At 36.7% G+C, this 252,774-nt stretch overlaps 22 protein-coding genes, 3 long non-coding RNA genes and 2 pseudogenes across 31 annotated transcripts; 14 read left to right on the top strand and 13 right to left on the bottom strand.

The window, feature by feature from the left end:
- Window positions 1-1,627: 1,627 nt before the first annotated feature.
- On the bottom strand, window positions 1,628-3,487 carry LOC123723102 (uncharacterized protein K02A2.6-like). Its single transcript, XM_045685653.1, has one exon. It carries the CDS (start codon window positions 3,485-3,487, stop codon window positions 1,628-1,630), a length of 1,860 nt encoding a protein of 619 aa, XP_045541609.1.
- Window positions 3,488-11,006: 7,519 nt separating this feature from the next.
- Window positions 11,007-29,795, bottom strand: LOC123723101. Its single transcript, XM_045685652.1, has 4 exons — window positions 29,645-29,795; window positions 29,335-29,496; window positions 28,021-29,265; window positions 11,007-11,883 (listed from the first exon to the last, which is right to left on the bottom strand). The coding sequence occupies exons 1-4, from the start codon at window positions 29,734-29,736 to the stop codon at window positions 11,007-11,009; spliced, it is 2,376 nt and encodes a 791-aa protein (XP_045541608.1). The 5' UTR covers window positions 29,737-29,795.
- Window positions 29,796-39,101: 9,306 nt separating this feature from the next.
- On the bottom strand, window positions 39,102-50,894 carry LOC123723230 (gamma-tubulin complex component 3 homolog). The gene is made up of 18 exons (XM_045685814.1): window positions 50,720-50,894; window positions 45,883-46,049; window positions 45,687-45,800; window positions 45,385-45,520; window positions 44,939-45,121; window positions 44,774-44,856; window positions 44,558-44,675; window positions 44,303-44,434; window positions 44,133-44,223; window positions 43,871-44,025; window positions 43,595-43,790; window positions 43,283-43,422; window positions 41,080-41,286; window positions 40,788-41,005; window positions 40,501-40,642; window positions 40,311-40,425; window positions 39,404-39,578; window positions 39,102-39,226 (listed from the first exon to the last, which is right to left on the bottom strand). The coding sequence occupies exons 1-18, from the start codon at window positions 50,787-50,789 to the stop codon at window positions 39,194-39,196; spliced, it is 2,475 nt and encodes an 824-aa protein (XP_045541770.1). The 5' UTR covers window positions 50,790-50,894; the 3' UTR covers window positions 39,102-39,193.
- Window positions 50,895-53,873: 2,979 nt separating this feature from the next.
- LOC123723217 (transforming acidic coiled-coil-containing protein 3-like) lies at window positions 53,874-63,802 on the top strand. 2 transcript variants are annotated; one of them, XM_045685788.1, is made up of 3 exons: window positions 53,874-54,037; window positions 54,156-55,170; window positions 63,707-63,802. In XM_045685788.1, the coding sequence occupies exons 2-3, from the start codon at window positions 54,223-54,225 to the stop codon at window positions 63,707-63,709; spliced, it is 951 nt and encodes a 316-aa protein (XP_045541744.1). In that variant the 5' UTR covers window positions 53,874-54,037; window positions 54,156-54,222; the 3' UTR covers window positions 63,710-63,802. The 2 variants fall into 2 exon arrangements, with proteins under 2 accessions (XP_045541744.1, XP_045541743.1); XM_045685787.1 differs by lacking the exon at window positions 63,707-63,802 and having other exon boundaries at window positions 54,156-55,311.
- A 21,457-nt stretch (window positions 63,803-85,259) lies between these two features.
- On the bottom strand, window positions 85,260-100,494 carry LOC123723100. The gene is made up of 18 exons (XM_045685651.1): window positions 100,318-100,494; window positions 100,122-100,212; window positions 94,697-94,876; window positions 94,344-94,440; window positions 93,973-94,089; window positions 93,162-93,325; window positions 92,388-92,497; window positions 92,144-92,250; window positions 91,800-91,925; window positions 91,607-91,701; window positions 91,293-91,373; window positions 90,864-91,041; window positions 90,426-90,542; window positions 90,137-90,238; window positions 89,948-90,027; window positions 89,806-89,845; window positions 85,665-85,687; window positions 85,260-85,310 (listed from the first exon to the last, which is right to left on the bottom strand). Exons 1-16 carry the CDS (start codon window positions 100,380-100,382, stop codon window positions 89,816-89,818), a joined length of 1,740 nt encoding a protein of 579 aa, XP_045541607.1. The 5' UTR covers window positions 100,383-100,494; the 3' UTR covers window positions 85,260-85,310; window positions 85,665-85,687; window positions 89,806-89,815.
- Window positions 100,495-105,107: 4,613 nt separating this feature from the next.
- On the top strand, window positions 105,108-105,710 carry LOC123723235. Its single transcript, XR_006756688.1, has 3 exons — window positions 105,108-105,143; window positions 105,433-105,509; window positions 105,583-105,710. It is a non-coding gene; the product is annotated as an uncharacterized LOC123723235 (long non-coding RNA).
- Window positions 105,711-116,639: 10,929 nt separating this feature from the next.
- LOC123723099 lies at window positions 116,640-119,776 on the top strand (annotated as a pseudogene).
- A 4,101-nt stretch (window positions 119,777-123,877) lies between these two features.
- Window positions 123,878-128,193, bottom strand: LOC106710312. Its single transcript, XM_045685650.1, has 5 exons — window positions 128,013-128,193; window positions 127,840-127,907; window positions 127,058-127,520; window positions 126,694-126,857; window positions 123,878-124,891 (listed from the first exon to the last, which is right to left on the bottom strand). The coding sequence occupies exons 1-5, from the start codon at window positions 128,191-128,193 to the stop codon at window positions 123,878-123,880; spliced, it is 1,890 nt and encodes a 629-aa protein (XP_045541606.1).
- A 600-nt stretch (window positions 128,194-128,793) lies between these two features.
- Window positions 128,794-132,125, top strand: LOC123723209 (dual specificity protein kinase Ttk-like). Its single transcript, XM_045685775.1, has 6 exons — window positions 128,794-130,024; window positions 130,306-130,451; window positions 130,743-130,903; window positions 131,041-131,258; window positions 131,342-131,489; window positions 131,569-132,125. Exons 1-6 carry the CDS (start codon window positions 128,903-128,905, stop codon window positions 131,763-131,765), a joined length of 1,992 nt encoding a protein of 663 aa, XP_045541731.1. The 5' UTR covers window positions 128,794-128,902; the 3' UTR covers window positions 131,766-132,125.
- Window positions 132,126-132,541: 416 nt separating this feature from the next.
- LOC106707582 (spectrin alpha chain) lies at window positions 132,542-143,639 on the bottom strand. The gene is made up of 14 exons (XM_045685649.1): window positions 143,561-143,639; window positions 140,158-140,292; window positions 139,912-140,037; window positions 139,617-139,808; window positions 139,333-139,522; window positions 139,017-139,227; window positions 138,687-138,804; window positions 136,080-136,228; window positions 135,348-135,561; window positions 134,788-134,800; window positions 134,436-134,585; window positions 134,176-134,346; window positions 133,555-133,724; window positions 132,542-133,125 (listed from the first exon to the last, which is right to left on the bottom strand). Exons 1-14 carry the CDS (start codon window positions 143,603-143,605, stop codon window positions 132,865-132,867), a joined length of 2,145 nt encoding a protein of 714 aa, XP_045541605.1. The 5' UTR covers window positions 143,606-143,639; the 3' UTR covers window positions 132,542-132,864.
- A 4,993-nt stretch (window positions 143,640-148,632) lies between these two features.
- Window positions 148,633-150,927, bottom strand: LOC123723228. Of its 4 annotated transcripts, none has more exons than XR_006756681.1 (3): window positions 150,695-150,927; window positions 149,230-149,382; window positions 148,633-148,816 (listed from the first exon to the last, which is right to left on the bottom strand). XR_006756681.1 is itself a non-coding variant. In XM_045685811.1 (3 exons), exons 1-3 carry the CDS (start codon window positions 150,168-150,170, stop codon window positions 148,800-148,802), a joined length of 279 nt encoding a protein of 92 aa, XP_045541767.1. In that variant the 5' UTR covers window positions 150,171-150,349; the 3' UTR covers window positions 148,633-148,799. The 4 variants fall into 4 exon arrangements, 3 of the variants coding, with proteins under 3 accessions (XP_045541767.1, XP_045541768.1, XP_045541766.1); XM_045685811.1 differs by lacking the exon at window positions 150,695-150,927 and adding an exon at window positions 150,062-150,349; XM_045685812.1 differs by lacking the exon at window positions 150,695-150,927 and adding an exon at window positions 150,066-150,349.
- A 594-nt stretch (window positions 150,928-151,521) lies between these two features.
- On the top strand, window positions 151,522-154,524 carry LOC123723241. Its single transcript, XR_006756694.1, has 4 exons — window positions 151,522-151,555; window positions 152,407-152,629; window positions 153,025-153,156; window positions 153,359-154,524. It is a non-coding gene; the product is annotated as an uncharacterized LOC123723241 (long non-coding RNA).
- An 8,319-nt stretch (window positions 154,525-162,843) lies between these two features.
- LOC106713437 (zinc finger protein 252) lies at window positions 162,844-169,557 on the top strand. The gene is made up of 2 exons (XM_045685776.1): window positions 162,844-164,437; window positions 168,635-169,557. Exons 1-2 carry the CDS (start codon window positions 162,971-162,973, stop codon window positions 168,974-168,976), a joined length of 1,809 nt encoding a protein of 602 aa, XP_045541732.1. The 5' UTR covers window positions 162,844-162,970; the 3' UTR covers window positions 168,977-169,557.
- A 2,462-nt stretch (window positions 169,558-172,019) lies between these two features.
- On the top strand, window positions 172,020-173,983 carry LOC123723098. Its single transcript, XM_045685648.1, has 5 exons — window positions 172,020-172,218; window positions 172,321-172,540; window positions 172,939-173,013; window positions 173,420-173,503; window positions 173,918-173,983. The coding sequence occupies exons 2-5, from the start codon at window positions 172,406-172,408 to the stop codon at window positions 173,981-173,983; spliced, it is 360 nt and encodes a 119-aa protein (XP_045541604.1). The 5' UTR covers window positions 172,020-172,218; window positions 172,321-172,405.
- A 1,723-nt stretch (window positions 173,984-175,706) lies between these two features.
- LOC106720084 (endoribonuclease Dicer) lies at window positions 175,707-185,102 on the bottom strand. The gene is made up of 12 exons (XM_045685647.1): window positions 184,981-185,102; window positions 184,774-184,878; window positions 184,049-184,178; window positions 182,542-183,068; window positions 181,659-181,815; window positions 181,034-181,139; window positions 180,152-180,282; window positions 179,305-179,404; window positions 178,370-178,517; window positions 177,342-177,458; window positions 176,765-176,874; window positions 175,707-176,138 (listed from the first exon to the last, which is right to left on the bottom strand). Exons 1-12 carry the CDS (start codon window positions 185,100-185,102, stop codon window positions 175,840-175,842), a joined length of 2,052 nt encoding a protein of 683 aa, XP_045541603.1. The 3' UTR covers window positions 175,707-175,839.
- Window positions 185,103-193,154: 8,052 nt separating this feature from the next.
- On the top strand, window positions 193,155-199,468 carry LOC123720911 (annotated as a pseudogene).
- A 928-nt stretch (window positions 199,469-200,396) lies between these two features.
- LOC123723097 lies at window positions 200,397-201,322 on the top strand. The gene is made up of 2 exons (XM_045685646.1): window positions 200,397-200,883; window positions 201,091-201,322. Exons 1-2 carry the CDS (start codon window positions 200,513-200,515, stop codon window positions 201,320-201,322), a joined length of 603 nt encoding a protein of 200 aa, XP_045541602.1. The 5' UTR covers window positions 200,397-200,512.
- A 1,096-nt stretch (window positions 201,323-202,418) lies between these two features.
- Window positions 202,419-210,165, top strand: LOC123723096. The gene is made up of 4 exons (XM_045685645.1): window positions 202,419-202,422; window positions 203,065-203,268; window positions 203,761-203,917; window positions 209,619-210,165. Exons 1-4 carry the CDS (start codon window positions 202,419-202,421, stop codon window positions 209,980-209,982), a joined length of 729 nt encoding a protein of 242 aa, XP_045541601.1. The 3' UTR covers window positions 209,983-210,165.
- Window positions 210,166-211,627: 1,462 nt separating this feature from the next.
- Window positions 211,628-212,504, bottom strand: LOC106708696 (S-phase kinase-associated protein 1). Its single transcript, XM_014500234.2, has 2 exons — window positions 212,382-212,504; window positions 211,628-212,256 (listed from the first exon to the last, which is right to left on the bottom strand). The coding sequence occupies exon 2, from the start codon at window positions 212,254-212,256 to the stop codon at window positions 211,768-211,770; it is 489 nt and encodes a 162-aa protein (XP_014355720.2). The 5' UTR covers window positions 212,382-212,504; the 3' UTR covers window positions 211,628-211,767.
- A 2,857-nt stretch (window positions 212,505-215,361) lies between these two features.
- Window positions 215,362-218,138, bottom strand: LOC123723234. Its single transcript, XR_006756687.1, has 3 exons — window positions 217,763-218,138; window positions 217,345-217,428; window positions 215,362-216,383 (listed from the first exon to the last, which is right to left on the bottom strand). It is a non-coding gene; the product is annotated as an uncharacterized LOC123723234 (long non-coding RNA).
- Window positions 218,139-225,624: 7,486 nt separating this feature from the next.
- On the bottom strand, window positions 225,625-228,737 carry LOC106713459 (meiosis-specific with OB domain-containing protein). The gene is made up of 9 exons (XM_014506268.2): window positions 228,402-228,737; window positions 228,267-228,328; window positions 227,953-228,100; window positions 227,686-227,766; window positions 227,489-227,582; window positions 227,028-227,194; window positions 226,738-226,897; window positions 226,404-226,506; window positions 225,625-226,014 (listed from the first exon to the last, which is right to left on the bottom strand). Exons 1-9 carry the CDS (start codon window positions 228,646-228,648, stop codon window positions 225,856-225,858), a joined length of 1,221 nt encoding a protein of 406 aa, XP_014361754.2. The 5' UTR covers window positions 228,649-228,737; the 3' UTR covers window positions 225,625-225,855.
- Window positions 228,738-228,782: 45 nt separating this feature from the next.
- On the top strand, window positions 228,783-231,561 carry LOC106713460 (DNA polymerase delta subunit 2-like). 3 transcript variants are annotated; one of them, XM_045685783.1, is made up of 8 exons: window positions 228,783-228,821; window positions 229,493-229,614; window positions 229,694-229,787; window positions 230,197-230,348; window positions 230,423-230,599; window positions 230,672-230,743; window positions 230,812-231,048; window positions 231,121-231,559. In XM_045685783.1, the coding sequence occupies exons 1-8, from the start codon at window positions 228,796-228,798 to the stop codon at window positions 231,231-231,233; spliced, it is 993 nt and encodes a 330-aa protein (XP_045541739.1). In that variant the 5' UTR covers window positions 228,783-228,795; the 3' UTR covers window positions 231,234-231,559. The 3 variants fall into 3 exon arrangements, with proteins under 3 accessions (XP_045541739.1, XP_045541738.1, XP_045541740.1); XM_045685782.1 differs by lacking the exon at window positions 228,783-228,821 and adding an exon at window positions 229,002-229,220 and having other exon boundaries at window positions 231,121-231,561; XM_045685784.1 differs by lacking the exon at window positions 228,783-228,821 and adding an exon at window positions 229,002-229,442 and having other exon boundaries at window positions 229,490-229,614; window positions 231,121-231,560.
- Window positions 231,562-234,129: 2,568 nt separating this feature from the next.
- LOC123723221 lies at window positions 234,130-235,650 on the top strand. Its single transcript, XM_045685796.1, has 2 exons — window positions 234,130-234,905; window positions 235,058-235,650. Exons 1-2 carry the CDS (start codon window positions 234,345-234,347, stop codon window positions 235,214-235,216), a joined length of 720 nt encoding a protein of 239 aa, XP_045541752.1. The 5' UTR covers window positions 234,130-234,344; the 3' UTR covers window positions 235,217-235,650.
- Window positions 235,651-235,798: 148 nt separating this feature from the next.
- On the bottom strand, window positions 235,799-237,427 carry LOC123723095 (RNA-binding protein 45-like; the record flags this gene model as incomplete). The annotated part of the gene is made up of 1 exon (XM_045685644.1): window positions 235,799-237,427. A coding segment is annotated over exon 1 (1,404 nt), but the record flags the coding sequence as incomplete, so codon positions are not given.
- Window positions 237,428-237,739: 312 nt separating this feature from the next.
- On the top strand, window positions 237,740-240,699 carry LOC106708107 (cap-specific mRNA (nucleoside-2'-O-)-methyltransferase 2). The gene is given in 5 exon segments (XM_014499581.2): window positions 237,740-238,483; window positions 238,594-238,779; window positions 239,142-239,262; window positions 239,342-239,591; window positions 239,593-240,699. Coding segments are annotated over 5 exon segments (2,043 nt in total). The 5' UTR covers window positions 237,740-237,991; the 3' UTR covers window positions 240,587-240,699.
- A 3,546-nt stretch (window positions 240,700-244,245) lies between these two features.
- On the top strand, window positions 244,246-248,053 carry LOC123723094 (Fanconi anemia group D2 protein-like). Its single transcript, XM_045685643.1, has one exon. The coding sequence runs from the start codon at window positions 244,499-244,501 to the stop codon at window positions 248,051-248,053; it is 3,555 nt and encodes a 1,184-aa protein (XP_045541599.1). The 5' UTR covers window positions 244,246-244,498.
- A 287-nt stretch (window positions 248,054-248,340) lies between these two features.
- Window positions 248,341-251,990, bottom strand: LOC123723222 (60S ribosomal protein L10a). The gene is made up of 5 exons (XM_045685797.1): window positions 251,909-251,990; window positions 249,989-250,144; window positions 249,294-249,449; window positions 248,724-248,889; window positions 248,341-248,545 (listed from the first exon to the last, which is right to left on the bottom strand). Coding segments are annotated over exons 1-5 (651 nt in total). The 5' UTR covers window positions 251,911-251,990; the 3' UTR covers window positions 248,341-248,374.
- Between the last annotated feature and the right edge of the window lie 784 nt (window positions 251,991-252,774).

The following is a 252,774-nucleotide window of genomic DNA, read 5'->3' as shown; positions in this document are numbered from 1 at the left end:
TTCACAAGAAGTACATTTGGTACGTGCGACACCAAGCTTCCGCGCCACGTAACGCTGACTAAACCCTTCGTCGATAAGAGCGACGGCTCTCGCCACTGAATTAGCATCAAATGGCATGTTTGTGATGTCCAAACACTAGCTTTAAGTTACGAAACCAAAACAAACTCAAATTGTTTACTTTTAATGCCACTGAAGCAATGTAAGCAGTATGGCAACGATAATGAGACGAAGTTCGATATTTATCCTTTTCACAACTTATGCGTAAAAAAAACAAAGGTGGGTAGTTTGTAATTTTTTCGTCACTACATTTCTTTCACACTTGACTTATTTATTCGCAATAACTTACAACTGCGATAACATCAAAATTTGCCACTTTAAAAGGGTGGGCGGTTAATTGTGCCGCTAAGTAGTGATGCAACGGAAGTGTCTTACCGGAACCAGAAACGGAAACAGATGTCAAAAATAAATTTTAGCAGAAACGGAAACGGAAACGGATGCGGAAACAGAAGTTATTATTATTTACAATAATAAAAAAACATATTTACAAAAATATTTTTTTCGGTAAAAACAGTTTGTATTCGTTTTTAATTTATTAAGGCATTGGATATCGGTGTCCTTTAGCCTTCAATGTATGTATTTTTACTGCGCTGCAATAAGTTAAAATACGCGTTTTTTAAAATTTATTTTCAGGAAACAAAATTACACTATTTACAAATTAAAGTTCGCCAAACCACTCGTGTTGACAAACGACAAATATATTTCTAACTATATAATGATGATGATATATTACATGGTTATCACTTATTCAAAAGTACATTTAATAACTCATAAGTATGAAATAGTCACATTTTGCCAGTTGTAAATGTTATATGGACGACAACTAGACAGTTTACTCCAGCAAGAGAAACTGATTGTTTCAAACAGCAGCAGAAAATATTACGCGCTTAAATTCACAAAATAGTACGTAAACAAACAAATGCGACAAGTGCCGAAAGGTCGCGCACGGACTGCGCGTCTTGCGCCGCGCATTTGGATCTCTCGGCCGTCGTAAAGTTCCGTTTTATCTCCGTTATAAAAGTTGCGGAAACAGAAGCAGAAACGGATGTTGAAAAGCACGCGGAACTTCCGCACTTGCGGTAACGGAAACAGACATCCGTTGCATCACTAGTAATTATTTAAAGTAATTAACCTAATTAATTACTTTAGCCTTAAATTTTTTATACGACCAATATGTAATGTATTTATACTACACTTAGCGGTAGTGAAGCAACGGATGTCTGTTTCCGTTTCCGCAAGTGCGGAAGTTCCGCGCGCTTTTCAACATCCGTTTCTGCTTCTGTTTCCGCAACTTTTATAACGGAGATAAAACGGAACTTTACGACGACTGAGAGATCCAAATGCGCGGCGCGCGTGAACGTACCGTAGATCTAACACAACAATTATACATCGTTTTTTTTTGTACTAAGGATACATTCTATGTTAAAGATTAAAAAAGTGTTATCACACACTTCTTATATATTTTCACGCCATTAAACTTATGGAGTAAATTGAAAAAAAAGAAAGCTAGCTAGAAGCAAAGATGCCGAAGGCTTAACATTTTGAGTATTTGACTTTTGACTTTTGTATTTTAAAATGTATGGAATTTCATGCGGATGATGTCGAATAGGAACAACATTGATGCCCCTGGTACTCCCGTTTCAGCAATGTCGTCCACCTGTACGTTCGAACGCTCACTATCTTCATTCGTTTCATTTTGAATAGGAACATGCCAAGAGTGACGAGAATTTTTCTTAGGAATTATTTGATCAATATGGCGGGTATTTATCTTATCACCTGTATTAACCGCATAGGTAACCTTGCCCGTGCGTTCTGTCACTATGCCCTCCATCCATTTATCTCCTCTCCCGTAATTCTTAACGAGTACGGCGTCGCCGACAGCGAGGACGCGCGCGCTTCCCCCCGCGTGCTGCCGCTGCTTGCTTTGCGCGCGCGCCACGGCCTCGCCGGTGGCGGCAGCAGGCCGCAGCAGATCCAGACGCGTGCGCAGCCTCCGTCCGATCATGGCCACAGCAGGTTCGCGTTGCGTGCTGCAGTGTGTACTGTTGCGATACTGCATTAAAAATTTGCTTAACGCGCGATCGATATTTTCGCCCTCTAATTGAGCTTTCTTGATGACCTTTTTCACGGTCTTCACTGCATTTTCTGCCGCCCCATTGCTTGACGGATGGTACGGTGCCGTCACGATATGGTCTACACAATTTTTCTTCAAAAACTCCTCAAATTCACGAGAAGTGAAAGGTGGCCCTCCATCCGTAACCATTTGTCTAGGAAGACCAAATCTAGCGAATAATTCTCTGAATTTATTTTCCACCGAAGACGCAGATGTCCCGCCACTCATATGGAATATCTCGATCCACTTAGAATGAGCGTCGATGACGAGTAAGTAATGTCGACCACCATGTTGTAGGAAGTCCGCGTGTAAACGGGTCCACGGTTCCGAGGGCCATGCATAGGGCACGGGCGTGGCGCGTGGCGGCGCGTCCCTCTGATCGCGGCACACGGCGCACGTGCGTGCGCGTTCCTCCAGCTCCGCGTCGAGTCGCGGCCACCACACGTAGCCGCGAGCAATTTGCTTCATTCTCACCATGCCCATGTGGCCTGCGTGGACCTCCTCCACTATTTGTTTGCGCAAAGTACCCGGTATGACCACCCGGTACCCCCACACAATGCATCCATGATCGACGTGTAACTCCTCTTTACGATGAAAATATGGCTTCTCGCCTTCAATTTCGGTCTGGTGTGGCCAACCGCTCACGATATATCCATATATCTTTCTTAATATGACATCTTTCGCCGTATCTTTTGCCACGTCCCTGTGGCTAAGAGGGAAACTGTCTTCTACGAAATGTAAGTAAGTCGCGGCGTCGTCCTCCTCCCTCGACTTACTGGACGCTGGCTGAGGTAGACGGGACAAGCCATCGGCATTGCCATTTTTATCTGTCGATACAAAGACGATGTCGAAGTCGTATGCCGCCAGACGAACAGCATACCTCTGCAGTCGACTAGCCGCCGTTTGTGGTATGCCGTGTTTCGGTCCGAAGATGTATGTGAGTGCCTTGTGATCGCTCCGAAGAGTAAATTTACGTCCAAACAAATATTGATGGTGTCTGCTTACCCCGTAAACTATCGCCAATGCTTCTTTGTCGATCTGGCTGTAGCGCCGCTCCGCATCAGTGAGTGTGCGCGAAGCGCAGCTAACGATTCGCTCGCTGCCGTCGGGCATGCGATGCGCCAGCACGGCGCCCAGACCGTATGCGCTGCTGTCTACGGCGAGTACCAGCGGTAACGTAGGCGAGTAGTGCGCGAGCGCGGGCCCGCTAACCAGCTTCTCTTTAACCGCTTCAAATGCCCGCTCGCAATCCCTATTCCAACACCATTTGCTACCTTTCGCCAATAACTTATACAATGGATTTAACAATGTGCTCATGTTCGGAATGAAGCGCGAATAATAATTAATTAAGCCTAAAGCTGCTCGAAGTTGTGATACATTTTTCGGCATAGGTAAATTTACAATGGCGGACACTTTATTTTTATCTGTATGTACTCCATTTTTATCAATTCTATATCCTAAATATGAAATTTCATCCATAAAAAACTCACATTTTTCAAATTTAATACGTAAACCCGCTTCCTCTAACCGAGACAATACCTCTTTAACATTTTGTAAATGATGCTCTCTGTTGCGCCCGGTGATACATATATCGTCAATAAATGCTACAACACAATCTAATCCGCTTAGAGTTTCCTCAATTAATTTTTGGAACATCTCCGGCAGACATTTTAAACCAAACGGGGCCCTTCGATACACAAAAACACCCATATGTGTTGTTATAGCCGTTAGTGGTTGCGAAGCTTCATCTAACACTACTTGCAAATACGCATTCTTTAAATCCAATTTAGTAAACTGTTCGCCACCACTTAACGCTGCAAACAACTCTTCTGTGCGCGGTAAAGGATAGTGAAAATCTTTTAATAAAGGATTTACTGTAACTTTATAATCTCCACAAATCCTAATTGTTCCATCGCGCTTAATTATTGGTACAATGGGCGTTCCGTAGTCGGACCTATCCACTTTATAAATAATTCCCTCCGCTTGTAAGCGTTCTAACTCGCGCTCGACGGGTGAGCGCAATGCTAACGGCAGTGGACGGGCCTTGCAAAATATCGGCGTTGTATCTTTCAAATGTAATTTAATTTTTGTTTTGAATGTGCCTACTCCGTTACCGAATACGTCAGGAAATTCATTTCGTAAATTTATAAGTAGCGAATCGGCCGGCAGACCTATTTTATTTATATTAATGGCATCTAAATTAAGTTTTCGTAGCCACACACGGCCTAACAGCGGCGGACCGCCGCGCGCGATAACAAACAAAGGTAACTCAGTCGTCCCGCTCCCACTCGTTACTCGCACTGTGACGTAACCGAGCGGAATGATCGCCTCGCCCGTGTACGACTGCAATTTAATATTATGTTTTTTAATAGGTAAATTATAAAAATATTTGTCATAAAAATCTTTTGACACCGCCGAGATTCTGCTGCCCGTATCTATTTCGAAAACCATGTTTATATTTTCTACACGCAATGTACAATGGTAAGGTCCATCCGTAACATTATTACTAACGGATATAATATGATGTAAACAATCACTCGCATCGCTCGCCGAGTCACAACTATCAATATAATTATGAAGTTTCGATCTTCCGCCGTCAGCCCTATAAGCATTTTTTTTACACATTTTGGCCAAGTGACCTATATTGTAACACTTATGACATTTATACGACTTATAGCTACACTTATCTGCCGTGTGGTCGTCCTTGCCGCAGCGCCAGCAAGCGGGGCGCCGCGACGGTGTGGCCCCCGTGGCCACGCGATGCAGGCCGCCTGCCTGCTCGAGTCCCGAAGCTCCCGGCGCCGACGCCTGGCCGTCGCTTCTCAGCTGCTTCCAGCGCAAGCGCCAACTCCACCGCCTTTTTGTAATCCAATGTGGATTCCGCGAACAGACGAGACCGCATCACTTCATTTCGAAGTCCAGAGACGAATTGATCTCTAATATTTTCTTCAAGCGTAGCTCCAAAATTGCAATGCTTCGCTAAGTGCTTTAAATTTTGCAGAAACACGCTTATCGGTTCATTCTCGGTCTGTCGCCTTTGTCTAAACAGGTGCCTTTCGGCTATCTCCGATCTTTTTGGTTCGAGATGATTTCCGACAAGTTCGACCGGAGCTTGGAAAGACTTGGTCTCCGGATGCATGGGCGCACACAGGTCACACATCAGCTCGTACGTGGCCGCTCCGACATGCGTGAGTAGTGTTGCGACGTGTAGATCTTCTCTGATGTCGTTAAGTAAGATGAATTGCTTAACGAGACGAACGTACGCACTCCAGTTGTTACGATCGTTAATATCGTATTCGTGCAACTTTCCGAAAGGCATATTTAACACTATAAACCCGAAATACAACCAAAAAAAATACTCGTCGCCAGTTGTAATATATGGTGTCAATCAAACGGCGGTTTGCTGGGGACTGATTTATTATACGAAACCAGTAGGGTAGGTTAATATAACCTACCCACATTTACAGTAATACATTACAGTACCGAGTCCCTCCATGGTCTCAGCCATGACTACAATGTTGCTTTAACGCGGGAATAACATAAGAATAAAATCAACGTTAAAAAAAAATTAGACGTGATAGCATAAAACGAAAAGCAGATATAGATTGAGGATGGTATACTCTTTAAACGGATCATACTTTTATTCAAAGGAGGATTTCGTTGCAGACCAGTGTTATCAACTCGTTCGTTCACCATTTGAGTCGCCGACAGTCGCCCAACTTGGCTGAACTTACGAGCGTGGCGTGGCACGTAATTTAAACAAAATGACAGCACGTCTCCAAGTTTCTAATTTAACGATTAACGGACTTTTTTAACGGAAGTTGAATTTAACGGAAGTTAACAAAAGCGTTAACACTTTTTGAAGTTAACTTAAAAGTTAATCCGTTAAGCAAAATGTTAACTTCGTTAATTAACGATTAACGGATTAACGAGTTAATGCCCAGCTCTGTCCATTATCACAAGCGACCTTTCAGGTAGATTAGGTATTAGTTTTTCCGTCACCCATTTTAAGAAATTTGCAGAGTTCAGCAGGTAATCTGAGGACTTTGATTGAGATTTGAACATTAATAATGCACCATTTATGAATCCATATTTTGTTCCCGCATGAGCAATTATTCAGCGACTCCCTGATGACTCTGAGACGAACATTCCTGGCTCCTCTTCACTCTGCCAACAACTTTTTGTGTGATAAGTATTGTGGATATAGGTCTCATCTAAGTATACAACGGGTCGTTTTTCCACGGTGCGATTTATTCGTATTTTATCCAAATATCTTGCACGCCATGCGGTAATGTCGTGACGTTCCACCACCACCATTCTACCATCGAACGTTCAGACATACGGCTGGAATCCATCCTTATGTAGTAGACGTGCCACGCGTTCGAACGAAAAAGTTTGAATCATCGTTCCTTGTGCGTACTGCTAAGGATTGGAATAAGTTGCCGGCGTCAGTTTTCCCGTCCAAGTACGATGTGGGGGCCTTCAAGAGTAGAGTGAATAGGCATCTACAAAGCTAGCGCGTACCATCTTTAGACCACATCTTCACCTCATCGGGTGAGGTCATGGTCAAGCGCTAACTTTTTCAATATAAAAAAAAAAAAAACGTTCCATAAGTAGTTTGCGTCTGGATTGACATCGCTTGTACTTGAAACCAATCCTATTTAATATCCTGTGCAATGTTGTGATGCTTCCCTGAAAATTTATATCTTCTCTCAGAGCTGCCCGTAATTTAGCCAATGTTGGTAATTCTTTATGCACAACGTAAAAACTGTGAATTTTTTGCCGAATAGCGCACAAATCGAACCCGTCTAAGTCGAACTTTTTCGGATGCGGGCGACTCTTCCCTGGGGTGACAATTTTTTTCGAAGTACTCGCCGCTGTTATACCTTCTTTTGTAATTCTTGTTACAGTTTTCTCTGACACACCTGCAATTAAATAATGAACAATTAAAAATAATAGTAACTTCAAGTTTATAATGCTTATGTACTTTGTAAAATATGTTTTACTTTCAGTTACCTATAGTTTCATCACGTTTTGTTTATATTTTTTTTATATTTGTTAAATTTTGTCGCAAAAATGAATTTATAACATAAAAGTTCTAAAAAATTATTATATGGGGTATGACCCTAAAAAGTACCTGTTAAGGCGGCGACTCTCTTCCGAACATTGTTTAGTGATATTAAACCACCTTGATTCTTTTGTTCCGCTTCACAGAACTCTTTCACCTTCAATATCATTTCTCTAGCCGAACTTTTTACAACTTTTGGCATTGTAAACAATCTTTAAAATGCACTAAGCTAGTTAAAACTCACAAAAATCTACCACAACAAATGAACTTGATGACATTGACGAACGACAACATGGCCGACCTGTCAAATTTAGTTCCAAAAATTACCGCGGGACTTCTTTCATGAAAAGGACTTTACTTTTATTTAAATCTCTTTTCTGTACTGTAGATTGTATTTGTGATTCATATTCTACATTTTCTAATAAAGTTGGTATTTCATGAGTGGATTGTGCAGCATCATTTCTTTCAGGGTCTTTGTTATTTGGGATTTCTACAATATTATTTATAACTACATTATTTGTACACTTTTCTTCATTTGTAATCACATTATTTTTATTACTTGGTTTTTCTGCATTCGTAATCACGTTGTTTGTATTACTTAGTTTTTCTACATTCGTAAACACGTTACTTGTATTACTTAGTTTTTCTACATTCGTAATCACGATATTTGTATTACTTGATATTTCAACATTTGCATTAATATTTTTTTCTACATTTGTAATCGCTGTATTTGTTTCTGTTTTAAAATCATTAATATATTCATCTTGTGGTAACATAGGATTACTATCTGTTGTATCTAAACTAGATCTCTTATGTTCGTACTGTGCTGCCTCCAAATTAGAATCAGTGTTGTAAGAGATGATCCTTCATATCAAAACTATCCAAACATTGATCGCATGGATACAACAACATTGATTTTACTCATATTCCGAAGAACAGTGACATGTGATTCAAGGTAATCTTTATTAACTGAAGTTTCTTTACAGAAATAATAAACATAAACTTTAGTGGAATCATAGAATCGTATGTAGTACAAATCTTTGATAGATGGGGGATTATCCGAATGTATCAATGCTTTGTGAAATGGTATGGCACAATTTGTATAAAACTGATGTATACAAAGTTCGCATGTATATTTATTGGTTAATACAGTTTGATTGTCAACTTGTTCACTATTTCTACATACAGCTATATGTTCTAAAAGTTGTCGTTCATTTTTCTGTAGTACATAACATATGTTGCAATGCAACTTAATATGCCTATCGAAGAATGTTTGTGTCTTGTACTTTTTAGAACAATGAGCACATTCGTAATTTCCGCTTACATGTTTAAATCTACAATATAAGATCAAACGAACTTCTCAAGTGAAGTTCGATCGTTATTATATGAATCGCTTCATTTGAAGATATAAATATTTACCAGGTAGTCCCCTTGACCTATACCCAGGTGACTATGCACGCTTAAAAGATACTCAATTGACCATTGTGAAATTTAAAATTTAATGCGACATACCCCTACTTCCGGCGAGTCGGGGACGGGGTGAGACGCCATTTGGAGATCATTATTTTTAGAGTGCAGAGAAAAATCTTTCCATACCAGGGTTAGCGAAGTACAGCTAAGGGAGGGCGGGAAACAGATTATATCTTCAAATGAAGCGATTCATATAATAACGATCGAACTTCACTTGAGAAGTTCGTTTGATCTTATATTATATTTCATCGCTTCATTTTTCGATATAAATATTTACCAGGTAGAATTTCAGAGCGGAAAGATTTTCTCCTTAATAAAACAATAAATAATTCTTAGAATGTATTTATTGGTTTTTATATTAAATCGAAACGAAATATTAAGCAATCAATGTTAATCAAATCATTTTGATAATTACAAATAGAAAAAATACTAAATTAGTGATTGGAGGTACGGCAAGCGGACCTTGCAAAGTTCCCTTCATCGATAAGAGTTCTATTGTAAAAACGAGCAAAAGTATTGGATAGAGGAGTCCATCCGGCAGCTTTGCGGATGGCATCAACGCTTAGGCCCGCGCGGCTGGCGGCCGAAGTGGCGGCGTGTCGCGTACTGTGTGCGCCAAACGTTGATACATCCACTCCGCTCTCCGATAGTACTTGTTTAATCCAACGACTGATTGACTGGGACGTGGCTGGTCTGTGTGGTGGTTTGTGAGTCAGAAACAGTTTACCTCTGTTTTGTTTTCTTTTGTTTTCTGTGACAGAAATATAATCCTTCAAAACTGTAGCTGGGCAAATATTAGGATTTTGTAAAAAGAATGGTAAAAGGAGTACAGGTTGCTCTCGGCCTGGGGCGGAAGTCTTAATTATATCGGTTATTATGAGAGTTCCCACTCGGTGTCCGGATTTATAATCCTAGATTCGGCGTCAGCTCGGTTTTCTTTTGTATTGACGTAAGACGCGTAGATCCAAATGTTAAAAAACAAAAAATGTTACGCATCTCGCACCATTGCCAAATTCGCCGAGCGATCGCATTTAAGTGAGGAAATTGTATTCCACCCATGCAATTTATATAGCTTATGGCTGTAGTGTATCGCGCAATTGGTTTCTTTAGAAGCTAAGCTTTTGAGTCCAAAAAATATCGCCAATAGTTCGAGGTAATTTATATGGTGATCGCGTTCACTAACTGTCCATCCTCCGCGAGTTCGGTTTTCATCACAGACCGCGCCCCAACCGGTCCGTGATGCATCTGTGTAAATTTCCATTTTATACCTGGCGTCTCGCATTGGATGCGAAGTTGTTTTGATATTGTTGATCCACCAAGTAAGATCCTCAAGTATAATACTAGGTAAGCTAATTTTTCTTTCATAATTTTGATTATCTAAAAGAGCAAGGTATTTTTGACGTTCCAATAACTTTGTATACAACTTAATTAGATTACCAATTAATTGAGCAAATTCTCTAATAGTGCATGTATGCAGATATGTAAACTTTCGAACCAATTGCAGGATACTATTACGTTTACTGTCTGGGAGAGAAATTGTTAGATTCCGAGTGTTAAAAAGAAAACCTAAGAATTTACAAATTTGTTGAGGTTGTAATGAACTTTTATCGAAATTTATAACAAAACCTAGGCACTGTAAGAGTTTCAAAGTTTCATTTACGTTAAATCTACAATCGTCGTAAGTTTTTCCAATACATAGAATATCGTCTAAATAGATTACTGAATTGAAGCCTACACTTCTCAAATAAGTTATGACTTCTCTCATAATCTTAGTAAACACCCTAGGAGCCACGGAAAGTCCGTAGGTCGTGTTATGAGTATTTTTCTTAAACTGAAATCTTAGGTATTTTCTATGTTTAACATGGATAGGAACTAGTAGGTAGGCTTCCTTTAAATCAATTGTGGCTAAGTAACCGTTTTGAGGGATTAACTTTGCAGCTGTTCGGTAATCTTCCATCTTGAAATGATACTTTGAAACGTATTTGTTTAGCGGTTTCAAATTTAGTATAAAACGTTTGCCGCCGCTTGTTTTGGCTGCAAGGAATATTTTGGAAACAAATTGGCCTCTACTCGGAAGACATTCCGTTACGGCACCTAAGTCAACTAGTTTTTGAATTGCAGTTGACATTTCCTGATGCTCTAACTCCGAAAATGTATTGCTAGGTACGTTTCTTTGATATACTTCTTTGTAAAAAGGTATGGTGAGGCCATTTTGTATCCAATCTAAAATTACTGGATTAGAGGTTATGTTAGTCCAGCAATTAAAAAAGTGTTTAATTCTGCCTGCATGTACCTGAGTTACTGCGTTGCCGGAGCACGCGGCTTGTTCGCTGCTGCGGGCTTCGACGCTGACTGCTGTTGCGACGAGCTCGGGTATGAGCGACGGTTCTGCGATGTTGTTTTCTTCCCGCCTCGGTTGCCGCGAATCGACGAATACCGGGGCGGGCCGGACCAGTTTCCCGAGTTTGAAGAGCGGTTGCTTGTGGATTGAGGGCTGGAAGATCGCGGAATAGACTTTTTAATTTGCAGGCCTTGACGTTCTATAGCTTTTGCAGCCTTGATCTTATCGGAAAGATTGTTACCGAACAGAGTTTCATCTCGCACTGAATCTTGAATGACGTGGATAAAATTTTTATCCAGGTTTGGGGTTATGAGTTTAATGCGACTATTTGTGTTTGTTGCGTGCAAATCCGAAAGTATACGACAGACATTACTTAAGTGGTTTATGGAGGTTCTCTTTTCTTCTTCGCTTAAAAGGATGTTTAACGCTCTATTGGCAGCTGCTATGCCCGATCCCAATTGTTGCTGATGAGCGACCAGGATCTTGTCTCTGTTCCTTACAAAGTCAGTTACGGCCGCAGATATTTCGGCGTTTAGTTTAGGGGCTTGTAACAGCCTACAGTTGTCAGGTATAAGGTAATCTTTCAATAAAATTTCCTTCCTATCTTTAGGCAGGCCTTTTACGAGAAGGGGAAGCCACAATTTAGCCAAACTTTCGTGGATTTTTTCTCCGAATTCTGGGATGTCACTGGTTGACTCACCGAGGGCTTCTAAAAGATCAGGGTCCAACTCTGGATCACCTGGTTGGTCTCTTGTATCTGGTAAAGGACCAAGGTCCGGAGCGAGTTCGGGATCGGGCTCGACGACGCTCACGGGACGAGGCTCACGGTCTGTCCTGATGAATCATAATGTTTCAACGAACAAGGCTCGCAGCCTTATCTGTTGAAAGCCGATAACGTGTTTAGTAATCGGTACGTGGTAACAAAACATAAAGGTTATGTTCGTCCACTCGTTGTAAATATGTAATGTAAACAACGTTAAAATAAAAAATATGATGCCTACCTTCATTATCCGAAGAATCTGATATGATTCGAATTCGGCGACGTCGTCCAATTTTGCGTTCTCTTAATTTTCTGATCTTGCGTTCGTAATGTATTATTTGTTCTTCAGCGCTTCGTTTCGACATTGTTTCTTTCTTCAACTAGTTTTAAAGTTGACGCGTGTTGTTGTCACCGTGCACGAAAAGGGAATGATCTCCAAATGGCGTCTCACCCCGTCCCCGACTCGCCGGAAGTAGGGGTAAGTCGCATTAAATTTTAAATTTCACAATGGTCAATTGAGTATCTTTTAAGCGTGCATAGTCACCTGGGTATAGGTCAAGGGGACTACCTGGTAAATATTTATATCGAAAAATTAAGCGATGAAATATAATGAATATTGAAAGCATTAAGATTTTTGAATATCTTCTTGCATTCCCTGCATTTGTGTTGTTTTCTTCTATTTTTTCTTGTCTTATTATTTCTTTGTTTTGGAGTAGAAGACTTTTCAAGGTTCTTGTATATTCTTGGTCTAATCCGCTTTTTCTTCACAGTATCAATTACCAATAAATTATTGGCATCATTTTGAGTTTGACCTTCTTTTGTCACACTTTCAACATTCATTGCATCAATTTTCAGCTCACCAACCAGGGGGGTGAAACTTCAATACAAAAGTATGAACAAAGATTAATGTATGGAAAGTAGGGCAAATTAGTAATTGTTACTTAGTTTGAGATAGATTGAGACAGTTAGGCCAGTGAAAACGAAAGTATTGCCATAATTAAAAAAAAATCAAAGAAATGATAGATTAAATCACCGTTGTTACTGATAAATAAATACGATTATTATGAAAAATAATTTCTTGAAAATGCTGTAATTAAACAGGTATAAATAAGTACATATATATATGAGTTTAAAACTGAATAGTTATAAATGGTAATAATTTTTAGGCAGGCTGGTAATACAAGTGATAGTTACATTATATAAAAATCAACACAAGTTTTCAAAACTTGACGGTGCGCTGTTGTGTTTGATCAATTTTTGCTTTTTCGGAATACTTGTGCTCTGTTTGGACTATTTGATATTTGCCTTTACGAATTGACCCCGCTATCGACTCTGGACTGATCTTTGCTTATTATTGACCTTGGCTTTGTTGAAAGGTGATTAACAGCATCAAACATGCAAAGAAAGTGTTATTTTGCTTGTGAATTTAAAGGTAAGTTCTAAGTTTGTATATCGTCGTTGAAGTTCTAACACCACATAAGTCACTTTTTGGCTATTTTGACATTTTGATGCAATTTGCTAGAGAATCGAAAGACACATCGATTTAGACAATCAGAAACACGTATCGGCCAATAGAAAGTCGTGAAATTAAGAAAATGCATCTACACGGAATCCACCAAATCGGCGTTATATTTGGAAACAGCACGTAAGTCACATTAGTTCCACAGTATGGAACGCACTTCCCGGTTGCTCCTAACATTTAATGGAAAAAATTTAGGAAAACATAATACATTATTAATGGAGTCTGTTGCAACAACTTATAGTGGCAAGAAGATCCATGGAAGGTACTGCATCGCTTTGGCTAAAAAAACATGGGCTGAGCTCAAGCAAGCTGTGTCAAAGGAGTTCCCAGACACGCTCGACCAAAAAACGGTGCATGAGATGTATAGTTGGCAAAAATTATCAAACGAAACATGCTTAGATTATATGCTAACAATGAAGGAGATGGGAAAGCGGGGCAAGTTGCTAGACTTCTTCAGCAAGCCTTAAATAGTACTAAGCATCAATATTACACCATTTCAGTTAATGACCGGAGTAAAGATGAAAACAAATGAAGACATAGAAATTTACAATTTGTTGCAACAAGAGAGTATGTTTTATGCAGGAAAGGAAAGAGTTAAGATGTTCGGCTAAATAACAGATAGGAAAAGTTCAGGCAGAATACTGTTTACGGCCTCGGGGTTGAATACAGCCTTTTTACTTCAGCCTTTTTGGACATTTTTATAGAATATTCTTTTATTATTTCAGTTCTTTTGACGTTTTTGTTTTTACATCATCTTGTTTGCATTTTTAAGTTGTGTCTTTTCATAAAAACTTTTAATAAACTCTCTCACATAACATTCTCGTAAACAGTTTACAAATTAAGATAGAAAAGATCAGGAAAGCAAAAGACAGGAAAATAATTATAGGATTCCGGTCTAAGGAAGAAAGAGAGAAAATAAAAGTAAGGTTTAAGAACACACTTGCAGACCTCAGAGACGTCCTAAACTATAGTACGGATGAGGATATAGAGAAGGCGTTGAGAAATCAGAACCGGGGCGTCTTTGCCTCGCACGACGAAGAGAATGATAGAATCATGATAAAATGGTTTATTTATCCTGCCCCCTGCAGCCCTCGTGGCCGGATGTGTGGTGGGGCCGCGGGGTTGGGAGGGGGGTAACGGCTTATCTAGCCCCCCCGCGGCCCGGTAGGGTCAACGGCGGGACCCGTCATCGGACCCGCCGATGGCTGTTGGGGAGGCGGGGGTAAAACCCCGCCTCTCCGGCTTTTACAGCCCTGTGGTGGCAGGTTCGGGGGGACCTGTCACCCGCTTCAAAGGGCTAGGAGGAAGGCGCGGCTTCGTTCCGGCGCGCCTCCCCAATGGATGGATGGTGGGTTTACCCACCCTAGTGGTGGAGCTGCTTCGGGGGCTGGCGCAGACGGGGCCGCGGAGGAGTGGGAAAGCGTACCCGTAGCCCCGTCACCATGCGCAGGAGGAACAGAGGTGGTTTAGTGGGTAACGTCTGTGGAGTTTCACTAAAATCTCTTTTTTCTGGGTGTAATAATGAATGATGCTTCTTCTGGCAAACCCTACACCTTGTGTTTCTCTTACATTGGAAAACTGAGTGATTTGGTATAAGAAAATTACAGCAAAGTTTGTTGTTTTGAACAAACGTCTGTTTGTCCTTGTAAACCTGTTTTGCAAAATCCTTACATTGGTATATGTAGTGATTATCCTTACAAAATGAACAACTTAATAGTTTCTCTACATCCACCTTTGAAGAATGAAAGGATCTTGATTTTACTGGTTTACTCTTGTATTCAATCATCTCTAATGATCTAAATCTCAAACTTTGTCAAACTTTGAGATTGCTGGCTTGGAAGAAGCTAAAAACGCTTTTTTAGTTGCATGCCCAGGTCAAAATTTTCCAGTTTCTTCAAAGACACAGAGGAGCTGTGACGACTTAAACTGCAAACTGACTTACGACAATATTTTGAGCTGTAATACAGATTCGGCGCGTGCTAGGCTTTTGGCTGTGGTACGTTTGTTTTGTACGCATGAGGCCGGCTACTGGCTTCACGCGTACCCGCTTCGAATCGTAACCTGTCTACGGCTCGGGGTTTCGGTATGCATTCCTCATAAATTTCCCTGTGGCAGTGATGTCGACAAACTAGGACATCACGGACTGTCATGCCAAAAAAGTGCAGGCCGCTTCTCAAGACATGCTGCACTTAACGAAATCATAAACCCGGTCCCTTGCCACCGTCAACGTGCCAAGTCTACTTGAACCGACTGGTATTAGGCAAAAGACGGACGATATGAGTTTGATTCCATGGAAGATGGATCGGGTGTTGGTATGGAATGCAACTTGTTCAGACACGCTGGCCTCTTCCAATCTACATGGAACCAACAACAGAGCTGGTGCGGCTTGTGAAGCGGCTGAAAAAGCTAAAGCTAGCAAATACAAGTATCGGAATATGAATTTGGGCCGTGGGGTCCTAGCGCTAGAAAGCTTTTTAAGGAAATAGCAAAAAGGTTAGTCGACATCACAGGAGCTGGCAGCTACCTCGGACAAAGAATTAGTCTAGGTATTCAAAGGAACTCCTTTTAACTATATACATTATTTAGTTTTTATAAAGGTAGTCCAGCGAGAATTTTTCAACTTTAAACTGCAACTATAGAAATAATAGCGGGGTATGTACCATTGAAAGCGCGGTACTTGCGGATTTGTTACTAGCCATGAGTCACTGGACGGGAGCGCACCGCTCGTTCGCAGTTGAGCAATATCTAAAGAATAGTGAATCGTTGGTTCGCGCGCGTCGAACGTTTTGTACTCATTTTGACATTCAGCGTTTAAGTGAGGGGCCGAGCACGCAAATTATCTGGTTGTAGGTACAAAGATTTAGGCAAGAACGCTCAACAGAACTCCTCCAGGGCCATCAACATCAGCAACAACGCCCGAACGTGTGTCTTAAGTTCGAAATGAAATCATTAGACATTGACGCAAGTCGATTAGGAAAATTGCAGCCTCTACAGGAATCAAAAGGTCAACAGTGCAACAAGCACGCAACTTGCATTTCGAAGAAGAAATTAAAACTCCATCCATACAAAATGCAAAATGTTCAGGGTCTCAATGAATGTGACTATCCTTTGCGATAAACCTTCGCAAGAACAATGCTAGAAAACTTTCGAACACCTACCACTTTGGGAAACATATTGTTTAGTGACGAAGTACATTTCCATATTGAAGGTTATGTAAATAAACAGAATATGAGATAATGGTGCCCGAACAACGCAAGGGAACGTCACCAGAAACCTTTACATTGCTTGAAAACCACAGTTTGATGTGCCATTTCGGCTAGCGGTATAATTGGGCCCTATTTTTTTAACCAAGGAGGAACAGTCACTGCTCCGGTGTATTACCATATGATAGACGAATTTCTGCTACCACAATTGCAGCTGTATTCAGGTTACAACAATAGGACACAATTTCAGAAATACAGTGCCAACTCCGCATACAGCTAGGGTGTCACGGAAGTAAGCTAACGCGTTTCCCGTGGCCCCGCCGTAACGCGTCAGAGGGCAGTCAGGTTTTAGTGGGTATTCCGGTCGCCTTCTGCGCCCGGCGAGTCCCACACTCCCTACGCCAATGCACAGCCCGGCGTAGGGGTGCGTAAATGCATTTCCAGACTATAAAAAAAAAAGGGTGTCGATGGAAAAGTTAGAAACAATTTTTCTAACTAAACTGCTGATCAACAAATACGGAGACATCTCATGGCCGCCCAGGTCACCCGACCGAAGGTTTATGAGAATAATCTCCGGACAATTCAAGCTCTGCAGGCCAATATTTGTCTTAAAGTGCAAAGCATTACTTCAGAGCTTTGCCGTCACGTGATTGCAAATGTAAGGGTCCGACTACAGGAGTGCGTACAAAAAACGGTCGACATTTAGAATTTAGATGTTATAGTGTTTAAGAAATGAAATCTGTATTAATGATGTACATTTTATTTCAAAAAAAAAAGAGAAAATAAATAAAAGTAACACGACACAAGCAATGACCGGGCGCGGTGGATTTGCCAAATAATTATATAGGTTTCCATGTAGAAACAGCAAATTGCATCTGTGATCCTGCTGATATGGAGACAGCATCACACATATAACTGCTCACAGTTTGAGGAGAAAAGAAATGGGATAGAAATATTAATGCAAACTAAAATAATACCCAGTATATTTGGGGCAATAATGGCTGGAGTATCAAAAGCTTGTTTCATATGCGCCTACAAGTACTCGTACATCGCCAACGCAGCAGTGCGTTGACTTCGCCACGACCCACTCAAGAGGACGAGGCGCTGAAACTGCATCGACACGATAAGATTGTGCAATTCTATTCCTCACTTCGGACGGAACATAGGATAGTTGCAATAAGTTTTAGATTGTAATTTTTTATAATTAAAGTAATCATAAGTATAAATCTCGAGTTTCTTTAAACCTTCGGCTGTGGCAAACATAATTGGCGCAGTCGTTCGGATACTCGCGGGTCAATTTGCGAATACAAAAGTCTTCGAAGACTAAAAGATCATCGCGGGCGACTTTCCAGTCCCATTTCGAGTATCCAGCAACGAACCTGCTGCACGCCGGAGGAGAATCCAGCCATCGATTCACCGAAGAAAACCAGATGAATAAGATACTGTAAGTACACTTGAATTGTTCACGTGTTGCTTCCTTTTAATCCTAAGTTTTAGAAATCCTATTCCAAAATTTTTTACCCTAAACATTTAGGTAATTCGCGGGCACCTGCATCGCTGCAGGCTCGTCGACGTACTGTAGATTTAGATAGAAACTTAGATATTTACTTAGGCGATCTTTTCTTAGAAAGCAATATGAGTACGGCTCGGACACCATATTAAAGGTCTTGCGTCCCGTACCGGAGTTCGACGGCAATCCAACTCGAGCGTTGTTGACTCGATTTATTAATATCTGCAACCAGATAGTGGACAAATATGTAACCAATACTCCTGGGAGCGAATCATCAAACCTATGTCATTTAAATGGAATTTTAAATAAAATAACGGGGACCGCCGCGTGCACTTTAAATTCAATCGGCATACCGGATAGTTGGGCCGGGACAAGAACAAATTAAATAAATAATTTTAGCGATCAAAGGGACGTAACCACCGTATACAACGACCTGTCAACAAACTGTCACTTCCTTGACAATAAATTCGTAGCTCATAAAATGTAATGTCAGCGCGTTTGATTTTCAACAATCTGTACACTCGCACGTTCCCGAACTTTCATAGCCAACTCATACAATATACCAATTTTAATAGTATTTATATGTAAAGGACGTGGGAACCGCGTTGGGGCAAATTCCTGCAGATTCAACAATACCCCTTTGACTAAGGAGGCTATGGAAATATTGGACGATCAGCACTTTGTCGTGTGCTTCCCTCATCCAATTAGCTCTTTATAAGGGAGCTACCTAACCATTATCCCAGTTAATTGCTACTTGAAAACGAGGGAATTTACAATCACGAAAGACAACAACGAGATAAAGGGGCAACCTCTAAAAATAATCAAAATAAAAGATGAAGTCGCACATGTTAACCACATAAATTTTAACTCGATCAACCTTCAAGGATTTTGAGATATTCAGGACCAGCTAACTTTTGAAATTCCGATGCAATTAACCAAACTTAACTCGGACACCATATTACTACAAAATTAAATAAATATGATTATTAAGTATATAACTTAAGGATGAAGTTGTTCGCCTAACATGGATTAATTCTATTGGGCAACCAAGAAACATAATAGAATATGCTCAAAACATTTTGTAGAAAATATTTCCATTGGACCATACATAAGGTTAATGAAATTAATTCATAGATATACCAGAAAAATTATGTTTTGAAATGATGGGAAACGAGCGAGACCTGATTCGCTGAAATAGCGAGGCGACCGCTGTCCATAGACATCCGCAATTGCAGATGCGTTGCCTACCCTTAATCGATGGAGGAGGAGACGCACAGAAAGGGAATATTTCCCCTTCTCATCCTTCCCTTATAAAAAAAAGGGTGGGAAAGGAAAAAAAGACTATAAATAGGCCTCCCACCATTAGACATTCACCAGACGAAACGAGAAATTCCTCTCTCACACGTGGCTGTCTGAGTTTTCGAAGCAGGTCATCATATATAGCAGAATTCATTATAAAGGCTGTAGAAAAACTAATGAAATGTGAACATTATTTTGCCTGTCTTTATAGGTCTAGTAAATTAGAAAATAGTCAAGCCAAAATAGCAATTCAAGAAAGATAAAGCAGATCTGCGATATCAGTCACTCTCTCTCTCTGATAACGCTCGTAACTTCACAGAGCAAGTTTATAAAAATAAACATGTTGTGTTTATTTAATTACAGAAGTCTATGAAGAAATACGTGGGTCTGAAATTATTTACGGAAGATTCGCACTGTTATTGATAAAAGCAATATTTAAATGTTCGCCTCCCACTATGTTGTAAAACGTACGGTCAATAGGAGAAAGTGCAAGAAACGAGTACACAAAATTAATTTTGTTAAAAGGACAATAAATGTATTGTGTACATCTGTACCTGTTATTTTTATTTTCACTGTTCCTGACACAGCTTCGTCAAAAAAATAAACATGCAAACTTATATAAATAGTAAAGTAAAAACGATGCAAGGAATCGTGTAGCCATAGAACAAGAAGAAACCTGTGAAAATAATATCGCGGAAGCAAAGCCGCGGTATGGATTATATTCCTGTTGGGTTCGCTGTATTTGAATTTAACATGTTTGCTATCGACGCAGATCACCGACCGCCGCGGCGTGCCGGCACCCGGCAGTCGCAATCTAATCCCTGAGCTGACCGCACGCCTGTTAACCGTACGCCCGCGCCGCGTAAACACTGTTATTATTAAAATTGTGTGATTAAAAAAGTGCTGTGCTTTTTTATTGCTAAGACTCCCACACCACATTACCTTTCCCTCTTCTCCAACCACCCCAAGATAACAGATTAAAAAAATTCCATCATCTCTATGTTCACCTTCAAAGAAATTTCACGCTCCAATTTATCTCTTAATGAGGAAAATATAAAGGAACTAAGTACTTCGAAAGAAGGAAAAGTACAAGCAGTTTCTCATTACTAATTTGTCGAAATCCGAAGTAAAAAGAGAAATTGAGGTTTCTGTTTTGTTGAAATTGTTGAAAATGTTTCGAAGGATGTTGATATAACAAAAAAAACAAGTATTGAAAACTTTAATAGCGACAACGAGATAATAATTGAAGACAGAACTCGTGATAATTTACAGGATATTCCAAAATCAACTGATGCATATAATTATATCCAAAGTTTTAGTGACATCGGGGATGATAGTTATTCATTAGATGGTTGCAAAGGAATGGAAACCGACGTACATGTATGCGTTGATGTACAAATGTAGAAACGAAAAGAAATGCGTCAAACGGAGGTCCGTTGTCTCTGCCTACCCCCCCCCCCCCCTCTGACTCCAATAAGCCTAGAAAACGCAAATCTAATCTAGTGCGTGCTTCTATCGCTCGAGATCGCGCTAAGAAAATTTCTAGTAGCCAAAAGTCTCAGGAGCTCATTCACGTTTGTGTTTAGATCTATCGCTATATATGTCAAAGAGGTCGAGAGACTCAAGAGAAAAACAAAACCAAGCACGTCGGCTTTTAGATGCTGAGCGAATTGCCGCAGTCAAACGCTAAAAACTACACGGACATACTGAATTGCTGCCATTCGATGTAACACTCAAAAAAACACCAACGCACAAATTACTCCACCCGGCCGACAGACTAACTGTATTTAACACCGACTAGACAACATTCCTAGACCGCTCCAATACCCACACCCCATCGTTCCTATACATAAAAATCTCTGCCGTAAAAATAACCCGGTTAAATTTGTCTGGTTCAAGAGCATATCAACGAAGCCGCTGACCTAGAAGCCAAAAACGCCGCAAAACTCCACAGATGCCCAGATTACATATACTATTTCCTAACCTCATTTGTGAAACTCATAATGAAACACAGGACCCTTAAGACTGCAGCATTGAAAATCAAAAGGAAACCTGATTACAACAAATGTCCGGTTTCATTCATCAAACGACAGATCAGTCAGGAGTCGTCGGTTCGACCACGGTACCATGCACAAACTTCAAGACCAAATAAATTAAAAAAAAGGGTTGCAACACGCATGTCGGCAGCGCCATCATTTAATGTCACCACTTTATAGACAAACTCCTTATCTGTCGACGGGGTCTGCTGCGACGGCAGGTACATAAACCGTAAACCAAGACCAGAGAATGTGCTCCTTAGTACGTCACGGAGAACAGTGGTGGCGTGACAAGGGAGCGGACACCATGAGAGAGCTTCAAGACGAGATCCGAAAGAAGATGTTTGTGGGATCCAATGAGGAAGACGCTCTGGCCCGACTTAGTGATCAGCAAAATTGTATTTTAGTGTAATGTGATTAAATTAAACAATTCAAACGTTATTTTGTGTTTATTTAATGTGCAAAACCCTAATTCAACAAATAATCTTGTATGCATAAAATTAAGAAAATTCTGGCTCCTATTTTGTTTGAAGTAATCTATTATGGTTTACTACCAACAAAGGTCCGAAAACTAAATTACCAATGTGCTGTAAAACTGCTGTAATGTGCTGGACTGGTTTAAAAGTTTTACGGATAGAAATCTTCAACTATCTCTCATGAACACCAGATGCTACATCTTTGAGTAGAGCAACGTCATCGAACAAAACCTACGTTGAAGATTTTTTTAACAAATTGGAAGGTTTACTCGAAAGTATGAATTCACTGCATCGCGCATATGTGGAAAATAGTCAAAACAGGTGTCAAAACGGTACAGAAGTCTAAAAAAGGTAGGTTCAGTTCATATACAAAATTGGATAATATATTATTATATGGTAACACTGTGCGGGTGGCAAAACGGTAGGTTTTTTGTCTACAAAGGAGGTCACATGAGTAAAAATCTTTTTCCAATAGTCGGGGAATGACTAAAACATTTTCGCAACACTTACGAATAACTTACTATAATCGGGCTTGGCAAGTTGAGAGACAGTTCTTCTAACAATATTCAAATGTTCCGAGAATCTACTGGAACAAAGACAACAGAGGAACGCCGAAAATAGGACGATCGAAAAGAACATCGAAATTCGCCTTATATAAGGAGAGTAGGTGCCGACACGCGGCAGTATTAAATCGAAAAGAGTAGAGACAGAACTGATAGTTAAGTTAAAGTGCATGTTGTGCGGTAACCCTGTCCCGTACCTCCACGCTCGTAACAATAGAATGAGGACGCATCTAAAACAACAATGATTTCATTCTTTCAAATGTCAAAATGAAGTAACCACGGCATTATACATTGAATGCATCAAATTCCATGTTGAGCAAGACTAATATTTTAATGAACCCTCCTCTGAATAAACATAAAATGCACAGATAACAAATCATCCACCTGTTTATGAATACAGATACTACAATGACAATCGTTAGGACGAAATTATGATTGTAGCCGTCTTTTGGCGCTAGCAGCTCAGTCGCAGTGGAGAAATAACAACAATCATTTACCTAATTTGGAGACAAAAGAAGTAAAGAAGCGTGTTTGTGAGAGAGCTTTTCAAACAAACCCTACAAAACGTCGTCCTATTAAAGATCCGATCACAAATGTTCCTAAAAGAATTAATGTAAAACCATCACAACCCAAGCCTCATACCAGAATATAGGAAGTATAGTCGTCTCTAAAAAGGAGTCTGAAACATCCGCATGAACCAGTCTGATACCAGTGATGTATTAGGACAAGGAAAAAGCATCGGAAGAAATAAGATGTCACAAAGAAAACGAAATCATCAACAGTAAAAATATTTTATTAGCAGATCTTTCATTTTTATTCATCTCACAACTAACAGTATATTACTATGTCAGCCAGAGAAATAACTGACACCTTAAGTGCTACCTTTGAGGAGAATGGCATCAAGTCATTGGCTACAGCTCAAAAAGCTTGTGAATTGTTGTTTTGTAATGATAAACCTCTTAAGAATTTTACAAATAAATTATTATCTTCTGATGGAAGTATTGCCAGAGGGAAGTTAGAAGAGGATGAAATAGTCAGTCAGCTTTTAGTAGCCAAGTTTCCTCTTAAAAGAAGTTTGTAAAGTATTAAAGTCACTTTATCTATAATATAATATAACCCTATCAACCTGGAATGTTTTTAAATAATTTATTCCCGATTAATGGCTGCTCAAAGACGTGTTTTGTTGAGACATGGCAAGACTGTCGCTGCGACGCGGCGCTCGACGGCGACCACACTCGCATCTTCGGAACCCACCGGCAACGGACGAGCTTTCTCCGAATTTTATTATGATTTAAAACGGCATTAAACCAATTTTCATACAGACCGCTTTATCATTTGGGAATAAAAAAAAAACAGTAAACAAAGTCTCTGACCCACCCATGTCAGGGAACCAAAGGAAAGAAAAAAAAAACATCACGGGAAAGCACAAGTTTCTCGACATGGCGACCGAACAAAAAAGAACAGATAATTTTGAGAAGACTTGAAAAACAGCTAACGGACTCGAGTCGGCCTTCGATAATGACGTACTCAGTTGCTTTCATCAAATTATCTGTTCTAGACAATAAAATTAAATAAAATATTTGATGGTCAATGACCCTGATATGTGGGAGAATGGCTTGATTGTCAATCATTGGAAATAAACTAAAAGAGATTCATACCTATCCAATGAGAATTTATAAAAATAAAAAAGTTTGTGCCCATCTCTTCAAATAGCCATTTTTCAAGTAAAATGTTGTGTCCCAAGTGTAAATGACAACAGGATAAAATGTTTTGATATCCCGTATTCAAATAATTACGACTGATTTAACATTTCAATTTAAAAGAATTCCCCCGTCGTCAAAAGTAGGCTTTACAATGACAATTATTAAGAAAGCTCAAGGACATGCAAGAATAAAAAAAGAATTATAAGATGCCTGAACTAAAACTAAAATGTCTGCAATATTAATAATTTAGTAGCCAAGATGCCATACAGTTTTTAAAAATTGCCAAGTTTATAAAAAAAAAAAAGTAGATGGCGATCGTGTCCGTTTGATAATCGTCTACATCATCGGTAAAAAAACACTTTAATCAACACTCAGTACAGAATTTTTTTTTTTGCAATATTCGAAGCTTAGGAGTCAGAAACATATCACCAAACTGCTAGCAATCTATTACACAGTCGAGGGCTATAAAAGATTTTTGCCAATTTCATATTTTTAAGGTCTAAAGTAGGAGTCCAAAGTGTTGACAAATGTGAACTGCATTAACACGCTCCGCTTACAAAAATTATAAACTGTGGTACAACAATATTTACTAAACAAGCTAACAAACAGTGTGTACTATTTTATTATCTATAAAATCGGTGTTAAACTGAATAAATTAAATTTTAATATAATAAATTTCTCCGTACTTAGTGCCACGTGCAGTGACTAATCATTGCCGACGTCGCAGGTGTTTACGCGCTCGCCACAGCGGTCGCTTAATTATGTACTTTGTCACAACATAAGCAATCTAAAATGAACTGTAGTGCTTGTAAAAAAGTAGTTCAGTCAAAGATAGTATTCCCTCTACAAAACCATCATGCAACAAGCACTACCATTACCTATGTGTGGCCCAAAAGGCGGAGAAACTTCAGTGTTTGAAGTGTTCTGACTGTAAGGCAAAACAACCGAAGGGTAATAATAATGACACCCCTGTAAGAGGTGTACGTAGTTCAGACGAAGAGAAAAAAAAGTAAATTAAAAACTTGTGAGCCGTCATGGGACGCCTGGCAGATGTGAAACATCGTGTGCATAAATATTAAATATTATAATTAAATAAATAAATAATTATAATATTAAATATTATTAAAATAAAATAAAAAAATATATATATATGTATACCTCAGTATAGCGTGGCGACCCGTCGCCACGACAAGCGTCGCCACGCCAACAATTCGTTTTATAAGTGAGCCTATAGATGTTTCACGTCAAAAAACTTAAAAGCTGTCGAGTGACTTCGCAAAACTAAAGCAGTGGGTGCGACATCAAAATTTTGTAATTGTAGGAGTTCCAGAAAATAACGGTGAATGCTTGACCGAAATTGCTCACAAAGTAAAATTACGACGGTCAACCCTCACTCAGCTGCGACCAATTATCGCACAATACTCAAAAATACTTTACTAAGGATACCTCCCTGTCAGCGGTGAGAAAGGTTAAGAATCTGTCTAAGAAGGATATTTCTTTTGTGGGAGAACCAAACGTTAATGTTTAAAATGGGAGTATAACTTTGTGTCCTTAATTATTTTTCATAGCATAATAAAAAGGCCTAGAGACTTGAAATTTTGTATAGAGGTTTCTGTATGAGAGCAGTGTAAAAACTGTTGCAGTCTCGGAGTATCATCACCTCTCCTTGGACTTAACTTTTTTTTTGGTTTTATCTTACATCCTGTACATTTTTATATAACTTTATCTTGTTCCTGTTTATTGTAAAATTCTTAGTGAAAAATTCATTGTGCATATTTATTCAGTTCCGGCAACATTCAAAAACAACAAAATTTACTCATTTTTATCTAAATATTGTGTCACCTCTGCCTACCCCAGTCACAGATGGCTGTGGAAAAACAAACATAGATGGGCCATGGGATAGTTGAGCAAAGGAGAACACCGCGGGGTTTACTCAGTAGTCCAACACAAAGTCAATCCAAGAAAAAAAACAAGCAATCACAGATGTGGGTTACATTACAGTCTCATAAGTGAACATGTTATCAACATTATTATGAAAAGAACCAGCAAGTAAATACATAATTCTAGTTTACAAAGTAACCTATGTGTTGTACCAGACAATGGTTCACTTATATATCAAACCGTTCTTGAGAAACCTTCCAACAAACACCCAACAAAACATTCATAATATTAGTAAGTATAGATAACACAATATAAAAAAATTTAACTGTACCACTAAGACCATTAGACTCAACCTTGTGCGACCTTTGCACAAATAAAATTACCATCAAGATCAATCATACAGAGAAGGAGAAGATTTTTATTGCCGAAATAAAGATTTAATGTAGAACATGAAAAAGGTGCAAGCGGTCACTTGATTTAGTTAAAATAGCATCCGACAGTGGTCGGCATGCTAATGGTGAATAGGCAGTGGCCTATTCACACAAACAACACTTTAAAACTTTATCGACAAGAAAGGAGACTCACAGAAAATGAGTATTTATTGTCCCTATCCCCCCTTTCAAAAAAATCTCAGGGGATGTAACGCGAAAATATCTCAAATTGATGCATATTTCTGTGTAATTTTGTTGCACTGAGCGAGTTTGTCATGAGGCCTTCATACCTCACAATTACAAGGATTAAAAAATATTTCACATTATCCAAAAATAAACCATCAAGACATTTTTATCTCCTGACACCTTCAGTAAACTAAAAAACAATATATTATATATATAAGGCAAAAAAAACCAAAACAATTGTCGGAAAAACGTGAAATCAAAGTGAAAATGGAGATTACAGAACAAATTATTTTAACCTGTAACGAAAAAGAAACGAATCAAAACTAAAAATAACACACCTCTACCTTCTTTTAACAATTCGATTAAGACCTTTTATAAATAGTTGTAAGTCAGATAATGCTAACGTGTGCTTAAACCAGTGTTGCCAATGCCATTGTGTGAAAAAGCAATGTTTGTATGAAAGTTGCTTGAAAGAAGTAAATTTTTTTTTTATATTTGTTAAATAAAGCTGTTTTAACATATTAAAAATTATTGAAATATTTGGAAATTTTCATTCTTTATTAAAAAAAGATAACAATTTAAGGCCTTTAAATTAAGAAAAACAATTTATAATTCCCGGTAAAAATCATTGATAAATATTAACCAGTTTAAAAGTGAAAATTACTGTGGATAATCGAAAATCCGTAGATTTTGCTACGGCCTTATGTTTTGTAATTGCATTGGCAACACTGGTTTTAACTAACAATGGGGTTGGCAACTGTCAAAGTGGCGCTGTTATAGCTAGTACCCATAACATCGCATTTCTCTTCGTTAAAAATCAAAAACATATTTCTTATATTAAAATGACTCGTTGTATCGTATTGAAATGCTCAGAAATTGGAGTACATCATATGCCAAAAGATAAGAAAATTTGTCGGCTTTGGTTAAAAGCCATTCGCCGCGAAAATGTAGTTCCCACAAAAAGTTCCAGGTTATGTCGGAAAGGTTCGGTTCAAATGCATATGCTGGTTCTGTGAGTGACCGTCAGATGGTTGAGCGATCCACATTGTTGCAGATGTGTGAACCTGGGGATAGTATTATGGCAGACAGAGGTTTTAATGTTCAGGACCTGTTTGCTTGTAAAGGAATAGGTATCAACATACCTCACTTTCTAAAAGGAAAATCACAAATTTCAGGTTTTCATCTAAACTTAGACCAAAAATTGGCTAGCAAGAGGGTCCACATTGAAAGGCTTATAGGTTTAACCAAAACATATTTAATATTAAGGACTGAACTGAACCATTTTTATGTTCCATTAGCATCAAAAATTTTCTTTATATGATTAATGCTTTGTAATTTTCGGGAAGGAATTGTAAATAAAAATAACTGATATAAATAAAAGTGTTTTATTTTATGAAGCTCTTACAATAATTAAAATATACATGATTTTCGAGCAAGGCGCATTTGAAGTAGTTGTTATAAAAACAATCTAATTTTGCCAGCATACTACTAATAAAGTAGTTGTCTTTTTCTACATATACTACTTTTAAATCTTTGTAAGTATATATAACCACATTGCAGTATGATCTACCTGAGCAATACAATTGTCCTTGGACTTGATAATAGTAAGGACTTGTTTTTTTTAATGTTAATATCCCATTGATAAGTTCTAAATAAGGGGTTGAAGTAGGATCTATTGTCTGATACCTGCTAGCATAGGGACATTTGATTTCTATAATTGTTTCTGTGCTCAGTAACCCATCAGGAGATGCAGCAAGATATGGCCTCTCCAAACTTATAAAAATACCACAAGGCTTTATTAAAAGATCATATTCAACAGCATACTTTCTTAAAGCAATCTTTTCATTTAATAATCCATGACTGGTAGCTCTTGATTTAAATTCCTTTTTATTTATTACTTCACTGGCATATTTTGCCATAGTTTTTGGCTTTAAATTGCAAATTGTGTGGAAATTACTGGCTGTTAGTCGCACTTGTCTATATTTATGCCAATCAGGACATTCACTTTGGCCAATTGTATTGTTTTGAATGAGGTCTGCCTCTTCTTTTGTAATTTTATTCAATTTCATTTCTTTTAAAAATTGCTCCTCGGGATTCATATTTGTATATGTGTGATCATTTATTAGAGCATATGGGTTAGCTGGCTCATATAATTGTTTCAAAGGCATCCGGGAATTCCAAAAACCAAGAATCAAATTAGAGAATCTTGTATTATAATTTACTCTATCTATATTTTTGAGAGAGTATGGTTCAAAAATTATATTTCTTTTTCTCCTGTAAAATTTCTCTGCTTTAACAGGACTATCAGTGTAGGGCTTGCTAGGTACATGAAACTGTTGCAGTTTTTGAGTGCATACTTCTTGCAGAAGCAGAAGCTTTTCTCGTACCATGTTCTCAATGCCAAATAAAAGGACTGCAACATGTTTGCACAATGCATTTGTTCCACTTCCAGCAGGGCATTCACATTGTGATGCTTCAGGGTTACCATTCTTATTTATTAATATATCTACTTCATACTGTAGACTCTTCATAGTCTTCCTACAGTAGCCTTTTATGAAGGTATTGTCACCAACCACAGAAGCTCGTGCCATCAGCAAGTGACGTGTCTCATATAACTGCATTGCTGTATCTATTTTTTTCTGTGTGCTAAAAATATAAGAATAGTTATAACTATCTATGTATCTAATTTAATTTAATTTTAGTCAGATTACTTACTAGCATAAATAATGTCTTATCATGGTCTTATCTAGGGGTGGCAATATTGTGTTACTGTTAATATCCCGATAGGTTTCTCCTAACGGCAACTGCATCTTTGGATCATCATTATCAGTATTTTCAGAACGGCCAAAATTAAAGTTTTGGTCATAAAACTCCAACCTGAAACATGAATTAGATCGACTACAAGATCTTTATATTTTCACTATAACTAATAATAAATTATGACTTTAAGTGCACTATATTTAGGAACAGTTAATCTCTCATGAATGTAGAATAGAAGATAAGTAAAATAAGGAAAAAAAAATACCTTTCAACAAGATCTGCTTTCTTTCCGCGTAAGGAAGCACCACGTTTTCGGAGCTCATCTTTTAGTTCCTTGATCCGATACTTGGAATACATAACGATTCGATAATAATCTAAAAGTTATCACAATTGCAGGGCGTCTTCAAGTCAGTATAGAGCGAATAAACAGTTCTTAAATTTGTAAACAATACATGACAGTGCAATGGCCGCCAAACACAAAAGAACTAGCTACGCTGGCGCCATCTACGCTAAGCTTTGACCGGCCAACCCCATTGATTGACAATGTTAAATAGGGATGTGCGTTAATTCAACGAACTAGTGGAAACAACTGTTGACCGTTTTTCATTAAACTAGTTGAATTCAACGCAAACTTAGAAATCACTGGTTGTCTTTATTTACTCTGTCAGTCTTCGGATCTTGGTTATCAAATGTATGATTATCTAGTTGAACAAAATTAAGAAGTTAATAAAAGTAAATTAATCGGTTCATTTCATTGACGCCAAAACGCCAGAACGCCTAATTGTTTATATAATTTTCAGTATTTGTTGATTCAATGAACTAATAAAGAAAGAAAAAGTTATCTGAACCTGTGGGCTAACTCAAACTTTATGATGCCTCTCTATCAAAGACAAAAAAGTGTCATTAGATCGTTGTCGTACTTATTATATCATGTCATATTTTTTGGTAATTTTCATGTCAAGTCATTATGTGACAGAACCCAGCATATCAGCTTAGATAATCTTCTCGCACTATAAAATCAACCGTTGACCGCTTTTCATGCAAGCAATTGAATTTTGTTTTTTGTATCAAAATATACTAGTTAATCATCTACTAGTTATATTTCGTTGTCGCCAAAACCCTCAACGACCATCTCTAGCTGACAGCGTCACAAGTTGACCAAAAAAAAAAAAAACGGAATGTTGCCATTTTTAAATTCTCTAAAAATATCAATTGGTAAGAATTAATAAAAGGTAATAAACTGCCCACTAGATGGCGATGCCATTAGACAAAAGTACCAAAAGTAGGACATATACATTTTTTTTCAATTAAAAAAAAAACAAGGTACTACTATTGTTAAAATAAATTATTACAAGATGTTTTTTTTTTTCTCTTTATTTACATAACATTTCTTAGCTTCACCCTTTAATATTAAATTATCCCCGTTACAACAACTGTGCAATCAACGATACATATGAAGCTCAGATGAAGAATTATATAAATATGGCATGCGCGTTCACCCGTAAGGGACAGATAGAGAGTACTATAGACTATACCTATATATAAGTAAAAGGATTGGGGTTACCAGTTATTTGTTTTGTCCCGAAAATGAATAATTACGATATAATTTAATATAGACCAATTTATATATTCCCAATTAAATTGTAATTAATAAACGTAATAAATATAAAAAACAATGCGTAATTTTTGTTTATGTGACTAAAATTACGTAAACAGATTTTTTTAGTAATACTTAGTCAGGTCATAAATTCTGACACATGTTTAATATTAATAATTGTAATTGTAAATGTTTAATGTAAATAATTGAAACAAGTTTATTCATTATGTGACCATTTATATACCAAAATGAACTTAACAAAATATAGATTCTTATGACACTAAAGTTTATTCAAAATGACATCCGTGTTTTTGAATACAGGCCTTCAATCTGCTCGGCCAGTCGTCTATCACAGCACGAACGAGGTCCATGTCAATATCGGCCTTAATCAAGGATGTCTTGAGTGACTCCAAAAAAAGAATTTCCCGATATTTTTTTCCCGCGTACCGCTTCAACAAAGCGCGGCATCTCTTCAGTCTTAGGTCCATTAGACGAGCATTCAAACGATGTCCTATTTTTCTTCGATATGCACGAAGTCCTAAGTCTTCATAAAAAAGCTACAAAAAACATACCAATATTATAGTCATATAATTTTAAATTACTCTGTATATCATTACAGTGAACACTACATGTAAAACTACTTAATATTAAACTACAGTCAAAATCTGTTATAACGACATCGAAGGGACTACTCATATTGAGTCGTAAAAACCGATAGTTGTAACAACCGGTGACAGGTATTAATAGGAAAGATATGTAATAACATTCAGCCAGGACCTTTGATTTTGGTCAATTTAACCGGTATGTTGTTCTAAACGATGTCGCTATAAACGGTTTTGACTGTATTTTGATTGTAATTTCTAAGAAACAAAATTTACATGGGACAAATTAAAAAGCATACTCTTTAAAATCAACGGGATAAGAAAGTATCAAATATTTAAAAACACAGCATATACCCGAATTAAAAACTCCTTTTGAAATCTGTTGAAAATAGTATAAAAAATGTGAATTGTTTCACTTATATACATTATACATACTATAATTTATTTCCCCTAAATTCAGGGTAATTTTTACAACAAGATGGTGGTATTATTTTTACGGGTAATAACCAACCAATTTGAAAAGAAGTTTAATATGGCCGCTTGTTTCCCAGATCTACAGTATATTATTTGACACAAATGACATCTAAGTTTGGGCGCATAATGTTCGAAAAATACTATTTTATTTTAGCTGATTTTACCCGTATTTTAACATATTAGTTATTACAAAGACTGTAAAGAACAACTAGTTTGTATTTTCTTCCTTATTTTGTATGAATACATGTGAATAGGTGCGTAGTTTCAGTACTTACGAGTGAAAGGTTATGTTTTCCTCTTTTCGCTCACTACGGCTTTTACATCCAACAATACAGCAGTATACCATGTTTTATAAACTTTACCTAACTAAAACTGAAATATCAAAATATTTTTACACAATTACAGCGACTAAGTACTCACAATTTTCGAAAAATAGCACGAATGTCAAACTTTGTTAGGGACAACCTAGGTTGCTTGTTGGGGACAACCTTTGTTCCAAACAAACTCCAAACCCTGGTACGCAGAAAGGGACAGAAGATAGTTATCCCTTTGTCTTTGTCACGTCACAGGAATTGGGTATAACTGTATCTCTCTCACTCACGGTATTATTATTACCGTGTCATAGACTTGATATGAAGTGTGAACATAATCGAAATATCCAAGTCTATGACACGGTAATAATAATACCGTGAGTGAGAGAGATACAGTTATAACCAATTCCTGTGACGTGACAAAGACAGGGATAACTATCTTCTGTCCCTTTCTGCGTACCAGGCTTTGAGGTTTGTTTGGAACAAAGGTTGTCCCCTACAAACAACCTAGGTTGTCCCTAACAAAGTTTGACATTCGTGCTATTTTTCGAAAATTGTGAGTACTTAGTGGCTGTAATTGTGCAAAAATATTTTGATATTACAGTTTTAGTGAGATCAAGTGTATAAAACATGGTATACTGCTGTAATGTTGGTTGTAAAAACCGTAGAGAGCGAAAAGAGAAAAACATAACCTTTCAATCGTAAGTACTGAAACTACGCACTTATTCACATGTATTCATACAAAATAAGGAAGAAAATACAAACTAGTTGTTCTTTACAGTCTTTGTAATAACTAATATGTTAAAATACGGGTAAAATCAGCTAAAATAAAATAGTATTTTTCGAACATTATGCGCCCAAACGCAGATGTCATTTGTGTCAAATAATATACTGTAGATCTGGGAAACAAGCGGCCATATTAAACTTCTTTTCAAATTGGTTGGTTATTACCCGTAAAAATAATACCACCATCTTGTTGTAAAAATTACCCTGAATTTAGGGGAAATAAATTATAGTATGTATAATGTATATAAATGAAACAATTCACATTTTTTATACTATTTTCAACAGATTTCAAAAGGAGTTTTTAATTCTGGTATATGCTGTGTTTTTAAATATTTGATACTTTCTTATCCCGTTGATTTTAAAGAGTATGCTTTTTAATTTGTCCCATGTAAATTTTGTTTCTTAGAAATTACAATCAAAATAGTTTAATATTTAGTAGTTTTACATGTAGTGTTCACTGTAATGATATACAGAGTAATTTAAAATTATATGACTATAATATTGGTATGTTTTTTGTAGCTTTTTATGAAGACTTAGGGCTTCGTGCATATCGAAGAAAAATAGGACATCGTTTGAATGCTCGTCATAGGACCTAAGACTGAAGAGATGCCGCGCTTTGTTGAAGCGGTACGCGGGAAAAAAATATCGGGAAATTCTTTTTTTGGAGTCACTCAAGACATCCTTGATTAAGGCAGCCGCCGATATTGACATGGACCTCGTTCGTGCTGTGATAGACGACTGGCCGAGCAGATTGAAGGCCTGTATTCAAAATCACGGATGTCATTTTGAATAAACTTTAGTGTCATAAGAATCTATGTTTTGTTAAGTTCATTTTGGTATATAAATGGTCACATAATGAATAAACTTGTTTCAATTATTTTATATTAAACATGTGACAGAATTTATGACCTGACTAAGTATTACTAAAAAAATCTGTTTACGTAATCTTAGTCACATAAACAAAAATTACGCATTGTTTTTATATTTATTACGTTTATTAATTACAATTTAATTGGGAATATATAAATTGGTATATATTAAATTATATCGTAATTATTCATTTTCGGGACAAAACAAATAACTGGTAACCCCAATCCTTTTACTTATATATAGGTATAGTCTATAGTACTCTATCTGTCCCTTACGGGTGAACGCGCATGCCATATCTATATAATTCTTCATCTGAGGAAATATCGAACTTATATTCTCTTGTTCGCATTGGTAGATGCTATACTAACCAATAAGAAAGCGTGTAGAGCAGGCGCTGGATAAAGTTACAGTATTGGCAGTGGTGAAACTTAGTAGAGCGGATCGTAAGGACCAATAGGAATAAAGAACTTGTATTTCCCGGTATTTTCTCAAGATTTTATTGGACAAAATAAAATCATGCTACTGCGGTTTAGACTATCAACGCATGAGTGAAATAATATAAATTCTCAAATTTTGCATCATGATAGAAATTATCGTACAATCTGCGTACGATAATAGCAGAGTTTTACCTACCATTAAAACTCATATTATGTCCTTCCGCCGTTATTCGAGGCCTTGTAAACAATATTGAGATGACATAGTCTGTCTTCCGGCCGCCATTTTAGTCGTTGTAGTCCTCTTTACCGCTGAAATATGTTTTACCGCCTTCCGCCAAGTTCACCAGGTGTCGAACGTTGGAGTTCGTTTCATTGGTGTCTCAATAATCTGTAAAAGAGTAACTACCAGGCAGAATTTACTCAAGGCCTCGAATAAGGCTCCGGACATAATATGAGTTTTAATGGTAGGTAAAACTCTGCTATTATGTCCTTCCGCCGTTATTCGAGGCCTTGTAAACAATATTGAGACATTGTTTGTTTTCGCCTGGTGAACAAGACGCCAATGTGATTTTTTTTTTTTTTTTTTTTTTAATTTTTTTTTCTCCTTTTTTTTTATTTTTTTATTATTATCCTTCTTTTTATTTATTTTTTTTATTTATTTAATCTATATATATATATATATATATATATATACATTTCATCATTACATATACATGGCGATCGGCGACATTGTTGTACATTCCAGGGATGTGATGCGGAATCAGGTAAATGTCGAATCTGGCAACTATTTTGAAAATTTTGTAGGTTAAGCTCATCAGCTTCATTGAACGACACCCCCCTTCGTTCCTCAGATATGCTACGACGGATTTGTTGTCGCATTGCAGCAGTACTGATGAATGACTCAGATAAAGGGCAAATCGCTCTAGACACCTTAGAATGGTTAGCATCTCTTTCAAATTCGAATGAACTGGTTCTTCTTCGTTTGTCCAATCGCCTCGCACTTGTACACCATCCAGTTCGGCTCCCCAGCCTACGTCCGCTGCGTCGGTTGTCAGGAAATGGGTCAACAGCGGTGGATGAAGGCGGGCAGACTTGTCGCAGTTTTGATTCCACCACTTTAACTCCTCTATTGCGTGATTGGGGAGAGGAGCACTTCCCTCTAACATTCTTCGCAGCATGCCGTTGCAATGTGTGAGAAGACAACGATAGTTTAGTCTTCCGAGGGGTACCGCTAGTCTGGCAAAGTTCAGGGTCCCCAATAATTTCTGGAGGTCCTTTATTGATGCGTGTTGTTTCCTCAACAACTTTGTAATCATAGTTCTTATGCCTTCTACTTTCTTTGGTGGCAAGCGTTTTGTGTTTTTCCACGTATCCCATTCTAAACCTAAATATTCTATGGACTTCTGAGGACTTAGGATTGATTTTTCGGTATTCACTACCCAGCCCAGCTCCCGTAGGGTCTCGAGTACAACTAGAGTTTGTTTCTCGAGTTTCAACTTGTCCTGACTCGCGACTAAGAAATCGTCTAGGAATACAACTATCCGGATTCCGTGCTGTCGTAAGACTTCCGCAGTCCAGTTTGTTAGAGTCGCAAACGCTTTGGGTGCTGTCGACAGACCGAAAGGTAAAGAGGTCATTTGTAACAATTGTCCTCTGTAAGCTAGTCTTAGGAAACGGCGATGTGAGAGTGCCACAGGTACATGATAATAAGCTTGTGTCAAGTCTATTTTTATTAACCAGTCGTTCGGTTGTAAAAACTCTGGGATTCGATGAACTGAAATCAGTCTGAATTTGGATAGTTTTAGAAACTGATTCAGTCTTTTCAGGTTGAAAATAGGGCGCATAGTGCCGTCGTTTTTCGGGGTTAAAAATAGGGTAGACAGAAAACTGGGCGTTTCGGGGCAAAACTCTAAAATTCCTTCCATCAATAAGTTTCTTATAGTTCGATCCATTTCCCGAGAGGGGGTAGTTTGATAGGAAACTTTGTTGAGGCACGGCAACACAAGAGGCGGACGTGCTTGGAAAGGAATTTTGTATCCCTTTGTTATTTTGAGTAGGGGGCTTGGAGCGCCTAATTTCGCCCAAGTTTCCACAAACGTCTGCAATCTGCCCCCTTGAAACGGTTGGGTTATGTCAAAATCTCCTATTGAATTTTGCCCCGCTTCGGGGAGCACTGGTTTGAGTAGCTGGCTTTCTCGTATTAGGGGTGGCTTGAACTGAGGTAAAACGCTGTTGTTTAAATTGGGGTCGAAAAAATCTTTGGGTTCCAGCATAGCCTGGGAACTGATAATTATAAGGAAAAGGTTGTGATGGAGCGTACGAGTGCATTTGAATATATGGCTCAACTCCCTGAGGAGGTTGAGAGCGTGGAGCAAACGGTGCCGTGGGGCGACCGGTCTGTTTATAGTTGCTGGGTCCAGGTTGCGCAGCCCGGGGACCAGATATAACTCTCTTCTCTTGCGCAGAGAAAGAGGGACGTGAAAATATTTTATTAATACCTCCATTGTTCTTTAAAAACTCTGTGAATTCATCTTTACTAAACGAAAAGTCGCTAGACGGAGGTATCTTTTTAAGACACGATTTTAAAAATTTATCTCTTACTAAATTTAAAATTGATTCACGCCTTTGTTCGATTACGTCAGCTCTTCGACCACAAAGTAATTGTAAACAGCCGAGAGAAATCTTTTGGAAATCACCCGAAAAAATGTCTTTAATTTTCATAAGTAAAGTCTCTTTATCGATACTCTCGCTATTGTTTACCCATTGTAACAATTGAGAAACACCTGTTTTTAGAGCATCACTTTGCATAATTATCGCATGAGTAATCGCACCGAATGACCTATCTGTTCCCGCTAATGAGTTTACTTTGTCAAATTGTTTAATCTCGTCATTTACTTCCAGTTCAATGAACCCTGGACGAGAGATGTAAGATTTCTGTATTTCGGAGTACCGCACATTATTCCAATTTTCCGATTTAAAATGTTGTAATGAATTTAAAAGTTCTAAATGGTCTATAGATGTTTTAGGAATCGAAGACTCTTTTACGTTAGTCGTTAAATTAAATTCGAATTCGAGGGGCGACTCGGCAGGAGCCTCGGTAATGGATTGACTTTGAAACATGTCTTGACCGAGAGACGGGTCATCGATGTTCGTAACTACTGGCGGTTGTTGCTGTAGGTCGTACGAGTACCAGTTACGTGAAGGGAACGCCCCGCATGATAAATAATTTTGTATTTGACTTACTTGTTCGGCAAGGTGTTCTAATACCTTACTCTTTTTGTGTTTTCTTCCCTCTCTGCGCGGCGCTTTCCTCTTACGGCTCCTTCGCAGATCTTCGTCGATGCTTGTAGTTGAGGACGAAGACGCCTGGCCCACATTTTCTTCACTTTCAGACATAGTTCCTTTCTTGAAAAGAACGACTATCAAAACGGGACTACAACTTCTAAGACTTATTTAAAACTTTAATTAGAAAATATACACGAACGCTAGCAGCGTTAGTAGTCTTCGCGGCACGAAAGTCAAGACGCCAATGAAACGAACTCCAAGGTTCGGCACCTGGTGAACTTGGCGGAAGGCGGTAAAACATATTTCAGCGGTAAAGAGGACTACAACGACTAAAATGGCGGCCGGAAGACAGACTATGTCATCTCAATATTGTTTACAAGGCCTCGAATAACGGCGGAAGGACATAATAATATGCTATCGTACATCGTATGTAGGCACAAAATTATCGTATGTGTACGATAATTATCGTACGGTTCCGAACGCTGCTGTTATCGAGGCGCCACAATCTTCATGGATATTGCAACATGTTGAACAAATCAAATCTAGTATTTTAGACTCATTCAATGTTAATTTCTTTTATGTATTTTTTACCCACGGCTATAAATACTTTCGGCATATTCATATAAAGGATTTATTACATCAAATTATTACAAATTCAAAAATTACGCCAAGATTACAATAAAATACTTAGACATCTCAACGACAATCAACAATGTCAATGCAGCAAACATGGCAACGATTATTTTTTTAAGTTTTTTTTAATAAAATTTTGCCGTAAAATTACGAGGTCTTCGATTTTTATAGGCACTCTATAAATTGAAGTTTGCATTTCAAAAATTCAATTTGCTTAAGTTGACGTAGGAATCGGAACAGACAAGTTTCGTGATTTTTGCGACTATATTATAGTAAGGATTAGCCATTACCACCATGACCATATGTAGATCCAATAAAAAAAATAGTTGCTGATGCATTTATTTTTTGATGCACCTTTAAATTTGTCAAATTTCTATAAATCACTTTCACAGTCTATATTGTACCCCGACCTTCTCTTACAGAGGGCGAAGCACGTCATTGACGATGACGTTATGAAGGCGCTTGTTGCAAATATTCGTGCTAGACCCAAAGATACGTCGCCAACTTGTAGAACTAACAAGGGGAATAGTATCGGAAAGGGAGCTTTCGGCAACTTATAATGAATTTGGTAGTGTAAGTCCCATCAACTTCACACTTGTATTTGTAAAAAAAGTAAAGACATGAATATATTAAAAAGAATTTTATTACAGAAATGAGTAACATACATAGTCTCATTAACAATACAAACATTTGGTTCACAGTTAACAAAATTATTAGTTTTTGTGAGATTGTTCATTATTCGAGTTAATTGGTCCGAACACATACGAAGCCCAACCACGGTGTACATATACTCGTAGTTGTCTCCGTAAAAGCATCTTGTCACTTCTTCGTAGGACGTCTCATAAGTTTGCTCTGGACCAAATATAATTTATTATAATCAAGCAAATTAGACATTGGGATACCATTAGACTGTTCAATATTGAATTGAATAACAAGAGATGATTTTTGAGTGTTATAGACATTAAACTAAACAAATTGTTTGTTTTGTTCTTGGTTCTTACAAAAGTATAATTGTAATATAATATTCACCTTGGCTAAGTTAAGTCCAATCTCGCTGAGCCGTATGTGTTGGTATGTGAGTGGTTCGTGCAACTTGGCGTCACCGCGTTTGTAAAAATCGCTATAGTCGAGTCTGAATGCCAACGTTTGTAGAGATATTTCTGCATGCAATGCTAACTTCAGAATCAAAGTCGTCACATGACCCCTGAAAATAAATATAATTATCTGCCAGTGTACTGCTATTGGATTGTAGTTTTTGTCTATTTCTTACAAAACAGGTAATTAAGGTCCAATTTAAATAACCCCTTAGGATAATAGCGTGAAAAAATATGGCCTAAGGCAGTGTTTCCCAACCTTTTTGGATCCATGTCCCATTTTTCAGGATGAACAGGACTATTGCCTCTTATAAATTTTGTTTAGAAATAAACTTCTCTCGAGGCCTAAATTTACAATGTTAGAGAAATAATTAAATACTACTTTTGGCTGACTAGATGATCAATTTCATATAAATTTTTTAAACACGAAAACACATATAAATAGTTTAAATGCAACAGATTTTTGTCTCTAAAACGTTTTTATGTACTTTTTAGCACTGGCTATCATTGTAAGGATGTAGTCTTAAGTTTTTAAATCTCCGAATTGCCCCCTTCTAAATCCAAATGTGAAACACTGGCCTAAGGCGTGTCGTAAGTGTAGGGATTTTTATTAAAAAGAAACAATTATTAAAAAAATATGCTGTGATTGTTGACATCCTGCGTTACAGAGAAGTGTGTGTTTATGCTTTATTACATTATATGTATATATTAAAGAATAAGAACGTTTTCTCCTTACAATAAATTTTTCGTTATAATATAATTTTATGTGAGTTTTTAAACCTGTAATTGTTTCTTTGAAAATTTTTTTAGCATTTCTTTTATCTTGATATTTTCAGTTTTACCTGTATGTTCGTGTCCAAACATTTAAATCGGCTTTTCTGTTTGCCAGGAACTGCAGAAATATTTTCCTTTTTTCTTTGCCTCGCACTTCATCCGCTGCAGTAAATGCATATTTTCCTAAAAAATTAATATTACGTTATTTACTTTTTGCTTTTGGGCCTAACGATACAGATTTTATTAATTCTCATTTACCTCTCGAGAGTTTCTCCGCCTTGAGTTGTTCGATGCGGTCGCGGCGGTCGAGTTCTGCGCGGATGCCGGCGTGCAGCGTCGTTTCGAAGCTGCGAAGCGCCAGCGTCTCGTTCAACACGTTGCCCAGGTATGACTGCAGCTCCTATTGTATTAATATAATAACTTATAACTTATCAAAGATGTAGTGATACAGCAACCCGGGTTTTATAGACGCATCTCCACTCTGCTACTCTAACTAACACTGACAGTATGTGAAAAGGGCCGGTGTGTGTTTGACGGTGTAGTACCTGTGTGGTGTGGTGTATCATGGCGTGTATGGAGTGCCTTTCGAGTGCGTTGTGGTGCAGATGTAGCAGCGAGTCGAGGTGGTGTCCGCTCGCAGCGGCGGCCAGCAGCTCCGCCCACGCGGGCTCCGCGCCCACGCAGCTCGCCTCCTGCAGCGCGCCACACAGCCGCAGCGCCTCCGCACGGAGGCACGACACCCGACGCATTAGACCCCACACCTCTGCGTTCATTATACAGTTAACGTGTATGTCAGATTGCAGGCTCCGTGTAGATGTGTGCGGTGGGTGCACTGACCGGGCATGTACTTGAGTCGCTTGTGCAGTATGATGTGGTCGCGCCAGGCGCGGTGCAGCGCGTGCTCGATGCGCTTGACGCGCCACAGCTGCGCGAACAGCGCCCTGTATCGCGCCGCACACGTCGCCGGGAACAGCGTACCCAGCGGCCCGTCCACGCGGTACTGCAGCGCGAACACATCCCTCCCGCTGTCCTCGCGACCGTCGCCTTACAGTGATAACATCCTAATTAGTGATGCAACGGATGTCTGTTTCCGTTTCCGCAAATGCGGAAGTTCCGCGTGCTTTTCAACATCCGTTTCTGCTTCTGTTTCCGCAACTTTATGACGGCTGAGAGATCGCGCAGTCCGTGCGCGGCCTTTCGGCACTTGTCGCATTTGTTTGTTTACGTACTTTTTCGTGAATTTAAGCGCGTAATATTTTCTGCTGCTGTTTGAAACAATCAGTTTCTCTTGCTGGAGTAAACTGTCTAGTTGTTGTCCATATAAAATTTGACAACTGGCAAAATGTGACTATTTCATACATACGAGTTATTAAATGTACTTTTGAATAAGTGATAATCATGTAATATATCATCATCATTATTATCATTAGCTCACTCTACATCCCCACTGAGGGGCTCGGAGCCTACCCCAAATTAGGGGTGACTAGGCCATAGTCAACCACGCTGGCCCAGAGCGGGTTGACTTCACACATATCATTAAATTTTTTCTCAGATACATATGTGCAGGCAGCATCACTATGTTTTCCTTCACCGTAGGAACGTCGGAAAAATGTAAATATCTAAATCGAAATACACATTGGTACATAGCGGGATTCGAACCAAGTCAAGTGCCTAATAATTATATCTATTTCTAATCTAGATTTGGTGTTTTTGATACTTAACACATTCACTGTTTACAAAATAAAAAATAAGGTAACAGCTGGGAGCCAAAACTTTTTATGCTGAATTTTTATTTAGTATATCTGGGAGTGTTTGAACATATAGATAAATTAATAATGTTTTTTGTATTTGAGCGCTAGGGATCATCATTTTGAGCGCTAGGGATGGCAATGGTTTAGTTTACTAATATGTAGATATTTGTTCCACGATTGCATTCCTGTGTACTAATATGTTACAAGATTTTGACAAAGTCAAGTTTTTCATCAAATTCCAGAATATTGAGTAAAACATGTAAGGATACTAATCAAAACCAGCTTTTATCTTCTCGGTTCAAGATCTTGTAAAATTTCATACACACCCACACACATAAACATAAACGTATACACACGTCATATATTATATATATATATATATGTCCTGTATGTGTATGTACGTGTGTATATATATATATATATATATATATATATTTTAAATATATATATATATATATATATATATATATATATATATATATATATATATATATATATATTTAAAAAATATACATACATAACATTAAATTCAGCCTTAGCTTCATGTGATACAAGATATTTGTATGTTCGCCTCCGTACGAACGTGGTACTAATCACTACAACACTGTAAGAATGAAACTAATACTGTTTTTAGTTAGTTGACTATATTGCCAGAGTGGCCACACAAAGCAACATGGACTCGCTTCAAACGCCGGCGGCTTACTGGCTACTACAAAGTAAACGGGCCCCTCGCTCGGGTCCGAGGGGGAGGCGCCGCTACTAATAGCTCTGCCCACTCGGATCCGAGTGGTCAGCAGTGAATGTATTAATAAAGAAATATATTTGTCGTTTATCAACACGAGTGGTTTGGCGAACATTAATTTGTAAATAGTGTAATTTTGTTTCCTGAAAATAAATAAAAAAAAAAAAACGTATTTTAACTTATTGCAGCACAGTAAAATACATATATTGAAGGCTGAAGGACACCGATATCCAATGCCTTAATAAATTAAAAACGAATACAAACTGTTCTTACCAAAAAAAAAATTTGTAAATATGTTTTTTTTTATTATTTACACTTCTGTTTCCGCTTCCGTTTCCGTTTCTGCTAAAATTTATTTTTGACATCTGTTTCCGTTTCTGGTTCCGGTAAGACACTTCCGTTGCATCACTAATCTAATCCTAATATTACATGCTCTACTCTCAAGATATAAAACATTAGAAATGAAGTTTCGTCATTTATCGAATGACATAAAAGCACAACGTACGCTATATTAGTGTATGTAGCGTAATAGTTTTGTTATACATACAATTAGGATACAAATGGACATGGAGACGCGAGAGGACGTGCGGCGGCTCGAACTGTGCATTAGTGGCGCGCACGGCGGCCTCTAGCGTGCACGTCAGGTTGTGTACATACAGTGAGCTCGCTGGCTTGTTTAACTCCTCCCTGACATAACAAAACGATTGTGATCCTTTACCATTACCGAGAAAACCTTCAACAAAACTACCAACATTTGCGACCCAAAAAAAGATACGAATACCTTGTGCAGATTTCTTTGATCATACTTTCAGTGAACAAGGTACAGTTCGCAAAGATAGATGCAAAAAAAAAAACTTACTGCAGTAGGGTCATGAGATGGTGCACGAAGTCGCCCTGCGCCAGCAGCAGGTAGCGGCGATGCGCGGCGAGGTGGTCCAGCAAGTGATGGTGCGAGATGAGCGCGCTGAGCAGACGCCGAGATGCCGCCGCGTGCGCCGCCGCCACGCCCGCGCGCAGCCCCTCCGCTTCCCACCACGCACCCTCCGTACCCATACCTACAAGTTATCTATAATATGTAACACTGCTAACAGAAAAACAAGTATAAATAAGTTAGAATAGAATGTGTAATGTATACCATTGTGCTGTTTGAGCAGCGCTTGCAGATGGTGGGCGTGGTCGCTGGGCCCCAGCTCGTCGGCGCACGCCTCGCGCATGAACACCACGCTCTTGCCCGTCGCCAGGATCTGCGCCGCCTGCTCGCGCGCCATGAACGACGGCACCATCCACTCTCTGAACTCAATAATAAACCACTTTTACTCCTTACAAAGTATCACAAACATTTCTAGTCAAGAAAATATAATCCAACCGAGTGCAATAATACGTTCACTTTTAATTACCTTACTCTATATTTATCATGCCACATTCCGTCTATCGGTACGCCATTCCTGCTCTCGATAAAGAATTCGTTAAAATTATCTTCGATTTCCCCTAAAATATCAAATTCAAGTATTTAGGTAAGAGTATAGTTTACGCGCAATAAGAAATAAAAATATATATTCGTATATACCGTGAAGTAGCCATCTTGTGAGCATGAGCAAAAGTGGATATGTCAGTGCAGTTAAAAGACGTCTTGCAAGAGTCGCAACGCGCTCGTCTCCATGACCCACAAACCGATGAATACACGATGCTAATTCACCACCTTTAAATATTTCACGGTCTAGAAGTTTATCCAGCTTGAGGAACCAAAACTAATGTATGTTTAAATTGGATGAATTAAAAAAAAAAACAATAATAAGTATCGGATCTTTTTAATACAATTTACCTTTCTTGTGATGAGCGGTATGAACCATGTTAGCTAACCAGGTGAGTCGATGCAAGGGCTCCTGTACCCACACGCACACGCGACGCAAAGTACCACCACCGCCTTCACCTTCACATACCTGTTTGCATAATAATATTACTGTGTGTACATCTTATTTTATTGTATACACACAATAATATTTAACAAATATTTTTCAGGCAATAACATATAATTAACCTGCGATTGTAACAACGCAATGCTACGATAGTATTCTGTAAGTTCATCTCGTATAGATGAAACTAATCCTTCGCCCATTAAACCTGAAAACAGACATTAGTAATCAACAAATATAACATAAAAAATGGAAACTCGAATTATAAATAAGTTAATTGTTATTATTACCCTGAGGCATTAATCCAGAAGAAGGATCAATGAATTCTTTAAGACGGTCATGGAGAAATCCTAACTGTGCAATGCGAGAATACAACATTTGTACTGGTCGAGACACCCCGACTGCACTGCGCGTTCGCACGCCCGTCGCAGCTAACAGAGCGTCACGGACACAGGCGCGCTCATTTGGTCGTGCTGTACAAAAATATTTATATTCTATATTTATAAAAAATATAAACTCGCAAAAGAACTTTTAAAATTGATTCAGTCGTTTTTCAGTTTATTTGTCATATACAAAAACAAGTAATTTTGTTTAATATTAGTTTAGATCAGGAAATTAATCAACCGGATGAAAAGAGTTACAGTTATAGCACTTATGAGATCCCTCAACAGATTTATTTATTTTCCAATACTAAAATGTTTTTCAAATAATTTTCTAGTATGGATTTATTCATTACCATTAGACTGCAATACAATTGCGGCATTACTGTAGTCTTCAGGAAGGCTTTGGTTTGATCCTTGTTTCAACACATTACTGCTCCAACTGACCGATCCAATTGTACTTTTACTATTACTTGATCCACTACAGATGTTCTAAAATATGAAATAAACAGGTTGTTGAAATTTCTTTTAACAAAAATATTGCAGTACTTAGAAAATCTGTGAAAACTGAACTACAAAAGATGAAAATTTACTAGTCCTCTAGAAATATTCAAATAAGTGCACAAAGCACAACTATAGCATATAGAATAATACTTACAGCTACAGCAAGATTAGGCACAGGAAACAGTTGTTGAGTAGATTCGTTTTGATGAGAAGTGTCTGAGAGAGACATTAGGAGTGACAAAATTGATACTCGCTGCTTCAAAATAAGCTAAAAAGTAATTCAAAACCATGAAAATGAGGACCATTTTTCTGAGGGTAATTAAAGAAAAAAATGTTATAATTTTGCTTACAGAGTTTTTGAGCTTTGCATAAGACTCGGTGAATTTATCTGCATCTTGTGCAGAGATGCTTGCAAGACGATTGTATATTTTCTGACACAACAACCTCTCATCTTGGACTGTTCTTCCTTTATCATTTGTTGAGGTCAAATAAGAGAGTGCTAATTCATAAGCAGCATCTATAACATATTTATTTTGAATATATTATTGTAATGTAGGTAGCTTGAGAACAACTGTATGTAAAGTACCTTATTGGATGCGATAATTTTGTACGCCAGTTGGCAATAAACATCTTGGACTGCGCACTCGTGTTTCATTGTAAATATTACAGTGGCGACGAGGATAAAACGAAAGACGTGCGGGTGTGATATTTGTGCGTTGTGCAGTCGTTTAGGGTGTTGCACGGTGTTTACACTTGTTTACGTTTTTACGTTACGTTTACGTCAAGAAATTATCGCGGTACTGTGTTTTTGGAAGCAACCTCAACGAGAATCTGCGCGATCAATTTGTGTGTGGCCTCCGCAGTGATGTCATACGGCAGCGCCTATTCGCCGAAGACGACTCTTTGACCTATACGAAAGCAGTTAAAATAGCAAGCACGTTGGAAGCGGCAGAGCGGGATTCGGCGGCAGTTGAGAAGCCTCTGGACGGTGGCAGTCAAGCAATACAAGCAGTGAATGCGATAAGTCATGGCGGTGAGCGTGGTGTTCTTCCTAGGGTATTAAGAGGCAAGGGAGCGCGGGACGGCGCACCTGGTTTGCGTGGCGGACAGAGCGGACAGAGCGGGTCAGTAGGTGCGGAGAGGTGGCGTGGCGGTGCGGCCGCAGGCGAGAGGGACGTAGGCCGGTATGCAGTTTGTACAGGCTGCGGGTCGTCGGATCACCGGTATGCAGTATGTCGGTTCCGTAATTATATGTGCAGCTGGTGCAGGCGGAAGGGTCATTTACGGCGCGCGTGTCCCGAGCGCGGCGGACGTGGCTCCGGCGGACGGCGGGCCGGCGACCGTGCCGAGCTGAATTACGCGGGAGCAGAAGACCTCGGCGAGGAGAGCCTGGAGGAGAACTTCCACCACCTCTGCCTCAACGATTACAGACCGGTGAGTCTTCCCGTCGTAGTTGACGCGGTCACTATTAATATGGAAGTGGATACTGGCTCGGCCGTATCGTGTATAAGTGCTGACACATACAACCTATACTTCAAGCATCATCGTATACAAAGCAGTGCATTAATTTTAAATTTTTATGACGGCTCAAAAATAAAGCCGTTAGGTTTAATCAAACCAATGGTCCGATATGGTGACCACAAAAAAAGGTTGGAATTATTTATTATCACTGGTGGTAATACATCATTACTCGGTCGACAGTGGCTCACCGAGTTAAATATAAGAGTTCCAATGTTGAGTGTTTGTCATAAGATAGACGTTAATAATGGGAAAATAACATGGTCTACTGAGTTAAATAAATTATGTTCTAGGTATAAGGAATTATTCAGTGGCGGACTCGGTCGCTTTACGGGTGGCCAGGCGACGCTGCGCGTGCGGGAGGGGGCAACGCCGGTATTCCACCGTGCGCGGCCACTGCCGTACGCGCTGCGCGAGCGCGTCGACGCCGAGCTGGATCGCATGCTGCGCGACGGCGTCATCGAGCCCGTCGACTGCTCCGACTGGGCCTCTCCTCTAGTACCGGTAAATAAAGCGGACGGATCCTTGAGGGTTTGCGCTGACTACAAGGCAACGTTAAATCCGGTTTTGCAGATCGATCGCTACCCCTTGCCGCGGATCGAGGATTTAATGGTTAGGTTAAGCGGGGCTTGCTTCTTTTCCAAGATCGATTTGTCGCAGGCTTACAATCAGATTGAACTAGACGACACAAAAAAATACACCGTTATCAATACGCACAGGGGGCTATATAGGTATAATAGGCTCGTTTACGGCTTGGCGTCCAGTCCGGGAATTTTTCAGCGTATAATGTGCAATCTGTTAAGGGGAATTCCAAATGTGGAGATATTTTTAGACGACGTGATCATAGGCGGTAAAACAATTAGCGAGCATTTGGAGGCATTACAAGAAGTCTTTAGCAGACTACATAATTCGGGTCTCAAGTTAAAATCTAGCAAATGTGTTTTCCTAGTTAACGAAATTCGATACTTGGGTTACGTAATCAGTAAAGACGGGATCAAAACGGACCCATCTAAAATCGAAGCTATTGCAAAACTACCTAGGCCAAGTAATGTTTCGGAACTTAGGTCATTTTTAGGAATTTTGAACTTTTATGGGAAATTTATAAAGAATATGAGTAGCAGGTTGGTTCCGTTATATGAGTTGTTAAAGAAAGATAAAGAGTGGTATTGGTCTGCGGAATGTGAAAATGCGTTTATTAAAATTAAAAAAATACTTAGTAGCGTGGACACCCTAGCCCATTATGATTCCAAGAAGCCATTAGTAGTAACGTGCGACGCGAGTGGGCGGGGCATCGGCGGCGTGCTGACGCAGATCGACGCCGGCAGCGGCGGCGAGCGCCCGGTAGCGTATGCGTCGCGGACGCTGACCGATGCCGAAAAGAACTATTCACAGATACATCGCGAGGCGTTGGCTATAATTTTTTGCGTAAATAAATTTCATCAATATTTATACGGCCGACATTTCACGTTGCGGACAGACCACAAGCCCTTGGTATCTATTTTCGGTCCGAACACGGGTATCCCTGCTATGGTAGCTAGTCGTATGCAGCGCTGGGCGATTATTCTGTCGGCTTACTCGTTCGACATTGAATATGTGCGAACTGATGAAAATAGCGCGGACGGTCTGTCGCGGTTGCCGATCGACTGTAAACAAAGCGAGCCGACACCGCCTGAGCAAACGTACTTACATTGTATTCAAGATTCTTTATGTTTAGACTATAATGAAATAAAAAACGAGACGATACGGGATCCAATACTGGCTAAAGTATTGCTATACATACGGGACGGTTGGCCTGCACATTGCGAGTTAACAAATATGAAACCGTATTGGAATAGGCGAAATGAGTTGTACGAGGAGTTAGGATGTGTTATGTGGGGACACCGGTTAGTGGTGCCCGAAAAATGTAAAAGTAAAATTTTAAAAATTATTCACGAACCCCACATGGGCATAGTAAAATCCAAGGCGCTCGGCCGCAGCTATGTATGGTGGGCGGGCATCGACGAAGCGGTGGAGCGCGCGTGCCGGGAGTGCGAGGCGTGCGCGGCGCAGGCGGACGCGCCGCCACGGCAGACACCGCGCATGTGGCCCTGGCCATCGCGCCCCTGGACCCGCCTCCATTTAGATTTCTTGGGCCCAATCGGGGGGAAAACATTTTTGGTGGTAGTGGACGCGATGTCCAAGTGGATCGAAGTTTTCCACATGACGGGGGTTTCGGCGAGCTATTTAATTGATCGTTTAAATGAATTATTCAGCCGGTTCGGTATACCGAAGCAGATCGTCACTGATAACGGTACGCAGTTCGCTTCGAAGGAGTTCGAATATTTTAACCAGTATTACGGCATACAACACATTTTCACTCCACCTTATCACCCATCGTCGAACGGGTTAGCCGAAAACGCGGTTAAAACGCTTAAGAGGATAATTAAAAAGGCGCTGCAAGAGAAGCGGGACATAAACAGGGCTCTGTGGTCATTTTTACTTTACTACCGTAACGTGGAACATTGTACGACTGGCGAGAGCCCGGCGATGCTTTTACTCGGCAGACCGATACGTACCCGCCTCGATGTAATTAGACCGGATCGGGAGGGCAAAGTGCGTTGCGCACAACAACGTCAGCAGGAGGCGGCCGGCGGGGCCAACCGGACATTCGACAAGTCTGATACGGTTTGGTACAGGCAGTACCTGAAAGGGGAGAAATGGATTCCGGGGCAGGTAGTAGAGGTTCTTGGAAGCAGTAACTTTAGGGTAAGAGGATCCGACGGTGGGGTGGTGCACAGACATATCGATCAGTTGCGTAGGAGACCGAGCGAGAGCAGGCAATCGCTCGCGTCTGCCCCGTCTGTGTTGGGTGAACAGCTAGACAGTGCGAACGCTCAAGGATCAGACCCCGAGGGCGCGGGGTCGGAGGAGGACGAGTCGGAGGGGCCGACGGGAGAGAGGGCACCGCGCGTGGCCGAGCCGCCGGCGTCGCAGCCGCAGCCCGCTCCGGCTTCACCGGGCGGGTCAGGACATGTGTCCGCGGCTGCCGCACTTAGAGTTCGCCCTATTAGGCAGTGCCGATTAGTTAAGCCTAAGTAATTAAGACTGTTGTATTTTATTCTATTTAAGTTAAGACTCTTATTATGTTATGTTTTGTAATTCTTAGTTAATAGTTTCTTAGGGTTTAAGTATGTTGTCATATTGTTGTAAGATAGTTTTAAGATAGTTCTTAATTAGTGTAGAGGAGTGTAATGTAGGTAGCTTGAGAACAACTGTATGTAAAGTACCTTATTGGATGCGATAATTTTGTACGCCAGTTGGCAATAAACATCTTGGACTGCGCACTCGTGTTTCATTGTAAATATTACAATTATTTTGAATAATAATTTACTCGTCATATTATATTGTAATTATTATGTTTATAGAAATGGTGGTTAAAAAGGTAGTCTATCAGTAACCAATTACGACTGAAATCAAATAACAGCTGTACTGTAAGCTAACGTGCTTACGAACTTAAATACGTTTTCAAAAATAATATATTGCAAACAATCTAGTAAAATTATACTAAGCCTCTTTTATATACGAAGTCTTTAAAATAATCGCTTATAATGTTCATAAATATGAATAAACTTGCACCAAAAATAAAGAAAATTTTAACTATTTTAGAAATATTTGAAAAAAGAATCAAACCTGGTGCGGGTGACAATTCTTCGCACAATTGTCTCAGAAGAATTGTTAAATTACTTGAAATTGAATCCATCGTTGATATTTATATAACTAAATCTATTCATTGCCTTAGAAGCATTCAAACATTAAATTTAGTACAATAAGACAAATACTACACCGACCAATTGTCTAATTTAAACCATTTAACCTTCCTATACCCGCGCCAAATGTTTTAACACCTATACCCGCGCACGGTGTGACAGACCGTAACTTTGACTCCTATTATCTGGTTATTTTTCTATAAAACTGTTTATATTTTTTTTATTTTACAGGAACTATAGGATGTAATAAAACAAAAAATATCAATTGTTAGCATAAACTATTTAATACTGTAAGACTATCAGTCTTTCCATAACAACCTTAAAAAAGTAACTTTTTTTCTTATAGTCTTGAAAAACAAACATAAAACTCTATATTCTAAAAACAAACATAAAATACCTTTTAATTCTTAAAAATCACATATTTTGAGATCAATGTAAAATAAAATTAATTACATATTACAGTTTTCAAAGCAGTCAGAACATACCATAACAGCATGTTCTAAACAAAAATACTTGGTACAAGCAGCGCAGTTGTATCGTGTTTTTCTTTTTTTTTTTTTGATTCGCAATATCCACATCAACCAATTTTATTATTGTTAGATGCAGCTGCAGATTCAGGGCCATCTAATTTGCATATTTCATTGAGCCTCAACCTCAGTGTCCTTGGCAGAGAAAGAGTGAGAGTTCGTCGCCTGAGGTGAGGATTTAGCAAGTCGTAAGACAGTGTTTCCAAAAACATTCTGCGTCTAATCTTCTTGTTAGTATTATTCAAAAGATATAAAACAAACGAATTTATTCCTGCCACGTTCATCAAACTGTAAAATATTACCATAGGCCACCTATTTGTGCCTATATCATAATCTTCTGACTCTGATTGAGAATCATTGTCTCAGTCCGAAGACTGAATTTCATCTTCAAAATTACGTGTTTCTTCTTGGGCTGGACTACCATCTTCAAGTTCGCTATCAAATTCATCATCATAATAAGAGTCTGAACTTTCTTCCTCCAACAACGATCGAATACGTTCTTCATTCATTTTTGAAGCATTTATAACCTAAAAGTTCATAAATCGATCTAGTAGTTGTAAACAAGTAAAATGCAAGACAAATCATTACATAAAAACAAATAAATAACATGTATATACACATAAACAAAAAAATATGACTTACGTAAAAAGTTGATCGTGTACCCGCGTCGGTGTCACAGACCGATCAGACCGTATTAGGCCTATGAATCCTGCTCGCACTACTTCGTGCCACGTACCAACCAAAAGCGAGCCCCAAATCGTGCAGCTAGCAGAAAGCGCGAACTCTCAAAGTTCTTGGAAAAAAAAATATTTACGAAAAACTGTTTCGTCGGTCTCACAGACATTTGCGCGGGTATAGGAAGGTTAAAAAACGGTAATATTAATACCGTGAGTGAGAGAGATACAGTTATACCCAATTCCTGTGACGTGACAAAGACAGGGATAACTATCTTCCGTCCCTTTCTGCGTACCAGGGTTTGGGCTTTGTTTGGAACAAAGGTTGTCCCCTACAAACAACCTAGGTTGTCCCTAACAAAGTTTGACATTCGTGTTATTTTTCGAAAATTGTGAGTACTTAGTCGCTGTAATTGTCTAAAAATATTTTGATATTTCAGTTTTAGTTAGGTAAAGTTTATAAAACATGGTATACTGCTGTATTGTTGGATGTAAAAGCCGTAGTGAGCGAAAAGAGGAAAACATAACCTTTCACTCGTAAGTACTGAAACTACGCACCTATTCACATGTATTCATACAAAATAAGGAAGAAAATACAAACTAGTTGTTCTTTACAGACTTTGTAATAACTAATATGTTAAAATACGTGTAAAATCAGCTAAAATAAAATCGTATTTTTCGAACATTATGCGCCCAAACGCAGATGTCATTTGTGTCAAATAATATACTGTAGATCTGGGAAACAAGCGGCCATATTAAACTTCTTTTCAAATTGGTTGGTTATTACCCGTAAAAATAATACCACCATCTTGTTGTAAAAATTACCCTGAATTTAGGGGAAATAAATTATAGTATGTATAATGTATATAAATGAAACAATTCACATTTTTTATACTATTTTCAACAGATTTCAAAAGGAGTTTTTAATTCTGGTATATGCTGTGTTTTTAAATATTTGATACTTTCTTATCCCGTTGATTTTAAAGAGTATGCTTTTTAATTTGTCCCATGTAAATTTTGTTTCTTAGAAATTACAATCAAAATAGTTTAATATTAAGTAGTTTTACATGTAGTGTTCACTGTAATGATATACAGAGTAATTTAAAATTATATGACTATAATATTGGTATGTTTTTTGTAGCTTTTTATGAAGACTTAGGGCTTCGTGCATATCGAAGAAAAATAGGACATCGTTTGAATGCTCGTCTAATGGACCTAAGACTGAAGAGATGCCGCGCTTTGTTGAAGCAGTACGCGGGAAAAAAATATCGGGAAATTCTTTTTTTGGAGTCACTCAAGACATCCTTGATTAAGGCAGCCGCCGATATTGACATGGACCTCGTTCGTGCTGTGATAGACGACTGGCCGAGCAGATTGAAGGCCTGTATTCAAAATAACGGATGTCATTTTGAATAAACTTTAGTGTCATAAGAATCTATGTTTTGTTAAGTTCATTTTGGTATATAAATGGTCACATAATGAATAAACTTGTTTCAATTATTTTATATTAAACATGTAACAGAATTTATGACCTGACTAAGTATTACTAAAAAAATCTGTTTATGTAATCTTAGTCACATAAACAAAAATTACGCATTGTTTTTTATATTTATTACGTTTATTAATTACAATTTAATTGGGAATATATAAATTGGTCTATATTAAATTATATCGTAATTATTCATTTTCGGGACAAAACAAATAACTGGTAACCCCAATCCTTTTACTTATATATAGGTATAGTCTATAGTACTCTCTATCTGTCCCTTACGGGTGAACGCGCATGTCATATCTATATACCTAATTCATCTGAGATAATTTTAATAACCAATAGCGTTACAAGTGACACAACGGGCGTTATTGTTTTATAAAAATCTATATTAATTGCTCCAGAGTGTGGATATTTCATACAGTGTTGTGTAAACGAAATATAATAAAATTTTCTTTGTATCCAATTCAGTGCAATAATACTTTTCATTTAGTCCATTTTAATGTGTGGGATGTTTACGATTTCATAATTTAAGTCTATATCTGTCAACAGTAAGTAGACTTACATATTTTTCATCGTCTCATAAATTTTATTTATTGAATGGTAATATTTTAACTAAACTGCGCTGCCCTTGAAACAGAAGTCGTTAATTTACTTTTTTAATTTCAGGAGACGATGTCTCCACAGACTATCCAAAAACAGTAGTATTTGGAAACAGTTAATAATACATTGTACGATGTCAAGTACAGAGCAAAATTTATTGAACTCAATGCAACAATTGTCTGTGCAACCAAGTAACAGTGCTCCTCCCGAGAAACCAACACAAGTTGTAACTCCAGCTATCAACAGAAACCAGCCATCCGCATCTAAAATTGCATCGGTCAAATCAAGTACAGTATCTCCAACTATTGATCGTCTTTTGAGCTTGGGTACAACACCTCCTCCTCCTCCCGTTATAACCAGGCCTGCAGACATGGACCCCCACACTATGGAGCAACTTCCAGCTGTTAAAGAAATGTTAGCAGCTCAAGAGGAAGAAGCTCAAAGTTTAAGAGATATTAATAGAGAAATGCGTACCCGATTGGAGGAATGTGAAACAAAGATTAAGAAATTAACTGAACTCAACGAAGAATATGCGGAGAAAGAGAAAGGCCTATCACAACGTGTAGCAGAGAAAGTACGAAATAATAAACAAATGAGCATTGTCATGGAAGAGTATGAGCGTACAATTTCATCTCTCATAGGTGAAAAAGATACAGAAACCAAAAGATGGGCAGAGGAAAGAGCAACATTACTTAGAGAGCGAGATGAGGCAGCTGCTCATTTAGCTTCAATGGAGCATGCTTTTAATGATGTTCACACTAAATATGAACGATGTAAGGTTATAATCCAAGATTACAAAACAAATGAAGTTGCATTGAAAAGAACTGTAGAGGAGAACAATGATGCAATACAGAAATTAGAGGCTCGATATGAAGCATTAAGACAGCATGCAATGCAGCAATTGAACAAAGCCAATGCTGAGCTTGACTCAGTAAAGAAGTACCACCAGGCAGAGATCCTTAAATTGAATGCTATGCTCAAAAAGAGTGAAGTTCACGCTTCTTCATTGCAGGAATCTCTAGCCCAGAAAATCAAAGATAACGAGGAACTTACTGCAATTTGTGATGAGTTAATTAACAAGGTTGGTTAACTAATCATTATACTGAGTAATTACATTTTCATTTATCTTACATGCATTTGTAATTGCATGCTAAATATTAGACTAACATTTATTTCATGTAACTAATATTATGAAAGCAAGTTAACAATGCTTATTTACTTACATAGAGGTTGTTAGTGTCGAATTTGTTTCATGCTCTATTATATATTTATTTATCACATATTGTGCAATAACTCATGTTGATGACTTTATTGTACAATTGTGTTATTTAATAGTATTTTAGGTTTTTTAAAATGACACATTTGTTAACTTCATATTGTTGATTTACCATTGGTGCTTAACTTAAAGTAAATTATCCAAAATAAGTATTACATGCCATTGGTTACATTAATATATATGATTCCTTAAAAAAGTTTTGGTAATTGTTTTAATCCATTTATTTTCTAATTCAAATGTTGTGTTAATTAACATACATAAATATTGTCCAGTAAAATAGTGTATTTTTAAACAACATATGCTTAAGTATATCAGTTTTGTGCATAAGACTGTCCAACTGCACCTATGCTAGAAAATAAATATTATTTGTAGAGTACACATTTTGATAAGAGCTCCTAAATACTAGCTGCCATAATAATTATGTTTTGAAATTTTTGATTGTGTAAAAATAATAGGATAGTATATGTATTTGTTTACATTAATTTTGTGTTTTGTGAATATTTTGTGACTCTAAACGCTATTAGATTTAGTTGAGAGTGAGGCAGTACATAATATTTGGTGGAATTAGACATGACTTTTATGCCAAAACAATTTTGAAATATTAATGAAAATTGGGAATTACTTTTCTTCTGTACGATATCAACTAAAGATCCTTAGTTCTCTTGTTTATAGTTTATTATAATTTGTTTATTTCCATCTTTATATATATTCCAGCTTCATAAATATTTACTGAACGATTTAATACAGTTTGAAAATTGAGGTATGAGGTAGCATAAAAAAATTTAGTGTTCTATAAATTTTTTTAAGCAAAAAATGACAATATTTTATAAAATCAACATTAAAATAATTTAAAACCTAAACAATATCAGGTCTGTAAAATGTTGTTTACATTCTTCTAGTCTACACAATAGCTAAGCCATTTCAATCTGTTTCTTAAATGAATAAATACTTCAAATTGTTTTCAAAAAACATGATTGCAATTGCTAATTTATAAGCTTTTTTATTTATCAACTGAAAATGTTGCTTTTCTGTTCTTTTTTAAAATTGAATACATATATACCAAAAACTATGATACATAGTTGACAATATCTGATTTATAATAAAATTAATTAATAATATAATTTATTGACAAAAAGTAAAAGTGAGCATCTAGTGTATGTGTGCCTTTACAGAGATTAACCTTCACCATCCATTTAGTCCATTATGTAATGATTAAATAATTAAATGCGTACTTTTCACTATAGATATATAACCTATAGATGGATTGTTCCATACAATTTTGACTTCTAAACGAGAGTCGATTTTCGAAATGTCATTTTGTATTTCAAATGACAATGAAATTTTTTAGCTTCACTTTTGTGCTCCAGGTTAGATATCTATAGATTATGTATCTGTTGAACGAAACTTGTGACTGACAGATGACATAATACGACAACTGACAGATGACATTAGCACATTTTTAAAGTAACGCAATCGCAACTTTTTTTTCCTTCTTATTGCAACCATTGTAAAACGTGATTGAAAATTATACATCTTACACATTATAGAAGCATTTTATTCAAAAAGTTCAAGAACCACATTGCAACCCCAACATTTGGTCCCAACTCGAGCCGAATATCAGCAAATTGCAAGATATGACATCATCAAGTACTTTGATTACGAAGTTTTTTTGTGAAAATCAAGATGTCGTCTGCGACGCAAATCGTAGCTATATTGGAAGACACGGCGTGTTTGATAAAAAAAACACAATCTAACATCAAGAAATGTCCAAAGTCACGATTAACGCCTGGATATATTGGTTCCCGATTAAAATTAACAAGTGATTACTGGGAAACATTCAAGAACGCACATCACGAACTTGTTAAAATTACGACAAAAGAACAAAAGGAAACATTGCCGTATTTTACTAATGACGAGTACTTTGTTGTTGAAGATTTATTCATATCTATAGACAGCGAATTAAAAGATTTATTAAATAAGTTGTCAAGTGAAGCTAGCGAAAAAACAAACATGGCGTTACACGCACGCAATGACTTTGCACAATTACCAAAAATAAAATTACCAACTTTCAACGGAGACTATCAGTCCTGGCCTTCATTCCATGATATATATGTATCATTGGTGCACAACAATGAAGCATTGAGTGATGTTGAAAAGTTGCATTACTTGAAGTCAAGTGTCACCGCTGAAGCTGAATCACTATTAACACACATACAAATTACCAATGATAACTATGGTCATGCATGGAAAATGCTGAAGAATAGATATGGAAATAAAAAAATTATATTAAATTCAATCATGAAGAAACTTTTTAACCAAAAAAGAATAATGTCTCCTACCGCTTGTCAATTGAAATCCATATTAGACACTACACTAGAATGTTTGAATAATTTGGAGAATATGCAAATATCAACATCTTCTTGGGATCCAGTTATAATTTATTTGGTTATACAAAAATTAGACCCGGACACACACAAAGGTTGGGAAGAATATTCATACAAGGAGGATTCATCATTATTACCATCATGGATGGATTTACAAAAGTTTTTAAATTCAAGATTCAGAACATTAGAACTTACAAATTCTGTAAAAGACATGAAACCCATCAAACAGAGAGTATATCATGTTTCCGCACCCAGTACAACAAACAAAACATGCATAATGTGTTATGAAAATCACACCTTGTGTCATTGCAAGAAATTTACAAGTATGAGTCAAAGTGAAAGAAGCCAATATGTATTATCAAAGAAGTTATGTTACAATTGTCTTATACCAGGACATTCTGCATCAAGATGTACATTACCCGTCTCATGTAGAATCTGCAAACGTCGACATCATTCTCTTCTACACAACAACAAGGAACAGGAGACTGCGGCTTCAACAAGCTACTCACCACAACCGCAGGCTTCACAACACAAACTAGAGGATGAACAACCGGTACAAGTAGACACTACTATTGCATCCCATCTCACAACTACTCAAGGAACTGCGCTTCTGGCCACTGCATTGGTAGAAGCAAAAGGGCTTGGTCAAATCATACCGCTGCGAGTACTCATTGATCAAGGCTCTCAAGCAACATTTATTACTGAAAAAGCAACTCAATTATTGAAACTACAAAGAACACATATGAAGGGAAGCGTCATTGGTGTGGGATCATCAAGAACAGAAATTAAACATGTGGTGCAGTTATTAATAAAATCACGCTGGGATAACAACTTTAGTTTACCGATACAAGCCTATGTGATGCCTAAGCAACTGACCACAATGATACCTGCAAAAACAATCAACACTCAACCGTGGCCACATCTCAAGGGCCTCAACCTGGCTGATCCTAACTATTTCATGCCAGGGTCAATTGACCTGTTACTCGGGGTCAAAGAATATGCACAAATACTACAACAAGAATTCATCAAGGGTCCAACAGGCACACCATGTGCACAGAAAACAAGCCTTGGTTGGATACTTTTTGGAGAGATTCAAACAAATCCACAAGATACTTACCTCGTAATGCATCATCATGTTGACATTGAAGATATTCTGAAAACAATGTGGGAAGTAGAAGTGGACATCAAAAGATCATTAACTAAAGAAGAAGAACTCTGTGAACAAATATATCAACAAACTACAAAAAGAAATAAAGAAGGAAGATATATAGTGTACTTACCTTTTAAAAATAACAAACCTATATCTGCAGAAGGAAACACTAAAGATATTGCCATAAGAAGATTCCTGCAATTAGAAAAGAAGTTTCATAAATTACCAGAATTAAAAACAGATTACACAAATGTTATAAATGAATATATTACAAAAGGATACTTGGAAAAAGTTTCTGAAACAGAAAAGAATATAAAGAATTCAGTGTACTTACCTCACCATGCAGTAGTCCGTAGTGACAAAGAGACTACTCGCACACGAGTCGTATTCGACGGTTCCTGTAAGGGCACAAACAGTATATCATTAAATGACGATCTGCTTATAGGTCCTCAGTTACAAGAAGACTTAAGATATCTTCTAATAAGATGGCGTACCAAGCAAGTTTGTTTTATGGCTGATATTCAAAAAATGTACTTACAAATATTAGTCACCAAAGAGCATACAGATTACCAACGCATTGTTTGGAGATCAGATGAAGCCGAAGACCTGCAAGAATATCGCCTTCTTAGAGTAACGTTCGGAACAGCCTCTGCACCATATCTGGCTGTCAAAACTTTACAACAAGTTGCTCATGATGAAGGAAAACATAATCCACTTGCTTCACAAACAATTATAGAAGATTTCTACATGGATGATCTTCTCTCAGGTGCTGATACACCAGAAGAAGCAATAACTTTAGCTCATGAAATAACAACTATTCTAGAAAAGGGAGGCTTCCAACTAAGAAAATGGTCATCCAACAACATTCAATTCTTACAGTCCATTGAAGAAAACAAAAGATCTGCAAATGTTAAAATTGATATGAATTTAGACGGCACAATAAAAGCATTAGGTATAACATGGAATCTAAACACAGACAGCTTTGAATATTCACTAAGCCTATCACAAATCGGAAAGTCTATTACAAAACGAAGCATCTTATCAGACATACAAAAACTTTTCGATCCGCTTGGCTGGATTGCACCAAGTATTGTTTTGGCAAAAATGTTAATGCAAAAACTATGGCTACAGAAACTAACATGGGATGAAACAGTCAGTGAAGAACTAGAACAAGAATGGCGACAATTAAGATTTGATTTTGACACAGTCCAAAATATTAAAGTGAAAAGATGGATTGGAACAACCACTACTAACAAAGATAAAATACAACTACACGGATTCAGCGATGCTTCAACACATGCATATGCTGCAGTAGTTTACATTAGAACTGAAACAAATGGCAGAATAGAAACAAACTTAATTGCTGCAAGGACACGAGTAGCACCACTCAAAACAATTTCCTTACCTCGCTTAGAACTTTGTGGAGCCTTGCTACTGTCCAAACTTATGAAGCAAATTGGTGAAGCACTAAGAATACCTACCTCACAGATGTATGCATGGTCAGACTCGTCAATTGTCATTTCTTGGCTTTCTGGAGATCCCAACCGCTGGAAACCTTTTGTAGCAAATCGTGTAATAGAAATCATAGAGAATATCAACCACAACCACTGGAACCATGTACAATCACAAGACAATCCCGCAGATCCAGCTTCTCAAGGAATGCTGCTGTCAGCTTTGAAGACATGCGATTTGTGGTGGAATGGTCCAAATTGGTTATCTGAAAAAGATATTAAAATTATTAAACAAGATATAGAACCAACACAATTAGAAATGAAAAATAAATTAATGGATAAAAACAAACCTGAAATTACTTACCTGATTACCGATGAACCTGTAAAAGAAGAAACAACATTAATATCACAATTAGAAAATTTTGATAACTTAAGTGAATTACTCAATACAATTGTATATTGCAAAAGATTTTTAAATTTTAAAAAACATATTAAAGCAAGCGCAAAAGAAATCACAGTAAAAGAGGTAGAAGAAGCATTAAAATTTTGTATTAGAAAAGCACAAGAAGAAGAATTTCACGCAGATATTAGTAAGCTAAAGAATAAAAAGCAAGTAAGCAAGAAAAGTAAATTAAAGTCACTTAGCCCTTTCTTAGACGAAGAAAATATTCTCAGGGTGGGCGGTCGTCTCAGACACGCAGACCTAGATCAAAACAGAAAGCATCCTATAGTTATTGGAAACACAAACTTTCTTGTTCAATATTTAATAGCAGATGCACATGCCAAAACGCTGCATGGCGGCGCACAATTAATGTTGTGCTATTTACGTTCAAAATACTGGATATTAAGAGTAAAATCACAAGTTAAACAACACGTACACCGTTGTCTAATATGTGCAAAAATAAAAGCAACATCAAGAACGCAATTAATGGGAGACTTACCTAAGCAAAGAGTGCTGCCATCCAGACCTTTTCTGAACACAGGAGTCGATTTTGCCGGTCCTTTTCAAACGTTGATGTGCAAGGGTCGAGGAAACAGAACGACGAAAACATACATAGCAATTTTCATATGCACAGCTACCAAAGCTATCCACATCGAATTAGTGGGCGATCTCACTTCCGAAGCCTTCATAGGTGCTTTTCGACGTTTCGTCTCACGAAGAGGCAAATGCAGTCATTTATGGAGCGACCAAGGAAGAAACTTCGTTGGTGCAGATAAGCAACTGGCCGATGCCTGGAACGAGGCTAAACTACAATTTTCTGGTCATATCGCACAACAACTAGCCACAGAAGGCACTCTATGGCATTTTATTCCTGCTCACAGCCCTCACTTTGGCGGATTGTGGGAGGCTGGTGTCAAGTCTATAAAATATCATTTAAAAAGAATAATTTCAACTCACCTTACGTACGAAGAAATGACAACAGTTTTATGCCAAGTAGAAGCTTGCTTAAATTCACGCCCATTATGTCCAATAGATGACAATGATCCAGATAACCTCACTCCTCTTACCCCTGGTCATTTTTTAATAGGTGAAGCTCCAATCGTCGTGCCTTCACCAGACCTCAAGGACGTCAAAATTTCACCCTTAGCTCGTTGGCAACACACACAGAAGTTAGTACAAGATATTTGGCGGCGCTGGCAAAATGAATATCTGTCAAGACTACAACAACGCCCCAAATGGCTGAAGCTAGAGAAAGAATTCAAGATTGGAGACATTGTACTAATCAAAGATTTCACTCTACCGCCAGGAAAGTGGTCTCTTGGTAGAATTACAGCCAAACATCCAGGAGGAGACGGAATAACCAGAGTCTACAGTGTTTGGAGTAGCAGCGGATCTCATGGTTCGACCGTCAAGAGACCAGCAGTCAATTTATGCCCATTGCCTATCAATTATTAGTTTATTTTTTCTTTAACATCTTTAATTGTATTAACGTTCTTTCATTTTATTAGTTGATTGCATATTTTGTTTTGTATAACTTAGACAGCTAGAAAAGGACCATCTGTCCTTTTGGTGGGCGGTATGTTGAACGAAACTTGTGACTGACAGATGACATAATACGACAACTGACAGATGACATTAGCACATTTTTAAAGTAACGCAATCGCAACTTTTTTTTCCTTCTTATTGCAACCATTGTAAAACGTGATTGAAAATTATACATCTTACACATTATAGAAGCATTTTATTCAAAAAGTTCAAGAACCACATTGCAACCCCAACAGTATCTATATTTTTCACATTTACAAATGTAATGTTTACTAGTTGATAAATATAGATGTAACATTTAGTGTCCAGTGTGTAACATCACCAGTAAAATAATACCCATAAAACGAAAAAAAAAAGATCTCATAAAAAATACCCTAAATTTGTATAACTGGATTGTTCTGCTGAATACAGCATTAAATCTGCAATGTATTGCACTGTGATTATATTTTTGTATTGAACAAATTGGTTATTCATCTGTATCATTTTGTATTTTTTTAAACAATTCACTCCGTTTGATTCATTTATCACACAAAATTATTTATACAATTTATTTAACATTCCACATATTCATTATTTTTATAGTTTTTTTATATCATTAAATTCTCTGTCATTCGAAATACTTCACATTCATCTATTGAAAAAAATAGCTTATTAGTTTAAAATGTTATTAATATATGTTTTTAAACAACCCGATAATTAGTAAATCTTTTGTATTGTGTTATTCGAACTTTCATTACTTTAAGTGTAATTTTGTATCATATTCATGTTTTTTTTAATAATTTCGATATTTTGTACGTAAATGTTTATTCATGTGAATAGAATGAGGAAATAAATTGATCAATATTTTGTATCTATATTTATTACTTCCCTTTTATATGCATGAATTAGTTATCTCATTTGTTGTTCCTCAATATGGTATATAGTATGTAGAAATATTACCATAACACTCTCAGTGACACTATGATTTTTACTTATTGAAGTGATTTCGGTAGCACTGAATGTGTTAAAATTCTTAGGCCACGTAACTTTTTTTTGGATTCTTAGGCAAAGGAAAAGTAATTATGAAATCAAATTATTGATAATAAAGAAGGTAATATTTATGGGAACTATAATATGAATTTTCCCGTCAATTTAGATTAACCCTTATAAGTTATTATTATTAAATCCAATCCACAATTTTTGAATATACATTATATGGTAAGTTAAAACTCTCATCGAATTACGAATACCAACTTACGATCTTTTTTATTACGTTGTTCGTAATAAAGTCTCTATTATAAATTGATACTATATTTTTTCTGTCAAAAAAAAAAGTAAATTAAAAAATCAATCCTGTATGTAATTAAATGCTAACTATTTAATTTTATAGTAAGGATGGCAACGACCTCGAAGGATATTCTTAGATCGTAAGGAAAATCCAGACGCAGCCCAGGAAATGAAACGCATCCTAGTATTTATATAAATCAACTACCGAGTAAAGTTTATTTTAAACTTGTATGGGTTATACCTAAGTATAGTAGCTGGCTACTTTACTATAAATTAGCTTTAATACGTATTTACAATTCTTGATTATTAAATTGAAATAATTATCTAGTACTTGATAAGATACAGTTAATCTTTTATTTTAATAGATAACGCAACTTGTTAATTTTGATATGCTGATAATAGAAATCAACAGAAGTGGACTGCAAATTCCTTGACCTTCTGATCAGACTCATCATTTCTCTCCTTTTTGACTAATAACCCTAAATTAATGTTTCCTTTTGCCATCATCGCTATAAGGTACTATTCAGACTGCACTAGCGGGTGCGGTGGCGGGCGCGGGCGCTCGGGTCTTGGCGTCTGCGTATTCACAGTGGCGATCGAGCTAGGAGTGTCATTGCACATGTGATAGGTCGTTCTCAAACTTTGCTACATGATGAAGACATGGATGAAGATGTGTTTTTATTAATGGAAAATTCATACTTGAAATGGAAATTTCAATATATGAAGTTTGGCACACACGATTTAAATAAAGGAAGAGAAAAGTTTGGAGAATTTTATGTATTATACGCTGATTTACGGACGTATCCCGATAAATTCTTTGAATACACGAGACGACGCTTCGGCGGGTAAATCAAAATGGTTTAGAACCACTCGCGTAGTCGCCTAACAGACGCTATATCACTGTGAACGATACGGGCGGACTGAGCCATTAGAAACTCCCGCGCCACGCGCGCCCGCGCCCGCCTCATGAAGACGCGCAGCTCGCGGGAGCACTGTGAACGCAAATGGCGTCTGCATACATTTTGATTTACACGCGCCCGCGCTAGCACCCGCGCCCGCCGACACTCTGAAAGAGCACTAAGAACTAGTGACTATACTGAGAAATGGTTTACGAAAATATCAGAATGGATGTTTTGCAGTTATAAAATAAAAAGTTAGTCATTGTAGTAATATTTATTTTTCAAGTTAAAGAAAACTAAATTTTAAAATCGTACTCTTAGTTATTAGGTCATATTCGTTAAGATGTATAGCGGGAATTGGTTTCTAGGCCGAGAAGTAAATTCTGTTTGTGTAATTCAATGACTCACTACAACATTTATGTCTTTATATAGGTATCAATGTAATAAGCGAACAACCTTGTTACGGAAACTTTTAAATAAATAAAACAGTATTTAATTAACTGGATTTATTTACACTTTTTTTATACATATATGTAACTTTCTTTATGTGTTATAACGTTTTCTTTAATATTTTATACGTATCCTTGCTAATGAGATAACTTAATGCTGATACAAGTGTAGAAGCGGCTGTGACTCCGCAGAGTACTTGTAACGCGGGATGATGCACGTAATCAAACACGGGCGAAGCAAGTGTGGTACCAATCAATGAAACAGACGGATTCGAACAGATTAACACATCGTAGTTGCACCTTTAAAATGAACCGAGGATGATAAAGTTTTGTTGTCACATTGCGTGAGGGAATATAAGTCTTTTGTAAAATGAGAGAGACTGTAATGAACGAATATCGACGAGCTTTATAACTATGTCATATACGATGTAGTCAACGGTTTTACTCAGGCCTGTGACCCTGAGGAGTAAGCAGGGTTTACGGATTTCCATTTAGCACGGCCCTGGCACAACTCTCGCTTCTTTCACATCTAAATATTAAAGAAACTAGTCAGTTACAAGTCTTATGAACTGTGTTATACATATTTACAAGGGCATCACCAGCCGATGATCTAGGATGAGCAAGTAGGAAAAAAATATCTTAATTTATTCCAAAGGTTTAGCTAGAGAATGGAAAAAAACTAACAAGAACTTATTAAGTTATCTATGTGGAACTATAGCAATTGTAAAGATCATAGTACATCGATGTAGTTTATATGACTGTTTTATAGATATTTTTTGACGGCCATGCGTATTCATTTAAATCACGGCATCTGACTCATAGCTCTTAGATTTGTATTCAAATCATCGTGACCTAATCGTTGATTAACATTTGGGTTGTTTACCAATAATAGCTGTATTGCTGTATTGCTGTATTCACTTTACTGATGAACGTGGGTGCCAGTTGTGCAGTGGCGTGCGTCACATCGAAATATCTGCTCAAGGTTCTCTGAAACAATAGTTTGGGTAATTAGTGTTAATAATATAATAAATATTAACATATATTTGTTTATAAGGAAAATAATTGAACTCATGATTATCCTATATCATGGAGCGTCCTTGGCTCAGGGGTTGAGCACTTGTAATTTATAGGTCCTGGGTTCGAATCTTACCATGTTACCAATGTATTTTTCGATTTACATATGTACATTTATCTAGCATTCTTACGTGAAGGAAAACATCGTGCAACCTGCACATATCTGTGAAGAAATACGAAGATATGTGTGAAGTCATCAATCCGTACTGGACCCGCGTGGTCGACTATGATCTAGACACCCCTAACTAAGGGTAGGCTCCGAGCCTATCAGCAGGAGACATATAGTGAGATGATGATGATAATCATACAATGCAATGCTTTTAAAAAAAAATACAAGTAGATTTACAACTAAGGGTTTCTTGGAACTTTTGAAAAATATAAGATTAAAAATACGACCAATTACAAAATTTCGCCCTAAAATGATATCATGGGTTTGTGATTTGTTCATGCGAATATTCAAGAAATAATAAGAATTAGATGTTTTATAAAATAATATAGCTTTCGTAAAAATTCTACCAACACGGCTATAATGATTAAATTTATCAAATTGCAATCTTGTTTAATTTACGGCGCAATATAAGCCTTTCAGAGTATTATGTAAAGGACGTCGAACGGGTTATTGGCAATATTTTGTCGTATTTAAAGTTTAACGATTTCGTAATCAGCAAGCAAACAGAGAATTTCGAAATGTATTACTTCGACTGGCATTAATTTGGCTTATCGTTGTGTGGCGGTGTGGTGTGGCGTTCAATTTTTTGTTAGGTCAAAGATAAAGTTTCCTACATAATGCAATTGTTAACTATCTATAAGATTGATAAAAAAAAACAAAGCAAGAAGAAAACAGATACTTAGTAGCTGAGAATTTTACTTCAACAGCTGTTAAAACGTTTCGTTGTTTAACATAAAACTATTAATGGCCATAACTATTTTCGGAAAAAAGATTCATGTCAACATTAAAATGTTAAAATATAGTCTATGGTTGGGGCTTCCTTCCGCGTCCGCATCGGGCTTACTATAAACACAAATCAATCAACAGTGTTATGTAACATTTTTACAGTTTTCGTATAAAATCTATCGACGACATATTTGCTTGATTGCTATTTTCGTCTAGTAGATTTATAATGTAGGTCAATTGAGCAAGAAACTGTTTACCAAGAAACTGTATTGTTTTTTTCGTTGTTATTAAATTTGTATAAAATTAATGACAAGCGAACAATTTTGCCATTTCAACCAATAATTAAAAGTTTCATATCAAAAGGCATTTTCACTAATTCAGATAAATCTTTTGACTGCCTTTTAAAGCTATTGAAGGAAGACGTTACAGGATACTAAAATAGCATGCGTACAATAATGTACGAGACACATACGCAGACCATGTGCAGGCGTGACCTCATATTGTGCCAACTTCGAACAATGACATGCGTTAAAACAATGACCTTGTATTAATTGGAATAAAGTTTCAATACGAAATTACACTTGAGATCAACAACTTTACAATGAAATCTGTGTCATTTAAGGTTGTATTTTACTACGAGAATGAAACGTTTTTATTTCTAAACTAAATAGTTTCTCTTTTTTTGCAAAGACAATCAACGGGATGACCAAATGTTTTTGTATGACAATTTGGGCTATTGCAAACCTTTGAATAGCATTAAAGAGTTTCCATATTATGGTTTAAATTTCGTTCTCCGCCCGGAACCGCACCGCTATTTTTCGTTGTATTAGGTCCTTACATATGAAATTGGCGTTTTTCGTACTGGCCACTTTAATCACGAATTTCTCCTCTTTGGTAAGGAATTCCAAATTCAAATTTGTACAGCTATAGACTCATGTATTTGTGGTTCGATGACCGTCATTCATTTGTTTTTTTTCTTCTGTTTTTTTCTGTTTGCGTCACTCATTTTACAAAATGGAAAACTTAAAATATCGCATTATTTACGAGTACGAGTTCCGCCGTGGCACTAGTGCTGCGGAAACGACTCGAAGGGTGAATGATGTGTATGGCGGTCGTGTTGCAAAAGAAAACACAGTTCGTTTTTGGTTCCAACGTTTTCGTTCTGGAAATTTCGATCTGCAGAACAAGCCCCGTGGACGGCCTGAGACTCAAGTTGATAATGAAGAGTTGAAGGCTATTGTGGAAGCGGATCCATCGCAAACCACGTCCGAGTTAGCTGCAGGCTGCGATGTTAGTGATAAAACTGTTTTAATTCACTTGAAGCAAATTAGGAAGATTAAAAAGCTTGAAAGGTGGGTACCTCACGAATTGACTGAAGCAAACCGGCAAACGCGCGTCGTCTGTTGCGTTACATTACTAAACCGGCACAATAATGAAGGTATTTTAAACCGAATCATTACCTGTGATGAAAAATGGGTTCTTTACGATAATCGGAAGCGCTCAGCGCAATGGTTGGATCCTGGCCAGCCAGCCAAATCCTTTTTTTTTTTTTTTTTTTGTACGAGGGGAAATGCAGTTACGCACCCCTGCGCCGGGCCTGTATGTGCAGTGGCGCAGGGAGTGTGGGACTCGCCTAAAGTCGTTCGGCCATACCCACTAAAACCCCTCGGGCCCTCCATTCCGCCTTGTGGCTGGGTCACGGGAACACTTGCGCAATCTTCCGCGACCCAGCCGGCGTTGTCCATTCGGACTCTCCTCTTGTGGGGACAAAGATGTAGGGAGTCCCCACAACACACGTCTTAAGGCGCACCCGATACCAGGCGCGCCTAGCACCCGAAGGTTTGGCGGGCGATGGGCCAATAGGCCGTCCATCGCCCGGAGCTCTGCCATTACGGAGGCAGACGGCGGGTGTGCGCCTGCTGCCTGCGCCCGTCGCGACGACGGCGGAGAGGGTCCGCGGCTGCGTCCTCCTCCCGCCGGCGTTCCGCCGCCTCCTTCAGCGCTATCACCTCTTCGCAGAAGGAGGCGACAGCGTTCCAGGAGCTCTCGCTACCCACCATCGCGTTGACGACAGCGGGCAGCGAGAGGTCCATCCCGATTTCTGCCACGAGTGCGGCGCGCTGGGCCGACCAGTGCACACACGACTCCAGGGTGTGCTGCGCCGAGTCCTCAGCGTGGCCGCACTCATGGCACCTCGCACTGGGCTCTCGCCGCGCAATCCGGCACAGATACGCCCCGAAACAACCGTGTCCCGAGAGTACCTGCACCAGACGGAACGAGAGAGCCCCGTGCTTCCGACCCGTCCAGAGCTCGAGGACGGGCCGGATCGCCTCAATGGTGCGTTGGCCGGCGGACGCCGTAAGCAGCCGCTCCCGCCATTCGGTGACGAGCTGCGCCTCCGCCGCCCGCCGCCACGCACTCTCCTGATCCGGGGGAGGGTTCTCCCCCCGGGATCGGGCATCCACTCTCCGCCAGTAGGCGCCGGAGAGCACCTCCGCGTCTAAGTCCCATGGCGGCGTCCCCGCCAGCACACAGGCCGCGTCGCACGACACGGTGCGATAGCCACGAGTTACTCTGACCGCCATGACCCTCTGCGGCTTTCGCAGCAGGGCCCGAGTCCGGGCGGTCAGAGTATCCGCCCAGATGGGTGCGCCGTAAAGCGCCATCGACCGCACCACGCCTGTGTACAGGCGACGACACCGCGAGCCCGGGCCGCCCAAGTTTGGCAGGAGCCGGCTAAGGGCCCCAGCTGCCCCCATGAGCTTCGGGACGAGACGCCGGAAGTGCTCTTCGAATTTCCATCGGCTATCGAGGACGAGTCCGAGGTATTTCATAGTGCCCCCGACGCCGATGGAAATTCCGCCCACCATGACCGCGGACTGGGTCGGAGGTGCTCGTCGAGGCCCGTGAAAATACATGGCCTCCGACTTGTGCAATGCAACCTCCAAACCCAGGCGACGGATCCTGGCCACCGTTATGGCCAGGCCAGCAGTGGCCCTACATCGGGCCTCCCTGTGGGTGCTGCCCCGCGCCGTCACCAAGGTGTCGTCGGCATAGCAAACGACTTCGACACCGCTTGGGAGGGGCAGGCGCAGCACCCAGTCGTACCCGATGTTCCACAGGAGCGGCCCGAGAACCGACCCCTGCGGAACACCGCACGAGGTTGCCTTCTGCAACCAGCCGACGCTGGTTGGATACGCGACCGATCGCTCGGAGAGGTAGGCCGCGACGATCCTCCTGAGGTACGGCGGGAAGCCGTGGTATCCCAGCGCCTCCCTGATGGTTTCCCAGGGCAGGGTGTTGAAGGCGTTGGAAATGTCTAGAGACACGGCCAACAACACCTCGCCCCGGGACTCGGCATCCTCCGCAAGGGTCCTCACCCGCGCAATGGCGTCAAGGGTGGACCTGCCAGTGCGGAAGCCGAATTGGTTGGCGCTGAGATTCGGCCCCACCCTCTCCAGATGCTGGACGAGACGAGCGGCAACGACACGCTCAAAGAGCTTGCTGATCTCGTCCGAAGGAATGGGTCTGATTATATTGGTCGGGCTGATACCGTGCACTCACTCCCGGCCGCTATCCCACTACTGCCCGATACGGGGACTTTTGGCTGCTGGGTTTCCCCCCTGGCCCGGTTCGCCCCTCCTTAGTTAACCTGCAACATCCGGACTCCTCCGGATGTTCCATATCAATACCGGGCTTAGTGTGGACGTCCAGTCAACATGAGCCACACGGCACCAGGACTCCCGACCTCAAACCATCCTCCAAGCTCGACCTCCGAGCAGCCGGATTACAGGAGACGCCACGCTCCCAGTCAGCCAGCCAAATCCTGCCCCAAGCGAAAATTAACCCCAAAAAAGTTACTTGTAAGCGTTTGGTGGACTAGTGCCGGTATTGTTCATTACAGTTTTCTCAAATCTGGCCAGACTATTACGGCTGATGTCTATTGTCAGCAATTGCAAACCATGATGGAAAAGCTAGCGGCTAAACAACCTAGGCTGGTCAATCGCTCCACGCCACTGCTGCTTCACGACAACGCTAGACCACACACTGCGCAACAGACGGCTACTAAATTAGAAGAGCTTCAATTGGAAAGTCTAAGACATCCTCCGTACTCCCCGGACCTTGCTCCAACATATTACCATTTTTTTCGAAATTTGGATAACTTCTTGCAAGGGAAAAAATTCAACTCCGATGGGGCAGTCCAAATCGCCTTCAAAGATTTTATTGATTCCCGTCCGACTGGTTTTTTTAGTAAAGGGATCAATGAACTACCTATGAGATGGAAAAAGTGCATAGAAAATAATGGTTCATACTTTGATTAATTAAATATATTATATTAAAAAATATTCCACTTTTTGTTCCTCCCATACAAAACGCCAATTTCATATGTAAGGACCTAATATTAGGAGGTTGGCCAAAATCCCAAAATCGAAAAAGGATACTGAGATTTAAAAATTTATAAAATCACTGAACAATGTGCATTGATAAGATCCAAGCTCCTAGAGATAATAATGCAGTATATTTGCATCCTTAAAAAATATCCAATAATAAATACATTATTTTAATATATTTATCCAAATTTGTTACAAAATATTTATAAATAATTATGGCAAACCTCCTCATAAAAGATGAAACGTTGTGCGGCGCCTCTACGTCTTCGCGTTTAGGTAAATCTTACTAATATTATAAATGCCAATTTTTAGAACGATGGATGATTGTTTGAATGTATATCCAGAACGGTTCAACGGATCTTAATGAAATTTGGCACAGATGTAGAACATAGACTAGAAAACATAGGCTTAATAAGGTTTTTTTTTATAATTACGCGAGAAGGGAATTGCGGGCGACAAATCGTAATTTATATTTTCACCCTGCTCAATCAGCGACGTTGAGGCGGCAGCGATCGCGAGGCTGGTTAGTGTCAGGTAGAAAATAAATTGATGTGTCTGCGTCAACCTTAATCCTTACTATAATCTAATTAAATTTAATCCATATTGGTACTGTTGATCCCTTTAAAACCTTATTTTTCATTCACCAACATGTACATGTAGAATACAAAAAAGTGAGAACTAAATAATGTAAATATGAAGACTAAAAATATTGTTATTAGAAAATGAAACTTCACGGGTGTCAAAGAGGGGCAGAGAAGACTCAAAAGAAGGTAAAAAGAATAGAATTTAACTTACAGGTGGCGGCAGACTTTTGTATCTGATCACAAAACCGGCTGCAACCAATGCCACATCTCTAGCAATAATGAGTAATGTCAACGGAAGTGGTATAAGGTCTTGCCATGTCAGACAAACAAATAGTGTTGCCACCAAAACTTTATCTGCCATTGGATCTAAAAATGATCCCATTTTTGACGATTGACTTTTCCATGTTCTTGCTATCCAACCGTCAAGCTAAAAAAATTGTTACTTTAAATTAAGTACACTAAAAAAGAAAAAAATTAAGGAAGCAATATAATAATAGTAAAATTCAATGGAAATGAGAAATTATAAAAAACTTATTTAAACAATTTAACTTTTATAAGGCTGTTATCACAGAATTAATAAGAACTATGGTTGTACTATAAATTTAAACACTAACTTTACAAAATAAATACATAGACCATAAATGACATCTTAAGTCATAGAGAAGTGTTGATATAGTTTCTCTTTTCCATAAAATTTGACCATCATATAATGTCACAGGTATGTATGTATGTATGTATGTATGTATGTAAGGTAGTTTCATTTACATGTAGGGTACAATGAATAACTAATTTTAAAGGACAGGCAATTACATATGTATTCTGTTATGTCCCAGACGCATTCGAATTATAGTAGAAGTGGCGGTTTTACCAAATGACAATTTAGCAAACTATGGCTTCCTGGGAACGGAAGACTGTATATTATACAAGAAACGACCCTTGATCCGGCCGCTCTCTTCCCAACCTATATTCCACGAATTGTGGAGATATATGCCAGGTAAAGCAGTAAGATCATGTCCAAAATTCTTATACGGGTATACGTCACCAGTCGCAGTAGCACTGTTGGCCAAACTGTCAGCCTTTATATTTCCAGATATGCCGCAGTGACTAGGTATCCAACAAAATGATACTAAATAGTTGTGTAATTGACAATGCAACAACTTTCTCTTACATTCAAATATTACATGAAAAAAAGTATGTTAGATGTCTGAGTGCCACAAGTATTTTGATTTAAAACAAAAGATGGTGACTTGTTACTTTCACTTTCAACTACAAGCTCTTGGGAGACATTGTAATCAATGTGCACATCATCATCTTCTTTAAATGGCATTATGTTCTCACAACATTGACAAGTGGATGGCATTTCAAAAAGCAATTTCTTTTTGATGTTACGAGCCTCCAATCTATCTTTTCTTGCCTTCGCCTTCTCTGAAATTGGTTGTGTGTTCCATGCAAAGACAGATGGTACAGCTGTTTTCTTAAGATACTTATGTTGGTGTTCAACACCTGTACCTAACAAAAAGTTAGAGCATTATTAATACATTACCAACTAAACTATCATAATGTTATCGTAAGATATTTATATTAATATTTAGTATAAGTATTAACTGGCAAGCAGCTTACCTGTGTATTTGCTGATTTTTTCGTAATCATTTTCCACAAAATGTTTCCGACATAACCTGGAACTTTTTGTGGGAACTAAATTTTCGCGGCGAATGGCTTTTAACCAAAGCCGACAAATTTTCTTATCTTTTGGCATATGATGTACTCCAATTTCTGAGCATTTCAATACGATACAACGAGTCATTTGTCAGGTATCCAGAAATAAGTATTCGGTTGATAAAAAATATTGTATATAGTGGGTGGATGATTATTAAAGTCAGTCGATACGTAACTGTTGTTTGATTGAGACATCCCGTAATTAAAATAATATTTAACATGGCGCAGCCGGTAGGATGCGAGAAATTTTAAGTTTAATTAGTGTGTAAACGTTTTCTTAGTCTGAAAAAGTGAAAAACAAAAAGTTCTTATGAAGTGCAGTGTTATTATATAAAAATGAATAACGCGTTACAGCCGCCACCGCCATTTTGCTTCGACAATGATTTAGCAAACGTTACGACGGGTAATATCAGCCGAGAATGGAGCAGATGGAAAAATAGATTTTTAATATACATGAAGGCGATAAAGTTGGACAAGGAAACAGCGGATGTGCAAATAAATGTGCTGCTTCATGTCATCGGCGAAAAATGTCAAGAGATATTTGAACAATTTAACGAACAATTTAGTACGGCGGAGCGGTTACTGGCAAGGTTCGACAGTTACTTCAGCGGAAAAAAGAATTTAACTATTGAGAGACAAAAATTTTTTGGACGGAGTCAAGGTGATTGTGAATCAATAGAACAATATATAAATGAGTTGAGTAAACTATCATTGTCCTGCGAGTTTCAAGGCTTGCGTGAAGATCTAGTAAAAGACAGACTAATATATGGTATCAAAGACGACGGCCTACGGGAACGGCTGTTGAGGGAGCAGGATCTCACTCTTAAGAAAACCGTGGAGATCTGCAAGTTAACAGAAATGTCGCGGGCCCAGGCTAGCTTTATAAAGCGGGACAATTCATTACGCGAGCAAGTGAACGCCGAAGAAAACGTTCATATAGTGCAGCGGGCCAGCCCTACGAGCGGCTATGTGTGTACGTGTGCGTGCGGCGGCAGCAGATCGGCGCGGCCGGCACACGGCGAGCGCGCCCCCGCGCCCGGCCGGCAGCGCGGCGGCGGCGGCGAGCGCGCGGTGACGTCATCGCGGCGGCCGGCGCGACCGGCGGCGCGACCGGCGCAGTGGCAGCGCGGCGTGTGCAACCGCTGCGGCACTGCGCACTCAAAGTTCGAGTGCCCGGCGTATGGAAAGATATGTAGAAATTGTAATAGATTAAATCATTTTGAAAAAATGTGCCGGGCGGGTCGCGTTCATGCCGTGCAGGAGGACTCTTCGGACCGGGTATGTCAAAATTCCTTATTTTTAAAAAATAGTGATTGGGTGGTGGAAGTATCGATAAATAATTACACTTTAAAAATAAAACTGGACACGGGAGCGGACGTGAATGTTTTGCCTAGCAAGTTTTTACGAAAAATAGGTATAAATAAACAAAACATTATTCCAACTTGTACTAAGTTATTAGGTTACTCGGGCACATCGATAGAAGTTCTAGGGAAATGCAGCTTGAAAGTGAAATATAAAAATAATGAATACATATTGAAGTTTATTGTCGCAAATGTAAACTCCGTGCCTATTTTAGGACGTCAGTCGTGTGAAGAGTTAAATGTAGTTCACCGTGTTTTAGCAGTTAATACGCAGTTTAATGATAGCATTCTAGACGAGTTTGAGGATGTTTTTCAAGGAATGGGCTGTCTACCAGGAGAATATAGAATACAATTAAAAGATAATATTACTCCTGTTATACACGCACCTCGTAAATTACCAATTGCTTTAAGGGATAGCGTAAAACAAAAGTTGGACGAATTAGTTGATCAAGGTGTTGTTGCTAAAGTCGAGGGTCCGACGGATTGGGTTAACAGTATGACCGTTGTCAAAAAGCCGGACGGAGACATACGTATTTGTTTGGATCCAAAAGATTTAAATAAAGCCATAAAACGTGAACATTTTAAATTACCAACGCTAGATGAAATTACATCGAGGCTATCTGGTGCAAATTTTTTTAGTACTCTAGACGCTAAGCAATCATTTTTTCAAGTCAAGTTACACAATAGTTCGACAAGTTTATGCACTTTTAATACTGCGTTTGGAAGATATAAATTTTTGAGAATGCCGTTTGGAATTTCTTCCGCTTCCGAAATTTTTCATAAGAAACTGTACGAGTTCTTCGACGACATAGATGGCGTTATTTTGTTTGTCGACGATCTATTAGTGTTTGGTCCGACGCGGCAAGTGCACGACGACCGACTACGGCGCGTACTTCAGAGGTGTAGGGAAATTAACATAAAATTGAATAAAAAAAAGTGCAAGATAGGGCTGACAGAACTAAAATATTTAGGACACAAAATTTCGCGAAACGGTATTTCACCCGACGACTCTCACACTACGGCTGTACAAAATATGCCCACACCAAAAAATGTTAAAGATTTAGAAAGATTCTTGGGTCTCATAAATTATGTAGGAAATTTCATATCGAATTTGTCGGAAAAAACGCATTTGCTTAGGGAGCTTTTAAAGAAAAATATAGAATGGCATTGGGACGAGCGACATGAGAAATGTTTTAACAATCTAAAAACATGTTTAGTCAGTCCACCGGTGTTAAGATATTACAGCTTAGAACATCCGGTGACTGTGTCGGTGGACGCCAGTAAACACGGCTTAGGCGCTTGCCTCATGCAGGACGGCGCTCCCGTCTGCTATGCGTCCAAGTCATTGACGGAAACCGAACAGCGATACGCACAAATCGAAAAGGAATTGTACGCTTGCGTATTCGCTTGCGAAAAGTTTTACGCCTATATCTACGGTCGTGACGATGTCGTTATAGAAACGGACCATAAGCCTCTTGTAAGCATAATACAAAAACCGATAGCGGAGGCACCAGCTCGCTTACAGCGAATGTTGTTAAGGTTGCAACCGTTTTCTTTTAAATTAATATATAAGCCAGGTAAGTACTTGTATGTAGCAGACACGCTTTCCCGCGCGGTGGCATCGACGCCAGCGGTAGCGGGCGAGGGCGCGCGCGAGCACTGGGCGATGCGCGCGCAGGTGTGTGCCGTCGCCGTCAGCAATCCCCTTACGGACTCGCATTTTTTAGAACTTCAGCGTAATACAAAGTTAGATAAAGAAATGCAGTCATTAATTAAGATGATTAGAAAAGGATGGCCGGATCATAAGAGCAAAGTAGAATGTTTGCTGAGACCGTACTGGGATTGTAGGGACGAGCTTACCGTTGCGTTTGACATGGTTTGGAAAGGCGCAAAAATAGTAATACCGAAATGTATGCGTAAAGAAATGCTGCTTAAAATCCATGCGGGGCACCTAGGTGCTGAAAAATGTAAAAATAGGGCTCGTGAGATTATGTATTGGCCCAGCATGAATTCTCAAATTTCAGATATGATTTCGCACTGTCAGGCGTGTCTCACCTACAGGAAACAAAATGTCAAAGAAAGTCTAATTCCTCACGAAATACCCAGCAGAGCATGGTCTAAATTAGGAGTGGATATTTTTCATTTTGCGAATAGGCCATTCTTAATTGTTGTGGATTATTACAGTAAATATATAGAAGTAAATAAGTTGAATACCACGACCTCCTTGGAGGTCATCGATAATTTAAAAAATATTTTTAGTAGGCAGGGCATTCCGGAAATATTAATGTCGGACAATGGCCCTGAATTTAATTCACACCAATTTAAATGTTTTGAGACAGATTGGAAGTTCAGGCATGTCACGTCCTCGCCCCGCTATCCACAGTCTAACGGCCAGGTGGAACGAGCTGTACAGACAGTAAAAAACATACTCAAAAAGACACATTACGACCAAACAGATTTCCGTTTAGCTCTTTTAGAATATTTGAACAGTCCAATTAGTGCTAAATTAGCTTCTCCAGCTCAACTTCTAAACAATCGTAGTTTAAGAGGGATTTTACCGCGAGCCCCGGTATTTTTGGAACCAAAACTTGTTAATAAAAACTTAGTAAAAGAACATTTACATAGCCGGCAAATTTATCAAAAACACTATTACGATAAAAGAAGTAAAAAATTGAAGGAATTAAAGAAAGGAGACAAAGTTAAAGTATTTACAAATGGTATGTGGTCAAATGGTGTAATAATAAAAAATATTAACCCACGATCTTATCAAATTAAAATGTGTACAGGTCGTGTAATTAGAAGAAACCGTAGGCATATTGTAAAAGATAGTGAATATCGCAGTGAGTCATACGCGTCGCCGTACGATGCCGATGAATTCAATGTTCGTTGCGAAACACAAGCGGCGCGCGCCCGTGTTCAGGATCCCTCCACCCAATCATTGATGGGTACAAATCGTGAAAGCAACAACTTATATGTTACGAAATTTGGCAGGACAGTGAGGCCTCCTGATCGGTTCGGGTACCCTTGAGGAACTGGTGAGATAAAAAAAAATTAAATAAATAAAAAACTGTTCCGAAGGTGAATTATGTTATGCTTAGTATTTCTTATGATTACTATTTTATTTTCTATGTGATTACTATTTTTAAGACTGTATATTTTTTTTTGTTTTTGTTCTTTTCATTGTGTTAAATTTTTAATGGTGTGAAATTTTTTAATTTACGTTCTCATTATTATACTATATTTTCATATTTTTCTTTCTCTTTCATTAATATTATATAGCTTATATATCAAGTTAGGTAGAATGTTACAATATTTTAAGAAGGGGGATGGTTGGTTAATTGTAAGTGTTTCTTTTATTTTTATTTTTTTTGTATAAGTTTTTTTTTATGTTACGCATACACATGTTTAAAAGAAGGGGGATGTCAGGTATCCAGAAATAAGTATTCGGTTGATAAAAAATATTGTATATAGTGGGTGGATGATTATTAAAGTCAGTCGATACGTAACTGTTGTTTGATTGAGACATCCCGTAATTAAAATAATATTTAACAATTTTAATATAAGAAATATGTTTTTGATTTTTAACGAAGAGAAATGCGATGTTATGGGTACTAGCTATAACAGCGCCACTTTGACAGTTGCCAACCCCATTAAAAAGCAAAAAACAAAAATTTCAACTCACGACACGCCAGCGACATCTAGCGACGGAGAGCAGAAACATACATCCCAAGGACAAGACATAAGAACAGCAACACACGTAAGAAGAAAGAAAATAATTTTAATTTACACTTTTTACTACAATCATCTTTATTTTCTCTTATTCCAGTTGTAAATTAGTATAACAATAGAATCTAACCATTCGTGATCAACAAAACTGTAAAACATTAAAAATAGTTAAAAAATTAAAAGTCTGTTACATTGTTAAAGTATTAAAATTGTAAAATTAATAAGTACCAACGTCCAGATCTAAAGTTAGAAACATAACATTAACCACTTAATTAATTAGTCTAGAATAAAATAAGCAAAGAAATCTTAAAAATAATATATATTAATTTTAGTACTGTTGTGTGTTGCTGGCATAATAAATTCTAAATTTAACGCCTATACGTTAAATTGTAAACTAAAAATAGCGACCTCTAGTGACAAGAAGTCGAAACAGCGGACTCCGAGGTTGAAACATAAGGGTCGTCACCCACTGCAGTGAATAGAAATAGATTAGTAATTATTTTAGAAATTATTTAATTACTAAATAAGTCACAATAATATAATTTTAATCACATAAGTAGAAATAGAAACTGTATCATTATAACTAGTAAACTAATTTAGAAATTAGTCTAGAAAATAACGTTATTAATAACAATTATCATTTAACTTAAATTTATAAAATTAGTAGGTAACAATTACTTTAGAAACAAATATAAAATAAAACAAACTAAAACTAAAAAATCAAAAAATTCATAAACATTAAATGTAACACTGCAGTGTGTCACTCACCTAAGTGTTTCTAGAAATTTAACGTGATAAGATAAACTGTAAATTTAAATAAAGACATCTAGTGGCGAAAAGTGTAAACTGAGGAGTCCAAAATTGAAACTTGCACGGATTAGTGTTAGAAGTATGGACGCCTACGCAACATAAATAGCAAAAATATTTGTTCTATACTTCAACTGTAAAAATCGTTTTTAAAAGTCATTTTCTATAGGATACTGGACTTGTGTGCAGTGAATGCTCACATTCTACATAATCAGCATCAGCGAAAAGCAATAGAAAGAAGGAATTTTATTATGAAATTAGCCTCCTTGGTCGTACCACAAATGCAAAGATGTGTAATCCATTTAAACCTCAAATTTGCCAAAGGAATTGCATATGACATTGAAGCGCGTTTTAGGAGCAGATCTGCCTATTGCGGAGCCCCCTACTTTAGAAATCGAGTGTCCGAAACGAAAGACCTACCGAATCTGTCCACCTAAACTAAAGAGGAAGACTAACTACACTTGTGTTGGCTGTAAAAAAGCTATATGCCTTCAGTGTTCTAAGCCTTTGTAAAATGACTGTCAAAAATTTTACTGCTATTGGACCTTTGTCAGAATTTTTATGTTTCAAGTTTAGAAGTTGATTTTTTGTTTTTTATGTTTGGTATAGTATATACTTACAGATTAATGTGGTTTTTTTTTCAAGAAGTTATTTTTTTTTAAGTTGTAGTCTTTAATTTGATCTAAGGCAATTTAAGACTGAAAAGTGCCCTAAATGTGATTTTACATCATTATTAAGAAAATAAATGAATATAAGCTAAATTACATATTATAATCTTTTAATTTGATAATCTTTAGGTACGTCGAAAATAAAAAAATTAAATAAAATGGCAGTTTTCTTAAAAATATTACAGTTACAGTTATAAGTTATAGCAGTCCGTGAGACCTCGCGTCCATGGTAGTAGTCTAAGAGCCCGTGAACCCCAGACCTTCGTTATTTTATAAAAGCTGAAAGTTTGTCAGCGCATGCTCCCAACACAGGTAAGAACGATGGACTATTATGAAGTTTGGGTTACCGTGGCTTTGGCAGGTAAACGGTACTAAAGGTGTGTAAAATACCAATCTAAATTCATCAAATAATAAAGTGTGATTTTTTGGTATTACCTTCAGAATATTATTAAAAATCACGTTATTGATTGCCAGACACTTAACATCGTGGCAACCCCTTGCCAGACACCCCTAATGTTCATGAAATTATAATTCTACTTATGTTATAGTATAAAAGCTGATTTTTATATATAATACTTAGGTAATAATTAGATGATGTTTCCTCATCAGCCAGACATTTTTGATAGTTCCAACCCCTTGCCAGACAATGATGTAGGGTCGCTGTAGGACCACGGACCTGCTCGGTTGGCCGAGTGGGCGGAGAGGTGAACTCCGACGTGGCGCGTCCCCGGGTGGTGGATAGGGGAACGCCCCGGCCTTCTGCCGGGGTAGGGCTTCGGCCCCGCGAACCAAACACTGGTAGGTTAGCTAGGTTAGTTAGGTTAAGTAGGTTAGTTAGATTAGGTTGCGGGCCCCTTGCGGGCCCGCAAAAGAGAGGGCGGCGCTCGCCGCAAGGCGAGCGTCTATTAGGCTAGTTAGTTGTGTAAGTTAGATTAGGCTGCGGGCCCACTTGTGGGCTCGCAAAAGAGAGGGCGGCGCTCGCCGATGGGCGAGCGTCTATTAGGTTAGTTAGTTATGTAAGTTAGGTTAGGCTGCGGGCCCACTTGTGGGCTCGCAAAAGAGAGGGAGGTGACCCCGAACTGAGTACCACAGGGAAAGGTGAGGGCGAACCTATAGGTTAGTTTAGAGTAGGCTAGGTTAAGTTAGTTAAGGTAGGTTAGGGTGCGGGCCCACTTGTGGGTCCGTACATGAGAGGGCGGCGAACCCGAGCTGAGTAACTGCCCTTTTCAGGGCGGCGAAAGGTGAGGGTAAGCCTTGAGCGTGGTGGGTGGCGCGGCCCACTAGGGTCGTGGCCGTCGGTCGGGACGTGGGAGCACGACCTCGGTAGCACTCTGCTTGCAGAGCTGTTATGCGATGGCGTGTGATCCTGCGTCCCATCGCGTAATCCCGGTGGCCATCACCGGGACCGCGGGCCCCTGTCTTGATCAAGACGGGGGCCAAGAGGCGGGGTCTCTATAAACCCTAGGCGGCACCAGCGGGGGAGGCGGGGATTCCGAACCTGCATTGCACGGTGTCGTCTGGAGGAGCGCCTAAGGGTGCAGCGCCCCTTTGGGGGCGCAGAGAGGGCCCCTCCCGGGGCGGTCAGTGGGGCGTCGCGGTGGCAAGCTCACGCGATCCCGTGGCGCCCCACACTATGGCCATGAGGGAACAAGGAGGTTTAGTGGGTATGCTCCCATTCGGGGAGAGAATCTCACATAACTCGCGTGTCTTCCCCGAGGCACGGAGTATGCATTAAGCATTCCTCCTTGGAAAAAAAAAAAAAAAAAAAAAAAAAAAAAAAAAAGGGTCGCTGTAGGAGCGAGCGCGAGACAGTATATGTATGGTGGGTGCGAGTGAGATGGCGAGATAGGTCTATCGCGAATTAGAATTTAACATTTTTGGAAAACTTCTTATCAATTTTTTCTTCTAGGTGGTGTGCATTTCAATGGAATTCTCTGCATATATTCTCTCCAATGAATCAGTATATAATTCATGTAAATGAATCAATATCTGTCTGGTCTATGGTTAAGTCAAAACATCATAGACAAAACTTAAACATTGATCACAGATATTTAAGATAGCTTTAACTTTTGCTTTTTTAATTACAGCGACATCTAACGTTTCTTCATATTAACTTTTTCGACAGCGCCATCTGTACGTAAGTTTTGTAATTATTGATCCTTACACTTTTTGTTTAGTACTAAGATTGTGCACCCTGCTGGTTACTGCCTAGCCTTACACGGAAAAACGAGAGACGCTATCGCTTAGACGAAACGATCGAACGTTTCGTTTTTAGTTTTTTACTGCCTAACCCCGCTGGTCTCTTATTGGTCAACAGATTATTCTGTCATTTATGGTTTGTGCCTCGTTTAGATTGGGATGAAGAAAAGAAATTTTGTTGCCACTATAACAAAAAATGTAACATAAATTATAACAAATACTTAAAAAATAATAAATTTGATTTAACGCAGTTTGAAAGAATTTGGTTAGGAATTACACACTGTAAATTACATAAATAATGTTTATTATTAAACTAATATATTGATTGAACAACAACGTAAAATAATAAAATTAAAATTCTATCTCGTGCACATATTTTCTCTACTGTTTTAAATATATCTTCCTTATAGAATCAACCTAATAGTGCAACAACCTCTTTCGATCCTCAAGAAGATCCCATTCACAACACTCCACCTCAATTTAAGACTGCACTAAATTTCTGAAGCAAGAATACCAATCTTTTAACAGACATATCGATGTAATAAATAAACGGCACACCAAATATATTGATTTGATTTTATTTCATTAAAAATTACAGTGTCAACGTAACAATTTCTAAATATAAAAAATATGAAAAATGCAAAGGTTGAAATAACACCACATCACCACCTTTAGGATCGCCGAAGAGAAGTAGCTTCATCGTTTCACACAACTTCATTACCTCCTGCAGGTTCTGAATTTTCCCGAGAAGAGTGCTCCGTCTACTGTTCTACGAGGATGTTTAAAGAATCTTTCATGCGGAATAGCATTAATAATGGTGCACAATAATGATCTGATGGAACTGCTGGTAAAACATGTTGATTGGTAATCTCAGAGTATACATACTCCTTAGATAACTTTGACCTACTTGGTTTTTTATGTAATATATTTAAATTACTTTAAATTAGGAATACTAGTTTTATTTTCAATAGATTGGATTCTGTCATAATAAATTAATTCCGTTTATATTCTCAAATAAGTAAGATGTATAGTATTCAAAAATAACTGTTTAACTTTTATATACATATTTAATAATAATCCTGTATCAACTAAATTATATCCAATATGTTTCGAGTAAGAATAAATATTTTCCGAATCAGTCTATAAGTGTATATTTGGTTTGAGAGTGATCCCATCATCAACATCCACCATTTCAAGAGGTTATGGGCCCAGATATTTATATTTTTTGGAGTTTTTTTCCAGTTTTTTGAGCAGGAGTGACAATTAAAAGGAAATTTTTTTCAAAGATGGACAAGCCCATCAAACCATTATTATCAAAAGACTCTGACTACCATAGTTGGAAACAAAAAATTACTTTGAAAATAATTGCTGCGGGTTTTGGAAATATTTAAAAAAAAAATGAGGAGATTGCGACCACGACAACAAGTGAGGAATTATTATCGATAAATAAAATGGAGGCATGGGGTAAGTCGTTAATTCTAAGCTCAATAGATCCAGACCTAGAGAATTATGTGATTTTAATTATAAGATACGACATTTTCTATGTTGGAGAAACTGGATAAGATTTTTCTAGCAAACAGAGACCTGCAGATCAGTGAACTTCTTAATGAGTTTTACACTTTTACATTTAATTCGGAGGATATATTGACGGCTATCGGGCGTATTGAGCTTTTAGTAAATAAACTGAACTCATTAAATCACAAATTATCGAATGTAGAAATAACAACGAAAATTATTTCAATATTACCAGCTGAATACAAAGCGTTTAGATTAGCGTGGGACGCAACTCCATCTGATAATAAAACTATGGAGAACCTTGTCTCTAGGCTTTATAAAGAAGAGAGGTTGGAAAAAGCAAATACAGCTACTACTGTATTCAAAGCAAATGAGAGGGAGTGCTTTATTTGTAAGTCTAAGGAGCACATTGCCAAGTTCTGTCCCAAAAATAATTTCGCACAGCAATATAACTGCGCTTGTAATTGCTCTAAGAATAAAAGTTTTTTTTGCTCTTTCTGTAAGAGACCTGGTCATACTGCGGATAGATGTTTTAAAAGAAATAATAGAAACAGTTATAATCATAAACCAAATAATGTGAGTATAGTTGCTGTTTTAGATTCTGGTGCTACATCACATATGTTCAAAGACAGTTCACTTTTATACAATTTGAAATCTTTAAATACACCGCTATAGCTTGCGCTGATAATATGACGATTAATGCAGAAGCAATTGGTAGTTGTATTACTGACACCTGTACTTTAGAAGGAGTGTTACATGTACCTAAGATTGCTAAAAATATTATTTCAGTTAGCAGCTTAACAGATAGAGATTTTAAAATAATTTTCTATAAAAATTTTGCAGTAGTAAAGAAAGAAGAGAAAAGAATACTAGTGGCGCATAGGAACAATAACGGCCTTTATATTACGAAACTAAATGCAATTTTTCCAACTCTCTCGGCGTTGATGGTGGAAAGTGAAAGTATTTGGCACAGACGATTATTAGCTCATTTGAGCAATGTTAGAGAAACAGCAAAGAAAGTTTAAACCTGTCTAGTTCCGATTTCGTATCATAGTCCTGCGAAGTTTGTCATCAAGCTAAATTATGTAGGCTTCCTTTCAAAACTGTACGGCATTTAGCTAATAGACCACTAGAAATTATTCATACTGATATTTGTGGTCCAATTGATTGTCAGACATGGGATGGTAGGAGATATTTCGTTACGTTTCTCGATGATTTTACTCACTACGCAAGGGTCTATCTTTTACGGAATAAATCAGATACAATAGGTTGCATATTACACTTTATTCGTTGGGCTGAAAGACATTTTAATCAAAAAGTTGAAAAACTACGGTGTGATAATGGAGGTGAGTACTGCAGTAGCCAACTAATTAAGTGGTGTCAAGGATAGGGGTATAATGCTGGATTACACTGTGCCATATACAATCAGCTTCATAAATATAGTGGCAGTCAAGATATCCAAATATATAGGAACACCTAAAGTGATCAATTATATAAGTACAACCAAAGTTATCAAATTAATTGAAGCATCCACTCTGCTCAAAAACACCGGAGCGTTCACATCGTCATATATATGAGTACATTCAAAGTGCCCATAATTATAGACTATATTATAGTACTCATATATATGACGATGTGAACGCTCCGGTGTTTTTGAGCGGAGTGGATGCTTCAATTAATTTGATAACTTTGGTTGTACTTATATAATTGATCACTTTAGGTGTTCCTATATATTTGGATATCTTGACTGCCACTATATTTATGAAGCTGACTGTACTCCTCAATTAAATGGTAAAGCAGAAAGACTAAATAGAACTCTAATGGAGAAAACACGAGCTCTTATGTTTGATTCTAAGATGCCTAAATTTCTTTGGGGTGAAGCTCTATTTACAGCTGTGTACCTTCTTAATAGAGTACCCGTTCGGCATAAAAGTCAGAAAGATGACATAATGCTGTCTGAAACATGTTGACTTTTAGAGCTCAGCAAAATGTTGTCGATAACTTTTTGCCGATGTCATTTTAAAGCAATCTCAATGATAACTAAATGATGACTTTTCGAGATCATATTTTTTTGTTAATAAAACTTTTAAAAACCAACAGCGGCCATTTTGTTCTATACGGACCTCTCACTCATCCATTAAAGAGTGATTGTTGACAAGCCAGCGTTCGGAACCGTACGATAATTATCGTACACATACAATAATTTTGTGCCTACATACGATGTACGATAGCATATTATTATCGTACGCAGATTGTACGATAATTTCTATCATGATGCAAAATTTGAGAATTTATATTATTTCACTCATGCGTTGATAGTCTAAACCGCAGTAGCATGATTTTATTTTGTCCAATAAAATCTTGAGAAAATACCGGGAAATACAAGTTCTTTATTCCTATTGGTCCTTACGATCCGCTCTACTAAGTTTCACCACTGCCAATACTGTAACTTTATCCAGCGCCTGCTGTACACGCTTTCTTATTGGTTAGTATAGCATCTACCAATGCGAACAAGAGAATATAAGTTCGATAATTCGATATTTCGATTATGTTCACACTTCATATGTATCGTATATTTTGTGTAGAAAAGTTGGCAGTTATTTCGTTATATTATTACGATTATATGTCCGTATTCGCTCTGACAAACGGAATTATTCAAATTAAGTGAAGAAAGAAGTAATTTTCTAGAGCAGCAAAATTTTGATCATACACTCGGAGTGATTGTACGATAATTTCGATCCATGTACGATAATTTTACGCCCCTGGTACGATAGTCAGTCCACTTCAAGTTGCTAACGCTGTGACAAGCGTGAATTGCATCGTAATTCGTTCGGCATTGCTAAGTGTTTTTATTCAATTATTACATCATAAACGTAATATTTTTGACTTAACATACTGGTTGAAAATATAATTAATAGTATTTGTGATTCTTATTATTCAGTTAGTTATCAAGAATTTAATTGCCGAACAAATAAACTTGTAAGTATGAATATAGGTTATAAACACATTTTTTCATATTTTATAACTAATTAAATTATTTAAAATTGTTGTGATGTCCTCCGTGACGTAATCCGTCAATGGCGAACCTTGCTATCTCCGAGAGTGCGATCGGAGATGACTGGCAAATCCGAACTTAGTTTTGAAAGAAAATTGTTGTAAGATGATGCTCGTCGCTATTTTAATTAAATGCAGTTTAAATATTTTACTTTTTAAAATATTTCTAACTTTAAACATTTGTATACAATTTTGTTCATTTAATTCATACATAATAAAAAAAAACTTATCAGCATCGTCTTTGTAAAAGTGTCTGATAAAATTTAGAATGCGCTAAAATTTAATGAATATTTTCAATTTCTGATTTGATTACAAACGACAGGAAATTGCCTTTTCCATGTCCACGTATCATAAACTAGGGTTCATGATATAAAGAATATAATAGTTATAGTTGCTTGGCAAGCAAGCAAGAAATAGCAGCCATAAAGATCGGAAAGCATCAAGGAGAACAACTAGTTACCATTCTAAAAGACAAGTTTAAAGAATTTCAAAATATAGCAACGAGTCTGAGAACGCAAGAAAAGTACAATTGGATAGAAAACATTTTTAAAACTCAAATTCAACTTAGTAAAATAAATAATGGAAGCGAACCGAGAAAATGGCTATCAACTAATACTATAAAATTATTAGAACAAAGAAAACACCTGATAAGTAAAAAACATATAAAAGATAGAAGAAAACAGCTTGCAGAGATCAGTAAAAAAATCAAAGAAAGTATAAGAAGAGATAGGAAACAGAGCAGAATGGAAATCATAGAAAACTACATTGTCAAAACAGGTGGTGCCAAAAAAGCATATAGAGAATTGACAAACTCGAAGGACTGGGTGCTGAAAATGAAAAGCATTAAAGGAAATTGGAATCATAATAGAAGAGAAATATTAGAAATTGCCACAAACTATTACAAAAAACTATATGAATGCCAATCTATGGAAAGCAAAGTGATTTTGATGGACAATTCAAATATCCCTTGCATCGTTCATGCCGAAGTTGAGGAAGCTATAGACACACAAAAGAAAGACAAAGCACCAGGACCCGATGGTATAAGTAACGAAATACTGAAACTAGCCAAAGAAGTAATAACACCTATTTTAACAGAAATGTTCAATGACATCATACGCACCGAGATTATACCACAGCAATGGACAGAATCTAATATTATTCTTATATACAAGAAAGGAGATAAACATGAAATTGGAAACTACCGCCCCATCAGTCTCATGTCCAACATATATAAATTATTTGCTAAGATAATATTAAAACGCATAGAGCGAACATTAGATGAACATCAACCCATTGAACAGGCAGGTTTTCGCAAAGATTACTCGGTGATCGATCATATCCATTCAGTACGGCAAGTGTTAGAAAAATACAACGAATACCAACGCACATACTACATCGCATTTATTGACTACAGTAAGGCATTCGACTCTTTACTTCACGAAAAGATTTGGGAGGCGTTAAGAGACCAAGGAATTGAACACAAATATATCCGCTTAATTAAAAATATATACAGTCACAGTACCGCTAGGATTCAATTAGAAAAGAAAGGAAAACAATTCCGAGTGGAAAAAGGAGTCCGACAAGGGGACCCCTTATCTCCAAAATTGTTCTCAGCTGTGCTAGAATCGGTGTTTAGATGCCTCAAGTGGAGAAATCTTGGAATAAATGTGAACGGTGTTCCTCTAACGCACCTACGGTTTGCAGATGACATAGTTTTGTTTGCTGAAACATCAGAAGACATTGAAAAAATGATAAGAGAGCTAGCAACTGAAAGTGAGAAAGTAGGCCTGAAACTAAATCCGGAAAAGACTAGAGTAATGACCAATGGAAGGAAAAACACAATTAACATAGAAAATAGTGAAATTGTATATACAGATGAATACATTTACCTAGGTCAGCTAATGACACCAAACGATTCTACACGTAAAGAAGTCGAGCGAAGAATAAGCAACGGTTGGAGTAGATATTGGGGCATGAGAGAGATCATGATAGATAAGAAGTTACATATAAATATTAAAAGCAAACTATACAACACCTGCATTCTACCTGTCCTCATGTTCGGCTGCCAAACATGGGCTCTAACTCAAAACATAACTAATAGATTAGCTACATGTCAGCACGCAATGGAAAGAAGTATGTTGCTAATAAAAAAGTCAGACAGAGTCAACAACCGTACCATCAGAAGCAAGACAAAAGTCACAGACATAGCATCCAAAATCAGAAGGCTCAAATGGCGATGGGCGGGACACACAATAAGAGGACCAGACAAATGGAGCAAAACTCTGACTCAGTGGTACCCCAGAGACGGAAAAAGGAAAAGAGGCAGACCGCTGAAAAGATGGGACGACGTTAAGAGTGTAGCAGGAGTGACCTGGAGTAGAGTAGCACGAGAAAGGTATGAGTGGAAAAGGTTGGAGGAGGCCTTTGCCGATTGGCAAACAGATCTGCAGAAAATAAGCAAAAAGCATATACTAGAAGAGTAACATCTAACGTGTAACTTTAACTTTATTTAACTTCTAACTTTCAATCTGTTAACCTTTACACTAGCATATTATATTAGTTATTTTTATTGTAACTTGTAAGCAGAACTGAATAAAAGGCTATTTTATTTTATTTTATTTTATTAATAGTTATATTTCTATAAACCCTTGCGTATTTTAATCCTAATATGGTTGGTATTGAATATTTTCAAATATCGATGAATACTAGCTAGTATTCATCAATATTTGAAAATATTTTTTTAACGATTCAATTAAACAAAGTATGAAATTTCTTGTATATTAACAAATAAAGTTTTACTTAAATCTAAGTGAAAAAAAACGAATACTTCTAAGGCATGCGTTCAATGTATAAATAATGCTTGGCATGTTTGCTTCAATCGGAATCAAAGAGCGGGATGCTTTCCTGAAAGATACACTCCGTTACGTATGTACGTATAAAGCTAGTAAATTTTAAAAATATAAATGTTATAAGGGTCAAAAACATAATAAATAAAAAAGGACTAACCTCAAAGCTGCCTATGAATATGTCGAAGTCATCGGAACCAGGCGGCTGGTGCACGTTATCCACGGCAGTGATCTGTGGTCCTGAACACGAGAGATGGATTTTAGTTTTCTAGTAGTAGATCAATTAAGTAATTAGTTTAAATTTACACACATTTAAATTTTTAAAAACAGTTATTAATCATTAACCAACCCATTGGCAAGCATTCGATGGGCTCGAAGAGGTCCATGGAGATAAGATCGAGTGGTGGAGATGGTGCGGGCGGCGGCAGAGCGCACGACGAGATGCAGCGACCTGACGTCACACATAACATATTGATAATATTTGTAGAAACATATTAACCTGTGCACTGCAAGTTAGAAAGCTGCTAATCGGGGTACAAAAAACAACTAAACAAGGAGAGTTACCAACACAAATTTAGGTTCGTGAACATTGAATCCGATGTATTCATCTAGAATCATGAATTTTAATGAAGTGTTACCTGATCGAATCATCGGATCGTCAAATCTGTCAGAAGTGTCGTGAGCGCGCTGGACTTTAGGACTCTCAGGTCGAGTTGTTCTGTGATTACTGCACGGACCAACGTTGATTTCACCAGCTGGGAACAAAAGTGTTTAGTCTGCTGAGAGTTTTCAATTTGACCATTTCTCTTAAATCTTTGTTCTGCTTTAAAGTTTATAATAAACACTAAAGTGAGGGTAGTAACTACATTTTGTGAATTATAATATTTTACTAAATTGACTGCTTCTTCTATAAAAATGCGACGGATCGATTCATAAAACATTAAACGCATATCAGGACCTAGTTAACCTTAATAAATCCGACAAGAGTAACGTAAAATTTAACTCTTACGTCTATTGCAAGTACCAATACCAGGAAAAAAGATCCATTGATTCAAATTCTGTGCAAATATATTAACCGTGTGTGGAGAGCGCGGTGTGATAGGCGTGGTGCGGCTCCTCGACACATAGCTGCAGGCGACCCCCGGGCTGCAGGCGCGGCACCACCGTCGCCACCACCGGCACACGGATCTGCACCGCGCCCCCCGCGCCCCCCGCGCCCCCCTCATCCCCCACCTGCACCTCCACCTCCACCTCCTAGTCACAAAGTCCAAGTCAGAAGAAGCAAAGAGTCATATGAACGCACTCAGGCCATGGACACTAGACAATTGTAAATCCCAAAGCGTATCTCTCCAATGCTAAAGTTTTAATGACTGATGATAACATTTTATTAGTTGTTCCATGAATTTTTTTTTCGTTTCCGAAAAGTAGATCTTTTGTTTTTAGACGTGCTGGCAGTCTTTATCTAACGGCGTCTTTACAATTAGCTTAAATACTTCTATCATCACCTGAGTACTGCAAGTGTCTTCACTCTTCACAATAATCTTGCCGCCGTCTCTCAAGTCAGCAGCAGTCGCCGGCACTAACATCTAAACATAATTATTTGCTATACAAAAGATGGGATCAGGACGACCATTCTATTTGTGTTGTCAACAAACTTGGATTATAAGGACCAAAATAGGGGTAAAAGGGCCATTATCTGCGTGATTAAAAAATAATGCTCATTAGAATTGGTAATGGAAGTTTGGGCAATTATTAGTTGCAGATGTTTGTAATAAACGTTAAAAGGTTGGATTTTATTAAAATTGGTGTATTTACGAACCTGTTTTCCACCAGGTAGCTTGGTATCAACAACTTTGACGAGCACGGGAGCACCTTTATCTGGTTTGAGGAGTGCAAAAGGCGTCTGTCTCGTAGCTAAAGCGACTCCCATATGGTAAGTCTTTATCTGATCCACAATAACACCTCCTCCGTTCCAATTCATAGGGTTGGTGTAGCACCACGCGTCTATTGGCTCCGGAAAATACTTGGGCACGGACCAGAAGTGGTCTTTAGGATTCCATGTTGAAGAAGACGGAGTTTCCACTGCCGGTAAGAAGGGACCAACTGTTGAGGTAACCTCGCAATGATCATTTGATTGTCTGAAATATTTTGTAATGTTATTGAATACAAATTTTTGGGTCTTATCTTTATTTCTTTAACTATTAAGTGGATTCCATCAGTTGAGTAAACTGTAAAATAAAAAAATAGAAATCTAACTAACATAAGAATTTTAAGACAAGAACTGTTTGGACATGACAAAATTAGAATTACTAAAAGTTACTAAGATTTTGAACAAGCTTAGTTTAGGTAAACTGACCTAGTAGAGTCTGGTTGTGTTTCAGCAACGGAAGCAGTTCTCGGAGGACGCGAGACAGTACGCAAGTCGGGGTTGGATGTTGTGCTACTTGTATCATCTGGATGCACCTGGGTATAATAAAAATACTAGAAACATAGTCATTAAAACATCATATGCAAGACTTAACACAACCACAAAAATGTATATTTAAACATAAGCTTACTATATATTTCTTAACATAAATTTAATAGAAAGAAATGATTACCTTATTCTTATGACATACGAGATTTGATTGCTGGTTGAATCCCTTGAAGCAAATATTACATCTGTACGGTCTCTCGTTCGTGTGCGTGAAAATATGGTTGCGGAGGTTTCCTAAATATCACAATAGTTTTTATAAAAACAAAATAATAAAAAAAATTGGACTTTAAGGCTTACTGTTTGAAATAAAAGGGATATTTCGATGATTTGAGTTAAGCGCGCAAACGTTTTAAGAATTTAAGGATGTCGCTTTAAACGCCACATCAAATGTGGTTGTGATTTTGGAAGATATTGTACAAAATACTTTTATAAGGTAAAAAGAGTGTATCGAAGGTAAAGGAAGTAAGGATTTAGGAAGGGAACCTTTCTGACGGAATCCTTTGGGACAGATGTGACACTTGTAGGGCTTCTCGTCGGAATGGGTTTTGCGGTGGGAGATGAGGGTCGACACGCGGTTGAACGTTTTGTTGCAAACCTGGTTCAATAAAGCCGACAATGAAAGATAGTTTAGTACATACATTGCCAGCACTAATTAATTACACACTTTGTAAAATTCTCGATACTTTCAGTAATAAATTATATCAATAGTAGCAAAATGGTAGAGGCGTGAATTGTGTGACAGAAATAAACTCTTAAGTTTTCGCTTTTTGTCTTAAGTCTTAAGTACTACTGCAACGAATTTGTATTCGTAAACTACTCTACAGCACTCCTATTCTTTTAATAATTAAGAAGTCCTAATTTAGAAGTACATATGTATACGCATTTTTGTATCAGTCACCTCGCATGCGTACGGTCTCTCAGCAGAATGTATGGCGCGGTGCTGGCTGAGAGTTGAGAGTTGCCTGAAGCTCTTACCGCACGCTTCACAATGAAAATTGCGCTCGTCTGTATGTGTTGGCAAATGACGCATCAACATGTACTGGTGCTGAAAGTCGCGGCTGCCTGGATACCAAGATAACGACGACTAAATGAGATCGTGAGTGCTGTACTGCAAATGTCGGATATAAAAATCGAAGTAACGAGATAAAATCTATAAGGCGATAGTTTTGAATGTGGCAAATAAAGCGTGGGATTCAAATTAAGTATAATATCACAGATATTTTGTGGTCCCATTGTAGAATTAGCCATATCATGAAGTTAACTCTAAGATTTAGTATATACACATATACAAGTGATAAAACAAGCTAACCACAGATTGCCACACAACAGCTTATTGTATTCTGTATTTTGTACAATAAATTGTTATCTAATTATTTAGAAATATGAAAAATCTTACACTTTATACTAATGTTGTAAAGAGGAAATATTATTTTTTAAAAATTGTTTGCATTGAATAGGCTCCTCAAAAAGAATTTCCTCAGGAAAAATTCTTTCACTGTTGGGAAACTACACTATTCACGGGTGAAATAAGCTATATTTATTAATGAATTCTTTTTTAATTTCGCGCGGACGAAGTCGCGGGCAACTGCAAGTAATTACATAAAACAAAACTAACATACATTTTGTTTACTATAAATGATTTTTGTTACAATAAGGTAAGGAATAACAAGTTTTGTTAATATTCCTTAACATTTTTTTTTACAACTTACATATTCCACATTCCCACAGCTTGACAGTCCGTCCGTGTCTCTTCACATACTTCACGTAATGATATCGCGATCTCGGGTCCGCCTTGTCAATCTTACACGCGGTCTGATTGTATTTGCCTACATACAACATAAAAATTGCATAATATCTCACTAGTCTTCGAAATAAAATCTGACAAAACCTCCTTAAAACATATATTTAGTAGTTAAACTATCATTTAGTGGCTCATGATAATCATAGTCATCAGCTTCTTTGAATCATAGACGTTCGATCTTCGAGAATTTTTAGTAACAAAGGTTGGATGTAAAAAGCGGAGGCGTACTGTAGGAATTATGGTAGCGGAAGAAGACAATCACGTTGATGAAATAATTACCTGTATTCGACGTAGATGCAGACGAAACTATGGAAGATTCCGCGTGCACTTTCTTACTCAATGACGTCTCGAACACAGAGTTCGTATTATTTTTCTTCTGAGAATAAGAAAAACAATCAATTAAGTTGTGTAGAAATAAACTCAGACGACGTTACTTCGTAGATCTTTTTTTCCTGTAACATGTTGCTTATACAATGTGACTGTAATTATAGCAGTTATATTCGATATTTATCAGGTAAACATAATCTGCGTAAACGTATGCATGTGTAAAAAAATAATTTGTGGTAGTCAAATTTGTAAAAGGTATGCCACACGGCTGCTCTATCCATGCGGCATTTCCCGAACGTAGTTACCATGTCAGACTTCAAGTGGACATCCAAGTCTTTGCCGAATGTAGTCTGTCCTGTTGTCCCGAATCCCAGCTCGGAGACAAGAGCCGCGATGTTCCCATCCTCCTCGGTCCACGCGAACCTGGCCTGCTGCTCTGAACTCTCGGGATAAAAGCCATCGCGGAGGAAACGGGGAACCTCCAACTGTATACAAAGTAGTAATAAGCAAACTAATAGTAAATTATACGACAAATTGATAAGTTAATAAAATTAATACATAATAGCGTAAATCAACACTACAGAATCATAGTTCGCGCAGTGACGCGAATATAGAGCAAAATCAGCGCTCAGACCATATTTGCTTCGCTTATCTGTGTGTTAGAAGCGTAATCCAACGCTAAGTTTTAATTCTGCCTTAGTGGTAAAAGCAGTTATTAACTTCGATAAAAAAATTAAAATAAAATAATTGAAAAATAATAATAATTATGGCAATGACCCGCCGAGGTCAATATGACCGCCTTTACTTTGATTCGTTGGAAACAATTACTCATATTTTCTTTAGGGTACAGTCAGCTTCATAAATATAGTGGCAGTCAAGATATCCAAATATATAGGAACACCTAAAGTGATCAATTATATAAGTACAACCAAAGTTATCAAATTAATTGAAGCATCCACTCTGCTCAAAAACACCGGAGCGTTCACATCGTCATATATATGAGTACATTCAAAGTGCCCATAATTATAGTAACAGACATAGCGTCAATAGTAACGAAGCATCGAAAGTATGCAAAAATATCGTAACATTTGACAAAATTGAACTCTATCTCTATTTACTTAAGATACACTTTGAAATATACTACATCTGTTAAATTCATTTGACGCTTTGTATCAACATAATAGGTTGTCCAATAAGTTCGTTCCGATTTTCAATAGCTATCTTATAATAGACCCGAATATATTACAATTATTGAAAACATATGACATGTTTACTTAACACATACATACTGAAAAGCTTAACTTCAGCCATATTTTGACAAATGGTAGGACACGATTCGTTCTTTTCTATCAGTTTTATAAAAACTGATTGACTTAATTTTTGCCGAAATACATAAGACGTTTTGCTATAAAATCGAAAAAATATAATTTAAAAGACGTATGCCAAAACTTAAGGGCCTTTAAAATTTCCATTAAAAATGGGCACGAACTTATCGGACAACCCAACATTTTTCTTCTTATTATTATAACGTTTAAAATTTATAAATTGACGATACATGACAGATACCTAATCTACCTATCTATATATATAAAAGAAAGTCGTGTTGTTACACTGTTTATAACTCAAGTTCGGTCGAACTGATTTAGCTGAAAATTGACGGACATAGGAACTTTTTATCTTGTGAGCATTTTTTTATTCCGCGCGGACGAAGTCGCGGGTAAAAGCTAGTAAGTAATATCAAATTTTATTCTATCACAATATGTGCTAGTTTCAGTGTTTTACTATTTTCGCCGCAGTAGGTAAGTTTAATGGTTCGAATCCCAGGCTTACAAGGTTTTTATTTTTCAATATTATCAATATATGTATAGAGCTTGATTTATTTTTAATGAAAAGGAAAAATCTAGTAATTTACTTAGAATATGTTTTTTACTTAACAAAAACAATTTTAAATTTTTATTTTTGGGGTATTAAATATTTAAATAAAATTAATAACGATTAGGTTCGGCCATCTATACAACTTCTGTTAAATTAATTGACAATTTGTATCAAAATATTTTTCTCTTCCTGTTAGGTATCTTCAGTCCGGTTGCAGTAGAATTTTCCAAGCATAGATTTATTACACGTATTCGATGTCGCCAGTGACAGTCAGAATTTAATGACGAAACTTACAATAATAAACGTGAACAATAAAAAAACATGCTAATGACGTCTCGGTTAAAAAAAGGGACAAGGAATATTGTGATTCCTTAATTTTTAAAGATGTCGAATAGTAACCAATAATTGTTGCGATAAAGTTCAATTTTATATAACGCTTTGATAATAAAATTAAAAACCTTAAAAATGTAAAAATAAGTTTGGGATTCGAATCGCCAAAACTGCGAGCAGTTAAGCCGTAAGGCCAAACTGGCATATATGGTGACAAATTAAAATTTGATATTGCTTATCTATCTCGTACCTATCTGTCATGCGGGACGTAAACTTGAAGTAAATAGCAAAAAAAATGTTTCTAAATAAAATGTCAAATGAATTTAACAGAAGTAGTATATTTCAAAGTGTATCTTAAGTAAATAGAGATAGAGTTCAATTTTGTCAAATGTTACGATATTTTTGCATACTTTCGATGCTTCGTTACTATTGACGCTGTGTCTGTTACTATAATTATGGGCACTTTGAATGTACTCATATATATGACGATGTGAACGCTCCGGTGTTTTGAGCAGAGTGGATGCTTCAATTAATTTGATAACTTTGGTTGTACTTATATAATTGATCACTTTAGGTGTTCCTATATATTTGGATATCTTGACTGCCACTATATTTATGAAGCTGACTGTCCAATAAGTTCGTCCCGATTTTCAATAGGTATTTTAGAATAGACCCGAATATATTACAATTATTGAAAACATATGACATGTTTACATAACACATACATACTGAAAAGGGTAACTTCAGCCATATTTTGACAAATGGTAGGACACAATTCGTTCTTTTCTATCAGTTTTATAAAAACTAATTGACTTAATTTTTGCCGAAATACATAAGACTTTTTGCTATAAAATCGAACAAATATAATTTAAAAGACGTACGCCAAAACTTAAGGGCCTTTAAAATTTCCCTTAAAAATGGGCACGAACTTATCGGACAACCCAACATTTTTCTTCTTATTATTATAACGCTTAAAATTTATAAATTTACGATACATGACAGATACCTAATCTATATATATATAAGATAGTCGTGTTAGTTACACTGTTCATAACTCAAGTTCGGTCGAACTGATTTAGCTGAAAATTGATGGGGGGGTGGTAGCTTAGAACTAGGAGACGGACATAGGAACTTTTTATCTTGTGAGCATTTTTTTTATTCCGCGCGGACGAAGTCGCGGGTAAAAGCTAGTAAGTAATATCAAATTTTACTCTGTCACAGTATGTGCTAGTTTCAGTGTTTTACTATTTTCGCCGCAGTACGTAAGTTTAATGGTTCGAATCCCAGGCTTACAAGGTTTTTATTTTTCAATATTATCGATCACATATAGAGCTTGATTTTTTTAATGAAAAGGAAAAATCTGGTAATGTACTTAGAATATGTTTTTTTTCTTAACAAAAACAATTTTAAATTTTTATTTTTGGGGTATTAAATATTTAAATAAAATTAATAACGGTTAGGTTCGGCCATCTATACAACTTCTGTTAAATTAATTGATAATTTGTATCAAAATATTTTTCTCTTACTGTTAGGTATCTTCAGTCCGGTTGCAGTAGAATTTTCCAAGCATAGATTTATTACACGTATTAGATGTCGCCTGTGACTTAGTCCGCGCGGAATTTAATGACGAAACTTACAATAATAAACGTGAACAATAAAAAAACATGCTAATGACGTCTCGGTTAAAAAAAGGGACAAGGAATATTGTGGTTCCTTAATTTTTAAAGATATCGAATAGTAATCAATAATTGTTGCGATAAAGTTCAATTTTATATAACGCTTTGATAATAAAATTAAATACCTTAAAAAAAAAGGAAAAAATTAACAAAGTTTGGGATTCGAATCGCCATAAGGGGGCGTCCATAAATTACGTGAGGTGTTTAAGGGGGGGAGGGGGTCGAGTCAAATCTCATCTAATCTTACGTTGGAGGGAGGGGGGGTCTCGACAAATATCACGCAATTTTTTTTCTGATTGAAACAAAAAAAAAAATTATACTATTTTGGTCCATTTAATCCAGATTGTACATGCATAAGATTTAATCTTAAGCGTAATCGTAATACGATAAAGATCATTCACTAATTCGTTCGATAGAAAATAATTTCATTCATACTTCGACGTTATACATTTACTTACTGTCAAACCACCATATTTGTTTTATACACTGAGAGAAAATTTTATTTAACAGTAATAAAAAAGTTTATTTGGACTTGAAAAGAAAACTTAGTTAATAGTAATAAAATTATATTCCATGTGAATAAAATTTTATTAGTATTTAATAAAATTTTATTAGTATTTAATAAAATTTTCTTAAATACTAATATGTGTTTTTAATACTATTCTAAGTATTCTATTGTTAAATTTTTACTACACTTATAATTAAACTCTCAGCAACATTGTTTACTAGTCATAACTAGTCGTAAATAAAAGCACGAAGCAAATTTGTTTTTTTCTTTTTACAATGACAATCCAACGCGTTTACGTAAGAAACTCACATTTTGAAAAATCTCACGTGAGATTGGGAGATGGGGGAGGGGGTTGAATAAAATCTCACGACATCTCACCAGAGGGGGAGGGAGGGGCAGAAAATTAAAAAAAACACCTCACGTAATTTATGGACGCCCCCTAACTGCGTATTACAGCGAACAGTTAAGCCGTAAGGACAAACTGGCATATATGGTGACAAATTAAAATTTGATATTGCTTATCTATCTAGTATCTGTCATGCGGGACGTAAACTTGTAGTAAATAGCAAAAAAATGTTTTGATATAAAATGTCAAATTAATTTAACAGATGTAGTAAATTTCAAAGTGTATCTTAAGTAAATAGAGATAGAGTTTGTTCTATCTTTAGTAAATAGAATGGTGCCTTAAGTTAAACAACCGGATACTTTAAAATAGTATAATTGAAAAAATACATGTGAACGTTACGGTGATCTCGGGACAAGTGGCACACCCGCGACCGATTTGTATTAAAAAATGCCCAAGCGCCTGATGCGGGCGACGGCAATTTTTGCGCGACTGTGCCCCGACGCAATATTGAGCAGGCGTCAGTCTGAACAGAGTTCAATTTTGTCAAATGTTCCGATATTTTTGCATACTTTCGATGCTTCGTTACTATTGACGCTGTGTCTGTTACTATAATTATGGGCACTTTGAATGTACTCATATATATGACGATGTGAACGCTCCGGTGTTTTTGAGCAGAGTGGATGCTTCAATTAATTTGATAACTTTGGTTGTACTTATATAATTGATCACTTTAGGTGTTCCTATATATTTGGATATCTTGACTGCCACTATATTTATGAAGCTGACTGTACATAATTTTATTCACTTTGTTATTAAATGTAGGTCTCACTGAGGTGATACTTGTATTGGCATATTGTTGTCTTTGTTATAAATAATCAATAGATAAACACATTTGATAGAAAAAAAAAATCGTAGGCATTGATAACTTTTACAAAGTCACTTGAATATAAGACAACATTCCAAAATTCTATAAACGTTAAAAATCTTGAACTTACTTCGTTTTTAGACGAACTGGTAAAAAGCGCTTCATTGCCAAATCCTAATTCCTTTTTATAAAATTTATCAGTTAAACAAACTTCGTGGATACTGTAACAAAATAAAGTTGTTCAAATAAAATGAATAACAAAATATAATTATAATTCAATATGGTCGAGTCGGCCTTTTGTTTCGGGAAATAATTGAATATCAAACTTTATAATCTCATCGCCGGGTCTCATGAGGCTACTTTCTTTTATTTCTTCATCACCAAGCATCATTTATTTTTGTAATATTCAATTTTTTCAAGACAAAAAACGCTAGGTCCGTGTCAATCTTCAATTTTTCTAAATTCCTTCAAATATTTCGTAGCTATGACGACTGTTCTAAAAGAATTTCTGGGTATTTTAAAATAATTTTAATGACGTTTAATAGTTGCCAGTTATAGCTTTCTTTAACAAATAGTTTACTGACCTCTTTTGAACATTAGGTCAATGCACATTTGCTCTACATTTTGAAACCTACTCGTATAGGAGTACGAAAAAAAATTATACTTTTAGTAAGAATACGAACTTCTTAATTGTAGAGCATAGCTGTATTTCTTGAAGTTTAAATTAAGTAAATTGTTACAATAAAAGTAACCTTTTAATACTGAAGATAAAAATATTTTAAATGCCGTTACAGTACTTTTTTTTAATTAACAATTTAATTTCGTTATTGTTATACATATGAATTTTATTAGAAATAAGTTATATTTTCGAAATTTAAAAACAAAATGAGAAATAAAAATGTTATAATTTCATAAAGACGAATTCTTTCCACAGATTATACACAAGTAAAAAAATTGCCATTTTTATTTATAATTTGGCGTTTGGCGCGCAATTGAGTTTTTGTGCATTTTTTTCTATCATTACTAAATTAATTAATTTTTTAAATATTTAACTAAAACTACTACAAAATTTATTGTAATATCCGAACATTTTTGAAAGTTAATTCGGCTAACATATTTCATCTACCTACATGTTGTTTTTATGCATAATTAAAAATTAAAAGTAAAGTTTTTGAACAGTTACTTAGTTATACATTAAGCTATACGAGTTGTAAGTTTTTTTAATTCTTTTAACGTGATTGATAATATTGACCATGAGTTCTTTTTAAGTGTTAATGTGGTAAATCTATGCATTAAGTGATTTTGAAAGAACCGGCGATAAGGCGAGATCTTGAGGTAAATACATTATATTAATTACATTTCGCGATTTTCTTTATCTCCATACCAATACCGATAAATAATATTTTCATCTCCATTTAGGATAAGTTATCTAAGTTTTGACTGATTTTTTCTAAATTCTACTGAAGGGATTTAAAACTTATTCGTATTATGAAGTATAATATTAATGACGCACTTCATGTATGTTACCCTGGCGAAAAAAAATAGCAAATAGTCGTTTTTACATAAAATTGTCTTTTTAAACTTAACCTATCTGTTTTAATTTTCACATCTGATAAGCTGAATAATTTCATAAACATATGACAGATAATAATAACGTTTACAGGTTATCCTATCATATTTTTCGTATAAAATACATGAACTTAGTAATCTACAAACACATAATTAATATCATATCATATTATAATTACAAATCCTAATTCAAGAAACGGATGGAAATTTCTTTCTGTTGGAATATTTTCGAGTGGTTTGTTACAATGTCTGAGTGAGTTGCTCATTGCGTTGGCCCACTCGAATGTTGAAGAGCGCTCCGACTTGCTCCTGTCTGAATACAAAATTAATCTTATGAACAAAATATATATTCTCTTTTTGTGGCTTGTTATGTCTAGATACATATATATTTTTATAATGCTGTTCCGTTTATGTCTATACGAATGTATAGCTTAGTGTTTAGTGTGTAAAAAGGGTGATGTGTATTGCTTTCGGTGATTTTTATGAATCACAAGCTGTCGCCCGACTCCGTCCGCGCATAGTTCGCGGCCCGTTACTCAGATGGTGCACGAATTACTTACAAAATCGGAAACTTTCTGTGAAGATAGACCAGACGTTTAGCGAACAATTTGATATAACGGAAGGCACACCTCAAGGCTCTGTGCTTGCTCCCCTATTTTTTACATCATACGTAAATGATATGAGTAGTTCTATTAAATTTTCCACATGTTACCAATTCGCAGATGACACTTGCCTTGTAATAGCAAATAAAGACCCGAATACAGCTTTCAAACTTCTACAATCTGACTTAGATGCATTAATGAGATGGTGTCATGACGCTCGTGTTGTTATAAACAGCAATAAAACAAAACTACTAGTTATAAAATCACCATATATCAAACAAGATTATTCTTCTAGATTAGTGGCACATAAACACAACTGTCTGCATACCGCAAGTCGAGATTTTTGCAACTGCCCCAACGTCGAAATTGTAGAAAATCAACGGTACTTAGGCTTAATTATTGATAGCAAATTTAACTGGATTAACCATATTGATTATGTATGCAACAAATTAAGGTGTTTTCTAGCAAATATAACTGTTCTAAAAGACCGTATACCATTCAAAGTAAAACTAATGCTATACCACGCATTGGCTGAATCCTATATTCAATATGGATTAGGTAGTTACGGCCGCACATATAAATCTTACCTCGATAAAATTTACAGACTACAAGTTAAAATACTTAAAAAGATTATATCACCTAAGTTTAAAGAACAATTCCATAACGATGAAAACAAAATTTTCAACCACTGTAATGTCTTACCAATCCATACAAAAATAAAATATGTAATGCTAAAAGAATATTTTTTTAATGAAAAAATTTTAACTAAAATTGAACATCCTGTATGTACGCGGTCGACAACTCTTAACCAGTTTTGTACTATCGGAGCAAAAAATGTGTACGGCGAGCGCACGGCAAGTTACATCGTTCCTAAATTGATGATGTAATCCCGGCCGATATCGGCCACGGCGACTGTCTTCAGCTCCGGTTTTGACGTTGGTGTGCTCGCATGTGGCTTATGTAGCCAATTTTGTTTGCGAAAATCCTCGCACATTGCGGACATGAGAGCACACCGTTCAAAAGTATTTTGACAGCGGGTTTGCGTTCCTAAATTAATTAATGAACTACCCCCAAGTTTGGTAAAATGCATAACACCAAAAAAAAAAAAGCGTAAGCTAAAATATTATTTATGTACGCAAGATGGTCACTTTAGCGCTAGTGACAAACCACTGCGGTTTATATAGCGTTAATTAATTGTAATATTTTTATTGTAAAATTGTATTTTGGTAATAAAAAAAAAAAAAAAAAATTAAAAAAAACTTAATTGATAAAAGCCTATGTGTTCTTCCAGACTATGTTCTACATCTATGCCAAATTTCAGCGAGATCCATACAGCCGTTCTGGAAATACCTTTTAACAAACATCCATCCATCCAAACATTCGAATTTATAATATATAACAGTAAAAGTTTATTTTGATCGATTTTATGTGAGTTTTTGGAACAAAAGGAATGGGTCTGATTGTATTGGTCGGGCTGATACCGTGCACTCACTCCCGGCCGCTATCCCACTACTGCCCGATACGGGAACTTTTGGCTGCTGGGTTTCCCCCCTGGCCCGGTTCGCCCCTCCTTAGTTAACCTGCAACATCCGGACTCCTCCGGATGTTCCATATCAATACCGGGCTTAGTGTGGACGTCCAGTCAACATGAGCCACACGGCACCAGGACTCCCGACCTCAAACCATCCTCCAAGCCCGACCTCCGAGCAGCCGGATTACAGGAGACGCCACGCTCCCAGTCGACAATCAATGTGAAAATATGCATTCATTCATACGAGACTATAGTTCAATTCGCTTTTGCGATTTTAATGTTGATTTTTTCGTATTCTTTTTTTTGTAATTAAATTTTAATACTTATTTCTTTAAAGTATTTCCTATAAGTTCTGATATGTTTTTTACGGAATTAAAATTTTATTTCAGACCATTACGCCTATAAATGAATAAAATATATAATGCCATCTATTATCGAATATTAAAACTAACCCGTGAAAATTCGTGGTAGCTGTTTCCGAGTTTCACCAACGCTCATACAGATGGCACTTTTATCAAAGTAAATTTTAAGCAGTGGTGTGTTTTATTATTAAAATTTACATATTATAAATGAAAATTACCAATATAAATGAAATACTTATAAATTTCTGAAAACGCTGTTATATAAAAGGAAATTTTTAACACTTCAAAATATATCATTTTCTCATGAGTGAAGCCAAATCGAACCATGGTCTCGTATAAATGAATGCGTATTTTCACACTGCTTGTTGACTGGGAGTGTGGCATCTCCTGTAATCCGGCTTCTCGGAGGTCGGGCTTGGAGGATGGTTTGAGGTCGGGAATCCTGGTACCGTGTGGCTCATGTAGACTGGACGTCCACACTAAGCCCGGTATTGATATGGAACATCCGGAGGAATCTGGAAGTTGCAGCCCATTCGGCATAAAAGTCAGAAAGATGACATAATGTTGTCTGAAACATGTTGACTTTTAGAGCTCAGCAAAATGTTGTCTTTTCGATAACTTTTTGTCGATGTCATTTTAAAGCAATCTCAATGATAACTAAATGATGACTTTTCGAGAACATATTTTTTTGTTAATAAAACTTTAAAAAATTTTCAGATTTATTGAATTTCCTTAATAATCATTTTTAAAAAACAATTCTAGTTACTTTTTCAAAAATAAATTTGGTGTTCAATTCAAAAATAATTCGAAATTGAAATATACGAAAAATTGAATTGTTAGTACTTTTCGCGACAACAGCGGCCATTTTGTTCTATACGGACCTCTCACTCATCCATTAAAGAGTGATTGTTGACAAGCGTGAATTGCATCGTAATTCGTTCGGCATTGCTAAGTGGTTTTATTCAATTATTACATCATAAACGTAATATTTTTGACTTAACATACTGGTTGAAACTATAATTAATAGTATTTGTGATTCTTATTATTCAGTTAGTTATCAAGAATTTAATTGCCGAACAAATAAACTTGTAAGTATGAATATAGGTTATAAACACATTTTTTTATATTTTATAACTAATTAAATTATTTAAAATTGTTGTAAGACGATGCTCGTCGCTATTTTAATTAAATGCAGTTTAAATATTTTACTTTTTAAAATATTTCTAACTTTAAACATTTGTATACAATTTTGTTCATTTAATTCATACATAATAAAAAAAAACTTATCAGCATCGTCTTTGTAAAAGTGTCTGATAAAATTTAGAATGCGCTAAAATTTAATGAATATTTTCAATTTCTAATTTGATATTTTTTTAGGATTCAACACAAGATGTAAAAGTAAGAAACTAAAAGTAGAAAGAGGATAATATCGTCAAATTCTTCTGATAATGAGGGTATGTAACAAATAAAGTTGTTCAATTATATATAATTATTTTGTTCCTTATTAATAAAACACTTTATTTTCAGATAGCGGAATAAATAATATACCAATGCCACCTGCCACGTACGTGAGCCAAAAGGATCAGCAACCACCACCAACATTTAAAACTCCTATATCATTACTTGAGCCGTAAAAGTATTTATAATTTTAATAATAAGATTATTTATATTGGTATGTCATATCGTTATTATTCATTGTGTTATCAAATAAACAATAATTAAACCTATTTACCATGTCGATTTTAATTTTACACTAGCCTCTTAATTTTAACATAAAAACGTTAACTTTATGATATCTAGAAAATGTTATCTTTCTGATATCTTTTTAATGATCTCTAAAAGATGGCACTAGATGGCTCATAAGAGAGCTTTATGTTAACTTTATGCTATCTTCTTGCCGAACGGGAGGTTAACTAAGGAGGGACGAACCGGGCCAGGGGGGAAACCCAGCAGCCAAAAGTCTCCGTATCGGGCAGTAGTGGGATAGCGGCTGGGAGTGAGTGCACGGTGTCAGCCCGATCAATATAATCAGACCCTTTCCTTTTGTTCCAAACTCGTATAAGACAGGCCAACATAATAGGACTCATGTTTTATTACGGTTAAGAAAAATCGCTTTGAGTATTTAGATCGTACTTTAACTTTATTACCAGATAATAGTGCTAATTTAATTATAGTAACTTTTTTATTGCACTCAAGTCATCTTATTGACTGTTAACTGCGGAGTCATCTTTGGGTAATGTTTGAAACTAAAGAAGTGCCTTCAGTTTCGCCGTTTGTAACGGGAAGAACATTCAATCTTTTCTGATAGATGGCGCTGAAATACATAATGAATAATAAATTGTTATAAAAATCACATTGCCTTTTATTAGGTGAAATAAAAAATAAATTAAATTACTAGCTAAATCCAAACATATTAGTATGAGGAGCGACTTCATTTTTCTACACATGTACGGATGAATTACGGATTTTTGGGGATCGCTTGGTTCGGAGACGCATCATCAAATTACATACACACTGGACTTGAAGTTGCAGTGTGTCTTCTGTTAAAATCCTTTAAGAAGCGAGCTACTTCCTTCTCAAAAGCCGGCAACGCATTTGCAGCTTTTCTGGTGTTGGTCCATGGGCGACTATAATCACTTAATTGTTCCCTCTGCTCGTTTGCCCTTTATTTTTATAAAAAAGGGTTATAAAGATTTGAAAATGAACTTGCCATTTTGCTAGTGCATGGCGTGTATTCCATTAACATCTGCTCAGCGGCACTCGATCTTAATCTATGTGACAGGGTGGCAGCCCCCGATAAAGACCTGTTTCCGATCTCTCGCGGCGATATTGCATATTCATACCGCTGTCCTTATTGGTGTTTACTAGGAATATAATTGATGGCATCGCTAACAATGAGCCAAATGTCGCGGTCATCGCAGGCGATGCGTCATTTGAATGCACGACTTCCACAGGTGGGCACAGTTAATCGAAAAGTTAACTTCGTTAATCGTTAATCCGTTAATTAAAAAATTAACTTCGTTAATCGTTAAAGCGTTAAATTCTCGAAAATTTAACGCAAGTTAAAGTTAATCGTTAACAGTTAACCATACTAAAATTATACATACTAATTTCGCACTTATTGTGGCGACACTTGTTTAAAATAGTAATTTGACTGTACATTCTAATAACACATTAGTATTAGAGACAAGTATGAATGCATTATAATATATTTCATTACGAGTGCGGAAAGCCTGTCATTGCAAAGAGTTCCGACAAATGTCTACCCGAGCCGAGGCGCAGCCGAAGGTGAGGGTTGACAGTAGGAACCACTTGTAATGACAGTTCCGCACGTGTACTAAACAACTATTTTAATACAGTTGCGAAAAAATTAAGCAATTTATTAGAATAATAAAAAAAAAATACAGTCGAATTGATAACCTCCTTCTTTTTTAAGTCGGCTAAAAACACAATAAACTCAACTAACTAAAATGTTTGAATAATGGCGCCAACCGTAAAAGAATACAAACAAAGATTTTTCTTGTTTTCTTCGCCCATTCTGGGTAGGCAAAGGGAACCATGCCCAAACAGCCAAGGTTTCAGTAGATTATTTTTATTGATATGAAATGAAAATGAAATTTAATGAGATGAAATAAAATGAAACCCAACCTAATTCATTGAATCAAATCATTAAATCTGATATTGTAACAAATTAGGAGCTTCTTTTTAGAAATATTTGCATGAATCATAAAAACTTCAATGAATTTTTTTTTTTGTAAAAACTTCGTGGTTGGTTTTTTCTTTTTAATAGACATCATTTTTACAGTTGGGAAAGAGAAGGCACGAGTAAAAAGTGTTTTAATACAGTTGCTCAAAAAGTGGCGTATTGCAGGGGCGAAGAGCGTTCGGAATGTGGGCTATTACATACTCATGCTTTTATATACTCGTAATGAAATATACTATTTCCAACCTTCTTTTGTTTTGATCCTGTTGGTCACGTCTTTCCCGGATGCTCTGATGCATCACACTTGCACGCGAATTTCACATATATCAATTATCAACTCGTTGGTTCACCATTCGAGTCGCCGACAGTCGCCCAACATAGTTGAACTTACGAGCGTGGCGTGGCACGTTATTTAAACAAAATGACAGCACGTCTCCAAGTTTCTAATTTAACGATTAACGGACTTTTATTAACGGAAGTTGAGTTTAACGGAAGTTAACAAAAGCGTTAACACTTTTTGAAGTTAACTTAAAAGTTAATCCGTTAAGCAAAATGTTAACTTCGTTAATTAACGATTAACGGATTAACGAGTTAATGCCCAGCTCTGACGACTTCAAACTATTATTGTAATGTTAATTCTTGTCTTACAAATTCCTGAGTCTCTTGTATCTATTGACTCAGTATGGTCTTAAACTATTTATATTATTCATAAGACGCAAACTAAAATATTAACTAGTAAATACATAAGTACTTTCCGGGACAATTTCTAATGTTGGTTATTTTTTTATTTTTTCTTTTTCATAATATTCATTTCCAATATTCTCTTTTTTTAATCATAAGGAGGCAAAGGAGCAAGCGGTCATCTAAATTCTCCGAAATAGCGAAGCGACCACTGCTATGGGCATTCGTAATTGCAGATGCATTGCCTACCTAAAAGATCTTTAAGTTTTCGTAATGGTTTCGTAGTTTTTGTTGAAAAAATAATCTTTTGAATAAATAAAATTTTAAACTTAATTTTTGTTCTTAAGACGAACTAAATAATTCTGTTATTATATTTCACAGTATCGTCTGTGATTTCATTAATTTAATATTGACATTTTATAGTCTTTCTTTTCCTTGTTTTTTAATGTCTCGAACTTTCGCCGGCGCACCGTGTAGACATTTCACGACAGTTTCGTAACATTAGCATCTTTTAATGAAATAGGTGGTTATTAAAAAATAAACCTGAAAGCAAGTAGAGCATTGAAAGTTGCCTTACATGCCTATATTTAAAGTTAATAAATTTAAAATGGCCAATACAACTCAATTCCGATGAAATATGATCTGTTTATAATAAACTTGATTTAAAGTACAAATTTAATCAATTACAAGAAGTTTATTTCCTTAAATGATAGCTCTTAATAATGTAACAAAATAGATGTGGATTTAAAAACAAAATTCTGTGAATTGGATTAATTTTATATTTACTTCAACTTCCGATGTATGTTGATGAATCTGTTTTATTACTTTATTAGATAGATTAAATTAGACCACGTCACGGATTTATTAATATTTCATCAACAGTACAGAGAAAAATTTATTGTTTATCTAAGATTCCCATTAACAGCTATTACACTTCTTTATATCCTTTTAACATGAAAATCGACAGTTGTTAAAAATTTTGCATCATCGAAAGCGTATGAAAATCTTGTTGTGAACCTAATAACTATAATGCAGTTCTCACCAATCGCCGCACGTTCGAAGTGGATTCGATGCGATGTAATTTCATATAACGATGTCCAATGGGACATATTTTCACGGAGCTAACAATGTGAGAGCGGGACAGAGATCATAAATTGTTGCAACAAGCGAATCACATAATCCTATCACAATCATTTTCGTAACTAGATCGGATTGCTGTTCATATGTGGAATGGCTTTATTTAAAAGTGAAGCAACATTTTCAGGTAACAATCATGATCAGCCCACTTTACGTCCCCATTGAGAGGTTCGGTGCCTTCCCTAAGTAACAATAAAATGTATAACAAGTCTCAGTATTCCAGCAAACCATCGTAATAAGTCAATGACAGCGATCATTGAGAAATGGTACATACTAAGTCTCAGGGTTTACGATTTAAAAATTTTAAACGATTTTCACTCTCTTAATTTCTAATCTGTTTACGTCTTTGAATTCTAGGCGGCTTATCCCTTTGTAATATATTTATGTCTAAAAAGATATATATTTCATAAGCATGAAAAGTTGTAGATATTAAAGAAAATTAAGGCTTACCGTTTTTCACTTATTGCATAATGTCATCCTTCAAGTAACGGAGACACTCAGCAAATTGTGCGAAGTGTGGGACGTGGAATTATTGTTAGCAGCGGATAATGGAGCTAGACTATTTCTATTCGATTTTCTACACACTTAATGCAATAGAATGCGACAATAATAATTTATGAATAAAATATATTCGTTAGTGCAAGATATTTTACATTTTTATCAAATGTGGTCGACTTATATTTAAACAAAGTAAAAGAAATATGGATATGGGAACTTTTTCTTTTCCATTGTCATACTTTCTTCAAATATTTGCCAACGCAAATCGTACATGTTAGATGAAACGATAATTAATATATATGTACGTACTTGTATTCAACTTTTTCGATATGATATCACAAATAGGTAAAAGTTTCGTCTCATTTAATAAAATATTTGTTAATAGCACAAATTTATAGAATCCTGTAATAGAATAGACGACATTTCATGTAAGCAAGTTGCAATTGAGATGGGTCAATACGACTAGTGCAACAAAGATTTATCTCACGACACCTCTTGTTCGTGACAACGAACATAAACAACAACCGTGAAAGAAGATCAAGGCAAAAGAACAACCTCGAGCTAAATAATTAGTGCTGACTGAGCGAGGTCAGCAGCAAGACAGCTGGTGGGTCGAATCGATTCATCAGCAGTTTTCAATTGTATAAAAGATCTTGGAATCAGAGAATAAAGCATTCTGGTTTACTGGAATCACGGTGGTTTTACTCTCCTCGCCGCCTCTTTCCCTGCCTAGTGCCTTGGGTTTGCCGTTGATCTATTGCCGGCTTATTCCATTGCACTGTCTCCTTGCCACCCTCTTCTTCCCCGCCTTGTGCCTTGGGTACGCCGTAGATAATTGCCGGCCACCCCACTGCACTACCACCCTCTTTCCCTGCCTTGTGCCTTGGGTACGCCGTAGATAATTGCCGGCCACCCCCACTGCACTACCACCCTCTTTCCCTGCCTTGTGCCTTGGGTACGCCGTAGATAATTGCCGGCCACCCCCACTGCACTACCACCCTCTTTCCCTGCCTTGTGCCTTGGGTACGCCGTAGATAATTGCCGGCCCCCCCCACTGCACTACCACCCTCTTTCCCTGCCTTGTGCCTTGGGTACGCCGTAGATAATTGCCGGCCACCCCACTGCACTACCACCCTCTTTCCCTGCCTTGTGCCTTGGGTACGCCGTAGATAATTGCCGGCCACCCCACTGCACTACCACCCTCTTTCCCTGCCTTGTGCCTTGGGTACGCCGTAGATAATTGCCGGCCACCCCCACTGCACTACCACCCTCTTTCCCTGCCTTGTGCCTTGGGTACGCCGTAGATAATTGCCGGCCACCCCCACTGCACTACCACCCTCTTTCCCTGCCTTGTGCCTTGGGTACGCCGTAGATAATTGCCGGCCACCCCCACTGCACTACCACCCTCTTTCCCTGCCTTGTGCCTTGGGTACGCCGTAGATAATTGCCGGCCACCCCCACTGCACTACCACCCTCTTTCCCTGCCTTGTGCCTTGGGTACGCCGTAGATAATTGCCGGCCACCCCCACTGCACTACCACCCTCTTTCCCTGCCTTGTGCCTTGGGTACGCCGTAGATAATTGCCGGCCACCCCACTGCACTACCACCCTCTTTCCCTGCCTTGTGCCTTGGGTACGCCGTAGATAATTGCCGGCCACCCCACTGCACTACCACCCTCTTTCCCTGCCTTGTGCCTTGGGTACGCCGTAGATAATTGCCGGCCACCCCCACTGCACTACCACCCTCTTTCCCTGCCTTGTGCCTTGGGTACGCCGTAGATAATTGCCGGCCACCCCACTGCACTACCACCCTCTTTCCCTGCCTTGTGCCTTGGGTACGCCGTAGATAATTGCCGGCCACCCCCACTGCACTACCACCCTCTTTCCCTGCCTTGTGCCTTGGGTACGCCGTAGATAATTGCCGGCCACCCCCACTGCACTACCACCCTCTTTCCCTGCCTTGTGCCTTGGGTACGCCGTAGATAATTGCCGGCCACCCCCACTGCACTACCACCCTCTTTCCCTGCCTTGTGCCTTGGGTACGCCGTAGATAATTGCCGGCCACCCCACTGCACTACCACCCTCTTTCCCTGCCTTGTGCCTTGGGTACGCCGTAGATAATTGCCGGCCACCCCACTGCACTACCACCCTCTTTCCCTGCCTTGTGCCTTGGGTACGCCGTAGATAATTGCCGGCCACCCCCACTGCACTACCACCCTCTTTCCCTGCCTTGTGCCTTGGGTACGCCGTAGATAATTGCCGGCCACCCCCACTGCACTACCACCCTCTTTCCCTGCCTTGTGCCTTGGGTACGCCGTAGATAATTGCCGGCCACCCCCACTGCACTACCACCCTCTTTCCCTGCCTTGTGCCTTGGGTACGCCGTAGATAATTGCCGGCCACCCCCACTGCACTACCACCCTCTTTCCCTGCCTTGTGCCTTGGGTACGCCGTAGATAATTGCCGGCCACCCCCACTGCACTACCACCCTCTTTCCCTGCCTTGTGCCTTGGGTACGCCGTAGATAATTGCCGGCCACCCCACTGCACTACCACCCTCTTTCCCTGCCTTGTGCCTTGGGTACGCCGTAGATAATTGCCGGCCACCCCACTGCACTACCACCCTCTTTCCCTGCCTTGTGCCTTGGGTACGCCGTAGATAATTGCCGGCCACCCCCACTGCACTACCACCCTCTTTCCCTGCCTTGTGCCTTGGGTACGCCGTAGATAATTGCCGGCCACCCCACTGCACTACCACCCTCTTTCCCTGCCTTGTGCCTTGGGTACGCCGTAGATAATTGCCGGCCACCCCCACTGCACTACCACCCTCTTTCCCTGCCTTGTGCCTTGGGTACGCCGTAGATAATTGCCGGCCACCCCCACTGCACTACCACCCTCTTTCCCTGCCTTGTGCCTTGGGTACGCCGTAGATAATTGCCGGCCACCCCCACTGCACTACCACCCTCTTTCCCTGCCTTGTGCCTTGGGTACGCCGTAGATAATTGCCGGCCACCCCCACTGCACTACCACCCTCTTTCCCTGCCTTGTGCCTTGGGTACGCCGTAGATAATTGCCGGCCACCCCCACTGCACTACCACCCTCTTTCCCTGCCTTGTGCCTTGGGTACGCCGTAGATAATTGCCGGCCACCCCCACTGCACTACCACCCTCTTTCCCTGCCTTGTGCCTTGGGTACGCCGTAGATAATTGCCGGCCACCCCACTGCACTACCACCCTCTTTCCCTGCCTTGTGCCTTGGGTACGCCGTAGATAATTGCCGGCCACCCCCACTGCACTACCACCCTCTTTCCCTGCCTTGTGCCTTGGGTACGCCGTAGATAATTGCCGGCCACCCCCACTGCACTACCACCCTCTTTCCCTGCCTTGTGCCTTGGGTACGCCGTAGATAATTGCCGGCCACCCCCACTGCACTACCACCCTCTTTCCCTGCCTTGTGCCTTGGGTACGCCGTAGATAATTGCCGGCCACCCCCACTGCACTACCACCCTCTTTCCCTGCCTTGTGCCTTGGGTACGCCGTAGATAATTGCCGGCCACCCCCACTGCACTACCACCCTCTTTCCCTGCCTTGTGCCTTGGGTACGCCGTAGATAATTGCCGGCCACCCCCACTGCACTACCACCCTCTTTCCCTGCCTTGTGCCTTGGGTACGCCGTAGATAATTGCCGGCCACCCCCACTGCACTACCACCCTCTTTCCCTGCCTTGTGCCTTGGGTACGCCGTAGATAATTGCCGGCCACCCCCACTGCACTACCACCCTCTTTCCCTGCCTTGTGCCTTGGGTACGCCGTAGATAATTGCCGGCCACCCCCACTGCACTACCACCCTCTCCCCTACCTTGTGCCTTGGGTACGCCGTGGATAATTGCCGGCCACCCCCACTGCACTACCACCCTCTTTCCCTGCCTTGTGCCTTGGGTACACAATACAATCGTGGTACCTTGTTTAAAGGAGCCCTTGTAACATCATACCAGCGACTTACAAAAGGTTATTTGTTCTAAACTATCGTAGCACGAAACAGGCGTACAATTACAAATCAGCCTCCCATGGCACAAGTTATTAAACATAACATTCTATGCGTAAGTTTTACAGACAATTTAGTTGAACAAATTATAACTAAAATGGATTCAAGTTATAAGAGATTCAACTATAGCTCATGTCATCAAAGGAAACTCTTTCTTTATACAGTAATTACATAATCTACACTAAGCGTCTCTTTTGAATGACTGTGGACGGGATTTTGTGTTAATTTTATTAATAGGCAATATAATGATACACGATTATTAATTTCACTAGTGAGTATAGCCAGAAAAGACATTATTTTAGCATAGATTATTTTCAAAACTGACGTCAAAATTACAAATAAAATTTTGCTAATCTTGGCTTTGCATACTTAGAAAAAATATCTAAAAGGTTTTACAATTAATAGTTTGTATCTTGGACCGCGATTAGTATAGGTGGCGCAGGCGCGGCGCAAGCGCAGCGCAGCGGGGCGACCACTGACAGTAACAGACACACGGTTAACCTTTAGATTAAGATGTGAACCGGCGCATAATGGCTTAGAGATGTGCCCGGCAATATTGTTACTTTTATGATATACGAGGGCCACACTGAAAGTTTTTAGAACTAGCTACTTTTTAAGAATATATTAAAAAAATAAGATTAAATTTTGAAAATAGAACTCTTTGCTAATATTATTGAGTACTAATTTAATTCGTTTGTCATTTGTTTTACGATTTGGCGGCAAATTGAAAGTTGTTGGTGTCAGGCCAGTATGAATTTAACGCGAGAAAATTTTCGTACCATGATTTTGTATGACTTTCGGTGTCATTTAAGTCAACAAGAATGTTATGACAGACTTCGATTGGCCTTTCACGCTGAAGACCCTTCTCGGGCCACTGTTTATAACTGGTTTAATGAGTTTAAATGTGGTCGCACTAATCTCAACGATGCTCTGCGTCAAGGACAGCCTTCTGCGGCGACGACTGAAGTTAACATCAGTGTTGTGCGATGTATGAAAGAGACTGATCGAAGAGTAACCTATCAACAGATTCGGACAAGCTTAGGCATCGATATGACTCAAGTGCAAAAAATCCTCCACAAACATTTAGCCATTAGGAAGCTTTGTGGCCCGGTCGATACCCCATTATTTGACCGAGGCCCAAAAACTCCGTCGTGTTGATTGGTGCCATGAAATGATACAAATATTTAACGGAGGTGACTCAAAAGCTGTGTTCGACATGCTTACGGGTGACGAAAGCTGGATTTATTGCTATGATCCGGAAACCAAGAGACAATCTGCTCAGGGGGTGTTTCCTTCCAAGGAGTTGCCAACTAAATTGAAGAAAGGTCGAAGTGTAGGAAAAAAGATGGTGGCCTCAATCTTGGGAAGGACCGGTCATTATGCGACAATTGTTTTAGAAGATTAAAAGTTACTTACTGCAGAGTTGTATACTAACAAATGTTTGCCACTTGTCTTGGAAAAAGATCGAGATAAACGACCTTGAAGTAGGATCCTCCTTCATCACGACAACGCCTCTTCGCACACCGCCGGACGAACGATCGACTATTTGGCGTCGTTAGACGCGGAATTGCTGGGTCACCCGCCATTTAGCCCCGACCTCGCACCTTGCTACATTTATTTATACCCGAAAATAAAAGAAAAACTTCGAGGAAAAAATTTTATGGACGCCAAACAACCAGTGGCTGCGTTCCAGAAGGCCATCGAAGAGACCCCTAAGGACGATTGGACAAAGTGGTCTTCTCGGTGGTTCTATCGAATGCAGCGATGTATTAATGTTAATAGTAATATTCTGAAAATATATAATGTAAATAACAACTTGCTAGTTTGCTCAGTTTTTGATTTTCTAAGAACTTTCAGTGTGACCCTCGTATATGCGGATGTTATTTTACAATTTACTTGTTAGTTGCAATTTTAATTTTTTTAAACATAAGGGTGTTTTACAAACAAAATACCATTTCGCCAAATTTGCTCGTTATACATTTTATATCCATTTAGTCTAATAAAAAACCTATCATTTACTGATAAGAAGTAGTTTTTGAGTTTATCTCAAAGCCAAAAATTATGCGATAAAAAATAATTTATTTTTGCACAATGCCGTACAAAATGCTTTACTAAAAATCTAATAAAGCATTCGTAATTTTTTTCGTTACATTAGTGGAAATGAAGATAATAGATATATACTATATAACAGTATGTATGAAAAATACAATACCGATCTCCCGTGCCAGCAATGTGATGTCTGCAACAAAAATGTGGAAATACGTTGTTAGTCGTATTCCGTTTACTGTGTTGAGATATTACACCACAAAGAATTTTGAGAGTAAAGTCATTTTTGTCTTATAGAGACGTAAGGGTGTGTTTTATCAAATTAAATTACCATTGTTAACTAAAAAAAGAATATACAGCATGTCATTTACAAAATATTATGTAAATATAGAAGCCAAGACATAAGTTGGGAAGGGAGTTGTACCGTCCCGCAAGGCTTAAAAGGGGTGTCCTTGCGACCTGGGTCCCTAACTCCCTAATGAGGTGAGAAAAGAAACTCAGGTGGTAACAAAAGATATATATAATATTACCAAGCACTCAGCGGTAGGCACATAAAATTTATAAGGTCGTGGGGTAACGTGCTATCAGTCTCTGCTTCCGCGGCGTTTATTACTCCCCTGCTTTGGCTGAACTACGGTGGCGTCGCCCAGCGACGGATGAGCGGCGGCAGGCCAAGGAACGGCAGGACAGGACAGGAAGGACAGGTATGTGGACACCTCACTCGTAGCTATTGTTGAATATATGCTATATTGTGCGTAAGACCACTGTGTCTTTATCTTAATATTCCTCGATACAGCGTGTCTTGTAACTTTCAAAAACGTTCTCTTGCGTGTTACCTCCCCACTGTTGAGTTGTGGTGGGCACTTGAAATATGACAAATAAAATGTGACTTAGAAATACATATAAATGGATGTTTGCTTTCTAAGCTAACTTCTAACTTTAAGTAATATTTTAAGTTTTTTTTTTATTCAGTGATGCAGCCGGTCCAGAGGAGGGTGAAGAAGCAGCATATCCACCTAAAGAATATCCAGTAGTTGCATCTTGCAATTGTGAGGCTTCCGGCAATATGTTTGCTGATCCCGATGAACTTACTGGCAAGTTGTTTGAATACTTAAAAAAAAAAACTTGCTAATTGGTCGGTAATTATTTGCTTGTTTGTTCATCTGTTTGTGGTTATTATGTACAGAGCCTGTGTTCTGTCAAGCGATTGACAGTGTGGATGGTGTGCGCGTGGGTTGCTCTCATAGTGCGGCGCGGCGTGGTGGCGAACTACAGCCGCTGGTTCGTGCCGGCCCCCGCACACCCTAATATCTACTAGCCTGCCGCTTGCACACTGCGCAGCTCAGGAAGCATATGTGCTGTGCCGCCTGCGGACTATTCTGTGCTCAGGTACACAGTGAAATTGATAGACTATATCATGTGATGCTTATGTTCATTGCTAAGGTACTGACATCAAAAAGGACAGTAAAATGTGCTAAAGAACTATTTGGAATTAAATGTAATTTAGTGTATTACAATTGAAGATGACAGAATATTTTCGCTGTTGAAATACACTCAACTAAGTGAAAAATTTCCATTTCTTTATAAATTTTATCATGAAGAGCTTTGTTAACTGACTCCTTTACTCCACAGGGTATCTTCTACCAGTGCTCTAAGAGCCACTTGTTCCACTTGGAGTGTGGCATCCCGGGTTGTGAGCGCGGCGAGGGCTGGGGGCGTGTCTGCGGGGGTTGGGGCGGGACGGGATGCCCACACTGCGGTGTGCACGCAGTACTGTGGCAGCCCGCTAACAAGGACTGCGCCAGAGTGAAGATCGACATGCACTGCAGTGGCAAGCGGGTATACCTGCCTGAATAGAGGGAGCAGTCGTTAGTTTCTATTGTTTATTCTTTTTTTTTTGTAAGAAATAAAGTTTAAAATTAGTAACAAAGTTAGAACTTTATTCTTGTGCTGCTTAAAAATTTAGTTTTACTATACAAATGGCTTTAGTTGTTATATTTATTACATTATTTGTGGGTTTTTAGACCAAAATTTCAGATGAAATTTTTTTTTATTTTATCTCTGTTTTGTCAAACGATATGTTTTATACAAATATTTTGGTTTGAGAAACTAATGGTAAGTAGTTTTAATAAAAATACTCTTTGTTCCCAGAATACCAGCTTATATAGGCTTTGGTGGGATCAATCCAGCTCTAATTGAACAAGGTCCTGTCATCCCCGAGGATCTGCTTCCATCTCCCCCTGTAGATCTGAAGAGGTTATGCGAGGAGACTGTTAGCACGGAAGAGGACGAGCCCATTGATAAAGTGGAACTACTACATGACGCCATTATAACTGGAGAGACGGCGGAGCAGTTGATACCTAAAATTGGTAAGTTTTATTTACCATATGATTTAGTTTGGTATTTTTAGTAACTTTTGACTTTCTTTCTGACATAGACTAGCTTTTATTTCTTTTTCTGTGACTCTCTACCGTTTTTTTGTATTCTAATTTACGTAGTGTCAGCGAAGGGCGAAGGCTTAGAGTCTGCGCTGGGCGTGGCGGCGCGCTGGGGGCGTGTCTCGGCCGTGTACTTGCTGCACTTTGCACTCGACGCCGACAACCGCACGCCATTGCACATCGCTCTCAATGGTAATTGTTATATTTGACACACTCACAGACACGTAATGGTCACTAAGGGTCTTATGTCTACAGTTGAATTTTTTTTACAGCACTGTTAGATAAATCTAAACCCACGAAGAGTAATAACGAAACTGTTAAAAATGAAGAAAAACCTGAAGCAATGGAAGTAGATGAAAAGAACGTTAGTAAAGAAGATAAAGAAGAAGACAAAGATATTAAAGAAGTAGAACAAGAAGAAGATGATATAGCGGAAAGTGACGTCAATAAGCCGAGTGATGAAGATCTGATGAAAGTTATCAGATATTTAATAGCTGCGGGATGCGACGTTAATCTTCCGGTAAGTTTTGTAGGAAAATATTATTATTTTTATGAAGTTTTGTTGTGGGCAAATAATGTTCTATATCAAAAACTAGCTGTTGCCTGCAACTCCGTCCGGAGTTAAAAAAAACTTAATTAGTCGCCTATGTGTTTTTCCAGACTATGTTCTATATCCATGCCAAATTTCATCCAGATCAACGGATCCGTTCCGGAGATACCTTCAAACAAACATCTATCCATCTAAACATTCGTCTTTATAATATTAGTAATGAAGTAATAGGTCAATTTACATTTATTTTCCTTACAAACATCCCATAGACAATATATTTGTAACTAGCTTTTATCCGCGACTCCGTTTGCGCGGAATAAAAAATAGAAAACGGGGTAAAAATTATCCTATGTCCTTTTCCTGGTTCTAAGCTACCTGCCCACCAATTTTCAGTCAAATCGATTCAGCCGTTCTTGAGTTATAAATGGCGTAACTAACACAACTTTCTTTTATATATATAGATATAGATTTCTTACTGCCATATGTAATCGTTTGTCTTTTCATCATTCCGTCCTCCGTACTGTTCTAATCTCACTAATATTAAAATGTCAGACATTAAATAAAAGAGATGTTATATAAATATGAGATTTATAATTTGTATGTTGTATATAGCGTACATGTGCGTGATATCGCCGCGTGATATCGCGGCTGCAGCAGCTGGGCTCGCTGGGTGCGCGTGTTGCTGTAGTACGTACATCTCGGTGTGGGTGGGCGCTGCGTGCGCTGCAACCGCTGCTCTCCGGTGCACCTGCAGCGCTTTACTGCGGCGAGCTGCTGCCGCACACTGCTGCAGACGCACGCGCACACGACCACTACATGTTCGCTTTGGACCTCGAGCAGGATCTCCTCGATGTTAGTACTACAGCTGACTACTTACTACATTTTTTTTTATATCAAAAGGTGACAAACTGCCACCTGAATTCGCCGAAATAGCGAGGCGACCGTTGCCTTTAATCAACGGAGAAGGGAACACACAAAAAGGGAATATTTCCCCTTCCTTTGCGTCCCCTCTTCCGCTAAACCAACTTCCCCTTCCCATCCTTTCCTAATAGGAAAAGGGTGGAAAGGGAAAGAGAACTAAAATTAGGCCTTTGGCACCACACTCATCAGACTGTACGCGGAATTGCTTCCACTTGACGTCAGTCTTCTGTGTGGTTGTGGTATTTCACCAGTCGAGCCGACCAATTCGTGCACCCAACAAATATTGTTGTTGCGGGATCTACCACTGTTCTACAATCTATAAAATACTGCATTTTTACATTGAGAAACATAAAATTGTCTATGAAAACAAATTCTCGTGTGCAGGATGGTGGTGGTGGGGGTGAAAGAGGGGGCGAGGTCGCGGAGCAGCTGTGCGTGGACGCGGCACAGTTTGGGAGTGCGGCGCGCTTCATCAACCACAGCTGTCGACCAAACCTGGCGCCTGTGCGTGTCTTCACTGATGTACGCGACCTGCGTCTACCCAACGTTGCTCTTTTTGCACTTAGAGACATCGCTGCTGGCGTTTACGCACGCCTACGCCGGGCTGTGCAATGGCGTAGGGAGTGTGGGACTCGCCGGCCACAGAAGGTGACCGGAATACCCACTAAAACCTGACTGCCCTCTAACGCATTATGGCGGGCGCCACGGGAACGCTTTAGCTTTCTTCCGTGGCCCCGCCTGCGTTATCGCCCTGAAGGGGCCTCCCTCTCACGAGTTAAATTTCTCGAAGAACACTTACTTTTAAAAAAAACTTTATTTAAATTTTACAATTATAAAATGAACTTAAAGAAGATGGGCGGATCCCCAATTAATACAATAATAAATTACAGACTAAATAATCATGTCTACAAGTCTGAATCTTCAATCTGAATCTCCAATCTGAATCTCTCCTATGCGTTCGCCGGTCGACTTATATATCCATGATGTTTCCTTAGTGGTGGTAGCCGTTGTGTGGTCTGATCGGATGCAGTAGTGAGAGTCAACAATAGATCATATTACACAATGCTAATAATGTGAATCCGTAGTCAAAACATCGGTAGTCATAACATCCTTAATGGCTTCCTTGTGTCCACGGGGTGTTCAATGTTGGATTACTTATATTTTTGTTTAAGTGCGTCAACTGCAGCACTTGACTCACGCATGGTTTGTGGGGAGAAGTACGGCGGCGAAACCCCGCCTCCTTCTCCCCACTCTCCTGCGTCTGAGCGGGGGCGCGAGGGGATTATCCTCGCGCTCTCGCTCCCTTTCCTCCTTCTGCGAAATTACAATTTCGCAGAAGGAGGAAACCGCCTCCCATGACCCCTCACTGCCCAGCATGGCGCGAATTACGCCTGGGAGTGAGAGGTCATCACCAATCGCCGCTACCAGAGTGCGGCGCTCTTCGGACCACGCTGTACATACCTGAAGGGTGTGTTGCGCGGTGTCCTCATCAGCGCCGCACTCGTGGCACGACGTCGTCTCTTCTCTTTGTATTCGGCAAAGGTACCGCCCGAAGCAGCCATGACCTGTAAGGATCTGTGAAAGTCTGTAATTCATCGCGCCGTGGCGCCTCCCGCACCAGTCCGAGAGCTGTGGGCGTATGGCCTCTATGGTGCGGGCGCCGTATTTGGCGTCCGCTAGGCCAGCAGCCCTCAGCTCTATGGTCATTCGCTTTCTCTCCGCCCGGGACCGGGCGAGCTCCTCTGGAGCCGGGGCTTCGCCCCGAGCTCTCTGCTCGGCCCGCTCCCGGTACGCTTCGGCCAGCACACCCGCTTCTATCTCCCACGGGGGAGTGCCGGCCAAAGCGCAGGCCGCTGCATGGCCAACCGTGCGGTAGGCCCTGCATGCGCGCACCGCAACGATGCGCTGCGGCCTGCGGAGGAGGGCCCTGTTTGGCGCGTCAAGGGCTTCTGCCCATATCGGCGCGCCGTACAGGGCCATACTGCGAACGACCATGGCGTACAGTCGTCTGACCTGCACGCCCGGACCTCTCAGGTTCGGGAGGAGCCTGGCGAGGGCGGAAGCCGCGCCGACGAGTCGGGGGGTTACCGTCCGGAAGTGATCTCCGAAACGCCAACCCCCATCGAGGATAAGGCCAAGATATTTGATCCGGGCGTTAACCTCGACCTCGTCCCCGTTGATCCGGAGGGTCGCTCCTGCGGGCACTCTCCACCTCGGCCCTTTGAAGCAAAGGGCCTCGGTTTTGTGGAGTGCCACGCGGAGTCCGAGCGCCTCGATCCTCCGGACCAACAGGGTGGCCCCGGCTTCCGCCCTCCTCTTGACCTTCCTCCAGGTGGTTTCCCGGACGGCTATCATCGTGTCATCCGCGTAGCAAATGACAGCCATCCGGGGCAGCACCTCCCCGCGGATGGCCCAGTCAAAGCCGATGTTCCACAGCAGGGGTCCTAGGACGGACCCCTGAGGAACACCGGAGGCCATCCGCCGCTCCTCTCTTCCCTCCCTCCCCATGTAGGACACTACCCGCTCTCGCAGGTAGTGTCCCACAATTCTCCGGAGATAGAGGGGCAGTTCATGGTACCGAAGTGCCTCCTCTATTACTCCGAAGGGGAGGGAGCCGAAGGCGTTGGCGATGTCAAGTGACACCGCCATCGCCCCCTGTCCCCTCTCGGCCGCATCCTTCGAGAACCTTTTCAGGGCGGTCAGGGCGTCCAGAGTGGATCGCCCGGACCGGAACCCGAACTGGTTCTCGGAGAGCTGCGGCCCTTCCGTCTCCACACGTAAGATGGCCTGATGTAACATGTACGTTCTATACTTACTAAACTATAACTTCTAAAATCCTTAATTTTTTACAGTTTCGACTATGGAGACAAATTTTGGTCGGTCAAATCCAAGTTCATGAAGTGCGAGTGCGACGCCCCGGACTGCACATATCCCACCAAGTCTACTGAAGAATAAATACTTTGTAATACTATTTTCAAATACCTTGGCGCAAAGATATATAAAAATATTTATAGCAGCTTTTTTTTTAGTATTTTTAAGCATATTTTTCTTGCTTTGTAAATATTTTGTCTATGAAATCAGTATTTATTAGTTTTGTAAATATTTATATCAATTCTCATCACAAATGAAATATAACGTTATTGAATGAAAAAAAAAATCGTTGTTTTATTAAAAAGAAACCTTGGGTCGCCCATGTTTTACTTTGTCAATAGTAACGATTTTGATCTTTAACTACAGCGTTTGTAATCCTCATAAACGTTTTATTAATGATTAAACGAACTTACCTGTAAGTGAAGTTCTATCATAATTATACGCAGAGTTTCGTCCTCGATATTAGTAACTAGAATTTATTTTACACAATGTAGTAACGCAGTAAGTGTTACCACTCATCACTTGTTTAGAGAAAGAGACAGATAGAAAAAAAAATATGGCATCCCCTTCTTTACACTTTTCCCCCTCCATGGCTCCCTCGTCACTCGTGCCGACTCCGACTCGCCGGCTCCATCATTTAGTTCAAAGCTTCTAACAGAACATTATGATATTTCCGAATTGGTTCTTTACTAATATCTTCGGACGAAACTCTGCGTATAATTATGATAGAACTTCACTTACAGGTAAGTTCGTTTAATCATTAATTATACATACTAGAGTTTCGTCCTCGATATTAGTAACTAGAATTTATTTTACACAATGTAGATGTTGAGAGTTATATGAGGAAATATCGAAATTAATATAAACACTGTTTACAATATAGTTAAATGTTTATTATTTAAACAAAATTATCAGTAATATTGTACAATTTAGTAATCACACTTGATTTGATCGACAGATAGTTCTAGCTAGAGCCGTGTTATCATTATCTATGTTAACAATAGTTCTATTGTAGAATTTGGCGAAGGTAGTGGAATTGCCACTCCATCCGGCACATTTTCTTATCGTATCTTGGCTAACGCCTGACTTATAGGCTAAGGAAGTCGCAGCATGTCTTGTGCTATGCGACGAGAAGATGGAAGTGTCGATTCCGCTATTTTTCAAAGTTAACTTAATCCAACGACTCAGCGTTTGAGCTGTTACAGAATTGTGAGGTTTCTTAAGCCCTATAAAGAGTATATCAGATTTGCGCAATTCTCTTGTTTTATTTGTGTACGCAATTAATGTTTTGGCTGGACATATTTGAGGTCGTTCTTCAAAGAACGGTAAATAAAGAGTTGGTTGATTAATACCTGCTCTAGAGGTTTTTATAAGTTCTGATATTTTAATTACTATTTGATCTGACAGGATCATTACATTATTGACATTGATCTTAGCAAGCGTTTGAGCCCTATGAGCTGTCACAAGCGCAAGCAAGGTCGTACATTTCATTGAAAGTTGGTTTAATGGCGATAAGTCGTTTGGAAAGAAGGATTCCAAATAGTTTAGAACCTTTGCCACATCCCATGTGATATTATAGCGTGGCATTGGAGGTCTAAGTCTAAACACCCCTTTACAAAATCTTTTGATACGATCATCCTCAGATATTGGCCCTAATATAAGTGCGAGGGCTGACCGGTAACTGTTTATGGTACCGTATTGGCTGCCCGAGTTAAAGCAATTGGTAAGAAAATCAATAATTACAGGAACTGATGTGTTATATAAATCAATTGCATTGTCTACACAAAATGTGTACCAGCGTCTAAAGCACACATCATATTGTTTCAATGTACTTTCTGATAAGGACGCTAACATGATATTTACCGCGGAAGGAGGGACGCAGCGCTGCAGCAGCGCCGTGCTGATAAGACTCCTGCAACCAGGGTAACGCTGGACTCTATGTTCCGGTTGCTGGAATTAGATATTATAATATGGTTAGGATTTAGTCTTATTATTTTTGATACTACAAGGTTCATAAACACAGGGTACCACGGTTGTGTAGGCCAATCTGGAACAACCATTATACCTTCAGCCTTTTCAGAAATTATTTTTCTTAGGGCCTTAAGAATTATAGCCACTGGAGGGAAGGCGTAAAAGAAGAAACCAGCCCATTTAATTGTAAATGCATCGTACGCGTATGCGTCAGGGTCCCTATTCCAAGACACATATAAGTCACATTTTTTGTTAATACGGCTCGCAAATAAATCGATATTGGGATTCCCAAATGTTTTAATTAACTTTTGATATCCATCTAATGAAATTTCCCATTCTATATCTGGGTGAGAACGTCTAGACTCTATATCCGCGGTGACGTTATCAGAGGATTTTATGTAAGAGGCTACGACAAAAATTTTGCGAGACTCACACCACTGCCATAAGTCTTTTGTAACTTTAGTAAGGTGGGGGTACTGAATACCACCCATCCTGTTTATGTAAGATACCGCCGTGGTGTTGTCTACCCTTAAAAGTATTTGACAGTCATGACAGTTCTTAGCAAATATTTTAAGAGCAAAAAAGGCTGCCAACAGCTCGAGCTGGTTAATGTGTAAAGTGCATTCTTTTTTAGACCACCTGCCACTGGCTGTCTGATCACCACAGGCCGCTCCCCACCCCTTAGTTGAAGCGTCAGAAAAGATTTCAATTAAAAAATAATCTACTTTTATACGATGGCTTGGTGTGCGTAACGCATTAAGCCACCAATTGAAATCAGAAAGCAGAGTGTCAGGAATATTCATAAATCTATTGTAATCATCATGTCCAAGTAGATTAAGATATTTAACCCGTTCCATTTGTTTAGTATACAGCCAGCCGTATTCAACGGCCGGGCAAGCGGATACTAATAACCCTACTAGCTGTGCAAATTTCCTGATTTTACAACGATTTAATTGCTTAAAATGTTCTATTTCGTGTACGATTCGATTTCTTTTTTCGGTTGGCAGGCTTACTGTCCATTTGTAAGAATCTATTATAAAACCGAGATACTTGCATGAATGGGATGGAACACGATTACTTTTCTGATCATTTATAAAAAAACCAAGAGCCTTTAACAGTTGTTCGGTAGTTTTTATGTTATTTGAACATTCCTGACGAGAATTTCCTATCAAAAAAAGATCGTCCAAATAAATTGATGAAATCAATCCACAAGAACGTAATAATTTGATTACTGGTTTCATCAATTTGGTGAAGATAAACGGAGCTGTACAGATCCCGAAAGGGAGGACATTAAATTGATATAGCTTGGAATCTAGACTAAACCTAAGGTATTTTCTAGAATTTGGATGGATTTTAATAAAAAAATATGCATCTTTCAAATCTAAGGTCGCCATAAAACAATCTTTGGAGACTAATTTTAAGGCCGTTCTGAGGTCTTCTAACTTAAAATGCTTTGTAGGTATAAATTTATTAAGCTCTTTTAAGTTGAGAATGAATCTCATGCCCCCAGCGGGTTTAGGTACCAAGAAGACCTTAGAAACGAATTGATCAGAACATGGTTCACATTCTGAGACTGCGCCTATTGACAAAAGATTATCGATCGCGTCAGAGAAGATACGTTTTTCGTCAGCATCAGTTGACACGGTGTTGGAATAACTAGATTGGTAAACTGGCGATTTAAAGGTCAATTCGTATCCGTTTACCCAGGACAAAACAGTTTTGTCTTGTGTGATCAACGACCACTGATTATAAAAATTTGCAAGACGGCCCGCATAACATACCGGATTTAGCGGCGGCGAGTCGACTTGAGCCGATGTGATGACTTGTGCGACGAGGCTGCGCGCTGACTGGCTGGTGCTGTAACCTGTGTCTTCTGGGTTGGACCCTTCGGCTGGCTGCGAGCTGAGGGTCCCGCCTTCCAGTTTAAAGTCTTCGATTTTTGCTTCTGTTTCGGAACATCCTTCATGTCAGTGCCAGACTTACAAACAGCTTTAGCCGTTTTTAAAGTTTCTGGTAAATCTAACCCGAAAAGATATTTATCTATCTTGGTTGTCGATAATTGTTCTCTAAAATCTTTCTTTAGCGAGTATAGAGCGAAATTTCTACGTGACGACGATTCACTATGCTGAATGTCGCAAAGTATACGTCCAATCTCCATTAGTTGTTTCGAAAGGTGGTTGTTTTCTTTGATCTTTAATTGAGATGTCAGCAAATGACCAATGCCAGCGATGGCCGCTGCAAGCTGTTTCTGTCTATATTCAATGGCTTTGTCTCTTTTCACCACGGTTTCTCCAGATGCTGCTTTTATCTCAGCATTAAGCATTGGAGCAGCAATCTTTGTGCAGTTAGAAGGCACTAAAAACTTTTGTATTAATTCTTGCCTTACTTGCTTTTCTAAGCCTGTTGTTGCTATATGTTCAAATCTACTAGCCACCTCCTTGTTAATTTCGTCACCGAACTCTTGAGCTACTGATGGGTCAGCGCCCAATATGTCTATTAATTCAGACAGATTGTTACCATCTTCATTTGATTCGCCAGTTTCCTCAGGACAGGGTATCAACGGCGTTCTAAAAATAATTGGTGGTATTACGTTGGATGGACCAGCGAACTGCTAGGCAGCTTCTGCGTTGCTGGCCGGGGCAACAGCAGGTGTCAGTGGTGGCGCATCGGGCGGTACGTCTTCGTGTGCAGATGCGGCTGTTTCACGGTCTGGAAGAACGAGGGTATATCTATGTATACACACGTAAACAATATGCCGCCAGGCAAGATAGAAAATGTAACGAAACAGTCTCACAGACTGGTCTGAGTACATGACATCTTTGTTAAATGCGGCGGAATGGTCCTATAGACCAACCTGGGTGCATTTAGAAGAAGTTGTACAAATAGGATGGCATTTTTATTGTAATGCGGCGGAATGGTCCAAATACCACCCTGAGTGCATTATTTTTGTATATGCCGATAAGTATCATGTGGCGAAACAGTCCCGAAGACTGATCTGAATACATGGATTTTTTTATAATGCGGCGAAATAGCCCTATAGGCTACTCTGAATGCATTATTATATTTGTACAAAAAAAGAGGGTAGTTTTTAGAAACTAACCTTTTCGATAATCCGAAATTATCTGCTCGCTCTTCGAAGATGGCGTCGAGGAACTGGATGTGGAACTCGAAGATGATTCCGAACTACGTCGTATACGACGTGCTATGTTCAAATGTCTTTCGAGTTCCTTGAGGCGTTTCGAAAGAGATTCGACACTTTCCTCGTTTTTCCGTTTCGGCATGTTGAAAACAGTTACGTTGCACCGTCGAGAACACGAACTTTTGATACAAGTGGAGTGGTTGAGCACTAAAATGCGAATGGATGATGGAGCCGGCGAGTCGGAGTCGGCACGAGTGACGAGGGAGCCATGGAGGGGGAAAAGTGTAAAGAAGGGGATGCCATATTTTTTTTTCTATCTGTCTCTTTCTCTAAACAAGTGATGAGTGGTAACACTTACTGCGTTACTACATTGTGTAAAATAAATTCTAGTTACTAATATCGAGGACGAAACTCTAGTATAATTAATTCTAACTGGAAGATCGTTGATGTACAGCGAAATTAAGTACCCATATGTGGATTATGTAGTTGTAGTTGATATATAAAGACGGCTCGATATGTCCCAAGCGGTGTATGCCGTCTTTAATTTAAAAATATATACAAATTAAAAATAAAAAAGATTATCTGTGCTATGAGACCCGCTACCCGCTGAAAGTTTTTTTTATTTTTGCCATGGACGAAACAACCGAGCTTATATTTTCTTTGACAATTAGCTATGGCAAATGACAACTAATCTTTGACCATATTTCAAATTGTTTTTAACGGTTTGTAAATAAATCAAGTTTTGAAATTTTCACATAAATGTTTTCTTTCCAATACTGTGATAAAAGTTTACTATATGTGTTGATTATAGTGAGTTTCACGCTGTAAAAAAACTGAGAATACAGTAAACCATGACTGAAAACACGGAATCCAATATTAATAGCATCAAATTAGCGCCGATGCCCATGTCGGCGTTGATTGCAAATTTGTGGCCTTTGCAGACACAGGACTTTACACCGGATTCTAGTTTTTCATCTTGTGACAGTGATGATTCTGACTGTGAAACGATTGCTACGAAAAGTCCCAATGTTCCGAAATATACGACTCCAACGACTAAATTAAAACCAACCAACAACTACACATCGGACAAGAAATTAAGGTCTACTAACAAAGAAAATACTTTTGAAAATTGGTTAAAGTCAAATAAAACATACCCAAATAAAGAAAATAGAATTATCCAAAGTGTCAATGAAAATGCTAAACTGTATCAAGGACCATCTAAAGAAACAGCCAAACGATCTGCATTAATTCCTCAACAGACAAATATTCAAACGCAGGAAAAAATAGGTACAGCTATCAAAAAAACTCCAGAAATATTAAAGCAACAACAACAGCAGAAACTTAAAAGTGCAACACCGAAAATTAAATCTGGCATTCGCCACTTTACCCCTGGCTCTTCACGTAAGAGTCAGAGCAAAACACTCATTCAAAATGTAATTCAAAACAAAAAAGATAAAGTCAGGTGTGAATTATTCTCTAGTGATCAAAACAAAGATGAAGTACAGACAAAGCCGAGCCAGAGGGCAGCACATCTTTTTGCTACACCTGCACCGGGGCCGGCAGCTCCACAAACTCCTGCTGCAGTATCAGCACCAAGTTCAGTTGTAATTTCAACCCCAGTAGTAACTTCAGTCCCAGTGTCAACTGCAGTGTCATCTGTAGTGTCAGTCCCAGGATCAGCTGCAGTCTCAATACCGGTTTTAGGATCTCTTCCAAATCCGGTCTCTGCACCAGTTTCAACACCAATCTCGGCTTCAGTTTCTAAACAAATTTCAGTTCCTATTCCAGCACCAGTCCCAGAGACACCATTGAACAGGACGCTGATGCCTGTTGCATGTGTTCCCACACCCTCATACCCTGAGGGTATAAAGGCATATAATACTAAAGTAACATTTAACACAATACAAGTTAAAGATAAAAAATATTTATTGCTGAAGAAGTTGGGTGTAGGTGGCTCCAGTGAAGTTTATAAAGTAAGTTTATTGTACATTTTATGTAAGTACTAGCTGTTGCCCGTGACTCATTCCGGACGGAATTAAAGAAAACATAGGTAGCCTGTGTCATTACAGACTGATATACATCTATGCCAACTTTCATCAAGATCTGTTGAGCTGTTGTGTAGATACCTTCAAACAAACATCCATCCATCCGTCCTAACATACGCATATAATATTTCATACTTGTATTACTCTCTTTGTGTGCAGTCAATGCTAGTTGTTAAATTTTTATCAATACTAATTTTCCACAATTGCAGGTGGTAGAGTTAGGTACAACAGGTGAATATGCAATGAAGACAGTATATCTGGGGTCGGACCAAGACTTGGCTCAGGGCTATGTCAATGAGGTGCGCCTTCTGCGGGAGCTGCAGGACTCTGTAAGAGTCATACGATTGTATGATTAGTGAGTCTGATATTTCTATTTTAAACTTATAAACAAAACAACAGTGTGATCACTTTAGTAATATCAATGAATGGATCAATGAATGCCATTGCTTGGAGATAACAGCTTTTGCATCGTTCCAATAGTAAATTTCTGAATTCTGAATGAAATGAATGAAAATGAAAAAATTCTGAAAAATTCTAATGTGGGGGAATACCACTGCGCAATGCACATCTCAAGGTCAACTGAATAAAGATTGAAACAGCTTTTAAGTTTTTTTTTTTTTTATTTATTGTAATCATGATGTTTCAGTGAGTATGACCGCAGCAACCAAGTGCTACGCATGATATTAGAGGCGGGTGAGACTGACTTGGCGGCGCTGCTGCGTGACCGCGGCGCCGCCCTGCCGCCAGCGCTGCTGCTGCACTACTGGGAAGAGATGTTGAATGCTGTGCTCTTTATACATGAACAGGGTGAGCTTTAAATATAACCCAACACTGGTAGTAAATGTTACAAAAATGCCATAGCTTTAATCCAGTTAAGTTTTTGGACTTGTTTATTTTTTTAAATTATGTTTTCTGCAATTCAACGAAAGCTGATTGTGATACAGGCGTTATCCACGCGGACCTGAAGCCTGCAAATTTTGTGCTGGTGTCGGGGCGGCTGAAACTCATCGACTTCGGCATCGCTTCGGCCATCAGCAGCGACGCGACCAGCGTGGTGCGCTCGCAGGCCGCCGGTACCTACTCCTACATCAGCCCGGAAGCGCTCATGGGCGGCGCCGGTGGCTACGGCTGCGCCGATGACGCCTCTGCCGCGCCCATCAAGGTAACCTTTACTATATAGTATCAGATGGGATAAATTCCATCCAGATGACTATTTTCAAAAGTTAATTTTATTTTTATTATCAGATCTCGTTCAAATCGGACGTGAGGTCGCTGGGCTGCATTCTGTACAGCATGGTGTACGGCCGCACGCCCTTCTCGCACATCCCCAACTTGGCCAAGCTGGCCGCCATCCTCGACCCCAACCATCGCATCGACTACCCGCCCGCGGACCGTTAGTATTTCATATTGACTGGAAAAGGAATATTTTCTTAGTTTTTTTTGTTTGTTTTTCAACGTATTATTATTTGCAGACTTGCCGCCGACACTGATAACGTCGCTGAAGTGGTGCTTGACGTACAACGCGCGTGAGCGTCCCTCTGTACAGCAGCTGCTGTCGTTCCGTCATATGGCGGGCGCGCGTCGCCCCCTGCCCGCACCTCTCATACAAAAGCTACGCCCTCACATCACACAAGACGAGCTCGAGCTGCTGCAGCGCGCTCAACTCTAGCACATTGACATCAAAGAGGCACAACAATAACCTAACAAGCTAGCTTTACTCACTCGCACTCTGACGTCACAAGATAAACCAAGGAGGTGCAATTTGATTACCAAAATATCAATTCAAAGTAGCGTCATGTAAAAAAAGCTTTTATAACTGATGCCTGATACATCCTTTGATAACCCCAAAAAGTCAAAGTTTGAATGATCAGTGATCATTTATCTAGAGGGAGTATACGTCGCTATATATGACGTCCAAGCGTTGGAAACGAGACCGAGTATCAATTAAATTATTTATACATATCTAATATCACCAATACATGAGTTATTATTTCAAGTATATAAACCTTATAAAAACTTTTATTCGTTTGAAAAGCGCAAAGTAACGCTTCGCATAATCTTAGTTGTAAATATTTTAATTATATAATATATATTGTAATTATAAAATATATGAAATTATAGTCATTGTGTACTTTGTAATTTATAATAAATGCGGGCTCGTCGTACGATGTCCAAAGTAGAAAAAAACACTTTTTTTTAACCCTTAAATGCTCGTCAACCTTTTTATTGTAAAACCAGAATATTTTTGTTTGAGATTCAAACGCTTTATTTAACTAAGTGAGGGATCAATTTATCCATAAAAATGTATAATTTTGAAGGGTAGATGAAATTGTCGTAATCAAAGGAAACAATATGACATTTTGATAATATTTTATTGATTTAATAGTGAATACAAAATATAAATTAAATGTATCGAAGTGAATAACTTTTGACAATAAATAATTTTAAAATAATTAAATTTAAACAACAATACTTTTCTTAGCTAGCGAATGCTAAAGTGATAAGATTTGAATGCAAAATTTCAATGTAAAACTTTAGTCTGAAATTCAGCAATGGTTAGTTTCTTATCCCTCTGCTTATTTCAGAGGGAAGGAAGCCAGGACCCACACTGACGCATACCTTAAGGTAAGCAAACTAATTCTACACAGACCAGTAGTTTAATTTGAGAGAAACATCGTAAAAAGTGAATGGTTCAGTTATCAATACTAGCAAGACTAATATTTCTTAATAAATGCTATTCAACATTCAGTCGTAGATATTGGAAGAAGTTAAATCGAATATGAAAGCGTGCTAAAGCACAATACAAATCGGGTGAGGATTGAAAGAAAAAGCGACATATGATATAAGCTTAATTTTAATAAGAAACTGGTCGTGATGTTGGCGGCAGGCTGTATGGGAATTAGTTCTGGAAGACAGCTGCGCGTGAAGTCGATGTAGTCGAGCGCGTTGGGGATGGGCCGCTCGGTCTTCGGCTCCACGTAGGGCTTCATGCGCGCCACGCAGTAGTCCGCCATCTCCTTGGTCAAGTTCTGAAAAAGAATATCATGTTAAAACTCTTTTACATTTGCTAATCTTCTATATATATAAAAATGAATCCCTATATCCCTTGGTCACGCCATCACGCGTGAACGGCTGGACCGATTTCACTTTTTTTTTGTGTTTGTTATTGTCAGGAGAAGGAAAATCAAGATGGATGGATAATAATTTAATATTAGTAAGATGTAGATGTTAGTATAATATTAATAATGTTTGTTTGAAGGTATCTCCAGAAAAGCTTAACAGATTTTAATGAAATTTGGTATAGATATAAAACATAATCTGGAAGAACATATAGGCTACAAATTAAGTTTTTTTAATTCCGCGCAGACGAAGTCCCGGGCGACAGCTAGTTAATACAACTCCGAAAGACTACAAAGTAATACAGAAAAATGGTGATAGTGGTATTCTGGTGTACTGACCGCATATAGCTCATCCTTGGTGACGTATGCTCGGTCCTGGTGCGCGGTGATGGCGCGGAAGGCATTCTCGATCTCCTCTGAGGAGTGCACGTTCTCCGTCTCCTTGCTGATCATGAACGCCATGTACTCCTGCAGCGACACCTGACCGTCGCGGTTCGGATCCACCACATCTACAACACAACGTATTAAACTTAGTTTTATTTATTAATTCTATTAGAGTAAATAACAAGGCGAGAGCGTCGGTGGCTCAGGGGTTAAGCACTTGACTTGCAATCTGCAGGTCCTGGGTTCGAATCCCGCCATGTACCAATGTGTTTTTCGATTTTCGATTTACATATGTACCTTTATCCGACGTTGTTATAGTGAAGGAAAACATCGTGATGCAACCTGCACATATCTGAGATGAAATTCAATGATATGTATGAAGTAAACCAACCCGCACTTGGCCAGCGTGGTTGACTATGGCCTAGTCACTCCTAACTTGGGATAGGCTCTGAGCCCCTCGGTGGGGACGTATAATAAGTTCTCGAAGAGTCGAGAAGGTCTTGACCATGAGTTTTTAAAAGGGTCGGAGCCTACGGTTATAAAAATTTTTAAGTTGTGAGAATTCTAAATACTGACTGAGTATAGCCTCGAACTCTGGGTCGGGCTGTCCTTCCTCGACCATGGGCAGATCGTAGCCGAGCGCGCGCAGACATGACTTGAACTCGTGGTGGTTGAGGCGGCCTGAGCGGTCCTTGTCGAAGTGTTTGAACATCATCGAGAATTCCTTCAGCGCGTCCTCACTTACACCTACACACAGTTAATAAGACAATTAGATATTATTATCATTAGAAATGACATATTTAAGTTAAATGTTACAAGTGATGTTTGTGTTGTACCGGAGTGGTTCCTGGCCTGTATCTGCTGCTCGAGGTTGTGCTGCATGCGCATCGAGAGCTGGTCGAGCTGGTCCCACTGCTGCGCCAGACCCACAGTGCTGTGCTCCGTGTAGCGGTTGTCCAGGATCAAATGCTCCTCCAACGCAGCGCCTGAACAAAACACGTTTTTAAAGTTACGTAAAAAAAAACTTGAGAGGTGTGTTGGGACACCCGGATGGAACGAAGTTCCTTTCTATTAATTAGTGAAGGAACCAATGTTTATTCTATGAATAAAAAACTTAAGTCTTCACAAGAAGTACATTTTATTTCTATGAATTTTCGTTATATATTGTCACGTCGTTGCCATGGTTACTATAGCAAAAAGTGTCGTGACAACTTTTCGTAAGAATTTTTTCCGTCTAGCCCCCTTTCACAACGCGCGATAAGGAACTTCGTTCCAAAAGTGCCGACATTTTTATGGCTTTTGTTAATCAAAATAAGAGGACATATGAATGTAGCATGTTGCAGCAGTATCATAACATGTATTGTAACATGTGTGTTGTGTTTATCAGGACATCGATGATGGAGGGCACTGGTTCGTTGGAGCAGCAGCTGGCGGCGCTGCGGCAGCGCGCGGGCGAGGTGCGCGCGCGCCGAGCTGATCTGCGACGTCTGGAGGAGCTCGGTATGTCATACATACTGCAAACTAGATACAATATACGAAGATAGCAAGAAGATTAGTAATTTTTGAGTAATTGGAACGAAGTTCCTTATCGCGCGTTGTGAAAGGGGGCTAGACGGAAAAAATTCTTACGAAATTTTTCCGTCTATTGTCTATTGTCTATTGTCATTTGACTTGGCACGTCTCCGACGTGCCAAGTCAAATGACGAGTACAATTATGTATTTAATTAGGTAGTGACGTCATCACTTACGTGAGCATTGATAGCCTTGTCAAAGTCCTCGTGCTTCTTGATGAGCTGTTCCACGTTGTCTGCACCAGCGGAGTCGGCCTGGTCTTCCGGCTGATCGGCAGGAGCGAGGAAAGCCTCACGCGCACCCATCCATCCTTCTGCCTGCTCGCAATCGCGATAGAAGAGCTGCAGCTCCAGGTTCTGGTCCAGCTTCATACGACGCGCCACCCACGCCCTAAAGCAAATTGTCACATTATTAATTGAAATCCATTATATTCATATTGCAACGGTCGTATCAATGGCGAAGAAATTAATTTTTAAATTTTGCCCTTAATTTAGGGACAATATTTGAGTTAAAATATGAATTTAGATCAAACCTCTAAGCTAGAGTCTAAAGTCCATTCACATTTATTTCTTTGTATAAATAAAAAAAATAACAATTATGCTATAACACAATATATTTATAGCATTTACAGTTAAATTATTATTTTTTGGTAGTAGATATAATTTTTAAAAGCTTTAAAATTACTAATATTTCAATACGTGTTATATTTCAACTGGTGATGACGTCATCAAGTCAGAAAGAGGTTTTATATCTAACTTCAAACTTTCGTGGTTTTTACTAATATAAATATATAAGAAACGGCAACTGTGCCGAAATATCGGGAGCTCAAACAGCCTAATCGTGGTAAGAATCCCGTTTCTTACGAACAGTATATTAGGTCTTATATCATTTACTAATGAGAGACAAACTTCTCAAGCTCCTGTCTGGCGTCTCCCATTGCATTGAGCTTCTCCTGTATGTCGACGCTAGCGTAATGGCCGCCCTGCAACAGCTGTTGCCCGAACAACTCCAACGCTTGGAATGTGCCCGCGCGTGCGTCCATCTCTGTGCGGTGTTCCTACACCAAAACATAAATTACTTTGTAGCACATTTATAAGTTAATTCGCGAGTTTCAACTGCCGAAAAAACTGTACTAAAACGTAAATGTTGTCACAAGCAATGACAAGAGATGTCAAAGTTTTTGTACAAGTTTTACGCCAGCACTTAGGGTAAGAGAACGAATAAAAGACATGTTAAGTGATAAAACTACAGCAGTATATCCTGTTAAAAAAGCCGTTATTAAAACAACATTCTATACTTCGCCCTAAAGCAGATATTTCCAGAATTTACTAGATTTATATTGTGTTTTAAATATTCAAGGTTTATTTATCGTGGCTATGATATTGACCAAGGATAAGTCAACATTTTTTATAAGAACATTGAAAACCTAGAAAGTAGAGTAATCATACGAAGGCGCTTTGTATATAAAACATTTTTGCACAACACTGAAAACCATTAATGAACACAAAAAGAACAGTAAAATCCATCGACAATAGCATAATGAATGAATTAATTTGTTATATTCGATACTAAATTAAGCCATTTTTAAATTCCTACGACAACATCGATTAAAAATTACAAAAAAAGTTAACAATAATTTCTTCCTGTTAGTTATTTTTTTACTTTATTTTTAGTATGTACTTTTTTTTTTTTAGTAATTATTCAAACTAAAAATAGAATGTTCTAGAAGAATGTGTCGTATGAAGAACTATGAAGAATATTGTGTGAGATGTATATGTATAGTTTAGGCGGCGGGCACACGTGCGTGCATCTGACCTGCGGCATAATGCCGTACCGCGCGTCTATCTCCAGTCGCTGGCTCTAGAACACACACGCTCCGTTACTAACTCAATATATTTATCTATGGATTGCTTTTAACACCAATCAGTGAATTTTACTAATATTATAAATGCGAATGTGTAGATGGATGTTTGCAGAGCTGGGCATTAACTCGTTAATCCGTTAATCGTTAATTAACGAAGTTAACATTTTGCTTAACGGATTAACTTTTAAGTTAACTTCAAAAAGTGTTAACGCTTTTGTTAACTTCCGTTAAATTCAACTTCCGTTAATAAAAGTCCGTTAATCGTTAAATTAGAAACTTGGAGACGTGCTGTCATTTTGTTTAAATTACGCGCCACGCCACGCTCGTAAGTTCAGCTATGTTGGGCGACTGTCGGCGACTAGAATGGTGAACGAACGAGTTGATAATTGATATATGGGAAGTTCGCGTGCAAGTGTGATGCATCAGAGCGTCCGGGAAAGACGTGACCAACAGGACAAAATGAAAAGAAGGTTCGAAATAGCATATTTCATAACGAGTCTATAAAAGCACGAGTACGTAATAGCCCACATTCCGAACGCTCTTCGTCCCTGCAATACGCCACTTTTTGAGCAACTGTATTAAAAACACTTTTTTACTCGTGCTTTTTCGTTACTTTTCCAAACTCGTGCGTTCTCTTTCCCAACTGTCAAAATAATGTCTATTAAAAAGAAAAAACCAACCACGAGGTTTTTACAAAAAAAAATGGTTGGATTTTTATGATACATGCAAATATTTCTAAAAAGAAGCTCCTAATTTGTTACAATATCAGATTTAATGATTTGATTCAATGAATTAGGTTGGTTTCATTTTATTTCATCTCATTAAATTTCATTTTCATTTCATATCAATAAAAATAATCTACTGAAAACTTGGCTGTTTGGGCATAGTTCCCTTTGCCTACCCAGAATGGGTGAAGAAAACAAAAAATCTCTGTTTGCATTCTTTTACGATTGGCGCTATTTTCCAAACATTTTAGTTAGTTGAGTTTATTGTGTTTTTATTATTATGTTAAATTTTTTGCTTCATTTTTTCGCAACTGTATTAAAATAGAGTTTTTATAATTAAAATAATCAAATAAATATTTTAAACAAGTGTCGCCACAATAAGTGTGAAATTAGTATGTTTAATTTTGGTATGGTTAACTGTTAACGATTAACTTTAACTTGCGTTAAATTTTCGAGAATTTAACGCTTTAACGATTAACGAAGTTAAATTTTTAATTAACGAATTAACGATTAACGAAGTTAACTTTTCGATTAACTGTGCCCACCTGTGGATGTTTGTTACAAGATATCTACAGAACGGCTGTATGGATCTCGCTGAAATTTGACACGGATGTAGAACATAGTCTGGAAGAAGGCTACTATGTTTTTTTTTTAATTCCGCGCGGACAGAGTCGCAGTAGATAGCTATATTTTTATAATAGGGCAGAAATAATTTTACGCTTAGTTGTATTGTACAATCTTTGCTAAAACTGTAGAAATATAACAAAATAAATTTACAATAGAAGATTTTGTAATCTGTAAATTTTTATATAAAACCTTAAATTATGAAATCAGTGGAACTGCAGTCTAAATGAATCCTATATATATTTTACGAGGTAATATGATTGTTGAAGGCTGCTTCCGTACAGATTCATGTGGGTACTGACCTGGTGCCTCTCGAGCAAGGCCTCAGCACCAGTCACGTCATTGGCCAGCTCCTCCGAGCTCACCAGTGCCATCATCGAGTTGATCCAAGCCATGAGGTCACGGTAGTCCGACAGGAATCTGTTTATTTTAAAAATATTTTATAAACAGAAAATTTGTGTACGAAAAAATTTTGAAATTTTACTAAATCTCATCAGTAAAATGATTTTAGCATAGAAATTAATAAAGAAATTTAGAAAAAAATTATTATTTTTATTTACGTCTCTCGGTACGTTTTCGCTAATTAAATATAAAAGATGTCGGAGACAGGCGACATGAGTTGTGTATCTAACCTCTGCAGGTCGTAGGAGTCGAGCAGCTTCTCCTTGCGAGCGTTGGCTCGCGCCTGCAGCTGCTGCCAGGCGTCGTTGATCTCGCGCTGCTTGCTGTATGTTGCATCGGCGCAGTCGCCGTGCGTCGCCATCAGACGGTTGGCTGTATCGTCCAATTGCCGGATCTTATCACCAAGCGCGGCCAGATCGCGTTCCAAGCCCTCGTGTTTACCTGGTTAAAATTTAAAGTAATGTTTAGCAAAAGAAAATGATGAATATCAAAATTTCATAAATGTAAATACATATTACGTTCAAAGTATAATTTTTGAGTGCTTACGTTGCAATGTCTGTACTGAGCGCAGGTCCTTGCCGAGATCGTCGGTGGCGAGCGCGGCCTCCTTCTCCGCGATCCAGTCCTTGGTCTCGTCCACGTCGCGGTGGAAGCGCTGCACCTCGTGCGCGCTGCCCAGCTGCGCCGCGCGCTCCGCAGTCAGTTGTTGCAACGATGTCCATTTTGAATTCAACTCCTGTTATAATATTATGACCATTAAAACACTCAATAACAAGAATAAAACACATTTTATAATCCAAGAAATAAAAAAAAAACCTTCATAAACATACCTGCATCTGAGTCTTGATCTTGAGCGCGGCCTCGGTCTGTCCGACAGTCATAAGCTGCACGGCGATCTCATTCATCTCGGCGAGGCGCACCTCATTGGCGCGAAGGTCGTTCTGGAAGTCGTCGAACTTCTTCTGCATCACCTCCACCTGCTCCAGGTCCTCGCCCACATCCTGCACCTGCGCGTGCATCTCCTGCACAACACAGTCAAATTAAAATACTTCTTAATTCGACCAAAAAAAAAACAAAAAACAAAATAGACTAAAAAAAAAGAAATCAGTAAGACAATATTTGTACCTTGTCTTTGATCCATGTTGCCAGTTCAGCAGCTTCTCGTACGAGCACGTAAGCCTTCACAGTTTCGTTCAGCTTGTTCTGTCTCTCGCGCGCCAACCCCAATAAGTTGTCATACTGGCCCTCGATCTAACAACACAAAACCAAGAATTACATTCGTTATAGTGTTAGGTAACAGACATTGAAAAACGATTTCGCATTTATACTTTTTAACGAAACAATAAAAAATTCTCCTGGTGAGGTTTGTACCTGGTTCTGTCGGGCAGCAATAGAGCTGGAGTCAGCGAGATTCTGCTGCGAGGAGGAGAGGCCGGCGTCGATCTTCTTTACATAGGCGGCCGGCACGAAGCCCTGCCGGTCGTTTACCTCCACCTTCCACCAGTCCTGGTGAACAATATACCATTAATAACATCACCAACGTTCCCATGTCGTAGTTATACATATAAAATATCAATAATATGAAGGTTTGCGTCTCTTTACTGTAATAATATCTAAGTAGGTACAGGTATACGAAGTATTTATTCAGAAAACATTCACAAATGTGCTAAATCGTGATCTTACAATTCATATACATTATCTAATATATAAAATTCTCGTGTCACAGTTTTCGTTCCCGTACTCCTCCGAAACGGCTTGACCGATTCTCATGAAATTTTGTGAGCATATTCAGTAGGTCTGAGAAAAAAAAAAGAGAAATAGATGTTGGCCGATGCAACATCTATTTTTCATTTTTTTTTAACTGCGCGCGGACGGAGTCGCGGGCGACAGCTAGTTTGTATATAGAAAATAACACCACTTATATTTAATAACAATTTTAGCAAATATAGTTTAATAAAATAAAAATAATTGTTTTCTTTTTTCAATTCATTTTAAACATTACAAAACACAAATCTAATAACTCTAATTCTTATTTGATTAAATTATATAAAAACACCAATATGCTAAATTCCAACTTATTTAAAACATAATAAAGTTTATTTTTCAACAAAACTCACATGCGATAAAATATCATTATCTTTCTTCCTGTCGCTAACGAAAACATTCTCAATGATCACCGTCAACAACCAACTGAGGACTATCATATTAATTACACAAGCCTCATACAATCACTGATATGTATCTACATATATTACTGAGATAATTCCCAACCCCATTCTACCTAGCGAGTACAGACCGATATCAATTCTGCCTTTTCTTTCCAAAATCATAGAATCAGTTGCCCTCACTCAAATAAATGACTTCCTCACTAATGCCAAAGTGTTTAATCCCTTCCAGTCCGGTTTCCGCAAAGGTCACAGTACTACAACAGCTTTATTAAAAATTACTGAGGATATTCGTTCCAACATGGAACTTAAAATGATAACAGTGCTTGTCCTTGTCGATTTCAGTAGCGCCTTCAATGCTGTCGACCACGATCTCCTTCTAGCTCTTTTAAGCCAGCTGTGTTTCTCTTCCTTCTCCGTTGACTGGTTCAGTTCATATCTGCGTGGTCGCAGCCAAGCTGTTCGATGTGGTCATACTGTGTCCGACTGGCTTGAAGTAGACACGGGCGTCCCCCAGGGCGGATTACTGTCCCCTCTCCTTTTTTCTCTCTTTATAAATCTGCTTTCCCCTCATCTCAAAAGCAATTACCACATGTATGCCGATGACCTGCAACTATATAGTGCTGCATCAGTCAATGACCTAAATTCTGCTATACTATCACTGAATAATGATCTATCTCGTCTCCAAAAGTGGTCTGAAGCATACGGCATCGTAATTAACCCACACAAATGCCAAGCAATCATTATAGGTAGTTCCCGCCAGTTAACTAAAATCATTACTGATGACATCCCGTCCCTTTCACTCAACGGTTGTGTCATCCCGTTTACGAGCACAGTCAAGGATCTGGGTGTCATTATTGACTCCGAGCTGCGATGGTCAGCCCATGTCAAAGAAATTTGTCGCAAATTCTATGCATCTCTCCATTCTATCATCCGATTTAAACACTTCCTTCCCGTCAAAACAAAGCTTACTTTAGTAAATTCCCTTCTTCTTCCCATTATTGATTATGCCGACGTTTGTTTTATTGATCTAAATACCGACTTACTGAATAAGCTTGATAGACTACTTAATAACTGCATACGATATATTTATGGCCTCCGCAAGTTCGATCATGTGTCGGATTTCCGATCAAAACTAAAATGGCTGCCCATCAGAGAACGTAGGAACGTTCGTATTCTCTGCACTCTTTACTCAGTATTAAATGATACAAATTACCCCACTTATTTAAAAGACCTCTTCAAATTCCTGTGTGAAAATCACGAGCTTTCTCTTCGGTCCTCTGATAATCTTTTACTATCCACGCCTATTCATCACTCGTCCTTCTTGGATAAATCCTTCTCTGTGACAGCTGTTAGACTGTGGAACGATCTTTCACCTAACATTAAAACAGCCTCCTCCAAGAATATTTTCAAGCGTCTGATTCGGCATCATTATGTTATGAGACTCCATTCATAAGAAGCCTTCTCGCTATTATTGTACTTATTAATCTAGAGTTCGTATTTATCTTATTCTCTTTCTTTTACATATACAATATTTATAAATTTAAACTTACTTTTTTTGTAATGTATTACTGTATTACATAATATCTGTATTAGTAAAATAGTATCTTCAATTCATATCTGCCCTGCACATAATTATACTTTCCTCTCATATACCGGATGACTGGTAGAGAATGCCTTTAGGCATTAAGTCCTCCTTGTACTTATAAAAGTGCTAAAGAATAAATAAATAAATAAATAAATAAATAAAATAATATATAAAATAAATACATAATTATCATGGATTATTTCGGAGACTTTCGCGCTGTGTACGAGCCTCGATATAAATGAGCGAGCGTCTGATTATGTAAATGTATGAAGGCGGTAACGAGACGAATCCCAAACAATGTGAATAATGATAAATGTTTTACTTTGAATTATTACTCAGAAAATTGGAATGTTATGTTAAAATGATAATAAATGGCCATCGTAACATATGTGTTCTATAGACTTATGTTCTCCGACAGACATTCACGTATAAAGTTGAATTTATATTTAGTGTCAAATAGGAATTGACCCTAATAATTGTAACTGCAATTACCACGGCATCAAAACATTATTTATAACAAATTTTATAGGATGGTACGTTTTCATGGAAGTTTAGAAATCTCTTTAAATCAAATAACTAAAATTAAATTTATAATGTGTACTTTTATAAATGTATAAACCTAATAAATTATTTTAAAACAAAGACTGAGAAATATATTTTGTTCCATACATCTTACTAATATTATAAATGCGAAAGTTAAGATGGATGCTTGTTTGAAGGTATCTCTAGAACGGCTCAACAGATCTCGATGAAATTTGGCACAGATGTAGATCATAGCCCGGAAGAAGTAGCCTATGTGGCTACTTATAAAGTTTTTTTTAATGCCGCGCGAACAGAGTCACGGGTGACAGCTAGTATAATCTAAACATAGATTCGCGTATTTATTTTTCAGCTTCATAGATAGGACCGTTGAAATGTTTTGAGAAAATTTTAATTCAAGAATTTACACAAATATTTAAGCTCTTTTTGCTGTTTTGCTCACCTAAGTAAATAAGTCCAAGGGATGATTAAGTGTTGTTACCTTGTTATTGGAGTTGAGCAGTGTGAGTACGTCGCCTCGTTTCATGGAGACTTCACGCGGCGACTTCTCCGCGTAGTCGTAGAGTAAGAGTAAGAGTAGTATAGCGCTGCAAACTTAATTATGAGACACGGTTTTCTTAAAAAATTGGCAAAAGAATCAAACAAACGACAAAAATAATTGGACTTGAACTGATAGCAATTACTTCATATGTATGAAGTATGAAGCAAGCAAAATTGGACGACTTGCAAGAAGAGAGAGCGCGAGTTGGCTTAAAAATCAACGCGCGGAAGACTCAAGAGATGCGTACTGAGGGAAGTAACACGCTACCACTGTCACTACGGGACGTCAACATCGAGCAAGTGCAGATGTTTACTTACCTCGGTAGTGTCGTGTCCAACTCTGGAGGAACCGACGAAGATATCACCTCTAGAATACCCAAGGCCAGGGCCACCTTCCCCCATATGGCAGTCTAAGAAGCTTACGCACCGAGTGAAGACTAAAATATTTCGATCTAATGTAAAATCCGTACTGCTATATGGATGCGAAACCTGGAAGGTGACAAAAGCTTCAACACAGCGGGTCCAAGTCTTCATCAATCGCTGCCTCCGACAGATCCTAGGAATCTTCTGGCCAGATACGATCCGCAACGAAGAACTCCTTGCACGTTGCAGAGAACAGCCGATTGGTCAACAAATAAGACGCCGCAAGTGGTTATGGATTGGCCACACGCTTCGTCGGGACCCCAGTCATATTCCCAGGGAGGCCCCGGAGTGGATCCCGCTAGGAACAAGAAGACGTGGTCGCCCTAAACAAACCTGGCGGCGCTCAGTGGCAGCCGACATGAAGACAGTCGGGCTGACATGGCTCGAGACCAAACGCAGAGCCCAAGATAGAGTGAGCTGGCGACGTACTGTGGACGCCCTCTGCCCCACTACGGGGACATAGGACTTTAAGTAAGTAAGTAACATCAATTATATAATTAGAAACGCTTCAAAGGGGCTTAATATTTTACGTTCTTTAGCAGGTGTTCACTGGGGATCCGATCCAAAAACTCTGACAATGTTGTACAAGAGTATTGTTAGAAGTCATTTTGACTACAGTTCATTGGCATACATGAATGCTAATGTAAGTCACCTTAGGAAGCTAGATATCATTCAAAATAAAGCACTGAGAATTATAACAGGAGCAATGTGCTCAACTCCAATAAATGCAATGGAAGCTGAAAGTGGCATAATACCTCTAAAATTACGGCGATTGCAAATTGCTAATAACTTTAGTCTAAAATTGTTGGCTACTGGCAATACATTTGTACTGAATAGGATTTTACCTCATGAAGAACTCCCTCAGAGTTTGCTAAGTAAAGTTAATAATATTGATGCTGCACAATTTGTATGTGAACATAACTTCCCAGAATTGTTGTATATAGTATTAAATCTAAAAACTATTTGTAAAAATATACATACCTCTTATCTCTTTTTACCGATTTATAGCATAGATTACAAATGTTTAACCCATGATTTAAATGCCATAATCAGTACAGATAGAATTAGTAATAAATATGAATTTTTGGATTCTGTAAATGATCCGCTAATAAATAATGCTTATAAATTGTATACTGATGATGGGTCAAAGGATACAAATAATGTAGCTTCAGCTTATTATGATCCTCAGTATGTAGTATTTATACAGCTGAATGTTATGCAATTTATAAAGCATTGTTACATGTGCAGAATTTAAATAGTTTAGAATTTTTAATTGTTTCTGATAGTCTAAGTTGTTTATCAGCTTTAGAGAATATGTATATTAAATATAGCTCAAATTATATTTTATTTGATATTAAGAAAATACTATTAGACCTTAAAAGTAAAGGCAAAATTGTTAAATTTAAATGGGTACCTTCTCATTGCGGTATTCTAGGAAATGAGGTCGCAGATAGAGCTGCTCGAGGAACATATGATGAGGATCATACAGAACTAAAAATTCCTTTCACGGACTTCCGAGAAAAGTTAAAAAGCGACCTAAGAATATTGTGGCACAATTGTTGGAAGCTTAACAGCAGAGAAAAAGGAAAGTGGTACACTGAAATTCAAGACTCCCCGCCGCTTTCACCGTGGTATTTATTATAAACATCCATATGCAGAAAATAGAAACTTTATAACCACAATCAATAGATTAAGATTTGGACATTGTCGTTATAATAAATTAATTCCGTTTATATTCTCAAATAAGTAAGATGTATAGTATTCAAAAATAACTGTTTAACTTTTATATATACATATTTAATAATAATCCTGTATCAACTAAATTATATCCAATATGTTTGAGTAAGAATAAATATTTTCCGAATCAGTTTATAAGTGGGTGTTTTTCACAAAAAATGACCCTAGCAAAATCGGACTGTCTCACAACTTTAACCATTTTTATTTTTACTTTCTTATATAGGACATGTAAAAGTGAAATTTCATACGACCTAGGTAAATGTTTTAAAACAGAATTAAATTATAAAGGGTCATAAAAAGCGGATGTTTATTTTTATATTAAAAAAAAAGTAAAATAGGAGATGCAGATTTCGTGTGTCCCACAGTACTCTCGGAGACTTCAAATACATCTCATTTGTAGAATATTGGTCTTTGAGTATGTTTAAGTGTTTGAACATAGTCTCTGTATGTCTTAAAGTGTCTTTTCAAGTTTATATGTGTTAAACTTATGGTTATTTTAAAAATATAACTATTTTAATACTGTCCTACGAAAACCTTAGTACCGGAAAATCCCGTTTCGTCACGGTGAATTTGATATTTTACATAAGACTAAATCTACTAATTTGTGTATTTTCTTCCTTTCTGGCAAAATTGTGATAGTTTTTGATACCGTCATTGTTGTTTTTAACGTCAGTTGGAACAAAAACTGAGACGAAAGTGTTGGTGTCTTCGGCGTCCAGAAAAAGTTTTCTGGATAGTGACAGTATTTAAAAGGTAAATAAACTCGTATTCTTTACTTTATCATATTGCTTATAAAACATAAACTAACCTTTATTATATATATATATTAATAAAGCTAAAAACAAGTTAATTTAACAAAATATTAGTTATTTTTAATTTTAAAACTTTCGTGGGATGTAAACGTCACCTCCTGTGCGTCATGTGACATACTATCGGAACAAAATCGTGACGAACTTGAATTGTAAAGCTTAGTATACCGTGAAATATTTTAAAATTTTAATTTAATTATTAATTAAAATTTTTAGTTTTATTTCAATTAAAATACAGAAATTACATAGGATGTTAGAAACTATTCGCAAACGATATTAGGGAACGTACCCATATTACGTGACCCGTTTAGGGGGGGGGGGGGGCGGAGTCTTTAAAATACTACGGTCAGTCACGGGAGGGAGGGGGGAGGTTCAGCTTTTTGTCACGTAGTCGATTTTAATGAGAGAAATCTCGTATTTTTTTCGACCTATATTCGAATATAGGGCGGTGTTTAGCGCTTTGTAAACTCACAGTTGGTGCATGGTGGTGCAGTGGACAACCTGTCTCGCGTGCGACCTCTGCGGATTCTATCCAGGAGGCTACAAGAAGTTTTACGTGTTTTGGAAGAAAGCGTGGAGTGGTTAGACGTCGAGACCATCGACGAACAAGAAATAGCCAAGACTGAAGAAACTTTTGATATGACTGCCCCCTTAATCAACGATGTATCCAAGTGGATTGATGCTGGCAATGTATTTGTTGAAGACGTATGAGATGAATATTAATGTGATTAAACAGAAAATAATTGTTGTGTTCGTAAATTAAGTTACTGTAAGTTACATACTGTATAGCAATATGTTTTCACAAATGTTGTTCTTTTTCATCTATATATATATAATACAACTTAGTCGATAAAATGTGCGTGCCGATAAAACTTAAAAAGGAGTCCCGACACGATAAAGGGACTTATGTGGTGTGATAGCCCTTTATCCCTCCTCGAACAAGAAAGTTCCCGTTTTAATCTAAAGGGCATGTTTTAAAAGATATAAGGAACTTTCCAACCCTACAACTTGGAAATTAAGTATAGTGGCGCCATCTGTTATCGAATATTTGAACTTCATTCAGGACAACGATTGTTTGGGTTGCATTTCCAAAAGCGTTGCGAGCAATTGTAGCATGTGTAGTAGTGACACGAAATTTAAAATTCCAATTTCAATAAAGTCTTAAATTTAATTTGTTGCTATAATAAAGTTATTAAATTTTGTGTATTTATACATTTAGGACAGCCAGTATTTATACCTAGAATACCTCTGATCTCTTCGGAATTGCCATTTCAATTTAAAAGACTGCAGTTTCCAGTAAAATTAGCCTTTAGTTTTACAATTAACAAAGCGCAAGGACAAACTTTAAAATATTGTGGCATTAACCTCAAAGAATCCTGCTTCTCTCATGGTCAGCTATATGTAGCTTGCTCAAGAGTAGGAAATCCGAAAAATTTATGTATATATACACCGGACAATAAAATGAAAAATGTTGTTTATAAACAAGTACTGTAAATAATGAGAAAACGTTTTCAATGAACTTTTTTCTTACTTTTTACGTCATAGTTTATTTTTTTATTTCGACTCTACCACGTCATCTCATATCAACTCCCGGGCGAAGCCGGGTTTTTTAGCTAGTATAAAATAAAAGTAAATAAGTTAAGTTAAATGTCTTGTGTGTCTCTGCGCAGAACACAAGGTTAATTGTAGCAAGGCGTAGTGGGATGTGGGTGAGGACACTGCGCAGCACGCATATTACCTTAAGCCGCCAAGATATTTGAATTGAACTATACCAATTTAAAGATGGCACAATTTAAATAAATCTCTTAAACCTATTTAATGTAAATTACTGCTGTTGTAAGTCATTAGTACATTAAATTCATAATGACGTCCATGACTGAATTCACTAACATTTAGCGATTTTGTAAACTTAAAAATAGTAAGTCAATAGTGAAATCTACAGATATCTGCCTAGATCGTATCCCTCAAGATGGTGGAGTCAGCTTTCCTAATCAGAGACTGATTCCACTTCACTTTATCTTCAACATCTTTGTTTGTGTCTTGAAACTCGTACTCTTTTAGCATTACATCTAGCAAATCTACAGATTGTATGGAATAATATTTCTATACCTTTAAGGAAGCCTCTATTCTTGGAGTTGTTCAAAATGTCGCTGTATTCAGAGTCGATATCAGCTCGTGAGTCAGGACCGATCAGTAGATCCAATGAGTTAGTCAATTTATGTTCCGTCCTGAAATAACACAACAAATATTAATAAAACAAAAATTATTGTTTAATGAAAAACCAATTCTAAACTTCTTGGACAAATAAAATTACATTTTTTTTATATTACAACGTGGCAAACGAGCAAACAGCCACATGAATTCGCCAAAATGGCGAAGCGACTGCTGCACATAGACATTCGCAATTGCAGATGCGTTGCCTACCCTCAACCGACGAAGGACAAAAAGAGAATATTTAACCTTCCAATCTTTTCCTCCATCAAATTCACCTTCCCTTCCCATCCTTTCCTAATAGGAAAAGGGTGGGAAGGGAAAGAGAACTAAAATTAGGTCTTAGGCAATCTCTTATCTGCACCAGTGAATAAGGCATTGAGTTTCTGAGCTGTGTGTTTGTTTGTATGTATGTATAGAGATATGGTACTTGTGGTTGAGATGGTGGGAGTGGTGTCGCGGTGGTGGTGCGGGGCGCGCTGCTGCCACATCTGCAAGTTGTGAGGCTGCTCCATGCGGAAGGCGCGCTCAATCTCGCCTTTACGCTCCCACACCTCCTTGAAGAATGGCGTGTAGAATGCAGCTGGAATATACAAATGGTTTATTGATTACTATTTATATAACTTCATTCAAAATACAAGTTAAATCTATATTATATATATAAAAGAAAGTCGTGTTAGTTACACCATTTATAACTCAAGAACGGCTGAGTCGATTTGACTGAAAATTGTGGGCAGGTAGCTTAGAACCAGGAAAAGGGCATAGGATAATTTTTACCCCGTTTTCTATTTTTTTTTATTCCGCGCGGACGGAGTCGCGGGTAAAAGCTAGTATATATATAAAAGAAAGTCGTGCTAGTTATTGCTATTTATAACTCAAGAACGGCTGAATCGATTTGACTGAAAATTGGTGGACAGGTAGCTTACAACCAGGAAACGGACATAGGATAGTTTTTACCCCGTTTTCTATTTTTTATTACGCGCGGACGGAGTCGCGGGTAAAAGCTAGTTAGAATTAAAGATTTTTATTCTAAAAATTTAGTTAGTGACATTTTTCCTTTTAAATCATTCTCAATCAGAATTTCCGAAGTAGAAGTTGAAGGTTTTCCAACACACAAGAAAATTACTTTGAAAATGTTTCAAACAATTAAGACATGTTTATTTATGTTTTTTGCTGTATGACAACCAATATACCTAATGGCTGGCTCAGTCAATAAAATAAATAAATAATAATGTTTTACAAATTAAGAAAATACATATTACCAACCGCAATCACGGCAATACGGCTGCAGTAATTATGATCATTTAAAACATCTTTTCTTGTGTCACTTTTAGCCACATATTGGACGTGTAATGGAAAACTATGGACCATTTCATCTATTAATGGATTTTTAGCAATATCAATATGTGGAACAGCATTTTTCTTTAACAGTGTTTTCTTTTTCTTGAAATATTTTGCATGAAAATGCTTGCCGCAAATGTATTTTAATTGATTCAATTTTTCTATAGGCACGTCAATCAAGTTTTCAGTTACCAGTCGCCGCTACCCATTGTTGCAGCTAAAAAGAAAACTATGTTAAAATTTTTAATAGTTACCTGGTGATAATTATAATACTATAGTAATATGGTGATAATTAATAATTTATTTATTCTTTGTTAGTTTATTTAATATATATATATATGTATTTATATACCTATATATTAATAAAGTATAATATATTAATATATATTTAATATATATAGGTATAAAACACAATTATCGATAAAACTTACACAACACTATTCTTTACATATCAATAAGGTTAAGCATTATTTTACTCGAAAAACCAACTGTTTAATGAAAATTATGATTTACAGTTATTTTACGCGGTTATATATATTATATTCTATACTTACCGATCTTCGTCTAGAGGAAATCTTGTCATGAATATCCTTTTTTGGCCGTCCATTCGACAAGTTTTTACTCCACATATTTCGCACTTTTTCTTTTTGATACCACTCATTTTTGACTTTAAAATTGTCTTGAGTACTTTCTAGACGATCACTACATCCAAAAATATAGCAAATAATTAGATTTTTATAAGAAAAGAGCACAAATCCGACTTCTCAGCTACACACATAGCAAAATAAAAACCATGGTGTTATAACTTAGTACAAATGTAAGCAGTTACAACCCGACCAATTTTAGTACGTATTGAAGCATATTGATTAAGATCTATTTTACGTAACTATTATATTTGGTCGGTTAATGTAACCGTAACACATCGTGAGATGGCGCTTTGCCAAATTCATTTATGTTTAATAAAATAAAATTATTTAATTATTTTAAACAATACTAAGCAGATGCATAAAAATTATTTTTAAATGCAAAATAATTTTAGAAACAAAAAAATATATAATTTTCATGGAAAATTTATATATTTTTGGTCTTCTACTTTATTTTGTCCATGGTTTGTAATTTGTTTATGACGTATTAATGTCTGCTTACCAAAAAACTGTTTTGTTTCGTTTTTCTCTTGGAGTAAATGCGTGTGCAAAAAATTTTACGTGGATTTTTAACGACGACCCGGCTAGTTTCCCTGACTTTGACTATTCTGCTTATCACTTTGGACACGACAAAACTTTGGAAACCGACAGCTTCGTTTATTCCGAAAGACCCTTGCAATTTCATTTGGACTCCTGTTTTGTGCAAAAAATATCAGAATTTTACCATGTCTGCTGCCAAAAGATGCTGTGTCCCGAATTGCAATAAGTCACGTAAGTTATTTTGGTAATTTTTAATACTATAAAATGTTGATATTTTAACTTGCAATTATTGTTAATTGATATAACCCCATGACATTAATTCTGTTTATTATTTCAAAGTAATCTTCAATGAAATAATCTTTTATAAGATCTTTTTTATGTATTTATGTATTTTACCACTGATAGACAAATATAACAAACCAAACCAATGGTGCTACACCTGGAAGAAAAACTGTTGTTATTACGTTTAATATAGTTCTTACTTAGTTGGTTATATACTATCCATACTCTCTGTCTGTCTCGCTTTCACTCAAAAACTACTAAACCCATTTAAATGAAATTTAGTACACATATAGTCTAGTGCTTGAGAAAGGACATAGCCTATTTTTAATTGAAAAAAAGTTTTGTAAAGGATTGATAGGTATTTGTTTAAGGGCTTCAACATGAGCTAAGCCGTGGGCGAAAAGCTAGTATATACATAGTTGGTTGTAGTGTTGATCAAAAGTAAAGTGTTTATTTATTCAATTTTTACCATTCAACGGTGGTAGGGCCATGCAACAGTGTTCACTGTTGCACGAATGTGTAGGTCCGTTCGAATGAGTACCACGATCTTACAGAAGACCGGCGTAAAGTAGAACACTAGTACACTTCTGCGTTTCGTCTGGTGAGTGAGGTAGCTTGGGCCTACTTTATTTAAAGATGGCAACGCATTTAAAACTCTACGGGAGTTGCAAATGTCCATGGGTGGCGAACAACATCAGGTGAACCGCCAGTTCACTTTCCACTACTTTATATAAAAAAGTTAAAAATTGTAGGCCATTCTTTTGAAGACTATTTTTACATGGATGTATTCTTTATTACAGGTGGAGAGGGAAATATTTTGCATTTATTTCCGAATCCTGATCCTGAAAACTTGGACAGATTTTTAGTATGGGCAAAAGCAGTCAGCAGGTGGTGACATTTTATTGTTAGATGAACAGACTGTTTTTAGGTGCAGAAGAATTTGCCATCATCACTTTGAGCCGCAATATGAAACACGGAGCAATAGGCTTAGTCCAGCTGCAGTACCCACCCTTTATTTGCAAGGTAATGCATATAATAAAATTAAAAAAAATCTATTGTTTTTAAGTTTTAGTAAATACAACCTGATAGATAAGTTTTTTTAGAGGATTGTATGTAATCACTCATATAAAGTATGATATACAGTGTTAACTCCATGTAACGTCATTCGATTTAACGTCAAACTCGGACACTAACAGAGTGTTTAAATAAGATTGTTTTTAATGAACATACATCTACTAACACTAGTCTGAAATAAACTTTTCTGATGTTTCTACTCTTCATTTAACAACTCTCTATAACGCCATAAAATGCACAGTCCCTTCATTGATGTTACATGGAGTTTACACTGTATATTAATAATACATATAAAGTATGATCTTATCTACTGGCTACTACTACTTAACTAATGTAAATTTCAGCTTTCCAGTCACGACAACCTTTGGAAGATATATCTAATCGGTCAAATACTCCAAATTCAATGCAGCCGGCTCCATCAACTTCAACTTCACAGACTGCTACTAGTGTAATGGAGACATGTGCAACTGTGAAAGGTTTAAAATTTTTTTGTACATAATAATTCCTTATTGTTGTGTGTATAAAATGCTTAAATTAATTTTCAATACTTGCATAAACATTCACTCGGCTATGATCACTAAGTTGATATCAAAAAGCTCAATATATCAATATTACTGGAAATAATAGTATTTTCCTTTTTTGTAAGTTAATTAATTGTTTTATTTTACTATTTTACAGATAATGCCCAAAGAAAAATTGTTAACAATTTCAATTCTCATCTTGCAGCTTTGGGAAATAAAATAAAAAAATTACAAAATGCAAAAGATTCTGCAATGACAAGACTTAAAAAAGCGCTAAGATTGTCTGAAAATATTACTTTACAAAAAGCCTTAAAAAAATTTACCACTACTGCTGCAGTATTAACCTTTAACTATGGACGCGCGGTCTGACAGACCGCTCTCGTTTCTGAAAATTGTATTTACCCTACTTCCCCTCACTCCTCGCTCTTGTGACGTTTAGTAGCTTCGACTTTAGTGGCGAAACGACTGTGAAGAAGAGAAGTTGTATCGCTGGCTGCAATTTGGCTGAGAAATTTTGTTTTAAATTTCGCCTGCGGTCTGTGAGACCGCGAGTCCACGTTTTCAATACAAACATTTATTGACTGCGATTATATTTTTTATAGGATATAAGCAAAAAAAATATCAAAAAACATAAAACCGAGTACTTCTGCGGCTAAACTAACTTCAAGGTCAACGTGGGACGGCCCAACAGATGTCAAAAAAAAAAAACGCATTGACGATCCTTCATTTGAAGATGAAATTAATCAAATGCTTTTCGAGTCAGATCAATCCGAAGATGAAAACAACGTTGCCGTTTGTTTAGTATTTGCTGTAGACATCAAACCTGAAATTATTCACTACTATAACTCCACTAAAGGAGGAGTAGACGAGACTGACAAGAAATGTTCTATATATAGCAGTAGCCGTAGAACAAGAAGGTGGCCTATGGTCATTTTCTATAGGATACTGGACTTGTGTGCAGTGAATGCTCACATTCTACATAATCAGCATCAGCGAAAAGCAATAGAAAGAAGGAATTTTATTATGAAATTAGCCTCCTTGGTCGTACCACAAATGCAAAGATGTGAAATCCATTTAAACCTTAAATTTGCCAAAGGAATTGCATATGACATTGAAGCGCGTTTTAGGAGCAGATCTGCCTATTGCGGAGCCCCCTACTTTAGAAATCGAGTATTCGAAACGAAAGACCTACCGAATCTGTCCACCTAAACTAAAGAGGAAGACTAACTACACTTGTGTTGGCTGTAAAAAAGCTATATGCCTTCAGTGTTCTAAGCCTTTGTAAAATGACTGTCAAAAATTTTACTGCTATTGGACCTTTGTCAGAATGTTTATGTTTCAAGTTTAGAAGTTGATTTTTTGTTTTTTATGTTTGGTATAGTATATACTTACAGATTAATGTGGTTTTTTTTTCAAGAAGTTATTTTTTTTTAAGTTGTAGTCTTTAATTTGATCTAAGGCAATTAATCTTTTAATTTGATAATCTTTAGGTACGTCAAAAATAAAAAAATTAAATAAAATGGCAGTTTTCTTAAAAATATTAGTTATAAGTTATAGCAGTCCGTGAGACCTCGCGTCCATGGTAGTGTTACAATATTTTGAGTCCGTATATTGTACGACCCGATAATGCACAACATTCATGTACAAACAAACAAAGGTTTGTTTGTACATGAATTATTGGGCCGTACATTATCAGGTCGTGCATTATCGTGGCTGTACATTATCCAGACCGTACCGATATTGTACAGCCACGATAATGTACGGCCTGATAATTGGCGACCACTGGTCACGGAATATTAGGCCGTGGATTACTTGTACACGAATTATTTGGCTGTACATTAACGGTACGGGGGTGATATTGCACGGCCCGATAATTCATGACCACTTCCCTGATTGGTCAGCTCACCTGGTCTCTTATTGGTCAACAGATTATTCTGTCATTTATGGTTTGTGCCTCGTTTAGATTGGGATGAAGAAAAGAAATTTTGTTGCCACTATAACAAAAAATGTAACACAAATTATAACAAATACTTAAAAAATAATAAATTTCATTTAACGCAGTTTGATAGAATTTGGTTAGGAATTACACACTGTAAATTACTTAAATAATGTTTATTATTAAACTAATAAATTGATTGAACAACAACGTCAAATAATAAAATTAAAATTCCATCTCGTGCACATATTTTCTCTACTGTTTTAAATATATCTTCCTTATAGAATCAACCTAATAGTGCAACAACCTCTTTCGATCCTCAAGAAGATAGATCCCATTCACAACACTCCACCTCAATTTAAGACTGCACTAAATTTCTGAAGCAAGAATACCAATCTTTTAACTCACATATCGATGTAATAAATAAACGGCACACCAAATATATTGATTTGATTTTATTTCATTAAAAATTACAGTGTCAACGTAACAATTTCTAAATATAAAAAATATGAAAAATGCAAAGGTTGAAATAACACCACATCACCACCTTTAGGATCGCCGAAGAGAAGTAGCTTCATCGTTTCACACAACTTCATTACCTCCTGCAGGTTCTGAATTTTCCCGAGATGAGTGCTCCGTCTACTGTTCTACGAGGATGTTTAAAGAATCTTTCATGCGGAATAGCATTAATAATGGTGCACAATAATGATCTGATGGAACTGCTGGTAAAACATGTTGATTGGTAATCTCAGAGTATACATACTCCTTAGATAACTTTGACCTACTACATTGTACCGTCCTCCAAGGGTTAAGGGTGGCCTTATTCTCTGGGTCCCTACACCCTAACTAGGTGAGAAAAGAAACTCCGGTGGTAGCAAAAGATGTTTAATATTACCAAACACTCAGCGGTAGGCACATAAAATTTATAAGGTCGTGGGGTAACGTGCTATCAGTCTATGATTCCGCGGCGTTTATCACTCCCCCTGCTATGGCTGAATTCCGATGGAGTCGCCCAGCGACAGATGAGCGGCGGCAGACCACAGAACGGCAGGATGGGAGGTGTAGGTTAGGTGTGATAAAAACTAATAATGTCTACTAAAAAGAAAAAACCAACCACGAAATGTTTACAAAAAAAATTTAAAAACATTTTATGATTCATGCAAATATTTCTAAAAAAAATAAAAGTCGCCCAACATAGTTAATTTAAACAAAATGACAGCACGTCTCCAAGTTTGATAACAGCTTTCACATTACAGTCCACTTACCAGAGTTGTCTTTTTCCATTACTAAAAGATACATCTTATCAGATATTTCTCGATTATTTGATCCATTTGGGTGGTTACAGCGTTAGCAACTTGAAGTGGACTGACTATCGTACCAGGGGCGTAAAATTATCGTGCATGGATCGAAATTATCGTATTTTTTAGGATAATGTCTATTATAGATAAATTAATCATATAAATTGTAATATTGATATGCATGCAAGTACTTTACAGTTTATCTTTTTTAAACCACCGCTGTCAAATCAACAGAACACTGAAAATATACGATACATATGAAGTGTGAACATAATCGAAATATCGACATATCGAACTTATATTCTCTTGTTCGCATTGGTAGATGCTATACTAACCAATAAGAAAGCGTGTACAGCAGGCGCTGGATAAAGTTACAGTATTGGCAGTGGTGAAACTTAGTAGAGCGGATCGTAAGGACCAATAGGAATAAAGAACTTGTATTTCCCGGTATTTTCTCAAGATTTTATTGGACAAAATAAAATCATGCTACTGCGGTTTGGACTATCAACGCATGAGTGAAATAATATAACTGTTTTGCATTCCAACAAAACAGGTATTATGTGTTGAATAAAACACACAGCGTTGATATGAAGAAAGCTGTTGTGAATAGCCTTAATTCTCATTTGTCTATGATTAAACTTACCGATATGTCCATGGTTTTATACTTATCTCGTTCTCTCACCAGCGTGCGCACTCTTTTATACTCGGAGGGCGCTGTCATAGTTGTCAAATTCATAGTGTCTTCAGATCACCAGCAAGAGTATTGCTGCAACGCTGTGTGTTTTATTCAACACATAATACCTGTTTTGTTGGAATGCAAAACAGTTATATTATGTGTTTTTCTAAAACACACAGCGTTGATATGAAGACCTGTTTGGTATCTGCTGGTGGTAACACAAATGCTATGATGAATAAAAAGTATTAAAACACTGGTATAATTAATCAGCTCTATTTTGTGCATCTCAATTAACACAGTAATCATAAAATCAATAAGAATCAACAATCTATAAAACTAAAAAATAATCTTTATACTTCTTAATAAAACTACACTCTTACAATAACTAAAGTTGTGTGAGATCTAATTGCTATCCTGATATAATCACATTGTACTACTATTTTAATATTAATATTAATTAATTACTTTAAAATTATCCTTTAATAAATCAACACTTGTGGTGCCCTCTAAGTCTTGATTATTGACTGGACGACAGTAGAATTTCTTAAAGGTCTCCAATCTCTTCCAATTGCCCCTGTCCAAGATCTCTTGAACAGGTCTATGTTCCAACCAGCTCCTTGATGCAACAGCTGATCTAATACTGCCTGGTGGAGCATTAATTCGAACATCTTTAAATATCGTCCGAATCCAACCGGCAATCATCGTTCTAGACGCGGGCCTTAGAGGCCCTGAAAGGGATATAAATAAGTTTGTGACCTCTGTATTAAGTTCTCTTCTACTCCTAGATCTCTCTAAGAGGGCTTTGATATGTGTTACAGGACAGACCTGACAGATTGGGTGCTTCCGCAGTAACCAACCTGATTGCCTATATGTGCTTGTATCTGTCTTGGATCCGAACCTGGGCCATAGGCTGACTTCATCATCAGTACAGGTGATCATCTGTGGGCCTATATCAAGTAAAGTCAAATCATGGACTCTACGTCCTGATGCTAGAAGCAATATTAAAGCTGTGCGCCTAGATATCTCGAATAACGAGTTAGAGTTTGTGGAACTTATCAACCAATCAAATAATATTTTTGTGTCCCAAATTGGAATTTGTTTCTTTTCTGGTTTATTTATTGATATAGCTTTTAAAACCTGCTGAATGAAGAAATTTTTTGATAAATCTAAACCTGATATAGCACAAAAAGTAGAAATAGCTGACTTGTGTAAGAGAATGGTTCTGTATGCCAAGTTTTCATTCAAAAATAACATTGCTAAAAATCTAGCAACTTGTTGTCCTTCAGGTGATCTAGCATTGATATTATGGGTGTTACACCATCTCAACCACCTTTTTATAGGGGCATTATAAGTAGTTAAAGTTGAACTACGCCAGCTTTTCTTCAATAGCTCTTGTTCTGACTTAGACCAGTCTGCAATCTGGTCTGCCCACCCCCAATTTTCCAAGCTAGAAGGCACAATTTGTCCACCTGAGGTGGGCAGGTGCCGGTTGTCAGATCTATTAGAACCTTCCGCAGGTTCTTTATCGGCAGTGGTTCTGCAATAACTCGGGTCCGCAGGTCTGGTAGCCAAAAGCATTTGGTCCACTGAGGGGCTATTAGAATGTAAGTCCCCTTTGCGCTGTTTAGATGGGCTAGAACCCTCGGTATTAAACTGGGTGGGGGAAATGCCCAGCCCAGTTGAAAGTCCCACTGTCGACTGAACGCGTCGCAAAAAATTGCGGCACCATCTTCTGAATCTAAAGTTACGTACTTCGGTACGACCCTTGACTCTTTGGACGCGAACAGATCGACGTCGGGAATTCCCCACTCTTTGAATATTGCCTCCGTGGCATTGGGAAGAAGGTGCCACTCTGGTAACCTGCGACCTCTGGACAGACGGTCCGCAATCTCGTTTAATCTTCCCGGAAGATAAGTGGCTGAAAGAGTTATTTTCAAACTCTGTGTTAGCTTTAGAAGTCTGGTTGTTAGCTTTAACAACCCTAGGGATCTTGTCCCCCCCTCGTTTCTTATGTAAGAAACCAGAGTCCTGTTGTCGGACTGTATCAGAATATGAGCCTCCTTTAAAGTCATCCGCTGACTGTGTATGGCTGCAAATACTGCATAAAGCTCCTTCATGTTGGAGTGCCATGGCCTCTGATAAATTGCCCATTTCCCTGAAAGGTACTTGTTGTTTAACTGGGCACCCCAGCCTGCATCCGCTGCATCTGTAGTTAAGAAGTGAGTAACCTTTGGCTTTATTATAGGTAGTGAGCTGTGTTTCACAACCCCTAGCCACCATTCTAGGTCCTGTCGAACCTGCAATGGAAGATCTTTTTTCTCTCTTGGCCTGTTCTGTTGAAACTGCTTGAGAAAGAGTTGCATTCTGCGACAGTGCAGACGACCCTTGGAAACAGTGTAGTTTGCAAAGTTGAGCAAACCTAGCAAACTCTGCATTTCTCTTAGAGAACTGTTGTTGACTCTCAACAGTTTTGTGATAATAGATTCTATTTTTATTACTTTCTTCTCGGGCAGCACCATTTTGTTGTCTTGGGTGTTCCAAACTAAACCAAGATATTCCACCACATGAGAGGGATCCAGACTTGACTTGCTGTAATTCACATGCCATCCTAATGTCTCTAGTAAACTCAGAGTTTCCGCAACCTGAGAAACTAGTGTTTGATAATCCTGACTGACAAGGAGGTAGTCGTCTAGATATACTAGTATGCGAAAACCTCTTGCTCTTAGGATCTCCGCGATCCAGTTGGAAACAGTAGCAAACATCTTGGGCGCTGAAGATAGGCCAAATGGTAGGGCTGTCAGCTGTAAAAGTTCCTGGTTGTACACTACTCGGAGGAACCTCCGATGGCTTGTTGCAATTGGTAAATGAAAATAGGCCTGATGAATATCTATTTTCACTGCCCAATCGTTGATTTGTAGAAATTCTCTTACATCCATCTGAGAAATCAATTGAAAATGTTTTACTGTCACAAATGAATTTAGGCCCCTTAGATCGAATATGGGACGAAGACCTCCATCTGCCTTCTTCACTATGAACATTTTGCAAAGGAAACCCGGATTTATTGTTGTAGGTGCCTCTAGTATATTCTGTTTCTTTAATTGGTTGATTATGTCTGTCATCTCCTCTGACTTCCTGGTTGAAAACTTCCTTAATACATGGCTGTGTGGGTATTGCAATGGGGGTTTTTTGAGGAAAGGAATACGAGCTCCTGTTATTAATTTCAAGATGTGATGATTGGCCCCTTGTTGTTGCCACAAATGAGCAAAACTCCTCAGACAACCCCCCTTGAATGGACTGACTTGATAGTCAACTTTGTTTTTTCTGGGCAGGGCGGACATTGTTCTTACGAAAGGGCTGTTGTTTATTCTGAGTCTTATATTTTTTTGTTTGAAATCTATTATTCTCCCTCTCCCTGGTATTATTATTATTATATTTAAAAGATCTCTTATCCTGGGTCTGTGGATTATTTAATTTCCTCTTCTCTCTTACATAGGATGGGGTATTTAACCACATCTGAGTTCCGCCTAAGGATGCTATTACTGGTTGAAGGGCATCTCTACTAAAAAGATGTTCCTCACTTGGTGGAATATTTTGAAGGATTGACCTTAAGTTTTGATTCTCTATTTCTTTAATGATCCTGTCTCGACGAACCTCAATACATTCTGCTCTTTTTCCACAAATAATTTGCATTGTGGTCTCTGAGTTTTTATAAATTGGTGACCCGGGTCCAAATATTGCACTAATTCTCTCATACAAGTTATTAACATTCAAACTAGCTGAGTGTGTCGAGGCCCAATCTAATAATTCTTGTAACCCTGATTTCAATAAGTCCCTCTGCTCCAGTACATTATTTGATAATCCAGCTAATAACTGTTCAGTAGATGCTAAATAATCTTTAGTTTTATTAAAATGACATAACTCCTCATTCAGTTTAAGGCCTACAAATCCAGGTGTAGCTATACTAGATTGCAAGGCCTTCTTATAGCGAATGCTCTTCCAAGCAGGTGTGTCAAATTTCTGAAGTTGGGACAGTTCCCTTAAGCGCTCTTTTTTAGCCGGTGCAATAAGTGACTTTTCGTCAAAGTCAGTTCCTAAGTCGCCTAGCGAGAGTACTTTGCATGAACTTGTTGACGGATTATTTAAAAAGTGCGTAGTATTTGGTTCAGGATTATTTAGCTGCTCTAAATTAGTATTATTATTTGCTATTGATACGGGCAAATTCGTTAAATACTGCGAAATATATCCTACTTGTTGTATTAAAGTGTCAACACGAGGATCAGTATAACTTATTGGAACGTGTGTTTGGTACTTACGTGTTCGACGACGTTTGTTGGGCGGAGGAGAGACTATGCCCTGCTCATCCTCCGAGGATGAGGATGATGATGAATCATCATGCTGTAAGGTGCTATTCGAAGATCGATCTCCCTCCGAAGCATCGATCTTCGAGCCTCCTTCGCCGGTCTCAACTCTTTCCTTCGGATTCATTGTGCTAACTAGCTATAAACTTAATATAACAATTATAAAACTTCACGAAACAACGTGAAGATACGCTGTGTATTTTAACAAATTGATTTACAATTTGAAAGTACTAAAACTTTGTATAAATTTAACTTTGAACAATTTTGCGATGTTTAAGCGGCAAAATTCACAAACGCTATGAATTTGACAACTATGACAGCGCCCTCCGAGTATAAAAGAGTGCGCACGCTGGTGAGAGAACGAGATAAGTATAAAACCATGGACATATCGGTAAGTTTAATCATAGACAAATGAGAATTAAGGCTATTCACAACAGCTTTCTTCATATCAACGCTGTGTGTTTTAGAAAAACACATAATATAAATTCTCAAATTTTGCATCATGATAGAAATTATCGTACAATCTGCGTACGATAATAATATGCTATCGTACATCGTATGTAGGCACAAAATTATCGTATGTGTACGATAATTATCGTACGGTTCCGAACGCTGGGTGGTTATCACCTGTTATCGTAACTGCGAAAGTATTTATACAGAAGTTATGGCTTTGCAGAAGAGATTGGGATGAGGAACTGCCAATTGATCTAATTAATCAATGGACTAAATATAGAGAGGAGTTGAGTAATTTACAAACTATTAAGTTACCAAGATGGTTGAAATAACATTCAAAGAGTAAAGTGGCGGAGATACATGGATTTGCAGATGCCTCATAACTGCATATGCTGCAGTTGCGTAATTACAGAAGAAAATGAAGTGAAATTTTTAAATGGGAAAGATTTTCTAACTTAAATAAACTAAAAAGAGTACTAGCTTACTGCCGAAGAATGACGTTTAAGAAATCGGAGAAGAAATCTACTTATTTGACTACTAAATAATTTAAAATGACAATGGATAGATTTATATTACACCAGTGGCCTCACGGTGGCCGGTCTTTAATGATTTTAAAGACAAAAGTCTTTGGTGGCCGGTATGTCTAAAAAGTTTCAATAGTTTTTAGTTAAATGACACATCGAAAAAGAAGTAAATTATAATTTTGTAAACAACAATGTCAAATATGTTTTTTCTTCGTTTTTCCTATTCATATATTATACAATGCTTACACATTTTTCAAAAAAGTGAATTTTAATTTAATCCCATAAACAATACCATTTATTCTGCACGTTTATTTCTAAAAACATTATCTATGGTTGTGGTTTGACATTTCGTCTAGATTTTATCGTCTAGATTCTTTATTTGAGTCTTAACTGCTTTTCTATTTGGTGTTTGGTGAGCTGAAATAAATTAAAAAGATATCAATGATCACTATTTATTCTATAATAAATCATTAGTTTTAGAAAATACTTTGAATCAGAACATTTTTTTGTCATCGATCGCCGATATGCCGCGAAGAGCTAATATGGCGGTATCTATCGGATGTGATATTCCTTCAGACGAAAGGCTATTACGCGGTTTTCCGAAAAGTCCTATAGTGTTATTAAATCGTTTAAAGGTAAATCATTTGCTGAATAATGTAAGAGTATTATACAACAAAAATGGAAGTATTGTACCGTATTCGACGGACGTGGCCCAGCATCGTATTTTACGAAAAATATTATTAGATTGTACTGTAAATTTAGTGAAAATTGATGCAATTAATGTTGATAGTGTGACCAAAGAAGGTAAAACTCAAAATGATGCCAATGATTTATTGGTAATTGATGCAAAGAAAATGCGTGGTAGACCAACAATATACAAGAACATTGAAAAGCCTTCTACTCGAAAACAAAGAAATAACAAGACAAGAAAAAATAGGAAAAAACAACACAAATGCAAGGAATGCAATAAGATATTTAAAAATCTTAATAGTTTTAATATTCATTGTAGATTTAAACATTTAAGCGGAAATTACGAATGTGCTCATTGTTCTAAAAAGTACAAGAGACAAACATTCTTCGAAAGGCATATTAAGTTGCATTGCAACATATGTTATGTACTACAGCAAAATGAACATCAACTTTTAGAACATATGGATAAATGTAGAAATACCGAACAAGTCAACAATCAAACTTTATTAGCCAATAAATATACATGCAACCTTTGTACAGATCAGTTTGATACAGATTGTGCCATAGCATATCACAAAGCATTGATACATTCGGATAATCCCCCATCTATTAAAGATTTGTACTACATACGATTCTTTGGTTCCACTAAAGTTTATGTTTGTTATTACTGTAAAGAAAGTTCAGTTGATAAAGAATATCTTGAATCACATGTCACTGTTCTTCGGAATATTAGTAAAACAAATTTAAATTATCCATCCGATCAACGTTTAGATAGTTTAGATGTGGAGGATGATCTCTTACAACACAAGACGTTACATACAATCACTGATTCTACAGAGGCAGCACAGTATGAAGATAAAAGATCTAGTTTAGATATAACAGATAGTATTCCTATGTTACTACAAGATGAAAATATTAATGATTTAAATCCAGAAACAAATAATGCGGTTACAAATGTTGAAATATTAAGTAATACAAATAACGACATAACAAATGAAGAAAAACTAAGTGATATAAATAATCTGATTTCAAATGCAGAACAGTTTACAAATAATGTAGTTTTAAATAATATTGTAGAAAACCAGAATAATAAAAACCCTGAAAGAAAGGATGCTGCACAATCCAATCATGAAATACCAACTTTATTAGAAAATGTAGAATATGAATCACATATACAATCTACAGTACAAAATAGAGATTTAAATAAAAGTACAGATAGCAATATGAATGGACTTACAAATGGGACAAGAAAAAAAACACTTATCCAGTCGAATACTCAGATTTTGAAGTACCACTGCAAGGTTTGTTTCTTTTTTATATAACATGAAGATTCTGTCCGCACTTAATTGAAAAATTCATCAAGATCTGTTGAGCTGTTCCGGAGATACCTCCAAACAAACATACATCCATCTAAACTTTGGCATTTATAATATAAGTAAGATTAGTAAAAAAGATGAAACATATTCTTACTACTTTATTATGTAATAGTTGTGTTTATATAATATTTTTAAATACTAATGTTATATGCTAATGTTTGGATGGATAGATGGTTTTGTTAGAAGGTCTGCATGGATCTTAATGAAATTTAGCATTATAGCATAGTTGGGATGAACACATAGGCCATCTGATACTGCAAATAATTATCATGGAATGTTTTTATTTCGTTTTTACATATATCCTTGATATTAATGCAATGGTTTAAAAGATCTTATTGAAATTTGGTTAAGATATTAAATGAAGGGTGGTATTACACATGAGATAGTTTTCATTACCAAAAAATGTTAGCTTTCTATTGGATATGATTATTTCACACTTCACAAACCTTATTAATAGTTGGTCTTTTGTTGGCTTTTAAAAACGGACAAAGAGAAAAGATTTAATTATTTATTTGTTAAGGATATAAAGTATATGTTTAACAATTTAAAACATACAAACATTTTATAATTATCTAGATTTTCTACCAAAAATCTTGGTTATATTTAATGTTTAATGTTAAATAATAATATTACTATAAAACTGGTCTGGATCTTTACTCAAAATAGCTTCTTATTAATAACATGCAACACAATATTGTAGTGAAGACATTGATCAGAAAATTTATAATGCACTAGGAAAAAAGTATAAATTAGGTATGAGAAGGGAATACAAGTTATCCTTAAAATACAGTGTTCACAATAATGACAAAATCAAAATTATTTGATGGCAATTGCACATTGATATGTAATGGTTTGCAAAAATTAGCTAGTATATTGTAAATTTGGTTCTTTCAATAGTTTTAAAATGTTCTTTGTGTGGGTAAGAATACCAGAGCTAGTTGTATAGATATTAGGAACTTATTTCAAACAATTTCTTGTACATTTCATAAATCAAAATGTGACAATTAGAATTACATTTTGTAAAGATATATTTTACTTTGTTATTGCAATACTTGGTCTATGTGTGTTTGTTAATTGATAAATATATAGAAGAAAATTAACCGTCTTTAAATTTTGGACCATATATTTTAATGAAAGAATAAAAATAGGCCTACAGTTGGAATATTCCAGAATATTTCTTAAACGTAAAAAGTCTTCATGTGAAGTAAAATTAAGCTTTAGTTGCAATTATTTTGGAATATTGCATGTGTTTTTTTAGTATATTTAGATCATCTGACTATACTTTAGTTTTGGCTTTTTTGAGGTCAACTTACTGTTGAATTCAAAGCCTTCAATACTGTTGATTACATTTGACTTATCTTTTTCATTCATTCATTAGACCTTCATAAGAGCGTTGGTGGCTCAGGTGTTTAGCACTTGACTTGCAATCGGGTCTAGGGTTAGAATCCCGTCATGTGCCAATGTGATTTTCGATTTACAAACTGTAACTGTTCTAACTATTGATTGGTAATCTCAGAATATACATACTCTTTTGATAACTCTGACCTACTTACTTGGCTTTTTATGTTGTATGTTTATAATTATTTTAAATTAGGAATGTCAGTTTTATTTTCTTAAGATTGAAGTATGTTATAATAAATTAATTCTGTTAAAATACTCAAAGAAGTAACATGTCTAGTAATCTAAAATAACTGTTTAACCTTTATATACATATTTTATAATGATATTGTATCATCTGAATTAAACTCAAAAAGTTTAAGTTGGAATAGTTTTCTAATACTGATAACTACCAAAAAGACACTTAGGGACTGCCTTAAGTGTCTTTTTGGTTTGAAAGTGATCCCATTAGCCACATCTACCATGAGCAACCAGCATATATCTAAGAAGAAATTTAAAGATATGTGTGAAGTCAACCAATCCGCATTGGGCCAGCATGGTTAACTGTAGCCTAGTCACCCATAACTTAGGGTAAGCTCCGAGCCCCACAATGGCGACTTTTAGTGAGCTGATAATGATATTTTACTTTATGTACTGTTTGAGATGAAACAAACACTAAATATTAAGTGAAGCTTTCCACAATACATCAGCGAAAACAGCATATAAATCGCCATTTCTCACGAACTCACAGACAACTCGATAAACAGATACCTAGTATGGATAAATGTGCCTTTAATAGTGTTGTTGTATTTTTATTATTTTGTGACAACCTTAATGGCTTGATCAATGTCCAAGAAAGAATTTTAACTACTCTTATAATCTACGTCTGAGTGTTTCAGCTGACTTATGCTAGTACTAGCTATGCCCGCGACATCGTCCGCGTGAAATACTTGGTATATATGTTGAGTATCATACTAATTATTATACTTAAAGTTATAAAACGTTACAACAAAATATTCACATAAATCTTACATATTCCCTATATCCTATATCCTCTTACATATTCAAATTTTAATCCCCCATATTATTATGTTTTATACCCTTGATGGTGAAACTTACACAGACTTTGAATTTCATATTCATTTTTCTCTATAGTTATTTTGCATCATTGAGGATAACAGTTTTACTTTGAATGTCATATTTCTTTATATGAAATTAATAGATTTAAAAATAAGTTTTAAACTTGTATCTGTAAAAATGATAGTACTTCCATACAACCATCCTCCTTTTCAACCTTTTTTCTTATTAAAAAGTAGCCTGTGTTCTTTATCAGGCTCTAGACCAGTGTTTCCCAAGGTTGGGCGTACACCCCACCTGGGGGACATTTGGATTTAAAGGGGGGCAATTCGGAGATTTCAAAACTTAAGGCTACTTCCTTATAATGATAGCCAGTGTTAAAAAGTACATAAAAGTACATAAAAACGTTTTAGAGACAAAAATCCGTTTCATTTAAACTATTTATATGTGTTTTGGTGTTTAAAAATTTTATATGAAATTGATCTAGTCAGCCAAAAGTAGTATTTAATTATTTCTCTAACATTCTAAATTTAGGCCTCGAGAGAAATTTATTTCTAAACAAAATTTATAAGGGGGCAATAGTCACCTTCATCCTGAAAAGTGGGACATGGATCCAAAAAGGTTAGGAAATACTGGTCTAGACCATGGATTCCCAAAGGTATAGCGAACTTAAAGCATTGCTAATTCTGACTCTGTCTTCTTCTATTGATCTAAGAATAACAATAATTAAAATTGATCTTAAAAGTAGGTAATTTGGCCATGGGGGGGGGGGGGGTCTGAGGTAACAGTTCATTTTGGAAGCGGTCACTTGTCCAAAATAGTTTGGGGATCCCTGCTCTAGACTGTCGTGTGTACCACTAAATTTCGTTTATATAGGTTCCGTAGATTTGGCGTAAAAGTGTGACAGACAGAGTTACTTTCGCATTTATAATATTAATAATAAGTAATAATGAACGCTTATTAATCATTCAGTTGGGTTCCTTAATTTTTTTGTGGTAAAAGATACCCATAGCAGATATCAGTAGTTTATAAAAAAAACACCCGATAAAAGAAATGCCTTTTTGCCTCTTTTACATTACTTGTACAGTTTTTGGATTTAAATTAGATTTTTAATGAATTAATCATCTACAATGTTATTTTATCGTAGATTTGTAATTAACAACCCTGTGTCGTATATCTTCGTTTTGAAGACTCCCCTGGTTAACTCGGCCAGAAACTATATTCTCGGCGTTGATATATTTAATGACGTTCAATTTCGTGATCAATTGGAAGACAAGGCCTAGCTGGCCTCTAAAAAACTGGGTGTGCTCAGCAAAGCGAAGAAGTATTTTCGGCTGGGCTACCGCCTTCAGCTTTATAAAGCGCATATAGGGCCCTACATGGAATACTGCTCTGATATTTGGGAGACAGCCTCCAAATACCAGCTTCTTCCATTTGACGTCATACAACGGTGAGCGATTCGAATCGTCAACGACCGAGCTCTTTTCCTCGACACTTGCCTTGCGGAGAGACGTTATAACTAACGTCTCCCGATAAGTATTTTCCTTCTATGTTTCATTAGGAATCACATTAAAAGTCTTATTTTTTTTAATTAATTGAATGTGTTTCTTTTTGCAAGGATTTCGCATATTTTGATCATTGTTATTTCTTTTTTTATTTTTGTTACAGATGTGTGAGAAATATTTTACGACAAACTTTGCTTTGTTGAGACATATGAAGGTACATCATATATTTCAAAGTTTATCTTGCAAGTTGTGCAAAGAGGTCGTCTCTGAATCATCGCAAATACATAAATGTCCAGAAATAGAACGTGTCAGGACTAAATTAGAGACTGAAAGCACTGGTGAAGATGACAATGATACTATTGAAGGTATGGATATGGAATATCAAGTGCCTAATTCACTTCCGATCGATCGATTTCCTGTAATTAGAAATATGAAAAGCTTACAAGAAGATCTAGTTTTTAATATTGTTGTACGTGAGGTGCCCGTCGAATTCTATTCTGTATAAAAGATATTTGTTTTTTTGTTCTGTTTAAAAGATATTTGTTTTTTTTATAATTATTGTTTTTTTTGTTCATTTAAATTTCATTTGAACATTGGGTATAACATTCTGAATCCGGCTCTACATTTTGGCCGAGTCTTGCCGAGTACAAGTCAAGTGTTACTTTTAACGTTTTCAAGTCCTTTTATCGAAGTCATTAATTTCTACTGGCGCACGAGAAAATGTGTAGACACCATTTTCCAAGCGCACTCGAGCGCCTCAAATTTATGCAGAAAAAGCGACATCGCTTCAAAGTAATGTAAATTTTCGGAAACTTCTATAAGTAGCGACAAGTTACACCATATGAGCTCTATAAACGTTGGCGCTTGTGCAAGTACTTGAACGCAATTGGCTCTAGTGACGCCAAGTGATAGCAAGCAAATAAGTACTGCATTTAGATTGGTATACATTCGACTTTATTCCACAAATCTCGGCCAATATGTATAGCGTGGACATAGACCAAAGTTCATGTTACAATATTAAAGTAGTTTAGTCATTAAGCAATAAGCATAAATATAATATTGTAGAGGTACACAGCGAGATACGAGCGTCGCCAATATACACGTTTGGACCTACGTAAAAAGCATTTACATTGCCTTATACGAAGTTCCAAAAGTGTATATGAATTTTTTACATGATTTTATTTTTTTTAGTAATATAATATAATAGTAATATTTTAAATATTTTATTGTATCTGAATTATAATTATTTGGAATAGATTGATTATATGGAATATTACAGTGTTTTAAAATAAGATATGACTTTTTAACCAATTTTTAATAATGACCAGATGTGGATTTTACTTAAGTCTGTCAATTTTTTTTATCATATTCACCGCCGCAGAATTTATTTTTAACGTTATATCATCCATTTTATTGAGTAAAATATTTCAAGTGTATATATGTAGGATAATACGTTCCAATAAAAACTTTGTTTTTTATCGTCTTTAATTCTTTTTATTTCTTCCTGGCTTCCTTCTACATTGTACCGTACCGCAAGGGTTAAGGGTGGCCTTACTCCCTGGATCCCTACACCCTAACGAGGTGAGAAAAGAAACTCAGCTGGTAACAAGCACTCAGCGGTAGGCACATAAAATTTATAAGGTCGTGGGGTAACGTGCTATCAGTCTATGATTCCGCGGCGTTTATCACTCCCCTGCTATGGCTGAATTTCGGTGGAGTCGCCCGCGACAGATGAGCGGCGGCAGACCACGGAACGGCAGGATAGGAGGTGTACGTCGACCGTAGTTGGTTGCTCCCTAGGCAGCTAAGCAGCGGCCGTAAGAATTCGGGTAGATGTTGGTGCTCAGGTCCCAACGGCAGATCAACTGCCGACGTGAGAAATGGATAGCGATAGCTTGCTTCGGAGATTGCTAGTTCGATTGTACCTTGCAGTAATATCCGTAAAAAGCAACTGAAAATATAAAACACCAGACCGTTAGTTCGTTAAGGCGTTGTTCTTCTGCCTGGTATTTACCATCAGCAACTCAAGGAAAGCGATACGTAGCGGTTTGACGATGTTGGAACTATCAGAACGGAGTTTACATAACAAAAGAGAAGCAAAAGAAAATAAAATAAATTTAAATAAAATGCGAAATAACGTATCAGCAATAAGTTCTTATGTAAAATAAAGAAACGCAAATTTAAATGTACAAAAGAAGTAAGTTAAATTCGAAAGTTTTTTTTTAAAAGACCGTTAGCAAAAAGAACAAAGAAGAAAATTTTAGTATCTGAAAACGCATTTCAAATTATTTTTTCCAAAAATTAAGGCAATTATACAATTGAACGTAACGCGTCCCACCACGAATGCTTACGCGTTTACAAATGTTAAAATTAATCCTTACCCATTGTACGAATATAAACTGGTTAATTTTTTTGGAGGCTAAAGTTATTGATGTTACAAAAAGCTTAGCTGAGTAGAGTTAGCCCATTTTAACACCTTTTTATATGACTCGTCTTAATGGGCTCTCATAGCAAGTGTGCATCCAACAAAATTTTGAAATTGAACTGAACTGGAATTTGTTGACAGTCAATTTTTGAATTAACTGTAGATGTGTTGAATTATGTTTCTACCAAAATGTCCCCAAGGATATATAACCCACCCCTCTATATAACCAAGAAATATAGTTATGAAAAACAGGTAAAATTATTCACAATTATGGCGCCAAACGTCAGGAAAATTATTGTAAGCTTGTAACAACAATTGAGCTTACAAATAGCAACTTAAGTTTGTTTATATAAATGATGATTTTGGTAAATTAACATCGCAAACAAAATAAAAAAATATCTCCCGGGCCTTACTCTCTTCGGGCCTCATTAAAAATTTGATTAACTTCACTATTAAAATTCCATATTATCGCTGAATAAAATCATAAAAACTCGAGCATATCCAAAGTGAGAACTATACTTGAAGAAACATATTAAAAAGACAAGGGAATACAAAAGACATAATCATATCATCAATTTAGAAAATAGGAAGTACTATGCAAAGAGGATATAACCACTACGTTTTAAGAGACGGGACTGCCTTACAAATAACGTAAATTATTACTAATAAGTATGAAACGGGAGCGAAAAGTCGAAAACAGGGTCCGCCAACTTCGAACGAAAAACAAGAAACTTCACACAGAGACAATTTTGTTGTTGTGTTAACTGGGTTCCATAATATGAACGAGATAGAGCATATATCTATGCCGTTTTCGCTCGCGATAGTCCAAGCTATACTTGCCATATAAAAAAAATATTTCATCCTTTTATTATTATAATAAAGTATTTATAATTAAAAATAAGAAAACATGATTTAAAAAAAATCCTATTATTAATTGTCTTATTTCTTACATTTGTATTTATAAATCAAGATATACGATCACTTGTTATCTTATATCTACATCGCAAAAAAATGTAGTAATGGCAATTTTAAATCATAACCGTTAAAAAAATAAGTTTTCAAATTTGTTTCAAAACGTGTTCTCGTATGGTTCCGAAATCTTTGATATTGCACTGTATTTTTGAACTAATAACGCGAGTGTTTAAGTTTTGAGATATTGACTCTGATAAGTGAAATATTGACCTCATTATTATTTTAAGTTTTAACATGTCTGATCAGTACAGAAAATGTGTCAAGTGTGGAGTGACCTTAGCAAAAGATCATACTTTAACTTTTCACCGATTTCCTAAGATTGGGAATGGAAACCCTGAAACAGTTTTAAGGTAAATATTTTTAAAAAATCCATCCACATTTTGCTTCGAAGTAATAATCTGATATAACAAGATTTCTTTTATTCGGTCTCTGATAATCTGTTATTATTACAGATCCCGCATTTGGGCCGAAATCTGTTTCCCTGAAGAAAACTGTACTGATGTAGATTTTTAAAAAAAATTACATACCAGCCACAAAATGCTATGCAGTAAACATTTTACAGAAGAATCTTTTATTAACATATCTAAAACACGTTTAAACAAGTTTTCCATACCTATTGGTTCTGAGCCCATATTGGAAAAACTGAGAAACATACCAGGTTCTTCTAGTCAGGTATGTTGATCAGTCAGGTATGATTGTGAATAATATTTATGTATTTTTAATTATTGTATTTAAATGCTCACCTTAAATGTTTTGAAGGATTGAGTATGTTTAAAAAAATTTCTAGCTGACTGCCAAAGAAGGGTTGTGTTTCTCAAGTTTATGTCTAACTTTTCGGCACATTTCTTCAGTTGTGGGAGTGAAATAAGATATAATATGTAATTAGGTTTTATTTGTTTCATAGAATAAATAATTGATAATAAAAAAATAGCCAGATCTTCCACTTATTCAATGTACTGTGATTAGGAGAAGAGGTCAGAATCATAAAAAAATACATTATGTCATATAAATCAAGCCATCTTATAAAAGTTTACTATACTATATATTTTAACACATTAACAAAATTTCAGGTTTCACCTACACCAGGACCTTCACATGAGCATATACAGAAGAAACAACAAGTGGAAATGGACCAAAATGCCTTTGTATGTATTTCACTTCTTTTAATAGTATTATTGTTGTTATTATTTTACTATATTTAATTACTTGCTAGAACAGTTTTTCAATAACTGACTAAACATCTTAAAATTCAGATTGCCATAATGTTTTAATATTTAATATAATAATTGTAATAATTTAATTTTGTTCATTTTTTAAAGTTGAGCGACTGACAAATGCTTATAACTTCAATATAATTTTTTTAAAGATTTGTATGTCTTAACTAAAATCTAGGAATCCCTGTATTCCTAAACTTTAAGTCTACTGAATTACTAGTGTGGCATAAAATAATGTTTTTAAATAAACTAATATAATGTATACAAATTGAAATATACCTTTACTGGGTTAATTAAATACTTTTGTAAATGGAGTTATAATAAATATGTTTTCCAGGTTACTTCACCATCAAATTTGCCTCACAATAATGAGCTGCATGGCATGATTAACTTAATTGTGACAGACATTATAATGAAAATTGTGATTTCATAATAAAATCAATAATTTTTATATCTTTAAAGCGATTCTTAATTAAAAAAAATCGGGAACTAAATTTAATTAAATAAATGATGTTAAATTACTCTGTTTCATTTCATTATTCCTTTAACTAATTTAAGTTAATAACTTTTACTAACACAATATATTGGAAATAATGATTATTTCATTTTAAAATTATTCTTTCTTTAAAAAAATCTTACATTTGCCAAATTATCAAAATAATCATAATTTCCAATATAAATTTTTAACTATAAATAAATTAAAATACTAAACGTATATTCAAAATTCCCGCGTTTTATTTTTTCATATGAGCGACCATTATGGCGCTAGTAGTATAAGCGTATAGACCAAAGTTATAATACTATAGTATGTAACATGTCATTCTTCTCTCTATAGAGAGTATTATATTCTTTGGTCGAAAACAATCTTGCCAATATGAAGCCGCGAACGTCATATTCATGACATACATAATGCCAACATCATGAACAAAATAAATAGGGAATTCACAGAAATTATCGATATCGATATTTGTCGATATGAGTGTATGACCCTTAACACAATTTTTGTTAATAGTTTAGGTAGGTTAATGAAAAAAAAAAAAACAAGGTACCTATATTCAAAGAGTTTTATTTCGTTTAAATTTTAATATGATAAAAATGTCAGTTCCTTTACTATTACTGGTTCTTGTTAGTCACGTTGGTAGTTCAAATAGTGGCTGGTTTCACTTCATACTCCGGGTTGGAAGTACTGCAACACAAATAATGCATGAAGTTGTATATATTTCATTACTAAAATCAGGGATGAAAACCTTTTTTTGTTTGTGAGGTACGGCGTAGAGATGTATGATGAATGTTTATAAAGTTATGCACGTGGAATACTATGTTGTATTTATTGTACTTCATTTCATTAGCAGTTTCCAGACGTTAAAGCAAGTACTACTATTTTTGTGACTAACTCGACTTATACCATATTGACAAACATTATTGTAATATTTTTATTTGATTCCACATAAAATATACTGCCATTTGCAACAAACGTGGAATGTTCTTATTGAGTATGAAAATATATAAGAAATACACAAATAACGCACAGAAGTAGTTTGCATTGTTGAATTTTATTTGGCAACGCTCTGAAGCTGCGCCTTCTTTAAAGAGTCTGACGAAGATTCTTCATTCAACGCGAAAGATCTATTAGTGATTCTACAATAATTGCGGATTAATAACAGACTCATTCGCTGCAATAGTCGATCAACCATCTTATATTTGTGATCTTTACACATCCACGAAAAATCCATATTAGCCAGCATCTGTGTCTTGGAAAAAGTATTTATATCTTTTATAAAGATGTTAAGTTTTATTTCTTGGTCGAAAATATTTGTTGCAGTATCCAGAGCATTACATAAATGTAATGTAGGATAAGTTAAGGATATCTTGTCATGCCACCATTCCCTCAAAGCTACATAGTTGTAAATTGAGTTAGTTATCGGGTTCTTAACTTTTAATGCTTTGAGTTATATCTCCAACGAGATCTCATAAAAAAGGTAAAGAATTATATCTCTTAACATTACGAAGAGTTATGTCTCTTATGTGACCTCTTAAGACGATGAAAAGAGTAACATCTCTTATGAGATGCTTAGGAAGACGAAAAGAGTAACACCTTTATCGGATCTCTAGACGAAAAGAGTAACATGTCGTATTAAACCTTTAATGAAGACGAAAAGAGTGCCATCACTTATGACATCACTTAAGAGATGTAAAACTTTTCATCGAATGAGTCGATTTTATACTAGTGTTACGTGCTAGGGTTCGATGGATTTGGAGAGAAAAACCTGCTGACTCTTTCAAAGACTTTATTGACTAACACTAGGTCCAACACAAAGCAATAGGCCCAATCACTAAGCACTAACGATGTCCTAGGTCGTAGCCAAGTAGTAGGTTTCCCTTGTATCGCTGGTTGTCGCTTCGAAGTCGCCTCGAAGGTAGCTCAAACTGAACTGACTCGCTCGCCTCCCTGCGGCTATTTATATAGGCCGAGTCGAGTCCGAGACTATTCGTTAGAACGTTACCAAAAGGCGCGAACGTCATCGACCGGTTCGGACGCTTCCGGAAAGATGACTCATATCTCACGCTCGCCGCGCCGCGGTTTTCGACATACTTCAAGTTTTATAATTTCACAACAGTACCTCTAACGCCATCTAGTGTTGAGTAAAGGGTTTCACGTGACTTTGTACGTTCGTAACACTAGTTTTTTTTTAATCAAATTAAAAAAAACCTTAAGTCTAATTACGGCCACATTTAATTAATTGATCGTTAATTAATCTAAGAACTAGGCAATTGTTTTATATACCAAGGTGTAACAACAGCTTCTTTATATTTCTCTGGATCAAAAGTAAATGTTTCCCCTTCTTTTAGCAGAGGATTATCCATCTTCTTTATTTGTTCGTCTTTACCTTTCCCGTTATTTTCAACTTTCTTCTCTTCAATCACTTCATCTTCTTCTTGTTGGAAGAAAATTGGTTTTTCCACTTCTAGATTTCTCTTTTCTTCCGTATGTTTAAATATTAGTTCTAGGAATGACCAATCTATGCCTACTTTTGAGGTTCCATCTTCATTTAAAGCTGAAAAAAGTAAAAAAAAAAAACTTGAGAGGTGTGTTGGGACACCCGGATGGAACGAAGTTCCTTTAAATTAATTAGTGAAGGAACCAATGTTTATTCTATGAATAAAAAACTTGAGTCTTCACAAGAAGTACATTTTATTTCTATAAATTTTCGTTATATATTGTCACGTCGTTGCCATGGTGATATAGCAAAAGTGTCGTGACAACTTTTCGTAAGAATTTTTTCCGTCTAGCCCCCTTTCACAACGCGCGATAAGGAACTTCGTTCCATAAAGCTATTATGATTTTCTCGCCTACTTAAGTTTTTTATGTGTGTAAGGTTGTATGTATGTTATGTAAATTTCTTTGTAATGGTCTTGAGCCTAAATGTGGTGTCATTCGATTGGTATTCTTCCCCTGAGTGTCATAGAGTCGTGTTTATATGATTTATCTTACTAATATTATAAATGCGAATGTATAGATGGATAGATGGTTGGATTGATAAATGTATGTTTGTTTGTTTGATGAAATTTGTCACAGTTGTAGAACATAATCTGGAAGAACACATAAGCTACTTATAAAGTTTATTTTTAATTCCGCGCGAACGAAGTCGCGGGCGACATCTAGTCTGACATAAAAACTTACTTTTAATCGTAGGCACAATATAATAATTATTATGCGTAGATCCTTCACTTTGTAATTTCATACCACGTCTTCGGACCCTCAGTACATCGGAAAATACGAAACGCATGAATCTGGAATTAATTACAAACTTCTACTTCATACTTTTTAACTTCAACTTCACATGTAATGACATCAGTGTGTGTGACGTCATCAACAACAACATAAGTTGTAGGAATTGTCCTCTCTCAGTGAAATAGCACGACCTTACAGAAGACACGCCTCAACTACACTCTCATCTCTGTCTCACACAGGACTTGTTTTACTTCTCTTTCTCTTCATCATCTCTTTTATTATAGGAGGAGGAGATGCATAGAAAGGTTAAATATTCTCTTTTTGTGCGTCTCCTCCTTCGTCGTCTACGGGCAGCGGTCACTTCGCCATTTTGGCGAATTCATGTGACCACTTGCTCGTTTGCCACATTGTAATATAAAAAAATCATTCTTTCAAAACTTCAACCAACTATATCATCTGGTTTTTTTTTCGAAGACAAGGATGGTAATATTGTTGTGATACAAGTTTTGCAACAGTGGAAACATACCTTCTAACTAGACGAGCTCTTCTCGGTGACAATCTCACGTCGGCATCTTCAGCCAATTCCACAGATACACGAACTTCACCAGATCTGGTGTACACAGGGAATGCTGGAATTTGTAACCTAATGGAAATAGATAATAAAGTTCAAATTTGAAATTTTACAAATTAAATTAAACTTTGTACTTTTGTACATTCAAATTATTGCTGTATTATTGCAATATTTAGAGATTGTTAAGTTTGCAATTTTATACTTAACAAACTATATACAGGATGTTCAAAATTTGTATACTTATACTTAACAACCTATATACAGGTGTTCAAAATTTGTATACTTATACTTAACAAACTATATACAGGATGTTCAAAATTTGTATCCTAGTACTTAAACTGTATACAGATGTATTAATATTGTTTTTTCTTTCTTTCAAATTAGACTTGTGCTACATAATCAGTATATCGATGAACTAGAGTTAACAGAGTTTAACTTATACAGGGTGTGTCGAATTACAATCATTGTAGATGTCTTAACACATTTATTTTAACTTAACATAGGACCCTAGTTGTAAGAATGTCCTTTCATTTTTCCATAAAAGCTCTACGGACAGGGTTTGTACGTCGTCTCCTGACATAAAACATTATATACAGGGGATGTTGACATAACAGTAGCGACTGTTCGTATCAACGACCATGGCTAGAGCAGAGCCTGCGCATAGTACAGGAAGATTGCATAGCAACTATAAAAATATGTAGAGCATACGTGATATGTGGCAGGAAGTCTAAAATATTGGGGCGCACGTAACACCTATGTAGATGCTGATCAGGTCAGGCATCTAAGAACATATATAAGGCGAAATACATATCAAATAAACCGGTTCCGTTAACCAGCATGAGGTGGTTTTATTTCCCCGTGCTCCGCATTGGAGGTGCACCTCCCGTGCGAGTCTTCCTGTATGTCCGCAGTTAGTCCCCTACCCGGGGCTGATTTAGGATGTACATGTTGGTTCCTTAGTAGCTAAGTGACAGTATACTAACTTGTCAGCTCTATGTCTTGCCATCAGTATGCCTATAGCTTGTCTCGCGTGTTGCGGCGCGTGCAGACGTCTCCCGCGCGTGTTGTAGCGCTCCGGTAATGCACACCACAGCCGAGAGTCTATAGCGTACAGGGTGTTTCTTTTTTCACCTGATTGATGAAAAAAAAATTATGAGTTATATTTTAATTTATTTATAATGAAATATGATATTGTTGATGATAATCAGGCGCTATATTCGTTATGGATGTCTTACTAATATTATAAATGCGAATGTTTGGATGGATGGATTGGTGGATGTTTTTTTACTTTCGCCTCCAAATCTGTCTAGCTAAACGTATCTCGATGAAATTTGTCACAGATGTAGAACATATTCTAGAAGAACACGTAGCCTATTACTAAGTTTTTTTTTTCAAATACTACGCGGAAGGAGTCGCGGGCGACAGCTAGTATATAATGAATGTCAAACAGAAGAGGTTATTTGGGTGTTATAGTAGTAATCATTTTCAGTCGTAATTAAATCATAAATTCTAGTTTCAGTTTCGATGTAAATATATATTCAAGTGTATAAAACTGAAGGGGTGGGCAGAGACTAAAGTGACAATTTTTTTATATTATAAGGTGGCAAACGAGCAAGCGGCCACATGAATTCGCCAAAATGGCGAAGTGACCGCTGCCCGTAGACGACGAAGGAGGAGACGCACAAAAAGAGAATGTTTAACCTTTCTATGCATCTCCTCCTCCTATAATAAAAGAGATGGGGAAGAGAAAGAGAAGTAAAACAAGTCCTGTGTGAGACAGAGATGAGAGTGTAGTTGAGGCGTGTCTTCTGTAAGGTCGTGCTATTTCACTGAGAGAGGACAATTCCTACAACTTATGTTGTTGTTGATGACGTCACACACACTGAAAATGTTATATATCTATCGAGTCAACACTTACCCGGTTTAAAATGTCTCTTGGATGCGTCATATTCACCAGATTCAATTTCCTCATCTGTTGCATCAACAACAGGTTGACAATCTGTGAAGGCGCACGCTGTCTGCAACAAATTATATGTCATATGGACGTAAATTTGCCTACTGTGGGCGCGAGCCTTAATTCTATCCTAAATCCTAAGACTTAGTCCACAAACAAGCACTATCCTAAGTAAGACTATCATCATCAGCTCACTATACATCCCCACTGAGGGTCTCGGAGCCTTCCTTAATTTAAGGGTGACTAGGTCATAGTCAACCACAGCCAAGTGCGGGTTGACTTCACACATATCTTTTTTATATATATATATTACAAGATGGCAAACGAGCAAGCGGCCTCATGAATTCGCCGAAATGGCGAAACGACAACTGACCAAAGACGTTCGCAATTGCAGATGCGTTGTCTATCCTCAATCGACGAAGGAGGAGATGCACAAAAAGAGATCTTAGAAATTAGATATCTTACTAATATTATAAACTAGCTTATACCCGCTACTCCGTCCGCGCGGAATAAAAAAAAGCGCACAAGATAAAAAGTTCCTATGTCCGTCTCCTAGTTCTAAACTACCTCCTCATCAATTTTCAACTAAATCGGTTCGAGCGTTCTTGAGTTATAAATAGTGTAACTAACACGACTTTCTATTATATATATACATAGATGTGAATATTTAGATGTATGTTTGTTTGAAGATATCTCCGGAACAACTCAATAGATCTTGATGAAATTTGTCACAGATGTAGAACATAGTCTGGAAATTATTCCACTCGATCGGAGTCACGGGCGACAGCTAATATAATTCAAACTTACATACCCGTTTATAATAATACTGACGTCGTTTCGTAGTGCCAGGTCGCGCTGAGTCATTGGGGTCTATAGGTTCTATTCCATTACCATTGCCGTTCCCTGTACCTTCAAGTTCTACAGCCTTGAAGTTTTCTTTACCTAGAAAATTACACAGTTTGTGATGAATTTCCACTGTTTTGAAACCTGTATTACAACAATTATTATACATTCAATCGAAAATCCAAACGGTTTTGTAATTTTTGATGTGTAGCTTGTTTAAACGGTCAAACTGATTTGGGAGTCCATTCAGTCTTAAAGAGGTGTAAACAAAATTGAACTTTACCCGATTGAAATAAGGTTTAATTTTACTTTGCACTTCATTTCTTACCAAAAGCATATGTAAAAAGGTAAAAAGTAAAATCAAACCTTGTTTCAATTGTATAATCCGTTAGTGCAAGTATAAAAAAAGTAACCTATAACATGGTCGCATACATCAGCTACCTTCCAGTCAAAGTCCTGTCAAAATCTGTCCATACATTCCGGAGATTACTTGTAACAAACACGGCATTACGAACATACAGACAGACTGACAAAAATAAAAAATAGGTTTTTCGTTATGTACAAAATATGTTTTTTTTCGCTATATTACATACATTTATGCGTGCCGAAGGCTTAATTTTAGTTCTCTTCTCTTCCTACCCTTTTCTTATAAGAAAAGATTGAGAAGGGGAAGTAATTTTGATGATGATTCAATGCATCTGCAATTGCGGATATCTATGGGTAGAGGTCACTTCGCCCTTTAGGCGAATTCAAATCGTTTGACACTTTATAACATAAAAAAATGTATAAATATAGATAAAAATCTACAACACCGGTCAGTGTGTATGGACCTTTAAACAGTTATACTCACCGATAGGCATCAATTGATTATCAAGTTCTCCGCTCTTGTGTAATATCCTACAAGCTTGTAATGCCACCATTCTTCTGGCTAACACTCTCGTTGGCATCGGATGACCCTATAAAAACATACAGAACAAATAATAACATTTTTTCCTTTCTCATTATGTAATGTGTCAAACATCTTTCATAGTGTGACATTTCTGAAGTCACTAATAATACACAATCCATACATATTTTATTCCATAACTTTTATAACCATCGTTCAATCTCATTTAGTACAAACTAGCTGTCGCCCGCGACTCTGTCCACGCAAAATTAAAAGAAAACTTAATAAATATATGTTCTTCCAGACTATGTTCTACACCTGTGACAAATTTCATTAAGATCTGTTGAGTCGTTCCGGAGATATCTTCAAACAAACATCCATCTAAACATTCACATTTATAATAATAGTGTTACGAACTTCTCTATATTAATTAGAAATGTATTAAATTTGTTGTATGTTCGTTTGTATGTTCATCCATTCGCATAATTTTAACGGATAAGTCAAAGGGATCACGATATTTTTCTCACTCATAGAGGTTTCTAGCCCGAGTTTCTCGCTTATCTAGGTTCGACTGTACATAGATACTTACCACAATATTATACTTGACAGGACAGTTGAGAGGTAACCGAAGAGTGCAGATATATGCTTTCTTCATATTTCCCTCACTATCTGGCAGTGATACCTCCTCCATCCACCATTGTGGGGCGAGACGAGTGAATGTATCTGATGGTAACTTACCACAATATCTGAAAATATAAAGGGTACAGTGAACTGCAGATAATATAGACTCCAAGGAACTTTATGAGCGATATTTTCTCGCTTATAAAGGTTTTTTTCTAGAGAACGGATCCCTCTCCAAAAAAGGGAAACTGTGTTTAGAACTCGAGTTTCTCGCTGATAGAAGTCGACCGTTAAAACTGAACCGGTTTCTCTCTTATTAAAGTAAAATTATACTAACAAAGGCTCAAATTTTACGTAGCGAAAATATGACAAAAATTAAAACAATATAATAGTAAACTGTAAAATATCAAACGCACAGATAGATACCTAATCGAAAACATTTCTCTGAAAAAATATTCTCTGAAGCCATTTATTATGATAAATTGCCTCCATATGGACTCCATGTGCACGGAATTAAAAAAAAACTTAATTACTAGCCTATGTGTTCATCCAGACTATGTTCTACATCTGTGACAAATTTCATCAAGATCCGTTAAGCAGTTCCGGAGATACCTTCAAACATACATCCATCCAACCATTCGCAATTAGTAAGGATAAGTCTATCAGCCATCATATCTGAATTTACCCCATTCTTACGTATATCCTCTTTCACATAATCCATTCATACATTCTTTGGTCTTCCTCTACCTTTACATCCATCCACATTCAATCTCATTACTTTACTACTTGTACTTGTTACTTTATCTGGTTACTTGTCGGACATGATTGAATGAATTTGTTAAATAACTCACCTGTTAATAAGTGCTATTGCTGTACTCAAATCCACACTAGCTATACTATCAGAGTCACTTTTTTTAATTGTTCTTTCATTCACTTCACTATCCACTACAATATTTTTATAATCACTATCACTTTTATCATTATTACTATTAACACTAATTTTATTTCCAAAATTCTGTTTTACTTCTTTAGTACTAACTTCTTTCATATTAATTTCATTATTTCTATCACTTTCTGTTTCATTTCTATCTAGTTCAATTTCATTCTTTGCAATATCTTTATCACTATCTGTATTATTACTTCTTTCATTTCTAGATTCTTCTAGATTCTCCTTTTTATCTTCAATAGATTGTCTTTTTTCTTTATTTCCTTCGTCGTTCTTATTCTTTAGTGTTATCACTGTTTCTGTGTTCATTTGTGTCATTTTATTTTCCATTGGAGTATAAGCTTTTACAATAGCTGTTAAATCATCAGCATAACTTTCTTCTTCACTGGTAGGTTCATCTTGTATACCGCAACCGCATTTCCTTGTCACTATCTGAAATGTATTTATAATATTTAATATAACATATGGACATAAACAGTCATCACTCTCATGCTGACAGACAGACAAAAAATGTTTTTTCGTTAAATATAACGCAAATACATAATGTATAGGCAATTATTTTTCTTTTATTTGATTTAAACATACAGAGACTGCAATTTTATAAACAGCACTATCATTGTTATACGCACATCTGACATATTCATAGGGATACATTCACACACACACACTCTCAAACATACACTAATATACACAATACACACACACACACACACACACAAAGCACAAAAAAACACACACACACACACACAAAGCACAAAAAAAACACACACACACACAAAGCACAAAAAAAACACACACACACACAAAGCACAAAAAAAAACACACACACACACACCAATCTAAAACACACGCATGCAAAAAAAAATCGAATTGTAAAAAAATTAAAGTTTTCTTTTCTTAATCTTTTTTTTTGAAAATTACAAATGATTGTTTTTTTCTTTTCTTTTATCACTAAATGTAAAATCAATTTAATGATAGGGGGCAGGAAAACATCGTGATGCAACCTGCACATATCTGAGAAGAAATTCAATATGTGTGAAGTCAACCAACCCGCACTTGGCCAGCGTGGTTGACTATGACCTAGTCATCTCTAACTTGGGGTATGCTCCGAGCCCCTCGGTGGGGACGTATAGTGAGCTGATGATGGATGGGAAGGGACTGTCTCCTGAAACACAGGGCTTCGCCCTAGTTCAGGAACCAAGGCTTCCACATAATTGTGTATATTATTGTTACAATAAAGAAGTTATTTATTTATTGGTTTCCGAGACCATAATATTTGCATAAAACATATCTACATCCCTGTCATTATCTTTGACAAAACAGTGATAACACTATATTTTAAATGGGCATTTTGGTCTCAGAAACACACACATAGCCTTGTAATTTAAAATTAAAACATTGTATGTACTTACTTCATCAAGTTCTTTATATATAGCGAGATGGTGCAACAACATCTCACTGTGTTGTGGGGCCTCCGCTAGTAGTGCTAGAGACGACCTCGGAGCCCTAGCCCTGCCTCGGCACAGCGCGTGCGAACGATACCTGTCAGTCACATACAGACCAATGAGTCAAAAACATTTGCTCACAGACCCCCTAAATATTACTGGTTTGAACCCCCTGCTCCTATATTTATTTATCTTGTTAACCTTTATTATATCCTGTTATTGACTCTACAGGTACTGCCGTGGACCCCATACACATTGATAACAGGGGGTTCATGAACCCACTGTTGTTAAATGAGGGTTGATTTGAAAGAGGAGGGGATATATAGAAAGAGGATATACCCTCTATATATCCTCTTTCTGTGCATCCCCTCCTCTGTCGATTAAAGGTAGGCAAAGCATTTACAATTGCTGATGTCTAGGCAGCGGTCGCTTCACAATTTAAACGGATTCAGGTGACCGTTTGTTTGTTGCCACCTTATGATATTTAAAAAAAATGAACCACAGGGGGTCCGAATGTATAACTTTGAGCATCAATGGTATAGTTTAAACAAGGAAATATGGCAACACAATCTTCATCAATTTACTCTTTTTCAATATGACGAAACACATTTCAAACATGTCTGAGTATTAATAGAAGTTACAGGTCATTATTTGATAAAATGTTCAGAGATAGTTATTAGTTATATACTTACGAAGGAGGAACGTCCCAGCGCAGTACAAGGTTGCATCGGGGTAAGTCTATCCCTTCTTCCAAAGTGGGGGTGGCTAGTAAAAGATTACATTCATGCATACGGAACCTGGAAAACAAGATACGTAAACTATCTTAATTACTTATGACGGATAAAGATATCTGTCAAGTCAAGAGATTATCAGTCAATGTGTCAAGATCCTTGTCGTACTTTAGCTCTCTAGTCACATGATTTTCTTTGCCTAAGTATATTTTTGTAACAGAACTAGCCGCAATGGTGAAAATAACTGAAAACTCGTAAGTATGTGGTGGTATCGTTAAGATGGCTGTCATTTTTCATCTGTCAAAATTTCTATAAGTCATACTCTCAGATGAAGAATTATATAGATATGGCATGCGCGTTCACCCGTAAGGGACAGATAGAGAGTACTATAGACTATACCTATATATAAGTAAAAGGATTGGGGTTACCAGTTATTTGTTTTGTCCCGAAAATGAATAATTACGATATAATTTAATATAGACCAATTTATATATTCCCAATTAAATTGTAATTAATAAACGTAATAAATATAAAAAACAATGCGTAATTTTTGTTTATGTGACTAAGATTACATAAACAGATTTTTTTAGTAATACTTAGTCAGGTCATAAATTCTGTTACATGTTTAATATAAAATAATTGAAACAAGTTTATTCATTATGTGACCATTTATATACCAAAATGAACTTAACAAAACATAGATTCTTATGACACTAAAGTTTATTCAAAATGACATCCGTGATTTTGAATACAGGCCTTCAATCTGCTCGGCCAGTCGTCTATCACAGCACGAACGAGGTCCATGTCAATATCGGCGGCTGCCTTAATCAAGGATGTCTTGAGTGACTCCAAAAAAAGAATTTCCCGCGTACTGCTTCAACAAAGCGCGGCATCTCTTCAGTCTTAGGTCCATTAGACGAGCATTCAAACGATGTCCTATTTTTCTTCGATATGCACGAAGCCCTAAGTCTTCATAAAAAGCTACAAAAAACATACCAATATTATAGTCATATAATTTTAAATTACTCTGTATATCATTACAGTGAACACTACATGTAAAACTACTTAATATTAAACTATTTTGATTGTAATTTCTAAGAAACAAAATTTACATGGGACAAATTAAAAAGCATACTCTTTAAAATCAACGGGATAAGAAAGTATCAAATATTTAAAAACACAGCATATACCAGAATTAAAAACTCCTTTTGAAATCTGTTGAAAATAGTATAAAAAATGTGAATTGTTTCATTTATATACATTATACATACTATAATTTATTTCCCCTAAATTCAGGGTAATTTTTACAACAAGATGGTGGTATTATTTTTACGGGTAATAACCAACCAATTTGAAAAGAAGTTTAATATGGCCGCTTGTTTCCCAGATCTACAGTATATTATTTGACACAAATGACATCTGCGTTTGGGCGCATAATGTTCGAAAAATACTATTTTATTTTAGCTGATTTTACCCGTATTTTAACATATTAGTTATTACAAAGACTGTAAAGAACAACTAGTTTGTATTTTCTTCCTTATTTTGTATGAATACATGTGAATAAGTGCGTAGTTTCAGTACTTACGAGTGAAAGGTTATGTTTTTCTCTTTTCGCTCACTACGGCTTTTACAACCGACAATACAGCAGTATACCATGTTTTATAAACTTTACCTTACTAAAACTGTAATATCAAAATATTTTTGCACAATTACAGCCACTAAGTACTCACAATTTTCGAAAAATAGCACGAATGTCAAACTTTGTTAGGGACAACCTAGGTTGTTTGTAGGGGACAACCTTTGTTCCAAACAAACCCCAAACCCTGGTACGCAGAAAGGGACAGAAGATAGTTATCCCTGTCTTTGTCACGTCACAGGAATTGTGTATAACTGTATCTCTCTCACTCACGGTATTATTATTACCGTGTCATAGACTTGGTCATACTAGCGATTGAAAAAAAAGTCTTTCTTTTTTAATTTCTTCTATGACGCAAATCCACAGATTATTTTGTATTGTAACTGTGTTACTCTATCATAGTGCCTCTAACTGACCTCCGTGAAGTTGGCCCCCTCACTTTAATTTTTTTAACTTTTTTTTACGCAAATCGTTTGAGAATCGTTTGAGAGGGTTTGAGAGAAAAGAAATATCGTTTGAGAGTTCCTACTTTCTCCGTAAAAACAATTTCAAATTCTAGTGTGAAGTTGGCCCCCTCACTTTACTTTTTTTTATTTTTTTCAATGCGAATCGTTAGAGAGTCGTTTGAGAGACATTAAGAGAAAAGAAATATCGTTTGAGAGTTTTTACTTTTTCTGTAATAAATATTTTAATTCTGGGCATCGAAAGTTACAAATCGATTTTCCTTTTTTTCCGAATTAAATATGGCAATCATGCACTTGGACGTTTCAAATTTATTGTGTAGGTAGAGAATGGTAAGAGAGTGATTGAGAGAAAAGAGAAATCGTTTGAGAGTTAATACTTTTTCTGAAATATATATTTCAATGTCGGAATCGAAAGTTACAAATCGATTTTTCTTTTATTACGAATTAAATATGGCAATCATGCACTAAGACGTTTCAAATTTATTGCGTCGGTAGAGAATGTAAGAGAGTGATTGAGAGAAAAGAGAAATCGTTTGAGAGTTAATACTTTTTCTGAAATATATATTTCAATGTCGGAATCGAAAGTTACAAATCGATTTTTCTTTTATTACGAATTAAATATGGCAATCATGCACTAAGACGTTTCAAATTTATTGCGTCGGTAGAGAATGTAAGAGAGTGATTGAGAGAAAAGAGAAATCGTTTGAGAGTTAATACTTTTTCTGAAATATATATTTCAATGTCGGAATCGAAAGTTACAAATCGATTTTTCTTTTATTACGAATTAAATATGGCAATCATGCACTAAGACGTTTCAAATTTATTGCGTCGGTAGAGAATGGTAAGAGAGTGATTGAGAGAAAAGAGAAATCGTTTGAGAGTTAATACTTTTTCTGAAATATATATTTCAATGTCGGAATCGAAAGTTAGAAATCAATTTTCCTTTTTTCCGAATTAAATATGGCAATCATGCACTTGGACGTTTCAAATTTATTGTGTAGGTAGAGAATGGTAAGAGAGTGATTGAGAGAAAAGAGAAATCGTTTGAGAGTTAATACTTTTTCTGAAATATATATTTCAATGTCGGAATCGAAAGTTACTAATCGATTTTCCTTTTTTTCCGAATTAAATATGGCAATCATGCACTTGGACGTTTCAAATTTATTGTGTAGGTAGAGAATGGTAAGAGAGTGATTGAGAGAAAAGAGAAATCGTTTGAGAGTTAATACTTTTCCTGAAATAAATATTTCAATGTCGGAATCGAAAGTAACAAATTGATTTTCCTTTTTTCCGAATTAAATATGGCAATCATGCACTTAGACGATTTAAATTTATGGTGTAGACAGAGAATAGTAATAGAGTGATTGAGAGAAAATAGAAATCGTTGAGAGTTAATACTTTTTGTGAAACAAATATTTCAATGTCGGAATCGAAAGTTACAAATCGATTTTCCTTTTATTTCGAATTAAATATGGCAATCATGCTTTAAGACGTTTCAAATTTATTGTGTAGGTAGAGAATGGTAATAGAGTGATTGAGAGAAAAGAGAAATCGTTTGAGAGTTAATCATCATCATTATCAGCCTAGATTTGTCCACTGCTGGACGTAGGCCTCCCCCATCGATTGCCACAATGCCCGATCCTGTGCCGCCCGCATCCAGTGCACTCCCGCAACCTTGACCAGGTCATCGCTCCACCTTGCAGGAGGCCTACCCACGCTGCGTCGACCTGTCCGTGGCCGCCACTCTAGGACTTTTCTGCCCCATCGGCCGTCCGTTCTGCGGGCAATGTGGCCAGCCCATCGCCACTTAAGGTTTGCAATACTTCGGGCAATGTCGGTTACTTTGGTTCTGCTGCGGATCGCATCATTTCTGACGCGATCTCGCAGAGAGACTCCGAGCATTGCCCTCTCCATTGCCCGTTGAGCGACTTTGAGCCGCCTAATGATGCCCGCAGTGAGGGGCCACGTATCAATTCCGTAAGTCATCGCTGGCAACACACACTGGTCAAAGACTTTCGTCTTGAGACACTGCGGTAGATCTTGGGACGAGAGGATATCTCGCAACTTCCCGAACGCTGCCCATCCGAGTCGGATTCGGCGATTGACCTCCTTCTCGAAGTTGGACCTACCTAGCTGGACAGTCTGCCCCAGGTAGACATATTCGTCGACAACTTCGAGAGTATGGCCTCCGATGGTTATCGGAGTGGGTGTAACATGGATATTCGACATAACCTTCGTCTTATCCATGTTCATTTTTAGACCCACTCGTTCGGAGGCTCTATTGAGGTCATCGAGCATTGTACCGAGTCCCTCCATGGTCTCAGCCATGACTACAATGTCATCGGCAAAGCGTAAGTGCGTTATGTACTCGCCGTTAATGTTGATGCCAAGTCCTTTCCAATCGAGGACTTTGAAAACGTCTTCTAACGCTGCGGTGAAGAGTTTCGGAGAAATTACATCACCCTGTCTTACACCGCGCTGCAGTTTAATTGGTTTCGTATCCTGATTCTGTACTCGGACTGACATCGTGGCGTTTTCGTACAAGCACCTTAGCGCTTCGATGTACCGGTAGTCGATTTGGCACCTCTGGAGAGACTGCAGTACCGCCCAGGTCTCGACCGAATCGAAGGCTTTCTCGTAGTCCACAAACGCTAAGCATAGTGACAGGTTATACTCCTCGGTCTTCTGTATTACCTGCCGCAGCGTATGAATGTGGTCTACGGTGCTAAAGCCTTTACGGAAACCGGCTTGTTCGGGAGGCTGAAAGTCGTCGAATCTGCGAGCGAGACGGTTCGTGATGACCCTCGAGAACAACTTATAGACATGACTCAGAAGTGAGATGGGCCTGTAGTTCTTCAGAAGGGCTTTATCACCCTTCTTGAAGAACAGTACCACCACACTTCTGCTCCATGCCTTTGGCGTACGTCCCTCGAGAATGACGGAATTAAAGAGCCTCTGTAGAACTCTGAGTGCTGGCTCTCCGGCTGCCCTCAAAAGCTCTGTTGTAATTCCGTCATCCCCGGGCGCCTTATTGTTCTTAAGGTGTTGGAGGGCCACACTAATCTCGTCGAGACTGACGTCCGGGATGTCTTCGGTATAGTGTCGGGTTAATCTGGCTCTGGGGTCTTCAGTCAGATCGGTGACGGGTTTCTGCGTTGCGTAGAGTCGTCCATAGAACTTCTCGACCTCACTCAAGATGTCAGGTCTAGAGGACACAACCCTGCCCTCGTCAGTTTTCAGCTTAGACAGTTGGCTTTGCCCAATAGACAAATCTCGGGAGAACACTTTGGAGCCTTTATTCTGCTCAATAGCCTTTTTAACACGATTTGTGTTAAATCGGCGTATGTCGCGCTTAATGCTCGTCGAGATCTGTCTATTGAGCAACCGATACCGTTTCGCATCATCTGGAGAGTGCAGAGTCATGTCTCGCCTTTCCCTCATGAGCTCAAGAGTGTGGTTCGAGAGTTTCCTGGACGAGCTTCTACGGTGGGTCTTAAAGAACTTAGTACCCACCGCCTGAACTGCTTGCACGAACCCGTCATTCATATCATCCACGCTACTCCCTAGGCAATCGAATCGGTTCTGGAGTTCCAGCTGAAAGTTTTCGGAGTTTTGGATTAGGATTGGTGCTGTCCGGAGCGTAGACCCTAACAGCCGACGGCGCTCAAGCTTTACGTCGATATTCAATGTGCCTCGGACAATTCGGTGATCGCTCCCGGTTTTAACCGCATTGATCACTGAGACATCATTGAATATTTGCTTTCTCGTCGACATGATAAAGTCTATCTCATTTTTTGTAGCACCGTCTGGGCTCATCCAGGTCCACTTTCTTTGCTCTTGCTTCCTGAAGAAGGAGTTCATCATGTAGAGTCCCTCCTTCTCCATGAAGCCGGCCAGCAAGTGGCCCCGGTGGTTGCGCTGTCCATATCCAAAATTTCCCACTCGCAGCTCTTCTCCGTCCCGTTTGCCCAGTTTCGCGTTGAAGTCCCCCATGACAACGGTGTAAAAGGTTTTGGAACTATGCATGGCTCGTGAAATATCCTCATACATAATTTCGACCTCTTCATCGGAGTGTGTCGAAGTCGGTGCGTAGACCTGTATGACCTTCAGCGAATACTGTTTGGTTATTCTGAGTATCAGGTACGCCACCCTAGTCGACACACTCTCGATCTTCACTACATTGTTCACGAGGGACTTGTGGACGATAAACCCGACACCACCCTGCGACTGTTGGTCGCCCTCCCGGAAGAAGAACAAGTTACCGGACTTGAGGATTATCGTGTCCTCCCCCTCTCTTCGGACTTCTGATAACCCTACAACGTCCCACCGTAACTTGCTCAATTCTTCTTCCAGCTCCGCGATCCTCTCATCCGTACGCAGTGTACGCGTGTTTAATGTTGCCAGGGCCAAGGGTCGTCGTTTGTGGTAGCCGGATCCGAACCGGGGATTCTTAGCACCCCTTGCCCCACCGTTACCCTGGCCGCTACCGTAACCAGGAACAGTGGGGCCGCCGGGTACTAGGGGCCATGGTCGTGTAGCCATCATTGGGGGGGATTGTGCCATAATCGCCACGCTTGGCATGCGGGTTGGCGATCGCAGTAGTTCCACCGTATCCTAGGGACGCTGCTGCCCGTCCTCCGGTGGTCTGGACGCAGTTTAACGACATTTTGAAATAAATATTTCAATGTCGGAATCGAAAGTTACAAATCGATTTTCCTTTTATTTCGAATTAAATATGGCAATCATGCACTAAGACGTTTCAAATTTATTGCGTAGGTAGAGAATGCTTAGAGAGTGATTGAGAGAAAAGAGAAATCGTTTGAGAGTAGATACTTTTCCTGAAATAAATATTTCAATTTCGGAATCGTAAGTAACAAATCGATTTTCAAAAACTTACGAATCTCAAAAATTGAAATATTTATTTCAGAAAAAGTATTAACTCTCAAACGATTTCTCTTTTCTTTAAATCAATCTATAACCATTATCTACCTACACAATAAATTTGAAACGTCTAAGTGCATGATTGCCATATTTAATTCGGAAAAAAAGGAAAATCGATTTGTAACTTTCGATTCCGACATTGAAATATATATTTCAGAAAAAGTATTAACTCTCAAACGATTTCTCTTTTCTCTCAATCACTCTCTAAGCATTCTCTACCTACGCAATAAATTTGAAACGTCTTAGTGCATGATTGCCATATTTAATTCGTAATAAAAGAAAAATCGATTTGTAACTTTCGATTCCGACATTGAAATATATATTTCAGAAAAAGTATTAACTCTCAAACGATTTCTCTTTTCTCTCAATCACTCTCTTACCATTCTCTACCGACGCAATAAATTTGAAACGTCTTAGTGCATGATTGCCATATTTAATTCGTAATAAAAGAAAAATCGATTTGTAACTTTCGATTCCGACATTGAAATATATATTTCAGAAAAAGTATTAACTCTCAAACGATTTCTCTTTTCTCTCAATCACTCTCTTACCATTCTCTACCTACACAATAAATTTGAAACGTCCAAGTGCATGATTGCCATATTTAATTCGGAAAAAAAGGAAAATTGATTTGTAACTTTCGATGCCCAGAATTAAAATATTTATTACAGAAAAAGTAAAAACTCTCAAACGATATTTCTTTTCTCTTTATGTCTCTCAAACGACTCTCTAACGATTCGCATTGAAAAAAAAAAAAAAAATTAAAGTGAGGGGGCCAACTTCACACTAGAATTTGAAATTGTTTTTACGGAGAAAGTAGGAACTCTCAAACGATATTTCTTTTCTCTCAAACCCTCTCAAACGATTCTCAAACGATTTGCGTAAAAAAAAGTAAAAAAAATTAAAGTGAGGAGGCCAACTTCACGGAGGTTCAAATTTCACCAAATAAGGGAGCGGCTGTGGGGTTGTAAAATCAGTTTACAAAAACATTGATGTACCCGAAGAACTTAGAAAATATGATAAAAGCTGGTCCTATGCAAATCAAATGAGTTATGCAAATTGTAATATAAAATTGCACAATGTATATAACTTAATTGCCGTTCAAGTTTTTTGGTTAAGTGGTTACTTTTATTTATTCAAAGAAATAGCTTGTCTTCGATTTAGTCTTTGTTCTGTGAATGTCAACTGTCAAATATTACCAAAATGTCAAACGTCACAAATCATAAATTCAACAATTCAAATTGTAATATCTGTGTTGTTGGTTGTGTTAGTTTTGTGTGTTTTTTCTTATACTATTAAACTTTATATTAATAACTTATAAAGCCCTAGTTTTAAATAAGAATACAATTAATAAAGTGAGTAGTGAATTTTTTTTAATTCTTGTTCATTAAAATGTAAACGCTTGTTGTAGTATTTAAAAAGATATCCGTGTAATTTTATAAACATACTATTATAAATAGTGCTTATTTTTGGTAATACTTTACAAAAGTGAATTTCAATAAAATTAATTTTAAACGATAGGAAATGATCTCTTGTACACTGCTTTGAAGTTTTATTGGGGGTCGTAATTTATTTCGAAAAAAAAATCGTACTTTTTCATAGTAACAGGTATGTTCACATTCACCATTTTTGTAATAATCACATTAATATAAAATAGACCAATTTATATTATAAATAACACATAACATACATTTTCACTTTTCACACATTTTTTCGATTTAATTTAAAATGTTTCAAACATAACCTAACCAGTTTTTTTATGTTCTAAACTTAACCTAACCTTTTTTTCCGGTTTTTTATGACTTTCTCCAAAATAAGCTACGACCCCCAAAAAAAACTTAATGTTCCATAGAGTGTAACTCATCCAAGTATCCTACTTCCAATAATAATTTTATTAGTCAAGCAAAAGTTTTGTAAATTTCTTCCTTTCAGGTTTATTAAGAAAAAGTTAAGATGGTACACTCCTCAGAGGGCAAAGGCTTAAAAAGCGGAGCAATTGATTTTATAGCTGGATCACTTGGTATGGATAATTCCCTTATCCAATTAAATTACCTTTATAACAATTTAATCCAAAAATGATTGTTAATACATTAGAACCTAGATAAACTAGAAACTCTGTTAAGACAGAATCCTTCTATAAGCAAGAAAAATATTGTGGTCCTTTGGAACTCTCTTAAATACAGGTGCTATTATACACTGTACCTTTAATTGACGGAGGAGAAGACCCACAGAAAGATAATATTTCCCATCCCCTCCTCCATCTAAACCCCTCCCCTTCCTATCCTGTTAAGAAATGGGTGGGAAGGGAACAAGGACTAAATTTAGGCTTCTAGAATGCACGCACATTACTTCCACTTCAGACATGTCTTCTGTGGTGTTGTGGTATTTACGACGAGCGAGCCAATTTGTGCAACAGATGTTGTTGTTGCTGGTGTCTACCACTGGAAGTGTGGTAGTTGTGACTGTACATGTATTTACATTGTACGGCTAAGATTTATATTGTGATGTATTTCTCTGTAATAATTGTAATAACATAATTATTAATAATTGTTGCACCAGGTGGTGTGGCAGTGGTTTACGTTGGACAACCATTGGATACAGATGCAAACGTTTCCTCACCTATATAAAGGCATGTATGATTGTTTAAAACAGACACTCAAAAATGATGGCATAATCCGAGGGCTATATGCAGGGACCACACCGGCAATTATGGCTAATGTTGCAGAGAACTCTGTACTTTTTGCAGCATATGGCTATTGTCAAAAGTTTGTTTGTCATTTAACGGGCACCGAGGTAAACTTTTATTTTTTATTTTTTTATGAATGAGGCGAAATTTTTCGAATATTTAATTATATACATTTACGATCTTTTACACGTCTGTTAATTAGCGATGACAAGTTAAAGCAGTATTGGAGCTCATGCTGGGTTATGCAGGCTTTAATAAAACAGAATGTCTCCATCATTATATCCTGTCCTGTTTATGTTTGTTTATTTATCAAACTAGCTTTTACCCGCGACTCCATCCGCGCGAAATAAAAAAAATGCACACAAGATAAAAAAGTTCCTATGTCCATCTCCTAGTTCTAAGCTATATCCCCATCAATTTTCAGCTAAATCAGTTCGACCGATCTTGAGTTACAAATAGTGTAACTAACACGACTTTCTTTGTAATATATAAAATTCTCGTGTCACAGTTTTCGTTGCCATACTCCTCCGAAAAGGCTTGACCCATTCTCATGAAATTTTGTGAGCATATTCAGTAGGTCTGAGAATCGGCCAACATCTATTTTTCTTTTTTTTTATTTTTTTAACTGCGCGCGGACGGAGTCGCGGTCGACAGCTAGTATATATATATTATAGATGAATGCGTTGGCAGGTTGCGTTGTTTGTAATAGAAATCTGCAATCCGTGGATATTACTACTGGGCATGCCAAATGCTACATGTTGGCAATGTAAATTCCACTTTGGAACCAATTGGAATTGAAAAATACAAAAATTAAATTACTGCATTTAATTTTTGCTTTTTTTTAACTCTCTGTCTAGGCAATCTTTTGTAGTTAATTTGAATGTTGGCTGTGAGCTGTAAAATGGCACCAATTCTAAAAGTCAGTGACCCTTTTATTTTGAATCGTTAGTATGTATAATATGTATTCGTGTGATTTGAAATTTACAGGTCAAAAGGTTGTTAATTGTTCAATAGAGTATTCATTCACGAGCGAAATATATGTATAGGTATTCTATTCCATATATCCCGCCATTTTTTGAAACATTCACGCAATTGTAGCCACTACATGCCTATTTTTTTTTCTATATTTAATAAAAAACTGTTACAATATTTTAGAGCACAGATCAACTCTCCATGATGGGTAACGCATCAGCGGGATTCCTGGCTGCTTTCTTCTCGTCATTCACCCTGTGTCCCACAGAACTGATCAAGTGCCAACTTCAAGCCATGAGAGAGGTCAACGTGCAAGGCTCCCAAACAGCTGTATGATGAATTTTGGGTATTTTGTTAAACATGTCATTATTCTGAAAAATTTAAACAATATAACTTATCGTTCATTTCTGAGACCAAAATCTCCGTATAAAACATATTGTTTTCTCAAAGATAATGAATGAGAGGGATGATGCAGTAACTAACGAATTGTCAATGAATCTAGTCCAATTTTCCGATTATGAATTAACTTTGAAGTGCGACAAATTACTTATCACGAGCGCATAGATTTTTCAATTTTAGATTAGACTGCTGTCGCTGGTGACTCCTTCCGCGCGGACAAAAACATAATAGTAGCCTATATGTTCTTCCAGAATCTATCTACATCTATCCATTGAGCCTTTCTGGAGATACCTTCAAACATACCATCCATCGAAACATTCGTATTTATAATATTAGCAAGATTATTCTTTCAGTTTTACTTTTATAGGCTCCGAGTGTACTGCAATTCCTTTGATTTTCTTATTGAGCGCATTCATTTCTATCGCAAGTGTAACTTTGTAAAATAATTTGTAAATATGTACATAGTAATTATTTTAAATAGACGATAATCTATACTCTATACATATTAATACAATTAAAATGTCTTTATACATCATGTGTATGATAACGAAAAACCAATTTTAACTTTTTGTCTGTATGTATGTCTCTCCGTAAGACCGCGTTTGTTTCGAATAATCTCCGGAACAGCTGCACCGATTATGAAGGGACTTTTACAAAAAGGTAGCTGACGCGGGCATTTTATAGGCTACTTTAATTATGCGCTGACGAAGTCGCGGGCGACTGCTAGTCTTTTATATAGCTCGTGTAACTAGCGTTAATTTTATTATACTACACATGTACCTACACTATCACTGCCTTTAGATAAATGTACGCGATATCAAGGGCAGATTGTAGCTAATAGTTGTATTAATTTTAGATAACACCACTACAGCTGTCTCAGCAAATATTCAAGCAGTATGGTATACAAGGTCTCTTCAGAGGTCTAGTACCCACCATTATGAGAGAGATGCCGGGATATTTCTTCTTTTTCGGTGGATATGAAGGTTCGAAAGAATTTATTACAAGTTAACGAATCCGTACAACCGATATATAAATATTTACAATTTAATTTCGGATGACTTGCGATAAATCGATTCGTCAGTAATTGTATCTTATCTAAAATGCCATTCATAATTTTGGCTCTACTGCTCATTTGCCACTTTACACATTTAAAAAATGTAGATAGCAATATCATAGTTTAATGATGCAATTTTAAAGCTTTTAAGCATGGAATGAGAGCGTCGGTGGCTCAAGGGATAAGCACTTGACTTACAATCTACAGGTCATGGGTTCGAATCCCGCCATGTACTTATATGTTTTACATTTATCTGACGTTCTTACGGTGAAGGAAAACATCGTGATATAACCTGCACAAATCTGAAAAGATATGTGTGAAGTCAACCCGTAATGGACCAGTGTGGTGGACTATAGCCTAGTCACCCCTAACTTGGGGTAGGCGCCGAGCCCCTCAGTGGAGACGTATAGTGAGCTGATGATGAAGCATGTAAACAACTTTTTGTTTTTAGGTACAAGAGAATTATTAGCGAAGCCGGGACAGTCGAAGGATGACATAGGTTTTGTAAAAACCATGATCGCAGGCGCAGTTGGCGGCTGTGTGCTGTGGACAGTTATCTTTCCCTCCGATGTTATCAAGTCACGTGTTCAGATATCAAACAAAAAGTTAAAGTTCCTAACAGTGGGCTATGAGATTGTAAAGAAAGAAGGTAAGATAATTAACAAAACTACTAGTAAACTCGGGGCTTATCCGAATCAATATATTCGAAGATATTTTATTTTGGTTATAAACAAAGGCTAATTTCGACTCCTGTCTCTGCCTTCAAGCAATAAAAAGTGCGAGTTACTTCGGAAAAACTAGTTATATGGGTTACAGGTACGGACTTCCTCTTTAGAGAGTCCTCTTTCCCTTCCCACCCTTTTTCTTATAAGGAAAGTATGGGAAGGGGAGGTGGACTTGATAGAGGAGGAGATGCATAGGAAGGTTAAATATTCTCTTTTTGTGTGTCTCCTCCTTCGTCGATTGAGAGTAGACAACGCATCTGCAATTGCGAATGTCTATGGGCAGCGGTCGCTTCGCCATTTCGAGGAGTTCATATGGCCGCTCCTTTGCTCCTTTGCCACCTTGTAATATGAAAAAAAAACTTAGGTTAATTATAAACAAGCACAAGTATAGAATTCTATGTCCTTTGATAGTCTAGTTCAATTTCTATTTGTGCCCATTTGTTTTGAATCGAAAGGTTATCAGAATAACGTAGACAACTCATGCTTACGTTAAACTGATAACCTTTTAACCGTGGGTTTCTGAGAACAAAATCGTTGTGTAAAACATAACATCCCTTTGACAACACAGATATCGATGAGTCCTATGTATAAGGGCCAAAGTAAAAAATTGATAATTTTTACTTTTTTGTGTTAAAAGCTACCTCTTAGTTTAGTTAACAACATGCAATAAATAAAATACACATTTATAGGTATAAATGTTATTTTTTTGCTGAAGTAAAAGGGCCTACGCAGCCTATTTTCCTATATGGTCTAAATTTTGAGAGCCTCACCTGAAAAATTATTAATTTGAACATTGGCCCTTATTCCTAGTAGCCATCGATATAACAGTATGTTTTAAACGGTGACTTTGATCTCAAAAACCCACTGTAAGTGTGTAAGTGTAAATGTTTAATGTCCATAACATGTTTAGTTGTTAGTGCGTATGATTTATACTATGACTAGAAAAGTAGTTATTTATACACTAACCGGTTTCTCGTGCAATTTACTCATAGACATCGATTACCTTTAATTAGATTTAACACAATTATATATCCATCTGGTTATGATAAAACAAAATAATTATTAGTTTTATTAATACACAATCGCATACTGATACAAGGTTTTTCTAGTAATAATATATTAATAATAGCTGTCGCCCGCGACTACGTCCGCGCGCAGTTAAAAAAAAAAACTAAATGGGGGGGAGGGTTTATGAAAAATAGATGTTGGCCGATTCTCAGACCTACTGAATATGCTCACAAAATTTCATGAGAATCGGTCAAGCAAACGGCAAACGGCGGAGCAGTTCAAGTTCGAACCCCGTGACACGAGAATTTTATATATTAGATTATGTTTAAAGTCACACTTCAAGTTGCGATACAAGTTTCACAAATAACAGTGAAAACACTTTTTCACGTTCATGTCATCTTTTTTTTGTAAAAAAAATCTTGATTTCACTTTGTCATTTGGTGTAAACAAAATAATCTTTGCGTGAATTTATTTATATTTGTTTTTTAGTTTTCTTAGCTCTTTACAATGGATTAAAACCTACGCTTATAAGGACAGTACCAGCGACCGCTGTGTTATTCGTGGTGTATGAATATTCCAAGAAATTTATGCACCAATCATTTGGGGATTAAATATTAACTTATTATCATTTATAAATACTCTGTACAGCATTTGTGAATAGTAATTTAATTAAAATTTAAATTTTCATCGTGATTTCTGCCGAATAATACAACAGTATACTGTTGTCTACACTACAATAGTATACTGTTGTATCTTTTATTAAAGATAATGAGAGACAAACTGTATTGGTTATCTCTCTGTAATGTTGGTATCTACTTCCGAGAACAATAATTTATTTTAAGTCAAAAATAAATGACAATATACTAGTATTTTACGTTGTAAAAATTTTATGACATCTTTAAATACACTGTTATTATTATTAGTGGTTTTTTTTTCTTGTCCAATCGAGAAACAAGGTCTTGACTATAATGAGGTTATCTGGATTATCTTCTGCAATACTTATTGCGCATTGCTGCTATTTTTAGTATTAATTCTATTTTATCTAGTTTAGTGTATATTAACGTTACAATTAAATATTAAGAACCTACTTTTCTACAATTTTTTAAATTAACATTAATAAAGGAATTTGAAAAAACAATGATTACATGACTTAGGTACATTGAATTAAATCTCATTATATAATTACGGCATAAAGATAAATAAAAATTATGATGAAATATTAACTTCATTTGTAGTGTATAAAATATCTAAATACAATAAGATAATTTTAAAAGAATTTTTTGTTTCGTATAGATATAAAAATGTTTCGATTTTAATCGTGCTATCTTTTTGCCCACAGGGGGCCGTTGTCCTAAGTTACTATACTATCGCTTATCCTATTTCTCAAAGCGTTATGAATAAAAGCCAATGAGAAGAACTTTCTGTTGGTTCAGAAAAGCAAAATGTAAAATACCACATAATTTAATGTTTCCGTTTACAGCTTAAGTACTAATTAGAAATAGACGCAGTTGCTGTGTCCCAAGGAGGTATATGGGTGATTTTACGAGTATTTATTGTACAGTTTCAGTGTTCAAATGCCTGCCATTGCGAAACGCAATAAAATTTCTATTCAATTATTTTTTTTTGTGGGAAGTCGATTAAAAATGTGTTTAATTTGCAATTTAGCTCACTTTCCGAATCAAAAGCATATAATAAAAAAGCGTAAAATGTATAATATTCTGTGCCAAGCAAAGAGGTGCTAAGACAATTCTTGTCATTCATTTCGAGCAATTATTATAACTGATTTTCATACTACCGTAATATTTACTTCGAGTAATGGCATCCGATGAATATCAAATTCAAAATATTTACCGTTATTCTAGAAAATCTTTCAGAAATCATCAAGACTCTAATATAGATAATTACGCACCGAGCCCAAGGGAGGACGCAGATTCTGACGCGGCCGATTCATCGCCCAGAAATGACATAAGATTTGATGAAATAAGGCTTGCAAGCGCCGGCTGCAGTTGCGACCTAGACCCTGAAGCTGATATAGCTAACATTCTTCATAAAAAATGTCCAGTCATCGCCTTGGCCCAGCAGCAACTTCAGAAGCTTTTGGACGAAACAGATAGATTTCTTTGCGATAATGCGCGGTTGAATTATAAGTACGTTACATTTACTAAATGTAAAGTATTTGAGATCAGGTTTATTTAAACTGTTGACTCATAGATCGGAGACCACGACCTCACAGAACATTATATCTATAGTAACACTGTTTTTTATGATAACTTCCATTTGATTCTTACCAATAACATGGTAAGTTAACCATCACATTGTTATTCTACTACTCTTTGAACACACTGCCTACATATTTGATTTAGTAATTTGATTAGAAATATCTGTTATTTCAGATCTCCTTACGATGTTGTCTGCTTATGCAAAGAAACCTTATTGAACTTAAACAAATGGGAATATATAATTATTATTTTACTTGTGACAGCATTTTTCATTGGTTTAATCATAGGTGCAGCATCATGTAAGTCTCAGAATGGTAAATTCAATAGCCATTTATTGACGTGCATAGATCATTTTCTCACTTCTGATGCATACGCTACTGATAAAAGTTTTCGTGCTATCACATAATCTATAGAATTTTTAATTAAGACATACAAACAGAATAAGTTTGTTTTTTAAGAGTTACCTGTTGTTATGAATGACTTCTTCTTCTTCCGTCTTGACCTTATCCCATTTACTTGGGGTCGGCCTTCCTCGTTTTCATTCTCCAATTAGCACGATCTTGCGCTTCGTCTGGTGTTAAAAGAGCACTTTTCAGGTCTTTTTGAACCGTCGTCCACGTGTACGTTTCGTCGTAGGCATGTTTAGGGCAAGCTTTATCATATGATCGTCTGAGCGGCGTTGGATGTGGCCGAACCACCGCAGACGTTTTTCTTTCAATTTTTCATTCTCATTTCGGATTTTGTCTAGCAGTGTGACATCCGCTGACCAGCGTAGCATGCGCATTTCTGTAGAGTGCAACTTATTAAGATGATGTTTATTTGTAGCCCAACATTCTGAACCATACATAATAGCGGGTCTAATTGCTGTTTTATACAGATGTCCTTTAACCTTGAGAGGCATTTTTCTATCGCACATTACGCCTGTGAGCTGTCTCCACTTCATCCATCCCGTTGTTGTTCTGTGAGTAACATCTTTTTCAATTTTGCCGTCATTGCTAATTATTGAGCCGAGGTATTTGAATTGTGTCACTTTAGGTATATGTGAACTTCCTATTGAGATCTTAATTTTATCCGGGTCTGTGAAATTGTCAAAAATGCAGGACATATGCTCTGTCTTGCTTCTACTGATTCTGAGCCCATTAGTCTCTAGCGCCTCTATCCAGTTGTTAAAATCTCCCTGGACTTCATGTTCGCTGTCCGAGATCAAAACAACGTCATCTGCATACAGGATGTTCCAAGGCAGTGGCTTTTGGCATGATTTAGTCAGGTGATCCATTGTCGTATTGAATAGTAGCGGACTGAGTGTGGAGCCTTGGTGTACGCCTACTCCAATTTCAAACAGTCCGCCTCTACCTGCCGGGCTTACGACTTGTGTTGTGACCGCTTTGTACATGTCCTGTATGAGATTTATGTAGTGCTCCGGAACCAATTGATGTCTGAGTGCTTCCCAGACTAAGTCACGAGGGACATGATCGAATGCTTTTTCTAGGTCTATGAAAACCATGTGTAAGTTACTCTTGTTGGTTTTAGCTTTTTCTAGCAAGATCCGAACCGTCTGTATCGCATCTGAAGTGCACTTATTCGCTACGAATCCGCATTGATTTGGAGTTAGTGATATGATTTGTTGCAACCTGTTGTTTAGGATTCGTTCCCAGATTTTTAGTGTATGTGACATTAGTTGTTTAGTTGTTATGAATGACATAATATCTATTTATTTTGTTCATTAGTTATTACTTATATTTGGGAATAAAATATTAGTAAGATTTGTTTTTTTTACCCATAAATCAAAGTTTTTTAAATGTACAGTCAGCTGCATAAGTATTTATACATTTACAAAACTTGTGTCTGCGCCAAACTTCACGCACCTGGCGGAGCGGCGCGGGAACGTCATTCAATTACTCATTCTTGTCATTGTACTCATTCTATTCATTCTATTCATACCTTTCATTCTCGCACTCACGCGCTAACATGTAACACCAATAATCTAACTTTCAATAAAAACGCATCTAACCTAATTGCAAGCAGTTTTTTATTTCTTGTTCTGTACTGAACAAAGTGGCGACCGTGACAGGACCTGCAAAAGCCAGAAAAAACTATTTCGAAGTTTGAAACTTCTTCGCCGAGTGAAGGACAAATAAAGGTCATCAGCACGTGCACCCGTCCAGCTTTCTATACCTTCTTGGAGGACTACAAAGGGCTGCGACTACATCGGACCACGTGCAACTAGACTTCCTCACGCCGGTCTACATATCAACCAGTCATCCCGAAGGAACCTCACGCCTACGTGGAAGTCAGCCAGCATCGCCTATTGGAGGGAACTGCCTTCTTTTTGTTGCTTCCTGCCTTTCTCAAGTGAGCCCGTTCCTTTTCTACTTTCCTAATTGCCTTGTGCTTTGATTTGCAAACAAATATTTTGGCTTTTCAGTGTTTAAGTGATTTAAAAAATTACGCAAATTACGCTAATTACGCTCATATCTAGCTATAGCGAGTGTCTAAATTATTGAACAAATTTAAATTATCAAATTGCTATATTCATCTATGATCAAAGTTGAAAGTCATGCCGCGTGCGCATTTCTTTGTGACCCATTCATTCATTCATTCTAATAACCGCTAAAATCACGCTTGCATTGCAGCGTATTTCGCTTTATTTATATTGCTCCTCGCTGCTTATCAGCTTATTTCATTTAATTTAGCGTTAAAATAAATTAATTTTGCCCATTTGTATATAAAATTATAGAAACCCATCATTGATTAAACAGATAAACGCGCTTTTGCCGCTAAGAATCATCATATTTCCTAGTAAATCGTAAAATTGTTTCAATCGTTTTATTATATCAATTCCAGCCATTATCAACGCATCGGACAAACAACAGTCGACTCGCGTGACGTCACCCTTTGTCTACGTGTATGCAGCTACCTGTGCTCTTCACTCAAGTGACCATACGTGCGTGTGCGAACAGTCGCGCGAGGCTGCGGCTGACTACGAAGCGAGGAGCGTATCGTATGCAATTTTAACTTACATTCCACTTTTAATACATTCATTAGTTATTTATTTATTTCATCGCAATGTCTACAGAAACCGAATCTAAAGAACTTAAGGTTCTCAATATTAAACGTAGCAATATAAAAGGACGTTTAACTAAATTTAAGAATTTTATCGATAATTTAAAAACTTCAGAATCTATTTCAGATGTAGAATTAACTGAGCTTGCGATGAAATTATCTAGAATTGAAGCTTTGTTTATCGAGTTCGAAGAGTTGCAAAACCAAATAGAATTTTTAAACATTTCAAATCAAGAAATTGAATTGACTACTCGCGATATTTTTGAGCAAGACTTTGATCACTACATTTCTCTGGCTCAAAATATAATAAAAACGTATTCAACTTCCAAGTCAGCTAATTGTGAAATTCATTCAAATTCTTCAAATCATTCTAATAATTCTTGTCAACATAAGGATGATTATGAAACGCTTGGTTTTAAATTACCTATAATAAAAATACCGAGTTTCGATGGAACATATTTCAAGTGGTTGGAGTTTAAGGAAACATTTAGTTCTTTAGTTCATGAAAATTCTAAAATTAAAAATATTCACAAATTTCATTATCTTAATTCTTACTTGGAAGGTGAAGCCGCCCGTGTCATTAGTAACTTAGAAGTTTCAGATCTTAATTATTCACAAGCCTGGCAACTCTTATGTGAACGCTTTGATAACAAAAGACAATTGATCAACAATCATTTAAAATCACTATTGAATTTTGAATACGTCCGCGAGACTGACAAGTCACTTCGTTTCATCACTGATCACATTACTAAAAACTTGCGCGCCCTCAGTACACTGGGCCTACCTACTGACAAGTGGGACGTTTTAATAATTTATATAGTTACAGCAAAGTTAGACAGTGCTACATCTTTTAAATGGGAGGAACATAGGAATAATCTGTCCGATATACCTACGCTTAGTGACTTCTTTGCTTTCCTAAGAAAACGTGCAGATATTTTAGAGATTGTGCATCGCAATAAACAAGAAAAACAAAACAAAATTAAATATACAAATTCTACTGCACCTAACAATAAGATGCAAACTAAGTCTTTTGTAGTTACTTCTAAAGACGCTGTTTCTAATTCCAGTAAAACTTTCGAGTGTGCATATTGTAAGGGTAACCATCGTCTATACGAATGTTATTCATTTAAGGGCAAATCACCAGAAGACAGGAACTCAATAGTAGCAACATTGAAATTATGTAAAAATTGTTTGAGATCAGGTCATGTTGCTGAGAACTGCAAGCTTCCAGGTTCTTGTCGATCTTGTAAAAAACGTCATAATTCACTTTTACATATTATTAAAGAATGTGAAAATTCTAGTGACAGCGTTCCATCTACTCAATCGGTAGTAATGTCCGTCTTGTCTTCTACTGAAGTGTTGTTGTGTACAGCCAAGGTTTTAGTATCTAATCCCATAACTAAAAAATCTATTACAGTGCGAGCCTTACTTGATTGCGGGAGTCAGTCTTCTTTTATAACCGAGTCGGTCCAACAAAAATTGAGCTTGACTCCTCAGCCTTCAAACGTTAATATACTTGGTATTGGCAGAGCTGGGCATTAACTCGTTAATCCGTTAATCGTTAATTAACGAAGTTAACATTTTGCTTAACGGATTAACTTTTAAGTTAACTTCAAAAAGTGTTAACGCTTTTGTTAACTTCCGTTAAACTCAACTTCCGTTAACAAAAGTCCGTTAATCGTTAAATTAGAATCTTAGAGACGTGCTGTCATTTTGTTTAAATTACGCGCCACACCACGCTCGTAAGTTCAACTTTGTTGGGCGACTGTCGGCGACTCGAATGGTGAACGAACGAGTTGATGATTGATATATGTGAAGTTCGCGTGCAAGTGTGATGCATCAGAGCGTCCGGGAAAGACGTGACCAACAGGACAAAATCAAAAGAAGGTTCGAAATAGTATATTTCATTACGAGTATATAAAAGCACGAGTATGTCGAGTAAGCCCACATTCCGAACGGTCATCATCCCTGCAATACGCCACTTTTTGAGCAACTGTAATAAACCACTTTTTTACTCGTGCTTTTTCTTTAGCTTTTCCAAACTTGTGCATTCTCTTTCCCAACTGTCAAAATAATGTCTGTTAAAAAGAAAAACCAACCACGAAGTTTTTACAAAAAAATCATTAAAGTTTTTATGATTCATGCAAATATTTCTAAAAAGAAGCTCCTAATTTGTTACAATTTCAGATTTAATGATTTAATTCAATGTTTTAGGTTAGGTTTCATTTTATTTCATCTCATTAAATTTCATTTTCATTTCATATCAATAAAAATAATCTATTGAAGACTTGACTGTTTGGGCATAGTTCCCTTTGCCTACCCAGAATGGGTGAAGAAAACAGAAAAAAAATCTCTGTTTGTATTCTTTTACGGTTGGCGCCATTTTCCAAACATTTTAGTTAGTTGAGTTTATTGTGTTTTTATTATTCTATTAAATTACTTCATTTTTGGCAACCGTATCAAAAATAGTTGTTTAGTACAGAACAGTAGTAGTGCGAAACTGTCATTACAACTTGTTCCAACTGTCAACCCTCACCTTCGGCTGCGCCTCAGCTCGGGTAGACATTTGTCGGAACTCTTTGCAATGACAGGCTTTCCGCACTCGTAATGAAATATACTATAATGCATTCATACTTGTCTCTAATACTAATGTGTAATAAATAAAATTACTATTTTAAACAAGTGTCGCCACATAAGTGTGAAATTAGTATGAAAATTTTTGGTATGGTTAACTGTTAACGATTAACTTTAACTTGCGTTAAATTTTCGAGAATTGAACGCTTTAACGATTAACGAAGTTAATTTTTTAATTAACGAATTAACGATTAACGAAGTTAACTTTTCGATTAACTGTGCCCACCTGTGGGTATTGGTAATGCTCAAGTCAACCTAAATACAAAAAGATGCATTTTACAATTACAATCTAATAATAGTTCTTTCAATGTAACAATGAGTTGTTTAGTTTTGCCTGTAATATCCAGCAATTTGCCAAAGATATCTTTTGATTACAAAGACATAAATTTACCTAAGCTTGAATTAGCGGATCCTAGTTTTAACAAACCATCTCCTATTGATATGCTCATTGGCGCTGACCTATTCTGGGACCTGATAGGCTCAGAGCAGCGCTGTCTAGGGGACCAAATTAAAACCCCTAATCTTCGTAGCTCTAAACTTGGTTGGCTTGTTGCTGGTCCCCTACCTAATTTATATAAAATTTCTATTCCAAATAATTCATCAACATGTAACTTCTGTCTAAAGGATGATAATTTTTCTAATAATTTCTCTATAGATCAACATGAAAATTGTAATTTCGAAAAGGCCTTGTCAAGATTTTGGGAATTAGAAAGTTTTCCCCACAATAAGCCCCTAACACAAGAGGAAAAATTATGTGAACAGCATTTCCTTTCCACTACTACGCGTTTAAGTGACGGTCGGTTTTGCGTCAGTTTACCGCTCCGTGATGATCGAGACTGTTTAGGTGATTCTTATCAACTAGCCAAAAAAAGGTTTTTAAATTTAGAAGCGCGGTTCAAACGGCAACCAGAGCTTAAAAAAGCCTATGCCGATTTCATATGCGAGTATGCCGAGCTTGCTCACTTAAATGAATCTAAAGTACCTAAACCTATTAATTCATTCTTTCTTCCCCATCATCCTGTAATCAGAGAAAAGAGCGAGTCAACTAAATTACGTGTCGTGTTCGATGCGTCGGCTCGTTCTACGTCAGGTTTGTCAGTAAATGACTTACAAATGATAGGGCCTACAATACAAGATTCACTTTTCAACATTTTAATTCGCTTCCGACAGTATAAATATATCATCTCGGGCGATATAGAGAAGATGTATCGTCAAGTTAGCTTAAGAGAGTCAGATCGTGACCTACAACTTATTCTTTGGCGGGAAAACGAAAATGACCCTTTACGTACTTTACGCTTAAATACGGTGACATACGGTTTTTCCAGTGCGAGTTTTTTAAGTACTAGATGCATCTGGCAGTTGGGCGAGGAATGTGACGACGATAAAATAAAAAATATAATACAACAGGATTTTTACTGTGATGATTTGCTTACAGGCTCTGACTCCATCGCGGAGCTTCGTCACATTCAGCGCGCCGTGTCAGATGAACTGAAAAAAGGTTGTTTTAATTTAAGAAAATACCGGTCTAACGTTCCCAAATTGTTTATGTCCGATTCGATAAATCCAGAAGAAGGTAACTTAATTATCAGCAATTCTACAAGCACTCTGGGCATCGGTTGGTCTCCTTCTTCAGATCAATTAAATTTTCAAGTCAATTTTTCCCCGCCTGAGAACATCACTAAAAGATCGATCTTATCTACTACATTTAAAATATTTGATCCTCTTGGATTGCTATCCCTATGTACAATAAAACCAAAAATTCTTATTCAAAAACTATGGTTTCTAAAAATAGGCTGGGATGACGAGATCACTCAAGATATTCTTTCTTTCTTTTGCAACCCGATTATTTATGGCCTCAAGAAATTTCACCGGTTTTCGATTTGCCAGAGTTGAAAACAGTTTCTACTTTATCAGCGGAAACGATAACGACGTCTCCTGTGGTAGATTTTAAAAGATTTTCTAAATTTCGTACCTTACAACGAACTTATGCAAGAGTTTTCAGATTTTTACACAACTGTCGTAATCCTAAAAATAAACTAACTGGCTGTCTGCACGTGGATGAACTTAATAAATCCCTACAGTTTATTATCAGTCAAGCTCAGAATGAATTCTTTTCTAATGAAATTAGTCGGTTAAAGTGTAAAAAATCTCTTTCAACAAAGTCATCTCTCTCTTCCTTAAATCCCTTTCTCGACGCAGATGCACTTCTTCGAGCAGGAGGTAGAATTGATTCTTCCGCCTATTCTTATGAAAAACGACATCCTATTATTTTAAAATTTGATCATCTATTGACAAAACTTTAATTTCAAAATGAACACGAGCGTCTTTTACACGCTGGACCCCAACAAGTTCTAGCTTCAATTAGAGACCGCTATTGGCCTCTCGGTGGCCGTAACTTAGCAAGAAAGGTAGCTCGTAACTGTCTAGTTTGTCGTCGTTTTAAAGGTACGACGATGAGTAACATAATGGGCGATATGCCTAACGAAAGAGTAGACCCAGGTTTTCCATTTCATACCGTTGGTACTGATTTCGCTGGACCGTTCCTAATCAGTGATCGAAAGGGCCGTGGATGTAAAATAACTAAATGTTATTTGTGTATTTTTATATGCTTTTATTTTAACACTAAAACGATTTATAGCTCGCAGAGGTTTGCCTAAATTAATTTACTGTGACAACGGTAGGAATTTCGTTGCCGCGTCTAAGGAAATTTCATCTTTTTTACAGTCAAATATTGACGCTATTTGTGATTATGCAGCTCTTCGAGGTATCGATTTTAAATTTTCACCTGCTTACGCTCCTCACTTCAACGGTTTAGCCGAGGCTGGAGTAAAATCCGCTAAATTTCATATTCGTAGGGTCTTAGGAAATAGTCATTTAACCTTTGAGGAGCTAACTTCTTTGTTTGTTCAAATCGAGGCCATCCTAAACAGCCGACCCTTGTGTCCCCTCAGTCCCTCGCCTAATGATTTTCAACCTCTCACCCCGGCACACTTTTTGATTGGCAGGCCGCTTACATCACTACCGTCACCGAGCTTCCTTGACTGCAACACCAATCGACTCGACAGGTTTCAATACCTAGAGCAGATAAGACAACATTTCTGGAAACGTTGGGCTAACGAATACATTGCGGAATTGCAACAACGTTCAAAGTGGCGTACTCAATCAAGACACTTGAAGATCGACGATCTTGTCCTTGTAAAGGAGGACAATACACCTCCATTATGTTGGCGCCTCGGTCGAGTCAATAGGTTGTATCCTGGCCCTGATGATGTCCCTCGTGTCGCTGACGTCGTGACTTCTCATGGAACCGTTCGAAGAGCACTCAATCGCCTATGCCTTCTTCCCTCCCCGGAAGAAGACCTATCTTGAAGGATGTCTCCTTCAAGGCCCCGGAGGATGTCTGCGCCAAACTTCACGCACCTGGCGGAGCGGCGCGGGAACGTCATTCAATTACTCATTCTTGTCATTGTACTCATTCTATTCATTCTATTCATACCTTTCATTCTCGCACTCACGCGCTAACATGTAACACCAATAATTTAACTTTCAATAAAAACGCATCTAACCTAATTGCAAGCGGTTTTTTATTTCTTGTTCTGTACTGAACAACTTGTATAGGCTTTCGTTTAAAAAAAAATACACATATATTCAGGAATTTGTCAATAAGATGTATTCATTGTTGGAATCAAAAAGATATCCCTTAGTGACCACTAACACCTCTCATTTTCACCATCAAGGGTGGATTTGATAGCTGCACTAGAATAATTAATCTGGGCTTCACAGTTGAAAAAAAATCCGAATTTAGTAGACAAGCAACATTTAATGTAAGTTATCTGTACAAATTAGGATTACGAATGTTATGTATCTTAACAAAAGATAATAAATTATATTAATTACTAAATTGACATAAACCTAATGCTGTGTGTGATACATGTAAACCAGAATTATAGTTTTCAATCATCTTGGTGGTTTAGAATACAACATGAGTCTGAACACAATTTTAGTTGTATTGGGGCCTAATTTTAGTTAGCGGCAACCCTATGAAGAACGGGTATCAAGGAATGCTGCAGGTTGCACTGCCAGCACCTTGAGCTGCCCACACTTCATTTAAATATTGTGTTCTGTTGCAATATCATGTAAACATTATGCCTGGTTCAAATGATTCCATTACAGTAACCCAATAGTGATCAAAATCAGCACTGGAAATCAACTGTCATAATGTAGACATATAATGGTACCATTGAGCATTCCTGATCATGTAATTACCTACATCTTATTCCTGCCTACATTCAACTCCAGTACATCCGAAGGCAATGCCAGTGTGAGGTTTTATCTGGACTGAGAAGCACTATTTGTTGTATGTTTGATTTAAATGTCATAGTTTTGTTGTATTATCATTTTATCAGAATTATAAATAGAGCTCCAAACCCAGAATGCATCTATAGCTGGAAAAAAGTAAATTGATAGAAAACAGGTTTTTTAGGTTATAAAGTGGTCTTATTTTTGACATATTTAGATTTTATTTTACTCTAATTTACCTACCTCTTCAATAAATTCTTGCCATACTGAATTTACTATATGTTTATAAACTGCTTTTTGGAATTCAGTCCCAAATTTCTTATATTGGACTGGAATTATCTAAACACTATTGACAACAATACATTTCAGTACAGCGGTACTGGGTTACAGTACTGGAATAATGTAAACTAGCCTAGTGTAACTACTCATTGAATATCTTATATTTTAAAAAATTAGGAGAAAAACTAGTGGAAAATAAATTAAAAAAGTAAAAATTTATGTGACTTCTTTGAAAGACATGTTTAATTATTTCCTTACATTGTTCTAAAGCAGGGTGAAAAATACAGAAAACTTAAAATAAAGACGATAAGCAATATTTGTTGCAGAAAAATAATTACAGATAATTTAGATTTTCATACACTCAGTAATTTGAAACTGAATGAAATATATAACACAATAAACTTTTATACATTTTAAATAAGTCTTAGTATGCCTTGTAATATTAAAACACTCATCACTATTACATGGAATTTTAAGTAATTTATTTTTAACATAAATTATACTAACTTTTAGAGGGATAATCCAAAAAACTAACCTGTGACTTATATACTGTATATAACTTAACAACCATCGGGTTTATTTTTCCGCACACCATTCATTCTCCTTGCGCACCTGCTCTTCCTCAGCAGCTTCGAAATCATTCTTAATATTAAAGGTTTTACGAACTTCTTCGGGTGTCTTACCCTTGATCATATTTGCTACAGTTTTACATGTCACATCCAATAAGCCCTTTATGTCAAGGTAATTAGCAGCCAATATTAATTCAAACAGTGTGCCTTGGTCGACTTTTAAAAAGTCCGCATCCCAGGATGAAATATCGTCAGTGCGTTTTTCATTGTTCTCATCGTCTTCTGGTAATGGAGGGTCATCTTTGTGATAGGTTGCCCACTGAATAACCTTTTGGAGAATTGCAGAATTGACGTTTGGTAGTGGCACGACTTCCTCTTCGTCATCATCCATGCCCAAATCTTCCAACATCGTCTTTATTGTTACGGAACATTTTGCGATCTCAACATCCACGTCAAAAATTTTATTATCGGATGATTGAAGCTTTATGACAGGCATCTAAAGACAAAGAATATATTAAATTTAGGGGACGCCATTTTCATGAAATATAAATAGGAGCTCGGGGTACCTTAAATCTGGACGACAAGGTAAAACTTATAAACAGGAAGAAACAAATTCTTTACCTTACTTAAAAAGTTGCCGCTGCCGTATTTAAAAACGTTTGAATTTAAATCTGTATTTAATCGAGAAAGATCGACAATAATAGTTGCAATCAAATCAAAAACAATGCTCAGCTCACTTCAGGTTTTTATTTGGGAGGCAATAATGTACAGCCACGATAATGCACGACCTGATAATGTACGGCCCAATAATTCATGTACAAACAATGGTTTGTTTGTACATGAATTATCAGGCCGTGCATTATCAGGGCGTACATTATTGGGGCGAGCATTATCAGCACGGGCCGATATTGTACAGCCAAATAATGTACGACCTGATAATTCGTGTCCCATAGAAAGTAGGTGTACACGAATTATTGGGTCGTACATTATTTGGCCGTACAATATCTTGCCCGGACTGATAATGCACAGCCCAATAATGTACGGCCTGATAATTGGAAGCCAACATGGCGGCCACTCAGCTGTCATAATCCTACTAGCCAATCAGGAGCGTTTAATTCTCTATGATTATGCTTCGTTTAGACTACTTTACTAGTTTAGTTGATGTTTTTGTATTGCGAAAAATTTCAAATCTCGCGCCCTTTTCGACGGTGAAAATTTAAAATAAATTAAATTAATTTAGTACATCATCCATAGGTTTTAAAAATTACTGGACAATAAATGTCCACATGATATTTGCATACTATTTTATTTTATTTAGTATTATTAATTTAGAAGCGATAACGGTGTATTTTTGAATGAATGAATTTTACAGTATGACATCCATAGTACTTCCTATTTTCTAAATTGATGATATGATTATGTATTTTGTATTCCCTTGTCTTTTTAATATGTTTCTAAAATCATATGTTTCTTGAAATAGAGTTCTCACTTTGGATATGCTCGAGTTTTTATGATTTTATTCAGCGATAATATGGAATTTTAATAGTGAGAGAAATTTCAAATTAGTCCAGTAGTTTTGTAGTCCTTATAAAGCAACCAAACAATTAATCAAATTTTTCTTATTTATAATATTGGTTACCAGTTAATTTTATAATACATTATTTTATTCTATATTTTGTAATATAGCGATTTTACATAACATTCAACTTATTAAAATGTTTTGATAAAGCAATTCAAATCAAGATAAGATTTAGATGATGATATTAATTTGTTTTAGTTTCTATTGAGTGTATATTTATATTACAACTCCAGGAAAATCAATTACAATCAAAACAATACAATCTACATATTTCGTTTTCCCTAAATTGCAGGCGGCCGACGGTAAAAAGTTTCAGTCAAAATTTTAAGTAGAGAGAAGCCCGAAGAGGAGTTATTTTTTTATTTTGTTTGCGATGTTAATTTACCAAAATCATTTATATAAACAAACTTAAGTTGCTATTTGTAAGCTCAATTGTTGTTACAAGCTTACAATAATTTTCCTGACGTTTGGCGCCATAATTGTGAATAATTTTACCTGTTTTTCATAACTATATTTCTTGGTTATATAGAGGGGTGGGTTATATATCCTTGGGGACATTTTGGTAGAAACATAATTCAACACATCTACAGTTAATTCAAAAATTGACTGTCAACAAATTCCAGTTCAGTTCAATTTCAAATTTTTGTTGGATGCACACTTGCTATGAGAGCTCATTAAGATGAGTCATATAAAAAGGTGTTAAAATGGGCTAACTCTACTCAGCTAAGCTTTTTGTAAAATCAATAACTTTAGCCTCCAAAAAAATTAACCAGTTTATATTCATACAATGGGTAAGGATTAATCTTAACATTTGTAAACGCGTGAGCATTCGTGGTAGGACGCGTTACGTTCAATTGTATGTTTGCCTTAATTTTTGGAAAAAATAAATTGAAATGCGTTTTCAGATACGTACTAACATTTTTTCAAGCCCCCATACCCATTATAGCAAATAACCCCACAGAGCAGTTTACTAAATTATCAATTCACCGGTTGGCTCTAGCCATCGCATAAAATGATATGATGGGAGGACTTTGTAACAGGATGGCCAAGAGTAACAGCTTTCTGTGACAGTTATTTTGTCGTTACTAAGCTTTCTAAAGGCAGGGGCATGTGGGGTTCGACCCACTAAAACCCCCTCGGTGGCCAGACTCGAGTGCAAAACAAGAAGGTTCCGGGATCTCCAAGAAACGCACCGGAACGTTGTAAGACTTGTAATGAGTAATAAAAAGAGAGGTTATTTTCAATCTTTAATTGCTTTATTCAATAAATAACATTTTACAGAACGGGATTCCATATGTAGATCCTGGGAAACAAAGTAAAAAATTAACCCATACTTTAAATTTTTTAATAAAGTATTGTGATTTATACAATACAACCTAATAGAGAAAACTTTACAAATCAAAGGTTAATATATAAAACATATGTATGATAACAAAAAACTATATCAAAGAAACATTTACATACTGATAATGAAAACAATTATCTCCTTACTACATTAACAGTTTATTCATATGCAGTTATAGAATATGATTTTATTTTTTTTGAATATTTTTTTATTGGGAAAGTTGTTAGTTATCGGTACTTGTACTAACTTTGACGTCAAAAACTAATTACAATTTTTTTTTTTTTTTTTTTTAAGAGGTTAATGTTTTAAACATACTTAGTGCCTCGGGGGAAACACTTAGTTATGTGGGAGTCTCTCCCGGAAGGGAAGCATACCCACTAAACCACCTCTAGTTCCTCCTACGCATGGTAGTGGAGATACCCTGATGTATCACCACTATGAAGCTGGATCAACTACCTTAGGAAAGGCACACCGGAACTATAGTGCACCTTCATCCCGGCCCTTAGTGGGAGCTGGCGGGTCCCCCCATACCCGCCAGCTCAAGGCTATTGTAACTATCCTTTTTAAAATATATACAAACTCTCGGTTTATACAAAATTTTGAAGTAGACTAGGACATCAAAATTTGTATATCTTTCCAAAGGTAGAATTTGTTATTTGTGCAAAAGATATTTTATATATGTGATCGTCTAATTTAGGACTTTGTTCTACATTGTGTTTTTATAGTAACTGATTCTTTTAGGTTATATTAGGAGTAATGACTATTCACTTTCATTCTCGAATCCGAGTTTAGTATCTCTTAATAATTAATTTAAATTAAATGAAAATAAAATTTATCTCTAACATACTTGTAAAAGGTTTACAAGCTATATTTACAATACCCATTACAAGTATCTAGACGCTCCACTCATTTCTTAAAAAAAATTCGATTCGAAAATTGAACATTAGAGCGACAGACTGGGCAAATTACATAATTTAATTCAAACAAACGGTCCAGACAAGTTTGGCATTGCGTGTGACCGCATGGGATCAACACCACCTCGAGTGGGTTAGTCGCACAGATGTTGCTACGAAGGGGTTGAGGTTCGCGATCATTATCGTGGCGGGGGGGAGACGCGGGCAGGACATCGGCGGGTACCAGAATAGGAGCCTGGACCACCTCCGGTGCTACCTGCTCAATGTTGTCTGCAATGACAACTTCTTGAGCGAATTCTGGGACGTTATCTACAACAGCCTCAATGCCTACGTCCAACAATCTGCTCGTTTGCACTCTCTAATCTGTTATAATTTGTTGTGGTCTTGGATTGCCAGCTGCTTGCCAAATTCTAAGGAAAACTGCCTCATACAGAGGACGGTTCTGCATCAGGACTACAGCAGGATGAAAATTGTGTCCAGCAATTATACTGTGTACCGTTAAAATTTGGCAAATTGACAATCCAGCTGGGACAGTCAGGAATGTTCCATCGATGACTAGCACTTCACTGTCAGCGATGCAACGTTCGAAACCGCGCATGACTAATATGACAGCTTTTCCTTCCGCCACCGACACAGTGGCGAAAAGAGCAGGACTTAACAAGCCTTATTAGGCCACCGCATATTCCTCCAAGGTGCGTGGCTGAGCCGGCTGTGAGTTTCTCCTCCACTTCCACATCGATGGCAGCACACTCTCGTAGAGCAGGTGAGATGCAGCATCCGGATATCTGTAAAAAAACATTCCAAAATATTTATTTCAAACTATATTACAAAACATATCATCTTGCTAATTTTTTTTTTTGCATTGAATAAACTACTGCACTGTTTGAATATTCTTTGACTTAATAATAATAATAAAAAATGTTTATTTAGGTTACACACAAATGTAGATACATAAAATAAACAAGGTACAAATTAGTTGGAAGGTGGTAACACTAAAAGGCCTGGGCTCGGCGAATAGCTTGCCCGAAACGACAACACCGATTTTCAGCCCTCGCCTTATGGAGAATAAACCAAAAAGGAAAAATGAAGTTTTTAAGTGTTGGTAAATTGATTAATCAACGAATATTCCTATAGGGATGTTTCAAATTAAAATTATATAATTAATATAATAAACTGTTAACTATGTTAATAATATATAATAATGTGAATAATAGAAAAACATAATGTGTCAAGAAAAATATCAAATCGCTCAAACTGTTATCAGGTACAGGTGTTATACCACTAAGTATTCCTAGTTTTTGGCTAGACACAAGATTTGATCTTTGATCTTCTCTTTAAAAGTGTGTTTGCTCATAGTTACATTCCTGAGCAGACTTGATTGACTTCTATTATCCTATGTTACTCCTAAATAACAAAGGACACTTTTTACATAATATTTACTGTATTATTTCAAAACACAAATGATTGCACTGAAGTAACTTACATAATCTCAACAACCATTGGTAGTGTTTCTATTTACACAACCACCAGTGTATATAGATTGCACTGAAGATTTATATTTAATATTTGCATCACCTTACCTACTAGTTAATAATGCTATCATAGTTTTTCATTGTAAATCATCAATCAAAAGAAAAAATATACACACATCACTTTGGTATTCTGAACTAATTGAATGTCCAAATAAAGGGTCCATAAATAAGGTGGTATAAACAACACAATTCTTAAGAAATAGTTATCACTTACCTGGCAGCTTCTTCCTCATATATGGCATTCAGAGGAATACTCTCCTCTGAAGCCCTCCTCTTTAGTTCCTGGAACATTGTATTGCTGAAAAAAGAGAGGATTATTTAATAACCTTGAGTAATTACTTTTAAACCGGGAAAATCCATTCCCACAGAAAAGGACCAAAAAATATAACATGGGCAGGGCTGTCTCAGAACAAAATATCCAAAATATTTTATTACATATACTGTCAAGCAAAAGTGCATATACAAACTTTGCACATAAGCATGAAATTTACAACAAAACAAGTGACTTTTAGTTGTAGTTGGCTTTTTACAATATTACTTACAGTATTCTTTATGAACAATAAAACAAGCCTGCAACTCAGCCTAAAGGTCATACACTAATAAAAACAAAGAAGGTATTTTTGTTATCTCACCAATTAAGCACCCAGGGAGTAGGGGAATGATTGTGCTGCCCAATCGTCGGTCCAGCTTTAAACGTTGAGTGTCGAAATCGCAGTTTTTGAATTACTTAGAGTAATAAATCCCATCCCGCAGTATCCAGTGCGCTGGACACCGGTCGCTGGCGCACCTCATGATTGTCGAGGCCCCCCTCGAGCGACTGACCACATAAAAGTTATCATCCCGAGAAAACCACCTCGAGTTCCCTTTGTAGGGAAACTACAAGAGGAGCTCCAGGTGGCCTGGGAGCCTCAGGGTGACGGGGATCGGGGACAGCTTGCTGCTCAGCCATTACTAAAAAAAATCCAAAATTTATAGTATTTAGGTGAATATAAAAAACGTTGTCGAAATCGCAGTTCTTGAATTTTAAATTTGAATAAAAAGCACGAGTGTGGATAATCCAGCCAAGCACTTTAGAAACGAAATGACAGACCGCGGTTAGATTGGCGGTTCGGTTGGGTTTGAAAATAGTGTTGCCACACAAACAGTATAAAGTTTTTAAAAATTCCATCAGAACAAAAAAGAAATATTTGATTATCGTATTAAGTGAATCTAAAAGCCTCCGCAGACAAGAGACTTATTCGCACAATAGTCTAATCGGCACATAATGTGAATAAGCATGAATTAAATAAAATAAATAAATAAAAATCATTTAATTCAGACCATAATAAGTCCATACATTGTTAGTAAAATAATACTTATAACTATGTTAGTAAAGTTAAGATTACAAATTCAATTAAATATTGAAGTAAGCACACTACAGCGACTGACTATCGGTCGACCAAAAAATTGAATTGTGCTTAACTTTTAATTTTAAACCATATAAACATTAAACTATCGAGACTTCTTCATGTGCATAGCTGCAATTGGCGCATATACTAAATACGGCGAAAAATTCGAGTTGCTGTTGCCGCGATAAAGCATCGTCTTCACTCAAAGACGGACTGCTTGGGCACACTATAATCTTCGATTCTTTTAACAATAATCAAAATAAACAACCAAGTCGTCATAGTAATTTTATTTAATTATTTCAATATGATTTTCTTCCTTTCTTTTGTCATTGTCATTCATTGTCTCACGTCTCTCGCCAGTAACATCAACGTCCTCCCTCGACGTGAAGACCGATAAGGTCGTACAATTTTCTCAAACTCTCAGATGTCTTTCAACTGGAGTTCAGTGGTTACTTCTCTACATTAACCTCACCATTTATTAGAAACTGTCGTCTAAAGAAGTGTCGAATCCTTGTGTGTTTGGTTCGTCTGTGGAATCGTGACGTAGGTCATTGGGAGGATGTTTTACCAGCAGTTCCATCAGATCATTATTATGCACCATCATTAATGCTTCCGCATGAAAGATTCTTTAAACATCCTCGTAGAACAGTAGACGGAGCACTCTTCTCGGGAAAATTCAGAACCTGCAGGAGGTAATGAAGTTGTGTGAAACGATGAAGCTACTTCTCTTCGGCGATCCTAAAGGTGGTGATGTGGTGTTATTTCAACCTTTGCATTTTTCATAATTTTTATATTTAGAAATTGTTACGTTGACATTGCCACTGTAATTTTTAATGAAATAAAATTAATATATTTGGTGTGCCGTTTATTTATTACATCGATATGTCTGTTAAAAGATTGGTATTCTTGCTTCAGAAATTTAGTGCAGTCTTAAATTGAGGTGGAGTGTTGTGAATGGGATCTTCTTGAGGGTCGAAAGAGGTTGTTGCACTATTAGGTTGATTCTATAAGGAAGATATATTTAAAACAGTAGAGAAAATATGTGCACGAGATAGAATTTTAATTTTATTATTTTACGTTGTAGTTCAATCAATTTATTAGTTTAATAATAAACATTATTTAAGTAATTTACAGTGTGTAATTCCTAACCAAATTCTATCTGCGTTAAATCAAATTTATTATTTTTTAAGTATTTGTTATAATTTGTGTTACATTTTTTGTTATAGTGGCAACAAAATTTCTTTTCTTCATCCCAATCTAAACGAGGCACAAACCATAAATGACAGAATAATCTGTTGACCAATAAGAGACCAGGTGAGCTGACCAATCAGGGAAGTGGTCATGAATTATCGGGCCGTGCAATATCACCCCCGTACCGTTAATGTACAGCCAAATAATTCGTGTATAAGTAAAGCACGGCCTAATATTCCGTGACCAGTGGTCGCCAATTATCAGGTCGTACATTATCGTGGCTGTACAATATCGGTACGGTCTGGATAATGTACAGCCACGATAATGCACGACCTGATAATGTACGGCCCAATAATTCATGTACAAACAAAGGTTTGTTTGTACATGAATTATTGGGCCGTGCATTATCGGGTCGTACAATATACGGACTCTTTTATTTTTTAACAACTATGGATCCAATGTTGCCATTTAACTGTTTACTATATTACTAAAAGTAGATTTTTTATTGCCATGTTACAACTAGATTTATTAACATTACATTCAATATACAGAGCTGGGCATTAACTCGTTAATCCGTTAATCGTTAATTAACAAAGTTAACATTTTGCTTAACGGATTAACTTTTAAGTTAACTTCAAAAAGTGTTAACGCTTTTGTTAACTTCGGGACGAAGAGCGTAGTGGTAGCCCACATTCCGAACGCTCTTCGTCCCTGCAATACGGCACTGTTTGAGCAACTGTATTAAAAAAATTTTTACTCGTGCTTTTTCTTTAGCTTCTCCAAACTCGTGCGTTCTCTTTCCCAACTGGCAAAATAATGTCTGTTATAAAGAAAAACCAACCACGAAGATTTTACAAAAAAAATATCATTGAAGTTTTTATGATTCATGCAAATATTTCTAAAAAGAAGCTCCTAATTTGTTAGAATATCAAATTAAATTTTTTGATTCAATGAATTAGGTTAGGTTTCATTTTATTTCATCTCATTAAATTTAATTTTCATTTCATATCAATAAAAATAATCTACTGAAGACTTGGCTGTTTGGGCAGTTCCCTTTGCCTACCCAGAATGGGTGAAGAAAACAAAAAAAATCTCTGTTTGTATTCTTTTAGTTTTGGCGCCATTTTTCAAACATTTTAGTTAGTTGAGTTTATTGTGTTTTTATTATTCTATTAAATTGCTTCATTTTTTCGCAACTGTATCAAAAATAGTTGTTTGGTACACGTGTGAAACTGTCAACTTGTAGACATTTGAAAATTAGTATGTATAATTTTGGTATGGTTAACTGTTAACGATTAACTTTAACTTGCGTTAAATTTTCGAGAATTTAACGCTTTAACGATTAACGAAGTTAATTATTTAATTAACGAATTAACGATTAACGAAGTTAACTTTTCGATTAACTGTGCCCACCTCTGCAATTATAGTATGCTACTAGCTGTTGCCCGCGACTTCATCCACGCGGTATAAAGAAAAAACTTATTAAGTAGCCAATATGTTCTACATCTGTGCCCAATTTTATCGAGATACGTTGAACCGTTTTAGAGATACCTTCTAATAAACATACATTGATTTCGCATTTATAATGTTAGTAAAATTAATCTATTAGGGTATATAGACACAGTTTGCTTCAATGGCAAAGTTTTGCTATAAAATGAGGAGATTTTTTAGGTTACTTTTAGTACCTACTTCATGCATTTAATTTATTTATACATAACATATAACACTAAATTATTATTACTACTTTTACTAGACTAATTTGCCGGTTTCCGAATTTCTTCATTTGGGTTCGAAGGGCCTATGTGCCCACAACCTTTTTTAGGTCTGCATCATCTCTTTGGGTATGTTCCGATATACACTGCGAGCACTGCACAGTGCTATCACTGTAGAAAAATTCGTTCCGTTATGGACTGCCAGTATACTGTCGCAGTACCCTAGGGAAATATATGACGTCATAAATCGCCGCCATATTCTACTGTGAGCACTGGCGTTTTCGAGGTAAGGTACTCGCAGTACTTTGATCACGTGATCAGTCAAAACCACCCGAGTGCCTGACATCTTATAAACAAAGCTAAAGTTTAATCAGAAAATGTTAAAGTTCTGTAATTAGTTTGGATTAATAAATAAAACAATGGAAGAATTGAAAAAATTAACCTTATTAGACTGTGTTGATAATGAAAAACATATTCTTTTTTATGAAAAAGTACTTATTTTTATTACATTATAAATTAAATTTATAATTAATATTCATTAAAATATTTTTAATTTGACAGTACTCCAAAACAGTTTTTTTTAATGTACTAGAAAACTTGAATACACTCATTGGAATGTCGCGTCAAAAAATGCTGCTGACAGTATACGAGATTGCGTTCCGTTTTAAATCGTAACCAGTATAACTGACTATAAAGGAACGGCTTCACAGTATACTGAATTGACGTCACACTCTACAGTGGTCGCAGTGCATATCGGAACACACCCTTAATATATAATTTCTTTGATTTTTTTATTATGGCAATACTTTCGTTGTCACTGGCCTAACTGTCTCCATCTATCTCAAATTATGTAACAATTACTAATTTGCTTCGTAGAGGTGACCTATAGATGGCCCTACTTTCCATACATTAACTTTTGTTCATACTTTTGTATTGAAGTTTCACCCCCCTGCTCAAAGTTTGAACAAAACTGGCAAGTGGCAACGGTTATTTCGATATTTGTTTCTGTCTGGTCTATGGTTAAGTCAAAACATCATAGACAAAACTTAAACATTGATCACAGATATTTAAGATAGCTTTAACTTTTGCTTTTTTAATTACAGCGACATCTAACGTTTCTTCATATTAACTTTTTCGACAGCGCCATCTGTACGTAAGTTTTGTAATTATTGATCCTTACACTTATTGTTTAGTACTAAGATTGTGCACCCTGACCAAAGAATATAATACTCTCTATAGAGAGAAGAATGACATGTTACATACTATAGTATTATAACTTTGGTCTATACGCTTATACTACTAGCGCCATAATGGTCGCTCATATGAAAAAATAAAACGCGGGAATTTTGAATATACGTTTAGTATTTTAATTTATTTATAGTTAAAAATTTATATTGGAAATTATGATTATTTTGTAAATGTAAGATTTTTTTAAAGAAAGAATAATTTTAAAATGAAATAATCATTATTTCCAATATATTGTGTTAGTAAAAGTTATTAACTTAAATTAGTTAAAGGAATAATGAAATGAAACAGAGTAATTTAACATCATTTATTTAATTAAATTTAGTTCCCGATTTTTTTTTTAATTAAGAATCGCTTTAAAGATATAAAAATTATTGATTTTATTATGAAATCACAATTTTCATTATAGTGTCTGTCACAATTAAGTAAAAAGCTGAAATCCACCATGCGCATGTAAGGATGGATTTTAAATTTTTAACTATATAATTTTTGTATCCATTTGATTCAAGTTCATTATTAATTATTGAAGCACTTATCTCCACACATTGAATAATTTTTTTACTGGCGTAATTTAAGCTTTCAGCATAATCTTTAAATTGTGTAAAAATGTGTATGGATTTATGGTCTGATGATAAAAACAATTTATATTTCGTTTTTTGACCATAAATCCACAAACAACTGCTTCACCAATAATATCTTCAAATTGATCTTGTTGTGGATCAAATTGTCATTCTATGTCATCTGACGTCTGTTCTATTTGGTTATCGCCGGCTATCAAAAATGCCTCTAGATTATTTGCAAGTACAAACGAATCGTCTTCACAATTACGACGATGGCCGCTGTGCTTGAGGTTTGTAATCACAGCAGTTTTGATTCCGGCGACAAATTGTGACACAGTGGGGTTATAATTTGATCCACAACTAAATCTGATACAGCCGAAGCAGTTCTCTAGAGCGTCTTGATTTCTTTTAAATAATGCCATAATTTTTCAATGGCATTAATTGTGCGTATCCATCCATCTTGTGACGGTGGATTCGTTCGCGATCCTACAAATGACAGGGTATCGATGAAAATTTTCATTTCTTTAAAATAATTTAAATGTTGACTATTATTGCTCATATTTGTCGATAACTTTTTTCCTCGCCTCCAATCCTTTGAGTCTGCATTTAGAGAATCAAACAGCATATCCATTTTATTTAATAAATTTGCTGTAGCAACACACTCAGCAGGAAGTTCATCTGAAAAATATTAAAAAACTTAATTAGTTATATGCAATTATAGACCAATACTATTACTACCAGTGACCGCGGCCTCGCTTGTGTGAATATAGTTTGTATAAATTTATTTCTCTATTTCATAAAACACATTTATAACAAATATAGAACACAGATAGAAACGTCTTTGACAGATTTTTCTTTAATATGGAACAAGGAATGTATCAATCATCATCAAATCAAGGAAAGTATCTCTATCTGTATAGCAAATTTTTATAGTCTGTTTAGCTTTCTTGGTGTAATTGAGTAGCAAACACTCAGATATATAAACTTAACATTTATATTATTATTCCACATATTTATTTCTTGTTTAATTTTATATATTTTTCTTAATAAAATCTTAAACAATATTAAAAAAAATATAAAAAATCTGGATACGTCGGCAGCGGAGCCTTGGGCCCAAGCTACCGGCGGTTAGGCCTCCAGAGACAGAAACCTCCTCACAATGCGTGCCGTGCTCAGAACTCCCCATTATATTTTTATATTTTCTTTTAATATATTTCATCCATTAATTAAGTATCTAAATATTGAATAATATATTATATTAATATATTATAAAAGACTTTTAAAGCCATTAAAAATTAAACTTTTAATCAAGTACTTTTATTATTAATTAATTCTTTAATTAATTAATAATGTTAGTTACAAGGGCCATAATCTTCGAATAAAGTTTGTTTTCCAAACTCTTTTCTCTTCCTTGTATATTCATAAGTGATTTCATTTTTTTCTGGTTTCTCCATAATTTTTGATGTTATTTAATCAATACCGTTGCTACTGTAGGTACTAGTGATGTAACGAATGTTGGATTTTTGAATGCGAATGCGAATGCGAATATTCATCTTCAATATTCGCGAATGCGAATGCGAATGCGAATGTTAAATTTCAAATAAAGCGCGCGCAAAATGTTTGACATTTCGTGTCGGCCATGTTTAAATTGAACATAGCCGAGCCGATACAGGTTGAATGAACGAAGTTAGTCACAGAAAGTTCATTCGAAAAGTATTGTTTTGATTTGAGGTTAGTTTGGTGTTATTGCATTTCCCAAATTTAACCCAATTTTAAATAGAAATAAATATTTTTTGTTTTTGTAAAAAGCTTATTTACAAATAGTCAAGTATTCATTATTTGATTTTTTAAGTTTATATTTCATTATCATATTTAATTCTTAGAAAATATATAGTGGGATGGAAAAATATATAATTAAAGCCAAAAAGGTTATAAATTGATATTATACTTAGATTTGATTGGATCTCTGAAGTTCTGTTTTCACAAAAGATACTTGAATTTAGAATTAGATTTTTTTCAAAATATATGTAAGGCATGGACATTCATTATTTTTTCTGTGGTGGAGTTAAGTTGTGATTTTGTTAATATTTTAATTAGACTAACAAGAACAAAAGAGAAAGTGTTTCTAATTTAGTTGCTTACCAAGACTGTTCCATAATATTTTTTTTTAATTCAAGTATGGTTAAATAAAAATATATAAATCTTATCAGTTGTGTTATCATTTCATATGCAACCATATAATAATTTCCTTTTTGTTTGTTAAATACATTCGCTAAATATTCGCATCGTTTTTTGCGAATAGGAATGCGAATGCGAATATCGAAAAATATGCGAATATTGGCGAATGCGAATTACATCACTAGTAGGTACTACCTTTATATTTCTTACTCCTTCTTTATTCTGATCATTAAATTGGTTTGTACGAATAGAATAAAAATGTATGTGTTTTTGCAAAAGCTAAATATGTTCACTTTTATGAATGTATGAATCTTTGAAAAGGAGCAATAAAATAACTTTAGTAAGTAATTTTTTTATTTATGTCTATGTTTAGACAATAACGAAAAGGTTTTCGTCATTAATTAGCCTACATTAGAGTTTATTAAGGAATCAATGAATGGCAACATTAAACTTAGTAAAGTGGTATAGGGTCGGCAGGGTTGGCTTTGCGCAGAGAGAGCACGATGAGGCGCGGCGGCGTGGCGGCCAACTTGGCGCAGCACTGCTCCAGCAGCAGGCGCCAGCGGACAGCTGCCCGTTCTTCTGACGACATCGCTTTTAACTGTTGCGTCTATTAAAGGAACTTACAACTTTATTATATCCACAGATCTCTATAATTACATGGACAGGCATTTCATCAGCCGTGGTATTTTGTGCTTGTTGATTTTCGCCATTTTGGCACTGATCATAGAGGTTGTATGTATTTAACTGTCAATAACATTAACGGTATCATTTAAGGCGGAAGAAAGTTAAAGAATTTATTTTCAAGCGGCGATCATTTTCATTTGTATAGAGATCAGTGATTAAACCTTATTGTGTTAAAGTTATAAAACTACAAAGTATCCGTTTATTCACCTGCTTTTTACACTTTGCTTGAAATAATAATCTTAGCAACAGACTAAAGCTGTTATATAAATTTCCAGATTCTTATTAAAGTATAATTGATTTCCCAATACTCACCGTGTAACCTAACGTGTTCTGTAAAATATTTGCTGGAAGACAAGCGGTCAGTTCCCCGGTGTGATCGGCGAAGCGCACTCTTAACTCTTCACAGTTATTGTCCCTAAATTGATTGACGAAAATTTTAAATAATACAAAACTGACTCGAAATTGGGTACAATGAAGCGGACTTATATTTACATACGCTCGAATAACGGGTAATACTCCTGCTATGTTCGTCTAATAAAAATACCGTTGACGTCTAAATTCTTTGTATAACCATCGGCTCAGTTCGGTTCAGTTAATTATTTGAAAATATTTTTGTAACGACAATACGGAGAATAAATAAAATTACGTAGAGTTAATCAGATCGTCTAAGTCGAGATGTGTGAGTAGAGCATGAAGCGAGGCACAGAAGGGCGCGCCGTCAGCGAGGCGGTCGCGCACCTGCTCCACGGTTGCGGCACACGCGCGCTGCCCGCTCCACTCCGACCACACGGCCGCCTCACCACCCGCTGAAAGTACTTACATGCAGCTCCAAAAAATATAACAATATCATGACAGTACGACCGCAATTCTCTGTATGAAATCCAGCATTCATAAAAACCAGTTTATCGGCTTGTACGAAGATACTGTATCATGTACCAGCTCGGTCTTGTATATAGAGTCTGAGCGCCTCAGCGTCAGAAGTGTGCGGCTGATGCGTGACGACGCTGCGCCCGCACACCTGCGTCCGCGCGCCACGACCGCGCCACGACACGCGCGCGTCCGCGATAAACAACACGCTTCCTAATGGACGCCATTCCTCCGCCCTAGTACATTTTAAAAACATTTAAAAGACGGTTTTAGTGGTCATCCGTTGTACTTATAACAAAAATTTTATGTGCTTTATTGCAGGGATAGAAAGTTAAATGTGAAGACTTCGTCAAATATAATTAAACAGACGAAACATTTAAACATAAATAACACATACTAAACATGTACTTTACGCCGCTTCTTACAGACAACTATTATTATTACATTTTAATTTCAATTCAAACACTCAGGAAACGTGCTTTGCTTATAAAACAATTACACAAAATTCCTTTTCATGACGCAACATTCACCTTTGAATAGTATCGGTATCAAACATCTCCAAATAGAGAGAAGCGGGCGTTGTGTTGTCCACTATTTCTACAGCACGTACCGGCATTTCCACACCTTATGCAATACAATAAATTATGTTTATTACGAAATTGTTTTTTATGTAGCAAAAGAATTAAAAAAAAAAAAAGATTTAATAATAATATGCAAACAATGATACCGAGTTTAGTTTTTATCATCTTCACAGGTTGCACAGATTTCACAACAACTAACAAGTCTACATAAATATTTCCATTTCCTTCTGTAATTAAAGATACATTAAATTAAAAAAATATATATGGAGTATACAATCTATATAAAAGATAGATTAGATTGACAAGTTCATTGGTCAGAACTATGATACGATAGAAGTGGTTTTCCTCGGCATACCGACCCACATCCTCTAGTAGTAAAAGAAAACAACAAAAAAGAAAGCAAAATATCTTACCAGTAAATGTCATTACTTCAGCGAGACCACAGCCCGCTGATGATTTACTCGGAATATGGAGAAGCGGTAAATACGCACCTGTATCGCCACTGAAAGTACTCACGACGGAGGATCCTTCGTTGATAGATAGGTAAAATGGAGATGATACCTCGAGGAATAAAATGATATGTAATAAAAATATTTCGTTTTTTCTCTCTTATATTAAGATCTAAGACGTACTTTCATTTTATTAATTAGACAAATTCTGATACGGTTTGAAATAACAAATTGAGTGATATAAACTTTTTAAGATAAGGTTGTAAGAGGATTTTTACCTGTGGTTGAAAGAAATCATCTGCCACACTTTTGACGCCAATTTTTGGCGAATAAATTTCAACTGCAACAAACTTTCGTTTCAACACTTTTGTATAAATAAAAAAGGAATATTTTGAAATTGTTAAGGTTATTACCGACATCTCCAACGATGAATCTATTATAAAAAGTCGTTACAAAGTCAACTGAACCCCACACATCGACATTTATTGTATCAATTTGGGAATCCCTTATAGTGAAAGACATCACACCTCGTAATTCGCTACTTTTCTCTTTGGGACTAAAGGTTCTTGGACATTTTTTAGCTATAATTATGCCAATCACAAAAGCATTCTTAATGTTTATGTTTAAATTATTTAAACAAACTTTTTGTACTCCCGTCATGGTAAGAAATCGAAAACCAAACAGAAAGTAACAGAAATAACAGAATGTTAAAAAACTTCGGTTCCCGCCAATTTCATTTTTTTTATGCAATGGAATATTAGTTGAGATTATTTGTCATTAATGATGTATCATCCTAGTTAAAAAAAAATGGATCTAATTATATTAGTGCTGAAGTTAGTACCTATTTAATAATATTACAAGACATTTATAAATTATTACAAGAATTTAAAGTAAAAGTTCTTTTATCCTGACAGATATACATGTTTTGCAAATTTCGTTGCATAACGGAGCGGATATGATAATTGATAACTTAAAGTCAATGTCAAAATATAGCGGCAACTGCTATTTTAAATAATATAAAATCAAATAGAAATAACTCAATTCGGTGAAATAATAGTTTGTACATCTATATTTCGTTTCTATGATATAGTTACTATCATCATGTTGTTCAAGTCTAAACCAGATTCTAACAAACGAGATCAATTTTCACTATCCGAATTAGAAAGACAAAACATAAAATACACGGATTGTTCAAGACGGTTTTATCAAGTATCCCGCGACTTTTCCAAACAGTATGCTCATATATATTCTGCAAGATTGAATACTTTCAGAAATATTTTAGGGCCAATTATTAATAAGAAATGGTCGAATAAATATAAAGTTTTAAAATTGTGTGAATTACGTGAGAAAGGCACCCAATGTGTTATTATTGGTACACTTTTCAAACTACAACAATTAAAACCCAGTATTCTGAAAGAACTTTCAGATCAGTTGGAGATTATTCCTCAGCCTACTCTCATTACTTTTATTAGGACATGCATGTTACATGTGATTTTTTTTTCAGAACTCATTTTGTTCATGACTCAGATAGTCTTGTTTTAGAAGATGAACTTCAAAGGATCAAATTATCTAGTAATTGTATTGATGTACATAAGGTGGTTACTGGTGTAGTTGTTGCAATACTTGGTTAGTGTGTGGAAAATGTATGCTAAGTATGTATGAAGAAATATGATATCTCTACCTTTTTAATGCCCATAACTTTCAGGGTCTGAAGATGAAGATGGGATTTTTACAATCAAAGATATTTGTTGGCCGGAATGCAATATACAAAAACCTTTACCAAAGCTTAATACTGATAGGTAATATTCTCATGCACCTCACTTCATAAATGTAATTCTATTTTAGTCTACAACACTTCCCAAGTTGGCATAGATTTGATTTGGAGTTGACATTCTTAATTATACTAACCATATTTAAATTTTTACTGTCAAAACATAATATTGTTATCTCAGTATTTTTGGTAGGAATGAGGGGGATGACAAAATATTGATTTATTTTGTATCTTTTTCACATATATACATATAACATTTCAAACACTTGTTGTATTTGAACTGCTTAATAACCAATTTTTTAAATGTTAAAGGGAATGTAGGTTATACATGTGGACTTATGTGCTAAAAAAATTCTGCACTCTCGAAGTTGTGTGCGATTGCCTCTTAACTGCAATATAATTATTGCAATGGACTTATAGGATTCATGTTGTTACAGATATGTAGTACTAATGTCTGGTCTCAATATGGCATCCAAATCAGCTGAACATTTATTTTCATTGAATCTATTCCTTGAATGGATATCTGGATTTTGTGGTACAACAGTATATCAAGAAGAAATCTCTAAGATCGTAAGAGTTATTATTGCAGGTAAACCTGATCTTTTCTATGATGGTGATTTCCATTGATAATGATGTAGTAAATTAATATTTATATACTTGTAGGTGGCGTTTTCGCAAATCATTCAAATGAGGCAACTTTAAATGAATCAGATGTTATTGCATCTGCTGATTCAGTTGATGCTTTTTCTGCGGCATTAAGTGCAGTGGCTCCGGTGGATTTAATGCCTGGATGCAAAGATCCTTCAGGTATCATGTTACCTCAGAAGCCATTCCACTACTGTAAGTTAACAATGCATAAAATTATTTTGATAATCGCTACTTATCATACACTAATAAGATGTTTTATTTCAGGCCTGTTCCCAAAGTCTGTGGAGTATAAATCATTTAACCGAGTATCTAATCCATATGAATGTGAGATTGGGGGTAAATACTTTTTCTTAATTTATGATTAACAACTCAATATTATGATTAATTGTATTAATTTCTTCCAGGTTTCTTGTGTTTGGGTTCATCTGGGGAACCAATTAAAGATATAATGAAATACAGTAAACTTGATAATGAATTAGAAATTATGAGAAGGACATTACAGTGGCGCCATCTTGCACCTACATGTCCTGATACTGTCCCTTGTACACCTTGCATAGAAACTGATCCATTTACTATTTACAACTGTCCTGCAATCTATTTCAGTGGTAATTGTAGAGAATTTGCAACAGATTTACATAAAGGTAAAACATATTTATTTTTCATTTAAGTTTTCAGAAATTTAAATATTTACAAACACCTATATTTTATTTTAGGAGCTGATGGCCAAGTTACAAGAATAGTGTGCATTCCGGATTTTTGTGATAAACAGACTATTGCAATAGTCAATTTAGCTAATCTAGATTGTCACAGTATGATTTTTTCTTAATTTTTTCAAATAAATGTAAATCAGATGTTAAAAATAATTTTTAATATTGTGCCTGCACACAGTATGCCAGTACAGTAGTACAGTAGCGCTGGCTTGGTATGAACTGTATGGTCAAACTCGCGCCAGTTACTGTTTACATTAAGCCAGTTGTATGCCAGCGATGATTTTAAGCGCAAGTGTTCTGCTGTACTGGTATACATAAACCATGCATTACCTTTTTAATAATAATAAAAGTATTTTTTTATCGAATCGCCTATTATCTCTTTGCAATATTGTGCAAAATATGAATTATCAAATAACATTTTATATAAGTAGTGTCGTGTCTTGACTTTAAAGTAGATATAATATGTTGATCAAGACACATCTGAGTCTTATTCTACAGTATATAAATATGCCCCGCAGGGCCCCAGCGAGGGGCCGCCGACGTACGAGGTACGCCGCGGCCCTTCAACCAATTTGAGGTGGCCACGCGCGGCAGGCCGGGGGGCCTGCTGCGCCGAATGTGGCGGATGCCCTCTCTCCTGTGTTCCGAGGGAGGGCATCATAGGGTGATGGGAGGGGGTGTTAAAAACAGCCCCTCCCTACACGTGTCGAGCCCCTACCAAGGGGCTCCCCTAGCCGGGTCGTGGATAAACTAACGTAGATGCCACGGCCCGGTCAGGCGAAGGAGAACACCGCGGGGTTTAGTGGGTATTCCGGTCGCCTTCTGCGGCCGGCGAGTCCCACACGAAACCGTCCCTGCTGCCCCCGCAGCACGGAAGGCGAAGTGCGTAAACGCATTCCCCGCGTCAACAAAAAAAAAAAATACAGTATCTAAATATGTTACATATTTTGTCTGAAAGGCACAAAACACCTGAATACGGTAATTGCCATAGCATTGGCACAATTGGTAAATTTAATTGGCAAATTTAACACAACTCGATGCAATTCAAATCGATTTGGTTTAATCGGTTTGTCGAATCGAATTTGATAAATTGTTTGTTTTAATTCATGAAATTTTCACATTTACATTCTATTAATTTAATGTACTTTATAATTTTTAATAATCTTAAGAAGTTTCTTATTAAATATGTACATCGACTTTTGAAACAACTAAATTATTCCGATGTTTGACTAAATCGAGTCATATGACAGATTGACAGAATAACTATCTTTACGTCTCAGCTCCGTACTTCGTTGCCAAGTCTATGACACGGTAATAATAATACCGTGAGTGAGAGAGATACAGTTATACCCAATTCCTGTGACGTGACAAAGACAGGGATAACTATCTTCTGTCCCTTTCTGCGTACCAGGCTTTGGGGTTTGTTTGGAACAAAGGTTGTCCCCTACAAACAACCTAGGTTGTCCCTAACAAAGTTTGACATTCGTGCTATTTTTCGAAAATTGTGAGTACTTAGTGGCTGTAATTGTGCAAAAATATTTTGATATTACAGTTTTAGTAAGGTAAAGTTTATAAAACATGGTATACTGCTGTATCGTCGGTTGTAAAAGCCGTAGTGAGCGAAAAGAGAAAAACATAACCTTTCACTCGTAAGTACTGAAACTACGCACTTATTCACATGTATTCATACAAAATAAGGAAGAAAATACAAACTAGTTGTTCTTTACAGTCTTTGTAATAACTAATATGTTAAAATACGGGTAAAATCAGCTAAAATAAAATAGTATTTTTCGAACATTATGCGCCCAAACGCAGATGTCATTTGTGTCAAATAATATACTGTAGATCTGGGAAACAAGCGGCCATATTAAACTTCTTTTCAAATTGGTTGGTTAATACCCGTAAAAATAATACCACCATCTTGTTGTAAAAATTACCCTGAATTTAGGGGAAATAAATTATAGTATGTATAATGTATATAAATGAAACAATTCACATTTTTTATACTATTTTCAACAGATTTCAAAAGGAGTTTTTAATTCTGGTATATGCTGTGTTTTTAAATATTTGATACTTTCTTATCCCGTTGATTTTAAAGAGTATGCTTTTTAATTTGTCCCATGTAAATTTTGTTTCTTAGAAATTACAATCAAAATAGTTTAATATTAAGTAGTTTTACATGTAGTGTTCACTGTAATGATATACAGAGTAATTTAAAATTATATGACTATAATATTGGTATGTTTTTTGTAGCTTTTTATGAAGACTTAGGGCTTCGTGCATATCGAAGAAAAATAGGACATCGTTTGAATGCTCGTCTAATGGACCTAAGACTGAAGAGATGCCGCGCTTTGTTGAAGCAGTATGCGGGAAAAGAATATCGGGAAATTCTTTTTTTGGAGTCACTCAAGACATCCTTGATTAAGGCAGCCGCCGATATTGACATGGACCTCGTTCGTGCTGTGATAGACGACTGGCCGAACAGATTGAAGGCCTGTATTCAAAATCACGGATGTCATTTTGAGTAAACTTTAGTGTCATAAGAATCTATGTTTTGTTAAGTTCATTTTGGTATATAAATGGTCACATAATGAATAAACTTGTTTCAATTATTTTATATTAAACATGTAACAGAATTTATGTCCTGACTAAGTATTACTAAAAAAATCTGTTTACGTAATCTTAGTCACATAAACAAAAATTGCGCATTGTTTTTTATATTTATTACGTTTATTAATTACAATTTAATTGGGAATATATAAATTGGTCTATATTAAATTATATCGTAATTATTCATTTTCGGGACAAATCAAATAACTGGTAACCCCAATCCTTTTACTTATATATAGGTATAGTCTATAGTACTCTCTATCTGTCCCTTACGGGTGAACGCGCATGCCATATCTATATAATTCTTCATCTGAGTTCGTTGCCTATCAGCGTTCGATAAACTTCAAATCATATTGTCTGTGGTTTTTGCCCTTCCTTTTCTCGATTCATTTTCACATCAAATACGAGAAAACAAAGCGGCGAAAATACTGTAAAAGTGAATTGAAATTTATTATTGAATTAAATCAAATCTCTGGGATTTTTTCAACAGTCAAAATAAGAAGAATATACTATGAACACGTAAAAAACAAGACCTTTCCATCAATACTAACCGAATTGATTTTTACACTGAAGTGTAAAAAATATTTAAGACCTCATCTTGAAAAAAGCAAGCTAAAATGAGTTACAATTACAAGGAGCATGCCATGGCTTTTGCTCAGTTTTTGCCAAATATGGTCAAATTGGACGAATTACAAAAAATTACCCAAAATTTTGATCAAGAACTTGCTGAATCGCAAAAGATTATGAAAGAGATCAAAACTATGTTTGATGCTGCATCCCAAGTAAACGTTGCACAAGTGAACAAGAAACAGGATAATATTGTGACGCATACGATTACTACGGAATTTCTGGGCGCAAGTGTTCCGAATTTGATCATGTCAGACATGGAAAATGTAAGCGGCCATCTAAGTTCCGAAGAGGAACTGCAATCTCTGATAGCGATTATGAAAAATTATGCTGAAAATCTCAGAAACGAAATTGCAAGATTGCCATCACAAACCTTTGGAAATGCAAAAGAATTCGAAAAGTTAGATCTGAAGGAATATGCCATAAATTTTGACCAACTTGCTAAAAGTCTGGCTAACATCAAATTTAATAAAGGTGTTGTTAACCATAGAAACCTAGAATTGGAAGCAAAGTTGGCACAGTTGTGTGAAGATGTTCATTCATTTACTCAGGTAAACTTATAGTTACATATATGAGTTCCTCTTTAAAGATGAGTATGGCACTTTTTTAATTTTTTATCCTATTTGATTTTAATATAAAGGAATGTATTACCAGCCGTCTACTGTATTCACTTTGTGTAAAGATATAATACTTTTTTTTCTAGATGGTTGAAACAAAAACTGCTATAAGTGAGAGCAACAAAAATTGGACAGATAATCAACAAGGAAATGAACAAAGAAACACCCTGTATTATGATGAAACTATAAACAAATTACTAAATGGGATAAATGAAGTAACATATCTACTAAAAAATAAACATTGAATTTTGCAGATTTAGACAACTTCTGTCAGAAAAATAAGTTTATGAGTATTAAGTTGAAAGGAGGTATAGGGGAGGTATATATTATTCCCAATGGTCAAAAACAATAATCAATCCTTAAGATGGGACTGAATATTGTTTAATTTACTTTGTATAGGAGATAAGAAAATTGATTACCCTTTTTTTAATCCTTTCATATGATGATTAAATAAGCAAAAACATTTTGATAATGATTATTCTGTGATTGCTGTGAATGTGAAAGTTTGTTTATTCAAAACATTCTTTTTAATATTTTTTAAGTTCATACACATAAAAAATTCATGAAATGGTTTATTTAATAAGGTTAAATTGGTGAAAATGAACTTTTTAAATGTTTTGGAATAATAAGCTTGGATAATTATCAGAACTACTAACTTACCTATTAATCATGTCTATAGTCATACATACTGTATTGAAATATTATAAAAATGTTAATACTTTTAAGGCTTTCATCAGATTATTGTAAAACTGATAATTGTCAAATAAAAAATTATGTAAAAAAATAGTTTTCTTTTTACTTGTTTATTTTAATGGTAAAATAAATAATGGTTTCTCATCAGCCTCCATGACTTTTAAGCGGATTCCGCATACAACAGCTCCATTTAAACATTTTATAGCTTCCTGCGCCGATTTAATAGAGGCATATTTTGCAAAACCAAATATTTTATTGGGGAATGTTGAGACATGTATAAGGTCACCAAATCTACAGAATACATCTCTCAACACAGAACTAGGTGGAGGCTGGGGTTTACAAACTATAAAACATCTTTGCACCACTCTGCTGGCATTGTTGGCCAAAGGTTGGGGTGGGGGGAGAGGGGTGCTACAGTAGTTCATATCATGTTCCTGTTCCTTAGATATTTCAGAAGTACAAGTGACAACTTTAATTAAAGTGGATGCTTCTGCTATGACATCAGCTAGTTGCACTAAGTTGGGGGAGCCAGCATCAATAGCATTTTTTAAATTGTTAACTATGCTACTTAACTCTGCCGCAGTCTTGTTCAGAGGATTCTTATCAGGCCAAACTGTTATTATTTCTCCGGAAGGAAATTCAAAATTGTTAAGCCTCTCCATAGCAAATGCAGCCTCTTTGTCGTGATCATAAGTGATTAGGGCTTTGCACACACCGTTATAAGTATCTAGGGTGTACTGACAATTTTTCATCCCCGGTACAACATTAAACAATTGCTCTATATATCGTTGAGGCACCGGTGGGTAACATTTAACATTTATTCGGTTGAAATCAAAAGGTTTAGTTAATGTTACTCCATTTAATATATCTCTCCTAGCATCATCCCTATGGTGGTAACGGTCTACATAGTTATCCCTACAAGGAGAATTACTTGAATGAAAACTATCCATCTCTAAGCTATTCCTACTTCTTTTTAATTCCTCCTTTGGAGTTGCAAACATAGGCCTGTACTTTCTGTCACATTCTTCGTAAGCTTTTGCAGCATCAAAAAAAGTTTTATAATTAACATATGCAAATCCTTTATTCGCCTCAGTAAATTTATCCTTTTGCAAGTGAACTGACTCCACAAGTCCAAAATTAAAGAAATGTTGTTTTATTTCACTTTCAGTTGCATCTTTGTGAACTTTAATAAACAGCCGCGTATATCTGTCCTCGCTGCAGCTGTTAGAGTCATTTCTATTCACTGCAACCATCACTTTTATAGGCTTTGAGTCACTTTTCAAGGTTTTGAGATGCAGTTCTTGGATGGCTAGAGCTGCCGAAGATGTTTTATTATATTTAATATACGCTACGCCTTTGGTCTCGCCCGTGGTTCGATCCTTAGGTATGTATATATCTTCAATGGTACCGAATTGTTCAAAAGGTGGCCTTAGGTCTTCTTCCTTGGTTTGTTTGCCACAAACAACGAAAATCCTGGAATGCGGAGGTTTATCCTCCTTTCGTTCATCATTGCGTACGACTTGGTTCCAAGTGCTCATTGTAGTCCGTAAAGTTTTCAAGTGTGTCGAGTCAACAGTCAAGTCACGTCCACAAAGTACTTTCCAGTGCAATGGTTTATAAGCATTTATTGAGGAACGTCGATGTCAGTATCCTTTCAGTCGGATTACGTTTTTTCAGTTATGTGATTGTAAACTAATTACTTTTAAAGTTACTTTCATCCAAGTTTGCAATATTGATTATTGACAATACAATTTACTTACGTCAAAGTGATCAAAGAGTTAAAACTTTATTTGTGGCTTCATTATGTTGTTTATAGTTACTATCAACTGGAAAATAGACATTTGGAAATCGCTTTTATGGAGCCTCAAATAAGGCTATTTAATATTTATTTTACATTCTATCTTTTTCTTGCGTAAGTTTTCTAAAAACACACTACCAACTCCATTGTTAGTCATATTTTAAAAGATTTTGATTTGAAAAAAAAAATTGTTTTTTTGTATAGTACTGTTTCTGAACATTTTCCAAGTTATTGAATAAATAATGTGACATCTGTCACCACAAAAGTTTGACAATTTGACAGGCATCTTTCTTTTGTAAACATTGAGAACCATTTAATTGATTTCTGGAAATGTAAACCTGAGGAGAATGTAGCATAAAAGTGTGAGAATTGTAATTTTAATATTTGGTCTTTGCATTATTTGTGTATCACGGCTAATTGTGTGTTTCTCTTAGTTTCTCTCTATTTCGAATTCAGTGAAAATGTTCTCAAACTACTTGACCGACATTTATCTACAATAATACGCAATTGCCTACAATAATATTCTAAAATGTATCCATCGATGGAAAATTTCTTAATGCAATCGAAGCAGAAGCTTTACAGGGGCGAAGAATTTGAAGACGAGCTGAATGACTTATTTAATAAAAAGTTTAAATTCCGCTATAACAGTGAGTGGACATTGCCGTCTGGCGATACTTGGTTTACTGACGCACCTTGGAAAGTAAAGGGCTTGGAATATTTAAAAAGTCGTTTAAATTTCCATAAGAGTCAACTCAATGACTTTAGCATTGAGGAATGGAGTAGTCACACTCGGCGACGCAACCCCGCTGGCGAAGTATGCTGGAAGCTCAGATGCCTGGTGAACCCCGAATTCCTCACGCAGGCCTGGACTAAGTTCTACGAGTGTGCTTCAACATACAACATTGTGCCACCAGAGGCAATTTCTGATATGAAAATGGTGTCTTTGCATCTGTGTGAAGCTCCTGGTGCATTTATCACTTCCTTAAACCATTACTTAAAGCTGCATCACCAGGCTCTTGATGTAATTTATGACACTAAAACTATTATTCATTTAATGATAATTTCAAATTAATATCCTTACAATACTTTTTATTTTGAACCTATAATGTAATAGTACATTGTGTATTCCAGTGGAAATGGGTTGCAAACACTCTCAATCCGTACTATGAAGGCAACTCGTCATCGAACATGATCAGTGATGACTGTTTCATGTTCCACACTCTCAACAACTGGGACTTTGGTGTTGACAACACTGGCAATCTGATGGATTGGGAAAATTCACAAGCCATTATCAAGAAAGCCAAGTCTTTAGGCAAAGTAAGACCCATTTAATGAAATTCAAGATAAAAATAACATTAATTTGAAAACAGATCTTTATTTTATTATATACTAGCTTTTACCCGCGACTCCGTCCGCGCGGAATAAAAAATAGAAAACGGGGTAAAAATTATACTATGTCCGTTTCCTGGTTCTAAGCTACCTGCCCACCAATTTTCAGTCAAATCGATTCAGCCGTTCTTGAGTTATAAATAGTGTAACTAACACAACTTTCTTTTATATATATATAGATAGATTTGAAGATATCAAATCAGTAGTTTATTTTTGTGAAAGTTTAAATGAACAAATTGTTATATATGACCTCATAAACTAAATATGTGAAGAAATGTATAATTGTTCAGGTGCTGCTTGTAACAGCGGATGGATCAATTGATTGTCTCCAGAAGCCAGATGCTCAAGAAGAAGTCACTTCACCACTCCATTACTGTGAAATTATAACAGCATTACAAGCGTTAAGCCCAGGTACCCATCATTATTTAATTGGTTAAATTTGTGGCTATTAAATTGTATGAATTTCGTAAAAATTGTCTTTTATTTTCAGGTGGAACGTTAATCTTCAAATTGTTTACTATTTTTGAACATTCCACAGTTAACCTTCTGTATCTTCTCAATCAGTTGTTCAAAGAAGTAAATATATATAAGCCAATAACTTCTCGTCAAGGAAATTCTGAGGTATATGCTATCTGTTTGCAATACAAGGGTATAGATCTAAAATCTTACATACCAATATTTCAGACTGCATTTGGAACAGAATTCTTTTCAAATAAATCATTGTTCCCACTTGAGAAAATAATTCTGCTCCATTCAATGCCATGTTATAAACAATAACCTACAAGCATATCTCATGCAAAAGAACATAGCTCTACACAGGGATATGAAAAAGATCAGGGCTATTGTAGCATCGGAATTCATTTGGAAGTACAATCTCAAACCGATTAGTATTAATCAGGAACTTTTAAAGGGCACACTTCATGAGGAAAATAAAATAAATACAAATCCTCGATACCATCGCGGCTCATATACTGAACGCCAACTGTACACAAAGATGTTGTTGAAAGAAAAACATAAGAATTTAAATATGTTCCTTCAAGCTGAGATGCTCTCTAACCCAATGATACATATCACAGAACCAGTTAAATGGATGATTGGAGAAGGCTCCTCAAAGATAGATATCATTTTTACATATGGAAAACCTTTGCAAAAAGTAAACAGTTCAAAGTTCATATTTGTCCCAATCTACAAACTTTACCAGCAGATACTTGCTGAGGAGGAGTTCAAAGAGATCATTCTCTATAGACCGGCTAAACCAAAGATTGATCCTAGTCTTTTAGGACCTGAGCCATCTAAAATCATTTCACTACCTGAGTTCCAATACAGAGAGAGTTACAATGTTTATGAGAAAAATTGTTTTAAAGCTTTACTGAATGGAATGAAGGAGTTATTAGATGGAGAATCAATTTTGTTGCAGAATTTCAACACATTGACACATTTTAATGTTAGTATTCTCTATATTTTGTCAAAGGCATGTTTTGAAAAAACCGGCCTCACTTCTTGCGGAAGTATAATTCTGAGCAAATTGATTAACAAAAATTGTTTAAAGTACATGGAACTTATTGATGATGAATGCAATAATGTTCGTAAGGACGAGAAGAAAGATGTGTTGAATTGTCTCCCGGTCCAGGTGACCAACGCGGAGGATTTCTTCAGTAACATAGTCTTCTACAATAACACTTTCTATAGAAATAAATGCATCGAATACTTGGAGAAGATTAAACAATCTTTATAAATGTATAAATATTTCTTGTATTGTGTATTCAATGTAGTATTTGAGAGTATTTTTTTAATTGCTTTTATTCTTATAAAAATACCTGTTATTGATGTCTTCTAACAATGTGTATTAAAGACCTTCTGAATGTTTTAAGATGTTTTTCTATTTAAAAAATAAATAAAACAGGTTTTCCCTAATTCTTTATCCTCTTATCACTTCAAAGTTACAAGACTGCTCGATGTCGCTGCGATACAAATTTATTAAACGAGCATCTTCGCGACAATTAACAGATTTTTGTATAATGATCGATAATATGGTACAATAGCTAATAGTTCACTCATTGAACTTGATCAATTTTAACAGTATTTTTACTTAAACTAACCGCCATAAAATTTACCTCCGTGAAGTTGGCCCCCTCACTTTAATTTTTTTTACGCAAATCGTTTGAGAGGGTTTGAGAGAAAAGAAATATCGTTTGAGAGTTCCTACTTTCTCCGTAAAAACAATTTCAAATTCTAGTGTGAAGTTGGCCCCCACACTTTACTTTTTTTTTCTTTTTTTCAATGCGAATCGTTAGAGAGTCGTTTGAGAGACATTAAGAGAAAAAAAATATCGTTTGAGAGTTCTTACTTTTTCTGTAATAAATATTTTAATTCTGGGCATCGAAAGTTACAAATCGATTTTCCTTTTTTTCCGAATTAAATATGGCAATCATGCACTTGGACGTATCAAATTTATTGTGTAGGTAGATAATGGTAAGAGAGTGAGTGAGAGAAAAGAGAAATCGTTTAAGAGTTAATACTTTTTCTGAAATATATATTTCAATGTCGGAATCGAAAGTATCAAATCGATTTTCCTTTTATTTCGAATTAAATATGACAATCATGCACTAAGACGTTTCAAATTTATTGTGTAGGTAGAGAATGATTAGAGAGTGATTGAGAGAAAAGATAAATCGTTTGAGAGTTAATACTTTTCCAGAAATAAATATTTCAATTTCTGAATCGAAAGTAACAAATCGATTTTCCTTTTTTCCGAATTAAATATGGCAATCATGCACTTAGACGATTCAAATTTATGGTGTAGGTAGAAAATGGTAATAGAGTGATTGAGAGAAAACAGAAATCGTTTGAGAGTTAATACTTTTTTTGAAATAAATATTTCAATGTCGGAATCGAAAGTTATAAATCGATTTTCCTTTTATTTCGAATTAAATATGGCAATCATGCACTAAGACGTTTCAAATTTATTGTGTAGGTAGAGAATGGTAAGAGAGTGATTGAGAGAAAAGAGAAATCGTTTGAGAGTTAATACTTTTCCTGAAATATATATTTCAATGTCGGAATCGAAAGTTACTAATCGATTTTCCTTTTTTTCCGAAATAATTATGCCAATCATGCACTTGGACGTTTCAAATTTATTGTGTAGGTAGAGAATGGTAAGAGAGTGATTAAGAGAAAAGAGAAATCGTTTGAGAGTTAATACTTTTCCTGAAATAAATATTTCAATTTCTGAATCGAAAGTAACAAATCTATTTTCTTTTTTTCCGAATTAAATATGGCAATCATGCACTTAGACGATTCAAATTTATGGTGTAGGTAGAGAATGGTAATAGAGTGATTGAGAGAAAACAGAAATCGTTTGAGAGTTAATACTTTTTTTGAAATAAATATTTCAATGTCGGAATCGAAAGTTACAAATCGATTTTTCTTTTATTACAAATTAAATATGGCAATCATGCACAAAGACGTTTCAAATTTATTGTGTAGGTAGAGAATGCTAAGAGAGTGATTGAGAGAAAAGAGAAATCGTTTGAGAGTTAAGTCTTTTCCTGAAATAAATATTTCAATTTCTGAATCGAAAGTAACAAATCGATTTTCCTTTTTTCCGAATTAAATATAGCAATCATGCACTTAGACGATTTAAATTTATGGTGTAGACAGAGAATGGTAATAGAGTGATTGAGAGAAAACAGAAATCGTTTGAGAGTTAATACTTTTTTTGAAATAAATATTTCAATGTCGGAATCGAAAGTTACAAATCGATTTTCCTTTTATTTCGAATTAAATATGGCAATCATGCACTAAGACGTTTCAAATTTATTGTGTAGGTAGAGAATGGTAAGAGAGTGATTGAGAGAAAACAGAAATCGTTTGAGAGTTAAAACTTTTCCTGAAATAAATATTTCAATTTCGGAATCGTAAGTAACAAATCGATTTTCAAAAACTTACAAATCTCAAAAATTTAAATATTTATTTCAGAAAAAGTATTAACTCTCAAACGATTTATCTTTTCTTAAAATCAATCTATAACCATTCCCTACCTACACCATAAATTTGAATCGTTTAAGTGCATGATTGCTATATTTAATTCGGAAAAAAGGAAAATCGATTTGTTACTTTCGATTCCGATATTGAAATATTTATTTCAGGAAAAGTATCAACTCTCAAACGATTTCTCTTTTCACTTAATCACTCTCTAAGCATTCTCTACCTACACAATAAATTTGAAACGTCTTAGTGCATGATTGCCATATTTAATTCGAAATAAAAGGAAAATCGATTTGTAACTTTCGATTCCGACATTGAAATATTTATTTCAGAAAAAGTATTAACTCTCAAACGATTTCTCTTTTCTCTCAATCGCTCTATTACCATTCCCTACCTACACCATAAATTTGAATCGTCTAAGTGCATGATTGCTATATTTAATTCGGAAAAAAGGAAAATCGATTTGATACTTTCGATTCCGACATTGAAATATATATTTCAGAAAAAGTATTAACTCTTAAACGATTTCTCTTTTCTCTCACTCACTCTCTTACCATTATCTACCTACACAATAAATTTGATACGTCCAAGTGCATGATTGCCATATTTAATTCGGAAAAAAAGGAAAATCGATTTGTAACTTTCGATGCCCAGAATTAAAATATTTATTACAGAAAAAGTAAGAACTCTCAAACGATATTTTTTTTCTCTTAATGTCTCTCAAACGACTCTCTAACGATTCGCATTGAAAAAAAGAAAAAAAAAAGTAAAGTGTGGGGGCCAACTTCACACTAGAATTTGAAATTGTTTTTACGGAGAAAGTAGGAACTCTCAAACGATATTTCTTTTCTCTCAAACCCTCTCAAACGATTCTCAAACGATTTGCGTAAAAAAAAGTTAAAAAAATTAAAGTGAGGGGGCCAACTTCACGGAGGTTATATTAATCTGTTATTACACATTTTTTTAAAGGAATCTGTGAATCAACAAGTGAAGTCAAATGTCAAAAAAAAATCAAATATCAAATTGAGTGTCAAAATTTAAAAATTGAAAATACAAACTGAAAAGTGATACTTTTGAACAAATAAATCCAAAAAGATAAAGGTTAAAAAAATCTACTTTAAGCTTACAGTGTTACAGTTATTTATGATAAAGATTTTTTTTGTGATATATCATTACTTAGTTGCATCTACCACTTAGTCAATTTTGTAAAATGAGCTCGAAAAGACGAACTTCTCAGAGTGATAGTGAAAGTAGCCAAAAGAGAACAAGAAATCTTGAAATAACTTACTTTCAGAAAATCTTAGAGGAAAGTGGGCTTACCTTAAAAGATCCACCCGAAAAAATTATAGCAAAACATGAAACAATTTTTATAAAACGCAACATTAAAAAGAATCTTCTAAAGCATATTGACTACCCCAGAAATGCTTCAGAATTTATTGGAGATTTGACTAAGAAATGTGAAAAACTTGATACTTTTAAACATTACTTATTTCCGAATGTTGTAAAAATTGTAGAAAATGGTTTAAGTGAACATTTGATTCGTGACAGTGTACTAAAAATATTACTTGGCGTGCCAATTCTGCAGCGGAAAATAATTGATTATGTATTTACAAGGGCTGTTGATTTGGTAATTGAATCAAATTGCTTGCCTTGGATACAAATGATTTTAAAATGTGTCTCATCTTTAGATTGCCTAGTTAATAGTGAAGTAATGGCTTCACATCTTATTGACTTACTAGAAATTTCTACAGAAAAAATGGTGCGCCTTGAGATCATAACAGCCATTCCTGATATTTTAGGTGACCAAGAACATAACAATGTAGCAATTGAGTTATGTAGAATATTAAGTCAGGATCATGATCTGATCCCCGCTGTTCTGGATTGTGTTTCAAATCTTTGTCTCTCAGATGAGCAGTATGAACTAATTCAAGAGAAAACTTTGGATATTCTGCTGGGTTTGTCTAAATGTACTTACTTTCCATGTTTTGTAAAAGTTCTTCTTATGAGTGGTAGAATGAATGAAAATGGCTACTTAAAAGCTGTACAAGGATTAAGAAATGCTATAAGTTGGCCAACAACTTTAGCATCTCCCCAAGAGATTGCATCAAGTCAAGTACTTACAGCAAATGCTATTAGAAATTCAATGGTTTCTTGTAAACTGATCTCTAATGCATGGTCAAAGGTCATCGCAAATTGTAAAATGAATACAGACCAATACAAATACAACTACAAACCATTTGATTTTATTATTGTGCTTATTTTATATTCAACATCTGAAGAAAGGCAAAAGCAATTGGAAAATCTATTAAAGAAACAAATAAAGTTAAATGTTTTGAAGGAGAATTTATTAGATGATGTATTTGAGAAATACAAACCAATTTTAAAAAGTCATTTGAAAGACTTGACTGCCTTGACAAGTAGTATTCTTCTAAAATCTAAAGCAGATCCTATACTACAGTCATTTGCTTCCCGCATATACATGTTGATGTTATCTAATTTGGATGAATATTGCCAAACTGTTGTTGCTGAACTTCTTCAATTAGGTTTGTACTGTAAACCAGTTCTTGTGAATGTACTTGAAATATTGAACAATGTTGCATCCAAAGATATATCACTGTTAAAGCCTCAGTGCCTTCAAATGCTAACATTGCTGGACAGAATGGATGATATGACATTAGGAGAAATAAGATCAGTGATGAATTTAATTTGTGCCCTTGCATACAAATGTGAAAACTCTCTTATTCGAGATGATATTCACATGATTATAAGAAAAGAACTAAGCAGCTCCAAACCATTAATAAAAACACAAGGAATCCTTGCTGGTATCCATGCAGTGAAATATTTAATGACAAGTAGTAGCAATGAGAATGATACATTAGAAGTACCAGGTAACATTAGTTATTCATCCTTCTCTCATTTATCAGAAGTTGATCTTCGAGAAGCAGCACAAATTATTGAACTAATAAGTCGCAGTACCCAACATTTTCCTGAAATGATAGCTTTGTACTATGATGAATTGTGTTGTATCATCAATTCTGTAGATCAAATTAACAAAAACTTTTTGGCATGGTTGACTGATGCTGTTACTAATGATTTAGAAAAAAACTTTATTGTTGATTCTATAGAATTAGAAAGAATAGGTGAAATAAAGTTATCAATGCAATATGGTTTGTTAGATGAAAGTGATGTTGACCAATTAATAGCTATTAATATTGCTGGGTTGGCACTTAACAATAAAGGAGATGTTAGTGCTGCCATTTTATCTCCACTGTTCAAACTTGTTCAAACATTGCGTTATACACAAGATGAAGGAAAGCTTTCTAGTATAGATGCATTGTTAGGGTGTCCGATTGTTATGCCAAAGGTTAATATTGATGAAGTTAGAGAAATGGAAACTAATACAATATCCTCCATTATAGACTGCTTACTTTACTGTGTAAATTGGTTTAGGGAACTACTCAATGCCTTTGCAACACAAACTGATTCAATTCTTAGAGAACATATGTTTAAGAGAATAGCCAATATTGAAGAATTAGAAGATTTGATTGTTAAGATTTTAACATTATCCAAGATATCTTATAAGCCACCAAAACATATTTTGTGTGCTAATGTTAGTTGCACCGGAAAAACACCTACAACTTTAGAGAATAAAAAACAAAAGTTGAATGACACAGCATTGCCTGAGACATTAAGATCACAATTTACTCAGGATAAACATGCTTCAGTAAAAAATCAACTTCAACTTATGCAAAGTTTACCTGTCAGGAAAATGAACTTAAATCTAATTAATTTACTAAATATTGATCTTCAAGAGGACAGAGAAATGGTAAAAATTTTACAATTCCTATTGAAATCTATTAAACAGTACTTAGAAGAAACATTGGTATCAAAAATTAAAAGACACACTTTTCTGTCAAAACAAGAAACAAGTGAAGTATATGATGCCAAAAAGGCAGAAGAGTGTGCAAACTCAATGAATAAAACTTTACCAAAATTAATGAACCATATTAGTGCCATTACAGATTACTTAAATAAAAATGTTCCCCAAATGAATGAAATTGATTATTGTATGAAAACTATTGAGCACCTTAGTTGTTTAGAGATTATTTATAACATTCTAACTATTTATTTCAAATGGATTGGATTTAAAAATCAACACAATACTTTACTCAAGACTTCTTTAAGAACAGTAGCCAGTGCAGAATGTAAAGATACTGTGTCACTAAAAGATTGTGTTTTAAAAATTGCCGAATATTTACAAAAACATGAGAAGTATTGCGTACAAATATCAATAGCTGCGGCATTATTGGAGTTTCTAATAGTTTTACAGGAGCATTATAATGATGTACAATTATCTAAAATCTTAAGAAATGTTGCCTCGAACTTTTTATCTATACATTGGAAAACACCTGATGGGTCAGTAGAAAAAGGACTTTTGTTCAACCAGAGTGTAGATAGGTTAGCTAGCACATACCTAATTAATAACGAAATTGTGACTCTTAAAGCAATAACAATAGAACTTTCAGCTGATATTCAACATCTTAAAAGTAAAAATGACACACTCAGCAAATTTAAATCCATTAATAAAGGAAATTTTCCCGTTCTGTACAGAAATTTAGGCAGTGCACTTTGTGAAGTAACAAAGACTCATTTAAACCAGGGCTTGAGTAATTCTGAACACCTAAACCTTTGGAAAGATGTAACTACCATACTGAAATGTATGTCTGATATTTCTAAAAGTCTTGAAAATAGAAATAATTTATCTGCATTTTTAAAAAAATCTATACCTATTATCAAAATGTTTATATCTCAAGGTCTCCCCATAATAGAAGTGGAATTTAAAAGTAACACCCAAGAAATATTGGAAATATTAAAACTCCTCCAGCAATCAACAAGGTTTTTACAATCTTTGTGCTGTCACTCAAGGTTGAAAAAAGATACAGTATTAATGAGCAAAGTTCCATATATAAGGCAGTTGCTCGAAACTTTAATTTACAAAGTAAAAGCTGTACTAGTGGCTAATAAATGTTCAGAAGCATTCTGGTTGGGTAATTTAAAAAATAAAAATATTCATGGTGAAGTAATTCAAACAAGTGTTGAGAGTGAAGACACAGTTGAAGATTGTGATGATCAGCTTCCAGAAGATGTAGACGTAGACGACAGTGATGACGAAATGTTAGACCCAGATTCTAAAAGTGTTAGCGACATAGTTTAACATGTTATTAAATAAAAATATATAAACAAAATGTTTTTCAATATGTAATCCCAACATTTTGCATTGCACTTCGTGGGTTCAGACCTAGCTTCGTACTATAATTTTTTGACAATCGTCGTATCGTGAAAATTAGTATAAGATTTTTAATATACTTGACGCCCGATAGGAGTGCTACACAAATTTTGTTGATAACGATATGATAGCGATTGTCACAAATGTAGGCTAGGCCCACTGTTACGGATTTTCTGTTAAATTTTCAGGTAGATGATGGAATTGAAAAACTTAAAAAAGATAAAAGTCAATTTTTATTGAGAAGTACAATTAGTACAGCCTCTGAGGTGGGCCCATGGTAGATTTCATATGCAGTGACCTTACATTTTGCCAGTGCTTTTTCAACAGAGACACAAGGAAGTTGATTGACAAATGGACATTTTGTGCCAATTCATCTGGAGTCATATCTACATGACCCACTGCGACAGAAAGGCAGAGTACCTGTAAACATAACAAATTATATTTGAGCAACTTACAAACATTGAAAACTTCTTTTAAATCATTATTCTTCACTTCTAAATTTATTTTACACAATTTTAACATTACTTTTATGAATATATATGTAACATTGCTTCCTTAGCAATTTTTTTTATTAGTTTGAAATAAAATTTTTGGTTACCTTCTTCATCTGGAATTTGATGGTAGCCTTCACTTCATCAATTTTTTGAGTCATGGACTCTTGGTGAGAGAGAAGACCAGGGAACTTGCCAGCCTTGTTCAAACCGGGACCAAGCAGACGTGGTATCTGCTTAATGAGGGATTCCGATGCAAGGAAAGCATCATACCTGGAAAACACATTATAAGACTTTTTTTATAGTATTATTCGAGAACATTAGATTAGTAATGAATGCTTTAGAAGGAATTCATTCATAAACTAAATATGTTGATAATAAAAAAGCAGGTGGCATTCTTAATTACCCGGGGTACATAATAGGTGTATGTTTTCCGAGCACATATATCTAGATGCATGTGTCAATTACATTTTCCTCCTGTAGCCTCAATGGTTGAACAAATTTTTATGAGTGATTCAACAAACAGGTATAGGTATTGATTTTTTGAGTGAGGTGTCATTTAATTATTCTTCACAAAATGTTATAAAGATAGTTAATCAGGTTTATTGACTTTTTACACTTATTATTTTATAATTGTAAACACAAATAAATAATTTCTAGCAATAGTATATACTTACTTCTTGGCCAATTTCTTGACAAGTTTTTTGTTCTTATTAAGCTTCTTAAGGGCCTCTGCATCCATGCATGGAACTTCCAACTGTTTAGCTTCATCACAGTGCTGTTGGTCTCCAAGAACACAAACTTGCATCTTTGGTCTCGGGATGTACTTGAGCCTAAAAATTGTACATAGTATATAAAACAATCTAGAATACTACCACTTCCGATATTCAGGTGATAACATAATCAGTGTGGTGTTTTGACATCATTGGTCAGGTAATACATGCAAAAACCATCATTTAGGATGTAGCTTTTGACAACTACAAAATATAATTAAACCTAAAATGTATGTTACAAAGATTTGTATAATTAAAATAAATTTTTATTATGTTCCGATATACATTATTTCAAAAATATATGTAGATAACATTATAGGTATAGGATTTTCTAAGCTACCAAAATCTCAATTCATAGCTCATACCTCAGCCACATTCCTGAATAGCATCACTGAACCTTTACTTATTTCGGCAAGCCAGTGGCATACCTACCCAATATTTAAGGACTCAGGGTAAAGTCCCGTCAGATAAGCTGACTCCCTGTCCAGATACATTTTAGTGGACAATTTTTAGCACGTGGATATTGTTGTCGAAGTATATGATAAAACAAATTTTGGATGGATCAAGTCCACGAAAATGCTCTTTCCAGGTAAACATACTTGACAGTGCCGGAGAAACGCTTGTCCTTCTGGGGGTCATAGTTCTTCAGACCGATTTGCAATTCCACTGTCTCCAGGAAGTTACGCTTCTTGTCTTTTGAAGACTGGAGAACGGCATTTACGCATTCGTAGAGTGTATCACGCGACACTTTCGACCTGAAATTATTTTGAGGTTAACAAGTGATCTAAAAATTATTTTTACAAATATATAAATTTTTAGCAATATTTAATGTTCATAAATAACATCAACAAAATTTTAAGTTAGAAGATTATTATGATTTATTAGAATTATGCCCGAATACTGAAACGTCACTTAAATATGTAAGAGCGTCTTAAATTATAAGACCACGCTTAAACTCCAATATGCAATTTTTGTAAGTCAGTTAAAGACGCATCTCAACTTTGATGCCAATCAAATCGTACCATGCTTAAAGACCACTCAAATCACATTTCTTATACTGGATCGTCACTCAACGACATTTTGCTGTCAAAAGAACTGTCATGTCGACTTAAGTACGCCAACAATTTAAGGGTCCGTTCACACAGACCGGCTCGGAGAGGAGAGCAGATTTTTATCACGTTGGAAACAGTGTTTTGAGTGATTGTAGTAAAGTTTATTTTTGCATTTGCACCTTTTTTGTCATTAAAAATGCCTGAACGCGCTTCGTGTGAAGTAATAAAAGGAGCCGACCGGCTCCGCTTGCGTGCTCTTTCTCGCTCGCGCAGCCGATCGGCTCTGATTGCGGTCAGATCTCTTCCAGCCGGTCGATGTGAAATAGTTGGCGGCTCCGCTCCGGCCAATTCCAAGCGTATACGACCCGGTCTGTGTGAAAAGAAAAAAGCAGGCCGATGCTCTCCGAGCCGGTCTGTGTGAACGGACCCTAAGAGTGGTCGCGAGCTATCTTAAAAGTAAAAATCTAAGGTGTTAACATGTCTGCTTCATCATTATCATCGCTTTCGGACAAATAAAATTCTCATGTCACAATGTTCGTTCCCGTATTCCTCCGAAATGGCTTGACCGATTCTCATGAAATTTTGTGAGCATATTCAGTAGGTCTGAGAATCGGCCAAAATCTATTATTCATACCCCTATAAAGATTTTTTTAACTGCGCACGAACGGAGTCGCGGGCGACAGCTAGTATTTATATAAAAATGCCGACTGAACGAGAATATATCGAAATCGCAAATAGGTTTGTAGCGACATCTGTCTGCGCCCGCTTAAACTGCTTAAAAAGTGTCTTGATGATATTATGATTTATTAAAATTTTATTAATTTAAACTTGTCAAAACATAACGCCAGATGCTTTCCATTCTACAAAAGTATGGTCAAATTTTTTATTTTTTTTTATTTAAAAATACTTTAAACAGAAAGGATATTTTTTAACAACCTTCTTTGATTTTTGATTATTTAGTATTTTTATTTTAAACTAGCTTTTACCCGCGACTCCGTCCGCGCGGAATAAAAAAAAATATAAAACGGGGTAAAAATTATCCTATGTCCGTTTCCTGGTTCTAAGCTACCTGCCCACAATTTTCAGTCAAATCGACTCAGCCGTTCTTGAGTTATAAATGGTGTAACTAACACGACTTTCTTTTATATATATAGATTTCTTTACTATTTGGGAATGAACACGTCTTACAACTATAGGTTGTCCAAGCCATGCTGCGTGAAACGGATACGTAAAGTGAATTTTAAGAAAACGTAATCGAGAACAAGTATTTTTTATACACTCTTTGACCGAAAACAAAGGATGTTGCCATGACGAAAAAATAATACGTCTACTTACGGAATCACGCGCTTACATGTCTTGATTTACGTTTGTGTATACCACTTAAATTTTGACGTCTGTTAAATTTTAAGCAATGCTTACGAAAGGAGATATTTAAGTAACGCTTCAGTATTCGGGCATTAGACTTACATTTTGAAAGGAGTAACCTTCCCTCACTTTAACGTCACAACTCGAAAGAACGCGAAAGAAAAAGAATGTTGACAGTGACAGCCACTTGGTCAACGACATTGATAATTTTTTTTATTAATGTTTTCTGGCCTGGATACTAGTCCTTTTGGCTAACGACGTTGATGAACCGCTGCCCAAAGATATTTAATTAACCGAGAAGAGGACGCACAGAAATAATTTATTTACCCTTCCTATGCGTCCCCTACTCCAACTAATCCCCAGTCCCATCCTCTCTTTTATGCAAAAAGGGTGGGAAGGGGAAGAGGACTAAAATTAGGCCTCCGGCACCACACTCATCAGACATACCGAACGAAGTGAATAGGCATATCATGACTAGTCTAGTCATGATATGCCTATTCACTGCCATAAGTTTGTCGTTGTTTCTCGTTAAAAAGTAACATATTATGTCCTTTCTCAGGCTCTAGACTATCTTTGCACCAAACTTAATTTAAATTGGTTCAGAGACAGACAGAGTTGCTTTCTCATTTAATTTAATGTTAGGATGGATAGGGATTAGAATATAAAAACATGTTAAACTGAATTTCGTACATATGTAGAGATGGCGATTTGTCGTAAATTTAAAGGACGTGTTCATTTGCAACAATTTTTAATGAACTTGTTTAACGTATTATGTGTCGCAGGGCGTGAAACATCTTATTGATAGCGTTGTTAGAAAATAGACTAAAACCTTAAATTTATATAATCGATTTTTTAAAATAGACTTTTGTACAAAAAAAGTTCCCTAATAATCGAACAAAATATAAAACAATAGATTTTTTTCAAAATCGATTATTTTTAGGACCCCTACCTATTGCCAACTGTACAAC

The sequence above is a fragment of the Papilio machaon genome, chromosome W (genome assembly GCF_912999745.1).
Source record: "Papilio machaon chromosome W, ilPapMach1.1, whole genome shotgun sequence".
In the NCBI taxonomy this organism is placed as follows: domain Eukaryota; kingdom Metazoa; phylum Arthropoda; class Insecta; order Lepidoptera; family Papilionidae; genus Papilio; species Papilio machaon.
Note: the sequence above shows the minus strand (reverse complement) of the source record. Positions and strands in the feature narration are given on the sequence as shown.

Coding starts and splice junctions, on each gene's coding strand:
- LOC123723102 (XM_045685653.1), bottom strand. CDS start 3,487: ATGAGCACATTGTTAAATCCATTGTATAAGTTATTGGCGAAAGGTAGC.
- LOC123723101 (XM_045685652.1), bottom strand. CDS start 29,736: ATGTATTCCAAGTATCGGATCAAGGAACTAAAAGATGAGCTCCGAAAA. Junction 29,497..29,644: donor AAAGCAGATCTTGTTGAAAG/GTATTTTTTTTT, acceptor TTCATGTTTCAG/GTTGGAGTTTTATGACCAAA. Junction 11,884..28,020: donor GTATATTTTAATTATTGTAA/GAGCTTCATAAA, acceptor ATGATTCATCAG/GACAGACCGTGAGCCTCGTC.
- LOC123723230 (XM_045685814.1), bottom strand. CDS start 50,789: ATGGATTCAATTTCAAGTAATTTAACAATTCTTCTGAGACAATTGTGC. Junction 45,521..45,686: donor TGCCTAATCTTGCTGTAGCT/GTAAGTATTATT, acceptor TTCATATTTTAG/AACATCTGTAGTGGATCAAG. Junction 43,423..43,594: donor CATCTCATGACCCTACTGCA/GTAAGTTTTTTT, acceptor TTGTTATGTCAG/GGAGGAGTTAAACAAGCCAG.
- LOC123723217 (XM_045685787.1), top strand. CDS start 54,223: ATGTCAAGTACAGAGCAAAATTTATTGAACTCAATGCAACAATTGTCT.
- LOC123723100 (XM_045685651.1), bottom strand. CDS start 100,382: ATGATGCTTGGTGATGAAGAAATAAAAGAAAGTAGCCTCATGAGACCC. Junction 93,326..93,972: donor GCTGTGGGAATGTGGAATAT/GTAAGTTGTAAA, acceptor CTTGGTATCCAG/GCAGCCGCGACTTTCAGCAC. Junction 89,846..89,947: donor TATTCATAGGCAGCTTTGAG/GTTAGTCCTTTT, acceptor TGTATCTTTCAG/GAAAGCATCCCGCTCTTTGA.
- LOC106710312 (XM_045685650.1), bottom strand. CDS start 128,193: ATGCCGAAACGGAAAAACGAGGAAAGTGTCGAATCTCTTTCGAAACGC. Junction 127,908..128,012: donor AATTTCGGATTATCGAAAAG/GTTAGTTTCTAA, acceptor CCATGTATTCAG/ATCAGTCTTCGGGACTGTTT. Junction 124,892..126,693: donor ACTCGCCGCCGCTAAATCCG/GTATGTTATGCG, acceptor ATCTAATTCCAG/CAACCGGAACATAGAGTCCA.
- LOC123723209 (XM_045685775.1), top strand. CDS start 128,903: ATGACTGAAAACACGGAATCCAATATTAATAGCATCAAATTAGCGCCG. Junction 131,259..131,341: donor CCTCTGCCGCGCCCATCAAG/GTAACCTTTACT, acceptor TTTTATTATCAG/ATCTCGTTCAAATCGGACGT. Junction 131,490..131,568: donor CGACTACCCGCCCGCGGACC/GTTAGTATTTCA, acceptor TATTATTTGCAG/ACTTGCCGCCGACACTGATA.
- LOC106707582 (XM_045685649.1), bottom strand. CDS start 143,605: ATGAAACGAGGCGACGTACTCACACTGCTCAACTCCAATAACAAG. Junction 139,228..139,332: donor CTCAGTACAGACATTGCAAC/GTAAGCACTCAA, acceptor AATTTTAACCAG/GTAAACACGAGGGCTTGGAA. Junction 138,805..139,016: donor GACTCCTACGACCTGCAGAG/GTTAGATACACA, acceptor TAAAATAAACAG/ATTCCTGTCGGACTACCGTG.
- LOC123723228 (XM_045685810.1), bottom strand. CDS start 150,170: ATGGTCCATAGTTTTCCATTACACGTCCAATATGTGGCTAAAAGTGAC. Junction 149,383..150,061: donor TATTGCCGTGATTGCGGTTG/GTAATATGTATT, acceptor TGTATATTCCAG/CTGCATTCTACACGCCATTC.
- LOC106713437 (XM_045685776.1), top strand. CDS start 162,971: ATGCCGCGAAGAGCTAATATGGCGGTATCTATCGGATGTGATATTCCT. Junction 164,438..168,634: donor TTTTGAAGTACCACTGCAAG/GTTTGTTTCTTT, acceptor TTTTTGTTACAG/ATGTGTGAGAAATATTTTAC.
- LOC123723098 (XM_045685648.1), top strand. CDS start 172,406: ATGCTATGCAGTAAACATTTTACAGAAGAATCTTTTATTAACATATCT. Junction 172,541..172,938: donor TACCAGGTTCTTCTAGTCAG/GTATGTTGATCA, acceptor ACAAAATTTCAG/GTTTCACCTACACCAGGACC. Junction 173,014..173,419: donor AAATGGACCAAAATGCCTTT/GTATGTATTTCA, acceptor TATGTTTTCCAG/GTTACTTCACCATCAAATTT.
- LOC106720084 (XM_045685647.1), bottom strand. CDS start 185,102: ATGACAGCCATCTTAACGATACCACCACATACTTACGAGTTTTCAGTT. Junction 184,879..184,980: donor CATGTGACTAGAGAGCTAAA/GTACGACAAGGA, acceptor CTTGTTTTCCAG/GTTCCGTATGCATGAATGTA. Junction 178,518..179,304: donor CAAGAGACATTTTAAACCGG/GTAAGTGTTGAC, acceptor TTCATCAATCAG/GTGAAAAAAGAAACACCCTG.
- LOC123723097 (XM_045685646.1), top strand. CDS start 200,513: ATGGCATCCGATGAATATCAAATTCAAAATATTTACCGTTATTCTAGA. Junction 200,884..201,090: donor TGTAAAGTATTTGAGATCAG/GTTTATTTAAAC, acceptor CTGTTATTTCAG/ATCTCCTTACGATGTTGTCT.
- LOC123723096 (XM_045685645.1), top strand. Junction 203,269..203,760: donor TTGCTTCCTGCCTTTCTCAA/GTGAGCCCGTTC, acceptor TATCAATTCCAG/CCATTATCAACGCATCGGAC. Junction 203,918..209,618: donor TACGAAGCGAGGAGCGTATC/GTATGCAATTTT, acceptor TTTGATTGGCAG/GCCGCTTACATCACTACCGT.
- LOC106708696 (XM_014500234.2), bottom strand. CDS start 212,256: ATGCCTGTCATAAAGCTTCAATCATCCGATAATAAAATTTTTGACGTG.
- LOC106713459 (XM_014506268.2), bottom strand. CDS start 228,648: ATGACGGGAGTACAAAAAGTTTGTTTAAATAATTTAAACATAAACATT. Junction 226,898..227,027: donor CTATATACAAGACCGAGCTG/GTACATGATACA, acceptor AAGTACTTTCAG/CGGGTGGTGAGGCGGCCGTG. Junction 226,015..226,403: donor AGAACACGTTAGGTTACACG/GTGAGTATTGGG, acceptor TTCCTTTAATAG/ACGCAACAGTTAAAAGCGAT.
- LOC106713460 (XM_045685784.1), top strand. CDS start 229,090: ATGTTGTTCAAGTCTAAACCAGATTCTAACAAACGAGATCAATTTTCA. Junction 229,615..229,693: donor TGTAGTTGTTGCAATACTTG/GTTAGTGTGTGG, acceptor CATAACTTTCAG/GGTCTGAAGATGAAGATGGG. Junction 230,600..230,671: donor TCAGAAGCCATTCCACTACT/GTAAGTTAACAA, acceptor GTTTTATTTCAG/GCCTGTTCCCAAAGTCTGTG.
- LOC123723221 (XM_045685796.1), top strand. CDS start 234,345: ATGAGTTACAATTACAAGGAGCATGCCATGGCTTTTGCTCAGTTTTTG. Junction 234,906..235,057: donor ATGTTCATTCATTTACTCAG/GTAAACTTATAG, acceptor TTTTTTTTCTAG/ATGGTTGAAACAAAAACTGC.
- LOC123723094 (XM_045685643.1), top strand. CDS start 244,499: ATGATTTTAAAATGTGTCTCATCTTTAGATTGCCTAGTTAATAGTGAA.
- LOC123723222 (XM_045685797.1), bottom strand. Junction 249,450..249,988: donor CGTTTCTCCGGCACTGTCAA/GTATGTTTACCT, acceptor TACAATTTTTAG/GCTCAAGTACATCCCGAGAC. Junction 248,546..248,723: donor TCAAATTCCAGATGAAGAAG/GTAACCAAAAAT, acceptor TTATGTTTACAG/GTACTCTGCCTTTCTGTCGC.